General features: G+C 43.6%; 2 protein-coding genes across 3 annotated transcripts; one reads left to right on the top strand and one right to left on the bottom strand.

The window, feature by feature from the left end:
- Positions 1–58,176: 58,176 nt before the first annotated feature.
- Positions 58,177–173,023, bottom strand: TTC21A (tetratricopeptide repeat domain 21A). Of its 2 annotated transcripts, XM_082259581.1 has the most exons (29): positions 172,952–173,023; positions 172,454–172,583; positions 165,128–165,238; positions 163,506–163,672; positions 162,188–162,304; positions 158,641–158,798; positions 154,371–154,455; positions 150,273–150,371; positions 144,949–145,141; positions 143,253–143,350; positions 141,097–141,297; positions 139,494–139,623; positions 129,002–129,159; positions 120,921–121,136; positions 119,464–119,702; positions 115,080–115,152; positions 110,152–110,262; positions 106,857–106,995; positions 103,232–103,335; positions 97,908–98,096; positions 95,241–95,351; positions 86,430–86,511; positions 85,948–86,098; positions 80,608–80,769; positions 68,242–68,437; positions 65,560–65,784; positions 63,335–63,455; positions 58,459–58,526; positions 58,177–58,379 (listed from the first exon to the last, which is right to left on the bottom strand). In XM_082259581.1, the coding sequence occupies exons 1-29, from the start codon at positions 172,976–172,978 to the stop codon at positions 58,302–58,304; spliced, it is 3,939 nt and encodes a 1,312-aa protein (XP_082115707.1). In that variant the 5' UTR covers positions 172,979–173,023; the 3' UTR covers positions 58,177–58,301. The 2 variants fall into 2 exon arrangements, with proteins under 2 accessions (XP_082115707.1, XP_082115708.1); XM_082259582.1 differs by lacking the exons at positions 162,188–162,304; positions 163,506–163,672; positions 172,952–173,023 and having other exon boundaries at positions 172,454–172,579.
- Positions 173,024–183,129: 10,106 nt separating this feature from the next.
- Positions 183,130–262,479, top strand: GORASP1 (golgi reassembly stacking protein 1). The gene is made up of 9 exons (XM_082259464.1): positions 183,130–183,307; positions 237,120–237,200; positions 241,400–241,603; positions 241,684–241,770; positions 242,000–242,130; positions 245,158–245,302; positions 248,863–248,998; positions 253,579–253,731; positions 261,773–262,479. Exons 1-9 carry the CDS (start codon positions 183,245–183,247, stop codon positions 262,003–262,005), a joined length of 1,233 nt encoding a protein of 410 aa, XP_082115590.1. The 5' UTR covers positions 183,130–183,244; the 3' UTR covers positions 262,006–262,479.
- Positions 262,480–288,358: the final 25,879 nt, after the last annotated feature.

The following is a 288,358-nucleotide window of genomic DNA, read 5'->3' as shown; positions in this document are numbered from 1 at the left end:
ACCTGCTCCAGATGAACTAATAGTTGGTCTCTGTCTTGGGACAACAGGAGTAGATCGTCCAAATAGTGGTGAAGACGGATACCTTTCAATCTCAGTAGGGCTACCACGGCCAATAAGATTTTTGAAAAGGTCCGTGGAGATGTTGAGAGCCCGAATGGGAGACAGATAAACTGAAGATGTAATCCTCCCACTTCGAACCGGAGAAACCTTTGAAAATCTTTGTCCACAGGGACATGAAAGTAGGCGTCTTTCAAGTCGATGGACACCATCCAATCTGCCGGCTGGACTGACTGCTGTATGGACAACAGGGTCTCCATTTTGAACCTTTCTTTTTTTTTATGAATTTGTTCAAGAAGGTCAAATCTATTACTGGTCTCCATGATCCGTTCTTCTTTTGGACCAGAAAGAGCGGAGAATATATTCCTTGGCCTCGCTCGGACTCTGGAACGGAGATGACAGCCCCTTGAGCAATGAGAGCTTCGACGTAAGAAAACAAAATCTGACGCCTTTCTTCTAGGCATGGTATGGCAGTAGGCAGGAACCTTGAGCCTGGCCTCTCCTTGAAGACCCACTTGTGGCCTGAAGACACCGTCCTGACGGCCCAGGGGTCCTGAATCGAAGCCGCCCAGACATGTCGGAAGGAGCGTAGACGCGCACCCACCCGACATGTCTGAGCGGGCCCACCTTCAAAAGGACTTAGTGGGCTCACGGTCCCCCGAGGAGACGTTCTTTGTCGTCTTCCTGGAAGACTGTCTGGATCTCCAGTTCCGGTTGAACTCCCGACCAGGTCTATAAGAACGAGCTTCCCTGGCCCGGTCAGGCACAAATTTTCTGGTAGGCTGTCCTTTCTTGACGTTGAACTGGCGCCGATCCTGGGGAAGAAACCCAGACTTACCGCCTGTAGCCCGGGTTATGGCCTCGTCAAGTTTATTCCCGAAAAGGGAGGACCCCTCAAAGGGAATACGGCACCAAACTTGCTTTGATGCCGGATCCGCAACCCAAGGGCGGAGCCAAAGAGCTCTCTTAGCTGTGACCGAGGACAGCATAACTCTTGCCAATAGACGGATCAAGTCTATGGAAGCCTCCCCAAGGAACGACGCGCCCAGCCTAAGCTCCTGGATTGGAGCGCTTCTGGCCACCTCCTCCGAAACCGATCTGACCGATTCGTCTACCACATCAGCCCAAGACTCCATGGCTTTGGATAGAGCAGCCAAAGCCAGGACTGGTTTACAGGCCATACCTGCTGTAAGGTAGATTCTCTTCAAATCAGAGTCCATCCTTCGGTCCAACGGGTCTTTAAATGAGACCGTATCCTCTAAGGGAAGGGTCACGTGCTTGACCAGTCTCATGACTGCTGCGTCAACTAGGGGAGGAGACTCAAGATGTTTCACATCATCCTCTTTGAAGGGGTAAAGTTTAGCCATCTTGGATACTAAGGAATTCTTTCGTTCCACCTTTTTCCACTCCTCCAAGATGATTTCACCCAACTCTCCCAGGAAGGGAAAATTAACACGCTCCTTATTGAGCTGTTTAAAGTACTTCTTCTGCTTGGGAGGGGGAACAGCTGACTCTTCCCAATTTAAGGTCTCTCTGACCGCTTTAACCAGGGAAGGCACCAAGGTATATTCAAAACCCAAGCAGGGATCTTCATCTTCAGAGTCGCTACCCGACAAGAGCATCGACTGATGGCTTGTGTGGGCCGACTCGAAATCTTCCTGTACCTGTAGTGCTACAGGGGAAGGGCTTGGGGAAGCCGTTGCAGTGTCTTGAGAACGACTGACACCCAACTCTGCCAAAGAGTCCTTTACCACTCTCTTGACCAAAGCCTCAATGCGTTGATCGGAAGTATCCCTTTCTCCCGCAGCCTGGGAGAAACATCTGTCACAGAAAAGCTTCCTCTCCGGGACACTAGCGCCACAGCCCCTGCAACCTGCTTTGTCAGGTCTCTGTGCGTGGCTGGCTGAAGTGGACGCTTTACGATGATGTGAGCCCGAACGGGACTTTCCAGTAGAGTGCCGGTGGCGAGAGCTTGAGCGCCTTTCACTTCTTTGAGAAGAGTGCCTAGTCTCTGAACGAGGAGGGCTGTGAACAAGAGAAAAAACAGAAAACACAGACAGGAAGCTAGGAACACTTGAGTTCCTACCCCCACCCCCTATAACCCACAACCCCACCAAGAAGCCCCAAATACCTGTTAGGGGCGGGCTGACCACCGGAGGGCAAAGTAGCTTCCATTCTGATGTTGACCTACAAGAATGAGCCGGACAGCATGTCAGAAAAAACCAGCAAAGCGGGGGGGGGGGGGGTTGCTCCCAAACTGGGGCCAGTACTCACCAGGAACCAAGGTTAGCAGGCAGAGCGGCAGCGCACAGCAAAATGACCACAAAAACGAACGATTTTCGTATGTGTAACACCCAGTATCAGCAGTGTGTACAAACACAACACTGCTGACAGCTCTGGGGTTTAAATATGGCGCCTGGTGACGTCATCAGCGATCGCCACCGACGCCAGCTTACTGCGCATGCGCCGTGCTTACACTGCGCATGCGCGAGAACCAAGCCTTGTTCCCGAGGCGCCGCACATGCGCAGTAGCGCGCACCGGAGGCCGGTCAGGAAGTGAATCGCTGACCGGCCCCGGACCACTAGCCACCAGGGAAGGCAGGAGAAAAACCAGGTAAGACATAAAGGCACGAGCAAGCAATAATATAAACAAAATAGCTGCCATGGAGGACTTTGTACTCACGGACCGCAGATCACCAGGGATGGATGCACACACCGGACTTATCTCATTCTTAGGGTACCGGCCACCCGCAGCAGCTGGGCTTTTTGGCCAAGGCTGCATACATCTTCGCCCCTACTCCATACCCCGCAGCAGCTGGGGCTTATTGGAGAGCTCCATACCCGACTGGTAGAGCCATCCATCACCCGGAATCTATCTTCAGGTAGGATATCAGGTAATCCTTTGGAGGACAAAAAAAGAACACGTGTGCTGAACAGGAGCAAAGATTTATGGGAGTGAGGTCCTATGGGTAGGTTTGGAGGCGGGGCCAAACCCGATACGTATGCTGCCATGGAGTCTGTCAGGAAAGGAGATATTTACAGTACCTATAGGTAAGCCCTATTATAGGCTAAGCTATAAAGGTGGGTTTACAAGCTCTTTAATATCAGAAAGTGCAGCAGTGATGTGAATGGCCAAAAGAAACAGAACTGAGAAACACATTGGCACCATAAAAGAACAAAAAGGAAGAAAAAAAAAAGTAAAGAAAAAAAGAAATAGGGAAGTAAAGAAAGGTAAAGAAATTAAAAGAAAAATGAGGGGGGAGGAAAAAGGGAAGAAAAGAAATCAGAAATAAAAAAAAAGATGAAAGGTTGATTTAAAAATCTTTGAAGTGTTCAGTTATTAGTCAGTAGAATGCGCAGATCTCCTCAGCATGGTACAAGTCAGCAGGAATTTCTCCCTAATAAGTCAAACACTTATGATGACTTTATACTCTGCTGCCGAAGTGCGTCAGAGGATGGCTGGTGGGAGGAATATTGCTTTTTAAATGTTGTCACACTTGTTTATACTTCCGAAAGGGATTACACAGATTAGAAGGGTGCTTATTGTAGAAATGAGTAGCAAATAACTGCTTAGGTGTGTTATGGATTCTGCACAGTGTAGGATGGGAGGTTGGAATGGGTGTATCAGCCCGTGAAATTTCCTGAGATGTTGCCTTTTAACCTGTGCTTTGACCATGCAATGGATTCCCCTAATTGTCACCCCCCCCCCCCCCCCCCAACTTGACAATTCTGTTTACCCATCAGAGCAAAGATATAAAGACCCATGTAAGCTCCAATGTAGTCTAAGCTTACACAGACCTATCAAGGCTCTAACTCACCATTTCACACAATGATGCTGCAGAAAGGGGAATCAAATGGTATTCATATATTCAGAGGTACCGAGTATTTCTCCTCTCACTGGCAAGCGAATGGATTGACAGGGGAGGGAATGTACTTTGAGGGTCCTGTAGTTATGAGAACCTGATGCTTTGTCATGCAAGTTTTATTAATTTTATTTTTAAAGGGGAGTTCGGGGCACAGAAATGATTTTTTGCTGAACATACCCCCGGGACAGTCAGGGCTAGCACATTCCACAATGGCTAGCCTCTGATCTGTCCCGGTTCGCACTTACCTTTTAGAAGAAATACTTACTTAGAAAATTTCTTCCACAGCGTTTCCATCTCTGTTGTGGGCAGCTGAAGCTGGCGCGGTCCTCTTCTGTGTCTTCTTCCGCGTCTTCGTGTCCCAGAATGCACTGCACCGGCCCCTCTCGTCACTTCCAGTGCGGCGCCGCATTCCTAAACAGCTTCTGGGCGGCGTCGCCCGGAAATGACGAGCGGGGTCGGTGCCGTCGCATTGATTCCTGGGAGCTATGACGTTTAGCTCCCAGGAATCATCGTGAGGCAGGAAGTGACGGGGTGAGCCGCGGCTCCGAGGGAGGAAGCAGTCAGAGATGAGTATTTACAATCTTCAATAAAAAGGTGAGTAAACAAAAAAAATAAAAATAACTATCCAATTCCTTTTCAGGTGAGCTCTACCTAGCGGAGGGGCACAAAAAAAAAAAAATCGTTTTTGTGCCCGGAACTCCGCTTTAATGTTTCTGGCCCTCATGCAACTCATTCTGTACTCAAAGTATTGTTAGTATATGGCTGCTAAAAGGGGACTGAGCAGTTCTGCTATGGGCATTCTCAACGCCTGTTACAACTGCTGCTGCACCCTCTGTTCCCCTGAATTTTAATGTTGGCATGGTGTCCACTGTAGCATTTGCAGTGGCAAAACAGTGTAGAACAGCAGGCCATAAGAGGGATTAGTTTGATGCAGTTGGCCAGCTTAAACATGTATTGCAATACGCGTGAACCAAAAATCCCTGTTATTTCATTGCATAGTTTGCTAAAAAGGGTGTGTAGCACTACTCCCTTGGGAGCTGCTAGTTACAGGTTCCCCTGGGTTACCCATAGCAACAACACGACAGTTTAGCATCTTTAAAGTGCTTGGCTCAGTCAAGAAACAGTCTAGGGGTTTTGGTTTTTGTAGTTTTATTTGAGAACTTGGATAGGAGAAGAGATGAGTGGGATACTCCAACTTAAATGAACTATGCACAATTTGCTGGGACGTCTAGATATAGCTGAGTGCGGCAAGGCCGCTGCTTCACCTTGTCACTAGTAGTGAAGAAGAATTTAATTAACTTGTATTGCTCTGTGAATCGCTCTTCAGGGCCCAACTAGGCACCCCCTTTATCCCTATTCTTCAGGGTTCTACACGGCACCCCTTTTACTGTAACTCTCTCTCTCTCTGCTGACCAAGTCGCCTGACAATTCGGACTAGTGTGAATGGACACTTCTACCTGAACTAAAGCGGGCTATACACTGATCAAAATGTGGCCGGTTCAGCAGGAATCGGCTGAATTTCAATCAATGTGTGGCCGTCCCTGCTCAACAAAAGCAGATCATTTGAGTGACTTATGTCAAAGCGATATCCTAGAAATTTTCCTTGCGCAGCGGCTGCAGCCAATCAGCGCTTGTCCCGGAAGACCTCTTGTGTGGATGGAAGAAACTGTTTTTTGTTTTTTTGTTCAGCCCTCTAGCTGAATGATAAAACTTAACTGTTTATTGCCAGCATTACTCTTTTTTGCCATGTCCATAATGTCAACAAATTACACAGAACTTTACAGAGGTCACAGAAGCATTCACCCCCCCCGGGGCTGCATACTGTAGGGATTATGTGGGCAGGAGCTGTTCAGCTTCCAGCATGTTAGAACTGTAGGAGGAAATCAAAGTATTTATAGGAAACCTACAAAGACACAAGAAGAACATGAGATTATGTCAGACACACTGAATGTGCAATATGCTTGTTCAGGCTATAATGGTCAAACATACAGTTATCAACAGTACTTTGGGGAAAAGTGACACTAAAACAGGGATCAGTGCTAAAAATATGCACTGTTACTGTACTAATGACATTGACTGGGAAGGGGTTAACATCAGGAGCTATCAAAGAGTTACCTGTGTGCCTAACCTGTGTTTTTGTACTGTGGGGGACGTGCCTTTACTAGGGGAAGGCATAGATCCATGTTTCTGCTTTGCAGAAACACAGGATCAATGCCTTCCCTACTGACAGAATGGCAATCTGCCTTGTTTACATAGGCAGACTGCCGTTTTGCCTCTGACCGAATGATCGGCGGGTGGCAGCGAACATTGAGTCCCCGGTACCCACTGATCAGCTCCAGCAGGTCACCGCTGACAGAACAGAGCTCTGTTCTTTCTCCTCGCCGATCAGGGTGCAAGCAGTCATCCATTGGCCGTCACCCACTGATCGGCTTGTGCTGTGTCTGGGTAGGGGTGCATGCCCCCTACTCGGAAGTGACAGATCACGTACTAGGTACGTGATCCGGCACAGGAGTGCCCAGGGCGGGGATAAGGGGTGGGCTGCCCTGGGTGCAATGGTTTATTGCAGGGATGTGGGCGCCCTTACCCCTTACCCTAACCCTAAGGGAAGGGGAGGGCGCAGTTTAGCATATTTGCCCTGGGTGCTGGATGGCCTTGTCCCGGCACTGGGAGTGCCACTTTTCTGCTGTATAACAGCATTATGTGGTCGGCAAGTAGATAAGCCACAAATATTTAAAGTTAAGGCCCCCGCCGAATTTAATTATTTAGGACTTTACCTGCTAAACTGCACAGGAGGGTTCAGGTGGCTGGGGGAAGGGAGTATCAGCAAGAAAGGGTAGAGAGGTGGGGACAGATGACAGAGACATGGTAACAAAAATGAAAAAGGAGGTATAGAGAGAGAACGACAAGATGGAGAAATATCAAGAGAGGAAAGAGTAGCGGTAAATTGGGGAGAGAAAAAAAAACTGAAAGAAAAAAAAAACAGGGGGGGGGGGGGATAAAAGGACAATGAAGGGAAGGGGAGGAAGGGAGCGAAGGGGGCAATGAAAGCGTGGGGAAGAGCTGAACAGAATGGGACTAGGGGTTAATGGAGAGGGGCACCAGAGGTGGGGGACACCTCGCACCTAGAACTCTCCCACTCCTCCTCTACAGGAGTTGTGTTAGCACCTGGGGATTCGGAGTCCCATTGGCCTTTTAACTTCCTGTGTACCGAACTAAAATCACAAATAATGTTATCAGCTTTCTCAGCTGTCTTCAGTGAACTGCACAATCCCCCCCCCCATGATGAGGAGAGGAAGAGGTGATTGTGGTCCAAATCAGGAGAGCAGCCTACGTTGACAACTTTGTTCCTCCATAGATACAGTATAGTGGGTGAGTGTTGTAGTCACCCACCACATATTAGCTCTAGAAAGCTGCAATTTATTGGATTTTTGATTTTGGGTTTAGATATACTTTAATCACTCTGGTTGTGTATGGTAATATTCTGTGGGCATTTTATGGTTTTAATTCACAGATTTCTAAAATAGATGTTACTGCTAATGTGATCTCTATCTCCTTAAGCCTGGGTTCACACTGGTACTGGGTGAGACACCGCATGTAATTCACACAGAAATCGCAGCACATTCCTGAGTGAATTACATGCGGTGTCTCTAGGGTGAGATTTGAGCCATAGATTTGTATGGCTCATATTGCCCCACTTTCGTACCAAACTGGTGCAGGGCCCTTTTTTTTTTCCGCACCAGAATCGGTTTGCACTGCATTTTGCAAAAGGATTGCGGGCTTTCATTTAATTAATATACATTCCGCGATCGGTTCGCATGGGCAGTTTTGATTTAGATTTGGTGCCGAATCCTTAGCAAATTGGCTGTGAATTTGCATCGCATCTAGTGTGAACCCAGGCTAAAGCCCAATTACTGCAAGTATTTCTTAGATAGGTTACACTATTTGTTCATCTAGTCCCAAAATATATGGCTTTACAAACAGCAAAACAAATCGAATTCCTCTGTCACTACATACTCTGGTAAAGTGAAAATTAGGCGGAAATGTTGATAAGTGTACATGCCCTGTCACCTGTGTTTCATACAATGGAAATCACTGTCATTTGAATGATAACAGGCAATATGTATACACAGTGCATCATGGATGTGTGGGAAAGGTGTGAATTAGTAATGTTGACTGATGTCTATACAGGATGGCGGGTCTTTCAGCAAAAACACAAAAACACAGGAGAGAAATAGGTCATGCTCCAAAGCAGACGCACTCCACAGAAACAATATTTGTACGGTGGGAATTGTGAGTAGGAGAATGCTCTGAAGGCCTTGAAAAAATATGGCTTCTGTTTGGTTCACCTCCTTCACCTTTGTCGGGTTGAAGACATGTATTGATGTAAAAGGAAACTATCATGGTTTTAGGTCAAGTTTTAATCTTTTGTTTATGTTAAAACTGAGGTTTGTATCTTTTTCTTTCTATGTACTGTATATGAAATCCTTATTTTACAAATAATCATTTCATACAGGGTTCTTCCAGGTCACCCACGAAGCATAAAATCCAAGGGAAGTGCTCAATCCCCAAATCCCAACCAAACAGACTGTGGTTCTCCAGTGCCTGACTCAAGCTTCTGCCAGCTCACTTCCAATAGGATAATAGTAATAGATATTCTGGATCATGGAATGTTCAAATATAAAAAAGTCATACATTTTATTGATACTGTAGCACAGCCCCCTTGAGGGCTGCTGGTTAGTGGAAGTTCCTCTGCACTCACCTGACCCTGAGAATTATCCAAACCACTAGGCACTTTAGGTTCCGACATTTCAGTGGTAATCTCCAAAAACACACTGACACAATAGAGATACGAATCTTATTTTAGCACCCTACAGGTAGGTGCTAGGTAAATGTATAGTGGGCTTTGTCTGCCTAACAGCAGGGCTGTCATTTATTTAGTTAGGGTGTCGGGGCTTCCAGATGTGCCTGCTGAGGGAAGAAGTATCCCCACTGGCTCCTGTGAGAGGCTTCTCATAGGGCAGTGTGGGAAGCCCAATCAGGGGACACATCCAAGCTTGTAACTACCCCAGAAGGCAGATTATGCTGCAAAGGATTCTGGGAGTGGGTATAAGTTTGGGGGAAGTGCGTGACAGGGTGTCTTTGGCGGGAGCAGAGTGCCAGGAGGGAGAGTACGGCTGTCTCTCATCCTGTCTGAGGAAGGTGGATGTCTCTGGGTGTCGCCTGTGAATCCAGAGAGTGCTGAGCTGAACCGAGGGGATCCGGTGTGCCGAGAGCCTGCGGAGCGTGAGAGGGGTCCAGTTCCAGAAAAGCCTACACAGGTCGTGAGTACTGCGGGTTGCCCCTGGGGGTCTGCCAGAGTCAGAGGAGACAACTCTGGAAGAGGTTCTGGGATCCAGTGCTAGCTAGCTGAAAGGGGGTACCTAGGTTGAGGACTCTGAAGAATTCAAGGTTAAAGGGGGCACCTGCAGTTGGGCCCTGAATTGTACAGAGTGTGTCAGTTAACAGTTGCAGCTTTACAGAATCCTACAACGTACTACCTCAGCCAGTGCAAGGCTGGAGGGGAGTATTTAGTGACTTTGCTGTACAGCAGTGTCAGTAATTCTGCAATTCACAGTCTTGGGTCTTCTGGACTTATTGTCGAAGATCCAGCACTTCTATCAAGCTACAGAGTGTTCTCAGTGTTAGTGAGCATTGGCTGTCGTCGGCTGGCGTCAAGGAAGCCCCAACGGTCATATTTTAAGGATCAAGTCACAAGTGTAATTAGTAAAGCCTAAAGGACTATCCCACTCATTCCCTTCTCCCACCCCCTTAAATACAATAAAACCAGAAAACCAAGATGCCGGAGTCGTCCATGTCTCAGTTCTCACACCCAGGGTCACAGCTCACATGGGCTGGAAAGGTAACCGGTAACACTGGCAGACCCACATCAGGCCACAGGCCTGGAAAACCTGCTACATTATTATTTACTGAAGAAAAGGTAATCAATCAAACTTATTGATAACGAATAGGATACAGTAATAACAAATATACAGTAGCAGTGTCAATCAGTTAAACCCCACTAATCACAATGGGGCTCAAGAGACCGACACTGTGGAGATAAATGTTCAGCAAACAAAGTATTATATTCAATGAATAATGTTAACTGGCTGTATTATCAGCTCTAACTGTCAAAGCTATTGTAATATATATACAGTATTAACCTTGAACACTGGCTGAACCTCTTCTAAAATCAGAATTAGCAAAATCTCGTCTTCCCTTAATAAGGATCTAACATTATTCTAACAGGTCCCCTTTAAGACAGTAAGTACTAAAGTTCCTGCCCTAGCAAGGCCTTGCGGAATCTTCTCCGGCAGTTGGAGCTCTTATCACTCTTCAGCGTGATATTTGTATTCCCAAAGTAATGGTGTACATGAAATCCTATCTGCAGTCAGTGTATAATGGGTGTAGGTTTATATTTGCAATTTAGGATGTCACCAGGCACTTTCTCACACAGCAGTGTCCACTTGTGATTATCCGGTCACCCAGGCAATGTGTTTCCCCCACGCTCCTGCGTCACTGGGGATGTTCGGCTCTCGCTGTCCCGGTCAGTCAGTTCAGCTTCACCCACTCTGTACTCGGCTCCACTGGATCTATCACCACCCTGTGACTAGTAGCATCCACACCGCTAAGGATGGGCTCTGCTCTTCTAAGCCACACTCTGTGGCCTCCGACACCATCAGTGTCCTCTGGCACCTCTCTGACCGATCCATCCTCCACGAGTCCCCTAAGCAAGAGAGCGACCGCTTGGCCCAGCAGGGAGGTATATCAGCTCTCCCATGATCCTCTCTCTCTCCTGTGGCTCCCTGGGAGTATAGTCCCTCCTGCCATCCACGTAACAGTCTGCCTTCAGATCCAAACTACGTCTCCTACTATCCAGTTTGTCCATTCCCGGGGGAAAGCCGACCCGTCTTGTAAAAGCCTTAAAGGAGCACTCTGGCTGCATTATAATGATAACTTGAATATTTATATTTATGACATATATACTGTATATATATATATATATATATATATATATAGTAGTCCCAGCTTGGCTACATCACATAAACCTAAACACAAAGCCCCTGAAGGTCCGGCTTACTGTAGGAGAGGGACAGAGAGTTGCTTCCCTATAACAGGAAATGCCTGAAACTTCATGTCAAGATCACCAAGAATTATATTAATGAAAGCTGTAGATGCAAAAAGATTCAAATGACAGAAACTTTATTAGGATTATATGTTATTTTAGTGATTAGATTTAAGTTTACTTTAATTGAAAGTATGTATAGGGGAATGGGATGTCACTCATTTTTATGAGTGACTCCCCTCCATTGATGTTTTACCATATATTCACTAATTTTCTGCTTGGAGTTTACCATTTTCCCCTCTTCCAGTCTGAGCTCTACTTCTATATATGGACATGCCAAGTCTTTGTTACAATAGCGAACACACATATTCATTTATTTCATTCAATGACAGTGTCTTCGCTTGGGAGTTTTGCATAACAAGTGACCATATCGTTATACTCACAATTTACATTCAGACAATTATATACGGTCACTGATTATTTGGGTTATTTCTTCTCATTACAGCTATGAGGGTCCTCCATTCAACTTTTTCCCGTTGGTTTTTGGTTCCATAAACTTGTTGTTTCGTTGGCATTAAACAATTATTTATTTAGTTATAATTTCATTTTTTGCCTTTGCCTTCGATGAACATTTTTGTTCTTTATCAGTGTAGTATATGCAAATATCATTACTTTTGTTTGTAATAATTCATGGATCTTTTGATTATTACTTCTTGTCCAACGGGTATATGTACATTGTGAACATGGGACATATCCATCCCGACTTTGATCTTGCGTCTCCAGACATGCCCATTAATATTTCAATTTTATTTTTATCTTTATTTTTATCTTTTTTCGTGCATACGTATATATTTCTTACCACCACACTTAGATTTCTACCATATAATATTTTTTGACCATCATACTTGAATTATTATACACAACAAAACTTTCACATCTTTTTCATTAATTTAGTTGCACCACATTTGGTTTTTATTGGTCAATTTTCATTGGTCAATTTTTTCTATATCATGTATTGTCGTTTATCACTATTTACGTTTTTATTTCACATTCATTTTTCACATTGGTCACTTTATTGATACCTTTTTCAGTTGGCATAAATATTGTTTTTTATAATTATTATTATTTCTATTTATTCATTAATTACATTATACAACTTTTTTCTGCCAATTTGAACAATTTTACATCACATTTATTCTTACGTCATATCACTTTTCAGGTTTTGATAGATGTACACCTTCACATGCATATGCACTTTCCCGTATAAAACACTTCTCATTTTATACATATAAAAAAACTTATTTTTTGCATACACGTATATGTTACAATTTTTTTCTTTCATTTTTATATATTTTTTACTCATGCAACTGCAGATATGTGCCTATATGTAACTACGTTGCATTTGATCTTTTACGGATATGTGCTTGTATGCTACTATGTTGCATTTTTGATTTCCTTGTATACAAAGCATACATTGTGCACTTTCCGTATATATTTTATACATGCACATCCGAAAAACAGTTTTTTTGGTATTTATGTAGGAACAAACTGAATTATTTAAATTAAATTGTTTACATTCCTAACAAGATTTTTTCCTAACATTATTTAATCATTTATATATTTTCTATTCAATAATTTTTGTCTGTAGCCACGTCTGGAGACTCAACATCTATATATGATAACAGAGGAAATCAACATAATTACAATGTATTCATGTATATTTGGTTTTGATATTTATATTTTGTTATATAAATTTCTTTTTCCTCTGTATCATGTCGATTTGGATTCTTTTTCCCTGACATAACATGATTTTATTGTTTTATTTAGTATTATTCATGTCACACGCTTTTTCTACTTCAAATCTTTCATGTTCATTGTTATGTATGTTTTGTTCCGTATGGAGCATTTTCTATGTATGTTTGAATAATCCCAGGTGCTGAATCACGGCTGTGTCGGTTGTTCAATCGAGAAACATCATGTTGATGATACAAATCTGCAATCAATCATCAATTAAAAATTGTATATCAAACCGATTTCCGTGATCCACCACTATGGTTATGAGTAAGCGGCTGTGTGCGCCGTGAAACGCGTTAACCTGGATTACCTGTTCCCTGCACTGTCTGTTCATATTTTGATTTAAAGAATAAAGTACTTTAATTGGTTTCATCTACCTGGGTGCGGTTCCAACACTTTTCTTTTGCATTCATCCGGATGGCGGGTCTTGCCAGCACCAGGTCGGACTGACACACCTGAGCGGCTTCATCTTTCTCATTACCTACATCACATAAACCTAAACACAAAGCCCCTGAAGGTCCGGCTTACTGTAGGAGAGGGACAGAGAGTTGCTTCCCTATAACAGGAAATGCCTGAAACTTCATGTCAAGATCACCAAGAATTATATTAATGAAAGCTGTAGATGCAAAAAGATTCAAATGACAGAAACTTTATTAGGATTATATGTTATTTTAGTGATTAGATTTAAGTTTACTTTAATTGAAAGTATGTATAGGGGAGCAGTTTATCTGTTTGTGGAATCTGGGCATCCGATACTGAACTCTAGAAACAGACTTTTTTTCAGCTCAACAGGTAATATTGCCCTGTTAAACATGTGAAAGTATATTAGTGCTGCACCTGCTGGCTAGAATAGGTAAATATGAACTATACATATGCAGTATTTCATATTTACCTAACTAAAAAAGAAATTGAAAAAATATATTTTTTTATTGTATTTATTTTTCTGAAGAATTTACACCAAATAGCTATAACATTATGATCACTTGCAGGTAAAGCGAATACCATTAATTATCTCTTTACAATGATATCTGAAAGTGGGTGGGATATATAAGGCAGTTAGTAAACATGTTGTTCCTGAAGTTGATCTGTTGAAAACAGAAAAAATGGCCAAGCCTAAGGATTTGAGCAATTTTGACAAGGGCCAAATTGTAATGGCTAGACGACGAGTTAGAGCATCTCCAAAACTGAACCTGCTATAGAAAAGTGTTAGAACACACAGTGCATGCCAGTTTGTGCCATTGCGGCTGCGTAGCTGCAGACTGCTCAGGGTGCCCATGCTGACCCATGTCTACAGCCAAAAGCATCTGCAATGGCCACGTGAGCATCAGAACTGGGCCATGGAGCAATTGAAGTAGGAAGCCTGGTCTGATGAATTCAAGAATGGTTTGAGGAACAGAAAAACTAGCTTGAGGTGTTAGATAGTCTGAATGAAAAAAGACACAAGTCCATCTAGTACAACCAATAAAAAGAAAAAAAAATTATACAATCCTATATACACAATTCTATATCAAGAGTTGATCCAGGGGAAGGCAAGAAACCCCAGCAAAGCATGATCCTGATTGCTCCAGCGGGGAAAAACACTCCTTCCTGATTCCCCCAAGAGGCAATTGAATATTCCCTGGATCAACCTTTCCTATAAATGTTAATATACAGTTATATAATGTAGATTTAGGAAAGAATTCAGGCCTTTTTTAAAGAAATTTACTGAGCTAGCCAGAACCAGCTCTTGAGGGAAAAAGAAACCTTTCAGTATTTGGAGATGAAATCTCTTCTCCTCCCGATGTAAAGAGTGCCCATTTGTCCTCTGTGTTGACCTTAAAGAGGTTGTAAACCTCAGAATTTTTTTTTTTTTTAAAAAGTACACCTGAAAGACAAACACATAATGAGCTAGTATGCATCGCATACTAGCTCATTACGAAATACTTACCTTAGAACGAAGCCCCGAAGCGCCGACTGCTCACCTCTCCCATGGGTGACATGTTCTGTCACCCTTCTTCCGGGTACGCAGCATCCGGCCATCTGATTGGCTGGACCCGCGATTACATCACTCCCGTGCATGCGCGCGGGAGCCGATGGTCATGGCACAGGGCTCTGAAGGAACGGCACCAGCAGCCGTTCCTTCAGAGCGCATGCGCCAGTGATGCCACTGGCTGCATTTAAGGTAAATATCTCCTAAACGGTACATGCTTAGGAGGTATTTACAGTACCTATAGGTAAGCCTTATCATAGGCTTACCTATATGTACAACTTGCAGAGGAGGGTTTACTTCCTCTTTAACCACTTAAGCCCCGGAGGATTTGGCTGCTAAAAGACCAGGGTTTTTTTTGCGATTTTTTACTGCGTGACTTTAACGGACAATTGCGCGGTCGTGCGACGCTGTACCTAAACAAATTTGATGTCCTTTTTTTTCCATAAACAGAGCTTTCTTTTGCTGGTATTTGATCACCTGTGCGATTTTTTGATCATGCGCTATAAACAAAAAAAGAGCGTCAATTTTGCAAAAATAACAATATTTTTCACATTTTTTTATATGAATTTCCCCCCAAAAAAAATGTAAAAATCAAAATTTTTTAACATTTTCGGCCAATTTGTTTTATGCTAAATATGTTTGGTAAAAAAAATCGCAAAAAGCGTATTTTGATTGGTTTGCGCAAAAGTTATCACGTTTACTAACAAAGGGAAAGATTTTTGTCATTTTTGGTGTTTTTTTTTTTTAACGCGTAATGGCGGCGATCTGCAATTTTTTTTCGGTACTGCGACATTGCGGCGGACAGATCGGACCCTTGACTGACATTTTTGACACTTTTGGGGGTACCAGTGACATTACTGCAGTAATCAGTGCTATATATATGCACTGTTACTGCAAAAATGACACTGGCAGGGAAGGGGTTAACTTTATTGGACAGGGAGGGGTTAAGTGTGTCCTAGGGGCGTGCTTCTAACTGTGCAGGGACATTGCTATTGGTGTAAAAACAAAGATCAACGGTTCTACATAGTAGAACCGTCTGATCTTCATTTTTACACAGGGAGAATGACGGGCGGCTTGTTTACATAAGCCGCTCCGCCTTTCTCCCTTCACAGGAGCGATCGTAGTGTGACCGGCGGACATCGAGTCTGCCGGTCACACGCACTGACGTGTCTGTGAACGAGCTGCGGCTGGCGCGCGCCCGCCCGCAATTGGCTCGCAAGTCAGTGACAGGCGAGTGACGTATCCATACGTCACTCTGCCTGGCCAGGGCTGACCGCCGCAGTATATAGTCGTGTGGCGGTCGGCAACCGGTTAAAGTGAATAACTTAATGCTGCTGTCTGCTGTGCTCCCTGGTGTTCCTTCATCCATAGTGGTGGTACTCCTATATAATAGAAGTGTTACTGGCCAGATCACCAGGTGAAAACATAGGGGAAAAAAGCCTAAAGAAAGAAAACGAATGCAGCTACAACATCTAAGGATTGGTAAACTGCTAAATATTTCGTTTTAGGTTTAATATCGCTTTAATTCTTTGTTTAATATTAATCTCATGCTACTAAGAAAATTGATCTTTTGTTGAAAATTGCTTTATTTTTGATACATACTGTACATTATACTTATAATAGTCTATCTAGGACTATTACTACACCATGAATTTACACCTGACACAAAGCAGGGCCAGTGTTTCTTTAAGACAGCTAACATTAAATCTAAGATGCATTGCACATTATTGCTTTCTTCCAGAGTCCCTACCTCTTGTCCCTTTACCTTTTCTTCAGCTGTCACTACGGTCCTATGTTTTGCATAGCAATAAGTGTAAGGCATAGGTGTCTAAGTAAAATGTCATACACTTTAGATTGCATTAAACATGATAAGCTCTTCCCCAGTGATCTGAACTGTGTTCATCTCTGTCATCCCTTCAGCAGCAGCGGCGGAATCTAGTTTCCTCAAACTGTAGAACAAAGAAAATCAACACCGCCGGTAAGAATGAGATGACTGGTCCGTTTCACAGCTGGGTCTACATCGCTGTCAAATATGGTGATAAAACATACTAATTAATCTTTGAGGAGCTATGAGCACCTGGAAGGCTTATTAGAATTGTGACTAGATAGGTGGCACGGGTGTGAACTCAAAGGGACTAGGAAATCTGAAAGCCCCAAGGAAATATTTGCTCTGTTGTTCCTTGATATGTACACTGAATTTGGTGTATCTGCTGAATTCTGAGCTTATTACTTTTTAATGTGGATAATTGGGGACCTCAGATAGAGGAAACAGTAAAGGTTTCAAAGGGAATTTAGTATTGCCTTGGGCTGGACCCCAAAACTCCTGGTCCTTCCTCTCTTCCAATGCAAATGGCATAGGTGAAGTGAGAAGGAGAACCATTACACACATGCATCCTAGCATATACTGTATACTTTTTCCTTTTGCATATACCTTCTCAACAGTAAACATTTGGGCCCAACTCCAGGTTACAGCAGTACTGTGAACCCAGAGGGAGACTTCATGGCACCTTGGCTCACAGTTATTGGGTTTAATGGTGTCCAGTGGCTGCAGGAAGTAATGATAAGCCGTTAGTAGAATTTGCTGGATAAGAGGTGATCACTGTAGATGCACTGGGCAATGTATTTGTCATGTTTTATTTTAAAGTGGACTTAAAATGTAATATCTGTGGAGACAACACTGGTAGCTTAGGGTACACAATGGGCTCTTTGAGTAGAGTCTCAGAGGCTAGCCCCCAGATCCTGGAGGCAGGACATAGCCTTGGAAGATGGAAGAGAGGCTCCCGCTGTGGTGGGGATGCTCCAGAGCAGTGGTTCTCAAATCCGGTCCTCGGGACCCACTAACAGGCCAGATTTTAAGTATTACCTTGGGGGATGCAGACTAGAATACTGCAATCACTGAGAAGCAAATGAGATCACCTGTGATGTAATTTAGTTATCTTGCAAACCTGGCCTGTTGGTGGGTCCCGAGGACCGGATTTGAGAACCACTGCTCCAGAGGATCCTACTGACAAACAGTGGAGTCCAACAGAGCCATTATCTCAGTGTAATCAGCTCAACTCTATGTCCATTGACAGTTGGTCCACTTTGATTTAGCAGGTACACTGTCAGTATCTCAGCACACCTGAGTAGAGATGAGCTCAAGCTTACAATAAATGAATTACTATTTAAACTCTGAAGTAGCATTTTTTAATTCAGTGAGCTGCAGGCAGGTCATTCCCACCCTGCAGTTCCAGTAAACAAATAGGCAGATTGTGTGGCAGGAATGACCCAGACTGTAGCTCATTGGAGTAAAAAATGAACACATGTTGAGAGTTCAGGTAGAGATGAGTTCAGACGATGCCCCAAGCTTATCTCTACTCCTTTGTCACTGAGCAGGACCCTACTGTCAAAGTGACAGCTGATTACGCTGACAGCAGCCCTCCTAGCGTGATCAGTGGGTCTCAGCTGTCATGTCTTCTGTAAGAGTAAAGGATGCAAACATTTTGCAACTTTCATTCATAAGTAATGCTTTTATGCAAATCAGGATAGCAAAACCTCACACAGATCCAGCAAATCTGAAATTGTAAAGATAGGTTAACCCTTTATTAAAGCTTAATAACCCCAATACGTTTTTGTTATTAAATTCCTCCTTCCCTTCTTTCTTTATATGTTATTTTTTAGTGTTCATATCATTTTTTATTTTTTTCCAACACTCCTATATTGTTTATTTTTGTAGCACCACATTATAAAAAAACACAAAATAAAACATTTATATTTGTAAATAGCTTCATCATGCTTTGTACTAGAACATCCTTTTTGTGTCTTTTAAAAATAAAAAACTACCATAATATGTAGTCTATTAACTGATTATGGACTATTTTTTACAGTAACCAAAAATCAGTAAACTACCATAATTTTCAAGCTCAAATTGGTATTTATAAAAGTGTAGGTGTTCCAAGGGAGACATTTGGCAGAAAGATTCTTACTTTTGCAACTTAAAGAGGTTGTAAACCCGTTTAAAAATTTTTTTTTTTTTTTACATCCTGCAAGAGAAACACATAATGAGCTAGTATGCATCGCATATTAGCTCATTATGAAATACTTACCTTAGAACGAGCCCCCGCCGTGCCGCTCACTCACCTGTATGACGAGCGACATGTTCAGTCGCCCGTCTTCCGGGATCGCGGCATCCGGCCATCTGATTGGCCGGAGCCGCGGTGACGTCACTCCCGCGCACGCGCGCGGGAGCCGACGGTCACGGCACGGGGCTCTGAAGGAACGGCACGATCAGCCGTTCCTTCAGAGCGCATGCGCCAGTGACGTCACTGGCTGCATTAAAGGTAAATATCTCCTAAACGGTACATGTTTAGGAGATATTTACAGTACCTATAGGTAAGCCTTAATATAGGCTTACCTATAGGTACAACTTCCCGAGGAGGGTTTACTTCCTCTTTAACAGAGAATCAGGCTAGTTCACTCTGGTAAAGGTAACCTGGTTAAGAGATTTAACAGTTCCTTCCACTGAGGATTAAGAAAACGATATACCAGAAGATCAAAGCGATGAATTCAGCCTAAATCTATTGTAAGCTTTCATGGAATGGCCCAAAAACCCTTCAGTTTCGGAATCTGCCTCCCCAACTGAAAGTCTTTGTACAGTTTATGGCAAAGCACGATAAAACCTTGGATTGCGAGAATAATTTGTTCCAAAAATGTGTGTGTAATCCAAAGCACTCTTATATCAAAGCGAATTTCCCCATAGGAAATAATGGAAACTCAGATGATTCGTTCCACAATCATTTATTCATATAAAAATTATTTAAAAGGGGTTGTTTCTATTAAAAAGTCCTAATCAGGTGACACAAAGAACAAAAAGAGCAGCGCGATCTAAGTGTACTGTAGTATGATCACAGTTTTAATGTAAAAAAAAGTGCAATATCTCTCACAATGTTAAAAACAATATCCAGCTTTAAGGAGTCTGGGGCTCATTCGTGTAAAGCCACTTGTGTATACAGTATGTGGCCAGAGGTCCGGGGGTGCATGCAGCTCCCAGCACTTTCTGGAGAACTTGGGGGACATTGGGGAACTGTTAACATCACTTCCGAGTGCTCCGAGCACGCACTGCGCCCACCAAACCGGGCTGGGAGTGTCTCCAAATGTCTCTGAGTTCTCCAGGAAGTGTTGAGAGCCACCAGCGCCCCTGGACCTCTGGCCACCCACTGTATACAAGGATGAGCACCAGACTTTTTAATGCTGGATATTGTTTTTAACATTGTGAGAGATATTGCACTTTTTTTTTACATTAAAACGGTGATCCTACTACAGTACATTGCGCTGCTCTTTTTGTTCTTTGTGTCACCTGATTAGGACTTTTTAACAGAAACAACCCTTGTTAAATCATTTTTATATGAATAAACAGATGAGCACCAGAATTTTTAATGCTGGATATTGTTTTTAACATTGTAAGTGTTATTCCACTTTTTTTTACATTAAAACTGCACAACGCTACTCGTATTGCAAGACATCGCTCGTGTATCAGGTTCAAAACGCTCGTATACCATATTACTCGCAATCCAAGGTTTTACAGTACATGTAATAAGATGAACTGCAGAGCCTTGCTAAACTCTAGGTCTACGTTTTCACTTTAGTGATTTATGTTTGTTATGTCATAGTTCAGTGAAGCACTTTATTTTGGGAAGGAACCACTCTTTTGGGTGGGTATTGCACACATCTGTCATCTTTGGTTTGAAAACGGAACCCTACGTGGTTCTGAAACTTTGCACTTAAATATTTGTGACTTACTTGCAATGGAATAAATTATAACTTTAGAATTTTACAATGTGTGTTAGTAACATTTTTCTGTTCTTTTATCAAGTAAAGTGATTTGGTGGATCAGATTATAACAATTCAAATTAGAGTTATTGGGAAGAAGATGAAGAAAAGACAATGGAAAAACAAGTAAATAGTAATTTATTGAAGTAATTTATTCATTTGATAAATAAAGATGAATTCTTCAGTACAGTCTCAGTGCTTACATAATTCTTGTTGAGCTCCTGTGTCTGAGGAACTTCCTTTGCTATCATCTATACACAGGCAACATCCTCAAAAAGTGGTGCAATGTTTCCCTTTAAAGGCAAACAACAGATGCTACCACAAATAAAAATGTTGCTCATGGTAGACAGCAGCTGTGGCTGTACTCATTGAAGGTTTGCAGGTCCACTTAAAGTGTCCAGAGATGGCCCCTTATTTAAACTTGAGGGTCCCAGTTTTAGTATTGCTTACAACAAGGCCATCTGTAACCTCCTAGGGGGGGACATGGAGTACGTCTGGTTGATGGGGAGCTCTCAATCATGTAAGGAGATATTTATATTGCTGGTAAGCATGGTTAACATTTTACTTTTTTAGGTGGAAAAAAGAAGAATTAAAGCGATTGTAAACCTCAGACTTGAAATATGAACAAAGCATATCCTTCTATGGTGTGTGCTTGGCTCAAATAAATACAAAGTATAATTTCTGTCTGCTGCTTTGTCCTTCTGCTATCAGCATGATTTACGTCTGACAAGTTTTCCTGACATCAAGACTAAAAAGGTGACAGGGGAGGGACCTTCAACTGATTGACAGACTCAGCTCTGTTCCTGTGTGCTGTGTAAAGGGGGGGGTGACCCTTTCCTCCAATAAATTTTTTTATGAACTCTTAGACAAGCTTTTAAATTCGGAACATTTGAACAGATGTAGAGGAGAGAGGGCAGCAGATAAACAGGTACAACTTATGTAGGAGGATTTGTTTAATTTCTGTCTATCACCTGAGGATAGTGACTTCACTGATGTAGCACCCTCCTAGATAGGTGCTAGGCAGGAAGAATAGTTTGCTCTTAACAGGGAAGTAGCAGGTAAATAATAGTCTGCTCCCATCTGCTTATCAGGGGAGCCTGATTAGTAGTTAGGCCTGTTACATGTGCTCAGGGTGTGATTCATCTGGGCTGAGGGAGTGTCCCCACTGTATCCAATAGGGGAGCCTTCTGGACAGTGGAGGAAACCCAGCCAGTGACACACAGGCTTTTATGACTATCCCAGTGGGTTGGCCCAAACTGGGGTGCATCCTGGGATATGTTATAAAAGCCAAAAAGCACATGTGACAGGGTATCTTTGGGCGAGAAGCCAGGTTCCAGGAGGAGGGTGACGACTGTCTCTCCTACTGTCTGTTGTGGATGGTGGTCACAGGCGGTCAGCCTAGTGGGCCAAGAGTGTGGTGCTGAGCCAGGAGGTCCATGAAAGCTGACTAGTGGAGTTGGAGGCAGAGCACCCTTGGGAAAAACAGTGTCCGTGAGTACCGGGAAGTTTTCCAGTGTTCTGCCCAGGAAAGAGGACCGCTCCAGTGGAGAGTCAGTGGACAGGTGTCAGTGTACACAGCAAATTAGAAAGGGGGTGCCAAGTTAGAACCCTGAAGAATAACTCAAATAGGATCACATTATCTATCTTCACTTCTGTGGCAGGGTGAAGCAGCACACTACAGCTAGTTGTCCTAAAGATTTGTGCATAGTTCATAGTTGGAGTATCCCACTCATCCCTTCTCCTATCCCAGTTCTAAATAAAACACAAAATAAAACCAACATCTCCTAGATTGATTATTGACTGAGCCAAGGACTTTCAATGCTATTTGTCTTCTATCAGTTGCTAAGGGTAACCCAGGGGAATCCAAAAAGGACAATTCTCAGCAGTCCTCTAGGGGGCAGTGCTACAGTGGGTATACAGTATGTAAGGGCTTACAACCACTTTAAAGTAAGATCAATGCTACTACAATGCTTTTTTGAATAGACATAATCTAATTAACCTAGCAGCCTGGGAATAGTGGTATATCGAGTAGGTTTCACAAGATTTTGCCTCTCTATAGGCAACGTTTTGCAACCTTTTAGGCCATTTATTGTCAGTACAGTCTTGATACATGGCAGAGTTTATCACAGTCGTCTTTGTGATATCTGAGTAGAGTAAGAGACTATGTCAATTAAACAGATGTAGAAGGGAGATCGCAGTAGATAAACAGGTACAACTTATGCAGGATGATTTGTTTAATCTCTCTCTATCACCTGAGTATAGTCACTTCACTGGGTATACAGTATGTAAGGGCTTACAACCACTTAAAAGTAAGATCAATGCTACTACAATGATTTTTTGAATAGACAAAATCTAATTAACCTAGCAGCCCAGGAATAGTGTTTTTTTGTAGGTTTCAGAAGATTGGGCCTATAGGCAACGTTTTGCAACCTTTTAGGCCATTTATTGTCAGTACAGTCTTGATATATGGTAGAGTTAATCCCAGTCATCTTTGTGATATCTGAGTAGAGTAAGGGACGATGTCAATGAGCTTTTTGTTCACTTGAAAAGGGTTTTGCATTCCCATACATGTCTATGGGAAAACAAAATTAGCTTGAAGCAGGTCAAAGGAAGGCCTGAAGGAGGACAACTGCAGGTCAAATGGACGACTTGTGAGAAGAATGCTAAATTATCTCAGAAGCGTCTCAAACTGATGCCACTGACACAAACCCAAAAGCCTGCGGACACGGGTTGAAAACAAATAAAAATGACAACAACAGAGCAACAACAGCTAAAAGTGGCAACACAGAGATTAAAATTAAAATATAAATAAGGCTAAAGCATTTTTGGAAGATTGCGGTCTACCCTAAAAAACAATATGTTATATCATGGATAGCCTAAAGGGAAACTGTTGCGTATTTCCTCCAAGTTCATTTAAAGTCCTTGTAAAGATATTATTTTTTTTTTCTATAATGAGAAGCATGTTATACAGTATTTACCTGCTCTTCTCCTCCTCTTCTGGGGCCCCCTGTCTGTGCTCTCAGCTCCTCCTCTTCTGGGGTTCCCTGTCTGTGCTCTCAGCTCCTCCTCTTCTGGGGTTCCCTGTCTGGGCTCTCAGCTCCTCCTCTTCTGGGGTCCCCTGTCTGTGCTCTCAGCTCCTCCTCTTCTGGGGTTCCCTGTCTGTGCTCTCAGCTCCTCCTCTTCTGGGGTCCCATGTCTGTGCTCTCATCTTCTTCTCTTCTGGGGTCCCCTGTCTGGGCTCTCAGCTCCTCCTCTTCTGGCGTCCCCTGTCTGGGCTCTCAGCTCCTCCTCTTCTGGGGCCCCCTGTCTGTGCTCTCAGCTCCTCCTCTTCTGGGGTCCCCTGTTTGGGCTCTCAGCTCCTCCTCTTCTGGGGTCCCCTGTCTGGGCTCTCAGCTCCTCTTCTTCTGGGGTCCCCTGTCTGTGCTCTCAGCTCCTCCTCTGTGTGTGCCCCTAAAGCAGACCGCCTGGGGCACACATACGGGCAGGCTCCCAAGCCGGGCTGTGTGCGTCCATAGACTCACACAGTGCTCATATTTTATTAATTGTACCACATACAGATTTGAGAAGTCTCAGTCTAGTGGCTTTCTGTATATCAGACAAGTACAACTGACACCTTTACTTGCTTGCAAAGATTATTAAAAATCAATAAAGGAACAAACTACAATTGGGTTGTATTGCTTTCACTTTCGTTACTTGTTTAGTAAAAAGCTTCATTAGTAAAAATTTGAGTTATTCTATGTATGTAAATAATTGAAACTCTAAATAGAAATATATATTTTTTAAACTTCAACATTCCACCAACAAGTTAGTTACATGCTGATATTGTCCACATTCTTTAAAGAGCAATTCCAAGCAGTAAATTAAATAAATCAGTGAGTTGTAATCCGGGAACATTACAGTTTTGCTATAGGTCAGAAAGTGCATTCAATGTACCATAATCTGTACTTGTACCCTGTGGCTCCCTATGACTCCAATACTAGTGTAGAGACTGCACTTCACCACATTTCACCTTATAGCAAGAGTTCATGAAAACAATTACAACTTGCAGGTCAGTGACTAATAACTCGGAGAGCAGATAAAATGCCAGTCAGCATCACAACATAAAAAAAAAGAAGCAATGAATCATGTCTGGACGTAAACCTTACTGTAACACCGATGTCTCATATCTTACTGAAATAAAAGAAGGTTGTATGACCAAACAAGACCTTCATATACCGACCTAGGAATACCTCTGATGAATCAAGGTGTAGCTGGTTACACAAGGTCATAATGGCAAGGTATACCAGGAATACTGTATCTATCTATCTATCTATCTATCTATCTATCTATCTATCTATCTATCTATCTATCTATCTATCTATCTATCTATCTATCTATCTATCTATCTATCTATCTATCTATCTATCTATCTATCTATCTATCCATATCACATCCCTATTTCACGTTGTTGTAAACCTAAACAGTACATTTTCATAGAAACGTTATCATGTCAATGTCATTTAAAAAATAGTAATCAATTTGTTTTGTTTTTTTTTTACATTTGGAGCTTTCTTCAATAACTTAAAAAAATGTGCTGGATTGAAGTGGTTAAAACTAGGGATCAACCGATTATCGTCAAAGAGGTGACCGATATTACCGATATTTCGGAAAGTGCTGTACTGGAGTGATTCCTGCAGCTAGAGGCATCACCCCGGTACCGGCGTCCATAGCCGACGGTCGGCTGTCTTGTAATGACAACCGATGCGGCTCAGAAGCCGATCAGCTGTCATTACAAGGAGCGGGAGGGGACATTCCCCCCCTCCCGCCGCCTTCCGCGACTCGCCTGGGTCTCCCGTCCCACCGGAAGACCTGGGCAACCAGCCTGCACGGCCGCCGAAGACCCGATCAAAGCCGCATCTGCTTTTAAGTGCAGAGGAGGGGTTTGGTGTCTTTTAGACCCCCACATCCCTCCACAAAAGTACCTGTCAAAAAAAAATATATATATATATATATATATATATATATATATATATATACATTTTTTAAATGTACAAAAATATCGGCCGATACCGATATGCATTGGCCAAAATATCGGTATCGACAACGAAAAACCGATATAGGTCGATCACTAGTTACAACAAGCTCATAGCTGCAGCCCCGAGCCTGGTATTTCTTACAGCTGGCGATTGTTCAGTAAAAGTAATCTTGGTGGATCTACAGCCACTCAATCACCTTTACTTTGGTAAGAAGGGAAGCCATCCCCCCATCCTGGTCTGTACTGGGTCTCCAGGGAGTCCTGGACCATGGCAAAAGGCCAGGATAGCTACTGTAGATACAGGGGAGATCAAGGAACATCCATTCCCCAATCCTCTGTGATCAATGAATCTGGAAGTGATCATGATTTCAGTTTTAGAGCTGTAGCCAAGGATGCAGCTCATCAAGCACAATCTGTGTTTGATTAGATGCAATGGAGGGCAAGGGAAACATTGCTTGCTAGCCTCATTGTAATAGAAATAAATTTAAATAGATTTAAAAAAATTTAATAAAATAAATACAAATAATAACAAAATGTAAAATCAACTTCCTATATTCCCTGCATGCTGTTTAGCTTCTCCTCTGCGATTTAGTTTAAAGTTCTAAGGACTATAACTCTCATTGGACCTTGCTGCCTGCAAACAGTAATTTCTGAGCTGACTCCACCTCTTGAGACTCCTCCTTTTTAGCACCTCTGTAGTTCAGAAAGCAGGCTCTGTGAAATCTGTAATACAACAGTGCCTACTCCCAGGCCATAGTAAATACGCATGTAGGGATCTGCTGCCTTCTACTGTCTGTATTTGTAAATGCCTGGGCTATTGATATATTATGTATGCACTTCCTGTCTCTGGGTTGTTGGGTTGAAATCCCCAGAAGAAGAACGTGGAGAGAGAGAGAGGGTCTGAGACCACATGTCCCCATGGAAGAACTATAGCTAACCCAGACCAGAAACAGGCATATTAGGCAAGTGTAAAGCAAGAAATTATTCAGGGTTAAATCACTATGGAAATATATTAAGCAGCTGAACACTGAAATAGGTCAAACCTAACAAAATCTATGGCATATACAAAAAACTCAAGAATAATGCAGCGCTAGAATTAACAAAATACAACATAATCTGTAATGTGTAAAAAAAAAAAAAAAAATTAGGCAAGTGTTCCTATATTTCTGTCTTTGATACAGTGTGCGTGTGTTGGGGTCACCTTGCTTTATGGCTGGCCATGAGTTGAAGGAAAGAAAATTGCTTTGCATTGTTGAGGGGGGAATCTCCTTGGCGGTGCCATTGTATTCTGACATTGGGAGGTTTCCCTGCCACCAGAATACAATGATTGCTGCCAGTGGCTATGATCACACAAAAAAAAAAAAGAAAATAGACAAGCTGGTTGTACTGAAGTTGATCAATTAATTGATCTATATCGATACAACCAGCCTGCCCATAAATGGATTGAAACTTGGCTGGTTTCTGCTGAAACAGCCAAATTTTGACTCTTCTATGGCTGGCTTCAGTTACTAGGTGAACCTGTTTATTGCAATAGGCTTTATGTGCTGATCTTGTTATATTAACCCTGTCTCTTCTGGTCTGGGATTCTGTAGCTAGTTTTAGCTTAGGGATCATCAACCCGCATAGGCTAGAGCCCCGTTAGGCATTCAACAGCCACTTCTAATAGTTAAAGGTCCAGTTGAATGACAGATTAGAAACTACAAGAGACTAAGAGGCAGGGAAGATAGGAAACTCTGAGTTCCAGTACCACACCACAGTTTCTGCTTGTGAGAAGCTGCATTCCAGGCTGATTGGGCAATAGTTGGAAGATCTCCCCATCACCACTGTTTTTGTCCTCAGGTCTCTGACACAAAGACAGACACCGCATTGTGATCATCCTCAGGTGCCCCTGAAATTTAATTTTGTTGCTACATTCATCTGGAGGTATCCTTATTAATCACTATACACCCAGGTATACATGCACAATTCCATCCGGACTCTTGTTGGGCCCTTTGCTAATACTACCTGCTTGTACATTGGATGTATGTATTATTATTCTTTTCTTGCTTGTGTTATTTCCATACTGGTGTGCATCTATATACTTATTAGGGATCGACCGATTATCGGCAAGGCCGATATATTGAGGGCCGATATTGACTTTTACCGATATATCTCTATCGGCCCCGGAACTGTCCGATATTCCAAATATTGCTCATGTAAGGGTAAAATTATGTCACATAGCATAATTCCGTTTACATATGTTATTGAATATACCACTCGCATGTAGCGGACCCCCCAGATCCCCCTAGGGCCTAGTGATGACCTTCAGAGGCAGAGAGGGGCTACATACCTCCTGTGGGTGTGGATTGTCAGGCATGGTGGGTAGTGATGCAGGTAAAATAAAGGTTGGGCGCCAGTCACTTTTATGCTGAAGGAACAGGATAGTTTATTTCTTCACAACAGGTCAAAATAAACTGGGGGAGAGAGGGGTAGGGTCCAGGACACCCTTTAAGAACAGTCTATTAGGCAGACTCCCATTGCAAAAGACAGGTTATTCAGACAGCAGTACAGGATAGCAGACCTTGAGACTTATTAGGTATCCATGAGCTTCAGATCGATCTGGGAGACAACTTCTCTCCACCAGATTCAATCCCTTTTTGTGGTCTGTACTGTCTGGACAGCTATCCTCCATAAGATACAAGCAGGTTACTCACACAGGTTACTGGATGTCTGTGGATGATCTTTTCCTTGTGGGTCGCTGGCTCTCCTCAGCAGAATCCCAGGTATCTGACTAGGCCTCAGGCTTCAGGCCTAGTCAGCAGCAACAGCAGCACACACCCTTCCCCAAGGGGGGTAGGGGCGGAAGAGACCGAACATTGGACCTCCCATCCTTTTTATAAGATCCCCCACAATGCCGTAGTGACACTGTGATTGGTTGAGGGACACCTGGACATTAACAGTTTGCTTAACTGTAATTCTCACTCTAGTGCCAGAGGCTACAGTGCCACCTACTGACGGAAGGGAGAAGCGCAGTCAAACAGATTAGAAGGTAAGTCCAATTATAACCACAGAATAATTACAGCCAAGCTAAGTAAGGCTCAGCAACTAAATTTAACAGCAACCTTGCATAAAGACAAGGGTGCTACACACATATGTACAAATTAAAGATATAAGCAATTCCACATTAGCAGATCTGCATTTCTCACCCACTTGTGAGAAATACCGCTCCGTCTGGCATACGATGACGATCTCGGAGGTCACATGGTCACGCCGGGCATCACCCCGCCCGTGACCTCCAAGATTGTATGCCAGACGGAGCTGTATCACCCGGGTGTCACTTATGGCAAGTGGGCGAGAGATGGATCGGTATTGGGTGGGTGGGAGATGGAGCGGGTGAGAGACAAAGCAGTATTGAGTGGATGCTGAACGGAGCGGTATCACCCGGGTATCACTTACGGCAAGTGGGTGAGAGATACCGATCTGCCAGCAGATCTGCTAATGTGGAATTGCTTATATCTTTAATTTGTACACATGTGAGTGGCATATTCAATAACATTTGTAAATGGAATATTATGCTATGTGACATCATTTCACCCTTACATGAGCATCGCCACTTAATGGTTGGAGGAGGAGAAGACTAGTCTCGGACCCTGACATAGGATGTACAAAATATCGGCTCATATCGGCCGATACCGTGCAAAATATCGGTATCGACAACGAAAAACCGATATTGGTTGATCACTAATACTTATGGTAATTTTATATGCTGGTTGCAGTAGTTCCTCTGCTCCCAATCAGGGCCGCTGATAAAGCAGGAAAAACCAGTCTGTTGTACCAGGCATGGGCAACACCCGCTCAACAGTTCTGGCAATAAAAAAAAAGAAAAGAAAAACCTACTAAGCTATACTTGTGCTTCCTACTTGCTTAGGGGATGTATAATTACATTTTCCCGGGCCCCATCAGGTCCACAGCGGGGCCCAGAAGGTGACAGCAGAGGAGGGACTTTTTATTTTATTTCGGGGCGGAGGTACACAATTCAGCGTGGCAAGTTGTGCTGATCATATGTTGGCTGCCCACTGCCTTCCTGGCGTAGTGATCTCAGTACACATGCACTTCTCCACACCCTCAGCATGGTGCAGAGATTGATGGGCGGCGGTTGACAGGGAGGAGTAAATCGAATCCCCGGGGCGGATGGTGTGGCTTCACTGTGAGGGACAGAAATATCTGTATGGACTCCACAGAATCATCACTGTGCTTATGATAATCACACGGAACAGCAGGTGCTCTATGGCTCTGTCACAATGTCACATGGATGTTGGCTGCTGACTTTAATAACTTTTGGTTGTGCTGTGCATTACAGACTGTAACCCAGTACAGCCATAACAAAGTCAGCACCCTGCAGCCATGTGACACACCGTGACCTTCTGTGCTGTGTGATTCTCATGATTCTGATTAACATTAGCACAGTGAGATGCTACTTTGCACTTGTGTTTGGAGGCGGGTAGTAAAAATGTGCAGCTGAGCTGTGTTTTTACCACCCTCAACCCCTCTTCTTTAACCCCTTTACACCCTAGAAACCCTTATGTACAGTGGCAACAAGCTAGACTTTAATGCTCACATTTCTGCCCCTGGGTGGGCAATCCACTTTGTTTTGAGGTGGGGTCAATGGCAAGGTGGAAGAGGGGGCCCCGTCAGGTAGGCTGTATGGGGCCCCAGGATTTCTAAGAGTGGCCCTGCTCCCAATTACTGGTTAACTTTTCAGAAAGGGAATCCCCCCCCCCCCCCCCTCATCCCAAGGGAGGCAGTGCCAACTTTATTATCAAACCCATTCTTCCCACTCCTCCACTCTTCAGCAAAGGTCCTGGTTTCTTTATTTACCTACAGGTTTAGCACAATATCCTTTCCTTGGGGAGGGAGATTTCTCATAACCCCCCTTTTTGTTAGTAATAATGTTTATTATTTTCCAATCATTACATAAATAAATAGATAACAATACAAAAGAACAAAGAAGTTTGCAGCAATTTATGTCCCAGAAAATGAATAAATGGTGACACCTGGGTGATCCTCATTGGATTCTGGCTTCTGACAGATCTGACTTGTGTTCTAACAGCTCTAGTATGTGTGAAATCAGCAACAGAGAGAGCGGAGGGCAGGCTTCCCGAGGCTTACATCACCACATTACACTCAATACGCACGTTGGATTCCATGCCAGGGTTTAACCACTTGCTGACCAGCCATCGTAGTTTTACTGCGGCAGGTTGGCTCTGTCCCTCGAAACGACGTACTTGTACCTGTACCTGGACATCGCTTGGCGGGCCTGCTAGCAAGGGCGTGCGTGCGTGCCCACTGGCCACAGGGGGAGCCAATCAGTGGGTCCAGCGGCCGCGATTGCTGCCGGGCACCTGCGATCGCTCCTCGTGGAGACAGAATTGCGGTCTGCCATTGTATACACAGCAGACCCTTGTTCTGTCAGTGATGAACACAGAGATCCGGTGTTCCTCGAGCGAAAATCGTGGCAAAATGGGGTGCCATTGCAAGTCACAGGAATCGCACGGACGTCCTGCAATTTTCAGTGATTCAGGATCGCTATACAGGTACATTGTTTTGCGTAATAGAGTCGACCTACCGCAGTATATGTGCGGCTGCTGGTCGGCAAGTGTTTAAGGCCACTAGATGGTGCTGATTATCATAGGAAAGAAGTATGCTCTTCGTCTCCATCTAGTGGCCATAATGTGGTATTTTCCCCATTTAAACATTTGATCTGCAGAAAATATAGCCCAAGAACATTCCTTGTTTTGCCTGTTTGCTCAGAATGCATTTAAAAGCAGTCTCAATGGAATGAATACTTATACAAATGCTCCACTTTAATTCATAGAAGCTGTACTATCAGATCCCACAATGCAAAACACTTTATGAATAGAGGAGGTGGACATTTCATTAATTTGCCCATACTCCATTCATAGTGGGAACTGATATTATGGCTTCTTTGAATGGTGGAGGGTAACAAAAAGGACTTGCCACAGCTAAAGTCGCTCATATAAACCCTTGCTGCGCAAGAAGATTTCTGCTGCATGGGGTATGCGGGAGGAGAGGACAGAATATTGCAATCTAGCACAGCAACCACCAGCACAAGGGACACCCTTCATTCATGGTAATATGGTACTGTCCCCACCCAGTGCTAGGAATAGAGCAGCACAGTGGCTTAGGGGTTAGTGCTTCTACCTTGCAGCACTGGGATTACTTAGTTTGAATTCTGCCCAGGATCTTCATGGAGTATGCATATTCTCCTTGTGCTTGTGTAGGTTTCCTCCAACACCCCAAATACATGGTGGCAGGTTAAATGGCTCCTGCCTAAATTGGCACTTGTATGTGCATGTGAGATAGAGACATTAGATTGTAAGCTCCTCTAGGGCTGTGAATGGTAAGTAAATAAAGTGCAGTGTAAATTGTAGGCACTATAAAAATTATGTAATAAACAGGGCAGGACTGGCCTACCAGGATAGCGGGAAATTTCCCGGTAGGCCGGCAAGTCCCCCCTGCCCTGGGGCTGCGAACAACTGAAAAAAACAATGGCCGCAGCCGGCCTGACATGCGCACTGTGCATGTGCCGCCGCTCAGGAAAGCCTGTACATGTTCAGCTATTCCCGTGCAGGTGGCGTATGCGCGGTGACGTGTTGGCACCGGGCGGCGCCATTTTTAAATGTAAGGCTCCTTTGGTCCACAAGGTAAACAAGACTTCTCCGCAGGAGATGCAGTGCTGCAGGCATTGTACGGGAGATTCTCCTGTATCATGCCCGCAACACTGCATCTCCTGCACCATGCCTGCAACCCTGCATCTCCTGTACCATGCCCACAGCTCCTGCACCATGCTGGCAACCCTGCATCTCCTGTACTATGCCCACAGCCCTGCATCTCCTGTACCATGTCTGCAGCCCCTGCACCATGCCCACAGCCCCTGCATCTCCTGTACCATGCCCGCAGCCCCTGCATCTCCTGTACCATGTCCGCAGCCCCTACATCTCCTGCACCATGCCTGCAACCCCTGCATCATGTCCGCAGCCCCTGACATCTCCAGTACCATGTCTGCAGCCCCTGCATCTCCTGTACCATGTCCGCAGCCCCTGCATCTCCTGTACCATGCCCGCAGCCTCTGACATCTCCTGTACCATGCCCGCAGCCTCTGCATCTCCTATACCATGCCCGCAGCCTCTGACATCTCCTGTACCATGTCCATGGCCTCTGACATCTCCTGTACCATGTCCACGGCCTCTGACATCTCCTGTACCATGCCCACACAGCCTCTCACATCTCCTGTACCATGCCTAGGCTGCTGTTATAAATCGCGGGGCCCCCCCAAGAAAATATTAAAGATATATTTAGTTAAAATTACAACAAAATCACTATTAGCAGACACAAATATAACATAACTCACATAATTCCTGCTAAATCTAAAAAAAAAAAAAATCTGTTAAATAAAAAAGAAGATGAGATGAGAAAAATATACAGGCTGGGCAGTTGGAGCTCAGTGATCAGAGACAGACAGAGAGAGAGAAACAAAGTTACAATTTACAAATAAACTCCTGAGCAGAGATAAGTGCTGGGAGGGGGGCCCACACAGGGAGGGGGATTAGTGAGGGACAACTGTCTCTTTCTCAACAGATAAAAGCTGATAGCAGGGAGAGGGACAGATCAGATTCAGGTGCTGGAGGAAGATTTCTGTATTTGTTGTCCATCACTAATCCCCCTCTCTGTGTGGGCCCCCCTGTGTGCTCGGGCCCCCTACAAGAGGGCTGGTGGTCCCCCCTATCAGCGGCCCTGCCCGCAGCCTCTGACATCTCCTGTACCATGTACGCAGCCTCTGCATCCCCTGTATCATGTCTGCACTTTTAACCGGAATTTGCTTATATATATATATATATATATATACATACATATATGAAACACTACATGCTTTCATATCTGTCTTATCTATATATAATACACTCTTCAAATGTGCTTTAAAATGCATGGTTTTCCCTTTTATGGACAAGAAAATAATGGCGTTATGCTTTTGGGTCGGTATAATAATGCAATGGGGCTGGTATGAAATTATATCCAGGGCTGAATTTTATTCCCAGTCCAGCCCTGGTAATAAATAAATGAGGACTACATGACGTCTCATGGTGTACTGTCAGCACCGGTAGTAAACAAAGTTTGTAGTAGAATATCAGCATGACCACTTCATGGAAAAATCAATGCAATAATAACTATTTTGTTAGCCGCCTATCACTATAGAAACAAACTATATTTGCTGATCCAGTTACTCTGGAAAAAGTTTGGACACAGGCCAAAGTCTTTTCTTCTTTATTTTTTGTCTTAAGACACACCCAGTCTCCTGCCTAAAAACCTGCGATCATTAGAACAGGAGAAAAAAAAAAGAGATGTTCTGTAAAGCAATCTAGTAAGTAATAGCAGATGTCTTTTTCTGACAAGGCTTTCGGTTTGACTCAATTTATAAGCAGCCACAAAGACTTACTGGAATACCACAACAGATCTGCAAGAGATGTGTACATGGGTGTACTGTGCGAAAAGTTACAAGAGGTCAAACTTCATATGATAGGTCACTGGCACCCTCTGGTGGCTGTTGCTATGCACTGCAGCAGAGAAAAGATTTCCTTTCAAAAAAAGATTTATGATACTTGGACTGATATTTAACCCTTTTACTACCAGGAAACATTTTGCATTTCAAGTTGCACTCCTAATTGTATTTTTCATGTGCATTTTGCAATTGAAAGTTTGCAAAAATGTTTATTATACATTTATTTTCGGAAAGCACAGGACTTATAAAATAAATGCAAAGTGTAGCACAGACTGAAACAGGTTACCTGATGTGTCAATGTGTGTTTTAGTATATATATATATATATATATATATATATATATATATATATATGTACACACACTTTATTGTCAAAGGTATTGGGAAACCTGTCTTTACACGCACATGAACTTTAATGGCATCCCAGACTAAAGCTAGATACACACTAAACAACTTTTGTTGGTAGATTTCCTTCAGATTTACCTTCAAATATGTAGTACAAGGGCCTACCTGATTGCATACAAACTGAAAGTGTTTTGGTTTGACCTCGTATTATATGTTTTTGGTAAATCTAAAGGAAAATTGTATAGTGTGTATCCAGCTTTAGTCTGTAGGGTTCAATATTAAGGTTGGCTCACCCTTTGCAGCTATAACAGCTTCAAATCTTCAGGGAAGGCTGTCCACAAGGTTTAGGAGTGTGTCTATGGGAATGACCATTCTTCTAGAAGCGCGTTTGTGAGTTCAAGTACTGATGTTGGAAAAGATGGCCTGGCATCCCAAAGGTATTCTATCGGATTGAGGTCAGGACTCTGTGCAGGCCAGTCAAGTTCCTCCACCCCAAACTTGCTCATTTATGTCTTTATAGACCTTGCTTTATGCACTGGTGCGCAGTCATTTTGTAGCAGGAAGGGCCAACCCCAAACTGTTCCCACAAAGTCGGGAGCATGAAATTCTCCAAACTGTTTTGGTATGCTGACACCTGAAGAGCTCCCTTCATGGAATAAGGGCCAAGCCCAACCCCTGAAAAACAACCCCACACCATAATCTCCCTTCCACCAAATGATTTGGAGCAGTGCACAAAGCACTTCTCCTCAGCGGGTGCCCACACGGAAAGCCGCTTTCCATGGGGCACCCGTGCATGCTCACTCCCGAGCCCCGCTGCTGCATCCACTTACACAGACAGTGGGACTTACCCCCGTCCCCTGCGTCACAGCATTTGATTGAGAGCAGTAGGAGCCAATGGCTCCTGCTGCTATCAGTCTGCCCAGTGAGGAGAGAGACAGCAGCTGGCGTTGCTGCTCGTGTGCATGTAGCTAGATCGGATCGTGCTCAGGTGAGAAAAAGGGGGGGGTCTTGGGGGGGAGCTGCAGCACAGAAGGTTTTTCACCTTAATGTAATAAATGCTTTAAGGTGAAAAACCATAAAGATTTAGAACCACTTTAAGGAGGAATGGGCTGCCTCCAGGCATACCTGCCCTTATTTTATCCACTGCTATATATGCTCCAATATGGAGACTACCCAAATATAAAGTTAGGACCACACTCTATAGAGGGGCCTTGATGAGGCAGTGCAGCTTCTAAATATATATTTGCAAATGTGTGCAACTAAAAGCTCAGTTTTTAACACTAATTCTTGATTTTTTTGTTTTTTTGCAGTCTAACCGGTACATGTGCATAACTCTGAACTCTCTGAGATAGGAATGAGGGACACCTATTAGCAAAAGTATGTAAGCACACCCACCCCTTACAGGAGAATTGTACAAAAAAAAAGATTGGTTAAACCCACAAGTGCTTTTTTACCACTACTATTCCTTTATACTGGCTTTTGGAATTTACAAATGCAACAATTTAGAAATCAGATGAATGGTTTAGCTCAGTACTGAAAAACAGAAATCAAAAATTGACTTTTGATAGACAAGTAGTGCATTTTATAGACAACTATATAGATCAGACCAAAATGAGGGACAAGTGAGGAGGAAAGAGGGACAGAGGGACTTTGTTCTGAATGAAGGACAGTCCTTCAAAATCAGGGACAGTTGGGAGCTCTGCCCCTGCAGGGAAATCATCTGTTTGTTTGTGTTTTTGGCAGTGGGGCCTACAATTTACTGTTAGCGCCGGTTCACACTGCAGCGACGCTACCTCGGAGCGGCCGCCACGGACTTCATAACATTGAAGTCTATGGCGGTCGCCTCCGGGTCGCCCCAAAGAAGCTCCGGACCCTTTTTCTAGGTCGGAGCGACTTGTATCGCTCCTATTAGAACGGGTCCGCAGCTTCCCTACGGGAGGCGACCTGCGGCGACCTGTGAGGCGACCAGGTCGCCTCACAGGTCGCCCTAGTGTGAACCGACACTTAATGTCGTACATCCCATAATAGTTGAACAAATTTTTATCCAATCAATTTTTTTTTATATAGTTATTACCGCAGACACAAAATACATTTAAACTAGAACTAAACCCTCCTATCTTTTAGAGCTGTAGTGAAGATCTGGGACTGGTCTGGCTGTTTGGTCCCAGGTTGCATTAACTAATAGGCAGGCACACAGCAGCCAGGCACACAGTATTTCACAGTCACTACAGTCAGAGAACAGGTTGCACATGTCATTTTGTGTTTTTTTCTTTTATTAGAGGACTGGGATAAGGTGAGAGTGAGTCTAGGGATACTCCAATAAACAACTTAGACTTAGACTGTCAGTCTAGTGAAAGGAACAGCTATTTCTTCCCAACAAAAGGTAGATCTTCAGCTTTCCAGGATTATCCACAGTTGATCGTTACTGTGCTGTGTAGTTTGCAACTAATGAAGATCTTCTTTAAGGACCTTGGGAACTCGATCTACACTCGGGGGAATCCTGGTCTAGAGGGACCTGAGCCGAGCAGTCATCTCGCCCTTGACCTGGATGGTCATAAAGCAGTACTGGTCTCTTTGTTATATGACATTTGAGACCCATCCCATCTGGTGAGTTTACATCTTATTTCCCCTCTGAGAGTCACCTGTGTGATTGGATCTCCTGGATCACTGGAGGACTCAGCTTCAATCACTCGCACTTTTTCCTGGCACCTTTATTTTGGACTTTTTATTACATAGTCACTATTGCACTATTTTGGACTTCACTTGGCACAATTGTTATTTATATTATATTATTGTCTTATTGTGCGGTTTTAGGGCATATTCATACTATTTATATTTTACCCTATGTTTTTAGATTGATACATAAAATTTTTTTTAGATTGATATATTTATTCACTAGCAAGCGCTATATTACCCCTTTTAGCCGGGGGTTTTCTTACTCAATCAACCTCATCTATAGCAGCTGCTCTGTTATTTATTGTCATTTATATCAATACACATTTTAATAGGTACTCCTAGGCGCGAGGCATATTCTTTGAATATATACATCTGTAGTAGAGGATATTCAATCCAAACAATTCCTTGAAGGTGAAGGCACCCCCTCTAAAGAGAAGATGAACTTGTACTAAAACAGGGACTCCTCAACAGGTGTATAGTCCTTAATATACAGTACAGTACAGAATAAGCTCTCCCAAATCAACTAAAGAAAGTCTCCAAGTCCAAGAGGCTGGTACTCACTGTATCCTGAATACTGTGTAGCCGCCTGCAGTATCAATCAGTTTCTGTAGTTGATTTGCCTGTATCCTGGATCCTTAGATGAGCTCTCTTCGGTGTTCTGGAGGTTTGGCCAGAGGTTCCCCAGCCAAATCAAAAGCTGGGACCTCAAAAAGGATTCTTTCAGCTGCAGGTAGTCTACCAGGAATGCCACAGCCCCCAGGCTTGGTATTACTCCCCAAGGAACAAGAGACCTTCTGGGTCCCAGACAATTTATACCCCTTTCAGCCCCCTACTGGTCACTCAGTTGACCAGGGATTAGCTGAAGAGGCATTCATGTGCAACAATTGTTTCTGAGAGCACAAGCAACTGTGACAGTTATCATGCAGGGCATGCCTTGAATGTAACTGTTTTGGGAAACCTTCAGTTTAACCACCTCATGCCCGTTGGACGTACCCATCCTCAGGTTGAAGTGATTATATCAGAATTCATGGCTGCAGCTGTAGCTACAATCCCTGTTTCAAAATTTGTGGCCGGCGAAGTGCTTTCCTGTCTATACAGTCCCTTGATTATTTCCACAGGGCGCAGAAGAGGCCCCCTTCTGCCGCGACCCACTGCACTGGAGAGCTTGGGAAAGCTGCAACCTAACTTGCTGCTACTGAAAGAGGAAAGCCAGGTACATAAGTCTTCGCTTCTCCTCTATAGTGTCAGAAAAAAAACAGGGATTTTGTCATTTCTGGTTTTGGTTTGTTGTTTACAAGCCTTTACCAGCTTGTAAAGCATCTGATCAAACCAATCTCAGTTTATCTAAAATAACGATAAAAAGACTAGATGTTCTCTTTACATGGGTTTTACTTTTTGCATGAATTTTTCTTCTGGTGTGATTGAGCTTGAACTGGCTGAGAACACACAGAAACATCTACATTCTTCCAATGGTGCAATCCCGCAGCAATTACATAAACTATAGCATCAAAGCCAATTAAGTGTACACACAGCTTCATAACTCCCCGTGGCTCTTTTTAGCTCACAGTTCACCTGAACAATAAGGTTAATTCAGTGTTATTAATAGAACAGCTGGTGCTAGGTTCTCTTTTCTGCTGCTAGCATTTAGAAGAAAAAAAAAAAGAAAAGCTTTGGATAACTTAACAAGATATGTTAATGGTTTAAACGTATGAAATCATTACATACATGAAGGGATTAAGCATCAACTTTATCCAAAGTGGATAGAGGAAGGAAGGGTTCAAACCCCAACCATAAGATCTCCAAAGGACCCCATCAGCTGCTTCTTACTCTAGCATGGTTGTGAAAGACCAAGTCACTGTTGTCATCCGTCTTTGTTCATGATGAACTCCTATCAATTATCTACTAGAGCAGCCTTTATCAACATTTTTACCCTGGAGGGAACCCTATGCAATAATTTTAAGCTCTCGGGAACCCCCTGCTAAGATAATGATATCTACAGTCCATGGTACATTGGGGAGATCAGTAAGTTGAAGACAAAGAAAAAAATAAAATAGTTAAGAATATGTCGTACCTAGAGTATCTGATAGCCTGAGCAGATCATTTTCAATCATCCCCGATTTATAGGACATAATTATTTTTAATAATAATTATTATGACATGAAACAAACATTGATAATGGCCAAAAATGAAATCCATCCTATGAAGAGTTGAGTGTACCCTTGCACTTATTATCAGTAGAGAAATGCCTCCCTACACTAGTTGTTAGCATAGTGTCCCTTTACAGTTGTGAATTGCTCTCTTACATTGATGGTTAAGGTAGGTCAGATATCAATTCAGCACCGCTCAATGAACCCCTAGCAACCTCTAGAGGGACCCTAAGGCAGTGGTCCTCAACTCCGGGCCTCAGGGCCCACTAACAGGCCAGATTTTAAGTATTACCTTGGGGAGATGCAGACTAGAGTACTGCAATCACTGAGCAGCAAATTATATCACCTGGGATGTTTTTCAGTTATCTTGCAAACCTGGCCTGTTAGTGGGCCCTGAGGACCAGGGTTGAGGACCACTGCCCTAAGGTTACAAGGAAAGGCTGCATAAGAGGGTTCAAGCATTTTTTTTACTTTCCATATATATATATCTATATATATATATATATATATATATATATATATATATATATGGAGAATTTATAGGCCATTAATACAAGCCGTTTAGCCTGTCAGCTGTTCTAGGATGGGAAACAGCTTCCTGCCGAGGTCCCAATAGACCAATAGGACAATATAAATTATTCAGCAGATTGGATAGAGAGAAAAAACAAGTGGTTACCAATATTGTCTGTTATATAAAATTATAAAATGGGTAGTGTGAGGTTTCAGAGCTCTACCCATATACACCATTTCTGAATGAAATTGGAAGAAAGCCCTACCGCTTGAAGGTGTGCTATACACTGTGGCAGATTGAACTTTCTGGGGGACATGAGGAGGCTATGGCAATTTGCAAACCTAATGGGGAGGAACTATGTACTTTTAACCTGTGGTGCACATGGAGGTTGTGGGACCTCTCATCATGGCTTCCCAGATGGGTCTTTCAAACTCTTGAGGCATACTCCTCTCTCAGTTTGCCCAACTCTACGTGTTTCCTGCCTCTAGGACAGAACTCCAGCAGATCACAGGCTCCTCCAATTCCAGCTGTGCCTCTCACAAGAAGCAGGACATCATATTACTCTAGCTTTTCCACTAAAAAGGTTGTCAGAATTGGTCAATTCTACCCCACATGCTCTGGGATGCCTGTTTCTCTTGTGGTTTTGACCATCTCTGTAACCTCAACCTTTTTGTAGCCAGTGTCACTCCTCCTGAAGTTGTCACATTACCTTCACACCAGGTGTTGTTTTATTATTGTGTGCAACAAGTGGAGTCAACTCAAACGCAGACCATTGCACATTACTGTAACATTTTCTACTCCATAGAATCAATTTTTTTTCAACTTCATGATTTAAACTACAGTACTTTGCAAATGTTGTGGATAACAAGAGCTCATTCACTTAAGGCTATTAGACTTTAATCACTCAACCCCCAACCCCTGAATAGATGCAGTTGCTGATTGTCCAAAAATTTTCCAACATGCCCCTTCAAAAGAAGTCAATTAATAAACTGATCAAAATTAATTTGGTTCCTGGTGAAGAGGCTGAACCTAGATCAGTGTATGGCCAGCTTACCGCAGCAGAGCTTCTCCTCCTACCCAGCAATCAATTCCTTGCCCTGGATTAGAAGAAGATTATTCCCTATTACAAAACAGGATCTCCGCTATATACTATATTGGAAGTAAAGATGCCAAAATGCTGTAAGTATCCCTTTACATATTTAATGACACATATTAGTGTTTTAAAACAAAATCCTGGGGAATGGTTATAATATATGTTGGGTTTTGTTTTTATTACTGCTGCCTGCAGCTTTACGTTTTACCCCTGTGGCACCAGTACAAGAATTAGCACAGAGAGCAATAAAAACGTATTTCAATCCTTTCCCCATTTTATTAAAGTTAAAGTGATTTTAAATGATCCCCAATGACTCCCACTGCTGTGTCTGAACCAGTGAGGAGGGAGAAAGCTGAAAGAGCCTCTGCTCTTGTGCACATCATGGGATTGAGACCTTAATACAGAGAATGAATTAGGTTACCCCCTCTTGCCTGCCGTATTGTGAAATGAAGAGGCGGGCGGAGGCTGTCTTGTTCTGGGATGGCCTCATATGACGTTGTCCCACTCTCGCCGTGAAGGGTGGTGCACTCTGTCCCTGGGAAATGGCCCATTAACGATCTTGGTAAAGAGCCAATGAACCGATGAGGAGGCTATTTACCCATGTGATCAGCTGTGTCCAATCACAGCTGATCACATGTAAACAAGGAAATGCTGGTCATTGGCATTCCTTACCTCACGCTGACAGTGTGTAAGGAGAGGAGAGCCGATCAGCGGTATTTCCTCACAAGGGAGATCTGCACAGATAATTAGGGCACTAATTATCAGTGCCCTGATTATTAGTGCAGCTCCAACAGTGCCCAGAAGTGAATCCAATCAATGCCCATCAGTGATGCCAGTCAGTGATGCCTTTTAGTGCCCATCAGTGCTCTATTAGTGCCGCCGCACATTAGTGCTTCCTCATCAGTGCCCTTCATTGCTGTGTCATCAGGCCACCTCATCAGTCCCCATCAGTATAGCCTCATCAGTGAAGGAGAAAAATTACTTATTTACAAAATTTTATAACAGAAACTAAGAAAACTTTTTTTTCTGGCTTTTTTCGTTTTTTTTTTAGCAAAAAATAAACAACCCAGTGGTGATTAAATACCACCAAAAGAAAGCTTTATCGGTTTCAAAAATTTATGAAAGTTTTGTTTGGGTACAGTGTTGCATGAACGCATCATTGTCTTTCAAAGTACGACAGCACTGAAAGCTGAAAATTGGCCTGGGCAGGAAGGGGGTAAAAGTGACCAGTAGGCAAGTAGTTAAAAAACCTTCTACTATTCGAACCCCTGCACAATGTTTCCATTGCAATCCCTATTCCTATATTAGAGATTATCCATCACTTCCTGTTCCTCTGGCCTCTCATTACCAGGATTGGTAGTGGAATACTTCTTCATGATTCTTGAATTAAATTTAAAGCTACTACTGCATCCAATGCTGAGCTCATTTTTTCCCACGTGATGTGTTTTGGAATTTACAAAAAAGGAAGGAAAGAAAAAGCGGGACTATATCAGCTTCAACTGAAGGGATGTGCACAAGTATTCACCCTTTCATTAACCACTTCTCGCCCGCCCCATAGGCGATTGACGGCGGGAAGGTGGTTGCATTATCCTGACCGGACGTCATATGATGGCGGCAGGATAATGCGCTCTGCGCGCCCCCGGGGGGCGCGCAGAGCGGCGATCGGTGATGATGCGTGTCACTCTGACACACCGCATCTCCGATCTCGGTAAATAGCCTACTGACGTAGGCTCTTTACTATGTGACCAGCTGTGTCCAAACACAGCTGGTCACATAGTACACAGGAAGAGCCGTTGATCGGCTTTCCTTAGTTCGTGCCTGGCAGGCACGAGTAGAGGAGAGCCAATCTACGGCTCTCCTGACAGGGGGGGGGGGGTCTGCACTGGTAATCAGATCATTGATTACCAGTGCAGAACCTCGGGGGGTTGCCAGTAGAACCAACAGGGATGCCCACCCATGACCCCAGGGAAGCCCACTATGGCCACCAGGGATGGCAATCAGGGCTCAGGGAGCCCGCCAGTGTCCTCCCCATCAGTGCAGCCTGCCAGTGCCCTCCCCATCAGTGCTGCCCACCAGTGCCCATCATTGCCATCTATCAGTGCTGCCCACCAGTATCCATTATTGCCCACCAGTGCCACCTATCAGTGCCCATCAGTGCCCATCAATGTAGCCTATCAGTGCCCAGCAGTGCTGCCAATCAGTGCCCACCAATGCTGCATATGAGTGCTCATCAGTGCTGCCTATCAGTGCCGCATATTAATGCCACCCCATCATTGCCACCCCATCAGTGCCTCCTCATCAGTGCCTCCTCATCAGTGCAGCCTCATCAGTGCTCATCAGTGCAAGAAAAAAACTCATCTATTTACAAAATTATATAAAACATAAACAAAAAAAAACTTTTTTTTTCTTTCAAACTTTTCGGTCATTTTTCTATTTGTTTAGCAAAAAATAAAAAACCTTGCAGTGATCAAATACCACCAAAAGAAAGCTCTATTTGTGGGAAAAAATTACATGAATTTGGTTTAGGTATAGTGTTGCATGACCGCGCAATTGTCATTCAAAATGCAACAGCGCTAAAAGCTGAAAATTGGCCTGGGCAGGAAGGGGGTGAAAATGCCCTGTATTGAAGTGGTTAAAAAGTAAAGCTTTATTAATACAAACCCGATTCCAAAAAAGTTGGGACACTGTACAAATTGTGAATAAAAACAGAATGCAATGATATGGAAGTTTCAAATTTCAATATTTTATTCAGAATACAACATAGATGACATATCAAATGTTTAAACTGAGAAAATGTATCATTTTAAGGGAAAAATAAGTTGATTTTAAATTTCATGGCATCAACACATCTCATAAAAGTTGGGACAAGGCCATGTTTACCATTGTGTGGCATCCCCTCTTCTTTTTATAACAGTCTGTAAATATCTGGGGACTGAGGAGACAAGTTGCTCAAGTTTAGGAATAGGAATTTTTTCCCATTCTTGTCTAATACAGGCTTCTAGTTGCTCAACTGTCTTAGGTCTTCTTTGTCGCATCTTCCTCTTTATGATGCGCCAAATGTTTTCTATGGGTGAAAGATCTGGACTACAGGCTGGCCATTTCAGTACCCGGATCATTCTTCTACGCAGCCATGACATTGTAATTGATGCAGTATGTGATCTGGCATTGTCATGTTGGAAAATGCAAGGCCTTCCCTGAAAGAGACGACGTCTGGATGGGAGCATATGTTGTTCTAGAACTTGGATATACCTTTCAGCATTGATGGTGCCTTTCCAGACATGTAAGCTGCCCATGCCACACGCACTCATGCAACCCCATACCATTAGAGATGCAGGATTCGGAAACTGAGCGCTAACAACTTGGGTTGTCCTTGTCCTCTTTAGCCTGGATGACATGGCGTCCCAGTTTTCCAAAAAGAGCTTAAAATTTTGATTTGTCTGACCACAGAACAGTTTTCCACAGACCATTTTAAATGAGCCTTGGCCGAGAGAAAACACCTGTGCTTCTGGATTATGTTTAGATATGGCTTCTTTTTTGGCCTATTGAGTTTTAGATGGCAACGGCGAATGGCACGGTGGATTGTGTTCACCAACAATGTTTTCTGGAAGTATTCCTGAGCCCATGTTGTGATTTCCATTACAGTAGCATTCCTGTATGTGATGCAGTGCCGTCTAAGGGCCCGAAGATCACGGGCATCCAGTATGGTGTTCTGACCTTGACCCTTAAGCACAGATTTTTTTCCAGATTCTCTGAATCTTTGGATAATATTATGCACTCCAAACTCTTTCAAATTTTTCTCTGAAAAACTCCTTTCTGATATTGCTCCACTATTTTTCGCCACAACATTGGGGGAATTGGTGATCCTCTGCCCATCTCGACATCTGAGAGACACTGCCACTCTGAGAGGCTCTTTTTTTACCCAATCATGTTGCCAATTGACCTAATAAGTTGCAAATTGGTCCTCCAGCTGTTCCTTATATGTACATTTAACTTTTCCGGCCTCTTATTGCTACCTGTCCCAACTTTTTTGGAATGTGTAGCTCTCATGAAATCCAAAATGAGCCAATATTTGGCATGACATTTCAAAATGTCTCACTTTCAACATTTGATATGTTATCTATATTATATTGTGAATAAAATATAAGTTTATGAAATTTGTAAATTAGTCCATTCCTTTTTTACTCACAATTTGTACAGTGTCACAACTTTTTTGGATTTGGGTTTGTAAATTAAAAGGACAAAAACATGACACCACATATTACATTACATATATAAAAATTTAGATCCATAGCTTCCATCTCGGGTAGTAGCTAGTACAAGATACCAATTGTTGTAGGATCTAAATTTGAGTGCAGTCTGACGGTCCCCGGTAAGCCAACGCGGAAATGACATCGACAGAGCGGCGGAAGTGCATCGGGACTGTCCCCAGAGAAGGATCTCCAGGTCACCGACCCATATCCTCCCCATAGGGAGGACCTTGTGACCACCACCGAACGCCTGCAAAGGAATACATAGCCATACCCAATATCAAGCAAGCATAAAGCAACAAAGAGCATACATATAACAAGAGTATAAACAATTACATATGAGATACATAAATCAAATGGGGGGATATCATTACGCTAAAATATGCACAAATGGGAAATGTATTCCCTACTTTCCATAGCGCCATCTAGTGGTGTCTATAGAAATGACTTATAATAGCTCAAGACATCATTTAGCCCTGGAAACTTGGTAGCTCTGAGATCATATATGCATCTGGCCTCTTTACATAGCACCTTTTTATCAACATCTCCACCCCTCGGGTCCTGATGTATCACATCCAATACAGTAAATTTGATGACAGAGCCATCAAATCTATCTCTCAAGCCCACATGACCCCCCAATTGGGGTATTGACCTGTCCATTCGTTATATAAGATACATGATCTGATATACGTTTGTATAGGGGCCTTATAGTTTTACCTACATAAAATGATCTGCAGCTGTAGAACATTATGTCTATCACCTTTTTGTTTGGCAGGTTACATGTTGGTTTAAATACCTTGTGCGACCAGATGGCAATAAAAAAGAGGGCCCCTCCAAGATCCAGGGACAAAATTTGCAATTGCCACATTTGAACATACCCTTTGGTTCATGATCATGATTTTTAGGTCTAGTGTAATGGCTATTAACCATACAATCTCGTATCGATCTCGCCTTTCTGTGGGTAACACACAGAGATGGCCCGAGATAGCCACGGAGGACCAGGTCATATGTTCCAGTTTCTCCTTAGAATCTCATATTTCTCCAAGTGCTGCCCGGAAAAGGTAGTGATAAAACAATTTTTTTCATCTCCAGTTTTCTCCTTCTTATTAAACAACAGTTTGTGACGTGTTTTTTTCAATACCTTATTGTATGCTTTATGTAGTATTGATTTGGAGTAACCTCTTTGTAGGAGTCTTGTTTTTAATTTATTAGATTCCTGTTTAAAATGTGTGTCTTCCGAACAATTTCTCCTACGTTGGAGGTACTGTGAATAGGGAATACTGTTTATTAATGTTCTTGATGTGCACTGTCCGAGTGTAATATGGTATTACCTGTGGTTGGTTTTCTAAAGAGGGTTGTCCCTATTTTTCCATCTTCCTGTATATACAAAGTGGTATGCAGGAAGTCAATTTTCTCATTGCTCCAAGACATTGTAAATTTGAGGTTAAAAGAGTTATCCTGTAACCGCTGAAAAAACTCCTGGAACAGTTCAATACTTGCATCCCAAATAACGAGGACATCATCTATGTACCTGGACCATTAAATAATATGGCCCTCGCTGGAAAACAGTTCACGCTCCCACCTCCCCAGGTGCAAGTTGGCATAGGCAGGGGAACAGCAGGTGCCCATAGCTACACCCTGCACCTGGAGGAGGTGGGAGCCATCAAAAGTAAAAATGTTGTGCCTCAGAATATGTGACAAAATTCAATAATGAAATTGTTGTAGGCCTCAAATATGAGGCCTAATTCACGTAGGAACATTTGAATGGTGGCGTGTCCCAAATAATGTGGTATTGAGGAATATAGTACCTCTATATCAAGGGCAATAAGGAGACAGCCCGGAGGCATCACCTTATCATATAGAGTCCTTAATAGATCTGGGGTATCTTGGATGTATGATGGCAAACTCATCACTTGAGGGCGCAAATACTCATCAATCAGTCTGCTTGCAGACTCGGTATACGATCCGATCCCCGATATTATCGGGCGACCGGGAGGATTTAGCATACTTTTATGTGTTTTTGGTAATGCATAAAAACGTTGGGGTGTGTGGGTGGTTTATTTTAATGTATTCATAAGTATTTCTATCAATTATGCCTTGTGAGTATGCCTTGTTAATAATTGTCATATACTTAGTGTGGGCCACCACTATTTGATCCTCCCCGATTGGTCTATACCACTCGTTTTTTTAAGATGTTCCAACACATATTTCTGTATTGTAGATGATCCATTACAACTATATTCCCCCTTTTGTCAGAGGGCTTTATCACGATATCTTGTTTTTTACTCGTGATAGCTTGTTTCAGTGGAGGGGTGAGATTAGTGTTGTTCTGCTGTTTAATTATTAACCGATTGATGCCTGCTGTAATTTAATTCACGAACGCCCAAATATTGGGGTTAGTCTGGAGAGGGGGGAATTTGGTAGATTTATTTTTTACTGAGGGGATGCTGTCTGTGATGTATGACACACCGGGCTGTCCGACAGCTCCCGGAGTGCCATCCACCGCAGTCTCAATAGGAGCCTCATTGTCAATCATTATTTTCAGCATCCTCATTTTCATCCAAAAGCTGCATCAGATCTTTCAACGCCCGAAAATCACGGACTGTGAAATCTCTCCACATTTCCGACATTTCTTTGTCCTTCCTAGCTTTCTGGCGTTCCTTGTCAAATATGTATTTATATGTTAATCTTCGTGCAAACAAGTTAAGATCCTTGGCGGTGTTGAAGTGGGTTAAGTTATTATCGGGGCAAAAGCTTAAGCCCCTCATAAGCACCTCTTCTTCAGAGGAAGATAACTTGTAAGACAACAAATTAATAATCGTTGGTGCGCCTACTTCTGTGTCCATCATGTGTGTCCGTGATTAGTTCATTGTGTCATTTTTTCTTATCTAATTGTTTTGCAATAACTTTCATTGTGGCTCCCATCTGAGCTAATGAAAGTGTGCCTGTATAGGTAGTGATGAGTGCTTGTTGTGTGCAATTGGTTTGTATTTCATTAGAACTTGTCGTTTTTTTTGTGTATTACTCATCTCCATAGTAGTAGTTTGAGAAGATGGAAAAGTGTTCAAAGTAGAAGTAGGATGAGTAGTACCATCACCAGAATTGTGAACAGTTTGAGAAGAAGCAGTACCCTCCACCAATCTTTTCTTATTCATATTTCCATGATCATCAGGAGTTTATTTCCTTTTTCTGGACATCGATTCCTAGGACGGTTAATGTCAGAAAAGCGAGAAGAAAAAGAGGATTGTGATATATGCCCAGGGATACAGTTCTCCAGCCTGCCCCTAGCCCTCTGTAGGGCGTTTATCAGGTCAGCATTATGCAAAACGATATAGTACTGCAAATATGAAGTATATGATATGATTTGATTATAGTATATGATTGTTTTTCATACTTCTTTAGTGCATTGTCTTTCTGGTCTTTTGGTGCCCTAAGGAAGCTAAAAATTGCGAAACGCGTTGGCATACTGGGGACCATCAGATTGCGCTCATATTTAGATCCTGCAACAATTGGTATCATGTACTAGCTACCTAAGATGGAAGCTATGGATCTAAATTTTTATATATGTAATGTAATATGTGGTGTCATGTTTTTGTCATTTTAATTTATCAATAAAGCTGTACTTTTTAATGAAAGTGTGAATACTTGTGCACATCCCTTCATTTGATGCCGATATAGTCCCGCTTTTTCTTTCCTTCCTTTTTTGTATACTACGATTTGGGGACGATGGCACACATATCACGGTACATTTTTTGCTATGGTGTTTTGGAATTTGTGTGACCGGTGACAGAGGAGTTTTTTTCTCCTATGTCGCTACCCCATAGCTGCAAGGTTCCTTCTCCTCATTACATAATCCTGCCCATCACACTCTATGGGTTTGGAGGGGCAGGTATAGGAGCAGTAAAGCTGGCCATACATTATACAATTTTCTTATTCCATTTCCTTTAGATTTACCATCAACCATGTGGTACAAGTGCCTGCCTGATTGAATACAAATTGAAAGTGTTTAGGTTTGACCTCATATTCTATGATTTTGGTAAATCTAAAGGAAAACTGTACAAGAAAATTGCATAATATATGGCCAGCCTAAGATGCGCAGACCAGCTCAACCCCCAGTAGGCAGTGCTGCGTGCAAGATTGGGTATTACACAACCAGGCCCCTGTTCAAGGAGTGCAGGCAATGGCGACCAGTCACTTAAAATGTAAATCGCTGCCCAGAGCCTGAAGTACACAGAACTTAGGGGGGTTACTGAGGCACTGCTTTCAACTTGAATAGGTAAGGGCACACATAACTTATGGACTAGCGGAATGAAAAAAAAAAAACTCTTTACATTAAATATACTTTTCAGCCTACCTTACAAAAGAACTTTATAAAATAGTCAGTGATTTTTTAGCAACCTTCACATAGAACTGTAACCCCCATTCACATCAGAGTCCCCCTTAACATCAAACCCCCTCTCCACTTCAGACGCCCCCCTTTACATCAAGTCCCAGAGTCCCTCCTCACATCATGCCTCTTCTTACATTAGAGTCACCCTTACATCATTGGGCCCCTTTACATCAGTGTCCTCCCTTTCATCAGTGTTTTGCATTGACCTCATGTTATACACTTAGAACTTTTTACAGTGATCCCCCAGTCTACTTTTGCCCCTCTTTTAGGATGCTGTTATTGCTATTCAACGTATTGGCTGATTGTCACTGTACATGTTTTCCCATCTATTGTTTTCTAGGCATGTTCTATTAATATTTTCAAAGGCAGATAAATGGACACTGGTAAAAAAAAAAAGAGGCATAACCCCTCCCATCTTACCAAGTCTCAATTTTTTAGTAAGCAATAAGGAATACAAAGAGGGAAGAGATCCCTTTGTCTTATTATGTACTCCAAAAAAAAGATTTTACAGGTAAATCAAAAATCCTAATTTCTTAATTGTACATCACAGGACACAATGTGTCTTTATAGAAGCACTGAACATGGGTGGACAACACAGCAACAAGGTCAAAAATGCCCAAAAATCAAAACAGAATAAGAGAGAACCCCACTACAAAGCCGCCCGCAAGACCCTTCGCCCAAAACTGGTGTTTGCAGAGGCATACACATCCCCCTGGCTAAGCTTAGTAAACATATGAAGAGAGGGCCAAGTAGCAGCCTTACAAACTTGAACCACATAAGCTTGATGCTGAATAGCCCAGGAAGCACTGACACATCTGATAAAATTGGCCTTGACCGAGAAAGGAAGAATCTTGCCCTTGAATAAAAGGTCTGCAAAATGAGATGCCAAATCCACCTAAAAATAGTGAATATGAGATGCAGCCTATCTCTTGCAGGACCCACAAGTAGAACAAACAGAGAATCAGACTGTCAAAATGAAGCTGTAGATTTCAGATAAAACTGAACAGCCTGAACAACATCCAAAGAGTGAAGCTCCCTTTCCTTAGGATGTTTAGGATTAGGACAAAAAAGATGGCAAAACAATGTTCTGAATCAGGTGGAACAAAGAAACCACCTCAGGTAAAAAGAAGGACCGAAGCCTAAAAACAAATAAGGAAAGGTTCCTTGCAGGAGAGTGCAGCCAACAACATAACACTAGACACCGAAGTAAAGGCTGGAAAGGAAGGGATTGGACTTTATAGGCACCAGTATTAAAATTGTATACTTTATTGAAGGATTCACAAGGACATATAAAACAAAATACACGAAAGAAAAAGTAGAAAGGCCAACATACAATGTACATATAATGCAATAAGGCGACAAGGCCTAAAAACAGTATACAAATCGCATAGCCTATCAAATATTAATGTATGTAACGACAGTCATATATCAATCACATATGTTACAGAATGATCTATGTTTATAAGGCGGCCAAAGAGAGGAATAATACCCATCTCTAACGGTCGTCTGTACAGAGTAGATACACAATATTAGATTAAATCCCAGCAGCCCTACATGTTTCGCTTAGTCTAATAAGCTTCTTCTGGGGCATGTGGTGAAAAAGGACATCTGAGAAGAGTTTTCAGGTCATCAGAATAAACCAAGCCTGGTGAGTTAAAATAGTAACGAGGGGAGGTCGGTGCGCTGTAGTAGGAGCAGACTGCCTAACACAATTACTGGGGTAAGCATGAGACAAAATAATTCATATGACATGGGTACAAGACCTAACAAGGGCTAAATGTCATGAAATTCCAATCGTTTCAAAAACGTATTAAGTAGGGAGGCCGGAGAGATGGAAAGCCCCGACCTGAGAAACCAACCAAGGGCAGGCGAGGTAGGTGTACCTCAAATGCCTAAGACCCAGGTGTGTGGCGGTATCCCCATCCGGGGGGGGGGGGGTTACATCTGGTCGCTCGGTCGGCAGCATACCTATACCTAACACACCTGGGTCTTAGGCATTTGAGGTACACCTACCTCGCCTGCCCTTGGTTGGTTTCTCAGGTCGGGGCTTTCCATCTCTCCGGCCTCCCTACTTAATACGTTTTTGAAACGATTGGAATTTCATGACATTTAGCCCTTGTTGGGTCTTGTACCCATGTCATATGAATTATTTTGTCTCACGCTTACCCCAGTAATTGTGTTAGGCAGTCTGCTCCTACTACAGCGCACCGACCTCCCCTCGTTACTATTTTAACTCACCAGGCTTGGTTTATTACAAGGTCTGATGACCTGAAAACTCTTCTCAGATGTCCTTTTTCACCACATGCCCCAGAAGAAGCTTATTAGACTAAGCGAAACATGTAGGGCTGCTGGGATTTAATCTAATATTGTGTATCTACTCTGTACAGACGACCGTTAGAGATGGGTATTATTCCTCTCTTTGGCCGCCTTATAAACATAGATCATTCTGTAACATATGTGATTGATATATGACTGTCGTTACATACATTAATATTTGATAGGCTATGCGATTTGTATACTGTTTTTAGGCCTTGTCGCCTTATTGCATTATATGTACATTGTATGTTGGCCTTTCTACTTTTTCTTTCGTGTATTTTGTTTTATATGTCCTTGTGAATCCTTCAATAAAGTATACAATTTTAATACTGGTGCCTATAAAGTCCAATCCCTTCCTTTCCATTCTTTCAACTACTATATAGGATGTGGCACCCTTAACCCTACTCCCCCCCTTCTGTGCGCCTGGACATCCTGCGACCTAGGAGCGCACATACTAAATACTTGACCGAAGTAAAGGCAACCAAAAGACAGCATTAAATGTATGAAGAGGCAAAGGTATCTCAGAGAGGCTTAAACAGAGGAGTATGTGAAACACACAAAACCAATTTAAAGTCCATGAGACAAAGGGGGCTGCACAGGTGAAGCAATGTGTGTGACATCTTGAGCAAAAGCTTTTACAAGGGAATGAGATGCAATTGGTCTCTTAAACAGAATAACCAAGGTGGGGACTTGCCCCGTGTTTGTACTTGAGGCCACACTAGACTGAAGCAAGGCCAAAATGAGTCCCATGATATACTGTCAAGAATGAAACTTGTGAGCCTCCCACCATGCAAAATAAGCTTTTCATGATACAACTTCCTGGAGGTTGACTTCCTTGCTCTAAGAAGGGTAGGAATTACAAAGACAGAGATGTCCCTGTTCTTTTACAATGCGAGTTTAAACAGCCATGCCATCAAAGGCCAGTGACTAAAGTAGGATGGAAGATTAAACCCTGCAACAACAAGTATGGCTGAACATTCTCCATGGCAAACTGGTGCAATTAGAATCACTGGAATGCATTCCACCTTTATGATTCACAAAAGAGGAAGAGGCTGTAGTGGAGGAAAGTCATAAATTAGGGAGAACTGATCTCAAAAAAACACCTGGGCATCCGATGCAAATGCCAGGGGATCCCTTATCTGGGACACAAACCACTCCAGCTTGTTGTTGAATTTGGACATCAAGAGATCCACATTTCCCCTCAGAGATATCGCTATGTTTCCACTCAGCCAAGTTCAGCTGTTAGTGGTTGAGAAAGTCTACCTGCCAATTTCCCACACCAGGAATATGTATGGCAGAGAGAGCCAAGAACATGAAGTTCTTCCCGGGACAAGATCAGATTCACTTCTGCTTGAGAGACATGATTTCTTGATGTAAAATATGTATAACAAGTCTGTGCTAATGGAAAAACTCCAAAGATCAGCTGCTAACAAAATAAATTATATAAATAATTCCCAACTAAAATATAGAAAATAATTTGATGTACTACATAAACAATAAGAGCCCATTCACACTAGCACGACTTGTGAGGCGACTTGTGTTGCCCCAGGTTGCCCCAGGTCGCTTGACATAACAAAAGCAATGTTAATCAATCAGTGCAGTCTTAATTGGCACTACTGAAGTCACTCCGACTTCAGAAAAGGGTCCTGTACTACTTTGAGGCGACCTGTGATCCGACTTGTCCCATATACTTCAATGGGAGTCGCCTCCTTATCTTAATTGAAGCGACTTGTTATCAGACTTTCCAGGAAGAAGAAAGAGATTAGCCAGGCATACCCCACATTGCAGCCATGCCTATATGGTGTATATATATATATATATATATATATATATATATATATGTAATGGTATATATATTCCATTATCTCTGCTTGGTCTGTGTGAGTGGCACTGGTGGACACAGATAAGTGGCACTGGTGGACACTGATTAATGGCACTGATACGTGGCACTGATACGTGGCACTGTTGGACACTAATTCGTGGCACTGCTGGACACTGATTCATGGCACTGATATGTGGCACTGGTGGACACTGATTCGTGGCACTGATACGTGGCACTGGTGGACACTGATTCGTGGCACTGATACGTGGCACTGGTGGACACTGATTTGTGGCACTGGTGGACACTGATACATGGCACTGATACGTGGCACTGGTGGACACTGATACGTGGCACTGATGGACACTGATTCGTGGCACTGATATGTGGCACTGGTGGACACTGATTCGTGGCACTGATACGTGGCACTGGTGGACACTGATACGTGGCACTGATACGTGGCAATGGTGGACACTGATTTGTGGCACTGATATGTGGCACTGGTGGACACTGATACGTGGCACTGGTGGATACTGATTAGTGGCACTGATACGTGGCACTGGTGGACACTGATTCATGGCACTGATACGTGGTACTGGTGGACACTGATACGTGACACTGATATGTGGCACTGATACGTGGCACTGGTGGACACTGATTCGTGGCACTGATATGTGGCACTGGTGGACACTGATTCGTGGCACTGGTGGGCAGTGGCACTGGTGGACACATACGTGGCACTGGTGGACACTGATACGTGGCACTGGTGGGCAATGAGGAAATGAGTAAAAAAAACAGAAAAGGGGGAATTAGGTCACAACACATCATATTCTGATTGGCCAAACAAGTCACGCAAAATAATTCACAAGTCGCGCTGAAGTCGCGGTAAAATCGCGGTAAAGTCACGCGGTAAAATCGCGGTAAAAAGTCACTCCGACATGGGGCGACTTATGGTCGCGGCAGTGTGAACCGGCTCTAAATCAATAAAATATTCAGCATCTTATACTGTGTAAATGACAAAATAAATAATATGTGCAAATGAAAAGTATATGCAATGTGCAAAGTGCAACGGTTCATTTAATCAACAAGTCCACCAACACAAAAATCTTCAGTACATATTTTCAATAAACATTCAAGGTAAGTTATACCCCAATGTTTCACCAGTGCAAATCCTGTCACCCTAAAGCGGTAGTAAAGTTGGCGGAATAAAAAAAATGGTCCCCTGCAGGCTCATGTCATAATGTGCTATTATGGACTGCATGCTAGCACATTATTACAATCTTACCTATAAAAAGGGATCCCTCCAGCGGAATGCTGTCATTGCTGACAGGGATTCCATCTTCACCTGGTCTTCATGGGCTCCAGGCGTTTGAATGGCTGAGCCGCAATGACATCATTTCCGCACATGCACACTTGAGCTACGTTCGTGGCACAGAGCTCTCAACAAATGGCATACTCGAGCATGCTGTCCATTAACCACTTAAGCCCCGGAGGATTTGGCTGCTAAACGACCAGGGGTTATTTTGCGATTCGGCACTGCGTGACTTTAACGGACAATTGCGCGGTCGTGCGACGCTGTACCTAAACGAATTTGGCGTCCTTTTTTTCCCACAAACAGAGCTTTCTTTTGGCGGTATTTGATCACCTGTGCGATTTTTTGATCACGCGCTATAAACAAAAAAAGAGCGTCAATTTTGCAAAAATAGCAATATTTTTCCCTTTTTTTTATATGAAATTCCCCCAAAAAAAAATGTAAAAATCAAAATTTTTTAACATTTTCGGCCAATTTGTTTTATGCTACCTATGTTTGGTAAAAAAAATCGCAAAAAGCGTATTTTGATTGGTTTGCGCAAAAGTTATTGCGTTTACTGACTAAGGGAAAGATTTTTGTAATTTTTGTTGTTTTTTTTTTTAACGCGTAATGGCGGCGATCTGCGATTTTTTTTGCGGTACTGCAACATTGCGGCGGACAGATCGGACCCTTGACTGACATTTTTGACACTTTTGGGGTAACCAGTGACATTTCTACAGTAATCAGTGCCATATATATGCACTGTTACTGTAAAAATACACTGGTAGTGAAGGGGTTAACTTTATTTGAGAGGGAGGGGCTGTGTGTGTCCCTAGGGGCGTGATTCTAACTGTGATTGGCTGTGGCTTCAGCTGTATGCAGAGTGATCAACGGATCTACATAGTAGATCCATATGATCAGCTCTCATACAGAGGGGAGAATGACAGGCAGCTTGTTTACACAAGCTGCCTGACTTTCTCCCTCTCCCCCGCCGATCGCAGAGTGGCCGGCGGACATCGGGTCCGCCGGTCACACGCGCGGGGGGGTCCGTGACCACGCGGGAGCGGGAGCGCGCCTCCGGCAGCGCGCGCTCGCTCCCTAGACCCTCACAAGCTAGTGACGTAGCCCTACGTCACTTTGCCTGTGAGGGGCTGACCGCCGACGTAGATCGGCGTGCGGCGGTCGGCAAGTGGTTAAGAGCACAGTGCGCATGCGTTGGTGACGTCACTGGCTGCAACACATTGGAAAATCTCCTAGATGGTGCACCTTTAAGAGATATTCACTGTACCTATAGGTAAACCTTATTATTGTAGGCTTACCTGCAGGTACCAGATAAAAATAGTTTATTACCGCTTTAAAGTAATTAGTACCCTTACTAAACTCAATACCCGACACAGAGGTATATTCCACTCATAGAAATGTATTTCCCACTACAGAAAGGCTGCTGCAGCTGATCATGTCTCATTTGCCTGTGTCTCCCTTTGCCTGTCAGCCACTAGGACATCCAGAAGAAATGCTGCTCGATCACCAGATCCAACACTACCACTCCAAGCTGCCAGCCAATCTCCTAAATATCATACATAACGATAAAAAGGTTCTCATAGCGCAGTATATGAAGGTTTTATTATTAAAACTGATGACTAAAACAACACAACAACAACACACAGTAATCAAAAAGTCGTCAAAAAACACTCAAATGAAAACAGTTGCTGTCTGTGAGGCAGCAGCATGTATCTGTGTGATGTCAGTGTATTCAACTCTGCCTGGGAGGTGGCATTGTCCGACTGCACTCTTACAGGGATACCTAGAAGAGAGGCAGACCAATACTGAACAGCTAGCCAAATCACCCAAAGCTCTAGAATGTTGATCAACAACCTCTGTCCTTCCGACCGTCATGTTCCCTAAACCAAGAGGTTCTCCAGAATACCTTCCCAGTCCAGTAAGCTGGAATCCAATATCAAAACCTACCTTTATCATAAGGAAGAATTTTTCGGTATCCAGATTCTGCTTGAAGATCCACCATCCCAGAGCCAACCTGCTTTTTTTTTTTTTTTGAGCCAGGTGCATGGGTAAATCCAGGTATTGTTGCGTTAGTTCCACACTCAGAGGATATTGAGATGTAATACCCCTTGAATGAAACTGAGCATATAGAATATAGAATCAAAGATGGCCACGATCTTCCCCAGTAACATCATGCAGATAAGAATCAAAAGACTCACTGGAGACCTTAAGAATTACACCTGACAGTGTAAGGATAGGGACTTCTGCCGAAGCAACATTTTGGTCTGTGCTGTATCCAGTACTAAGCCCAAATACTTCAGACCCTACATCAGAACCAAGGCTGACTCCTGATGGTTCAGTAGCTAACTGATCCTTTCCAGGACCTGTACCGTCAGATGGAGATGTCAAGGTCTGAGCCAAGGATAGACTGGATACCTCTGTTTGGTTTTGGAACCATAAACATGCTGAAGTAGAAGTCTTTCCCTCTCAGTGGTGACAAACTCTTGAAAAGACGTCTTTCCAGAGCTGCAAAGAAACCTTTCTTCTTTTTTGGCTCTAAAGATAACATTAACTGCAAAAAGCCTAGAGAGGGTAAACAGCGAAACTCCAGCCTGTACTTTCTGGACACCACGTTGTGGAGCCATTTGTCTGTGACTTCCGTGTCCAGACAGTCGTGAAGGCCAATAAATGTCCCTCCACCTGCACCACTGCGGGCACAATATTACTAAAAAGAGGACTTGTCTCCAGACCTAAGGGAATTGGCCTCTCAAGTTTCCCTGACCAGCACTTGAGTCAAAAGAATACTCCTCCTATGGTCAGAAAAGGTTTCCAACTGAGACAGCTGCCATATGGAGTATAAATTCACAGCAGAACTGTGGTCACTTCTCCTGATGTTTAGAACAACCTACCTGCAAAGTTCCTTAAAAATTGTGTGCAAGTGTACCTTGGAGAATTGATGCTGTTGGAAAAAGGCAAAAGGGTAGACACACCAAATACTAATCGTCTATACTTTGTATGTATATATATATATATATATATATATATATATATAGCATATATAAATATACACACACACTATATAAAAAAAACTCCATATGTACATTCACTACATCAATAACATTATCAACTTCAATATGTAAAATAATATTTATTTAAAAAATCTGATTCAGTTTATAAATTATGCCAACATATAAAGCACATACTTAAGACCAACACACCTTAAAAAAAATTGAGCACAAAAAAAAATGAATAAGAAAAGCCTGGCAGCAGAACAGATGGGCATATATATCATAATGAATATTATTGCTTCAGACAGCTTTGAGCCTTTTCCAGTATTTCCTTTCTAATTTTGGGATATGTGGGGTGATCTTTAAGAACCTAGAAGAGAGAAAACCTTAACATTACACACTGTACATTACTAGGTTTTTCCAGAATAAAAATGTATTTGCACGCTTACCTTATGACAAATATCTATTGCATCCACATACTTCTTGTCCTTTAAATAGTTAAATGCAAGCCTAAAACCTGAAAACATAGGAAGTGTCAATGTCTATTTTAAAAATGTAGAAATGCCCATTTTCAATGGCAGCTAACCACAAGATACATGCTGTCTGACATTGCATATTCATTACTATCAACTTTATAAAAGTTAAATGTGTACTTCTGACAGGAACATCTCACATTTATGTCGGCTCTGGGGACAGAGTTTACTTCTCCAGCTGGCTATAACTTTTGCCATTCATTTTCCGCACCTGCCAATCCTGAGGGATAATCATCTGTAGTTACAGTTGTACTCATAGGTTTACATACCCTGGCAGAATTTATAATTTCTTGGCCATTTTTCAGAGAATATAAATAACATAAAAGCTTTTCTTTCACTCATGGTAAGTGTTTGGCTGAAGCCATTTATTATATATCAACTGTGTTTACTCTTTTTAAATCATAATGACAACAGAAACTACCCAAATGACCCTGATCAAAAGTTTACAAACCCCAGTTCTTAATACCGTGTATTGCCCCCTTTAACATCAATGACAGCTTGAAGTCGTTTGTGTTATTTGTGGATGAGGCTCTTTATCTTCTCAGATGGTAAAGCTGCCCATTCTTCCTGACAAAAAGCCTCCAGTTCCTGTAATTTCCTGAATGGCCTTGCATGAACTGCACGTTTGAGATCTCCCCAGAGTGGTTCAATGATATTGAGGTCAGAAGACTGAGATGGATACTCCAGAACCTTTATTTTATTCTACTGTAGCAAATGACAGGTTGACTTGGTCTTGTGTTTAGGATCATTGCCATGCCCAAGTATGTCCCATGCGCAGCTTCCGGGTTGATGAATGCAAATTTTCCTCCAGTATTTTTTGATAACATACTGCATTCATCTTGCCATCAATTCTGACCAAATTTCCTGTGCCTTTGTAGCTCACACATTCCCAAAACATCAGTGATCCACCTCCGTGTTCCACAGTAGGAATGGTGTACCTTTCATCATAGGCGTTGTTGACTCCTCTCCAAATGTAGCGTTCATGGTTGTGGCCAAAAAGCTCAGATTTGGTCTCATCACTCCAAATGACTTTGTGCCAGAAGGTTTGAGGCTTGTCTCTGTGCTGTTTGGCATATTGAAAGCAGGATACTTTGTGGCATTTGCGTAGTAATTGCGTTCTTCTGGCGACTCGACCATGCAGCCCATCTTTCTTAAAGTGCCTTCTTAGTGTGCATCTTGAAACAGCCACACCACATGTTTTCAGACCTATATTTCACCTGAAGTTAGTTGTGGGTCTTTCTTTGCATCCCGAACAATTTTCCTTGCAGTTGTGGCTGAAATTTTAGTTGGTCTACCTGACCGTGGTTTGGTTTCAGCAGAACTCCTCATTTTCCACTTCTTGATTAGAGTTTGAACACTGCTGATTGGCATTCTCAATTCCTTGGATATCTTTTTATATCCCTTTCCTGTTTTATATCGTTCAACTACCTTTTCCCGCAGATCCTTTGACAATTCTTTTGCTTTCCCCATAACTCAGAATCCAGAAACGTCAGTGCAGCACTGGATGAAAGATGCAAGGGTCTGTCAGGAGTCTAGAAACTTAATGACCTTTTATACACACACACTAATTACTAGCAAACAGATCAGAGGTGATGGTTACCTTTACTAGCCATTCAAACCCCTTTGTGTCAACTTGTCTGCATGTTATCAGGCCAAACTCACCAGGGTATGTAAACTTTTGATCAGGGTCATTTGGGTAGTTTCTGTATTCATTATGATTTAAAAAGAGTAAACACAGTTGACTGATAATAAATGGCTTCAGCCAAATACTAACCATGAGTGAAAGAAAAGTTTTTCTGTTATCATTCATATTCTCTGAAAAATGGCCAAGAAATCATAAATTCTGACATTGTATGTAAACTTATGATCACAACTGTACTACCACTGGAAAATTAAGGAGAGATCCTCCAAGAGGGGCAACTGTTCCGGTGAACACAATCTTAAAGCGGAGTTCCAGCCATTTACTCACCTGTCCAACGGTCCAGCGATGCGGCCGCCGGAATCCTCGATCCTCTCCCTCGGCGCCGGCATCACTGCTGTGGGCACCCGGCTGTTACAGTTCGCGGCTTCACAGCCGGGTACCCACTGCGCATGCGCGAGTCGCGCTGCGCGCCGTGATTGGCCGGCAATCTTCTGGGACCTCTGACGTGTCCCAGAAGATTGCAGGGAGGGAGGGGGAGAGGAGAACTTCCGCTCAGGGCGCCGCGGCGCTCCGAGCGGAAGTGGGAGCGGGTACCTGTCAAAACTAGGTACCCGCTCCCCCCCCCAAAAAATGACATGCCAAATGTGGCATGTCGGGGGGTCAGGACTCCGTAAAGCGGAAGTTCCACTTTTGAGTGGAACTCCGCTTTAAATAATATTTACTACTACTTTGAGGAAATTTCCCCTAACTTTTAAGGATTAGCGAATCTGCTCCGGTTCGTGGAACAGGGTTTGTTGAATCCTGTTTAAAATCAGCAAAACCCTTCCAGTTTTACCATCAACTGGGACAAATCAGTTCCTTTATTGCTAGACTCCTTGCAAGCCAATCTACCGTCCACTGGGGCACAAATTTCTGTAGTTTCCTCATTAAGTATTTAGGCATTATTGTCACCCCTTGGGTTCTTGACTACCTTGATAGGAATTTATATATTGAAACAGATAAGAGGTGGAGAAAACTGCCACTGATGGTTAAAGGCTGGACCAATTTAATCAAAATGATGTTGATTCTACAGATATTGTATTTATTGTATAATTATCCAATCTGGCTACCACAACAAGCTTGTAAAGCTTAAAGGGTTGATTATTGGAAACAAGCTGGTATTTTGTTACTTCCTTTTAATGCATTGAGAAAGCAATACCATGTTCCTAACAGATTATTTTTCAGTATCTTCAAAAACATCATGCCTTTCAGACCCAATCTGCTTCTTTTACCTTGAAATACATTCCCTCAATTCTCAATATGGCAGTTTCTACATCCTGTTCGAAAAGAGGACTGATAGGAGATTTATATTCTGCAATGCAGACTGCTGCCAATGCACAAATACAGGTAAAAGGCAGTCCACTGTGGCGACAGGACATAGTATATTGTAGATTATGATCAGTGGACTCAGGCTTTAGAGATAATATTCCAGGTCTCCTTTGCAAAGATTTACCCAGTTGTTCATAGTCCACAGAGTACATTATATATGTCACCGAAGCTACACTCTTTGGAGAGAGCCGCATTTCCAAACTACCCTAGATGTGCTACCGGCAATCCCCTAAACGTCATCGTTATTGGCCATACATTTTTCAATTACTTAACGGCATTTGTTCTACGCAGGTGCCTGCCTATATATCCTAAATTTGCTGTTCTGAGCACTGTCCCAGAGGACATACTTTCTTCTTACACTAGCCTGCTGTGGACAAGGGCCTTGTATTTAGCTCGCAAATTAATTGTACAAAGATGGCTCTCACGCACACCCCCAACTCTCTTGCAGTGGAGGGGTGCACTTAATCTAAATTTGCGGAGGGAAGACTTGACCTTTAAATATAGGGTATGTTCTAAGAAATTTCTAAAGACACGGTCCTTATGGTTGTGCTCTATTGAGTCAACACATACCTCATTGCCCATTGTCATTACCTCAATATTGATTCTATTTAGGGATGATATGTGCTTACTCTACCAATAGCACTAGGTTTATGGAGGTTGTATTTATACTTCTGAACCCAGTTGACCATGTTCAGGTTGGTTCTCTGGTGAGGGGTTTTGGGGCACTCTCGCTCAATGGTAGAAACATTGTAATATGTCTTGTAATACTTTGGAACTCACAATATACTCTTTGTTTTATTTCCTTGTACAATTCAGTTTCTGCTTTTTATTTTTCCATGTATTTATGGTGTATGTTGTTTTTTCTGTATTGGAAAAATGAAAAACTACCTGATTTAAAAGAATAAAATTACTAAACTTAGCTACAAACCCCATTGAAGTCTATGTAGGGGCTAATCTTAGTACTGAATTCTGGATATATTCAAAACTAGAAGTCAAGCTATTGTCAAAAAGAGACATGGGGTGCTGGGAATCGCCTTGGGGACCTTTACCTCCAACAGCAAGTCACTGATTGTTTGATGATATAAATCTGCCAGTTCCTCATTGCCAGTTTTCAAGGCTATGGTGAGATTAGCATAAGAGGAAGAGAGGAAGTAAAGGAAGGCTTTCTTAGCCACTTAACTACTTTTTTTCACAGCTACTTTAGGATAGAAAGGGCAGATATGTCTTACTTATAGTTGTTGCAGCCTGACCACTGTGCACCCTCTAACCTCTTAATTTCCCTTTAGGCCTACCTTATTTTATATTTTTTTAATTTATATTCCTATAAAATGGAATAAAAGCAATTGATAAACCTGGAGCTTACTACTAAGTGGGGGATCAGCAGAGCTGGGGGTTACTACTGAATGGGGGATCAGCAGAGCTAGGGGTTACTACTGAGTGGGGGATCAGCAGAGCTAGGGGTTACTACTGAGTGGGGCATCAACAAAGCTAGGGGTACTACTGAGTGAGGGTACTAATAAGCTGGGGATCTGCCGAACAAGGGTACTAATGAGCTAGGGATCTGCTGAGTAGGGATACTACTAAACCAGGATTCTACTGGGCCCCTTTAAAACAAAGAAAATCTGGGTGGGTCTACTTTGTACATAAGAATACGAGTCAGTAATAGCAAAAGAAAAACAAAAAAACTTTTCTACTATATCAAAAACTGAACAAACCAGATATACATGTAAAATAACCAATATTCTTTCATTTAGATAATTCTTTAGAAAGATGCACACTCACCTACAGCTGGACTGGACTGACTGCTATAATCCCAGGCAAGTTTATAATTACCGGCAGCATCCTTATATGACTGTTCCTTCTCCATAATAAAACCCAGGTATTCATATGCTTTGCAGCAAGACTAGAAGAAGCATATGTCAGTTAGTTTACAGTAACATGCCATGAACATTAGAGTACAGTAAATAACAGCAAATTTAAATGGGTATATGTAAATGGAAATAAAATTCATGCAAATAGATTAAACCTCTTCACCATCATTTAAACCGGAGTTCCACTGGCTTTTTTGTTAATTAAAGGTCAGCAGCAACAAAAAGTGTAGCTGCTGACTTTTATTAAACACACACTCACCTGTCCCATGATCCAGCGATGCAGCCGGGGGGAGCCTTGGTTCTCTCCGTATTCTCCCCATGGCGCCGGCATCTCTAGTGTGGGCACCCGGCTGTGACAGCTTGCGGCTTTACAGCTGGGCGTGCACTGAGCATGCGCGAGTCGCGATTTGCGTCCTGAATGGACGGGCAATCTTCTGGGACAAGTGACGTGTCCCAGAAGATTGCAGGGAGGGAGGGGGAGAGGAGAACTTCTGCCTGAGCCGCCTAGGTGGCCCGAGCGGAAGCGGGTACCTGTCAAAACTAGGTAACTGCTCCCCCCCAAAAAAATGACATGCCAAATGCGGTATGTCAGGGGGTCAGGACCACTTAAAGCAGAAGTTCCACTTTTGAGTGGAACTCCGCTTTAAGCATTTAACACTATATACAGCCAAATGCTGGAAAACATTTTTAACCTATTATCCACAGTAACATAATCACTTGGTTCACTCCTTCTTGCAGCTCACAAGGCTGGGGACAGAGATGGCAGACAACTTTTGGGGACTTTTGCACAGCTTTGGGTGGGTCAGCCTCCGACAATACAGACTGACTAGGAAAATACAGTGAATTAAATGATTTAATTTTTTTTTTTTTGCATTTACATACACTTTGCTTGCAAGATTGGGGAGATTTATAAACAATTGAACTGCTGAATACAGAAACCCAACAGAACCATTTTCATTGTTTTCAGAAAACAACAGCAGTCACCAAGAAAGGAAAGGATAGTGAGTCTCCACAGTGGATGCACAAGCAATGGTAAAATGCTAGTAGAGGTTCTGACTCTTCCCCACACTTAAACACTTCAATGGACAGTAATAGTACTGCAGCTCTTAGTATGGTGTGAACTGCTGTGTAGAGTGTTCTGCAGTGACCACTGTACCGGGCCTAGTGTGTGCACTATGTAATGTTTGTGCCAGATAGGTTTGTGTCTGACCATATTATGTCTTGAGGGTTTATTTCCCCCATCCTCAGTGGACTTTGCTAGGAATCAGGACGTGACCTCAGGTGCTTTTTAATTAGAAAAAAAAAAAAAAAAAGGGCCTTTCATATAAAATGAATTTTCGTGCAGTGCACTTTGTGAAAGGTAAAAATGAGAATGTGTCAACATACCTTAATTATTCTTGTAACATGTTTGTACCTTCAGCTGTAGATTTCCACTAGACCAGGGGTCTCCAAACTATGGCCCTCCAGTTGTTCAGGAACTACAATTCCCATCATGCCTAGTCATGTCTGTGAATGTCAGAGTTTTACAATGCCTCATGGGACGTGTAGTTCTGCAACAGCTGGGAGTGCTGTGGTTTGGAGATCCCTGCACTAGACCATAGAGAACTGGGTGCAAAGTGAAGGGCCATGAGGTCAGTATGTATATTAAAGCGGAACTTCACCCTAAAGGGTTCCGCTTTATGCCCTCCTCCCCCTTCCTCTTTTGTTTCTGACACTTTTTTGAAAGGGGTGAGCAGGCACCTGGCTCGACAGACACCCGCTCCCACTTCAGGTTGGATTACCGCAGTGATCCACCAGATGTTTCTCCCACCCCCCGCAACCTTATGGGACACATCATAAGTCCCAGAAGGCTGCCGGACCACTCACAAAGCGCAGCGTGAAGCCGGCTGTGAAGCCACAAAGAATCACAGCTGGCTACCCACAGTAAACATTCAGGCGACAGAGACCCAAAAGCAGTTAAAGTGAGCGCGGAGCTGGACCCCTGGATAAGTGTCCTTTTATTAAAAGTCAGAAGCTACAGTGTTTTTAGCAGTTGACGTTTCATTTTTGTGTGTATAGAACATAAATTAAATGAGCTAGGGAAGGAGAAAAGACTCTGTAACCCATACAGATTATGAAAAGATGCAAATAACAAACCTTATTGTAGTTAAGGCAGCGTTTCAGCAGTTCTGTAGCTATGTCGTATTTTCCTGATTTGATATAAATATCTGCAAGCAGCAACCAGCTCTTCTCAAGATCTTCAGCATCTTCCATTGTCCAAGTAGCTTTGGTCAAAAGCTTTAGCTGGTTTCTTGCTCTAGGTGTTTGCTTTAGTATCATGTATGCTTGGGCCATTGCTAGAAGGACTGAGACATTCCCCTTCTGCAAGCACAAGGAATGTAATATACATAATAAGTTCAGCTACATGGGGAGTTTATGAGACAATATAATCAGAAACAGTGAAGTTACTTTTCATTATTGAGAACTAAAAATTTAAAAGGTGCACACAAATATTTTCAGTTTGACCTAGGCAACAAAATGAACTTGCTGAAAGTGTATGTATAGACATTTTTTAAATTAATTTGGTATAGTGTAGACTAGAGGAGGGTTAAACCCTCTATTATTTTTTTTAATTTTTTAGTCCGTTTCTTATTTGGGGAGATTCACCCCTCTTTTAGATCTGGTGACCATTGTCTCTGAGACAGAAAGTGAGGGAAAATCCAAAAATGTTGTTACCAGAGCAGGAGGTAAGGGTAGATTATCCAATAATACCAGATGTTGAGGTGACAACTATCTAATGGGGGATTTGTTCCCATTCCCCTCATTTTCCTGCATCTTCAGGAAAGGAAAGGAAAATCTCCTTTGTGAGACACAGACAGGAAGAAATAATCTGATATGGGTTTAACCCTTTCCTTATGCTATTCAAAGCAACAAAAATGACCTATTTATAGTAGATAAATTTAAATTCCTCAAGTTTTTGGAAATCCACTATCTAGGAGTTCTTGTTCTGCAGCCTATGTTCAAGCAGGCCAGTAGTCCCAGGGTCTGATTTTTGCCTACTTGATAACATAGGGTCACTTTGCTACAATGTAAAGTAGTGAGTGTACAGCTTGAATAACAGTGTAAATTTGCTGTCCCCTCAAAAAAACTCAACACACAGCCATTACTGTCTAAACCGCTGGCAACAAAAGTGAGTACACCCCTAAGTGAAAATGTCTAAATTGGGCCCAATTAGCCATTTTCCCTCCCTGGTGTCCTGTGCCCTGATGTGTGCCCCATAATTTGCCCTGTTCCTATGTAATGTGCTATGTGTAATGAAACACAAGAGGACTCACCACAGCCACTTCTCTGCGTCTCTCTGCTTATGAAAGAAACCGCTGGTTCTGTAGTGTGCTCTGCTGTGTGCCCCATGTAATGAGCCTTGCCCTTATGTAATGTATCCTGCTCTCATTTAATGTGCCCTGTTCCAATGCATTATGCTCTGCTTCTATGTAATGTGTCCTGCTCTGCTCCTATGTATTGTGCCCTGCTGTGTGCCCCAGAATATGTCCTGTTTCTATGTAATGCGCTCTGCTCCCATGTATTGTGCCATGCTGTGTGCCCCATAATATGTCCTGTTCCTATGTAATGTGCTCTGCTCCCATGTATTGTGTCCTGCTGTGTGCCCCATAATATGTCCTGTTCCTATGTAAGGTGCTCTGCTCCTATGTATTGTGCCCTGCTGTGTGCCCCAGAATATGTCCTGTTTCTATGTAATGTGCTCTGCTCCCATGTATTGTGCCATGCTGTGTGCCCCATAATATGTCCTGTTCCTATGTAATGTGCTCTGCTCCCATGTATTGTGTCCTGCTGTGTGCCCCATAATATGTCCTGTTCCTATGTAATGTGCTCTGCTCCCATGTATTGTTCCCTGCTGTGTTCCCCATAATATGTCCTGTTCCTATGTATTGTGCCCTGCTGTGTGCCCCATAATATGTCCTGTTCCTATGTAATGTGCTCTGCTCCCATGTATTGTGCCCTGCTGTGTGCCCCATAATATGTCCTGTTCCTATGTATTGTGCCCTGCTGTGTGCCCCATAATATGTCCTGTTCCTATGTAATGTGCTCTGCTCCCATGTATTGCACCCTGCCTCTATGTAATATGCCATACCTCCATTAAATGTGCCCTGCTTCCATGTAATATGCCTACTGTGTGCCCTGTTCCTGTGTAATGTGCTTTGCTCCCATGAAATGTGTCATGTTTCCTTTTAATGTGTCCTGCTCCTATTTATGTGCCCTGTTGCCCCCTAATGTAATGTACCTGCTGCCCCCCCCCCTGTAGTATGTCCTCCTGCCCCAGTGTACTGTGCCCATCTGACCCCTTGTACTCAACCCTGCTGCCCCCTGTACACTGCCTATCTCAAGCTGGACCCAGAATTGAGAATCTGTGCAGAAAAAAGCAAGCACAAGTGTCACATTAAAATAGATACATTTTAATATTGATTCTATAATTTAATACTATTTTTAAAAATAATTGTTATATCAACAGCTGGCTGAATCAGCTCTCTGCTCTATGATGTGTAGTGTGTGATAATAAATCCAATCAGAGAAACCCTGTGCAAATTCTGTACTCTAAATGGCTGCAGAGGAGAGAGTGGTTCAGATAAGCAGGTACAACTTATAGTATGTAGGACCATTAAAGCTTATTAAATGCCTACAATTTTGTTCAAGTAACAGCAAATACTCACAATAAGATCGTTATTTAATAATTATGTTACAAATTTGGTGGATAAGGCAAACCATAGACATACTGAAGAGATCTCGTGGGACACGGTGAAGTTAGGATAGGATGTACATTACCTCTTTCATTGCCATTTCATTGAATGTACTAAGTGCGGTTTCCACATTGGTCTTGTCTTTAGTGGCCACCAGGCAGGAGCACTGAAGCATTATCATTTGTTTCTGGCCCAGCACAGTTTGGGGGTAAAACTCCTTCAGCAATTTCTCAGCTGTCCGAATACCCAGCTTCTCTGAATCTCTCCTTTCTCCTGATAGGCTGAATACAAGAGGAATACATACTATACAGGGTTCTTTATCACAACAGGCATTATTAGTGACAGATCCAAAGGATGAACTACGTTAACATTCAGGGTTGCCCACAGTAACAAATCAGGTTTGCTATTTCACTCCTTTATTTCACTGTGGGGAGGAAGCAGAATTTGATTTGTTGCTATGGACAACACATGTTCTTTGTGATATTTCTTCTTTCGCTAACTGACAAATAAGGACTTTCAGGGCATAGTTTATCAAATGTAAGTACATGAGAATAGTGGTGATGCCCAATTGCAAGTTTGATTTTTCATCAATCTCTGCTAGGTATAAAACATGAACAATTTAAATAGTTTTTATAAACTATGAAGCTACATTCATACCTAAGCATCATGTTTTAAAGCAATTATTTTAAGCATTTTTGAGTGTTTGCATGTTTTTGCAGCTTCTGTCAGGCATTTTTCAAATAAAAAATGGAGTGTGAAGTACTGCTGAAAAAAGGGGCGGAGAGCAGCTGTTTGAGCAGAAAACTCGTAACAAAATGCTTGAAAAACCTCATACTGCGCTTTTCAGCCATTTCCATTGAAGTCTATGGGGGACAAAAATGCTCAATTCTGCTGAAAAGTAGCTCATGTACTTCTTTGAGCAACAGTCATTTTGCTAAAAGCGGCAGGATGCTCAGATGTAACCAAGGGCTATTGAAAACAATAGGTTTTTGCTTGTTGAGCATTTTTTGTGTTTCGAGCTACAAGCTACAAATGACTTAAGTGCAAACGGGGCCTGAAAGAGGTTCTAACTCTTCCCCAGCATATACTTAAGATATAAACTTTAGGTGAGCTACACATTTTACAATCTGATGTTGTTTTCTCTGTGCAGTCTCCTTAATGTTAATTATGTAGTACAAGACGCTATACAACAATCCAATCCAGTAGGTCTTGAGACTACATATCAGTTTGTAAAGTGTTTGGGCATCTTTAGAAATTCACTCTTCCTGTTAGAGCAGAGATGTGGCCACTACTCCAATGTACTGTCCATAACATAAAAGTAGCAAATACAGTATGTTTCTGTATCATGTATTGCCAGAGAAACCCAGGAAACAGAAGGGAGAAACAAAAGAAGGATGCAAAGACAGCAAATCACACAAAGGTGAAGCATGCAATCAAGTGAACAAGCAAAGGTTACCCTGAAAATGATAGCCCTTAATACAGCACAAATACACAAGATGCATGATTCTCATGTGAAAAAGAAGATACAGAACTCTACAATGTTTGATTTTCTAGGGCAGCCTTTCTCAACCAGGGATCCCTCAGAGGTTAGGGGTACCATGAGTATGGACGGTTTGATCTTCTTTGTACACGGACCACCGGTTTTAGGGATCTCTTTTGCAATGATCCCTAATGTAAGGGGGCACATCTCCCACTGACTATCAATATAAGGGGGTATTTTCCCTATGATTTCCAATGTAGGAAGTTCCTTCTCCCACTGACCCCTCACATGTAAGGGGTCTTTTCCCAACTGACCACCAATGTAAAATGTCCTTCTCCACTCACTGCCAGTAAAAGAAGGCCCTTCCTCTACTGACGATCGATGTAGATGGCCCTTCTCTACAACAACTAAAAGGAAAGGGGCCCTTCTGTCACTGATCTCCAATTATAAAAGAACATTGCAATCTTCACTGTTTTTATTTCCTTTCTGCCCATTATCATTGGTCATGAAAATAGTTTTGCTGCATAGATGAGAGTGTTACAAATGATCTGCATACTCCTTAGTATGCCACTTTTTAGTTAAAACCTTCTATTACTTAGTGATCATGCTAATGTACCTTGCGCTAAAGTAATCTACGGAGATGGCCAAAACCACCTCTGGAGGGAGTCTATTCCACATTTTTACAGCTCTCACTGTGAAAAAATTCCTCCCTCCTCCAGACCTAAAGAGTTCCCCCTTTTCCCTTGTGATGACCCTAAAGTGAATAACTCAACACCAAGTTCACTATATGGACCCCTTATGTATTTATACATGTTGATCATATCCCCCCTTAATCTCCTCTTCTCAAAAGAGAATAAATTCAGTTCCTCTAATTTTTCCTCATAGCTGAGCTCCTCCATGCCTCTTATCAGTTTGGTTGCTCTTCTCTGCACTCTCTCTAGTTCCCCAATATCCCTTTTGAGAACTGGTGTCCAAAACTGAACTGCATATTCCATATGAGATCTTACTAATGATTTGTACAGGGGCAAAATTATGTATCTCTCTCTCTGCAGTCCATGCCTCTCTTAATACAAGAAAGGACTTTGATTGCTTTGGAAACCACAGCTTGGCATTGCATTCTATTATTAAGCTTATGATCTATCACAACACCCAGATCCTTCTCCACTATGGACTCCCCCAGTTGCACTCCCCCTAGTATGTATGAAGTGCATAACTTTACATTTATCAACATTAAACCTCAATGAAACAGTGTATTGAGATTGGCTTGTAAGTTGGAGACATCCTGTAAGGAAGTTATTCCACTGTATAGCTTGGTGTCATCTGCAAAGACTAAAATGGTACATTTAATCCCAGACCCTATATCATTTATAAAGATAATAAAAAGTAAGAGTCCCAACACTGAACCTTGGGGTATACCACTGATAACTTTAGACCATTCAGAGTAAGTATCATTAACCACTACTCTCTGAATTCTATATTTTAGCCAGTTTTCTATCCAATTACAAACTGATCTTTCCAAGCCTGTAGACTTTATCTTACACATTAGCCGTGTGTGGGGAACTGTGTTAAACGCTTTTGCAGAATCCCAGAATACAACGTTTACAGCCACCCCTCTGTCCAAGGTTTTACCTACTTCCTCATGAAAAGAAATCAGGTTTGTTTGACAACTTCTGTCTTTCATGAATGTATGCTGTCTGTTGCTTACATTTTTTTTTTTCCAGCAAGAACTCATCTATGTGGTCTTTTATTAAACTCTCCAATATCTTCCCAGCTAAAGAAGGTAAACTAACAGGTCTATAGTTACTTGGCAAAGACTTTGATCCTTTTTTAAATATAGGCACCACATTGGCCCTACGCCAATCCAGTGGTACTATTCCAGCCCTTAACGAGTCCGTAACATTTAGAAACAAAGGCTTTGAAATGACAGAGCTCAATTCTTTTAGGATGCATGGGTGGATGCCATCACGTCCAGGTGCTTTATCCACCTTTATTCTGTCTAAATATTTCTGGACCATATCCCTTTTGAACCATTGTGGATCATTTGGGGCTGTATCACTACCATCCCCTTTATGGTCTCCCCCATGTTCTTTTGTATACACAGAGCTGAAGAAAGTATTTAATACATTTTTCTTTCTCTTTGTCCCCAGTCACCCACTCCTGATTATTTTGTAAAGGGCCTACATGAGCAGACCTGATCTTTTTACTATTATTATATTTAAAGAGTTTTTTGGGGTTTGTCCTTCTATCTCTTGCAATCTGTCGTTCATTTAGAATTGTTGCATCCCTAATTGTCTTTTTGTATATTCTGTTATATTCTTTGTAACGATTATTTTTTCAAATTTTATTTATTTATGCCAAAGAAACAAAAAGGGAACATTTCTTGTTTACATTTTACAAATGATACAACATATTCCTTATACATTCCAAATTTCATTCATTATTAATCACATATTATCCATATCTTGTTTACTCTTCAATTGTAACCTTCCATATTAATAGATTACCTTATTTCCCCCTGTTTCTCCCGTTTTTCTCCCTTTTATTCATTTAAAAATATCCTGTATCCAGAGAGGAGGATAGTTAAGAAAACAAACAAAAAAAAAAAAAAAAAAAAAAAAAGGAAAAAAGAAAAGAAATTATTTCCTCCCGACTAGTTCCCAAGCCCCATCTATTCCCTCTTCTGAGGGCACATCACAACCCATTCTAGGGGGGTGCATTCTTTCTGTTGTATATCCCCTGCTAGTATTCCTCTGTTAGTCCACATAATGTTTCCCTCCTCATGAGGAAAGTTTCACCGGAAAAAGGGGAGCCCCGCCCTAGGGGGTTCAAAGGGGGCGAGAAGTGAGGGGAGAAAAGCGGAGGAGAGAGAAAGAAAAAAAAAAAAAAAAAAAATTTCTATCTTATTGTGTAAATATGTGCCATAACCCCTCTGTAATTTCCCATTTGTGTCTGATACTTTATTGTGCTCCTCTTTCCCCCTCTCTTTCTTACATGTTCCATTTTATTTTAACCCATCACCACATGACCCCTGCGGGGGCTCATCCACAAATACAGCAAAAAAAAAAAAAAAAAAAAAAAGGGCCAATTATGTGTACATAGACCTAGTGTCACTTCTCACCCAAGTGTCCTTTTTCCCCTTCCCTTATCTATCTCTCATTTTTTCTATCCTCAATTTTGATTTATGTGCAGATTTAAGACTCTCTCTCCCCTCCCCCCCCTCCCCCCCCACCCCTCCCCCCCTCTCCCCCATCACTGTATTTATATTGTTCCCTGATCTTCCATATTCAGGGCTTTCCCTTCCTCAGAGGCTATAAATTGGTTCCACATGGCCCACTTTTTAGTATATATCTCTCTTTTACCTTGCCCAGTTAAAATCATGTCCTCAAATTTATTTATTTCTTCCACTTTGTGTAGCCATATACTGATGGTTGGTGGGTTTGGATCTCTCCATTTTAGAGGAATACACGCTTTAGCTGAGTCTAATAAATGTCGTAAAATCGATTTTTTATATTGTCTATCTGACATTTCTGGTGCGTGAAAGAGGAAAAATATAGGATCTTCTGGGATATCATATTCAGTAAATTTCTGAGCTATTTCCTTTATCTGACTCCAAAACCTTTTTATCTTTGTGCATTGCCAGAATATATGAAAAAGATTCCCCCTTTCCTCTAGACACCGCCAGCATCTGTCCGAATTTTGTGCGGCGATTTTATGTAACCGAGTTGGTGTATAGTACCACCTTGATAATAATTTGTAATTTGTTTCCTGTATTCTTGTACATACTGATGACTTAAATGTAAATTTTATTATATGTTGTATTTGTTTTTGTGTAAATGTGATCCCTAATTCTCTCTCCCATCCTTTGAAGTAAAACGGTCTATATTCTGAGGATGGATCTACTATCAGAGAGTATGTCTTTGAGAGTATATGAGAAACTGTTCCCTTCTGTGTACATACTCTCTCAAAAACAGTCATGGGTCTAACGAATTCCACAGGGGGGGGGAGTGTTTGGAAAAAATGATTCAATTGCATCGCCCTCCAATGATCTAGGCCAAAATCCTCGTCTGGGTCCTTCAGTACATTTACAGTTACCCAGGCGCCCGCCCTTATAAAATGGGATGCCTGATATTTCCCTCTTTCTCTTAATTTATTGAATCGGGTGTCCTGAAATCCAGGGGTGAATGTTGGGTTCCCTAATATAGGGAATAAAGGTGTGTTTTCTGAAGTTATATCTGTGTTTCGGAATACCTTTTTACATATCCTTATTGTAGTTCCTATTGTTGGGTGTTGCATCATTTCCTTTATTAATGGGCCTGGGCACCATGAGGCTCTATTTAACGGTATTGCACTTTGCATCTGCTCTATATTAGGCCATATTTTAATCTTGGTATGACAGCACCAATCTATTAATCTGCCTAGATGTACAGCCTGGTAATATTTTAATATATCTGGGACTGCGAGTCCCCCATTCTTTTTAGGTAGATGTATTAATGTTCTTTGGAGCCTAGGTCTTTTTTGGCGCCATATAAACTTTCCAAATTCTGATTGTATCTGTTTGAAGTAGTTTGATGGTATTGTAATTGGTATCGCCTGGAACATGTACAGAAACCTCGGGAGAATAGCCATTTTGAGGATGTTACATCTTCCAAACCATGAACTTAATCCGGTTTGCCACCCTCGCAGTTGTTCCTTTACTTTATTCAGGAGTGGGGGAAAATTTAGCGTATACACCCGGGACATCTCAAACGGCAAGAGTGTTCCTAGGTATTTCAACGCCTCTCCTGTCCACTTTAGAGCAAAGTTAACGCATAATTGGGATCTTAGTTCATTAGTTAGTCCTATTCCCATCGCTTCGGATTTACCTAAATTAATTTTCAAATTTGATAGCGCTCCATACTGACGGAATTCCTGTAAAAGATTAGGTAAAGAGATAAGGGGGTTTGTTAACGTAAATAACATGTCATCTGCATAGGCAGAGACTTTCTGTTGAGTGCCTGCTGCGTTTATTCCCCTTATGTCCTGATTGTTCCGTATGGTGCATAGAAAGGGCTCTAGTGTTAAAGTGAATAGTAATGGGGAGAGGGGGCATCCCTGTCTTGTGCCGTTAGCTATCTCAAATTCTTTTGACAGAATTCCATTTGCTTTGACCCGGGCAGTTGGTTTTATATATAGTTGGTTAATCCAGTCTATCATCCTTTCTCCTATCCCCACATGTTGTAGTACTTTAAACATGAATTTCCAACTGACCCGGTCAAATGCTTTTTCTGCATCGGTCCCTATGAATGTGCAAGCTTGTTTAGAGTCATGGGCCAGTTGTAGAAGATTGAGGGCTTTTACTGTATTATCACGTGCTTCTCTATTGGGCACGAAGCCCACTTGATCTAAATGTATCAGGGAAGGGAGGTGAGACTGTAGTCTGCTCGCTACAACCTTGGAAAATAATTTTAAGTCTGTGTTGAGTAATGATATAGGCCTGTAACTGGGGCATGTTGTCGGGTCCTTTCCCTCTTTTGGTAGCACCGTTATATGTGCTCGTAACATGTCTTTATGTACTGGTGTTTGTACCGAAGATCTATTGAATAGATCCAACATCTTTTGGCCTAATTTATGGAAGAATGTCTTGTAGTATTGTATTGGTAGTCCGTCTGGCCCTGGTGCCTTCCCTATTTTGGTGTTTTTAATTGCTTTCTGAAGTTCTTCCAATGTTATATCTGCAGACATTGACTCCCTCACCTCCTCTGATATACCCGGCATACCTGATCTTACTAGATATTGAGTCATCTCTTCTGGCTCCTGTTTTTGTGTTTCTAGATTATATAGTGACTCATAGTATTTACGGAATTCTTCAGATATTTCTTCTGGTTTCTCAATTCTCTCCCCTTTTGGTGATATTAGTTTGGGAATATATGCTCTTATTTTTGTATCCCGTATAGACCTAGCCAGCATTTTCCCACATTTGTCCCCTGACTCATATATTGTTTTTCTGGTTCTCTGTAAGGCAGCTTTAGCCTTATATTGTAGAATATCATTTATCTGTTTACGGGTGTTAGTTATTTCTTTAGTTAATTCTTCATTAGAAGCGTGTTTATGTCGGGATTCCAGTTCATTTAATTTCTGTAAAAGTTGGTTCATTTGTTTTGTACGTAGTTTTTTAAATCGTGCTCCATGCTTTATGAATATTCCCCGTATCACTGCCTTATGGGCCTCCCAAACCACCCCTGGGCCTATCTCCTCCCTTTCATTGTTTTGAAAATAGTGTTCTAGTTCTTTTTCCACCTCTGATATCACTGTTGTTTCCTGTAGCAGGCTTAGATTTAAAGTCCATGTTTGTGATCTTACTAAAGGTGTTTCTTGTAGAGCGTATGTTAGTATCAATGGAGCATGGTCTGACCATATTATAGGACCAATTTTTACCGATTTAATCGAGTGTAATTGTGAGTGTGGTATCAAAAAGTAGTCGATCCGGGAATATAGTGCATGTGGTATGGAGAAAAAGGTAAAATCTTTCTCTCCTGAATGTAGTAATCGCCACGCATCGATCAGATGCGACCTGTAGAGTTGCTTTGCAACTCTTTTCTGTACTCTAGGTGGTATAGAAGATTTACCTGTTGATGTATCTTCTGAAGGTATTAGAGGCATATTCATGTCTCCACCTAAGATAAGCAACCCCTCCTGGAATTCTCGCAACTTCTCCAAACACTTTGCCAGGAAAACGTCCTGTTGAGTGTTTGGGGCGTATATTGAGGCAAGTGTTACTTTGGTATTTCCTATGTTCCCCTTTACAAAGAGAAACCTACCGTCTGTGTCAGTCATTATCTGTGAACATAACCATGGGATTTTCGCTGAGATCATTATAGATACCCCTTTAGTTCTGTTATTCATGCTAGTTGAATGATATACTTGGGGAAAAAATCTATTTTTGAGTATTGGTATTTTAGTTTCTTTGAAGTGGGTTTCTTGAATATATGCTATATCTATTTCTGTTTTTTTCAGTTCAGATAGTAGGATACTTCTTTTCTCTGGTGTATTTAATCCTTTAGCATTTAGCGTATATATTTTAAGTGTGTCCATTGTATCTAATTATTAAGGCTTGGAACTAGTCAGGAGGAAAGGGGAGAGAAAAAAAAAAAAAACAGGAAATAGAGTAAAATAGGAAGAAAAAAGAAAGAAAAAAAAAATTAGAGAATTTGGGCTATTTTTAGCAGCCAGTAGTCAGGTAACCAACTATTGGACGCGTGCCCTGAGGGGGTTTAAGTGTGGAAGCCGCCACTTGGGCATCTCCAGGCTCCCACCGGTCGGCCCTTCTTTTACTTTGATTTACATCAGTCCTATTACCATCCGTTGTGTTTGTGTATCGAATTATATTAAATCTCCCGTCACCGTATTTTTCCCCTTGGATTAAGTGATTAAGTGTTCCTCACTCTATATCCCAGTTTCCTGTCTTTCTCAGATGGAGTGAGGGAGGACCGGAGCATACGTCGGAGAGGGAGGGGGGCGGAGGCAGACGGGGGGGCGAAGAGGAGGGTAGGACGCGGGTAAGGGGAGGGATGGTGGGCATAACATGGCTTCCCGATATACCTGAAGTAAATTTCACCAAAAATATCCTATCCGGGAGGAAGGAAAAAAAAAAAAAAAAAAAAAAAAAAAAGAACATTTACAACCATACATCTCAGTTACGTCCCTTTGTCAACATTTACCTGTTATTGCTCTTTTACCTCTAGTACTTTTCAAAGTATCTCCCTATAGGTCCTTATGATCCGGGTGTCCATACCCCCCATCCCCCAATATCTCCCCATCCCCGTCCCCGTCCCCAACCCACCACCCAGTCCAGGCCCCCCCCCCACCCCCATCCATCCACAACGCACCCCCATCCCCCCCCTCCCAACACCCCCCTCTTTCATACATATAGCTCAGATATCAGTTTAACAAATTTTCCTTTCCCTTTGTAAAAAAAAAAAAAAAAAAAAAAAAAGAGAAACCCCGTTGTCCCATAATGTTTCCTCCGTGGACGGGAAAAAACAGATAAAAAAAAAAAAAAAAAAAAGGAACTCGTCTCCATTCCATCTCTATGTAGTAAATAGACCCAGTATTTCTATTGAAGGGGGGAAATAGTCTTCCAGGGATTTAGAAAAGTTTCAAACAAGGGATTGTGTAGACCGAGTGGAGGACCGTGCGATTTAGTCTATCACTGCTGGGCGGGGATAGTTATATGAAAAAAAAAAAAGAGGGAGAGAGAAAAGAAAAAAAAAAAAAAAAAAAAAGTTTACTTTCAGATACACACAATAGGACAAAAAAATACTTGTCTCCACTCCATCTCTGTGAAGTGAGTAGACCCAATATTTCTATTGGAGAGGGAAATAGTCTTCCAGGGATTCAGAAGAAAGGGTTGTGTGGACCGGGTGGAGGACCGTGCGATTTAGTCTATCACTGCTGGGCGGGGATAGCCAATAAAAAAAAAAAAAAAAAAATAAGTTTACTCTCAAATGCACACAACAGTCATTATCTTGATAAGTTAATGTATACCATTTATCAGTGTTCTTTCATTACAATATGTAATTTGAAACTCACGCTACCCGGCCGTCATCTCCGTTGGTGGTTCTCTTCGCGGTCTTCCATCCGGTCGTGTTAGGCTAATCAGCCAGTTTGGAACGTGTATGGGGGGTGTATTCAAAAAAGTGAATAGGTCTGGTAGCTCCGAAGGGTGCCGCAGTGTGAATGTTAATGCCTCTTTCCAAAATGTCACCGCAAAAGGATATTTCCATCGGTATGTGTATCCCTTCTGTCGGGCGACTTCCAGTACCGGGCGAAGTAAGGCTCTCCTCTTCAGTGTTGCCCTTGATAAATCTGGCAATATTTTGATAGCTGTGCCTTCTAGGTCTATTGTTCCCGACTCCCATGCTTGCCTTATAATTTTTTCTTTTTGAGTATAATAATGCATCCTGCACACTACGTCCCGCGGTTTATCTGGATCTGTAGCTTTATAGCCTGTGACCCGGTGGACTCTGTCCAATTCTATATGGTCTAGTGGGTTTAACCCGAGGATTTTTTGAAACAGAGACGTTACTTTCCCTCTCAAGTCCTCTCCTCCCACTGTCTCTGGTATGTTTCTGAGCCGTAGGTTATTCCTACGGCTCCTGTCCTCCATGTCCTCTAGACATGGAGGACAGGACCCTGGGAGGTCAGCGATCTCGCTCCAACTATATCTTTGTAACGATTAAACAATGATAGTGTTCCCTAATTTTTATATTTTTTAAAAGCATGTTATGTTATGGTCTGATGAAACCAAGGTTGAACTTTTTGGCCATAATTCCAAAAGATATGTTTGGTGCAAAAACAACACTGCACATCACTAAAAGAACCCCATACCCACAGTGAAGCATGGTGGTGGCAGCATCATGCTTTGGGGTACAGTTTATAGGTCACATTAAAGGTGGAAATAGTTCTGACATGATTTATCTTTGTTTCATTTTTTAACATCACAGAAACCTGGCATTTTAACAGGGGTATACACCCTTTTATATCCACTGTAAGTGCCTGTAATAAACAAATAATAAAACACATGTACTGGAGTATTGGATGTTTGGTCCCTTCTGTACTCTCTGCTTCCTTTTGCTGAACCCCAATGTCACTACTGTGTCCTGTAGTAAGAGGGAACAAGACATCTTAACCTGTTCCCGGCCGGCCTATGCGTTAATGACACTGGGGCTGGCCTCTTGTCGATCCTGGTGGACATCATATGACGTCCTCCCGGACCATACCGCTGTCCTGGATACAGTCGATGACTAAATCCGGCCCGCTGCCAATACCAAGTGACCGCTGTAACCAATCACAGCAGGGCTTCCTTTCAAGCCATCCATTGTGTACAATTCTGCTGCTAGCTGTGATTGGTCACAGTGATCGCATGGTAGAGACTGGGTCAATCACAGCACACCTGTGTCATGTGATCAGCTGTGACCAATCACAACAAAACTGAATGAATCGATTTTATTCAGTAAAATGCTTGCAAATAGCAATGAAATTCATTACTATAAGCAGACATACTGTGTAAAAAAAAGAAAAAAAAAATACTGATCATTTCCCCAAAGTGCTACAATGTTACTATGGTAACAATATATTGCGCTGGTCAAAGTGTGTAAAAAAAATGTATTTTGGTACTGTCACCAGTCAGTGTCCCTGAACACCGCCACACCACTTATATAATGACGCTGTACTGCACTAGTGACAGTATGTAAAAAATAAACAATTTAATTTTTTAGTTTTCCAAAAAATAATGATAAATAATTACAACTTCAAAAAACTTTCCTTGCCTCTTACTAAATACCTTGGACTGTCCACATTCTAAAAAGGGGACATTTGGAGAAATCCTGTACTGTCCTGACATTTTTGGGCCTCAAGAAATGAAATATTCTCTCAGCACATTAGGACTGATCAATTTTCAGATAAATATACCATAGTTTGTGGACTCTAAAACTTCCCCACAGACTAAATAATATGCACTGATTTGGGTTATTTAAAAGAAATTTAGGAGAATACATTTTGACCTACAATTTATGAAGAAAGATTATTTATTTGCAAAATTTTATAACAGAAACAATGAAAAACTTGTTTTTTTCCTCCACATTTTCAGTCTTTTTTAGTTTATTTTACAAAAAATAAAAAACCCAGTGTGACTAAATACCACCAAAAGAAAGCTCTATTGTGTGAACAAAATGATAACACATTTGTTTGGGTTCAGTGTTACATGACCGCGCAATTTCCATCTCAAGTGCGAAAATTGGCCTGGGCAGAAAGGGGGTAAAAGTGCCTGGAATTGAAGTGGTTAAAGAGAGCAGAGATTTGTGTTGCACGTAATAGAAGGGGTGAGCATTAACCCTTTAGTTTGAGGCCTTTTCAAAATACTTTTTAGACTAGCGACAGAGTCACTAAAAAGCTGTCCATAACAAAATCACTAGGTAATGGGAATGTACTTACCTGTTATCTTCATTTAGGCTGTCAAACACCTCTCCTCCTATGATATCATTGTCTGGATTCAGACATATCTGGATCATGCTTGTAACAGACTTCTCACCCCAGTCACTGTCTTTACGAGCCTTGTTAAAATATTTTAGGGCCTCGTTTGGCTGACCTAGATGCCTGAATTTAAAAATACAGTAAAAATAAAATATTTTTTTTTACAGTAAAAAAAGAAAAATATTTTTTATCATTGTAGATCCCGGTTCATATTTACATAGACAACAGAAAACTGGCATTTAAATGAATGTTTTTTGGCTATTTATCAAGTTTGTTATGCTGCTAACACATTCATATAAGTCTTCTATGTACTATTTTCAGAGTATTTGACCATCAAAATATGTTGTTTCTTAATGCAAAAAGCTCCATAGCAACAAAATGGTAAAGTAAGGTAAGTAGCACGCCAAAGACTGAATTCCTAAACAATATTGTGGAGATGAATCCAAAATTAATAAACTGCGCTCAGTGCTTCAGATAATATCCTCAACATTATATCACACGACTGCACTCAGTGCCAGTTCACACATATGTGAGACATTGCACCGCACTGCTATGCAAATCACATGAGATGTCTGTGCGATGCAAATTCAGCTATACAGATTGCATGACTGAATTCGCATTGCATTTTGACCAAAGTCACGCAGGACACTTTTTTTGGTCCGCACCAGAATCGAATCGCATGGGTGATCACACATATGCGATCTGCGATCACTGCGATATGCAAACTAATCTGGGGGGGGGGGGGGGTTATTAACTTTGTATTGACACTCCCAGCAGTTTGCATATGGCAGTGTGAACTGCCTGTGAGTCAGGCACGATGCGGGAACCCGCAGTGGATTTGCAGGGTTCCCGCATCGCACCAGTGTGAACCAGCACTGAAAAGCTGAAAATACTAAAAGCAAGGTGACAATTTTCTAAAGAATAGTTGTAGTAGTGAAAAGTTCATAAACAACGAAAAACAAATACTGTATAGGGAAAATAAAAATAAGATCAAGGTAAAATAATAATCAGGTCTACAGATGTAAATCAATATGTATATCAAGTCCACAAATGTGTTCAGAGTGTAGCAACTCCAAAATGTAACTGTGCGTTATTGAAAATACACAGTAATGTGTGTGAGAAAAAAATAAAAAAAAATACAAAATGAAACAATATATCAATTCATAAGTGTATTCAAAATATATCCAGTCCGGTGTGCTCCATCAGTGATGTCCACATGAGCTGCTGTAATTAAATGTGATCCGTAAACCCTAAACCCACCACCTAGGTAAATCAAGCTGCTTACCAGAAATGCTGACCCCAAATTATAGGAGGTCTGGCAAGGCACAGTAGTGTAACTGGAACTATGGAGTCCTCATCCTGTAGGTCTATATAGCTTAATCAAGGCGAGGGACCTCCGATAGTGTGATATCGCATAACCGCTTAACAACCACCCCACGCAGGGCAGCCGCTTTGTGCCTGATCATATATCTAGTACATGATCTGACACTTCCAGGTCTGGGGCATGCATGCCCTCCGCTGGCAACCTGCTCCTGCTATGATTGGATGCAGCAGGAGCCAATCAATGGGTCGGTCCGGCGACCTGCTCCCGCTGTGATTGGACACAGCAGGAGCCAATCAGCGGGTCGGGTTGGCGACCTGCTCCCGCTGTGATTGGACACAGCAGGAGCCAATCAGCGGGTCGGGCTGGCGACCTGCTCCTGCTGTGATTGGACACAGGAGGAGCCAATCAGTGGGTTGGGCTGGCGACCTGCTCCCGCTGTGATTGGACACAGCAGGAGCATATCAGCAGGTCCAGCGGAGCGAAGTCCGCTGGGAACCGCTGATCGTTCAGGAAAAAGGCAGAACGGTGATCTGCCTATGTAAAAAAGGCAGGCCGCCATTTTGTGAGAGGGGAATGTGCTGATCCTGCGTTCCTGCTAAGCAGGAACATGGATCTTTACATTCCCCCAGTCAAAGCACAGCCCCCACAGTTAGTAATCACTCCTAGGGAACACAGTTAACCGTTTGATCGGCCCTGTTAACCCCTTCCTGCCAGTGTCATTAGTACAGTAACAATGCATATTTTTTAGCACTGATCACTGGTCCCCAATAAGTGTCAAAAGTGTCAGTTAGGTGTCAGATTTGTCCACCGCAAAATCGCAGTCCCGCTTTAGGTCGCTGATCGCCGCCATTACTAGTAAACTAAATAAATTAAAATATACCATAGTTTGTAGCTGCTATAACTTTTGCACAAACCAATCAATATATGCGTATTGGGATTTTTTTTTTTACCAAAAATATGTAGTAGAATACATATTGGCCTAAGTTGATGAAGAAATTCGATTTTTTACTTTTTTTTATTGGGAATGTTTTATAGCAGAAAGTAAAAATTATTCTGAGAGAGAAGCACGATCAGCTGTTGTAAACACAGATGACCGTTCTTCTCTCTGAAATGATCACAGAGCGCCTGTGATCCTTCTAAATAGGACCACAGGTCTCTATGATCATTTCACAAGTCCCTTCCCCCCACAGTTAGTAAACACTCCCCTAGGCTCACAACTGACCCTTATTTAACCTGTTATTATTACAGTAACAGTGCATATTTTTAGCACTGATTACTGTAGTAATGTCACTGGTCCCCTCAAAAAGTGTAAAAAATGTCAGTAAGGGATCCGATCTGTCTGCTGCAATGTCGCAGTCCCGCTAAAAATCACAGCGCACCGCTATTACTAGTAAATAAATAAATAGTTTGTAGACACGATAACTTTTGGGCAAACCAATCAAAATACGCTTTTTTTTTACCAAAAATATGTAGCAGAATACAAATTAGCCTAAAAGGATGAAACATTTTGATTTTTAATTTTTTTTGGGGAATGGTATATAGCAGAATGTAAAAAAAATTGTCGCTCTTTTTCTGTTTATAGCGCAAGGAAAACTGTTTGTCTAAAGAGCACTTAAATTGCAAATGGTCAATCCATCCCACCCCTGATATTATCTTACCCAAAGCTGTAGTTCTGCCTCCGTTAGGCCGGAGAACAGGTGGATGCCTATCTAGGAGCGGGTCAAGGTAGCAATTGAAATCCCCCAGAAGTAGCAAAGGGATGTCTAGTTTATCGGACAGGTAGAACAGTAACTCCCTTAACACTGCTCCCGAAAAGGGAGGCGGTATAAATATATATATATATATATATCTACAAAGACCAACACAATGGTAATAGCATACAATTCACAGTGTAAAAAAAAAAAAACACCCCTCAGAATCAACCCTAGAGCTCAGTGGTAGCCTCCCAATAACCATGAGTAGTTAAGACATGACACAGAGTCCAAAGTAAGGTGAGTTTCCTGAAAACAAACTATCGCAGGCTGGAATCGCTTTACACAGGAGGAGATCATGGGCCTCTTCAAGGGGTTCTGAATACAACGGATATTCCATGACACTAGAGGAATGTCAGCCATGATACCACAGCAGGAATGTCACATGTACGGAAAAAGCCTTAGAACATATTATTAATTGCATCCTGTTCACTTACATGGACTTATGGACTTAACCGAGTCCTTCAAAGTTTTATTTAGTGACTAGGTCACTCAGGACCAAGAAAGGCTTAGAAGTTAATCCATCTTGTAAAAGAGGGAAGGGAGAAATCAAGGAGGGGGGGGGGGGGGGGGAGTTTAGAGAAAAACAGTAGAGAAAGAGATGAGAAAAGACAAGGAGAAAGTAATAGTGTCTAAGTACCAGGCTGTGGCCCTTCTACTCAGGACGCCGGTGTCTCTCCATCCAGGACAGGTGGATTTGGACAGGTATTTCATCCAGGGATTCCATGTTTTCTCAAAGTAGGCCAGCTTGTCCCAAAGGATAGCCACCATACATTCATTGATCATGATCCATGTCAATTTTGCCTTTAGGAGATCAAAGAAGACCATGGGTGACCTCCAGGATCGCGCCATTGATATCCTAGCTGCCGTCAAAATGAATGCGATTAGGCATCTCACGTATCCCGAGTTCCCCTAAGAGAGCCTGCTGTGGAGACTTTGTTAGATACACTTGAATGAGGGAATAGATAAAATTGTATGTGAGGATCATAAATCACCTTACTTTGCTGCACGTCCACAAGGTGTGGAGGACTGTACCCTCCTGGCCGCAACCACGTAAGCACCTGGAGAAGGTCCCCTGGACAGCGGACGCCAATCTGACTGGAACTAGATACCATCTCAAGAAAATGTTATAATGCGCCTCAATCAGGGAGGTTAATTTTAGGACTTGGTATAGAATTGGGCAAGTTTCCCCCATTCCCCTGCTTCTAACTATTCCCCCATGTCCTGTACCATGTAAGGTAGTTTAGTGGACCCTTCATACAGTATAGTGTATATCATAGATATGTGGCCAGTTTGTTTATCCACTGTGCTACACAAATATTCCATTTGGGTTGAGGTTAAGACGCTAGTACGTTTAAGAGTGTTCAGAAAATGTGTAATGTGAGAATATCTAAATAGCTCCACTGTGAGAAAGGAGGTCATTTTCCTATAATGTGCTTATAGATAGCATTCCTCTATGGTCACAGAAATCTGACCAGGGGAAAAACTTTGTTCGTCCACCACTCTCATGTGGAGTGACTAAGACCCGGAGGGAACATTGGATTGCCCAACAAAGGGGTCATTGGAGTATAAGAAGATTTGAATCTGTATCTTTTGGCCAATCTGTCCCATAGTCCCAGGGAAAAAGACAGCGTCGGGCATAGTATACCCAGTCTGTCTCTGGCTTTCAGCCACATCAGGTGACTAATTGGAGTATAGGGGAGGTGAGTGGATTCCAGCTGTATCCATAACGGTTTAACACTGTGTATTTTCAATAACACACAGTTGCATTTTAGAGCTGCTACACTCTAAATACATTGGTGGACTTGATATATTGGTTTACAACTGTGGACCTGATTATTGTTTTACCTTGGACTTATTTTTATTTTCCCTATATTTGTTTTTGGTTGTTTATGAACTTTTTACATTGCGCAACTATTCTTTAGACAATAATGTGGAGATGCTATATTTCATTAGCCGGCTGCCTGTAGTATGACCTGAAGCTCAGTGTAAACTTTTAGCAGGACAGGAAAAGGGAAATGCGGGAAAATTGTATATACAGACAGAAATCTGTTTCTTCGGTAGCAAATAAGAGAAATGTATAATTTTGGCAGCAGGATATCATTACAGCTTAGTTTTTACCAAGATTAAACTACAAACTGGCTTGTGTAGGAATAATGCATTTTGCAGCAATTGCATTTAACAAAACAGTTTTATTTAGATTATATAGTGACGTTGTCTCTTTACCAACAATGAAGACCTTTACAGTAATTATAGCCAGGTTCTAGTATGGTCCTTGAAGATGCAGTCAACGCCATATCAAAAAACTTCGGAGCATCATCCAGCTTTCCACTTCTTCTTAGTAAGTCAATCAGTTTACTAAAGACTGTAAAGTTATCTAAAATACACAAAGGATAGCATGGCACACATAGTGTTAGAGCTTACACATAAAAAGTGGATATACAAATTAGACTATTGTGTATAGTGGGTGAAAATACTGTACTGTCAACTAACAGTGGCAGTGAGGCCAGGGAAACTGTAGGGGCTTCTAATCGGTCTAGCGGACAATTTGGAGAAGTCCTGATTGGATAGTGGAAATGAAGGTGGGTGAACACATGATTATTTTTGGAGTACGAGTGTCGCTCAAATACTGCCAAGGTTGTGATTGTGGTACACTAAATAAGCAAGTTTGGGAAACATTGAAACGTACCAGTAAAAGATATACAGACCTGGTGTTTTTTCCAGAACCCGCTGGAAATGTTCTATAGCTTTGTCATACTGCTGTTTCCGGAACATGATGTCTGCCATCATCTAATGGGTAAGAACAGAAGATCACTTTTATTTGAGGGCTAATAATGATGATGACATGATTTGCATTTGAAATATAATTCTAATGACTATTAAGCAGAAGTATATACAGTGCGGCATGAAAATGTATAATGGCCGGGATGACTGGGTCCATTTCATCGGCCTGCTCTTGATGCTGCATGATTATGCCATCAAAAAACTTAGTGCCAATGGGTATCAGTAGACTGCACAAAGGCAATATTGCACAAATATACGATTGATTTATATGGTTTATGTTGGTAAAGACAAGTTCTAGATGAAGTTTCTACAGCTTTCTCAATATATGTGTTTAACTCTAACCCATCATGTTGTTTAAAACTGCAGCTTCCTGTATTATCAACACTCCTCTTGTGCAGCAAGAAACACCATCTGACACTGAAGCCTACACTTCAGCTCTTTGCCATACCTCACTGACAGCCAGGGCCGGTGCTAGACTATTTTGCACCCTAAGCAAGACCAGCTACTAGCACCCCCCTTTGATGAGAGGGATGATGGGTGGGTGAGGCAGTATGGGAGGGTAGGCGAGGCAGTATGGGAGGTAGGTGAGGCAGTATGGGGGGTAGGTGAGGCAGTATGGGGGGTAGGTGAGGCAGTATGAGGTGTAGGTGAGGCAGTATGAGGTGTAGGTGAGGCAGTATGAGGGGTAGGTGAGGCAGTGTGGGGGATAGGTGAGGCAGTATGCGAGGTGGGTGAGGCAGTATGAGGGGTAGAAGAGGCAGTATGGGGGGGAGGTGGATGAGGCAGTATAAAGAGTAGGTGAGGCAGTATGGGGGTGGGGTGGGTAAGGCAGTATGGGACATAGGTGAGGCAGAATGGGGGAGTGGGTCAAACAGAATGGGAGGTGGGTGAGGCAGTATGGGCGGGTAGGTGAGGCAGTATGGGGGGGGGGGTTGGATGAGGTAGTATGAGGGGTAGGTGAGGCAGAAACTGCCTAGTTCGCCTAGCAGTAGCAGTAGCTCCAGCCCTGCTGACAACCCACAGGACAGAATCAGACAAACACAAATCTTTTCCAGGACAAAGAAAGGAAAAACCAAAAGAAGCGTAAGAAACTTGTCAAGAATGACAAATAACTGTCTAGGCAGCATAAGGTTCAGTTCACAACTATGCAGTTTGCTTTTGATCTGTTTCTGCAGTGCTTTTTGCATTTTTGCACACCTGTTTTTGATGCATTTTTCAAGCTTTTTTTTGGGTTTCCTTATTTTTTTTGCTACATGCACTACATCCTTTTCTGCAGCTTGTCTATTAAAGGCTATTGAAGCAAGAACGCACCATTTTGCTTTTAAAAAAGTCCCTGACCCTTTTTAAAACTTAGCAGCTGAAAAAAGCATAGATGTGAACATGTCCCATAGGAAACCATAAATGGACTATAGTGCGTTTCTGCAAAAAGCACCAAAAAATGTATATGTGTAAACCGAGCCTAAGAGGTCCTCACCTGGATTATTCGATTCTCAATCTTTCGTTTGCTGCTGAAGCATAGGAAGGCTTGGGGTCTACAGAAAAGTGCTACAAATATCCTATTGAGTCCACTTCTATTGAGGTTATACAGCATTTATGTCATGATGAACGGAAGGGGGCCCCCGAAACACACTGGCTGTTTCATTCAATAAAGACAAGAATGATTTAAAATCCCTTTTGGACATTAATATTGATATGGTGCCTTTCATTTGATTTCTCATATTATTGAGCCCACAAACCAATGACAGCATTATTATTTATTGCCTACTGCAACACTCTCACTGGTCTATGGGACATGAGAGTTGTGGTGGGGGGCTAGCAAAGCTGAAGATAAGCCACTAATAATACATGATGTTCAGCTCCAAAGAACAGGGGCTCCATGGGGGCATGAAAAGATAATTGCTTGATTTTACAGCTGCTTACAGGCATCTTAATGTACTCCCTTTTAACCTTTAATATTTGCTATTTATGTTACACTAATGTGACAAAACTGGCAGGTTGGCAAATGGCTAATTAAATGTTGAGTAGAAAGGGAGCAACACAGGAGGAATTCCTGAGACCAGTGGGAAGTGGTGACCAGAGGGGAGAGAAAAGTTTGTGTATTATACAAAGAAAAGTGTTATATCTATATATAAAGAGGACATTAAAAAGCTTTGTATCCCAGCTAGCCCCTCTAGCCCCTCTAGCCCTTTTGTACCAAGACATCAGTCTGGCCTACAACTGAATGAAAACATGTGGTCTAACCCAAAGTTTCCATATATATATATATAATGTAAGGGATTAGCTCGGTGGTAGGCGTGGATGACCCCTTGGGGGGTGCGTTTTCCCAGAGAGGTAGCCGACAAGTGCTTGCAAACAAACAGTGTGGTTTATTAAATGGTGTTTTCTTCACCAGGCTGTATGCAGCAAAACATCCAAAATAAAATAAAACAGAAAATAAATCCTTGCCTCTGTGGGCGGCTACCTTCTCACAGCTGGAACCTACCTAAGAAGTCTTTCCAACCTACTGTTGGGCCGACACTGCTGATCCTACAGCAGACACTCAAATGTCCATTTGTTTGCTTTTCACACAGCACAAACATTGTCCATTGAACATGTCCCTTTGTTTTCTTTCACACAGCACATGTTCATTTATAACAGGATCCTTTACTCTTCACACTCTTCACATGGAACACTTCTCTTCACACTCTTCACATGGAACACTTTGTCTTCTCACCTTTGAGACGTCTTCACTCGTGGTTACCCTCCTTAGCTTCACATCGCTGTAGGGGGTCTTCTCCCATGCTCACCAGCTTGTCGGGAGGCACACATCCGACTGTCCCCCTCTCCCAGCCCACACGGCGACAGGCGGCAGCAGTCCTTCTCCCATGCCCACACGGCGTCGGGAGGTACACGTATGTCTGTCCTCCTCTTCCCAGCTCACACAGCGACAGGAGGCAGCACTCAATAGATTTTCTCTGGACAAATTATAGAGTCCTTGATCTCCTCATTCTGAACAGCTGAATGGTTTTCAACTTCCTGCTGGCTCTCTCTGCAGCCAACACCCTATAGTATCAGTGAACTTTCAAAGCAGGTGGGAATGTGTCTCCTCTCAGTGACTACATTCCCAGATTTACCTGACTTCCTGTCACATACCCCCCCCTCTTGTTTCAACCCTAGGGTTGGGACACATATTTCCAGGCACGCATGTGTCAGGCACTGCTGACTCACTGATAAGCCTCCTATTATCCTCAAGCTTCCGGATGAAACTGTTTTGTCATCTTCATTGACAGATTTCTCATAAATGCCACACAGTTTGTCTCTCATCTCATATACACATTCTTCAACTGCATTTTTGGCATCATTTTGCTCCTTCTCGTTTCTGTCATCTTCATTGACAGCTTTCTCATAAATGTCAGACAGCTTGTCCCTCATAACCGTCTGTCCAATCCACCATGGAGGACCGTGATCCATAGGCAACTCAATTGGGCTAGTCTTAATGTCTTCAACATTCTTAAGACGCCTCTCTCTGCAATCCATAAATGTTTTCCACAAAACTTTGAGAACCTTTGCTTCACTAAGCTTTGTTCCAAGTAGGGACTCTTGACATCCCTCTGTGACTTGAGTTGCCTCTCCATACATCTGTACACAATCATTGACTTTTTGTTGTAAAAGGGAATGATCTTCCTTCTTGAGCTTTGCTTGCTCTAAGATGCTGTGCAGAGGATTTTCCAATTGAGACAACAGGCTGTCACACATTTCTTCAAAGTGACCCCTGTTCCTTTTCCCAGAGATATCAATATCATTCAAACATTTCATATTCATAGGCAGATCTGAAGCATTTGCACTCATCAACTTCTTAAACTTTTCGCCCTCCTGAGCGAGTCGCAGTAAAGGCCTACTATTTGATTTGATATTCAGTTTATATTTCTTGCCAAACTCTTCACAGAAGTAGCCAACCAGAACATCATCAACTTTCCTTCCACCAACATCGGGGTTAAAGGCAACAACACAGTTGAACCCAGCGATCTGGGTGGTATCCATTATAGACCTCCTCTCTGCATCAGTGAAGAAGCATGGAACTGCAACACATTCTTTTACAGGTTTCTTCAATGCACTTTCTGCTGAACTATTTGACCGCTCAAGGTCACCTAGTTCTTTTTCTCTATCTGAATTCCACATGGAATGCATCTCAAGATCACGATCAAACTTCTGCCACCCGTCTTTCACCAGTTCCATTTTGGAAACACTCCCTGAAAGGCACTTATTCATTTGCTTCACGTTTTCACCAACAGCCTTAGTTTTCTCCACTAGGTTTTCAGCCTGAACTGAGAAATCACCACATTTCTTACTCAGCTCCTTTGTTTGCTGAAGCTCTAATGATACATTTTCCAATGCTTGAAGTTTTTGAAGGAACGGTTTATTCCAAAGGGGTGATTCAAGCCACATGTCGTCACATTTCTGAGGCTCACTCAGGACAGACCCCAAAACACTGATCCTTTTAAAAACTGCATCAGGCACACTATCCCCTCTTTGGGACAGATCCTCTGTTGCCTGGAATTCCTCTTCCAGTTCCTGCAACGGAATCTTCATCTCTTCTAGTTGCTGTTCTAAGGCTCGCTTAGACTTTTCTAGCTCCTGAACGCTTTTCACAACATCATCCTTGGAGCTGACCAATTCTTCCATTTCTGTACGCAGCTGTTTAACACTTTCTAGTTCAGCCTTACACTCTAGAGCTTCCTCCAAAGAGCGAGCCAAGAACAGGGCTTTGCTCTCGTTATCACGCACCTCCGTTTCTGCACGTGCGCGTTCTTCTGCATATTTTGCAGACACATTCTTCTCTTCACCAAGCATCTGATCAAACTTCTTTTTCACATCTTCAACACACTGTAATGAACCAACGCTTTCTTCCATGCGTTTTTTCATAACCGCTATCTGAGCTTGCAATGTTGCGACTTGCTCTGATAGGTTTTTCTTTGCTTCCGCCTCCTCTTTTAATTGTTCCAGGAAGCCATTTTTCTCATCTTCCATTTGTTTGAGCTTTGTGCTAAAACTCAGCCTTTGACACCTCTCTTCCTGTAAGAGTTCCTGCGTGTCTTGCAGCTGCGATTCCAAGATAGAAAAATCTTCCGCAATTTCTCTAGATTTGCTGTCTGCTTGAGAAAGCTGATTTGTAACATTGTCCAACTCAACCTGCAGTCGGTTTGCCTTCTCTGACAGCTTAGCACACAATCGGTCACCTTCTGACACCTTGACTTGCGATTCCAGAAGCTGTGCCTCTACTTTTTCCCTCTTATGTTCACAATCTTCTTTTCCCTGCATAAGAGCCTTCACCTCATTGGCTAGCATCTGGGAATAAGAATGTAATTCTGCCACACAGGCTTCTTTCTCCTTTAACTGCTGCTGGACACGTTGGGCTTCCCCTTTCCAACTTTCACAGTCCGCACGCCATTCATCTACCACATTGCTTAAAGTAGTGAGCTCATACACAGTACTCAGTAATTTAGCCTCTCTTTCACTTTTCTCTTTGTCGCTGAGAGACAATGTCGCTTTCAGAGCAACATTCTGTTCCTGCGACTCCTGCAGGTCTATTTTTGTAGCTCCCAAAGACTGAAGACTTTTTTCCAGCTGATTACGCAACTCCAACATATCAGCCATACTTTGCTTCTGCAAAGTCTGAATTTCACTTTCCTTTTCCATGAGGATGGTATCTTTCTCCATTATAGTCTCTCTGCGTTTTTGCAACTCGACCAAAAGAAGAGCAGTGGATTCTTCCCACTGTGACACATGAGACTTGAGTAGTTCATTCATTTCCTGCAAGTTTCTATGCTCCATTTTAAGCAATTCCAAGGCTTGTTCCTTTTCTTCCATTTTCCGTTGCAAGGCATCCAACTCAGCCCTGCACACATACTCGGTTTCCTCCAAACCGATGGCCTCCATTGGCTGCTGGCGTCTCTGTTTCCAGCCTGCCATGCTCTCTTGATGAGCCTTTTGTTGAGCTGCAAAGCTCTGCTGAAAATCCGCATTTGCCTGCTGTTGAGCTGCATTTGCTTGCTGTTGAGCTGCATTTGATATAATCAGATGTTTCAACATCTCCTCCATTTTGAGTTTACTTTTCATCTGAGCACACGTTTCATCAGTGTTGCTAGGGACAACAACCTTCCTCTTTAGTAGACTCTCTTTAGGCATGGATGGGGCTGGTTCAGACGGCAACATCCCCTCCATCCATAAAATCCGGTCTCTCATTTCATCTATCTTTGCATTTTTCAGGCGTTTGGATCGCCCCATCTTCAATAACTCCACAAACAAATTTTTCACAGTCCAGCAAAAAATTTTCAGACCACTGTCTCTTTAACACATGTAGTTGTTCTCTCTCTTGCAAGATCTCTTTTCCTGCGCACACAGTTTGTGCAGTCACTTGCACCAGACACAACAAAGTTCATCAAAAAATTTTGAGACCGCTGTCTCTTTAAAACACTTTTTTTTTTTTTGTCAGGATCTTCTCTCCTGCACACATAGATTGTGCAATCTCATGCACCAGATAAAGTTCATCAAACATTTGCACTTCCTTGCAGGGATCTCTGCTTATGCCCACTGCATACCTCCACCATATGTACGGGATTAGCTCGGTGGTAGGCGTGGATGACCCCTTGGGGGGTGCGTTTTCCCAGAGAGGTAGCCGACAAGTGCTTGCAAACAAACAGTGTGGTTTATTAAATGGTGTTTTCTTCACCAGGCTGTATGCAGCAAAACATCCAAAATAAAATAAAACAGAAAATAAATCCTTGCCTCTGTGGGCGGCTACCTTCTCACAGCTGGAACCTACCTAAGAAGTCTTTCCAACCTACTGTTGGGCCGACACTGCTGATCCTACAGCAGACACTCAAATGTCCATTTGTTTGCTTTTCACACAGCACAAACATTGTCCATTGAACATGTCCCTTTGTTTTCTTTCACACAGCACATGTTCATTTATAACAGGATCCTTTACTCTTCACACTCTTCACATGGAACACTTCTCTTCACACTCTTCACATGGAACACTTTGTCTTCTCACCTTTGAGACGTCTTCACTCGTGGTTACCCTCCTTAGCTTCACATCGCTGTAGGGGGTCTTCTCCCATGCTCACCAGCTTGTCGGGAGGCACACATCCGACTGTCCCCCTCTCCCAGCCCACACGGCGACAGGCGGCAGCAGTCCTTCTCCCATGCCCACACGGCGTCGGGAGGTACACGTATGTCTGTCCTCCTCTTCCCAGCTCACACAGCGACAGGAGGCAGCACTCAATAGATTTTCTCTGGACAAATTATAGAGTCCTTGATCTCCTCATTCTGAACAGCTGAATGGTTTTCAACTTCCTGCTGGCTCTCTCTGCAGCCAACACCCTATAGTATCAGTGAACTTTCAAAGCAGGTGGGAATGTGTCTCCTCTCAGTGACTACATTCCCAGATTTACCTGACTTCCTGTCACAATATATATATATATATACACGCACACACACACACCAAAAATATACAGTATATATAATACATATATATATATATATATATATATATATATATATATATATATATATATATATATATATCGTATATATACTATAAAGTAATAATAATATAAATAAGTCACGCTAGGTGAATGAATACAATCAGTGTATCAATAAATGAAATTAGAAATAAATTGATCTAAAGATGGCCAAAAGCATACAGCAATCAGCAAATTAAATGAGCAAACACCAAAAATGTTATAAATAAAAAGTCCAATAGAGTCTCTATTGTAGATCCAAACCAAGATAGTAACAATCCACCTCCAGTGTTTGTCCACAAAAAATAAAGTGCAAATAGACTAAGAAGTCACCAATGTGCTGATCCACCACCAGTATTTAAATCTGCTTACCAGATACTGGTGAAGTGTGCGCCTGTAAATGGCAGAAAAATCACTCCAACTCCAACTAGACCAAGGGGACAGCCAGGATATGGTATGCCTGTCGATCTCGTAGAGGGATGGCACCAATTCCAGTATAAGGGAGCAGCCTGATACCCCACAATGTTGACCACAGATCAGTTCAAAAAGTGTGTAAACGGTCAAAGTATATCACCACCATCATGAAATCAGAGATAAGACCACCATAGCATAAAACCAACTAACAAATTTGACCTTTGATAACGTCAGCTCTGACGAAACGCTTCAGGTCATGGCGTGCTGACGTCTACCCCCACGACCAGGAAGTACGGACGGATTAGCCGACCCGCCGGTGGCTCTGCTTGCATTACAATGAAGGCGCAATACTCTGCATTTTTGGTGAGTGTAATCCTTTATTTTAATAAAATATGTTAGTTGGTTTTATGCCATGACGGTCTTATCTCTCATTTCATGATGTTGGTTTGGATCTACAATAGAGACTCTATTGGACTTTTTATTTATAACATTTTTAGTGTTTGCTCATTTAATTTGCTGATTGCTATATGCTTTTGGCCATCTTTAGATCAATTTATTTTTAGTTCATTTATTGATACACTGATTGTATTCAGTCACTTAGCGCGACTTGTTTATATTATTGTTCTTTTGGATGCCAGCACACCTGAAGTTGCTGCTTTTATATAATTATACATCTATATTTATTTATATATTTCACATTTACACACTTAATTTTTCAAAACATTTTCACTATACAGTATCGGTAAATACAGATACACTAAATAAATATATGTAATTGCAGTATACAGAACATGAAAGACAAAACAACATTCCGTTTACCATGGTAGCTTCATCTTTATATCTTGGGTCTTGAAGTAGGACATTGCACTGCATTTCACAGGCATCCAAGTCATCCATTGTAAGGAACAGATGTGACAACTGTAGCATTACCTGTTAAATGAAATGGGATCAGTCGTTTTCTGAAACACTTTTAAATACTTTTATTAAACATGGACATTCACCTTAAAGTGGAACTTCACTCTCTCAATCAACACTGACTATTTTTAATCCTTATGCTGCTAGCATTAGTAAATAGATACGATCGTATATCATATTTACTTGTTTTAAACTTTTTTTTTACATTTCTTCAGTTACTTCCTGGTTTCCATGTCAAGGCAAATGATGTCATACATCCCAGAAGTCTTAAGGGGGGTAGGAATTCTCTCAGCTAAGCACACCCTCCTGCCTGCATGCTTGAGCTAAGGGCAGATGGATCTCAGGACGTAAATGCTACAGGAATCATCCGCCCTTACTCAAAATGGCCACTTTTAGAAATACTAGAGGGTGTTTTTCAAAGTGTTTCCTTTGAAAATTAAACCATGGAGATATGGATGGATGAGGTAGTTTGCTCTGAATATTCAAAATGAATTAAATAGTGTTTTTGGTTTGTGGTGCTCAGATGCAGTACAGCTCCGCTTTAAGAACCGGTCACCAAGCATTGGCCAGTCTGATACTACCCACTCCTTAATTATTCTGATTCTAGGCTCTATTACAGATTTGTACTATACAGAGTAAGCACACCGTGTAATGCTTTTACAATAAAGTTGTATTATGCAAAAATGTACAATTATACAATAGGTACAGATATCAAAGTATGTCATATCAAATAAAATGATAACCTTATAAAGTCTACAGCATGAATCTGGAGGAAATGAAGATGCTGTGTGTGTGTGTGTGTATATATATATATATATATATATATATATATATATATATATATATATATATATAAAAAGTATCTCACAAAAATGAGTACTACCCTCACATTTTTGTAAATATTGTATTCTATCTTTTCAAGTGACAACACTGAAGAAATTACACTTTGCTACAATGTAGAGTAGTGAGTGTACAGCTTGTATAACAGTGTAAATTTGCTGTCCCCTCAAAATAACTTAACACACAGCCATTCATGTCTAAACCGTTGGCAACAAAAGTGAGTACACCCCTAAGTGAAAATGTCCAAATTGGGCCCAATTAGCCATTTTCCCTCCCGGTGTCATGTGACTCGTTAGTGTTACAAGGTCTCAAGTGTGAATGTGGAGCAGGTTTGTTAAATTTGGTGTTATTGCTCTCGCTCTCTCATACTGGTCACTGGAAGTTCAACATGGCACCTCATGGCAAAGAACTCTCTGATTATCTGAAAAAAATAATTGTTGCTCTACATAAAGATGGCCTAGGCTATAAAAAGATTGCCAAGACCCTGAAATTGAGCTGCAGCGCGGTGGCCAAGACCATACAGTGGTTTAACAGGTCAGGTTCCACTCAGAACAGGCCTCGCCATGGTCGCCCAAAGAAGTTGAGTGCACGTGCTCTACATCATATCCAGAGGTTGTCATTGGAAAATAGAAGTATGAGTGCTGCCAGCACTGCTGCAGAGGTTGGAGGGGTGGGGGGTCAGCCTGTCAGTGCTCAGACCATATGCCACACACTGCATCAAATTGGTGTGCATGGCTGTTGTCCCAGAAGGAAGCCTCTTCTAAACATGATGCACAAGAAAGCCAGCAACAGTTTGCTGAAGACAAGCTTTCCGAAACCAGGAAGACGGATTTCCGGAACCATGTCCTGTGGTCTGAAGACACCAAAATAAACTTATTTGGTTCAGATGGTGTTAAATGTGTGTGGTGGCAACCAGGTGATGAGTACAAAGACAAGTGTGTCTTGCCTACAGTAAAGCAAGGTGGTGGGAGTGTATTGGTCTGGGGCTGCATGAGTGCTGCCGGCACTGGGGAGCTACAGTTCATTGAGGGAACCATGAATGCCAACATGTACTGTGACATACTGAAGCAGAGCAATGATCCCCTCCCCCCCTTTTGACACTGGGCCGCAGGGCAGTATTCCAACATGATAACGACCCCAAACACACCACCAAGAGGACCACTGCCTTGCTAAAGAAGCTGAGGGTAAAGGTGATGGACTGGCCAAGCATATCTTCAGACCTAAACACTTTTGAGCACCTGTGGGGCATCCTCAAATGGAAGGTGGACGAGCGCAAGGTCTCTAACATCCACCAGCTCTGTGATGTCATCATGGAGGAGTGGAAGAGGAATTCAGTGGCAACCTGTGAAGCTCTGGTGAACTCTATCCCCAAGAGGGTTAAGGCAGTGCTGGAAAATAATGGTTGCCACACAAAATATTGACACTTTGGGCCCAATTTACACATTTTCACTTAGGGGAGTATTCACTTTTGTTGCCAGCGGTTTAGACATTAATGGCTGTGTGATGAGTTATTTTGAGGGGACAGCAACTTTACACTGTTATACAATCTGTACACTCACTACTTTACATTGTAGCAAAGTGTAATTTCTTCAGTGTTGTCACATGAAAAGATATAATAAAATACTTACAAAAATGTGAAGGGTGTACTCACTTTTGTGAGATACTGTATATACTGTACATACACTATATAAACATATTAGATTGTCTGGGTGGATGATGTGAATTTCTTACTTTGTTGTCTGTGTCGTAGTATGAAATTGCATCTTTGTAGTATTTTAGTGCATTTGTGTAATCCTTCTCCCCTAAGTAATGTTCAGCAAGTTGTACGCAGATTTTGGAAGCCACTTGTAAATGGCTTGTTATCATATCTGGCTGTTCAAAAGGAACTCGCTTCAATATCCTCATCTGAATATCCAGTGCCTGAAATAAAATCCAGTGACATGTTTGTTATGTAGCTCACATTTGCAAAGCTTTCTAAAGAATTTACATTCCAGTATATTATAACCTAGTGGCCTGTGAAATTTATAATGAAACAGTAGTTCCACTGAGTTGGCCATATAAGAGCTCATTCAGAAAAACGAATAACCTTGTAAAGAGTAATGCCTGATGAACAAAGCTATTATAAACAGTATACTGCACTTTAGAGAGCACGGACACAAGCCTTCATGCAATTTTGGCTTGCCACAGTACAGCATTAGGTGCACTAAATACAGTGCCTTGCGAAAGTATTCGGCCCCCTTGAACTTTGCAAACTTTTGCCACATTTCAAGCTTCAAACATAAAGATATAAAACTGTAATTTTTTTTATGAGTGATCGACAACAAGTGGGACACAATCATGAAGTGGAACGAAATTTATTGAATATTTCAAATTTTTTTAACAAATAAAAAAAACTGAAAAATTGGGCGTGCAAAATTATTCAGCCCCCTTAAGTTAATACTTTGTAGCGCCACCTTTTGCTGCGATTACAGCTGTAAGTCGCTTGGGGTATGTCTCTATCAGTCTTGCACATCGAGAGACTGAAATTTTTGCCCATTCCTCCTTGCAAAACAGCTCGAGCTCAGTGAGGTTGGATGGAGAGCGTTTGTGAACAGCAGTTTTCAGTTCTTTCCACAGAATCTCGATTGGATTCAGGTCTGGACTTTGACTTGGCCATTCTAACACCTGGATATGTTTATTTGTGAACCATTCCATTGTAGATTTTGCTTTATGTTTTGGACCATTGTCTTGTTGGAAGACAAATCTCTGTCCCAGTCTCAGGTCTTTTGCAGACTCCATCAGGTTTTCTTCCAGCATGGTCCTGTATTTGGCTCCATCCATCTTCCCATCAATTTTAACCATCTTCCCTGTAACTGCTGAAGAAAATCAGGCCCAAACCATGATGCTGCCACCACCATGTTTGACAGTGGGGATGGTGTGTTCAGGGTGATGAGCTGTGTTGCTTTTACACCAAACATAACGTTTTGCATTGTTGACAAAAAGTTCGATTTTGGTTTCATGTGACCAGAGCACCTTCTTTCACGTGTTTGGTGTGTCTCCCAGGTGGCTTGTGGCAAACTTTAAAAGACACTTTTTATGGATATCTTTAAAAAATGGCTTTCTTCTTGCCACTCTTCCATAAAGGCCAGATTTGTGCAGTATACGACTGATTGTTGTCCTATGGACAGAGTCTCCCACCTCAGCTGTAGATCTCTGCAGTTCATCCAGAGTGATCATGGGCCTCTTGGCTGCATCTCTGATCAGTCTTCTCCTTGTATGAGCTGAAAGTTTAGAGGGACAGCCAGGTCTTCATAGATTTGCAGTGGTCTGATACTCCTTCCATTTCAATATTATCGCTTGCACAGTGCTCCTTGGGATGTTAAAAGCTTGGGAAATCTTTTTGTATCCAAATCTGGCTTTAAACTTCTCCACAACAGTATCTCGGACCTGCCTGGTGTGTTCCTTGTTCTTCATGATGCTCTCTGCGCTTTAAACGGACCTCTGAGACTATCACAGTGCAGGTGCATTTATACGGAGACTTGATTACACACAGGTGGATTCTATTTATCATCATTAGTTATTTAGGTCAACATTGGATCATTCAGAGATCCTCACTGAACTTCTGGAGAGAGTTTGCTGCACTGAAAGTAAAGGGGCTGAATAATTTTGCATGCCCAATTTTTCAGTTTTTTATTTGTTAACAAAGTTTGAAATATCCAATAAATTTCGTTCCACTTCATGATTGTGTCCCACTTGTTGTTGATTCTTCACAGAAAATTACAGTTTTATATCTTTATGTTTGAAGCCTGAAATGTGGCAAAAGGTTGCAAAGTTCAAGGGGGCCGAATACTTTCGCAAGGCACTGTATTTAGTGCACCTAATGCTGTACTGTGGCAAGCCAAAATTGCATGAAATACTTTCGCAAGGCACTGTATATCTCAGTTCTTATCACCATAAAGATGAATGGGGCAGTTTTGCATGCAATAACATACATTTACGATTTCTAGGATTCAAAGCTCATTTGAACCTTCAGTTTACAATTCCAATGGTTTATTTTATTTAGAGACCAGGCACATCCTGAGCATCCTGCCAGCATGCCTGTTTGTGTGGAAGCAGTGGTCCCTCTGCAGAAGTCTGACACACCACTTGATGAGTCAAGCTACAGAACATGCACACAGATGTCCTTAAAGAGGAGTTCCAGCCTGGGGAAAAAAAATGAAAAGCAGCTACAAATACTGTAGCTGCTGACTTTTAATATAAGGACACTTACCTGTCCAAGGAGCCCGTGATGTCGGCACCCCAAGCGATCTGTCCATCAGCTCCGAGTGCAGGCTCCAGCTTCTTCACTAAGGGAAATAGAAAGTGAAGCCTTGCGACTTCACAGCCTGTTTCCTACTGCGCATGAGCTTTCTGAATGGTCCCACTGTCAACTGGGACCTGTGTGTCTCCCAGAAGGCAGCGGAGGGAAGGAGGAGGGGCCAGAAAGTACGTAGATCGCCGCACAACGATTGCAGCGACCTTACCCGGAAGTGGGATCGGGTACCTGGTTTTGACAGGTTTTGACAGGTATCCGCTCCCCCCCTGAAGGTGCCAAATGTGACAGCGGAGGGGGTAGGAAGCAATCAAGCGGAGCTTCCCCTTTTGGGTGGAGCTCCGCATTAAGCAAAATTCTGCCTATTGCTAAAACACACAGTTTTCCCAAAAACTGTAAAACTACAGTGTGGCATACAGCTGGTCAAATAATTTCATGGCTGTAGGACCCTGTACTCATGTAAATTGTAATGCCTCTCTGAATCAGCATCCATCCACACATGTGCACAAGACAGAATTTTCCAAATGCAACACTTCAGTGACCGGCAAATCACATCATATGCTCACGTGCAAGTAAATGCCGATGTAGAGAAACATCAGAACTTACACAAGTATAGCAGCTTATAGTCATTCACTTTTTATGGCTGGCTATGATTGTCTCCCAGTCATATCCAACAATAGGGATCTGTGATGCAGGAGATTAGTACTTTTACAGGCCCCAAAGATTCCCCTGCTGTTGGCAAAAGCATTGTGGAGAATAAGATGTGGAGTCTTTCATTCTCTTCTGGTGGGGTTTGCCCTCATTTAGTAATCAATCCAGTTCTCTTTTTAATTCTTACTGCTTAGCCCCTTTCTGCCCCCACTTTCTGGCCCTTTAAGAGCTTCTAAATGCCAGGAGGCAGGCATTTGGGTTAAGTGACCGCTGTGATTGCCTGTCACATAATTGGAAAGCTCCTGATTGCAAGTATGCATTGGGAGCTTTCCGGTGCTCCCAATTCACTGGGTCCATATAGACATGGATGAGCGAGTTTGGGATAGAAGAACTTGAGTGGCCGGCACAGAGTCCTGATGTCAACCCAATATAACACCTTTGGGATGAATTAGAGTGGAGACTGCAAGCCAGGCTTTCTCATCCAACATCAGTGCCTGACCTCAAAAATAAGCTTCTGAAAGAATGGTCAAACAATCCCATAGACACACTCCTAAACCTTGTGGACAGCCTTCCCAGAACAGTTGAAGCTGTTTTAGCTGCAAAGGGTGGGCCAACTCAATATTGAACCCTATGGACTAAGACTGGGATGCCATTAGAGTTTATGTGCGTGTAAAGGCAGGAGTCCCAATACTTTTGGCAATACTATGTACATATATATATATAGCGCAATAGAGGTGTAGTTGGCAAAGGTTCCCTCTTTTGTGGGCAAATATAAAAACAAAAGGGGGAAAAACTATTAGGGCCAGTGGGAAAAATTAAGAGTCCAGTAAGTCCATAATAAGTCCACAGCAATGAATCTTGTAACTAGGATATGCACTTCAGAAAGGCAAAACAAGAATAAAGACAAACACAAGGGACAGCAATCTAAGTGCAGCATAAAAACTTTAATAAAATGGAATAAAATCACAAGCCAAATGCAACCTCACATAAATAGAAGAAAATGCGCTTAATTGTATTGATAATCAGCACCAAAGGCCAGTCCACCCGAGAGATTGAAGGACATAGGACTTCATATTCCTGACTACCTGGGATATCCCAAAGCACTGAACATTGAGGGGTCAGCAACACAGCATCAAGACCAAACACACCCAAAACCAGAACAGGGGAAAAGCCCACTACAAAGCTGCCCGCAAGACCTCTCGCCCAAAACTGGAATTCCAGAGGACTCGGGCTTCAACAGCTATGCCATTAAAGCTAGTAACCAAAAAGATCAGATCTCCACAACAGTAAATCTGGCCAATCTGGAAGAGTCCATGGCTTGTCTGCCAAGAGATTCACGATGTCTGCATACCATATTCCATACCAGGTGTGATCAGAATTACCCCAATACCCTCCACTTTTATCCGGCACAATGTAGTTTGCTGCCTCAAATATAGGTATGTTTGGATATTAAAGAAGTACAGCCAAAGCTCTTTGTTCATTCTGCACTCCTGTGACCCATTTTAAGCAGACAGCGGGTTGAAGCTGACATTACAGAGCCGGTCCCGGCTCGGGCAAGATTGCGACAATGAATTTGGGATCTGCTCACATGCCTGTGCCAGAAACCGGCTCAGCTTCTCAGCAATTTACTTTAATTTTTCAAAAACCGGCACCTATAGGATGCCAGTAAACCGGAAGTAGTGTCATGACGTCGCTTCCGAGTTACTACACCCAGGACCAGATCAAAGTAGATTCTGGCTTTGTTCAGGTCGCCGGCCAGCCGGCGGACGTGGGACAGGAGAGCCCGGGCAAACCGTGGAAGGCGGGGGTTTGCCCCCCTGCTGCTTGTAATAACAGCCAAGCGGCTGCTTAGCTGCATCTGTTCTTATTACAAGAGAGCCAACTGTCGGCTCTAAAAATACGGTACCAGGGTGATGCCTGCCATCACTCCAGTACAACCACTTGACCCCAAATGACGTACAGGTGCATGATTTGGCAGCAAGTGGTTAAAATTATTTTTCAGCAAATATGCTATGGAAACAAAACTACATGCAATATAAAGAGATTACAGTGTAATAGCTTCACATACACACTTTTTTCTGTGTAGGCTGCAGAACGTTGGTGGCTAGCTTACCTTGTTTAAAGTGTCAACCATTTCTTCAGTCCTATAGTTTTTGTATGTACGTCCAAGTAAAATGAGATACTTCACATCATTAAACAATGAGGGCAAATCAGAAACTGAAAGGAAATTGAATGAAGTGTGTTAGTATTTGTCCTCCTGATACTATAGAGCACGTGTCCAACACAAGGTCCATGGACTAATTCTGACCCACCAGGCTATTTCATGTGGCCTCTTCTGAAGCTGCAGAACCCCTCTTGTCTCTGCCCCCCCTTGTCTCAGCAGTCAGCAGCAGAGAGGAGAACAAATCTCCTTCACCAGATCATACTCCTCTTTGTGCAGCTGCGGAACCCCCTTGTCTCCACCTCTCCTGGTCTCGGCATTCAGCAGACTCTGGCAGCTGACTCCATCCACCCTGTGGTCCTTCTCCAGACCCTACACTTTCTGCATCCCAGCTCTGCCCCCAGCTTTTTCCCAGCAGCAGCACAAGGTAAGGGGGGTGTACTGTGATGTAAGGGAGGATGGGGGACTCCTAACAAGTAAGGGGAGGTGGCATGCTCTGGACATCTAGTCTTAAAGATACTGTACAACCAGCCCTTTGAGGGCAACCGTAATGCGGAACGTGATGAAATTGGATTTGACACGCCTGCTATTAAATATGCCTTCTAATCTAAAAATTGGTAAGCTGCAATACATGACATTTTTGTTTTTGTGTTTATAATCACTTAGAGTACTGCAGCAGATTATTACTTCTACTTTAAAGCGGAACTAAACTCTCTGATTAAATATTTCTAATCCTTATGCTGCTAACATTAGTAAAAGGTATATCATATTTACATATTTTAAAAACTTTTTTTTTACATTTCTTCAGTGACTTTATGGTTTCCAGGCATAGGCAAATTATATCATGCATCCCAGCAGTCTTCAGGAGGAGATAAGGGGGGCTAAGCACACCCTCCTGCATGAAGGCCTGACCTAAGGACAGATGGATTCCAGAAAATAAATGCTACATGAATCATCTGCCCTTACTCAAGATGGCTGTGGCCATAAATGCTGCGGGACATGGATGGATGGGTGGGCTTGCTCTGAATAATAAAAATTAATTCAATAGCATTTTCAGTTTGCGGGGCTCAGATGCTGTTTAGTTCCGCTTTAAAGCTGACCTTTACACCTTTTCTAATGTTCCTCTCTTCTGCCTCCTCCCCCTCCCAATTGCAAATAAAATATTTTTTATAAGTACTTTTTTCCTAAAGTCTAGGTCCTTATTTTTCACCCATGCAAGGATGACATACCTGGACCCTGTGCATGCGCAGGAACACTGTGGGTCACTCGAAAGTCCTATCAAGTGATTCTGTTTATGTACAAGGTTAGAAAAAAACTGCCTCCTGGGATCTCTACATCTCGCATCTCAGAGGGCAGCTTGCAGGATCTTGCGCATGCGCAGAATCAGCGTGGGGGTCCCTGCCAGTTTACTGCATGGGGGGGTCTGGCGCATCTGCAGACACGTTCAGGATCTGCCAGGTCTACAAGACCTGGCAAAGATCCCTGTGGTGTATCTGTGCATGCACCAAATCTCAATGCAAGATGGTGGTGCTGAAGATGAGCAGTGTAGGGAGAACTTTCCCTACACACAAGAAAACACTGGTCTCCATGGACTAGTAAGTATGTATTTTCTTACTTACAGAAACAGGTTTTAGGATTTAAACATTTTATCTTTGATAGTAAAGTTACTAAGTAAAGCGCAGTGTTGAAAACACCCAACAAAGTTTTATGCTAAAAAATCCAAAGATCTAAGCTATAAACATTTCTGTATAGAGAAGAGGGGTGAGTCAACAAGATATAAAGAAATATTTCCAATGGGGACACAGACAGCAACAAAAAGCTGACAGAGGCTGTAACTCTTCCTTGCTCCCCTAGTAAAGGTGTTTTTATTTCTGCTTATTTGCAAAAATTATCTCTCCTTCCTACCCCAAATACACAAACTGAATAGTGGATATAGACAGCAATAACAGAGATTCTGTCCTTTTCCCGATTTTTACAGAACATGGAATCACCATTTACTTTTGCCTTTCATTTTAATCACTTATACTAAATGATCTGGTTTGTTGCATTTTTGCTAAACAGCACACAGAGTATTCACTATGCAATATTGTTTTATGGTATTTTCTTCCATGCTGGCGGCACTAAGTTTGGATGGACACTGGTAAATGGAAGCCTCAAAAGCAAAGTGCTTTTGTTTAGATGGACTAGTCTTGCAGCCTTCTCTTCTAACAATGCTTGTTTCAAGCATCCAGGTCCCCCTCCTCAGGTCCGACCACCAGGGCCGGTGCTAGACTATTCTGCGCCCTAGGCAAGACCAGCTACTTGCGCCCCCCCCAATAAATAAAAAAAAAACTTCAAAATTTCCCTATTCTCACAGCACACTCCATGCATTCCCCATACCCCCCCCCCCCATACTTGCATCACTCGCAGTGCCCCCATTAATGCAGAGTGACCAGTGCCCCCATCCAATGCAGAGTGACCAGTGCCCCCATCCAATGCAGAGTGACAAGTGCCCCCATCCAATGCAGAGTGACAAGTGCCCCCATCCAATGCAGAGTGACAAGTGCCCCCATCCAATGCAGAATGACAAGTGCCCTCATCCAATGCAGAGTGACCAGTGCCCCCATTAATGCAGAGTGACCAGTGCCCCCATCCAATGCAGAGTGACCAGTGCCCCCATCCAATGCAGAGTGACCAGTGCCCCCATCTAATGCAGAGTGACCAATGCCCCCAACAATGCATAGTGACCAGTGCATGGGGATTAGAGTGCCGCATGATTACAAAAAGCCAAGTTCTTCTGCTTACCCGGCGGGGAGGCTGTCATATGAAGTCCAGCCTCCTGGACCAGAATGACAGCTGGGTAAGCAGAAGAACTTGGCTTTTTGTAATCAGGCGGTGCTGTAATCCCCATATTCCCCCCCTTCCCCTCCGGAGGCAGCCCAAGTGGGAACTATGGCGCCCCCCTGCTCCAGTTCACGGTGCACCGTGGACGTCTGGTCACCCTAGGGTGGCAGCCAGGCTAGTAGGGAAACCAGCGGCCATAGTTGCACCCCCTAAGCAGCAGTGCGCCCTAGGCAGCTGCCTAGTTCGCCTAGTGGGAGCACCGGCCCTGCCGACCACACATTATACAAATATGGGAGCCACTGAATTGCTCGTTAGAAACACAAACGATCAATGCAATGGCTTCCATTTTTGTATAATGTGTGGTCAGAACTGAGAAAGGGGACCTGGATTCTTGCAACAAGCATTGTTAGAAGAGAAGACTGCAAGACCAGTCCATCTAAACAACAGCACTTTGCTTTTTTGGCTTTCATTTGCCAGTGTCCATCCAAACGTAATGCCGCCAGCATGGAAGAAAGTACCATAAAACGATATTGCATAGTGTTCAAATACCCTGTGTGCTGTTTAGGAAAAATGCAACATACCATACCAAAGAGTCAAGAATAATTAATGCTGGCAACTAAACAGACCATTTAGCATAAAGGGTTTGCGCATGTGTACTGGGCAGGTATATATTCCCCCAATATTCAAATATGTTCATAGACCATAGTGAAAACCCTTTGTTCTACTAGGTTCCTTCATAAAAAGGTAAACATACCAGGCTCGTGATTCAGAGCATGTTGCAGAAGTTTTTCTGCATTTTCATATTTCTTCAGTTTAAGAAAAAGTTCAGCAAGATCACAGCATAGAAATTCCTCTGCAGCCATCTTCAGAGCGGCTTCATAGTAATTTACTGCCTGGAAGTAAGATAAAGGTGAGACGGCAATCACAATCCATGAAAAGGTCACAGGTGAATAGAGAACTGCAGGCCGGAGGTAGAGGTCTACACTCTGATAGGAGGAGATTGCACTGGTTGTAGAATGGAGGTATTACTTACATACATGACATACATCTTCTAATATACAAACCTAAATAACTATTGAAAGTACCCTTTGATAAACAACTATTTTGTTGTATTGTCCTATGAATTTTTAATAATTGCGGTCTAAAGAAAAATATCTTGTATAGTGTAAGCCAAGAAAGCACTCCAGCAACCCTTTGCCAATACTGCAATCTCCCATATACAAGACATAAAATGTTTTTAATAAATGGCAGCATTTTTCCTCATAAATATGGCCATTGTTATCGCAGGTTACACAGCCCATTATCAATATGCTCAGCGATACAGCAAGATTTTGTTATGTCATACTATGTTTCTTAGCGACTTCAAGTTTGCTTTCTGTGGCCACAGCACATGGCTGGGTGACCCTGGCATATTGTCACACTCCATATTTCCAAAATCTTTCTGAAAATTATGATTATTAGGCCTTATGCACACAGGGCGTTTTTACAGCTGCTTTTAGGAGCGTAAGGCGTTTTTTTTTGCAACTTAAAAACTCCCCTCCATGTTATTCTATGGCCTCATGCACACATAGGCTTATAGGAGCTGTAAGTGGCATAGGCGTTTTTAAGCTGTAAAAAAAAAAAACCCAGGGCCAGCGCGTTCTGGAGCAGCAGAGTTAAGCTGTAAAAAAGGCCTGACACTGCTAAAGGCTGCTTAACGCCGCATACAGTGTTAGGCCACGTCAGACATTTTTAAGCTGTAGTAGTTGGATTTGAGGTTGGAAAATAGAAGAGGGCAGAGAAATGCTGCTAAATGCTAACGCAGCTAAACGTGGCTAAAACGTGCATTAACGCCAAAACAAAACGCTTCTAAATGCACGTTTTTACTGCTGCTTTTTCCTGGTGTCAGAACTGTTTTTGCAGCTCGATTTTTCAAACGCCCTGTGTACATGAGGCCTTAGTATTATAAAACACTAGGTAAGCCATGCAACACTCTGGCCCCTTGAACACTGGGCCTTTGCCCAGTTCTTTTAAACACCTTTCTCCTGCCAAGTCAAAAACACACCTGAAGCACCGTTTTTGCAAATGTGTTTAGGCATGCCAAGCACTTGGGCATTCATTAATTTCTTTGGGCAGAATATTAATTTATTCTGGCCATTGAAATGAACAGGAGTGCTAAACACGTCTAGTCTAGGCTAACACAGAGGAGCATTTAAAAACAGAAAAGAAAATCATTGTCTTAAAAGAGGCATCTTTGAAGCTTAGTGTGCATTAGGCCTTAGGCCCCTTTCACACTGTAGAGTCCGTCAGCGGACTCCGTTTTTCTCAGTGGGGGATCGATCCGCTGATCCCCCACTGAGCAGGGGGATGGCAGCTCTGTCTCCGCGCTGTGTGCGGAGACAGAGCTGTCAGATCCCCACTTTTCTCTATGGGGAAATCGGATGAGAACGGACCGTCTGTCCGTTCTTATCCCATCCCATCCGATGCGATCCGCTGGACGGATGGAAAATAGGGTTTCCATCCATCCAGATTTGACGGATCGGATCGGATGTCAGCGGACATGTCTCCTCTGACATCCGATGCCCCATAGAGATGCATAGGGCATCCATTCAGATCCGCCAAAAAAACGGACAGGCGGATCTGAACGGTTCGCCTGTATGAAAGGGGCCTTATACTTAAAGCGGTGCAAGATTGCAACAATGAAGGTAGGATCCGCCCACATGCCTGGACCCAGCTCAGCCTCTCAGCGATTTACTTTTGTTTTTCAAAAATTGCCGCCTTTAGGATGCCAGTAAACCAGAAGTGATGTCATGACATCGCTTCCAAGTTACTATATCCGAGACCCGATCAAAGGCGATTCTGGCTATGTTCGGGTCTCCGGGCACCCGGCGGATGTGTCGGCTGGTAGCTCCGGTCTTCCGGACTTCTTTGATGCTTAGTGTGCATAAGGCCTTATACCTAAAGCGGTGCTCCAGCCCCTCCACAGAAAAATTAAAAGTCAGCAGCTACACATACTGTTGCTGCTGACATTTAATATTAGGACACTTACCTGCCCTGGGGTGGGGTGCCGATTTCCATTGGCTCTCGGGTGCTGCCGCCGCCATAGCCTGTAAGGGAAACCGGCAGTGAAACTTTGCGGCTTCAGAGCTGGTTCCCTACTGCACATGCACAAAGTGCGCTGCGCTTTCTGAATGGCCCAGCGACGGTGATGGAGGAGGGGGGCCGAACTTCTGACGAACCTCGCCACGGCTAGGTTCGATGGAACTGGGGGCGGGTACCTGTCTAAAACTGGTACCCGCTAACCCCCCCCCACCCCCCGAGATGTGCCAAATGTGTCACTGGATAGGGGGGGGAGACAGATAAAATGAGTTTCCACTTTTGGGTGTAACTCCGCTTTAATACTTAAATAAACATCATTATTCCTCATTAATTGTTCAGTAAATGGGAAAACTTTGCTGTAAAGCCTAATAATAATTTTGCTTCAGCTGATCAAAAAGTAAGGAAGCAATTAATTCTGATATTCTGAATGTGCTCATGGCATAAAAATACAGAATTAAAGTGGTTCTGAAGGCAGAAGGTTTTTTTTATCTTATTGCATTCTTTACATTAAGATAAAAAACCTTCCGTGAGCAGCAGCCCCCCACCTAATACTTACCTGAGCCCCATATTGATCCAGCGATGTTGCACGAGAGCCTTGGCTGTCAGGGGCTCTCCTTCCTCATTGGGTGAGAGAACAGAAGTCGCCATTGGCTCTTGCTGCTGTTAATCAAAATCAGTAAGCCAATAAGAAGAGAGAAGGGGCAGGGCTGAGCCACGGTTCTGTGTCTGAATGGACACACAGAGCAGCGGCTTGGCTGGGGTGCCATCCTAGCAAGCTGCTTGCTGTGGGGGCACTCAGCAGGAGGGAGGGCCAGGAGCACCAGGGAGGGACCCGAGAAGAGGAGGACTGGGGCTGCTCTGTACAAAACCATTACACAGAGCAGGTAAGTATACCATGTTTGTTATTTTTAAATTAAAAAAAAAAAAAAAAACAAGACTTTAATATCACTTTAATGAAAAACTACTACAACCTTTTTGTACTGGTGGGTTCTCATAAGCGATAGTCCAACCCTGCTTGTAAGTGTTGCATCCTTTGGCTTCTTTCTTTGTGCTTGATCATAGACCTCTAAGGCTTTCTCTGGCTGATACAAGAAAACAGTCATTAATAACAATTAAGAGACCATAAATAAGAAAAAGTTTTTTTTTTAACATAATCTTTAAAACACACCTTTCCTAATAGAAATATAGAGCTGCCATTGCAAAGCTTAAAAAAATGCGAATTGCCTGGCTGTTGTGCTGATCTACTGGCTTTAAAATTTTCCAGGTCATTAGCTAGGAATAAGTATACCAAGCAGGAAAGTCCTTATCTTTATACTTGTTCTGGGTCATTGATTCAAAGTATTGACGCAATCAGATTTATAGCCACCTAAAGTGGAACTCATAACAACTTGATAAAAATAATGTTCTGAATTATAAAGCTTGTCAGAGGGTTCAGAAAAAGAGGGGGCAGAGAGCTGAAAGCAGAACTTTACCCATAACAACTTGATATAAAATAATGTTCTTTAGCAAGGAACATACATTCCACATTAATAATTATGTTACCAAAATTAGTGTGTGCTGTAAATTGCCTCCTGTTTCTTCTTGCCGGAGGCTGCCATTTTGCTGAAGCCCATGTCCCCTAAACAGCAGTAAATCTTTAGGCTGTCAGTAAATTGGCCATCTAAATTTTTGGCACAGTGCCCAAAAACAGAGAGCAACTGAGCATGTGCAGAGCAGGGCGAGACAGTATATTACTGGATTTTAAACAGGGCCCAGTGATGGCGAACCTTGGCTCTCCAGATGTTTTGGAACTACATTTCCCATGATGCTCATGCATTCTGCAGTGTAGTTGAGCATCATGGGAAATGTAGTTCCAAAACATATGGGGTGCCAAGGTTTGCCATCACTATAGGCACTTATTTTTATGTTTTACATAGCTATACCTGCTAAAGGGGCCAGCCTGGGGTGATCTAGCAGGTCTTCATTTTCTGACTAAAGTTCCACTTTAGCTAACTTTGGCTAACCTATATATTTCTCTCAGGAAAGGTCTTCTATGTACAATCAGTAATTGTCTTCTAGATAACCCACACTTTTTTTGGTGTTATGATCTAATCCCTGTCAAATAGTTTTCTTGGTCTTGGATAAAGTAATGAAGGTTTATAATCTCTGTCATTTTTAATCACACGGAGGACATTTTCCCTCATTTCCTGTGTAACCACTAGGACAAGAAGTGAAGGGAAGATGCCTGTGAAGATTTATATTTAACCAAGTGAAGGTATATCTTGTAGTAGTTAGTTAGTTACATTCACCAGGACTGGGAGGTGTGAAAATTGTGCAACCACCCTGTTCTAGTTACATAATCCCATTCTTTGTGTCAGAAAAGCTTCATATGTGTTAACCCTTCGATTTACATGGTGGAGAGCGTGAATTGTTGTCAGACACTGGGGTAGAGATGATAAAATTGCATTTCATGTGGGAAATGGTGTTGAAGGCCGAAGGATATAAATGCTGGGGTATTTCCCTGAGACTCATTAGAACTTAAGAAGTAGATTGGATAAATTTACGAAACATCTTCCACAAGTCCATATAAATGTGGCCAACTACTACTAGACAACAGTGAAGGGAATCTCTTTAGCAGAGCAATGGACAGCAATAAAAGCAAGTATATTGTGTATAGTTGAGTGAAGTTTTTGTCTGGAATCTGTGCCCCCCCCCCCCCCCCCCCACTGGGTAGATGCCACTTAGTGCCGGTTCACATTTGTGCGATCACAGAGATCGCATGTATATCGGAGCGCACTGCTCCTAAAATTAAATGCGATGTCTCTGCGGTGCAAATTCAGCCATACAGTTTGTATGGCTGAATTCGCACCGCAGTCGCACTGAAACACGCACAGGACCCTTTTTTTGGTCCGCAGCAGAATCGGATCGCATGGTGGTTCACACTAGTGTTTTCTATGTTTCGATTCTGTGTGAACTTACAGATCGCACTGCGATATGCAATCTGATCTGGGGGTGTCGTTAACTTTTAATTGACACCCCCAGCGTATAGCATATGGCAGTGTGAACTGCCAGGGGTGCAGATGCGATGTGGGAACACGTATATTCGCAGCGTTCCCGCATCGCACAAATGTGAACCGGCACTTACTTCCTCTGTGGTCACCAGGGGATGCAGACAACCATAGAAACCTGACAGATCTTTAAAACCTTTCTCACTCTATGAAACAGTGAAAAAGATTTAGATTAGATTAGATTATTGTTAGTTGATCTAGTTGATTTGCCAATATTTTAAAAACAAATCTGGACAATATTTTGTCATTCTATTTTTTAAGAATATGGGAAAAGTTGGGTCTGCATTTTCCAGACCTGCGGATCGTTTTTGCTGCACCACACACTATTCAAGCATTTGAAGTGATGCTCAAACCAGTCACATTTGAAAAAGGCACATGATGTATGGGACACTAATCATAAACTCCTTGTGGTTTATATGTATTATATAATTTGTAATTTAGTAACATTAAAAAGTGCTTTAAAATATAATAAAACCCCTACCAGGAACTGGCTGCATACTCTTGCCACATGGGGCTGAGCATTGTTGTGCACCAGGAGGAACCCAGGACCACTGCACCAGTGTAGGGTCTGACAATGGGTCCAAGGATTTCATCCCCATACCTAATGGCAGTCAGGGTGCCATTGTCTAGCCTGTAGAGGTCTGTGTGACCCTCCATGAATATGTCCCCCCAGACCATCACTGACCCACAACCAAACTGGTCATATTGAACAATGTTACAGGCAGTATAACATTCTCGATGGCTTCTCCAGGCCCTTTCACATCTGTCACATGTGCTCAGGGTGAACCTGCTCTCATCTGTGAAAAGCACAGGGCACCAGTGGCAGACCTGCCAATTCAGGTGATCAATGGCAAATTCCAATCAAGCACCACAGTGCCGACAGTGAGCACAGGGCCCACTAGAAGACGTTGGGCCCTCAAGCCACTCTCATGAAGTCTTTTTGTGATTGTTTGGTTAGAGACATTCACACCAGTGGCCTGCTGGAGGTCAGTTTGTAGGGCTCTGGCAGTGCTCAGCCTGTTCCTCCTTGCACAAAGGAGCAGATACCGGTTGTGCTGATAAGGACCTTCTACAGCCCTGTCCAGCTCTCCTAGAGTAACTGCCTGTCTCCTGGAATCTCTTCCATGCTCTTGAGACTGTGCTGGGAGACACGGCAAACCTTCTGGCAATGGCATGTATTGATGTGCCATCCTAGAGGAGTTGAACTGCCTATGCAGCCTCTATAGGGTCCAGGGATCTCCTCATGCTATCAGTAGTAGCCCTGATCCTAGCCAAATTCAAAACCAGTGGAAAAAAAAGTCAGAAAAGATGATTAGGGAAAAAAAATTTAGTGGCCTCCACCTGTAAAACCATTCCTGTTTTTGAGGTTGTGTTATTGTTGCCCATGTAGTGCAGCTGTTGTTAATTTAACCGGTTGCCGAACGCCGCACGACTATTTACTGCGGCGGTCAGCCCCGGCCAGGCAGAGTGACGTAGATCTACGTCACTAGCCTGTCACTTCCTTGTGAGCCTAGAGCGGGCGAGTGCGCCCACGGAGGCGCACGCCCGCCACGGCTCGTTTACAGGGAAGTCAGTGCGTGTGACCGGCGGACCCGATGTCTGCTGGTCACTCGCCGATTGTCGGTGCAGAGGGAGAAAGTCAGGCGGCTGATGTAAACAAGCTGCCTGTCATTCTCCCCTGTGTAGAAACAGTGATCATACGGTTCTACTATGTAGGACCGTTGATCACTGTTCCTACACTAGTAGCCACAGCCAATCACAGTAAAAAGCACGCCCCTAGGGACACACTTAACCCCTCCCTCCCCAATAAAGTTAACCCCTTCCCTGCCAGTGTCATTTTGCAGTAACAGTGCATATGTATAGCACTGATTACTGCAGTAATGTCACTGGTAACCCCAAAAGTGTCAAAAATGTCAGTCAAGGGTCCGATCTGTCCGCCGCAATGTCGCAGTACCGCAAAAAAAATCGCAGATCGCCGCCATTACGCATTAAAAAAAAAAAAACACCAAAAATGACAGAAATCTTTCCCTTAGTTAGTAAACGCAATAACTTTTGCGCAAACCAATCAAAATACGCTTTTTGCAATTTTTTTTACCAAACATATGTAGCAGAAAACAAATTGGCCAAAAATGTTAAAAAATTTAGATTTTTAAATTTTTTTGGGGGAATTTCATATAAAAAAAATGTGAAAAATATTGTTATTTTTGCAAAATTTACGCTTTTTTTGTTTATAGCGCAAAAAGTAAAAATCGCACAGGTGATCAAATACCACCAAAAGAAAGCTCTGTTTGTGGGAAAAAAAGGACGTCAAATTCGTTTAGGTACAGCGTCGCACGACCGCGCAATTGTCAGTTAAAGTCGCACAGCGCCGAATCGCAAAAAGTGGCCTGGACGTAAGACAACAAAATCCTCCGGTGGTAAAGTGATTAATAACCCCTTCTGCTACCTAACTGACCAGATCAATATCCCAGGAGTTGAACTGACTTGATGCTATACTCTGAAAAAAAAAAGTGTTCCTTTAATTTTCTGAGCAGTGTAGAATATATAATGCTTGGGGGTTCTAATTGATTTGCTAGCAAAAAAAAATGCTGGCTTTAACATGTATGTGAAAGATGACAAAACTGCCCTGGATGGCAAGTGTTTCAAGCAGCAATCATCTAAACACATACGAAAAATACGAAGAGCCACAAACCCTTACTACACTTTTACCACCTCCTTTTACAGGTGTCATCTTCATGCTCACAGGTCAATGAAAAAGCATGATTGCACCACTATTCCCAACGATGAAAAACAAAGTAGACTTATAGCACAGCACAATGCAATAGAGCCCTGGATGATTTAGCAGAAGATACCTCCTGAATGTTCATGTAGGCATCTCCCAGAAGAAGACTTGTCTGTGAGCCAGGCAGCTTCTCGCTCAGCTCTCTGTTGGAGAGAAAGTAATCATTTTGTTCATACAATGGTTATCACATAAATCATTTAGAAAGTAGAAAGTGTGTTGTCCTTAGCAACCATCGGAAGTTAGATGTCATTTTTGTAGGGCAAGTCAGAAAGAAAAAAAAAAAATCACACTGTGGGCCAGTGGGGAAGCTAGACATTCTTTCACCCAGGGCAAAGGCTCAGATCAGTGCCCCCCACCCCTGAGAGAGAGAAGTTCTCCATCCACACACTCCCAGCCCCCTGCCCAGAGAGGGAAGTGTAATATATCCATAGATACACCATAGGATGGTAATAATAATAGATATATTAGTCATTTCAAAGTTTTGTTAATAGTGAGTTCAAAGCTCACTTGGCGTCGCCCCTCCGAAGCCGCCATGGGGGCAAGACTTAAAAATCTTGAAATAAAGTCCTGCTACTGCTACTGGCAAGGAGGCTAGGGTTGACCCCTTTTCTTCAAGCCAATCCCAAACACTTAAGCAGCATAGTCGTTTTTTTTTATGTAGCATACAATATAGGATTGTAAAAGACGTGGCACACTATTGGGCGTAAAGAGGTAGATGTCCTCGCGCTTATGGTGAATAAATGTGTAAGGTATATTAAATTAAATTATAGCTGCTGCTGGAAATTAAAGTGCAAGTGCCTTTAGTGTAATGTGTAAACCATAGTGTTTCAGCGCTGCTATGTGAATCATAAATATACAAAAAAGCTGTACATTAACTGTGCAAAAAAATAAATGGTCATAGTACGCATACAAAACAAAAAGTGCTGAATATACCAAAAGTCCTTGTGCTTAAAAATACATCAATAATTATAATCATAAATATGACAAGCAATAAATAAATGTCCTTTTGTGCAAAATAGAAAAAATTAGGTTGCCTCAAGGAGAGCAGCAATGTGGCGTGCATATGTGTGGCCAAATTGAGTTTGAGGGGCTTAAAGGGGCATGGTTATATATACAAAAGCATTCTTGTACCGATAAAATTTACTAATATTACTAAAATAAATGTCACTGTAAAAATATGAAGTTGGCCTACCTTATAGGTTGGCAGTGTCAGTAGGGCAGAGATTGGTGCCAGTAAGGGAGAGGTGGGTGACAGTAGAGTAGTGGACGATATCAGTAGAGCAGTGGATGGTGTCATTAGATCAGTGGATGGTGTCGGTAGAGCAGTGGACAATGTCAGTCATTTAGAGGTTGGTGTCAGTAGAGCAGTGGACGATATCAGTAAGGCAGAGGTTGGTGTCAGTAGCACAGTGAACAGTGTCAGTAGGGGAGAGGTTAGTGTCAGTAGGGCAATGGATAGTGTCAGTAGGGGAGAGGTTGGTGTCAGTAGGACAGTGTCAGTAGGGGAGAGGCTAGTCTCAGTAGGGCAATGGATAGTGTCAGTAGGGGAGAGGTTAGTGTCAGTAGGACAGTGTCAGTAGGGCAATGGACAGTGTCAGTAGAGGAGAGGTTGGTGTCAGTAGGGGAGAGGTTAGTGTCAGTAGGGCAATGGACAGTGTCAGTAGGGGAGAGGCTAGTGTCAGTAGGGCAGTTGACAGTGTCAGTAGGGGAGAGGCTAGTGTCAGTAGGGCAATGGACAGTGTCAGTAGAGGAGAGGTTGGTGTCAGTAGGGGAGAGGTTAGTGTCAGTAGAGCAGTGGATTGCATCACTCATTAGAGCAGTGGACTTTGTCAGTAGGGCAGAAGACAGTGTCAGTAGGGTAATGGATGGTATCAGTAGTTTATTTTTCTTTAATAATATTTTTTTTAATTATTTTTTACAATATTAATTTTTATTATTTTTTTTCCAATTTTTTAGCAGCCTGTTGGGGGGGCTTTGGTGAAATATCAGGGAAAACAGACCTCTGATGTCTCACTTTTAAGACAGAAAAAGGAATTGAGGACACAGATTCTTCAGCTGAACTGGACAGTAAATGAATGTGAAGTGCTCTGTGCTGAGCGGCTTCTCGTTAATTCAGAAACGGAACCATAGTAAACACAGTTTACTATGCTTCAGGTATTAATGGACAGAGTGAGTGATCAGTACCGAACATTCACACTGTTCTTTCTCCATCCTGGCACATCGCAGCAGCCGGTGGGGAGGGGAGAATGGGGGAGCTGGAAGTGCTGCTGGGGGAAAAGGGAAAGGACAGGGGGGACCCAGGCAGCAGAAAGAGAGGAGGGACAGATAGGGCAGTATTTACTAGGACCGATCACCATCAGCTGTATTTTCCCCCTGCAGCCGCTGATTCAATTTTTTTTTTCTGCGGGACTGCGACATTGCGGCGGACAGATCGGACCCTTGACTGACATTTTTGACACTTTTGGGGTTACCAGTGACATTACTACAGTAATCAGTGCTAAACATATGCACTGTTACTGTAAAATGACACTGGCAGTGAAGGGGTTAACTTTTTTTTGAGAGGGAGGGGTTGTGTGTGTCCCTAGGGGCGTGATTCTAACTGTGATTAGCTGTGGCTTGAGGTGTAGGAACAGTGATCAACGGTCCTACATAGTAGAACCATATGATCACTGTTCATACACATGGGAGAATGACAGGCGGCTTGTTTACATTAGCCGCCTGCCTTTCTCCCACTCTAATGGACAATCGTGAGTGCCCGGCGGACATCGGGTCCGCCGGGCACACGCACGGGGGGGTCCGTGACCGAGCGGGAGCGCGCCTCCGGCGGCGCGCGCTCGCTCCCCAGAGCCTCACAGGCTAGTGACGTACCCATACGTCACTTTGCGTGTGAGGGGCTGACCGCCGCAGTATATGTACTTGCGGCGGTCGGCAAGTGGTTAAATACATTAACTATTAGCCACAAATCTGAATTATCTGTGCTTAAAGTGGTTGTAAACCCTTACAGCGCTCAGGAGCAGAGATGAGGCTGTCAATCAGCTGGAGATCCCTCCCCTGTCACCATTTTTCTCTTGGCTTCAGGAAAACTTGTCAGAAGTGATTCATGCAGATATCAGAGGCATGAGGCAGCATACAGAAATGACACTTAGTGCTCTTAAAGAGGTTGTAAACTCTTTTTTTTTTTTTTTTTTTCTTTTTCACCCTGCAAGAGAAACACATAATGAGCTAGTATGCATCGCATACTAGCTCATTATGAAATACTTACCTTAGAACGAGCCCCCGCCGTGCCGCCCGCTTAGCTGGATGACGGGCGACTGGACATGCTCGCGACTTCCGGGATCGCGGCATCCGGCCATCTGATTGGCCGGAGCCGCGGTGACATCACTCCCGCGCACGCGCGTGGGAGCCGACAGTCACGGCACGGGGCTCTGAAGGAACGGCACGAGCGGACGTTCCTTCAGAGTGCATGCGCCAGTGACGTCACTGGATGAATGTAAGGTAAATATCTCCTAAACGGTGCATGTTTAGGAGATATTTACAGTACCTATAGGTAAGCCTTATCATAGGCTTACCTATAGGTACATGTGTCAGAGGAGGGTTTACTCCCTCTTTAAGGTAAAACAAGTACACACTGTAGAGGGATATGCTTTGTTCATATGTCATATCTAAGGTTTACAACTACTTTAAAGTGGAGTTCCGCCTATTTTGCTACTTTAGTGATTCCTGGAGTGCTCGTATGCTGACCAACAATTGGGCATTTTCAATTTTTTTTTCGGGGTTCCTTACCTTATTTTTAGGGCATTTTTGATTGTACTTTCTCCTTCTCCCCCCCCCCCCCCCTCTGTGGCCACGGCCACTGACATCACTTCCGCCTTTGCATTGCATCCTGGGAGCTGTTTGTCATCACTCCCAGGAGGCTGGAATCAGGAAGAACTCCCAGAACACTCCCTGGAATCAGGAAGAAGGACACAGCAGATTACACTGCGGCTTCAGATGCCCACATCCAAGATGGCCACGCCCAGAGAGCGTTTTTAAAAGTAAGGTTTTTACTAAAATCCAAAGCTGTACACCTTGTAAGTATGAGAATAGCGGTTCTGTAAAGGGCGATGGATTAGTATTACAGGGGTATTTTTAGTTAGAAAGGGTATTTGAGGCCGGAACTCCGCTTTAAGTGTTGGTTCACACATATGCAATGTCAGACATCGCATGTGATTCGCAGAGCACTGCTCTGCAAATCGCATGCGATGTCTGTGCGTTGCAAATTCAGCCATACAGATTGTATGGCTGAATTCGCATCGCATTCGGATCAAAGTCGCACAGGACCCTTTTTTTGGTCCACACCAGAATCGAATCACATGGGTGTTCACACCTATGCGATAAAATTCATGTCCGAACTGACAATTCGCACTGCGATATAAATACCTGATTTTATAAAAATACTGTTACTAGAAACATACCTGTAGCAAGCAATGTATAATTTCTTGTCTTTTCGATATTTCAGATAGATTTCCGCCATCTTTTGCTTGACCTCGATGTAGTATGGCTGGTTTGGTGTGACATCTCTCAGCATGATCAGCGCTGACTCTATATCACCTTTACCAAGGGACATGTCTGCATTGGCTATAATGATTCGAATCTCTTCTGGAGTCCCACGAAATGCATTGACTGCATCTTGTATTATCTTTGTAGCTTCATGCTAAAACAACACAAAAATGTGTAATTGGGCGTGAAAAGGGTAATTATAAATTTAAAGTGTTACTTAACCCATAACCGCAGTACGCATACAACATTCATTGGAAGCGCACAGGAAAACACTATTGATGATCCAAGGAGGATACAGATGCAGTAGTCCGTGAATGGAAGCTTTTGGGTAATGTCCGAGATGGAGAAGCCGGATTAAGGATTTCAAATGTTCCAAATACCGCGGTATGCTGGGGATGGTGGCTGTGGGAAAGCCTCGATGGAACCAGCCGGCGCGAAGACCAGCCATCACTGCGGTGCACCAAGCCAGTATCCCGAAGGAGAGCCACACACCTAGCAGGAACCAGTGTGGAACTCAAGCGTCCCCGTTGCCGTGACTACGCGTTTCACGCGCATGCTTGATAAAGCGTATATAATAAAACCTAAATTAATATGATGGCTGCATGAGTTTTGTTTTAGTCTTTTTCACCTGGTGATCTGGCCAGCCACACACCTCCCGTACTAGAGTGTCATCACTATGGAAGAAGGAGGAAAGGGGGTACAGTGGCATTGTTAATCTGGGAGGAGAGGAGTTTTAGATGCGCTAGCAGATTTAAATACACTAACAAATTAAAGGCCAAACTTCTGCAGCTGCGTGAGCCAATGAGGAGAGAAAGACCCGGAAGAGCCGCTGCTCTCATGCACATCGCTGGATCAAGATGGGGCTCAGGTAAGTATAAAGGGGAGGGTATAAAAGGAAGGGGGCTGCACCCAAACGAATGCATTAAGGTAAAAAAAAAAAACCTCTGCCTTTAGAAACACTTTAACTGATACATCTGCAGGAGAGCTTGTTCTGTTGAGTAACAACAGACGTACTGGCCAAATCAGCAGGAGAAATTAAAAAAAAGAAAGCCTAGAAAAGAAAACTAAACTAATGCAATATAATAAATGTTTGCTTTTGGTTTCATTACTGCTTTAATTTTCGTAGCCTATCACTGTAATTAGTAAAGCTGTGTTTGTATGAGTGAGCCACAAGTAAAAACAGGAACAAATCTCTTTTTCCCAAGGATCCTGCAGCCCAGTACAGAATCACTAGTTTAGTACCACAGACAAATATACAGAGCTGTGTATCCTGATTACACAATGTTCTTTCAATATCATGTACTCTTAACAGTGCAAAATATAAAACAATGACTTGGAGGGTAACCATATAATGTCTCAGCTCTTGCTTTACCTGCTCTCCATTTAATCGCAGAAGCTTGGCTAGTTCCAGGTATATGGATACTCGGTCACTTATACTAAGGCCTCCTGTCTTACTTCTTCCAGCCACTCCACTTTTCATCTCAGGGAGGCTCATAGCCATTCGTAGCATCTGTATAGCTTCCGCTCGGTTCTCGGTTTTTTCCAGAATCTTGGCCTTGATTAAATAATAAAGAGGATGTTCTCGCACCTACATCATGAAAAAAGAAAACATAATGGTTAAGATACAGTGTCTTAAAAAAGTATTCATACCCCTTGAAATTTTTCACATTTTGTCATGTTACAACCAAAAACGTAAATGTATTTTATTGGGATTTTATGTGATAGACCAACACAAAGTGGCACATACCTGTGAAGTGGAAGGAAAGTGATAAATGGTTTTCAAAATGTTTTACAAATAAATATCTGAAAAGTCCAGCGTGCAATTGTATTCAGTCCCCTTGAAGCAATACTTTGTAGAACCACCTTTCGTTTGTAATTACAGCTGCAAGTCTTTTTGGGTATGTCTCTACCAGCTATGCACATCTAGAGAGTTAAATGTTTGCCCATTCTTCTTTTCAAAATAACTCAATCTTTGTCAGATTGGATGGCGCGCATCTGTGAACAGAAATTTTCAAATCTTGCCACAGATTCTCAATTGGATTTAGGTCTGGACTAAAATGACTGGGTCATTCTAATACATGAAAATGCTTTGACCCAAACCATTCTTTTGTAGCTCTCGCTGTATTTTTAGGGTTGTTGTCTTGCTGGAAGGTGAACCTCCACCTCAGTCTCAAGTCTTTTGCAGACTCTAAGATTGTCCTGTATTTGGCTCCATTCATCTTTCCATTAACTCTGACCAGCTTCCCTGTCTCTGCTGAACAAAAACATCCCCATAACATGATGCTGCCACTGCCATGTTTCACGGTGGGGATGGTATGTTCAGGGTGTTAGTTTTCCACCACACATAGCATTTTGCATTTAGGCCAAAAAGTAAAATTTTGGTCTCATCTGACCAGATCACCTTCTTCCACATATTTGCTGTGTCCTCCACATGGCTTCTCGCAAACTGCAAACTGGACTTCTTATGGCTTTCTTTCAACATTGGCTTTCTTCTTGCCACTCTTCCATAAAGGCCAGATTTGTGGAGTGCACGAATAATAGTTGTCCCGTGGATAGATTCTCTCACCTGAGCTGTGGATTTCGGTAGCTCCTCCAGAGTTACCATGGGCCTCTTAGGCTGCTTCTCTGGTTAAAGCTCTCCTTGCCCGGCCTGTTAGTTTAGATGGACGGCCATGTCTTGGTCAGGTTTGCAGTTGTGCCATACTCTTTCCATTTTCAGATGATTACTTGAACACTGCTCTGTGAGATGTTCAATGCTTGGGATATTTTTTTTATAACCTAACCCTGCTTTAAACTTCTCAACTTTATCCATGACCTGTCTGGTGTGTTCCTTGGCCTTCATGGTGCTGTTTGTTTACTAAGGTTCTCTAACAAACCTCTGAGGGCTTCACAGAACAGCTGTATTTGTACTGAGAATAAATTACACACAGGTGGACTAATTAGGTGACTTCTGAAGACAATTGGTTCCGCTAGATTTTAGTTAGGGATATCCGAGTAAAGGGGGTTGAATACAAATGCATGCCAAACTTTTCAGATATTTATTTGTAAAAAATGTTGAAAACCATTTATCATTTTCCTTCCACTTCACAATTATAAGCCACTTTGTGTTGGTCCATCACATAAAATCCTTATAAAATACATTTACGTTTTTGGTTGTAACATGACAAAATGTGGAACATTTCAATGGGTATGAATTATTTTTTAAGGCACTGTATATGATAACGATCATAAAAGATTTAAGGTATTACTTATAAAGCACATAAAGAAACACAGTGCATACTGAAATAGGAGAAGATGTGGCAATGATAATTAACATTTTACAACAAGTATCCCAAGCAGTGTCTCCACTTTTAGGGCTCTCTCACAATAGCGATTGAGAGCGTTAAACCCCCACAGTTGAGCATCGGTTTTACCACCCCACAATTACTCCTCCTTTAGCTGCAAAGGCAGTGGCTTAGGGTGTACACATGCCGCATTCGTGATGCATTGCTTCCCAGCTGCAGCAGGACTTATATCCCCCTGTCAACTGAATGGGGCTGATCTGAGGTGCGTTAGTGGGGTATTCAAGGGGTGACAGGAAGCGTTGAGGAGCTAATACAACGCCTCTTTACCTCCAGTCAAAGGCTCTCTTAAGAGTGATCTGATTGCGGATTGCACTTCAGAGATCAAAGCACATGTAAATAAACTCTTATAATATTGACCAAGTAACCCCTGGTGTGTGTCAGTGTATCCTAAGTACCCTTTTGACTATATTATATATATATATATATATATTTATTTTTTTTCATCAGGTTTTATTTTAGGAAAGATTTTGTGTAAATAACAAAGAAACAATTTGCCACGCAGGGAAACTAGAAAGATGGGATGAAAGACAAGTACAGTTTAGTACACAGGTATTAAACTCCAGTTTGCATAGAAAATGACATTATTATTAAGGAATAAGATACAGTTTCACAACCACCAGGCAAAGGATTAAAGCGGATCTTCACCCTCTTTTTCAACAAAGCCTCATTTAAATTGCCATGTAAATCTATATTATCTTCGGATAGTCCATTTATTTTTCATGATAAGTACCTTTTTTATCAAATTGTGCTGCCTATTCCAGCTGCGGCCACCTAGGCGATTGACGTCAGAAGGATTGTCCCATTGACTCCTGGGATATCTGCGTCAGCAATCCCAGGAGTCTTCAGGCATCCTCTGCTTGTCGATTGTATTTTATTAAATGAAGTGACAACTGTGTGCGCCAAACAGTGTGATTACTGCGCAGGTGCGAGAATCCGATGTGCATGCTGGATAGCCCGTTTCGCTAAATCCCAGAAATTAGTGAACTTTGGGTGCCCTTATCGCCACAAGCACACTTGACTTAGGAGGTGTTGTACTACAAATTGTACATGAAAATAATCTACTAAATATACCTAATGACAGCACAATAAAAATGTATAGTCATATTATTCCTTAGATTCATAGAACTGAAAAACAAATACATATTTTGGTTTTTTAGTTTATAAAACTTTAAAGGGCAACTATAATTATTTTGTGCCAATTTTTAATTTTTTTACAAACTTTGTTCAACAAATAAACATTTATTGCATGAGAAATGATTTCCAGAGCACTATCCTTTCTGGCAGACTGACTGTAAAATCAGTCTAGAGAGACACCTTTACAATATTTCATATATAGGTAACTAAAAAAAAAAAAAAAAAACTTTTTACAATTTTTCTTTCTTTATTCCTGGTCACAATAAACAAATAAATAATATATGTACAAAACCACCATATATAACCTCCTGGTCTTGAATTCATTAAAGCGGAACTTTACCCATAACAACTCGATAAAAAATAATGTCTTTAGCAAGGAACATACATTCCACATTATTAATTATGCTACCAAAATTAAGTGTGTGCCGTTAATTGCCTCCAGCATTTCACCTGTTTCTTCTTGCTGGAGGCTGACATTTTGCTGAAGCCCAGAGCCCCAAAGGTAAATCATAAAGAGGAAAAAAAACCATCGATTTAATGGCATATGCTTGTGTCAAACCATCAAATGGCTAGTGCTATAACTGATCACATGTGCAGCAACATGGCAGTTGCAGATCAAACAGAAGCAGCTTCCTTGGCTGTAAAAGATAGGAGGGTTTCATTCTGCTTTAAGGATGTCAGCAAATTGGCGTCTACAAACTCGTCAGTGCCTAAAAAGGCCTAAAAATGGAGAGTAACTGAGCAGGGTGAGACAGTGTATTACTGGATTCCAAACAGTATAGGCACTTATTTTTAATGTGAGGGGTTGTAACAAATGAAAAACATCAATTACAGAGTGCGCTAAAAAGTTATGGAACACAAATATTCACAAAAATAGTGATTGCTGATGTTCAGCTAAACACAAAGTCTATATTCTAAATGATGAGACTGTGCAAAAGTCTTGAAAATCCAAAGAATATAGTGAGGTTGGGGAGTGATGAAGGATAAGGGTAACCTCTTCCCAAACGGTGATCCAGACAGTGCTCAAATGTACACGTGATGCACCCAGTGTTAAGAAGGGACTCTTACCAGATGATGGAGAGATGCAAACATATAGTGTATAACCCTGGAGTCCGTTAGGTCAGCTTGTAGGAGAGAATTCACAATAGGAATAAAGCGACCATCTGCTTCCAAAGTGTGGGGATCTAGAGGCTTCCACTCAAGGGGATATCGCCACCAAGAACATGCCCAAGGAAGAGAAGGGGACTATAGTGCATTACCTCACTTTATTGAACCAATAAGAAAGAGTAACACTTACATTTTCAGGAGAAAAAACAGCATATGTAAATTTTGGATCGAGGACCTCTGCAGTAGTCCGGGATCATAGGCAACACGGCTAGCTCCCCCCGACGCGTTTCCACTAACAAGTCGGCTTCTGGGACTGGAGCTGTAGCCGTGCTGCTCGCATCTCTCATGTAAATAGTGTGGCTGATGGACACTTCCGGTGCGGCCGTGGCGAGGACCCGGAAGTGTTGTGACGCACTTATTTTTAATGGTTTACATTCCTATACCTGCAAAAGGAGTCAGCCTGACATGGTCTAGCAAGACCTAATTTTCTGACAACAGTTCAGCTTTAAACAAAGAGCGTCAAGCATTCCTAACATTATAGCCACTTTGTGGATTTTTGCTCCTTCTATTATAACATACAGTGGGTATAGAAAAGAATCACCCCCTTTAACATTTTCACATTTTGTTTGCTTTGCTGAAATGAAGACAGACACAGTTTATGTTTTATTCAGCTGTATTTACTCAATGCAACTTATAATATCCAAGTAAAAGATATAACACCAATAAGTCAGAAAATTAAACAAAAAATCAAAAACAGAATCACTGATTTGGAAAAAGGGTCACCCCCTTATGTCAGTATTTTGTTGGACCACCTTTTTCTTTAATTACAGCCTTTAAGTTCAGTTAAATTTGATGTTGACCATTTCTGGATTGCAGTCTTCAAGCCATTCCCCAGATTTCAATGGGGTTTAAAGCAGAGTTCCAGCCTAAACACACACTCACCTGTCCAACGGTCCAGCAATGCGGCCACCTGAAGCCTTGCTCTTCTCCCTCTCTGCTCTGCGGCGCCGGCATCACTGTTGTGGGCACCCGGCTGTGACAGTTTTCGGCTTCACAGCCGGGTACGCACTGCGCGATTGGCCGGCAATCTTCTGGGACCTCTGACATGTCCCAGAAGATTGCAGGGAGGGAGGGGGAGTGGAGAACTTCCGCTCAGGGCGCCGCGGCGCTCTGAGCGGAAGTGGGAGTGGGTACCTGTCAAAACTAGGTACCCGCTCCCCCCAAAAAAAATGACATGCCAAATGTGGCATGTCAGGGGGTTAAAACTACCTAAAGCGGAAGTTCCACTTTTGGGTGGAACTCCGCTTTAAGTCTGGGCTCTCTGATTAGGCAATGAAAGGACATTCACCCTTTTCTCCTTCAACCACTGTGTGGTTATCTTTGCTGTGTGCTTTGGGTCATTGCTATTTTGGAAGGTAAACCTTCTTCCCAATGACAACTTTGTGGCAGAGGGCAGCAGATTTTCCTCAAGAATTAGACTGTATTTTGCCCCATCCATTTTTTTTCTTTTATCCTGACATCCATGCTTTACTGTAGGAATGGTGTTATTTGGATGGTGAGCTGTATTGGATTTCCGCCAGACATATTGATTGGTGTTGAGGCCAAAAACAAAATTTTAGTCTCATCTGACCATAACACCCATTTCCTCAGAATCTTCAAGGTGCTTTTTGGCAAAGTTCAGTCATGACTGCAAGAGGCCTTTCTTGAGGAGTGACTTTTTCTTGTAACCCTCCTATACAAGCCACATTTGTGTAGAATTTGTTATATTGTTGTCACATTCACACAATGACCACGATTTGTCATACATTTCTGCAACTGCTTCAGAGTAGCTGTAGGCCTCTTGGTAGCCTCTCTGACCAGTTTCTCCCTGGCTCTTTCATCCAGTTTGGAGCAACATCCTGATCCAGTGAGGGTCTGCGTAGTGCCAAATACCTTCCACCTCTTAATAATAGACTTCACTGTGTTTCTAGAAATTGATAAAACCTTAGAAATTTTTTTTTTGTATCCATCTCCTAACTCCTCCACAACTTTATCCCCAAGACCTTTCGACAGTGACTTGCCACCCATAGTTGATTGTTTGCTTTAGTTGCACTCCCGGGACTGAAATGCTCCAGGAAAGATCTTTTCATGCTGAGCCAATCAAAATGACCACAGCTGATCACAGGTGAATGTCAAAGTGCTTTGTGTGCCATTGAGAAGGTGATTAGCTACACCTGATTGAGTTTACAAGTCATTTTTAGGAGGGGGTGATCCTTTTCCAACTCAGTGATACAGTTTTTGATTTTTTTTTTTTTTCTGACATGTTGGTGTTGGATCTTTCACTTGCGAGTAAATACAGCTGGATAAAACAAAAACTGTGTCTGTAATCTTTATACACATTGGCTTCTTTACAAAGCTGTTTGAAAAATGTTTTTTCCATATAAGGTCTGCTTTAGAGGAAATCTTTCCTGTAAGAACATGGAAGCGGAAATTGCTGACTTCTTATTTTGTTGAAGCTAGATGTTTGGTTATCATACCAACCTAAAAACAAGAATGCAAATAAGGACTACTAACTTTAATCTAAACCAGCCTTTTTCAACCATGGTATGCCTTGGCAAAATGCCTAAAAGTTGCCCGAAAACTGTATACAAACCGGTGGATAGATGAAACCTGTCATTTAGTTGCACAAAGCCACAGGTTTTCATTGTACACCATTAGAACCTGCCAACCTCCTGGTGACCAATGACACCATCAGTTGATAAGGAGGATGTCAGTTGCCTGCATATCATCCTTGTTTGACCCTCCCTTGCCTCTGTCCTTCAGCTTTGGGGTCTCATTAGCTAAGTGATGAAGAAAAACTGAGGGAGAAGTAAAACATTGGAATGCTAATCAGTACCAGTTTGTAAATGTGTATTTGCTTCAGAAGAATAAATCATCTTTAACGTTGGGTGTCCTATGTGCAAGGGCGGCCCGTCCATTGGGGGCAAAGGGGCGCCGCCCCCCCCCCCTATCCATGCGTCCGGCACCCTAATCTACATGCAGGGCACCGGACGCATGGATTCCAAAGAGGGATTTTTTTTTTGAAGCACGTGATTAGAGCGTGAGGCTCTAATAGGCTTCAAAAAAGGGTGGGCTTGGGGCGCAAAGCACTGCGCCCCGGGCCCGACCAGTTGTATGACAATAGCAAATTAATATACGGGGGAGGGGGGAGGAAGGAGGGAGGGGGTGGTAGAGCAGATAGCCGGCCGGCTGGCCCACGGGAGGGGGGGTTGTTGGTTTTGCTGCCGATTCTCCCCCCCCCCCAAACATTTTTATTCACCAGCCGCCACTGCCTATGTGTATTGATGTTGCTGCATTATGTAAAACTATCAGAATAGTTATTATATTTTAGAATGGGGTGCCTCAGGACTGTCCATGATTTTGGAGGGTGCCTCGAGATTGTCCATAATGTTAAAGGGTGCCTTGACTAAAAGAAGGTTGAGAAACACTGCTCTAAACTTAGTGACACGCATATCTGGCAAATAACTTTTCAATATGATAGCAGCGGCAACCCCCATATTTCACTTTTAACTATTATACTATCTTCAGTCTGACAGTGAATCCAGGAAAATATATGTATAACTGGGTCACATAAATAGAGACACTAGGGCATGAATATCAAGCATTACACTTGTTAACCATTTTTATGCAAAATAATTCAATAAACGTTGTATAAATTCACACTTACCACAATCACTAAGTAAAATTCTGGAACAAGTATGCCTATTCCCCAATCTACAACCATGTTCGAATTGAAATTTCTCTAATTATATAATAATCTGCACCATTATTTGGACGGTTGGCAAGTATAATATTTGTGTTCCCTATTTAATTTATAATCAACATTCACCTTAAAGTTGTGGCTGACTCCAGTCTCTAGAGACACTGAACACTCAGAATACTGTTCCTGTGACAGGTGAATCTGGGCCATAAGAAGATGAGCATCAGCCCACTCAGGATTGAGCTCTATACAGCGCTGTAAGGATCCTTGTGCTCCATCAAAATTACCTAAAAGTGGAATTCATTAAATGGTTATTTTGTAATAAATATAAACATTTTTTCAACAAATATGAAAAATGATTTAAAAAAGTATTTAAAACATAAATGTTAAAATCAAAATACTACTAAAATGTTACTTCTAATATTCCTCTATAGCCATGTCTGCATTCAGAATATTTTGTAAACAGCAATGATTTGTTAAAGGCTGCTGCTTTTTATGCAGAGATCATTTTTGACTGTACAGTCCATCAATCTAAAGTGAAAAGGGCAGACAACGTTATGTTGCTTACAGAGTCTTATGATTCCTCTGTGTGCACCCCTCCTCCATGCATTCTGTTACCAGAGTGGTGATGAGAACAAGGAAAGAAACAAAGAAAAAGTAGTATAATAAGAACTATTTGTGCATTTGTGCTGCCTCTTCTTATCCTGCTGATCTAGGCAGTGGACCTCCAGCACCCTAAAATTCATACTTGTTTGTAGCACTTTATAATTGTATACATAGAACATCAAATGTGTATTCTCTGCATAGTTTACACATATTCTGAGTAGGACAGCATATGACTAATGGTTCACCAAGAAATCTGTAGTGTTTTATAGTGTTAAGAAAAATGGAAAAATAATTGTAATAAAAGAGGTTATTATTGGGGATATAACAAACTAGACTACTAGACTATACTATATACAATATCAGAAGTAGCCCTTTGTGACTGTCAACCTATGTAAATGTTTCCCGGCTATGGCTAGTAATGCTTTCAGGGATTTGTTTACAGCTTGTCATATACTATATATTCTAAGGGCATGGTTTAATTTAATTTAGATGAATAATAATACACTAGATTGTCAAAAGTATTGGGACACCTTCCTTTACAGGCACATGAACTTTAATGGCATCCCAGTCTTAGTCCGTAGGGTTCAATATTGAGTTGGCCCACCATTTGCATCTATAACAGCTTCAACTCTTCTGGGAAGGCTGTCCACAAGGTTTAGGAGTGTATCTATGGGAATATTTCACCATTCTTCCAGAAGCACATTTGTGAGGTCAGTCACTGATGTTGAAGAGAAGGCCTGGCTCACAGTCTCCGCTCTAATTCATCCCAAAGGTATTCTATCGGGTTGAAGTCAGGACTCTGTGCAGGCCAGTCATGTTCCTGCACCCCAAACTTGCTCATTCATGGAAGGGCCATCCCCAAACTGTTCCCACAAAGTTGGGAGCATGAAATTCTCAAAAATGTCTTGGTATGCTGAAGCCTTAAGAGTTACCTTCACTGGAACTAAGGGGCCAAGCCCAACCCCTGAAAAACAACCCCACACCATAATCCCCCCTCCACCAAATGATTTGAACAGATGTTCAAAGCAAGATCCATAAAGACATAGATGCGCAAGTTTGGGGTGGAGGCTGGCCCTTCCATGAATGAGCGAGTATGGGGTGAAGGAACTTGACTGGCTTGCACAGAGTCCTGACCTCAATCCAATAGAACACTTTTTGGGATGAATTAGAGCAGAAACTGCGAGCCAGGCCTTCTCGCCCCAACATCAGTGCCTGAGCTCACAAATGAATCTAAATCTTGTGGACAGCCTTCCCAGAAGAGTTGAAGCTGTTATAGATACAAAGGGGGGCGACTCAATATTGAACCCTACGGACTAAGAGTGAGTTGCCATTAAAGTTCATGTGCGTGTAAAGGCAGGTGTCCTAATACCTTTGACAATATAGTGTATATAAAGTGCAGTTATCATTAACAACCCATATGATTCCACTTTTTATATAATAAAGGGTGCAAACCAATGAAAGATAGTTGCTGATTGGTTGTTATGATTTCTGTGCTTTGCTGTGCTGCAAAAAGGATGTGGAAAAGAATATGAACTTGCATTGTTATCCTCACAGCAGATAGGTACCCAGAGACTTCCTGCACTACTGAGCTCATTCATGGTTTTTCTGGAGCTGCAGTGTGTTTCAGCAGAGCACAGTCACTAGCTCATACACACACTGTAAACACAGTCTTAGCTCGAAGACTTAATTAAGCAAAGTACACACAGTTTTTTTTTTTTTTTTCATTCAGTCAGATTCCTGCATCTACACAAACAATATGGATGAAGCAATACCACCCCCACCCCCTCCAGTCCTCCATTGAAACATTGCATTCTGACAACAGGGACTCTCTGCTGTCAGAATATAATGATCAGTCCTGCAGATAGAAGAAGGTTTTTCAGCAGTCCCATTCGACAAAAGCTGATCTGTTTGTTAGCTTTTTTCGTTTTTTTTTTTTTTTTTAACAGGGAGATCTAACTTTAGCCAGTCCTTGCTGAGCCGGTTGAATTTCAAGCTGTGTTTACTTAAGAATTGAATTTCAAGCTGTTAAGACTTAAGCAGCCCATAGATGAGTCCATTTTTTTCAATCAACCAGAGGGTTGAACGAAAAAAACTGACTTGATCCTCCCTGCTGAGCTATTGTATTCTGTCATAAAACATTGATCACCATTGCAGGCTATAGCCTGCAGCACTGATCGAGCAAGGAAAACCAAAAAGGGGATTTGTACAGAAGTCAACTAAAGGATCAACTTCTGTATAATCTCCTTGTTCATACAAGGATCGGAATTCACCTGGTCCCTGCTGAACCATATGAATTTTGATCTATATATAGCTGGCTTAAGAAATTAATACTGGTGCAACTACAGTCAGATGTGAAGGTTAACCTGCAGGTATGTTTTTGTACCGTGGGAGTTAACATGAGCACCCAGAGGTAATCCATGCAAATACGGGAAGTATATACAAACTCTAAGCAGACACATTTATAGGCTTTACAATACAGTAAACATACCAGATAAATATGTGTTTTTCTAACGTATCAATTCTTTGTAGTTTTACCTACGGAGTCATACCCATTTTAAAAATTCCTGACTGCAGTTTGAAGAAATTCCACTAGATGTCACTAGTGTTTTTGCCAAAAGCTTTCACATTACTAACAAAGTTCTTAAAACTTAACTGTAAATAGGTCTATGATGGTGATGGCAAACCTTGGCACCCCAGGTGTTTTGGAACAACATTTCCCATGAAGCTCATGCACTCTGCAGTGAAGTTGAGCATCATGGGAAATGTAGTTCCAAAATATCTGGGGTGCCAAGGTTCTCCATCACTGGTCTATGATGTTGATTCTACGCTTGTGTAGTTTTGGGGCTCTTTTGGAAATGTTATTGCGTTCTCCACTGCAGGATAAATACTTCTCAAGACCTAAAATGTATAATTTTTCATAACAATGCACTGCATGGAGATGGAGAGAAAACAGGATGGGGTCCACAATGCATTTTTAAAAGGCATCCAAGGTTTGCATTGTTTTGTTTATAAAGTTTAAAAATTATTTATAAACTCTAGTAAAAAAAATGTAATTTAAATTTTAATATTCTAAAATGCACATGCTTTGTGTCTAGGCATGCGATTCTGAAGATCATACTTGATGCAAATGGAATGCTGTGTCTGAAGTATGAATTGACCATAAACAGAACCGGCTTGTTACAAATGTAGAAGTAATGCAGTGAGGCTTACATTACCATCTGCCACACCTATTGGTGCAGCATTGTGGAAGGGGAGTGAATTCCATGCTCCTCTTAATCCCCTTTGCTCTTAGCAAGGAGGAAAGTCATCTGCAAATGGGGTGAATGTTCTTTTGACTTGCATATGCAAAACAAATGTTCTCTTTAAAGTCTACCTGTACTTTGTCCATTACTGGGCAACACAACAGGTTCTCTTTTCTGTATGAAGCATACAGATTATGTACTTACATTCCATTCCCACAGCCAAACATCTGTTAATCCACCTGAGATTCTGACTAGTAACTGGCTGCTAAGATATTGATCTCTGATTTCTCCTGTATTGAATTGTATTGTAACTGAACCATTTGCCCTAATATTGTAAAGCACTGCGCAAACTGTTGGCGCTATATAAATCCTGTATATAATTAATAATCACTGCATTGTGGGAAGTAAAGAAATAGAGACAGTGTCACATTTTCCCCTACACCAGGGATCTTCAAACTATGGCCCTCCAGTTGTTCAGGAACTACAATTCCCATCATGCCTAGTCATGTATGTGAATGTCAGAGTTTTACAATGCCTCATGGGATGTGTAGTTCTGCAAAAGCTGGAGGGCCGTAGTTTGAGGATCCCTGCCCTACACCTTAAAATATCTGGCTGGTAGCAGAAGGCAGTGGCATAAAATAAGGAACGAATAAAATAAAGTAATGGCTCAGTATGCTGCATACAATCAAAGGGAACCCATTACAGTGACCAGTATAAGAAAAAATCGGATTTTTGTAAGATCTTACCGTAAAATCCTTTTCTCTTAGCTCATTGACAGACGTAGTCCTCTTTGATTCACATCAATTGGGTTATGTTGTCTCCGCAGGAGTAGGACTAGACAGAAAGAAAAAACGTTCTGGCTCCACCCTAGGGGCAGTCCCAGAGGGTATATCCTCCCTCTCTCTGCTACAGGAAATCAGTTCTGTTGTAAAGCAGTAACAGAGAATTTAACCCAACCCAACTCAATGATAGAGGGGCGGGTACTACGTCTGTCAATGAGCTAAGAGAAAAGGATTTTACGGTAAGATCTTACAAAAATCCGATTTTCTCTGTCGCTCATTGACAGACGTAGTCCTCTTTGATTCACATCAATTGGGACATCCAGAAGCAGTGCCACAAATGAGGGGTGGGATTGACAGAAATCAAAATCCAATCTAGAAGGCCCAACCGGTGCCAACTAGAAGTTTTAAAGGCTCATTATAAACAAAGAATGAGACTCAAATAAAAATTTCCAACGGAAAAAAACCCTCGAGGTAGACCACTGGTCTCCTCAAATTGCGGCCTGCAAAACCTTGCGGCCAAACGAGGCATCCGACGATGCCATTACATCAACTTTACTCACCATACCGAACCGACAGGCACCCTCTCTTCACAATACCCTCTCCACCGGGGTGGGGGGTTGTTGACCACTCCAGACGCCTCGACTCTCTGGTTCCTGGCGTCCAAGCGAGACTTTTAACTCGCAAGGTCAGTCCCTCCAATGGGACTCTGTCGCGGCCGACCCAGCGCGGAGCTCTGGTCTGCACGCGCTCGTAGGCAGAACCGGGGTGACCACTGGATCTCAACATCCAGCCCGTCGCCCGGCCCCGCATACTTACTTGAATGTGTCGCGGCCGACCAAGCGCGATGCAATGGTCTGCGCGCGCTCGTAGGCCGGCTGGGGTGACCACAAGTGTCGCCCAGATCCGGCGTAATTTGCTTGAAGATCTCACAGGAAAAAACACTGGAGAAACTACCTAAAAAAATATTTTTTCTAAAAAAAAATCTTGCCAGGACCAGAGATCCCAGCAAGGAACTTAGGTCCTTACTCCTGACTAGACAGAAAAAAACTGATTTCCTGTAGCAGAGAGAGGGAGGATATACCCTCTGGGACTGCCCCTAGGGTGGAGCCAGAACGTTTTTTCTTTCTGCCTAGTCCTACTCCTGCGGAGACAACATAACCCAATTGATGTGAATCAAAGAGGACTACGTCTGTCAATGAGCGACAGAGAAATAAAAATTATAATAAATATTAATCAGCGCAATGCTGTTTCTAAAAAGTATAAACCACACCATATCCTCTACCCAAATATGAGTGCACAAGTGCAAAAATCAATATTAATAATAAATTGCCGCCTGTATTAAAAAGTGCTTTCACTTCACTCCAATAAATATAACTGTAATAAAAATACAGTGCAATTTTAACTCATCTGTGAATAACCAACATTGTTTCTACATAAAAAGATCTTTAAGTATCATGAGTAAACTGAATAAGTGAAAACTGAATAAGTGAAATAAACATACAATGTATCTATTACAACATGTTCAAAGGAAAAAAGTCTCCAGTGATATTCAATCGATCCAAAAAATAAATAAACAAATGAATCCTGCCACCTCTGTGAAGGATAATAAACGTAATCAGTCCAAAGGATCAACAGATAATCCTACCACCTCTGTGTGAGATAATCAATTTAAAAACAGGTGCTCAGACTCCACCACCAGTGATTCCTAGCAGATCACCTCCTGCTTTGACTCCTGTTTCACCAGGGAATCAAAGAACGCTGTTCCCCATTAGGGATGGTCAAACTGTGAATGGATGGATGTATCAGAATCCCAGTTTTTCATCATATATAATGGTTCACTATAGGGAACAAAACAATATATCTAGTGCTCTCTGTAAAAACTTTTATCACACAAATGAAAAGAGCTCTCTCACATAATGTAGCACAAAGCCGTGTCAGCTCTAATATGCTCCTAGTATACATCCATTGGCTTTCAGATGTAAAAATTGGTAATGGTCGTGGGTATAGCCAAATGTCAGCTCCTGCCTCCAGGCGCGTTGTGTTCTCAAACAAATTTCTTCACAGAAGAAGTTCGTTTGAGAACACAACGCGCCTGGAGGCAGGAGCTGACATTTGGCTATACACACGACCATTACTGATTTTTATGGCTGAAAGCCAGTGGATGTATACTAGGAGCATTCTACAGCTGGCACGGCTTTGTGTTACATTATGTGAGAGAGCTCTTTTCATTTGTGTGATAATAAAAGTTTTTACAGAGAGCACTAGATATATATTTTGTTCCCTATAGTGGACCATTATATATGAGGAAAAACTGGGACCCTGGTACATCCAGAGACATCCATTCATTCACAGTTTGATCATCCCTAATGGGGAACAGCGTTCTGTGACTCTCTGATGACACAGGAGTCAAAGCAGGAGAAAAGACTGGGATCCTGATACATCCAGAGACATCTACACATTCACAGTTTGACCATCCCTAATGGGGAACAGCGTTCTTTGACTCTCTGGTGAAACAGGAGTCAAATCAGGAGGAAAGACTGGGATCCTGACACATCCAGAGACATCCATTCATTCACAGTTTGATCATCCCTAATGGGGAACAGCGTTCTTTGACTCTCTGGTGAAACAGAAGTCAAAGCAGGAGGAAAGACTGGGATCCTGACACATCCAGAGACATCCATCCATTCACAGTTTGACCATCCCTAATGGGGAAAAGCTTTCTGTGACTCTATGGTGAAACAGGAGTCAAAGCAGGAGGAAAGACTGGAACCCTGATATATCCAGAGACATCCATCCATTCACAGTTTGACCATCCCTAATGGGGAACAGCGTTCTGTGACTCTCTGGTGAAACAGGAGTCAAAGCAGGAGGAAAGACTGGGATCCTGATACATCCAGAGACATCCATTAATTCAGAGTTTGCCCATCCCTAATGGGGAATAGCGTTCAATGATTCTCTGGTGAAACAGGAGTCAAAGCTGGAGGTGAGCTGCTAGGAATCACTGGTGGTGGAATCTTTTTGAGCACTTGTTTTTGAGTTGATTATCTCACACAGAGGTGGTAGGATTACTTGTTGATCCTTTGGACTGATTACGTTTATTATCCCTCACAGAGGTGGCCGTATTCATTTGTATATTTATTTTTTGGATCGATTGAATATCACTGGAGACTTTTTTCCTTTGAACATGTTGTAATAGATACATTGTATGTTTATTTCACTTGGAGCTTTTTGTATTTAGTCACTCTGTATCGATCCTTACTCATGATACTTAACCACTTTACCCCCAGCCCTATTTCGGACACTTTTTGTTCACAAGTTAAAACCAGTATTTTTTCCTAGAAAACTACTTAGAACCCCCAAACATTATATATATATTTTTAGCAAAGACTCTGGAGAATAAAATGTCGGTCATTGCAAAATTTTTTGTCACGCGGTATTTGCGCAGCGGTCTTTAAAACGCCATTTTTTTGGAAAAAATTTGAAAAATCACATTTCACTAATTTAAAAAAATACTAAACAGTAAAGTTAGCCCATTTTTTTTGTATATTGTGAAAGAACATGTCACGCCGAGTAAATAGATACCAAACATGTTACGGTTTAAAATTGCGCCCCCCCCCGTGGGATGGCGACAAACTACGGTCAATAGAGATCTCAATCTGCAACGCTTTAAATTTATTTAACGGTTACCAGTTTTGAGTTAGAGTGTAGCTCTTTTTTTTAAATTATTGCCCACGCTCTGGCGATCGCGGCGATACCTCACATGTGTGGTTTGAACAGCGATTTCATTTGCGGCTCGACTTGCGTATACGTTTTTTTTTGTGCGCGAGCTAACGGTGACGGGGGCGGCTAAATTTTTTTTTTTTTTTTTTTTCCTATTTATTTTTTCTTTTTTTTTAACTTTATTACAGGTTTTTAAAAAAAAAAAAAAAATCTGATCACTTTTATTGCTGTCACAAGCAATGTAAACATCCCTTGTGACAGCAATATGTGTGACAGGTACACTTTATGGAGGGATCGAGGGTCTAAAAGACCCTAGACCCCTCCACTACACTTCCCTGTATGCAAAACGCCAAAAACGGCATTTTTGCATACAGCCGTTTTTTAAATCTGCCGCCTTTTGCGGCACGGTAACCCGGATGTGACGTCATGGACGCCGCCTCCGGGTTACGTCATCGGAGACCCGATCGATGCCGTTTCCGGCATTCATCGGGACTCCATCCAGCCGGCGGACGTGCCGGCTGGGTGCTCGGGGCTCCCGGTGGGACGGGAGCCCCGAGCAAAGCCGCGGAAGGCGGCGGGAGGGGGGGGGACGTCCCCTCCCGCCCCCCCGGGTAACGATCGAGCGGCTCCCGAGCCGCATCGATCGTTACCAACGGAAAGCCGACCGCCGGCTTCAAACAACGGTACCGGGATGATGCCTCTAGCTAGAGGCATCATCCCGGTATAACCACTCAAAGTCAGCCGACGTAGATCTACGTGGCTGGTCGTTAAGTGGTTAAGGATCTTTTTATGTAGAAACAATGTTAGTTATTCACAGATGAGTTGAGATTGCGCTGTATTTTTATTACAGTTATACAAAAAAAAAAGGTTTAAGTAAACCTGATCTGAGACTAACCTGAAACTGATCTCAAATGCCTATTTATAAAGCCCTTAGAGTGTGTCGTTGCATGCCAACTTACACATGTATTGTGGGATAGGCAGATTTATTTATTTATTATTTTAGTTTAAAAAATGGCACGTAACAAATTAAAGGGATTGTGAAGGCAGAAGTTTTTTTTATCCTAAAGCATTCTATGCATTAAGATAAAAAGTCTTCTGTGTTTAGCAGCCCCCAAAGCACCCCCTAATATTTACCCATCTCTATCCAGCGATGTCCATGAGTCTCTTGGCCGTCTCTCCCTCCTGATTGGCTGAGACACAGCAGCAGTGCCATTGGCTCCCGCTGCTATCAATCAAAGTCAGTTAGCCAATCAGGAGAGAGAGAGGGCAGGGCCAAACGACAGCTCTGGGTCTGGATGAACACACAAAGCTGCAGCTCCGCTCGGGTGCCCCCATAGTAAGCTGCTTGCTGTGGGGGCACTCAACAGGAGGAAGGGGCCAGGAGCAACAAAGAGGGACCCAAGAAGCAGAGGATTCGGCTGCCCTGTTCAAAAATAACTGCAGGTAAGTTTAACATGTTTGTTATTTATAAGTTTTGGATGGAGGGTTAGAACACCTTCTACTATATTAAGGTCTCTGTTAAAGAGATTTCAAAATACTTTATGTCACAGTAAAAATAGTCTCACCAGAGAGAAAGTTCAAGTGGTTGTAAACCCTTACATATGCTGTACCTAGTGAAGTGACTATCCTCAGGTGATACACAGAGATGAAACAAATCCTCCTACATAAGTTTTACATGTTTATCTGAAGTCTTCTCCTCTCTACACCCCTTCAAAAATCCATCTTCCTCTGTCAGGATCTTGTACAGAGTGTGAGAGCTGATTGGAATAAAAGGACACACCAGCCTTCACACACGGCATAAGAAAGAAGGAAGAATACAGAGCTATTTTTTGAATAGACAAGCTGTGTGCTGAGCTCCCTCCCCATCACAAATTTTATTTCACGTGTCGGGAAAATTTGTCAGTAGTGAGACATGCTGATAACAGAGGAACAAAGCACCAGAGAGAAATTACACTTTGGTTTTAGCTTTGGTGTTAGACAAGTAAACACTACAGATATACTGTATGTGCTTTGATCAGGTTTTATTTACAACCACTTTAAGGAACATTTGTAATAGGGACACAGACAGAAAAAAAAAAAATAAATTAAGTTAAAAACTAATAAAAATAAAGAAGCAGCAGTTTTATTTCTGTCAATGTTGCAGATTTCCTCTCACCTTTTGAAACCATTGTCATACGACATAGCAGTAAATACTTAACAGGGGTTCTAATCCTTTCCCACTATACCCAAAACAAAAAAAAAAGTGTTTGGAGAACCACCATGGTGACATACCTGTCAAGTAAATGACCCGTGACTTTAAAAAGAGAGGCTCTGGTAAACACGGGGCAACTGAAATTACAGGAGACAGAATGGTTGCTGCTGTTTCTAGCAACGGCGATATGGTTTGCCCTGGGGACATAGGCTGCAGAAAAAAAGAAAAATATGCAACCAATATGTAAAAAACAGTATTAATAACAATTACAGATATAAATATACAAGTTTGAGCAGCTTGTGAATATAAAATATATTTAAAATTAGAGTTAAAGTATACTGTACAGTATATTTATTGAGTACATATTTTGAGGTGTTAATATTGATCTGTTTAACCCTTCTGCACTTGTGAAGGTACTCTTACATAGTTGGAAATGTTATTTAGAGTTCTTTCATGCAATTTTTACTTTATGTTATATTTCATGTTATGCAATTTACTCTTTAACCACTTAAGCCCCAGGCCTATTTCGGATACTTTTTGTTTACAAGTTAAAATCAGTATTTTTTCCTAGAAAACTACTTAGAACCCCCAAAAATTATATATATTTTTTTAGCAAAGACTCTGGAGAATAAAATGGCGGTCATTGAAATATTTTAGTCACGCGGTATTTGCGCAGCGGTCTTTAAAGCGCCATTTCTTTGGAAAAATGACAAAAAAAAATCACATTTCACTGCATTTAAAAAAAACTAAACAGTAAAGTTAGCCCATTTTTTTTGTATATGCTGAAAGATGATGTCACGCCGAATAAATAGATACCCAGCATGTTACGGTTTAAAATTGCGCACACCCGTGGGATGGCGACAAACTACGGTCAATAGAGATCTCAATAGGCGACGCTTTAAAATTTTCGGTTACCAGTTAGGTCTTTTTGTTAAATTATTGCTCACTCTCTGGCGATCGCGGCGATACCCAACATGTGTGGTTTGAACAGCGATTTCATTCCCGGCTCGACTTCCAATATTGGCTTCTGATGAATATCATTCTGCTTACACTGACCCCCTATAACTAAGGGGTCGGTGATTTCTGGTAAGCCTTTTCACACATTGGGTGTCCATGTGGTGAAGGGATTGAAGATCTGGTTGTGTGTGGAAGAATCCTTTGGAGACTGAACTAAAGTCTGTTGGTGCATGGGACTCTATATGCGATTTTTTTCATTATAGGTGCTGCACTTTATATTTATTCCACTGTGTATAGGACTTTATATGTGATTTATTTCACTTATTGTTGTTGCACTTTTTATTCACCACTGTTAATGCACTTTATATTTATTTATATTCATATTAATTGTTATTAATATTTATATATACTATTACTCGTTAATGGTTCACTATAATAAAACACTACACTTAGTGCACTTTAGATGAGCGCGGCTCTGTACACCTCCATAGGTGTATTTAAACTAAATTAAATTAGTAACAAAGTGCATTTTTAGCAAGATCAGTGGGTATTCAGTACTTGCAGGGTCTGTGAAGGACTAACAAATGCAGAGATGTACTGCATGTGTTTTTGTATTTCTTTTGCTCTGACACTAGAAAGTTGGGGGAGTAGGGGATAATTAGAACTAGACAAATCTTGTGAGTGCCGTCACAAATAGTGATGAAATTCTGTAAAAGCAACTTTTACCTGCGTTGGACAAAATTCCAAGTACTTTTTCACAACATCAACAATAAAAGTCGGGTCCAATTTTTCTAAGTATTCCACCCCCAGGGGAAGACTGTTTAATGATACAAAGTGAATGTCCAATGATTCTCTCAGATGTTCTAATATAATCTTCTCTTCCCTTCCCTTCTTGGATGCAAGGACAGCTTCCACATAGCATAATTCCTGCAAAAAAAAAAAAAAGCACATACTTTATATACTGTAACCACTGGTACAGTCTTAGGTATACAGTAGTAACTGCTTGCTCAAAAGTGTACAATACAGTATGTGACACAGAACACAGCTACTCCTGAAAATTTTGATATGGTCAGCAGTTTATAGGGCTCATGCACCTGACCACAAAGGGGCTGTACAATGTGCAAGAGCATACTGAATTGCAGAAAATCTTCCCCAGAAGCCACAACTGCCATACAGCCACCCATGGAAAACAGCTACAGGTTGCTAGCTGTACATAGGTATATGGTATATAGATACTTGGTATCTATATACCATATAGATATATGGTATATCTATATAGGTATATGGTATATAGATACTTGCACAAACACATGCATAGACAAACATCAAAAAATATTGTGTCCAGGGTTGTACATTTGTGAATGTCTTTATCCAAGTATCAATGTATTCCATTGTACAGCTGCATCCTGGAATTGATTTCTATGGGCTGCTGTACACAGCAGCTGTGGCTCCTAGAAAAGATGTATGCAGGTTCTGTACACTTTTGCAGCGTAGGAAGCTACCTTACTGACCTCTCCATCTGAAAATGATGGATTCCTGGTCTTCATTACTGCTTCACTACTGTGAACCACTGGCCTAGAACAAATATTCAGATCTCTATACTTTATTCAGGCCGAAAACTTGCAGTATTGAAGCCAAAAGGTTAGCATAACAGTCAAGCAACCATCATTTTCAAAACAAAAAGGTACAATTGCAACGCCTATAAATCTGCCATGAGAAGTGCACTTCAAGTGTACAGAATTCACCTGCCACAGTCATTGGGTTAATGTGACCACGTCTAAAACATTTCTAAGGTAACAGCAGTGCTAAAGTGTAGACCATGCCTACAAGTACCTGTATTGCCATCAGAAGTATAGGTGTTCTTTCAATTCTGTTTCCATTTGGAGCTCACTGTATCCCATCCCCAAGCTGTACATAGGCCCACAATATTTATCCTCCCCATCACAAAGCAATAAAACCTAATTCTTATCAATCAACTGTCAAGTGCTAAAACACCTCTGACATTTGACAGGTGCATAACAGAGAGCAAGGCTAGCACTGGGAGTGGGCTGGGTTTGATCTAGAGTTCGATGGAAGTCCCATGAACAGCCTTGAAGTGTAATCTAAAGGACTCCCCATGGAGAAAGAGGTGGATATGAAATCTCAGGGCTTGCATGAACCACTAGGGCAGAGCAAGAAAAATGCATGCACATCATCTGTTCCCACCAATGCATTCCAGTACATTGCAGTGAAGTCCAACATGCTGCATTCTGAATGGACTGAGATGCAGTTTGCCATTCAAATCATTTTAAAGAAGGTCCTTCAAAAACACAACACGTCACTACACTGTTAACCCCATGCCATCTGGGAACGAGCCCTAATGATGGGAACGAGGTGCTGTGATCAAGGCTCATCGTCAAAACGCGTTAGCTACCTTGTCTTTTTACTCACTGAGGTGTGACAATAAAGAATTTGAAGATTTACAGGGTCGCGAGCTGACCTTTTGCTTGATATATGAGTATTATACATTATTGGGACTAGTGTGTATAGGCATATGCTTCTGATACCAGTTGATAAGGTATTTAAAAAAAATTTGAAATGAAAGAGGAGTGCACACTTGTGTTTATAGCTGTTTTTGACATGCATTGTGTTGCTTTGCTTTTTTTCTCTATGTAAGTCCATGTTAATGCAACACAAACACCTTGCAAACTGACCTCAGATGTAAGCTTTTTCTCCTGCAAGTACATGACCGCATGCTGGGTTTGACCAGTCACTGAGTCTGAAGCCCATGTAAACTAAACCAAAATCTGTACTGCAACACTAAGGTCACTCCGTGCTTCATTTATTTACTATTAAATATCCTTTGTAAAAAAAAGTGGGCAATAATAGGGTTTTTTATTTACCTTTGATCTTCCCAGTGATTGCTGCACCTCACTCAGGAAATCCAGCTGCTGTTCTGCATCTTCCAGGTTGTTTTGGAGTATCTGGCACCATATAACGCCTAGAATATATAGAGAGAATTTGGGTTCTGCTTACCTACAATAACACCTGATATGGTAGGTGATGGGTTTTGTTATCTCCCCAAATCCTTAGAAGGAAAGATGTACACATAACATTTATGGGAACCCTCCCTTGGTGGCAGGTAGGTATCCGTTTTGTTTTACAACCCTCACTCATTGTTTTATCTTCCTTTCCCTCTACTTTTTTTTTTTTGCTGCCTTTTTCCTTCTTGATGACCTTATGATAACCAAACATCACATTTGGAGAGTGTCCTGCAATTTACCGTGTTGGCTTTGCAGACATGCTCATAAAGCAATCTATCAAACTGAGGCTCAGCATGTTCTTATCTGTATGTAATACACTCCAAAATAAATGTCCTTAGCTACCCCTTTTTAAAATAGCGTAAGCAATTTTTTGGAGGTCATAAATTGATAAGCGGTTTACCTACAGTGACGAGTACTCTGAGGGCTCGTTCACACCATACGTGCAGGAAAACTGATGGAAACTGATGTAAATTGATGTAAATTGATGTCTCTGCAAATGAAATCTGTGAAATTTTCCCATCAGTTCCCATCAGTTTTCATGCACGTACGGTGTGAACGAGCCCTTATGCTGAATGCAGATATTAAAGTACAACTATTATTTTTATTTTACATGCCTTTATTCCTAGAACAGATTACAACAGGTGTGATTATATTGGTCACCTACTATTCCAAAGATTTAACTCCTCGTATTAAACAAAAACTGTTGCTTCAACTGCTCAAGCACCCTTGACAGTGTAAAACTTTGTCCCAACCCCTTTAACTGTCACTTTTCCTGGACAGCTTGGTCTACATGAAAACATGGAGAAAAATATAGGCCACGTGAAAAAAAAATGGAATTAATATACTGTATGCTATCCTTACTGTACATGATAGTGGTCTTTTAAGATGCCTTCTCGAAACACCAATCATCATGCTTGTTTTATACTTATTTTGTTAGGCTCTATTCACACCCGAGCATATAGTTTTCAGGCGTTTCTTTGGGCTTTTTTCAGGCATTTCTTTGGGCTTTTTCAGACAATTTTTGCAAGTGTTTGGAGGAAGGAATTGACCTCTAACAAAAACGCTTGTAATCTGCCAAAAAAGAAGCTTATGTACTTTTTTGAGCTTCAGGCGTTTTGCCTCAGGTGACAAAACACTCATAAGTGAATCAGGGCCATTGAAATTAATGGGATTTTGCTTGTTGGGCGTTTTGAGACTTCAGAGATCAGCGTTTTACGAGCTGAAAAATGCTCAGGCGTGAACAGGGCCTAAGGCTGTAACCATAACAATCCTTATATTCAGCCATGGAACTGTTATTTTATTTATTATTGGAACTTATTTAGAACTATCGCTTTACATATATGCTGTACATTCACATCGGCCCCTGCCCTCAAGGATCTTACAGTCTAAGGTCCATAACTCACATTCATACACATAAGGAGAAGCCGTGCCATGGTTGGGATTCAAACTGGCGACCCTAGTGCTGGCTCTTATTGCTGAAAGTAACTGTCATTATAGCAAATAGCAATTGTTATAGCTTAGTATATTGCATTCATGATTATGAACAGCTACGCACCTGTAAGGGCTTCTACATGGTTTACGTCCAGCTTCATGGCAGTAGAATACCAGTTAGCGGCTTCAGGTACATTGTCTTGATACATGTGCAGTTTGCCCAGATCTGCAGCGAGCTCAGCATGTTCAGGAGATTTTTTGTATGTGCGCTCAAAGAACCCAGAGATCTCTTGTAGAATTGACCTGTTTCTTCCACACTGTAGAGGAAATAATACTATTAGAAGGAACCTGCCCCCAAGAAAAGAATGAATGGAGAAGACAGCAGTTCACTGATTTAGTCTGTTAGGCCATATTCACATAGGCAGCAGTAAAAACAGGCAGTTGATCTGTGTTTTTTCCACCCTCTCTTTGCAATGGTAGCTGAAGAGGGTAGTGTATATTGCTGAAGTTGTGATGCTTTGCTTCATAGAGCTGCAAAATCTATACAGCATGTAGCCTCGTTCACACGTGCAGCACTTTTCACCACCACTCTAAAAAATAAGCTGTGCAAGACTTTTCAGGTGGGGGTAGAGCAGCAGCTGTCAGGCATTTAGGAGGCGATCTTGTTGCCTCTTGAATGCCCATTTTTTTTCAGCTGAACAGGAATTTTCTATTAAGGTATATGGTTGGGGGGGGCAGTAAAAACGTGAATCAATTGCCTGATCTCCATGTGAACAAGGCCTGTCACAGTTGGCAGGAAGTACCACTGTTAAATGTGACCAATGCAAGTAAATTGAGCCGGGCCTCAACCACATGCCAAATGCTTGGCTTAGGGTTGCTGCATGGTAAATCCACAAAAATTCCATGTTCATCTGAGAAAAGAATTAGCATTCAGGAGACAGTAGTATTGCCCCCTGAATGTCTGACAGCCCCTGCTCTACCCCTTCTGAAAAGCAATCCACCATCCCATGGTGGTGCTCCTTGCAGATTGCCATCTGTAACGGAACCGCGACTCACACTGTGTTTGTGGTCTTCCGTCAGAATACTGCTTCCTCTGGTCTGAACATAGATATCAGATAGTCTAGCCGCCTCCATACAAAACTAGCCAAGAATAGCTTGTGTCGATCTTGAACCTTTATTGAACAAATGCACACCAAATATATACCACACACACAGGACATCACCCTCCTGATAAAATGACCCCACCAGGTCAGGTGCCTGATTACATTATGCTATGCTGATGAAATTGTGTGCAGAAATATAATTAACCTGAACTAATTATCTAGCCATCTGGACAGAAACAATAGGTGAGTTAATTTACAATTAACAATTGGACAGACAGGCTTAACAGAAAACACATCACACCTTAATACACAAACAATAGCAGGAGACCACCAGCACCAGACTGTCCGTCTCTTATATTGAAGAACATGGAACAGAGGCCAATGTGACCAGTTCTTTCAATGAACATGTTCAGAATCAAACAGGCCAGGAATAGTCTTCATATATTTCTTGAGATATATGGTTGATAAATATTACTGTCCCATTTGAAGTAATCCAAACCATATTTTCAGTGTCTATTACCTGTCCATCATTTCCTTGGTCACCCTGTGTCCCTAATGTGTTCCATAAGAGGGGCCTAGGCGGCTGAGAGAGGGATTTCCAAACCTCTCTATGTTAAACTGTGTTCCACGGGCCCCCCAACCAAAGTGACTCCCAAAGTGACTCCCGTACCCATATAAACCATCCATATAAAACAAGATGTCACAATGTAATAGTCATTTTAATGTGGGAAAGCCATGTTAAATAACGGTGACGGGAGTCACTTTGGGCGCGGGGTGACCAGGAAACTGGGGGGCACTAGGGATATGGTTTGGATGGCTCCAAATGGGACAGTGATATTCAGGAATGATGTCTCTCTTGAAATATGAAGATTTTATTCCCTGTACATTGTGAGGTCCATGACCAGGAAGTACAACTCCTAATATGGGCATTCCAGAAAGTTCAATGTGGAGACTGACTGTCTATTGCTTAATGATGTTGCTTTTGTCTGAATAAGTAAATTGTGATATTCTTGTCTGAGGTGGCTTTCCTTTCACCTATTGTTAAGTGTGCTAATGAACTCACCTGTTGTCTGCTAAGGGATGTATTGATACTCAGAGTAATGTGCATTGGGGGCTCGTTATGTAACCATTGTGTGATGTTGTAGGCTGGATTTGGGTCATTGTTCATGTAGTGACTGCATTACTTCTAACGTGTATATAAAGCGTGTATTCCTTTTCAATAAAAAGAGTCTGATTCCTGCTTGACCCTCAATACAGAGCCTCATCTCGTACTTAGGGGGGGTTATTCGTATGGGTTTCTTGTTCGGTGGAGTGTCCGGTAGCTGCCTTTGTGTTCGGGAATGAAATGTCCTAAGCGACTGTAACCCCTTTCATACCCGGGGTGTCGTTACAATAACCATCCGCAGTGTCCAGGAAATAGATTGTGTAAAGAGCTCTCAGTGTATGACGCTTTCATAGACTAACACTGTTTAGATTACTTATTTTTCCCTTCTGATCAGATAACATATGTTTACTAATGGGCCACAATGGCACCTGCTCCCAATTACCAAACCCATCCAGCCCACCATCAATCTAGTAGGGAATGAAGTACAGATTGTGGTACTATAGGGCTCATGAATAGGGGTATTCCTTTCCTGTGTTTGACATACAATCTTGCCTAGCTACAGTAAATGGTTGAGGTGTGTGTATCACAAGACTGACTAAACAGCTACAAACCATTTCACAGGTAAAAGATTTCACATGTAAGCATTTTTTAACGGAGTATTTAGTTTTTACTTTGAAATGCTAATAGGATATGTTTAAAATGTAGATTAACACTCTACCCTCCCCCCCCCCACCCCCACCAATTCCTTTCCCCCATTCCTTAATTTCACTATCAGCTTTCTTTCTTTCTTCCTCCTTTCTTGGAGATTTGTTATAACATAAATGCTTTTAATGTTAATCTTCATACATACTGATTAGAAACGGCCTCTTTCACACGGTCCGCCTCCGTAGGCGGATCCGTGTTGCTCAGCGGGGATCGATCCGCGATCCCCGCTGAGCCGGCGGATGACAGCTCCGTCTCCACTTGCAGAGCGGAGAGGGAGGTGTCTCAGCCCCCGCTGCCCTCTATGGGGGATCGGTTGAGAGCGGACCGCCTGTCCGCTCTCATCCGATCCGATCCGATCACTGAACGGATGGAAAAATAGGGTTTCCATCCGTCCAGATTTCACAGACAGGATCGGATACGGGTGTCAGCGGAGGTGTCTCCGCTGACATCCGCTGCCCCATAGAGCTGCATGGAGGATCCGATCAGATCCGCCTAAAAAAGTGACAGGCGGATCTGATCGGATCGCCCGTGTGAAAGAGCCCTTACAGATTTGTCAAGAACTGCCTAGACAACTGTAACCACTCTCTTGTTGTCCTCAACGGATATATGTATGATACAATTGCAATGTCTCAATTTCGGTTTACTATTATTATATATTCAATAAAAATGTATTGAACACAAAAAATGTAGACTGACTATGCTCCTTTCTTTACAATCAGACAAGTGTATTGAGGTGGAAACAGGGTTTCTCAGGATACTCCTCTCCCTGCTCCTGTAACCAGCTTCCTGACTTACAAAGAAGTCTGCACAGATCATGAAGTCAAAGTACAACAGAACGCTGCATGGAAAATGGCTCTCGGGTTTACCGCACTGAGCGTTTCATCTTGGATTCAGGCTGATTCCAGGAGAGCAATATTTCCTTCTACAACAGTGGACTAATCAAATAAATTATAGGAAAGGCAGATACTCACAACAGCAGTCATTTTGAAATATTTCCACAAGTGTATTGAAATAACCTTTTTATTCACAGAACAGAGAAAGTTAAAACTCTGGGATAAGTTTGGTAAAATATTTGCAACGAGTAGAACTAAATTGAATTGTAGTTTTTATTTCATTCTCACTATATGCCATTCTTAATTTAAATTATATTAATATTGGCATTTATTTCGTACCAACAATTTTTACACAGAGCTTTACATACTCTACATTCACATTAGTCCCTGTCCTCAAGAAACTATCTTCTGTATCTAAATGCTTTAAATGCCCATTCAGGGAAGAGCAGCAGACTTACTTTAATTCCAGCCACCGCGGCAGCTTTTAATTACCTTTCCTTTATTCCCCCACTGCTCCGCTTACGGGCCACAGCGAGGTGGAAAAAGTCATGTGCAAGCTCCAAGGTGCTACTTAAAGCTTATACAGGGCAGAGGAATCTCTCCCCACCTTCTTATGATAGAGCTGGGTGTCTAAGCAGCCACTCACCTATCACCAGCAATAAAGGAAGGGGGCTGAGTCAAGCTCTTCCATAGCTGGAAGTATCAGGTATATATCTCATCAATCTCAGCAGCCTTACAGAGCACAAGGGGACCAATAGGATGCTGAGTATTTACTACTATGGGAGCAAACAATGAAAAAACCCCATTGCTTGGCCCTGCACAGACTGGGAACAGGTTCACGTTTCTCAGTTCCTTTTCCCAAGAATGAACCTTAAAGGGATTGCAAACCTTTTTTTTCCTTTTTTTTAAAATAATAAACATGTCATTACCTGCTCTATGCAATGGTTTTGCACAGAGCTATCCGATCCTCCTTTTCTGGAGCCCCCCACCTGCGCTTATGGCTCCACCTCTTCAGCAAGTTCCCCTATAGGAAACTGCTTCATATGAGGGCACTCATGCAGGCTCCATCTCGAGCCACAGACATTAGAGACTAGACATAGACAGTGCGGCTTGGCCCCGCTCACTCATTGCAGGATTTTATTAACAGTAGCAGGAACCAATGGCTCCTGCTGCTTTTAATCTGCCCTGTGAGGAGGGAGAGAGCCACTGGATTGAGATCAGGTCAGGTAAGTATGGGGGGGGGGGGTGTCTGAGGGGGCTGGGAGGGGAGGCACAGAAGGTTTTTTTATCTTAATGCAGAGAATGCAGTAAACAACCTTAAGCTTTTAGAACCGCTTTAATGTTAAAAAAAACTGTCATACTTCCCTGCACACAATTCTTCACTCCTGTGCTTAGCTGTGCAGCACTGGCAGTCACCATCAATTGAGAGTACGCTTAGCAAACACGATAGTCTGTACACAAAGGGCCTCCATGGGTACAAAGATGATCGCAGACATGCAGGTCATTTCAAAAGAATAAACAGGAAATCAGCAACATACGGAAATATGAAACTAAGGGTATATAATATAAATACATCCTGCTCTACATGGTTACAGCTCTCTTCAAAATTAAATGTTTTTTATTTTATAATTTTATAATTATTTGGTTTCATTGAATACTGAAAATAAACCCTTGGCTTAACTAGAGAAAGAACACATCTTACCAAATTGCAAATTACGTGGAGTTTCTGAACATGAAGGACTGGATTTCGGGGCTCCATCATCTCCAGAGCATTGATCAGGTCCTTCACGTAGGTGAGAGCCTAAAGCAACCAAGGCCATAAAAAGTATTAGCGTACTCATTAACATAAACGCATTATTGTTCACAATGTCTTGGAATAACACATGGCTCAGTTATTCTATGCTGCACCTGTACTACAAATACTACTACTATACTTACTATAGGAACTGATTTTTCAGGACAAGGAAGACTTTATTTTGGTGGTATTACTTTGAAATGCTTATTTTTTACTTCTACAGATTTTATAGGCAAAAATGTATTAAAAAAGTAAAAAAGTCAGTAGAAAGCTGTGGCTGTAGAAGGAGTTTTTCAACTTTTTTGCAGTAGCGTTTTACAGCGTTTTTTAGTTATTTTTTAGCAAAATCTTATTCCCATAAAAGCTTATGGTTTAAAAACATTGATGAACGCCGCATAGTTTTGTTTTTCTACGTTTATCAGCGTTTTTAAGCTTTTATCAGAGCATTTTTACAGCTGAAAAACACCTCTTAAAACCAACTAGTTCTGGGTTTTTTTTTTTACAGCCAGAAAATGCCCCTGCCAAAAAACTGCAGATAACAGCCTATATGTACATGGACACATAGGATAACATTCTAGTTTACTGTCCGTAGAAAAAAACAGCTGATGCCAAAAACAGCAGCTGTAAAAAACATCCAGTATGCATGAGGCCAAATAGCTAATAATACCGGAGATACAAACCAAAGAGTTTTTTTTTTTTTTTTTTACGGTGTATCTTTTTTATTATTACTCATGATGTTCCTTGCACAACAAATACATGTGTCTTTTTAAAACCAGTACAAAAAAATCAAAACACACAAAATGAAAAAAAGAAAATAAAGAAGATAAGGGGGACGTAGTGGGTAACTAATCAAGGCTAAAACAGAGGTAATTAGGTAAGAAATTTTACAATATACAAGTTTGTTTATGTCCCCTACACACGATCTGAAAATCATACAACAGATTTTTTGACTTTTTTCGCTTGCTAGTTGCATTTTGAAACTGAATAGGTTACGAAAGTTAAGAAAATTCTCGTAAGGCTCCTTTCACACGGAGCGGACCGTATTGCGATCCGCTCCGGCACTTTTTTTTGGTTTTTTTCACACATTTGTGTCATCCAGTCCGTATGTCTGCATATCAGCCCATCCGTTTGTGGAAGATATACGGACATAATGCATGTCTATTTGATTGCGGATGTCAGCGGATGACACCGCTGACATCCGATTTTGCGTCCTTTCCGTTTTTTGCGTCCTTTCCGTTTTTTAAACGGAAGAAAAAAATAGGGTTCTGTTCCGTTCCAAAAAACGGAACAGAACTGAAAGGACACAAATCGGATGTCAGCGGATGGTCATCCGCTGACATCCGCAATCCCATTGACATTCATTATGTCCGTATATCATTCGCAAACGGATGGGGTGATATACGGACATACGGAACGCCCGTGTGAAAGGGGCCTTAGACAGAATAAAAAAACAGAAGTGATGTAATGTATTATATTGTATTGTTTTTTCAGACGAATACTGTACTGATTAAATGAAAATCGTACGATCTGGTATTGTACAAGAAACATTTTTATGTTTGTCCCTTTGAATAATATCGGATGAACTGTTCTGATCAGTTCTTGAAAGCCTTGTACTAATGATCAGATTATGGTACGATCACTTTGAAAGCCATATTTGTCACCTGAGTTTAAGATCGTGTGTACAGGCCTTTGGAAGCTCCTATGATCAGGTGATAGAATACAGTACAATTGGGATCTGCACTAAAGGGCAACAACAATGTGATTCTGTAATAACTTAATGATCACTGCATCTGACTGTGATGCAGATGGATCTTTTAGTGAGACCCACTGTGATTGGCATATGTTCGTAGACCTGGACTTAAAGTGGTTGTAAACCTCAGACATGAAATATGAACAAAGCATATCCCTCTATAGTGTGTACTCTCAAGTGCTAAATGTCATTTCTGTCTGCTGCTTTGTTCTTCTGCTATTTGCAAGAGTCACCTCTGACAAGTGTTCCCGACACCAAGAAAAAAATGGTGACGGGAGGAAGCTCCAGCTGACAGCCTCAGCTCTGTTCCTGTGTGCTGTGTGAAGAGCCGTGTGTCTCTTCCCTCCAATTAGTTGTCAGAACTCTCCTCACTGAGCTTTACAGAGTGCAGCTTCAGCTCTCTGCCCCATTCACTGGGTATATGTAAGGGTTTACAACCACTTTACATAGTTAGTCTGGTTAAAAAAAGGCACAAAATCCATCTAGTTCAACCAATAAAAAGGGGAAAACAAGACAAAAATTTTTTTTTTTTTTTACAATCCTATATACACAATTTCATACCCACAGTTAATCCAGAGGAAGGCAAAAAAACCCAGCAAAGCATGATCCAATTTTCTCCAGCAGGGGAAAAAATACCTTCTTAATCTCCCAAGAGACAAACGGTTGATCCCTGGATCAAATTTACCTATAACTGTTAGTATCCAATTATGTTATTTACATCTAGGAAAGAATCCAGACCATTTTTAGAGCAATCTACTGGGCTAGACAGAACCAGCTCTTGAGGTAGTCTATTCCACATTTTCACAGGTCTTACTGTGAAGAAGCCTTTCCATATTTGGAGATTAAATCTCCTTTCCTCCAGACGTAAAGAGTGCTCCCTTGTCCTCTGTGATGAACTTAAAGTGAATAACTCCACACTAAGTGGACCCCTTATGTATTTGTACATTTTGATCATATCCCCCCCTTAATCTCCTCTTCTCAAGAGAGAATAAATTGAGTCATCTAATCTTTTCTCATAGCTGAGCTCCTCCATGCCCCTTATAAGTTTGGTTGCCCTTCTCTGCACTTTTTCCAGTTCCTCAATATCATTTTTGTGAACTGGTTCCCGAAACTGAACAGCATATTCCAGATGAGGTCTTACTAATGATTTGTACAGGGGCAAAATTATATCTCTCTCTCTGGAGTCCATGCCTCTCTTAATACAAGAAAGGACTTTGCTTGCTTTGGAAAGCGCAGCTTGGCATTGCATGATATTATTAAGATTATGAGCTACCAGAACATCCAGATCTTTCTCCACCATTGATTCCCCCAGTTGTACCCCCCCAGCATGTATGAAGCATACATATTCTTAGCCTCCAAGTGCATAACTTTACATTTATCAACATTAAACCTCATTTGCCACATAGTTTCCCGAAGAAACAGTGCGGTCAGCTTGTAAGTTGGAGACATCCTGTAAGGACATTATACCACTGCATAGCTTGGTGTCATCTGCAAGCATTGAAATGGTACTTTTAATCCCAGACCCTATTTTATTTAAAAATATATCAAAAAGTAAGGGTCCCAACACTGAACCTTGGGGTACACCACTGATAACCTTAGACCACTCAGAGTATGAATCATTCAGAGTATGAACCACCACTCTCTGAATTCGGTCTTTAAGCTGTCAAGTTTCTTAAATGCAAAATATACTCCTTGCTTTTTGAATTTGAGAAAAAAAAGATTATGTGAATAAATTCTGTTTCAAAGAAAAAGTGATATTAAAAGTAAAACTGCAGCCCTGCAATAGATACACAGTATATGATGTGCAGCTATATATTGGTGCCTTTTTTTTCCCCAAAAGATCATCTTGCACAGTAAAGACAGTATTTAATTTGTATAGTGATCACTATGAGGTGAGGTAGGGCACAGACTCCAAAATTAAATCAGGGCAGAGTTTTTACCAGGCCAGCTTATAGTATATAATGGCCAGTCTACAGCATAAACAGCCCTTCTTCTTCTCTGTACCAAACCCCTTCTGGTCCTAGTTGTCAGCAATGACCTAGCTGAGTCGGATTTTGCTCTATTCTATTTAGCACTAGAGGATATAAACAGAGTAAACATTACGCCAACCAAGTGCAATGGTACAAGACACCAGGTCCTACACAAGAGAACCTGGGAAAAGTCCATAGGTCATATGGGTGTATGACAAATCATTATAGTGGACTTAGGAAGAATAACCCATCCACTGGTTTCTTACCCCATTACTATACACTAACCTTTGGTATATTTCCTTCCCTTGTAAGCGAGTATATGGCTAACATCTGAAAAGCATCAATGTTATTTCCATCTATTGATAGGATGCTAAAAAAAAATAAAAAAATAAAATTAAAAGCAACATATACTTATATACAAATAACCATATACCCTGTGCTTATGTGTGTGTTACGTTTCAAAGGAACAAACTGGAAGAAATGCAGAGACTGAATGGTGAACCTTTCATTATTACAGACCTGTCATTTGCATGTTTAGTGATACATAAATAGTGGTAACAAGTTATAACATTGAGAATGGCAGGATGTCTGCATGGAATGTTGGGGGTACTAATTGCAGATAAAGTTGGTCATCTGTATCCATGCAGCTGCGAACCTCTCTTCACTCCTGAGCAGTTTACCTCTAACTATGAAGTGGTAGAAATTCAAGTATGCATCATAAACCCAATCCCTGTATACCTCAAAAAGATAGCCTTCTTTTAGTTGCATGGGGAATTGATTTACTAAAAGTAAATTGACTTTCCACTTTGCTAGTGAATTATCCCCAGAGCTTAGTAAATGAGGTGAAGCTCTGCTGATGTCCATCACCCAATCATGTGTAAGTGAAAATGCAGTTTTTTTTTTTGTTCCGTTCCCTGCATGTGATAGGGAATTCTTTACAAAGTGACAATTTACCACATTCACTAAGCTCTGGGGAAAAAAATGCCTTGCAAATTGCAACTTCACTTGCAAACTGAACATTCTATTTACCTTTCAGCCAGCCATACATGAACCGGAAATGAAGTCAGTTCAGCAGGGACTAGGCAAAATTTTGATCCATACATGAGCTAGCTGGTTGTTCACAAGTCGATCTATCGATTGAGTTTTGTACCACCAGCCTGTTGGGTTTTTCCTCAACAATTAGTGATGCCGGGTATTGCCAGTAAAACTGATTAATTTATTCTGCTTGCTGGGAAGGCTCCCCGCTGGCAGAATACAATAGCTCAGCCACATCGAATGTGTGGATGGGGGATTTGGTTACTAAGAAAGAGGACCTCTATCTATGCCACATCCCAAAATGCAGAAGAACAAACAAAGTATGTAGAACCCCTGTTCTGCCAAAGGCGGACTTTATTGGCATAAGCATGAGACCAAACCCATTGATAGTAGAAAAATATCAAAATTAAATTTATACATATAATGAAAAACACATAGTTGGTATCACATCAACACAGTACAACAACACATATATATTAAAAGATGAGGTCCTAGTACAACATATCCCTTACTCCCATATGCGGGATGAAGTGTTCCCCAAATGTGAGGGGTGCATGTATTGTACCAGGACACCTCCACTGGTCACAGGTCAATGCGTTTCGCTAACAAGCATAGCTTTCTCAAGACCACTTGTGAGAGGGAATCCTAATGGCAGTATCAGCTAAATCCATGGCTGGCTATCTTAGTGTCTCCTAGGCTGGCATAGGGGCCATATAACTCCCCAAAAGAAAAGGAGGGAAAAAAGGAAAAGCATGTATCAGACCGCTCGAGCATCTACAATTGCTTTGACTGTGTCTTGCCCATCTGTCATAAAGAGGTTATCCCTGTATGTTGGCGGGTAAAGATATGGACATGTATTTTTTCACCCTATGTTGACTGAGCAGCCGGAGCTCAATAGCATGGCGCCAAACCCACACATTTATATGAGGGTCAGAAAGGCACAGATCGTAAAACCTCCTCTTGTGTGTTCTCATCCAAATGCCAGGGGGGTTTTGTTAATTTATTTATTTTTGTTCAACCTGCTGGTTTAGAGAAAAAAAAATCATGTAAAGTCTGCCTTATAGCAGCCATACATTATACAACTTTGTTTTATAATTTTCTTTTAGATTTAACAAAACCATATAATATGAGGTCAAACCTAAACACTTTCAAGTTGAATGCAATCAGGCAGGTCCTTGCACTATATAGTTAAAGGCAAATTTAAAGGAAATTGAACAAGAAGATTGTATAATGTATGGCCAGCCTTAGTAAATCTACCCCAGTGACCTTCTAGTTAGGTCCTATGTTGATGGGCTTTTGTTTACTTCAGATAACCACTTATTTCCTCAACACATATCTATAGGAATGCAAATGCAGCGCGAACAAGGTCAACAGCAGAACATATGCACCTGCAATGAATTCTGAATGAGAAGATTCTCAATTGCATTTGTCCACCAACACAGGTTTGCAGTGTACTTTGAGATCTTGCTCATTATTGACAAAAAAAAGAAATGCAAAACTATTAAATGGGTTAGATCACAAGCTGACATTCAGTGGCCAATATACTGGCCTGTGGAAGAGAGAGTCATGCATGGTTCAGCTGTGGTGACAATAATAGGTATGCTTGTCTATAAGCACTGTGATGGTTGATGATTAAAAGAATAAAGATGACAGTTTACGTAGCGGGAAATATTGTTTCCCCACAGGGTTCCTGGGCATACTCCTAATCAAAACATGAGGACTATGATGATCCATGTAAGAATGCAGGTGCCAGTTGATGTAATACAGACATCTTAAATAAACGCCCCTGGAGATAACCTCCTCAAAGCTATAAAACGCATGTCCAACTTGAAGGAGGCTGCAGGACAGACCCAAAATAGACTGGTGGGATAATATCTACCAGCTGGCTTGAGAATGGCATTGAATCTCCAGGAAGAGCTGGAGGCATTGGTCAGCAATAGTAAGCACATACTGAGCTGCTGCGCCTACCCCCCCACCCCCACCTTGCACCAGGACAAAGCTGTTTTAAAATAGCTGGATTGATGGGTGGAATGTTTACTGATATGAGTTAGATGTAGTGAATGAAATAGCAAGCAAGTCACTATTCTGCAATTCGTCTAAATATGAGAATGTAGAGCCATTTGACACATAGAAGATCACTCAATAAGTACTGACTGCCAAGTTTCCTTGCATGATTCAGCTTAGAACTGGCAAACTGGCCAGTGCATATAAAGGGAGAATCTGGGAACTAAAACTTACACCCAAAACTTTCTGACCCACCCATTTCACAGCAAACTGAAAATTTAAAGTGTCACTAAACCCACATCATAAAAAACTATGAATAAATGCTGTATTACATGCTGTACATACTCACTCAGTCACTATGAGATTCATTTTCTGTATTCTGCAAAAAACCTGGTTGATCCTGCTGCTCTCTATCGCCACCTTCTGTTCATGTCCCCAATGCAGCTAGGGATCTGTCTGAATTTGCAGCTGTGGTGGCAACTCTGCACATGCTCAGTTTTCAGTGCTGAGCATTTCCTCCCTATCATATCTGTGCAGCCCATGTGACTTTAGAGTCACACATGTAGGCATATTCACAGTGGTAAATGACAGCCTACTCCCTCCTTCCTCCGCCTTGCCCACTAACCATCTAAACACAACGGGAGCGGGATATTACATGTAGATAAATAGAGGATTCATCATACTCTTTTTCTAAGACACAGGCTGGAGGGGAGTGACACAGCCTGCGACTTGCAGAAATCTGCCCACATCATGGTATTTACACAAAATTAATAAAGATTTGATTTTAAATATATATTTGTAGGCCAATTTAAAACAATGTATTGATATTATTTATTTTTACTCTGTATTCCAAAAGCTATTTTTTTATTATTATTTTGAACATGAGACTAGAAGCTCCTCCTGCATATGTTTCACTGCAGACCGGCTGGGAAAGAGCTGAGTCATGTGACCGTAGAACTGCACAATTCTGGATAAAATGAGAATCACAATTTTTTTCTTCCTAAAATAAAGATCACGATTCAACATTATCTTTCACATTATACAAAAAAGATCAGGCTAACTTTACTGCACCGTCCCTCAGAAGTTCTGTCCCCTTTCTCCTTTGCCCTGCCACCGAGCCAATGAGAATATACAGTAGGGAACCGGCTGTGAAGCCGAAAGGCTTCATTGCCGGTTTCCCTTAGAATGAATGGCGGTGGCAGCACCCGGCAGTCGATCTGAAAATCGGCTGGGGTGCTGACATTGCGGGCTCCCTGGACAGGTAAGAGTCTATATATTAAAAGTCAGCAGCTACAGTATTTGTAGCTGCTGACTTTTAATTTTTTTTTCCACAGCTGGAACACCAATTTAAATATTTCAGGTAAGGACACTACTAGTAATACACACCAAAATTGGATTACATTTCATATCTGCCTATAATTTAGTTTTAATTAATTTTAATTATTATGCAACTGGCATAAAAGGTAGCTTTGACATTTGCCTAGAATCTTGGTTTAAAGACCATTATGGTCCTTACCGTTGTGCTGTTTCAAGGCTTTGGTCCCAGTCTTGCTGTGCTAGAACATATCTCATCTTTAAAGTCAATGCTATTAGAAATTTAGCAAAATTAACAATGATCTGGTTAATTATATCCAGGGCTCCAGAGTAATTCTTCTGCATCATGAAACATTCAGCCTGCAAAGTAAACCAGCTTAGTATTAATTATGAAAAGGATGCGGTACAAAACAATCCTGGGACATATTTCAGGAAACGAGTTTGATTGCCGCAACCAATACAATAGACCCAAGAACAATAATTAGGCTTTGAAGGTTAATAAGTGACTAATAAAAAACAAGCAACAAAGGAAAATGTTATTGATAACATTTCTGTTATCGACTAATGAACATTTTATTATCTACATAGAAAATGGAATGATCATTCACTGTGTGTGCCACAGGGAGACAGTACATACACCCTCAGAATGAGCTTCTGTTATTTGCTCCCCTTTAAACTGTTAAATAAAACACTGGAAGGCCTCTTGCACTCTGCAGCTTGAAAAAGCTCAGTACAGCTTTTTTTTTTTACTGAGCTAAAATACAGTCCATTAATTGTTATGTGCCTGTGCACACAGGAGCGTAAACGAGCGCCGTGCATTCTTCAGTGAAAACAAAAAAAATATATAAAAAATCTGCATTTTTGGTCAGTAATTTATGCCTTATGTGCGCAAATACGCCCAAATGCTCATTTAAATACAGTGCAGAACAAGAACGCGAGAATACGTTTTCGCGCATTTGCGTGAAAATGTGCGTGTTCACACAAAATTGTGCCAACGCATATGTGTGAAAATAGGCAAAAATACATACAAAGGCCTCTTGCACATAATACTCCTGTTTAGCATCTACTTTTTTAGACTTTTTTGTATTTATTTGCACGTATTTTCACACAATGCAATTTTGTGCGCACATGCGCGAAAACTTTTTCTCGCACTCTTGTTCTGTACTATATGTAAATGGAAATTTGTGTACATTTGTGTGCCATCGCGCATATTTGCGCGCATGAGGTGTAAATTACTGACCAAAAATGCAGATTTTTCTATTTTGTTTTTACTGAAGAATGCACGACGCTCGTTTACGCGCCTGTGTGCATAGGCACATTACAATGAATGGGCTGTATTTTAGCTCAGTTAAAAAAAAAAAAGCTATAGTGAGCTTTTTCAAGCTGCAGCGTGCAGGAGGCCTAATTGTATGTTATTTTTGACTGATACATCAAAAAAAAATGCTTGTTGATCCAAACAGAAATTTAGTGCTGTCCTCCATCCTCCATAATTTTATTGTAATAATATTTTAAGCCCTGCCTAGCTCATTCTTGTGTACTACAGAACACACTCTATAATATGTAGATGTCCACATCTATTTCTGTAGACTACATAATACCCTCCATGTAATGGAGAAGAGTAAAGGAAATAGTGTCCTGTAGTCCTGTCCTAGCGGGGCAATGCTACTGTGTTACTAGTAAAGCCTGAAAAAGAATACTAATGCAGCCACCACATCTAAAGACTGGTAAACTGCTATATTTAGAACTTTTGTTTTTGGGTTTGTATACACGTAAATTCAACCTGAGGGCTGAAACATTTTAGTAAGTGCGCTGGCAATGCGCTTGCCATGAGGATCTTCAGAACTCTCATTGATTGCCGGTTCACACACATGCGATGCGGGAACCCTGCAAATCCACTGCCGGTTCCCGCATCGCACTCGACTCGCAAGCAGTTTACACTGCCATATGCGAATCGCTGCGGGTGTCAATACAAAGTTAACGACCCCCCCAGATCAGTTCGCATATCGCAGTGTGAACTGTCAGTTCGGTAACTATTCGAATCGCATAGGTGTGAACCATGCAATCCGATTCTGGTGCGGACCAAAAAAAGGTGCCTGTGCAATTTTGGTCCGAATGTGATGCAAATTTAGCCATGCAATCTGTATGACTGAATTTGCAACGCACAGACATTGCATATGAATTGCAGAGCAGTGCGCTGCGAATCACATGATGTGTGAACCGGCACTTAATATAGTAATCAATGGCAATTTTTTTCACTATGCCAATATAGTTCAGTTGCCCAAATCATTTATAAAAAAAGTCATGTCATATGTCCGATACCCGACAGAGTTTGCATCTTCTGTGTCCTGAATTTCTAGGTGGAATAGCCTGCAGAGAAAGGGGGTTCTCCCCTTCCCCAAGCCCCTCCCCCTCTCACGGTTTTTTTTTTTCTTCTTCCCGGTTTGACCCTTTTTATTCTTCTCCTTTCCTTTCTTTCCGATTCTTCTGCAAAGTGCCTTATGGGAAAATACACATCTCCTATACAACTTAGGTTGCTACCAAAGTTTGCTAATACAGGTTACTTTGGATGTATCACTAACGATTGCTGTACCAGTGTGGTGTTCCTAGAGGAACTATATTGCCAACACCTTGTGAACTAAAGAGTTGTTATATTTTTCAATTTGGCTTGCTCTATGGCATGCTCCATTGAATGTGTATGCGTATTGACCTAACTGATCTTACCTGTTTTGCTCAGCGATTATGTACCCTGAGAACCTTTTTGCTCTGTGTACTCATGGATATGTACGACTTGTGCTTACCTTTAGTCTTCCACATTTGTTCAATGGGGTTAATGTACTAAAACTGGAGATTGCAAAATCTGGTGCAGCTCTGCACAGAAACCAATCCGCTTCAATTTTTTTTGCCAAATCCTTATTGAACAAGCTGAAGTTAGTATCGGATTGACTACCATGCAGAGCTGCACCAGATTTTGTACTCTCCAGTTTTAGTAAATCAACCCTGTCTCTTCTTTTGTCTTATATTGTGAAAACCTAATAAACTCAGATTAAACATAAAAAAGGTCATCCCTGTGAGCATATCTTTGCTGAAAATACTCAGCTATCGTGATGTCTGTTAAAAAAAGCAGCCTGCATTTGTAACAGATTATGTTTTTTTAATCCTCTGCTGCTATATACTGGCTTTATGATATGAGTCTCAGATGGATCATGTTTTATCGTTTGAACATCACAATCTCAGCTACATCCTGCTATTAGCGTTCTTTTGGAGAACACTCACTTATATCAAAAGATTTGCACCTGTTTATATTCATTTTATTGTTAGGGCACAGACAAAGGGTTCTTTCCCGCCACCTTTTCCAAATTAAAATCTAGGGAAAAAAAGCTGGTGATTTTGGGGTGTTATTATAAAAGTTCACATAGTAATACGCCCAGTGAAAGTGCATTTACATAAATTCTGTTAGAATGGGAGGAAAAGAAAGAAAATGTTATTAGACTATTTGCTGGGCTGGTCATATCTTTTTCATTGACTTAAAACAGAAAATATCGTATTTGGTCTCTACGCAGTGCTAGGTTTCATAGGACCAATGCGTGACCAAATGTGGTATTTTCGGTTTAAAATAAAGGGCATTCAACCAGCACAGGAAATAGACCCTTACCCAGAACAAATATTTTGCAAAAATACTTTTCCTGGGCAAATTTTCTATAAATGCACCACTTTAAGTTGTGATGGATCAGCCCTAAGTAATGTGTTACCTTTCCGATCATTCCTAACAAGTCTTTGTTGCTTTGAGTTCCCTCTTCGAAATACTTAACACACTTTGCTAAAGAGGATTCTGGGGATAAGAGAAGCCATCCTTTTAGCACCAAACCCTAAAATAAAACAGATTCAGCAGATCAGGAAGAAGGTCATGTTAAACAAAAATGCATTACAATAAAATTGAAAACTCATATTTATCTGCCACAATGAAAGATTATGTCACATTTATTTATTTTATTTTTTATTTATTTCAGGTACTTATATAGCGCCGTCAATTTACGCAGCGCCTTACATATACATTCTACATTCACATCAGTCCCTACCCTCAAGGAGCTTACTTGGCCCCGCTCGTCGCTTCCGGTGCAGGCATGTCCATTCACTGCTAAACAGCTTCTGGGCATGCCCAGAAGCTGTGCAGGGATGCCGCCCCTGCACCGGAAGTAACGAGCGGGGCCAGTGCAGTGCATTGTGGGACTCCGACGTCACGGAAGAGGACACGAAGAGGGACGCTGCGGCTTCAGCTGCCCACACCTGAGATGGCAGCACTGGAGAAGAAATTTTCAAGGTAAGTATTTCTTCTTACAGGTAAGTGCGACCTGGGACAGTTCAGAGGCTATCCATTATGGAATGTACTAGCCCTGACTGTCCCGGGGGTATTTTTAGCTCAAATTGACCCCCGAGGCCGGAACTCCGCTTTGAAGGGGTTGTAAAAGTCAGAAGGTTTTTTTATATTAATGAATTCCATGCAATAAGATAAAAAACCTTCTGTGTGCAGCAGCCCCCCTAATACTTACCTGAGACCTATCTAGATCCAGCGATGTTGCAGCAGTGTCTTGGATATCTGGGACTCCCCTCCTCATTGGCTGAGACAGCAGTGCGGTGCCTACAGCTGTCAATCAAAATCAGTCAGCCAATGAGGATATAAAGGGGGCGGGGCCGAGCCGCAGCTCCTTGTCTGAATGGATACAGGGAGCTGTGACTCAGCTCGGTGCCCCCATAGTAAGCTGCTTGCTGTGGGAGCACTCAGCAGGAGAGAGGAGCCAGGAGCACCAAAGAGAGAACCGAGAAGAGGAGGACCTGGGCTGCCCTGTGCAAAACCAACTGCACAAAGCAGGTAAGTATAACATGTTTGTTATTTTTTTAACTAAAAAAAGAAGACTTTACAATCACTTTAAGACAGTTCACATTTGTGTATTTGAACGGTGTATTTAGATACTGTATTTATCTGGAGTTTAGCTTTAAAAGGTTTTTGTCACTATTCCAACTTGCATTGCTTAATCAAGTCTGAACAGACAATTTAGCAACACTGCATACCTCACTTGACCTGTTGGACATTTTGAGCATCCTGTCAATGTACTCCTGTGCCTTGTCACTTCTTCCAAGCAGCCACAGAAGTAACCCTGCATAGTAGAGAGCTTTAGGTCCTGCTGACCTTCGGTTTTCTTTTAATTTACTTTCCAGTTCAGAAACCTCCTCACGATCTGTGGGAAATACGCAATGAAATAATACATAAAATGACATAGTATATCAGGTTTACACAATAAAAGTCCTTGGGAACAACAAGGTGAATATTTTTTTTAACTAAAACAAACCATAGAAAATATTTTTTGCGTTTCCATTATATATGCTGCTCAAAAAATTTAAAGGAACACTTTGAAAACACATCATATCTAACTGGGGAAAAATATCATGCTGGATATCTATACTAATATGGACTGGGTAATGTTTAAGGAACAAAAGGATGCTACATCATTTGATGGAAATGAAAATTATTAACCTACAGAAGGCAGAATTCAAAGACATCCCGAAAATCAAAGTGAAATAATGATGCAGCAGGCTAGTTCATTTTGCTGAAATTTCATTGCAGAAACTCCAAATGGTACTCAGTAGATTGTATGGCCCCCAGGAAAAGGCATATGGTCACAACTACTCCAGTTTACCTCAATAAAAGAAGGCAGGACAATAGTGCAGACTGTACGAACACTTCATTTAATTCTTATGCCAAAAACATACTCACATAAAAGTAGATACATATAGGCATCATAATGGTTAAAAACCGCGGTGTATGGTGGCGTGCTGCTCGTTTTCCGGGTCGCCTGACGCGTGTCGTCAAAGTAATGACATCATCAGAGGCTGGTGGTTTGTTCTGAGCCTATATCACTGCCCTGACATCATGGCTGCCTAACATATTGGAGCTGATGTGACCATATGGTGTGATCTATCCCTTGATTGATGGCCTACTTGAGTCTGTTTTCATCGCTTTATATACAATAATATCTGGTAAGCAGTTGGTGTTACTCCACGTCTGGGTGTTGGCTTCTAACATCTGCACAGTCGGAAGTTGGGAATTGGTCTACACTATCTCTCCATCTTTTGGACTATTGGGACTTTCTGTGGACACTCTACATTGTTTACATTTATATTTGCCATTTAGTATCTAAGCGTACACCCATGCGAAGGGCCATCATTGCCCGAATGGGATGCACAGGTATTCACATTCACGTCCATTGGGACCCAGGCTGCACAAACACAGGAGCTGGTGCAAACGAATGCAGCCATCACATCTAAGAATTGTTAAACTAAAATATAATAAATGTTTGTTTTTGGGTTTAATACCGCTTTAACTGTTGCTGGTCACGGTTCAGAGAACTCACACTACGCAAACGAACCTGATCAAAAGGGTCAACCATGCCCGTCCTTCATTAAAACTGCCAGTGTGAGTGCACCCTGTGAATCCACTACTATGCTGCCCTGTTTCTACCAAGATGGCCACATCCACACAGAGGCATAGTACAGAACAAGGCATGGTAAGACATAATAATACAAAGACAATACTGTTGACTAGGGCTATGTCTGCCTTTTTTTGGGCACAGCTGCCAGTTCAGCACCTCTGTAAATAAGATTGTAGAACGTTTGTAATTAGAATGAAAGCTTACCAAATGTACCACTTTTCTTATGAGCATAAATTAGAAGCATGAGGGCGGATAAAGAGACATCTGGAACCTCTCTGATGGACTCTAGCTCTCGAATGGCCTCTTGCACTCGGTCTGGTGACAGAAGAAGGAACATTATGATAATAGTGCACACTATCATGGTCACTAATCGTAAAACAAACCACAATGTACTAAACAAACCATGAACTGCGATTGGAGAATGTTTTGCTTAAGCCTCGTACACACGTACCGATTGTCGGCCGAATGATCGGCCGTCTTTTGTCCAGTGTTATTTTGTTGGTTGAAATGTGCTCTAGACTGCACACGAATTTTGTCGGCCAACAACAACCAACTGCAGAAGTGATGTCATGTTCTGGTCCACTTTTCGTGTGTTTTTTCTTCTCTGAGCATGCCCAGTCTTGCTCATCTGGCTTTTGTCGGCCGAAATCTGTACTGACTGACGAACAATCGGCCGTTCTTTGTTGGCCAACAAAAATTTTATAGCCTGCACACCAGATTTTGTTCGGCTGAAAAGTCGCAGTAGGTTGTCGGAAGCATCATACTAACAAGCCGACAATCGGCCGATCGGACGTTGGCCGAATATTTACGGCCGACAATCGGTACGTGTGTACGGGGCTTTACTCCTCCGACCAACTCTAGCAAATACTTTTTTTTTGTCTTTTTTACCATGAGCAGACTTCAATGCTCTGGACAAATAATAAAGGTAGTGGCTGTCACCGGGATGAAAAGACCCAGCTAATTATAACAACTTTATGGAGGTTCTAACCTCCCTTTTCTTTCAGTCTGTGACTGCACTGGAGAGATTTTCTCAACAATTTTGCAACAGGAAAGAGGGGAAATTTCTCTAAAAGGGTCAAAAACTGCAGTAAGAATCTAATAAAAGCTCTATCCCTACTTTGTCCAAAAAAATTTGGGCTCGAGTAGGACTTTAATTCTATCAAATGTAAAGGTTAATAGAAAATATCCCCTACTCCCTGGGACCCATCTAACTTAGCAAACATAAAATCATACATACCTTTATTCTACCAGTCTTCTGTCTGGCTGACGATGTCAAGATCCTTCATCTTTTCTGTTGGCGGCAGTGGGCGGCCCTTACTTATGCAGTAAAAGGCACTTAGTGCCGTTCAGTGCAGCAGGACAATGGGCCCAGGCGATCGTGTTTGACGCACCCCAGAAAGCGAATCAATGACAACTTGGACTTAAAGAAAGTGGGTTGAATGAAGCGGATTTTTCATTTAACCTGGAATACTAGCAATATCTAGTGGCAGACAAGACTTTCTTCAGTAGACAGTTCCAGAATAAAGTGAGAATAGCAGCAAAACCCACTTTTTTAGGTGGGCCACTTGTGTGTGTTTTTTTTTTTTTAAACTGGAATTCTTTATTAAGAGTACATATATATGGACACATAAAAAAAAAAAGAAAAAAAAAAGCAAAACCTTCAATAAAACTTTTATGATAAATAATTTCAAATACTCACAAAAAAAAAAAAAAAGAATGTTGTTATGTGTTATATGTATGAGCTGTTATGTGTTATACTGTATGTATGTTAGTCATGATTAAGGTCTGACAGTTGAAACACGTTGGCTTCTTTTGGCTGTTTTTCACCAGTATTTGAAAAAAGTTTTGATGTATTTTTAGCTCATTTCTGTGGCACCTTTTCCCTTGTTCTGATTATGTTGGAGGTTGTGGAGACCTTTTCCAGGCTGAGTGCCCTGTCAGAAGTGGATGATCATTACCTGGGAGGTGGCAGCCTGCACGCACCTTTTTCAAACTATAGATGATCAACCATAGGAAAGTATACGGTGCTGCTACCCATCCAATTTGTTAAGCAGTATTGAAAGAGTTCAAGACCCAAGCAAAGTCGTGAAGGCTGAAACGCGTCAACTGACTGTATTGTGATTTTGTACACTGTGGATTTTGCAATAAATGACGATTTTTAGGAGCAGCTATCATGGTTCGGATCACTTTTATAGAAGACAGGACTCCTTTACCAATCTTCTGTCACTGTCCCAATTGTGAAATATGCTAATGTGTTTAAGGCTCCGTTCACATGTAGGCGTTTTGGGGCGTTTTTCTGCTCTAGGATCAGCTCTCAAAACGCCCAAGAAGACAAATCCTATTCATTTCAATGGCCCCTGTTCACATCTGAGCGTTTTGACGCTGTGAGCAAAACGCCCAATGCTCAAAAAAGTACATGAGCTTCTTTTTGGGCAGATTACAGGCGTTTTCCATTGGTCTCTATTCAATCTAAAAACGCCTGCACAAAAAACGCCTGCAAAAACGCCCATAAAAACGCCTGTAAAAGCAACGCCAAGATGTGAACGTAGCCTTAAGAGCACTCTAAGGAGGTGTACCAGAAGGTTGCTTCAGAGGTCCTATGGTTGGTAATTTGTTTATATATCTCTTATATTGTAAGCTCTAATGAGCGGGGCCCTCTGATTCCTCTTGTATTGAATTGTATTGTCACTTTACTATCTGCCTTAATTTTGTAAAGCGCTGTGCAAACTGCTGGAGCAACATAAATCCTGCATGATAATATTAATTAGAAAACTTGAGGGTATTCATACTTGATGGATGTTGTATTTTATACTGGATTTAGGAATATTTGAAGTTTTTAATAAAGATTAATTAAAGGTTTTGCAGTATAGCCAGTATACTCTTGTTTTGTCTTTAGTGTTTTTTGAAGATTTACACAATTTCGAGAGAGCGGGAAGAGCTGCACTCATATTGGAGCCTTAAATGTATCTGACAATGAGTTACTATCAGAATTGTGGCACTTGAGCGCTGACCATGAGCAATCTTTCAAATATACATGTTCATGGACTCAACCTGTTGAGGGCTTTTGTTTTTCTATCTTGGTACTGCATGAGTTCACTAGGTTAGCGCATTATCCTCAGTAGGCTTTTTATTTATAAAAGATTAAAAGATGTCTACTCACAAACAGGTGATGTAAACCAGCATATCAGATCCGACTAACAACGTCATGATATTGGAGTCCACAGTCTTAGTCAAGGTTATCGACTGACGCGTTTCGAGGCTATGCCTCTTCCTCAGAGCCTTCCGCATAGCCTTGAAACGCGTCAGACGATAACCTTAACTAAGACTGTGGACTCCAATATCATGGACGTTGTTAGTCGGATCTGATATGCTGGTTTACATCACCTGTATGTGAGTGGACATATTTTATAAATAAAAAGCCTACTGAGGATAATGCACTAGGCTGGTGCGCCCTTCTTTTGTGTTTGTGTTTACAGTGTTATGTCGACCACCCCGGTCGTAGAGGGCAGCAAGGCCTAGCCATTGGGGCTGCCAAGTAACAGTGACGGAGGTAGTCTGAGAACCTTGGTTCTGAGCGCAGGAGCAAGGTGCCAAGCATCACAATTTTCTTTATGAGTTCACTAGGTCACTGAGTTGTTTATAATCCTCTGATTGACTCTGAGAACACCTAGTTCTGAGCATTCCATTTTACAAGCCAAGAATCCTCAACTCCTCCAACAAAAGTCTTTGTATGGTCTAATTATGCAAAACCATAGCATGAAGTATTACTTGTTGGCTTGTAGATCTCAAGGAGGGGTATTGGACAGAATAAGTGGCAGAAGTCTGCACCACTGTCTACAGCAGTTATTGTGAACTTACGAGGTGGCCCCTGACATCACAAATGGGCCGTATTTAGGGTGTAACATGTAACATGGTGCAAAGATGAACTCCCACCCTCAAACCGCCTCCCCTCTTACAGGGTCCGGAGGCTCTTCTTCCCGGTGGCTGTTGTCAGTGTTTACATTTTGCACAGCTGTGCGTGGCTTCAGCAACACAGATATGTAATTAACCGCTTTACCCCCGCTCACATTGCTGCTACTGCGGCAATGTGGCTCGTTATCGTCCAGCGACGTAGGTCTACATTGCTGGACTACTCCCCTTGTGTAGTCACAGCGGGAGTCGGGCCAGGGGAGGAGCGGCGGTGATTAATCACCGCCGCTCTTCCCCGATCGTCGGGGAATCAAGTGTGGAGATCCGCCCGCTTGTGTAAACAAAGCGGGCGGATCTCCTAAGTGACAGGCAGGGTCAGATTGCAGGGTTCAGCATAGCTGTCCCTGTGTCACTCAGTCACCTCCCCCCACACATGTCAGTAAGCACCAGGCTAAATTAACCCCTCCCTCTCCAATAAAATTAACCCCTTCCCTGCATATTTATAGCACTGATTACTGTAGTAATGTCACTGGTACCCCCAAAAGTGTCAAAAATGTCAGTCAAGGGTCCAATCTGTCCGCCGCAATGTCGCAGTCCCGCAAAGAAAAATCGCAGATCGCCGCCATTACTCGTTAAAAAAAAAAAAAACACCAAAAATGACAGAAATCTTTCCCGTAGTTAGTAAACGCAATAACTTTTGCGCAAACCAATCAAAATACGCTTATTGCGATTTTTTTTACCAAAAATACGTAGCAGAAAACAAATTGGCCAAAAATGATAAAAAATTTTGATTTTTACATTTTTTTGGGGGGAATTTCATATAAAAAAATGTGAAAAATATTGTTAACATTTTTTTGTTTATAGTGCAAAAAGTAAAAATCGCACAGGTGATCAAATACCACCAAAAGAAAGCTCTGTTTGTAGGAAAAAAAGGACGTAAATTTCGTTTGGGTGCGGCGTCGCACGACTGCGCAATTGTCAGTTAAAGTCGCACAGTGCCGAATCGCAAAAAGTGGCCCAGACGTAAGACAGCAAAATCCTCCGGTGGTAAAGTGGTTAATTTACATAGATCTGTGAATGAATAAACTACAAGTGCCTTCTGCCACTGCAGCAAAGGGACTTGTGGTTATCAATGGAACACAAGTATAGTGATCACCGCACTTGCAGTCCACTGATACTTCCTCCAGCTTCATAACCAAAATTCTGTACCTTGGTATAGACATGGAGCTGAAGGAAGAGTATGTGAGAAGCCATGCATTGCACCTGCTATTCACTGATCATGGCTGCAACGCTTTCCAGGTTTGCATATAAAATAAAAAAATATATATGCACATTTTTTCCCTAAAAGTGTGGTTACACTGCCTTGTGTGCATGGTGTTGCACTGCCTTGCTAAAAAAGGTCCAGGTTTGGTCTGAGATGTGCTGCAGTGTGTTAACAGCCCACTCAAAATGATTGGGTTACCTTAAACCTCGGTTCACATATATGCAGTGCGGGAAATGTAGGGAATCCTGTGTGTTTCCCGCACTGCATTGAAATTGCGCGGCGTTCATGCAATCTGCTGCGGGTGTCAATTGTAGATTAACGACACCCGAAAACTGCACTGCGATTGCCTGAATCCCATGCCACACCTGAATCAGATCTCATGGGTCTTCACACCCATACGATCCGATTCCAGTGTTGCAAAAAATGGGTCCTGCACCATTTTGGTGCAGATGCGGTGTGATTTGAGCTATACAGAATGGATGACTCAAATTGCACCGCACAGACATTGCATGTGATTTGCACAATGTGGTGCAATTCCTGTGCAAATCACATGCGATGTGCGGCATCTCACTATTTTGAACCCAATCTAAAGGAGAAGTTCACCTTTTAGGAGAAATAAATAAAAGCACATAAATGCACAATTTTGTTTTCTGCAAAAATATTATTTTTCCCAACAAGAGCCTGCAAAGCATTACACCCGTGATCAGCAGATTGTGGGTACGAATGTTGGGGCTCCTGCACAGTCTTCCTCTAAGCTTTCTCCCCATATCTCTATACAGGCTATCAGGTAAAAAGCTGAAGGAAGAGTGAATGGACCATGAGTGTGCCGATCAGCACATTTGCAGTCCATTGAGAACTACCAGTCATCTGCTGTGGTGGCAGATGGGATTTGTAGTTTATTTAACCACAGATCTCTGTAAGTGAATGACGTGTGCGGGCAGAGCGGCTGTGGGGTGCTCAGGGGGTGGGGGTGCTGTAATATGTTATAAGTTACAACCTAAATACGGATGTAACATGTAACATATTCTAAAGGTGAACCTAATGCAGTGATGCACCACAAAGATGTGAAGCTAGCCTAAAGACATATTTCAGCTTAACATCTGCTTCTGATCCCTATTTGTAGGAAAACAGAGGGATTACTCTTTCCACAGTTCAGATACTTAGAGTAACGCTAGGTTCACATCTATGCGTTTTTGCTGGCCGTGTTTGGGTGGGGGCGCAGCAGCCCATTCAAATGAATGGGCTGCCGTGCCTGCGTTTCCGCGGGGAAATTGTCTTTTTTGACCATGTGATTTCCCTGTTCTGTGATTTTACATGCGTGGGAGTGCCATTCAGAATTAATAGCAGCTCCTGTGCGTTTTCGCAGAGCAGTGCATTTTCACTGTGGGTGGTTGCGGGTGCAGGAATCACTGAAATTCTCACAGCCACATGCAAGAGTGTGAACCTAGTGTAGCTAGGCTGTGGCTCTTCAGAAACACAGTAACTATTCCCCACTATAGGGGGGGGGGGGGGGGGGGGGGGAGATATTAAAACCGGACCAGCTGTGCATAGCAACCAATTAGCTTCTATATTTTAGTTTCAAACCTTAGGCCCCTTTCACACAGGCGGACCGTTCAGATCCGCCTGTCCGTTTTTTTGACGGATCTGAACGGTCGCCCCATGCATCTCTATGGGGGATCGGATGTCAGCGGAGACATGTCCGCTGACATCCGATCCAATCCGTCAAATCTGGACGGATGGAAACCCTATTTTCCATCCGTCCAGCGGATCGGATGGGATCGGATGAGAACGGACAGACGGTTCGTTCCAATCTGATTCCCCCATAGAGATGCATGGGGACCTGACAGCTGTGTCTCCACAAACAGCACAGAGAACAGCTGTCATCCTTCTGCTCAGCGGGGGATCGATCCCCTGCTGAGAAAAACGGAGTCCGTCCAACGGACTCCATGTGTGAAAGAGCCAGACTCTTTCACACATGGAGCCGTCTGACGGACTCCGTTTTTCTCAGTGGGGGATCGATCCGCCGATCCCCCACTGAGCAGGAGGATGACAGCTGTTCTCCGTGCTGTGTGCGGAGACACAGCTGTCAGGTCCCCATGCATCTCTACGGGGGAATCGGATGGGAATGGTCCGTCTCTCCGTTTTTATCCGATCCCATCCGATCCGTCAGCAGACATGTCTCCGCTGACATCCGATGCCCCATAGAAATGCATGGGGGGACCGTTCAGATCTGCCAAAAAAATTGCCTTTAGTTGTACTATGAGAAGGAGCGATGACAAAGGCAGGAGATGGGGGGGGGGGGGGGGGGGGAGGGTTTGAGGATGGAAAAACCTTATCAATAACATACATTGACCTACCTTCCATCAGGATGCCAAAGGCTTTGAAAAAGAGAAGCACGGGATCATTGTAGTATTTCTGCAGACCTTCCCTTGCTATATTTTGCATATGGCGATAGTATTTCTCCTTACAGTAGAAGATAATAGAGCTCTAGAAAACAGAAGTAATATACAGTATTTGCATCTATGGCCAACAGGCAACTAATAAAAATAATGACAAGAAATAAAAAGAACATGAGGCTCAAGAATAACACTCATGAGACTCCCCTATCCTCCTAGCTGGCCAAAACTATTATCTGCTTCCCACAAGAATAATCAATATATATATATATATATACCAATAACAGGGGAAAACTATTTTATCATACACAAAGTTCCCTGTATGTGGCTATAGGAAGCTGATATCTTGGAGATTACTTTATATACTGTAGGCCTGATGCCTCCAATAACTATTATAAATCTCTGTTTTATGAATTATTTATAAAGGAAGGAAGAAGAGAAATGATTTTGAATCCTCACCATCAGCTGTGGCTCTGTATCCGCCATTGTAATGTGGAATATATTTCAGGGATTGTCTTCAGAGAAGTTGTATGTCTGCAGAGATAGAAGAGGAAATCACACATCAGCTCCTGTCTTCTTCACTCTCCAGCAATCCCCCAATGGCAGCTTCACATCTAACCTAGCCTCCCAAATCTAACCTAAACTCCCAAATCTAACCTAATCTACCCAAATCTAACCTAACCTACCCTAATCTAACCTAACCTCCCAAATCTAACCTAACCTCCCAAATCTAACCTAACCTCCCAAATCTAACCTAACCTACCCTAATCTAACCTAACCTCCCAAATCTAACCTAACCTACCCTAATATAACCTAACCTACCCTAATCTAACCTAACCTCCCAAATCCAACCTAACCTCCCAAATCTAACCTAATCTACCCAAATCTAACCTAACCTACCCTAATCTAACCTAACCTCCCAAATCTAACCTAACCTCCCAAATCTAAACTAACCTACCCTAATCTAACCTAACCTCCCAAATCTAACCTAACCTACCCTAATATAACCTAACCTACCCTAATCTAACCTAACCTCCCAAATCCAACCTAACCTCCCAAATCTAACCTAATCTACCCAAATCTAACCTAACCTACCCTAATCTAACCTAACCTCCCAAATCTAACCTAATCTACCCAAATCTAACCTAATCTACCCTAATCTAACCTAACCTACACTAATCTAACCTAACCTCCCAAATCTAACCTAATCTACCCAAATCTAACCTAACCTACCCTAATCTAACCTAACCTACCCTAATCTAACCTAACCTCCCAAATTTAACCTAATCTACCCAAATCTAACCTAACCTACCCTAATCTAAGCTAACCTACCCTAATCTAACCTAACCTATCCTAATCCAACCTAACCTCCCAAATCGAACCTAATCTACCCAAATCTAACCTAACCTACCCTAATCTAACCTAACCTTCCAAATCTAACCTAACCTCCCAAATCTAACTTAACCTACCCTAATCAAACCTAACCTCCCAAATCTAACCTAACCTACCCTAATCTAACCTAACCTACCCTAATCTAACCTAACCTCCCAAATCTAACTTAACCTACCCTAATCAAACCTAATCTCCCAAATCTAACCTAACCTACCCTAATCTAACCTAACCTCCTAAATCTAACCTAACCTACCCTAATCTAACCTAACCTCCCAAATCTAACCTAACCTCCCCTAATCTAACCTAGCCTCTCAAATCTAACCTGCCCTAATCTAACCTAACCTACCCTAATCTAACCTAACCTCCCAAATCTAACCTACCCTAATCTAACCTAACCTCCCAAATCTAACCTAACCCCCCAAATCTAACCTAACCTACCCTAATTTAACCTAACCTCCCAAATCTAACCTAACCTCCCAAATCTAGCCTACTCTAATCTAACCTAACCTCCCTAATCTAACCTAACCTCCCAAATCCAACCTACCCTAATTTAACCTAACCTCCCAAATCTAACCTAACCTACACCAATCTAACCTAACCTCCCAAATCTAACCTAACCTACCCTAATCTAACCTAACCTACCAAATCTAACATAGCCTCCCAAATCTAACCTAACCTAATCTAACCTAACCTACCCTAATCTAACCTAACCTCCTAAAAGGCTCAGATTTCCCAACATGTTACTTTACTGATATTTATTTCCAATTCCTTCCATTCATATTTCCTAGATAATGGTGCTCTCAGTCAGTCCTTCCTGACAGATATCAGTGTTCCCAGCCTGTCTCCTCCAGACCTATCAGATATCAGTGTTCCCAGCATGTCTCCTCCTATCAGATATCAGTGTTCCCAGCCTCTCTCCTCCTATCAGATATCAGTGTTCCCAGCATGTCTCCTCCTATCAGATATCAGTGTTCCCAGCCTCTCTCCTCCTATCAGATATCAGTGTTCATAGCCTGACTCCTCCTATCAGATATCAGTGTTCCCAGCATGTCTCCTCCTATCAGATATCAGTGTTCATAGCCTGACTCCTCCTATCAGATATCAGTGTTCCCAGCATGTCTCCTCCTATCAGATATCAGTGTTCCCAGCCTCTCTCCTCCTATCAGATATCAGTGTTCCCAGCATGTCTCCTCCTATCAGATATCAGTGTTCCCAGCCTGTCTCCTCCTATCAGATATCAGTGTTCCCAGCATGTCTCTTCCTATCAGATATCAGTGTTCCAAGCCTGTCTCCTCCTATCAGATATCAGTGTTCCCAGCATGTCTCCTCCTATCAGATATCAGTGTTCCCAGCCTGTCTCCTCCTATCAGATATCAGTGTTCCCAGCCTGTCTCCTCCTATCAGATATCAGTGTTCCCAGCCTGTATCCTCCTATCAGATATCAGTGTTCCCAGCCTGTCTCCTCCTATCAGATATCAGTGTTCCCAGCATGTCTCTTCCTATCAGATATCAGTGTTCCAAGCCTGTCTCCTCCTATCAGATATCAGTGTTCCCAGCATGTCTCCTCCTATCAGATATCAGTGTTCCCAGCCTGTCTCCTCCTATCAGATATCAGTGTTCCCAGCCTGTCTCCTCCTATCAGATATCAGTGTTCCCAGCCTGTATCCTCCTATCAGATATCAGTGTTCCCAGCCTATCTCCTCCTATCAGATATCAGTGTTCCCAGCTTCTCTCCTGCTATCAGATATCAGTGTTCCCAGCCTGTCTCCTCCTATCAGATATCAGTGTTCCCAGCCTATCTCCTCCTATCAGATATCAGTGTTCCCAGCCTGTCTCCTCCTATCAGATATCAGTGTTCCCAGCATGTCTCCTCCTATCAGATATCAGTGTTCCAAGCCTGTCTCCTCCTATCAGATATCAGTGTTCCCAGCATGTCTCCTCCTATCAGATATCAGTGTTCCCAGCTTCTCTCCTGCTATCAGATATCAGTGTTCCCAGCCTCTCTCCTCATATCAGATATCAGTGTTCCCAGCCTGTCTCCTCCTATCAGATATCAGTGTTCCCAGCCTATCTCCTCCTATCAGATATCAGTGTTCCCAGCCTGTCTCCTCCTATCAGATATCAGTGTTCCCAGCCTGTATCCTCCTATCAGATATCAGTGTTCCAAGCCTGTCTCCTCCTATCAGATATCAGTGTTCCCAGCATGTCTCCTCCTATCAGATATCAGTGTTCATAGCCTGACTCCTCCTATCAGATATCAGTGTTCCCAGCCTCTCTCCTCCTATCAGATATCAGTGTTCCCAGCCTGTCTCCTCCTATCAGATATCAGTGTTCCCAGCCTGTCTCCTCCTATCAGATATCAGTGTTCCCAGCCTGTCTCCTCCTATCAGATATCAGTGTTCCCAGCCTGTCTCCTCCTATCAGATATCAGTGTTCCCAGCCTGTCTCCTCCTATCAGATATCAGTGTTCCCAGCCTGTCTCCTCCTATCAGATATCAGTGTTCCCAGCCTGTATCCTCCTATCAGATATCAGTGTTCCCAGCCTGTCTCCTCCTATCAGATATCAGTGTTCCCAGTATGTCTCTTCCTATCAGATATCAGTGTTCCAAGCCTGTCTCCTCCTATCAGATATCAGTGTTCCCAGCATGTCTCCTCCTATCAGATATCAGTGTTCCCAGCCTGTCTCCTCCTATCAGATATCAGTGTTCCCAGCCTGTCTCCTCCTATCAGATATCAGTGTTCCCAGCCTGTATCCTCCTATCAGATATCAGTGTTCCCAGCCTGTCTCCTCCTATCAGATATCAGTGTTCCCAGCCTATCTCCTCCTATCAGATATCAGTGTTCCCAGCTTCTCTCCTGCTATCAGATATCAGTGTTCCCAGCCTGTCTCCTCCTATCAGATATCAGTGTTCCCAGCCTATCTCCTCCTATCAGATATCAGTGTTCCCAGCCTGTCTCCTCCTATCAGATATCAGTGTTCCCAGCATGTCTCCTCCTATCAGATATCAGTGTTCCAAGCCTGTCTCCTCCTATCAGATATCAGTGTTCCCAGCATGTCTCCTCCTATCAGATATCAGTGTTCCCAGCTTCTCTCCTGCTATCAGATATCAGTGTTCCCAGCCTCTCTCCTCATATCAGATATCAGTGTTCCCAGCCTGTCTCCTCCTATCAGATATCAGTGTTCCCAGCCTATCTCCTCCTATCAGATATCAGTGTTCCCAGCCTGTCTCCTCCTATCAGATATCAGTGTTCCCCAGCATGTCTCCTCCTATCAGATATCAGTGTTCCAAGCCTGTCTCCTCCTATCAGATATCAGTGTTCCCAGCATGTCTCCTCCTATCAGATATCAGTGTTCATAGCCTGACTCCTCCTATCAGATATCAGTGTTCCCAGCCTGTCTCCTCCTATCAGATATCAGTGTTCCCAGCCTGTCTCCTCCTATCAGATATCAGTGTTCCCAGCCTGTCTCCTCCTATCAGATATCAGTGTTCCCAGCCTGTCTCCTCCTATCAGATATCAGTGTTCCCAGCCTGTCTCCTCCTATCAGATATCAGTGTTCCCAGCCTGTCTCCTCCTATCAGATATCAGTGTTCCCAGCCTGTCTCCTCCTATCAGATATCAGTGTTCCCAGCCTGTCTCCTCCTATCAGATATCAGTGTTCCCAGCCTGTATCCTCCTATCAGATATCAGTGTTCCCAGCCTGTCTCCTCCTATCAGATATCAGTGTTCCCAGCATGTCTCTTCCTATCAGATATCAGTGTTCCAAGCCTGTCTCCTCCTATCAGATATCAGTGTTCCCAGCATGTCTCCTCCTATCAGATATCAGTGTTCCCAGCCTGTCTCCTCCTATCAGATATCAGTGTTCCCAGCCTGTATCCTCCTATCAGATATCAGTGTTCCCAGCCTGTCTCCTCCTATCAGATATCAGTGTTCCCAGCCTATCTCCTCCTATCAGATATCAGTGTTCCCAGCTTCTCTCCTGCTATCAGATATCAGTGTTCCCAGCCTCTCTCCTCATATCAGATATCAGTGTTCCCAGCCTGTCTCCTCCTATCAGATATCAGTGTTCCCAGCCTATCTCCTCCTATCAGATATCAGTGTTCCCAGCCTGTCTCCTCCTATCAGATATCAGTGTTCCCAGCATGTCTCCTCCTATCAGATATCAGTGTTCCAAGCCTGTCTCCTCCTATCAGATATCAGTGTTCCCAGCATGTCTCCTCCTATCAGATATCAGTGTTCATAGCCTGACTCCTCCTATCAGATATCAGTGTTCCCAGCCTCTCTCCTCCTATCAGATATCAGTGTTCCCAGCCTGTCTCCTCCTATCAGATATCAGTGTTCCCAGCCTGTCTCCTCCTATCAGATATCAGTGTTCCCAGCCTGTCTCCTCCTATCAGATATCAGTGTTCCCAGCCTATCTCCTCCTATCAGATATCAGTGTTCCCAGCTTCTCTCCTGCTATCGGATATCAGTGTTCCCAGCCTGTCTCCTCCTATCAGATATCAGTGTTCCCAGCCTATCTCCTCCTATCAGATATCAGTGTTCCCAGCCTGTCTCCTCCTATCAGATATCAGTGTTCCCAGCATGTCTCCTCCTATCAGATATCAGTGTTCCCAGCTTCTCTCCTGCTTTCAGATATCAGTGTTCCCAGCCTGTCTCCTCCTATCAGATATCAGTGTTCCCAGCCTGTCTCCTCCTATCAGATATCAGTGTTCCCAGCCTATCTCCTCCTATCAGATATCAGTGTTCCCAGCCTGTCTCTCATGCAGAGATCTGATCTTACATCTTGTGCAGTCCTCCTGCTCTGTGTCCTCCTATGTATGAGATCTCTGTGTATGGGATCTCTATTCTTCTCTCGTGGAATCTCTCTGTTTATGGGATCTCTGTGTATGGGATCTCTATGTATGGGATCTCTATCCTTCTCTCTGTGGGATCTCTGTGTATGAGATCTCTATCCTCTCTGTGGGATCTCTGTGTATGAGATCTCTATGTATGGGATCTCTATCCTTCTCTCGGCGGGATCTCTGTGTATGAGATCTCTGTGTATGGGATCTCTATCCTTCCCTCGGTGGGATCGCTGTGTATGGGATCTCTATTCTTCTCTCGGTGGAATCTCTCTGTGTATGGGATCTCTGTGTATGGGATCTCTGTGTATGGGATCTCTGTGTATGAGATCTCTGTGTATGAGATCTCTGTGTATGGGATCTCTGTGTATGGGATCTCTGTGTATGGGATCTCTGTGTATGAGATCTCTGTGTATGAGATCTCTGTGTATGAGATCTCTATCCTTCCCTCGGTGGGATCACTGTGTATGGGATCTCTATTCTTCTCTCGGTGGAATCTCTCTGTGTATGGGATCTCTGTGCATGGGATCTCTGTGTATGGGATCTCTGTGTATGGGATCTCTGTGTATGGGATCTCTGTGTATGGGATCTCTGTGTATGGGATCTCTGTGTATGGGATCTCTGTGTATGGGATCTCTGTGTTTGAGATCTCTGTGTATGGGATCTCTGTGTATGGGATCTCTGTGTATGGGTTCTCTGTGTATGAGATCTCTGTGTATGGGATCTCTATGTATGGGATCTCTATCCTTCTCTCTGTGGGATCTCTGTGTATGAGATCTCTATGTATGGGATCTCTATCCTTCTCTCAGTGGGATCTCTGTGTATGGGATCTCTTTGTATGGGATCTCTATCCTTGTCTCGGTGGGATCTCTCTGTATGGGATCTCTGTGTATGAGATCTCTGTGTATGGGATCTCTCTCCTTGTCTCGGTGGGATCTCTATGTATGGGATCTCTGTGTATGAGATCTCTGTGTATGGGATCTCTATCCTTGTCTCGGTGGGATCTCTGTGTATGGGATCTCTATGTATGGGATCTCTATCCTTCTCTCGGTGGGATCTCTATGTGTGTGATCTCTGTGTATGGGATCTCTATCCTTCTCTCGGTGGGATCTCTGTGTATGGGATCTCTATCCTTCTCTCGGTGGGATCTCTGTGTATGGGATCTCTATCCTTCTCTCTGTGGGATCTCTGTGTATGGGATCTCTATCCTTCTCTCGGTAGTATCTCTGTGTATGGGATCTCTATCCTCTCAGTGGGATCTCTGTGTATGGGATCTCTATCCTTCTCTCGGTGGGATCTCTGTGTATGGGATCTCTATGTATGGGATCTCTATCCTTCTCTCGGTGGGATCTCTATGTGTGTGATCTCTGTGTATGGGATCTCTATCCTTCTCTCGTGGGATCTCTGTGTATGGGATCTCTATGTGTGTGATCTCTGTGTATGGGATCTCTATCCTTCTCTCGGTGTGATCTCTATGTATGGGATCTCTATCCTTCTCTCGGTGGGATCTCTGTGTATGGGATCTCTATCCTTCTCTCTGTGGGATCTCTGTGTATGGGATCTCTATCCTTCTCTCGGTGGTATCTCTGTGTATGGGATCTCTATCCTCTCAGTGGGATCTCTGTGTATGGGATCTCTATCCTTCTCTCGGTGGGATCTCTGCGTATGGGATCTCTATGTATGGGATCTCTATCCTTCTCTCGGTGGGATCTCTATGTGTGTGATCTCTGTGTATGGGATCTCTATCCTTCTCTCGGTGGGATCTCTGTGTATGGGATCTCTATGTGTGTGATCTCTGTGTATGGGATCTCTATCCTTCTCTCGGTGTGATCTCTATGTATGGGATCTCTATCCTTCTCTCGGTGGGATCTCTGTGTATGGGATCTCTATCCTTCTCTCGGTGGGATCTCTGTGTATGGGATCTCTATCCTTCTCTCTGTGGGATCTCTGTGTATGGGATCTCTATCCTTCTCTCGGTGGGATCTCTGTGTATGGGATCTCTATCCTTCTCTCGGTGGGATCTCTATGTATGGGATCTCTATCCTTCTCTCGGTGGGATCTCTGTGTATGGGATCTCTATCCTTCTCTCTGTGGGATCTCTGTGTATGGGATCTCTATCCTTCTCTCGGTGGTATCTCTGTGTATGGGATCTCTATCCTCTCAGTGGGATCTCTGTGTATGGGATCTCTATCCTTCTCTCGGTGGGATCTCTGCGTATGGGATCTCTATGTATGGGATCTCTATCCTTCTCTCGGTGGGATCTCTATGTGTGTGATCTCTGTGTATGGGATCTCTATCCTTCTCTCGGTGGGATCTCTGTGTATGGGATCTCTATGTGTGTGATCTCTGTGTATGGGATCTCTATCCTTCTCTCGGTGTGATCTCTATGTATGGGATCTCTATCCTTCTCTCGGTGGGATCTCTGTGTATGGGATCTCTATCCTTCTCTCGGTGGGATCTCTGTGTATGGGATCTCTATCCTTCTCTCTGTGGGATCTCTGTGTATGGGATCTCTATCCTTCTCTCGGTGGGATCTCTGTGTATGGGATCTCTATCCTTCTCTCGGTGGGATCTCTATGTATGGGATCTCTATCCTTCTCTCGGTGGGATCTCTGTGTATGGGATCTCTATCCTTCTCTCTGTGGGATCTCTGTGTATGGGATCTCTATCCTTCTCTCGGTGGTATCTCTGTGTATGGGATCTCTATCCTCTCAGTGGGATCTCTGTGTATGGGATCTCTATCCTTCTCTCGGTGGGATCTCTGTGTATGGGATCTCTATGTATGGGATCTCTATCCTTCTCTCGGTGGGATCTCTATGTGTGTGATCTCTGTGTATGGGATCTCTATCCTTCTCTCGGTGGGATCTCTGTGTATGGGATCTCTATGTGTGTGATCTCTGTGTATGGGATCTCTATCCTTGTCTCTGTGGGATCTCTGTGTATGGGATCTCTATCCTTCTCTCGGTGGGATCTCTGTGTATGGGATCTCTATCCTTCTCTCGGTGGGATCTCTGTGTATGAGATCTCTATCCTTGTCTCGGTGGGATCTCTGTGTATGGGATCTCTATCCTTCTCTCGGTGGGATCTCTGTGTATGAGATCTCTATCCTTGTCTCGGTGGGATCTCTGTGTATGGGATCTCTATCCTTCTCTCGGTGGGATCTCTGTGTATGGGATCTCTATCCTTCTCTCGTGGGATCTCTGTGTATGAGATCTCTATCCTTCTCTCGGTGGGATCTCTGTGTATGAGATCTCTATCCTTCTCTCGGTGGGATCTCTATGTATGGGATCTCTATCCTTCTCTCGGTGGGATCTCTGTGTATGGGATCTCTATCCTTCTCTCTGTGGGATCTCTGTGTATGGGATCTCTATCCTTCTCTCGGTGGTATCTCTGTGTATGGGATCTCTATCCTCTCAGTGGGATCTCTGTGCATGGGATCTCTATCCTTCTCTCGGTGGGATCTCTGTGTATGGGATCTCTATGTATGGGATCTCTATCCTTCTCTCGGTGGGATCTCTATGTGTGTGATCTCTGTGTATGGGATCTCTATCCTTCTCTCGGTGGGATCTCTGTGTATGGGATCTCTATGTGTGTGATCTCTGTGTATGGGATCTCTATCCTTGTCTCTGTGGGATCTCTGTGTATGGGATCTCTATCCTTCTCTCGGTGGGATCTCTGTGTATGAGATCTCTATCCTTGTCTCGGTGGGATCTCTGTGTATGGGATCTCTATCCTTCTCTCGGTGGGATCTCTGTGTATGAGATCTCTATCCTTGTCTCGGTGGGATCTCTATGTATGGGATCTCTATCCTTCTCTCGGTGGGATCTCTGTGTATGGGATCTCTATCCTTCTCTCGGTGGGATCTCTGTGTATGAGATCTCTATCCTTGTCTCGGTGGGATCTCTGTGTATGGGATCTCTATCCTTCTCTCGGTGGGATCTCTGTGTATGAGATCTCTATCCTTGTCTCGGTGGGATCTCTATGTATGGGATCTCTATCCTTCTCTCGGTGGGATCTCTGTGTATGGGATCTCTATCCTTCTCTCGGTGGGATCTCTGTGTATGAGATCTCTATCCTTGTCTCGGTGGGATCTCTATGTATGGGATCTCTATCCTTCTCTCGGTGGGATCTCTGTGTATGGGATCTCTATCCTTCTCTCGGTGGGATCTCTGTGTATGAGATCTCTATCCTTCTCTCGGTGGGATCTCTGTGTATGGGATCTCTATCCTTCTCTCGGTGGGATCTCTATGTATGGGATCTCTATCCTTGGGATCTCTATCCTTCTCCCGGTGGGATCTCGGGGTGACACGCTCTCTGTCTTACCTCCTCCGGCGTCCCTGGTTACCCGGCACTTCTTCTGTTACCATGTGACATCACAGGCCTTCCTCCTCCTACTCCAGCAGGCCGCTCAGCCGATCCCCGATGTCCTCTCCCCCTGTGTAGGTGTCGGTGGTTGATTGGCAGTCCTGGCGGAGTGTCAGCGGCGCTGTGTGTCTCCGGTGGAATATTCCCGGGGATGGGACTGTCTCTGAGCTCCGAGTCCGCCGAGGGCGGCAACGAGGGATATCATGTCCATGGGGTGAGAGCGGTGGGGGAGGGGAGGGCTCGGTGTGTATAAAGGAGCGGGTGACACGTCCTCCCGGCTGCAGTGTCCGGTGTGGGCCGGTAATGATGTGACGTGTACGGAGGGTGACGTTCCTAGGATTGGTTATAGTGGAGATGTCACCATGACTGCACACACACCATACAATCTGATTGTACAGACTGATCAGTACTCCGCAGTCTCTATTCTCCATCATGTTTATGGCGGATTTTCTGGGATATTTATTTCCATGTATTTTCCTGAGTTGTAGGTGTGTGTATACTGTATTTGTATATATATATATATGTAGTGTGTACCGGGGCAGATCAGTGCCACCCTCTGTTCACCAAGAAAGGTGTGCAATATCGTCCTCTCCGCCATCGGCTCCTGATTTCTGCATGTGTGCGTCTATGCATGCACAGCGACCTGCATTTCACGCACTTTTTTATTCACATTTGCATACATTTGTGGAGCGTTTTTCCTATGCATGCGTTCCCATTGACGTCACTTCCATCTTCTTTGGGCTTTTATGCCTGCGGATCTAATCCAAGCCATTTCTTGTGGCCCTTGCACCTCTCCTGCAGCTGCTCCACCCCCACCTTGTCTCAGCAACAGGGAGGACAGAACTCCTCTGCCAGATCCTGCACTTCTCCATGCGGCTACAGAGAGGTTCCCCTCTGCCACCCCCCATCTCAGCAGTATAGAGGAGGTCAGAACTCCTTGTCCCCCCGGTTTCAGCATTCAGCAGACTACAGCCCTCCTCTAGTCCTCCAGTTCTCCTCCAGACCCTATACTTTCTACTTCCCAGTGGTAAGAGGGGTGCACTGTGATGTAAGCAACGGTGGGGGACACTTGACATCTGATGTAAGAGGGAAGGGTGCTCTGGACATCTAGTCTTACAGATACAACTGGCCATTGACTGACCATAATGCTGATGCAGCCCGCAATGAAATTGAGTTTGACACCCCTGATGTATGAATGAAGGTAAAAAACCTGTTCTGTGCAGCCCCCCCCCCCCTAATACTTACCTGAGCCCCATCACAATCCAGAGGTGTGCACGAGAGCCTCGGCTCTCTGGGACTCTCCTTCCTCATTGGCTGGGACTGCAGCGGGAGCTATTGGCATTCACAGCCAGTGAGCCAATGAGAGAGAGGGGGCAGGGCCAAGTGTCTGAATGGACACAGAGCAGTGGCTCTGCTTAGGGGCCCCCATAGAAAGCTGTGTGCTTTGGGGGTACTTGGTAGGAAGGAGGGGCCAGGAGTGCCAGCGGGGGACCCGAGAAGAGGAGGATCCGGGCTGCTCTGTGCAAAACCAGCGGCACAGAGGAGGTAAGTGTAACATGCTTATTGTTGTTGTTATTTTTTTTAAACATGCCTTTAATATCACCTTAAAGAGGAAGTAAACCCTCCTCTGTAACTTTTCCCTATAGGTAAGCCTATGATAAGGCTTACCTATAGGTACTGTAAATATCTCCTAAACATGTACTGTTTAGGAGATATTTACCTTACAAGCAGCCAGTGACATCACTGGCGCATTGCGCTCTGAAGGAACGGCCGCTGGTGCCGTTCCTGCAGAGCCCCGTGCCGTGACCGTCGGCTCTGACGTAATCACGGGTCCAGCCAATCAGATGGCCGGATGCCGCGAACCCGGAAGAAGAGTGACAGAACATGTCACCCATGGGAGAAGTGAGCAGTCGGTGCTTCGGGGCTTCGTTCTAAGGTAAGTATATCATAATGAGATAGTATGCGATGCATACTAGCTCATTATGTGTTTGTCTTTCAGGTGTACTTTAAAATAAAAAATTCTGAGGTTTACAACCTCTTTAAAACATAACTGACTGCATGCGTCATCTATGAGCCCTTATTGTCACCAACACTGTGTAATAGGACACGCCTACACAGTCCATGCACTTTACTTGTGCAGCATCATGGAAGTTGAAGAATAAACAGAGGCCAAGATGGCAGCTTCCTTGGCTGATTGGAGGGATTACTTCCACTTTAAGGCTGTCAGCAGATCGGCCTCTACAGATTCTCAGCAGTGCCTAAAAAATGGAGAACAACTGAGCATGTGCAGAGCAGGGTGAGACAATGAGTTACTGGATTTTACCCAGTATAGACACTTATTTTCATAGCTATACCTGCAAACTGTGCCAGCCTGAAGTCATCTAGCAGCATTTAACCACTTAAGCCCCGGAAGATTTTACCCCCTTCCAGACCAGGGCCTATTTTGCGATTCGGCACTGCGTGACTTTAACGGACAATTGCGCGGTCGTGCGATGCTGTACCTAAACAAATTTGATGTCCTTTTTTTCCCACAAACAGAGCTTTCTTTTGGTGGTATTTGATCACCTGTGCGATTTTTATTTTTTTTTTTTTTTTATCATGCGCTATAAACAAAAAAAGAGCGTCAATTTTGCAAAAATAACAATATTTTTCACATTTTTTTTATATGAAATTCCCCCAAAAAAAAAATGTAAAAAATCAAAATTTTTTAACATTTGAGGCCAATTTGTTTTATGCTACATATGTTTGGTAAAAAAAATCGCAAAAAGCGTATTTTGATTGGTTTGCGCAAAAGTTATCGCGTTTACTAACTAAGGGAAAGATTTTTGTCATTTTTGTTGTTTTTTTTTTTTTTAACGAGTAATGGCAGTGATCTGCGATTATCAGTAATCAGTGCTATACATATGCACTGTTACTGTAAAATTACACTGGCAGTGAAGGAGTTAACTTTATTGGAGAGGAAGGGGTTAAGTGTGTCCCTAGGGGCGTGTTTCTAACTGTGATTGGCTGTGGCTACTAGTGTAAGAACAGAGATCAACGGTCCTACATAGTAGAACCGTGTGATGTCCATTCTTACACAGGAGAGAATGACAGGTGGCTTTGTTTACATTAGCCGCCTGCCTTTCTTCCGGTGTAATGGAAGATCGCGAGTGCCCGGCGGACATCGGGTCCACCGGGCACACGTGCGGGGGGTCCATGACCGCGCGGGAGACCGCCTCCGGCGGCGCGCGCTCGCTTGCTCCCTAGAGCCTCACAGGCTAGCGACGTAGACCTACGTCGCTTTGCCTGTGAGGGGCTGACCGCCGCAGTAAATAGTCGTGCGGCGGTTGGCAAACGGTTAAGGCTGTCAGCAGATTGGCCTCTACAGATTCTCAGCAATGCCTAAAAATGGAGAACAACTGAGCATGTGCAGAGCAGGGTGAGACAATGAGTTACTGGATTTTAACCAGTATAGACACTTATTTGTAATGTTTTTCATAGCTATACCTGCAATCTGGGCCAGCCTGAAGTCATCTAGCAGCATTTAAAGGAGTTGTAAAGTCTCAAGGTTTTTCATCTTAATGCATTAGGGTGAAAAACCTTTGGTGTTGCAGCTGTCCCCTAGACCCCCCCCCCTCCTTTTTCTTACCTGAAGTACGAGCGCAGTGGCTCCAGCCCCTGTCTCTGGTCCTCATTGGATAGATTGATAGCAGCAGGAGCCATTGGCTCCCACTGCTGTCAATCAAATCCAGTGACGTGGGGGCAGGGCCGAGTTCCACTGTCTATGTCAATGGATGCAGCAACGGGACTCGTGAGTGCGCCCGCACCAACGCCCCTGTGGAAAGCGTTTCCGTGGGGGCACCAAATGAAGAGGAGGAGCCAGGAGCGCCACCCGAGGCACCCCAGAAATGGAGAATCGGGGCTGCTCTGTGCAAAAACCTTGCACAGAGCAGGTAAGTATAACATCTTTGTTATTTAAAAAAAAAAAAAAAAACAACTAAACTTTACAATCCCTATAATTTCCTGACTAAAGTTCCACTTAAAGTGATACTCCGAAGACCTCAGTGAGGAGAGCTCTGACAGCTGATTGGAGGGAAGGGGCACATCCTTCTTCACACAGCACACGGGAACAGAGCTGAGGCTGTCAATCAGCTGGAGGCCCCTCCCCTGTCACCATTTTTCTCTTGGTGTCAGGAAAACTTGTCAGAAGTGATTCATGCTGATAGCAGAGGCAGCAGACAAAAGTGACACTTAGTGCTCCTAATTGAGACAAGTAGACACTATAGAGGAATATGCTTTGTATATATTTCATGTCTGAAGTTTAGGGCTGGTGTTGCTGTCAGACATTGGCTTTTTTGTGTCAGCACAGAGTAGATCAGACGGCGGTGTTCAGATTGAAGACGTTGTGTTTGGTGTGCTCAGTCTGCAATGCACACACCCCTTCCATATAGCCAGAGAATACTCCATGGGGATAAATGGGAATCTGCTGTTTGATGTCCTCAGTAAGACAACCACCTATATACCAGGGGTCTTCAAACTATGGCCCTCCAGCTGTTCAGGAACTACAATTCCCATCATGCCTAGCTCTGTATGTGAATGTCAGAGTTTTACAATGCCTCAGGGGACGTGTAGCTCTGCCAGCTGGAGGGCCGTAGTTTGAAGATCCCTGACCTATACAGTCTGATTCCCAATCCCTGTTTAGATCTACCAATAACTCCGCCATGCAGTGAGTGACCAGACACACACTGGACTGTGCGGGGTAGTTTTTATTCAGGATTGAAGTAGATGTGAGCTGTGTTTAGTCTGGGTTTGGATCTACTGTGTAGTATAAATTATTGTCCCTTCTTGTCTACTTGCACATCATTCCCTTGCAGTCTGGTCACTGATAGACAAGGGTGGACCATGCTAGAGCAACGTGTGCCAGCATGGCTATGGTGGCTTGTAGTCTCCACCATGTAAAAGGGTGACAACGTAATAGCAGCAGTATAAGACAGTTGTCACCCCAAAAAATTGGCAGCTCACATTTGAGTAGATAAAAAGCATGTATGTACTAAATCACACGGCCGGGATGAAGGGTGTCGCCGGGATACTGGCATCGGTATCTTGTGGCGGGATGATAATGTAGCCTGAACCGGAGGGAAATTTGCCAGCCGCGGTGGAGCCAGTGTGGAACACAAATGATACCAGAACTGACGTCAGCAGGGTACGTGATGCTGTGGATGGGCGATACCATGTTTCTTCTACGGGGACACCACACCCTTGATCCCAGCCGTGTGATTTAGTTCATGCTTTTTATCTAATCAAATGTGAGCTGCCAATTTTTACTGTGTGTCCTATTAAACCGATTATCACTGCACTTAGACTGGCTAACAGAGTCAGAGAGCATTGTGAAAATGGAGGAGGATAATTCTGGGTGGGGATGAGAGTTATATTGGGAAGAGGTTCTCCACAATGTAACTCTCATCCTCATTCCTTTTCACAATGCAACTCCATCATGCCAGCTGGTCAGGTGTCACATCTGAGGTGATTGAATAAAGTGAATCTGCAGCACAGCAGCACGCCGCTGCACACTCTCATCTACATACACCTGAGAGGACTGGGTCCACTCCCACCAATGACAAGCTGACCACACATCCTCCCCAAGTCCTGTCCAATCAGATTACTAACCAGTAACCTAGCAGCAGCAGGCTCCACCTTTAGCAGGGAAGCAAGCAGGGCGGGTGCTCGATCACCTCTGCACTGGAGTGAACAGACGGGGAGGAGGAATGAGCGGCTTCGGCGGTGGCTTGTGTGTGATTCTATATTGTGGTCGCCACGTGGGCCAGTGGCTGCCTGCAGTGCTAAGTGGCAAGTGCTAACAGTTTAATTTCATATGCTGCTGTAGGGCGTGTGGGCCGGCCAGCCGGGCCCCTTGAGACACTTGGGCCCCTTACAAGTGTATTGCCTGTGCCTTGATGGCGGCCCTGCTTACCTGAGCCCTATCTCTGTCCAGAGATGTCCACCAGTCCCTCGGCTGTCCCAGACACTCCCTCCTGGTTGGCTGAGACACAGCCATGTCGCCATTGGCACCCATGGCTGTCAATCAAAGTCAGTTAGCCAATCAGGAGAGAGAGGGGTGGGGCCAAACCATAGCTCCGTGTCTGAATGGGCACAGGGCGCTGCAGCTCGGCTCGGGTGCCCCCATTGCAAGCTGCTTGCTGTGGAGACACTCAACAGGAGGAAGGGGCCAGAAGCAGCAAAGAGGGACCCGAGAAGAGGAGGATCCAGGCTGCTCTGTGCAAAACCAACTGCATAGAGGAGGTAAGTGTAACTTTTTTAATGAGACATTACAATAACTTTAATTGCTTTGCTCTTAAAGGGTATTTGCTTTTATTTATATAGCACCAGTGGGTAGATATATTGGGTATGTTTTTTGCAGTAAGTGGTTAACCACCAGGTTTACCCCCCTTCATGACCAGGCCATTTTTTGTGATACTGCACTGCTTTACTTTAACTGACAATTGCTCGGACGTGCGACACTGTACCAAAATAAATTGATGTTCTTTTCCCCCACAAATAGAGCTTTCTTTTGGTGGTATTTGATTACCTCTGTGGTTTTTATTTTTTGCGCTATAAACAAAAAAAGGCCAACAATTTTGAAAAAAAAAAAAAACAATATTTTTTTCTTTCTGCTATAAAACACACCAGTAAAAAAATATAAAAAATCTAATTTATTCATAAATTTAGGCCAATATGTATTCTGCTACATGTTTTTGGTAAAAATAAATCCCAATAGGCGTATATTGCTCGGTTAGCCCAAAAGTTATAGCGTCTACAAACTATGGGATATTTTTTAAGGAATTTTTATTTAATTTTACTAGTAATAGCGGCAATCAGTGACTTAAAGCGGGACTTCGACATTGCAGCGGACAAATCAGACACGGGGCGACACTTTTTGGGGACCAGTGAGACCAATACAGGGATCAGTGCTAAATCGGTTTATCTGACATAATACCTGAATGTTTTTTTGAATGTAATGGTAATTTTTTAATTCACATTCCATTATTTTTCATTACATTTCTTTTCAATTTGATTGAAGTAAAGAGTCTTATGGCTTATTTTATTGCCATCTTGTTTAATAACCTAATTTTCAGGGGCTGTAAATCTTTAAAATAAAAAAGTTCTTCAGAATCGTGATCTTTATTTTAAGCAAAAAAAAAAAAAAAATCATGATTTTCATTTTTTTTCCAGTATCGTGCAGCTCTATCACAAAGGTCTAGGAAACACAAAGTTTTAGTAAAAAACACATTAAAGGCTCGGTTCACATTTATGCAATGCGGGAAGGCTGCGAATTCGCAGCCTGTTCCCGCATCGCACACGCACCCCCGGCAGTTCACACTGCCATATGCGATCCGCTGGGGGTGTCAATGTAATCTTAACGACACCCCCAGTTTGATCGCATATCGCAGTGCGATCGTGCAGTTCGCACAGGATCGGATCGCACAAGTGTGAACTGCTGTGCGATCCGATCCTGATGCGGCTGCAAAAATGCCTCCTGTGCGTGTTTGCTGCGGGTGCGATGCGAATTCAGCCATACAGTTTGTATGGCTAAACTCGCACCGCACAGCCGATCGCATGTAATGTCGGAGCAGTGCGCTCCGACATTACATGCGAACCCCGCACACGCACAAGTGTGAACCGGGGCTAAAAGTTAATTTTAGGGTGTACAAAAACACAACAAATTACCCAATTTGTTGGTAAAATATAAATGCAGAGGTTGCACTGAATAAATAGATACCCCGCTTGTCAAACCTTAAATCTGCATGCGCCTGTGAAATGCGACAAACTTCAGTACCCTATATCTTCCATAGGTGACGATTTAAAAGCCCCCTATAGGTCACCAGTTTAGCATTACAAAGAAGTTGTGCGCGGCGATATGTAATGTGTAAGACAGACAACGTTTTAAGCGTAGGTGCCGGTTGCGAGTGTTCACGTTTGTATGTGCGTATATGTGCGGGTGGGGAGATGTTATGTGCTTGGGTGTAACTTTAATTTTTTTACAAAAAAAATTATTATTTTTTTATTTTTTTTTTTTTTTCTACTCAACTTTTTTTTCTAACACATAAGGACTGGAAAGTCCCCTATGTGATGATTTTATTTGGTGACAGGTTCTCTTTAATGAGACCTCCAGGCTCTAAAAGACCCTGCATGTCTCCTATGTGCTCCACCGAATGTAATGCAATTCACATTGCATTACATTATTTACCAGCCATTATGACCGGGAAAGTGTCAATGGGGACCTGGAAGTGACATCAATTTGGGGACAACAACAAGAAGGGGAGGAGCGCGGACGTGTGTCCTCTCTCTTTCTTCCTCCTCCCCTACCCACCCTCTATTCTATGTTGGTCGCGGGCCCGCAGATCGGCAAGCAAAGCCCAGGATACATAGCGGGGGGGTGGGTATGTGCAGCATTCGGGTGGCAGCCCAGGCGCCAGGATGAATATTCTTGTCGCTATTGCAACTTGGCGCCTAGGGTTTGTCGAGCCCTGGTGTGACATGCTACAAATGAACTGTGGTGACTCTGCCACTAGGAAGTTGTTGCAGTGACGATGTTCCCCACCTTTTACCACATGGTGTATTGTGACCTTAAAGAACCATCAGGGGATGAGCCAGGGGTTTATTAAAGAGTGCAGTAAATATAAATTTGATAGCCCTGGAGCTTGTGCAAGGTTAAACATCCTGATCTTGTAACTGTGTATACTTGATATCCCAGCAGTGCCTTCTGATCTTAGGTAATCAAACAGAATTCACAAATATTGCATGACTTGTAGGTACGAAAACAGAAACGTGTTTTTTAAATCAGAGTGCCTGAAAAACGTGAAACACACAATTTGAAAACACACATTTTCCAGGTCCTATTTCTTTCAGGTCAAAAATGCACGGGGGTGGTCGATTGCCAGCACTTGATAAAACAAAATCTCAACCAGGTCACAGGCACCAATAAAAAAATAAAAAAAGGGGTTCTAATTCTTGTCTGCTCTATCTGAAAATTGTCTGGAGTAGGCCTTAAGTATCCTTGAACTGATGTGACCGTGCTCACATGACTGAAATGACTTGAGGATAGACACTTACTACATTTAGCAGCCTGCTTATTTTTGTTACTGGTCACACAGAGGTGACACTTAAAGACTTTTAACTGATAAAGCCAATAGGGATGCACCGAAATTAAATTCTTGGCCGAAGCCGAATAATAATGAAATGTTTGACCGAAGGCCGAATACCGAACGCGGTGTTTCGCATTTTTTCCATTTATTTTGCCAATTTTTTGTCCTCTCTCTTGTCCTCTCATGTCTCTCTCTCTCTTGTCCTCTCATGTCTCTCTCTCTCTCTCTTGTCCTCTCGTGTCTCTCTCCCTAAATGTTACTGTAGGGAATGGGATTCAGTGCACACTGCAGCCTTGTACCATAGGGTTAATGTTAGTGACACTGTAGGGATTGGGAAGGATGCTGGGAATGGAAATCTTGAAGCATGCAGGCAGCCTTGTAAATTTTAATTGCAGATACAGGGCACTGGGCAGGTCAGGGTTAATGTGGTAACATCAATTACTCAGTGACAGTCAGTCAGTGTCAGTGTGGACTCGATCAGATTATACAGTGACAGACAGTCTCTCATAGTGGTGGTAGTAGGAGGCTGGAGGTGGACTAGTAGGCGCCTGGAAAGGAGCACAGCCGCATACATACATTACTCACTCGTGCACTGCAGCCCGCCCCACACATTCAGTGAGTCTTACTCTCCTCCCTAGTTTTTTCAATGGCACATTCAGGAAGCCAATCACGCCGTGAGTAGCGGCACAGCGGAACCAATCAGGTGTGCAGGCACGCGTGATTGGTTGGCTGTGCAGCTAATCACGGCGTGATTGGCTTCCTGAATGTGCCATTGAAAAAACTAGGGAGGAGAGTAAGACTCACTGAATGTGTGGGGCGGGCTGCAGTGCACGAGTGAGTAATGTATGTATGCTCACCGCTGAAGTGTCCCGGCTTCCCCTGCCTAACACGGAAGTCTGTGAGTCCTCCTGTCCTCCTCCGAGTCCCTTCCCCCTGTAAATATCGTGACCTCGGCGATATGAATATCGCCTACGGCCACAGAACGATAGTCGATATCATATCGACTATCGTTCAGCCCTATTGTTCGGCAAAAAATTATTCGGCCTTTTGACTTATTCGGCCGAACACCGAAAGTGCTATTTTTTCTATTTTCGGCCGAATAATGTTCGGCCACCGAATATTCGGTGCATCCCTAAAAGCCAAATGTGTTCTTCGGCTCAACAATGTCTTCTCTATGGTGACCATAGATGACCCATCATTTTTCGATCAGCCAACGGACTGATCAACATAAACGTATGGATTCCTCCATCTACAAGAGCGAAGTGGATAGAGGAATCCTCCCTGCTGAGACATTGGGGTTGATTTACTAAAACTGGAGAGTGAAAAATCTGGTGCAGCTCTGCATAGAAACCAATCAGCTTCCTGGTTATTTTGCCAAAGCTTAAAGCGGAGTTCCAGCCGTCTGTGTTTATTAAAAGTCAGCAGCTACAAAAAGTGTAGCTGCTGACTTTTATTAAACACACACCACCCATAGCCTCAATTCTCTCCCTCTCCGGCGCCGGCATCATTAGTGTGGGCACCCGGCTGGGACAGCTTGCGGTCTCACAGCCGGGTGCGCACTGTGCATGTGGGAGTCACGCTGCATGTCCTGAATGGCTGGGCAACCTCTGACGTGTCCCAGAAGATTGCAGGGAGGGAGGGGGAGAGGAGAACTTCCGCTCGAGCCACCCAGGAGGCGCCAGCAGAAGTGGGAGCTGGGTACCAGTCAAAACTAGGTACCCGCCCTCTCCCAAAAAAAATGACATGCCAAATGTGGCATGTCAGGGGGTCAGGAGTCCTTAAAGTGAAACTTCCACTTTTGGGTGGAACTCTGCTTTAACTGAACAAGCTGAAGCTAGAAGCTGATTGGCTACCTTGCCCAGCTGCACCAGATTTTGCACTCTCCAGTTTTGGTAAATCAACCTCACTGTAATTCTGATAGCGTGACTCCTCTGCTGTCAGAATGCACTGATCAGAGGCTGCAGCTGCTGATCAAGAAAAGTTTTCCAACATTCCCATTCAAAAGTTGATCTAATGATCGATTTCTATCAAACGGATGGCCATACATGCATTGAAATTTGCGGCTTCAGTGAATGGGATCCAACGTTGAGATGATTGCAACTTGTCCTTTGACCAATCAAACAAATTCCTTTGCTTCTGGAACCGAGGAAATCACACCACAAATTAAAAAAATAAATAAAATGACGTGGGGTCCCCCAGATACATACCAAGCCCTTTGAGTCTGGTATGGATTTTGAAGGGGGGAACCCCACACCAAAATTTAAAGAAGAAATGGCGTGGGATCCTCCCGCCCCCCCCCCCCTCCCCAAAGAACATACTAGACCCTTCGGTCTGGTATGGATTTTGAGGGGAAACCCCATGCCAAAAATTGGAATCTGAAGCCCCCTTTAACAACGGGGCCCACAGATTCTGCCCCCCCCCCCCCATGTGAATGAGTATGGGGTATATTGTACCCCTACCCTTTCACCCCCAAAAAAAAAAAAGTGTAGTGGTACAAAAAACAAGAGACGGTTTCTGACCAGCCCTTTATTAAAAATGAAGAATGTCCCATCGTAGCTCCAGCGTGTTTTTTTTCTCCAGTTCTGCCACTGATGTCTTCTCCCTCAGCCGATTCTTCAGGTCTTTTTCCGGTTCTTATATAGCTATGGGGCATGGCCATGCGGTGATGTCACCTGGAGATCCCGCCCCTTTTGACATCATGGGTCAGTGGCATCACAAGAGGCAGGGTCTCCAGGTGACCACACGGCATGGCCATGTCCCATAGCTGTATAAGAACCCGCAGACAACGGAGCTAACACAGCAGCGGGAGCCAGCGTCGGAGGAGGACCATTATTTTTTTTTTTTTTTTTACTTTTAAAGTCAGCGAGTCAGCGGTGGCAGAAGACATCACCGGAAGGAGAAGACATTGGTCGAGGGAGAAGACTGGAGGAAGAAGACCTCAGAGGAGAAAGAAGACCGGAGGAAGGAGACATTGATTGCAGAACCGAAGAAAAAAGACATGTTGGCGCTACAACAGGGGACATCCTTTATTTCTATAGGACTTGTCAAAAACCGTCTCTTATTTTTTTGTAACCCTACACTTTTTTTTTTTTGGTGAATGGTTAGGGGTACAAAGTAGGGGTACTCCTTTGGGGCGGGTGCGGGATGGGGGGGGGGGCTTGTTAAATGGGGCTTCCAGATTCCGATAAGCCCTCTACCACCACAACTGCAGAGTTGTCGGGAGGAGACCCTTGTCTCCATTAACATGGGGAAAAGGTGCTTTGGGGCCGTTTCTCCCCCCCCCTTCCTGACCTGCCGGGCTACATGCTCGGATATTCCTTTCTTTTCTTTTTTTTTTTTTTGGGTGTGGGGTTCCCCTTAAAATCCATACACGGTCTTGGAGGGGCATCCCAATCTGTGTTTTTTTTTTTTTATTTTATATAAGTTTGGTGTTCAAGTGTTCAATTTTCTCCATACCAGAAGCAAAGGAATTGTTTTGATTGGTCAAAGGACAAGTCACAATCATCTCAAAGTCAGATCCTGTTAATTGAAGTTGCATGGGCAACGACGATCAGAAGTCAATCACTAGCCAATCACTATCTTGCAATGCCCGCCTCCGTTTAGACAGTGCAGCATGTCTCCCTCCAATCTGTCTGTGTAAGGTAGGACAGTGATGGAGATGGTAAACAGGGATAAGGACTGAATGCGGGGGGGGGGGGGGGGTGCCGAGGATTGCAGTGATGAGGCTGAGGACATCAAAGTGGGGGGAGCTGAGGACTGGAATGTGGGGGGGGGGGTGAGGACTGGATTGTGGAGATGGGGACTGGAATGTGGGGGGGGGGAGCTGAGGACTGGAATGTGGAGGGGGAAGCTGAGGACTGGAATGTGGGGGGGGGGGCTGAGAACTGGAATGTGGGGGGGGGGGGGAGCTGAGGACTGGAATGTGGGGGGGGGAGCTGAGGACTGGAATGTGGGGGGGGGCTGAGGACTGGAATGTGGAGGGGGGGGGAGCTGAGGACTGGAATGTGGAGGGGGGGGGAGCTGAGGACTGGAATGTGGAGAGGGGGGAGCTGAGGACTGGAATGTGGAGGGGGGGGAGCTGAGGACTGGAATGTGGGGGGTGGGAGCTGAGGACTGGAATGTGGGGGGGGGGGAGCTGAGGACTGGAATGTGGGGGGGGGGGAGCTGAGGACTGGAATGTGGGGGGGGGAGCTGAGGACTGGAATGTGGGGGGGGGAGCTGAGGACTGGAATGTAGGGGGGGGGGAGCTGAGGACTGGAATGTGGGGGGGGGAGCTGAGGACTGGAATGTGGGGGGGGAGCTGAGGACTGGAATGTGGGGGGGGGGGAGCTGAGGGCTGGAATGTGGAGGGGGGAGCTGAGGACTGGAATGTGGGGGGGGAGGGAGCTGAGGACTGAAATGTGGGGGGGAGGGAGCTGATGGCTGAAATGTGGGGGGGGGGGAGCTGAGGACTGGAATGTGGGGGGGGGCTGAGGACTGGAATGTGGGGGGGGGGGAGCTGAGCACTGGAATGCGAGGCGTGAGCTGAGGACTGGAATGTGGGGGGGGGCTGAGGACTGGAATGTGGGGGGGGGGGAGCTGAGGACTGGAATGTGGGGATATGGTGAATATAGGGGCAGAGGACATTACTGTTAATGAGGGTTGATGTCAAGGAAGTGTGAGAACATTACTGTGAAAGGGATGGAGGGGATGATGTAAAGGGGGAACTGAGGACACACATCAAGGGATCTTGATGTGAAGGGGACTGTGATGTGCAGTAGGGACTGAGGACGCTGATGTAGGAATGGGTTAAGATCTGCGCATGTGCATTAGATGCACACGTCATGGGCTGCACGACCCGCAAGAAACACAGAAAGAAGTCCTTTGCCCAACGGTACCGACATGGTATTCGGACCTCATTTTACTGACCAGACCTCAGTGAATTGTAATTCAATACTCCTGGTATTGATTATCCTAGAAGCCTGATCCCCATCAGCTGGCCAGGTTGGATGGAGTTCTTCCCAAGCCACAACCTAATATGGCTGAAAAGTGTCATGGATCATGGATCTGGGAGAATGTGTGAGAAGGCCCTGTCAGATTGTCATCCTTTTAGGCCTCATGCACGCTGTGGCTATAAAATGTCCATTTTACAGGCGTTTTTTGTTTTTCTTCTCCTAGACGCATTGGTGTTTTAGAGGCGGGAGCGTTTAAGGGCAGAAATCTGAATGCCACAAAATTGTGTTTGGGAGAGGAGTGTTTTGGAAGAACACGCTACCTGCGCTTGAGTGTTCACTCATTTCAGTGGCCGGAATAAATTAATATTTTTGCCAATGAAATAAATGAAGGTCCAAAAGCATGACGTGCCTGAACATGTTTGAAAAGCGTGGCTTTTCTCATGCCAGGAGAAAGGCATTCTGAAGAGCTGGGCAAACGTCCAGTGTGCCTATGAGGCCTATTTTCCTTTTTCTTTATGTTATTTTATTTTTTGTAATTACTTGTATAGTATAAAAACTGTTTGTTTAATACTGGAGAGCCAGGCATTTCACTGCTCTTTTCACTTTTGCGTGTGTGTTTTTTTTTTTTCTTCTATTCTTTCTGTTCATTTCCATTCTTTTGGATTACTTCTGCATGCTTGCACAAAGTTGTGTTATAACGAAGAGATCAGCAAAATGTGCTACTCCATGTGATGGTTTATTGTGTAACAGATCAGGAAGAGGAGTCGATAAAACCAGACCTACGCTGTCTAAGGCCTCATACACACATAGTTAGGTTAAAAAAAGACACAAGTCCATCTGGCTCAACCAATAAAAAACAAAAAAACAGTAAAGAAAACCCAACCATACAATCCCATATACACAATACTATACCCTCAGTTGATCCAGAGGAAGGCGAAAAACGGCAGCAAAGCCATGATCCAATTTACTACAGCAGGGGAACATTTTCCTTCCTCATCCCCTGAGAGGCAATGGGATATTCTCTGGATCAACTATACATATAAATATTAGTACCCACTTATATTATGTACACCTAGGAAAGAATCCAGGCCTTTTTTAAAGCAATCTAGGGAGCTGGCCAGAACCACTCTGGAGGGAGGCTAGTCCACATTTTCACAGCTCTTACGGTGAAGAAACCTTTCCATATTTGGAGATGAAATCTGTTTTCCTCTTGACGTAAAGAGAGCCCCCTTGTCCTCTGTGATTACCTTAAAGCGGAGTTCCGGGCACAGGAGTCATTTTTTTACTAAACATACCCCCGGGACAGTTAGGGCTAGCACATTCCACAATGGCTAGCCTCTGATCTGTCCCGGTTCGCACTTACCTTTTAGAAGAAATACTTACTTATAAAATTTCTTCCACAGTGTTTCCATCTCTCTTGTGGGCAGCTGAAGCCCGCGCGGTCCTCTTCTGTGTCTTCTTCCGCGTCTTCTTGTCCCAGAATGCGCCTGCACCGGCCCCTCTCGTCACTTCCGGTGCGGCGTCGCCCAGAAATGACGAGCGGGGCCGGTGCCGTCACATTGATTCCTGGGAGCTGTGACGTTCAGCTCCCAGGAATCATAGCGAGACAGGAAGTGACGGGGTGAGCCGCGGCTCCGAGGGAGGAAGTACTCTGAGGTGAGTATCTTCGATCTTCAATTGCAAGGTAAGTAAACAAAAAAAAAAAAAAAAATAACTATCCAATTCCTTTTCAGGTGAGGCATACCTAGCGGAGGGGCACAAAAAAAAAAATATCGTTTTTGTGCCTGGAACTCCGCTTTAAAGTGAATAACTCAACACCAAGTTCACTATATGGACCCCTTATGTATTTATACATGTTGATCATATCCCCCCTTAGGGCTCTTTCACACGGCGTTCTGTGTGTCAGTTTTTCATCCCATCCGTTTGCGGATGAAAAACGGACATAATGTATCTCTATGTAAATACGGATGTCATCGGATGATCATCCTCTGACATCCGTTTTTTGTCAGTTCAGTTCAGTTCAGTTTTTTTGAACGGAGGAGAACCCTATTTTTTCTTCCTTTCAAAAAACGGAACTGAAGCAAAAACGGATGTCAGTGGTGTCATCCGCAGACATCCGTATTTACATAGACATGCATTATGTCAGTTTTTCATCCGCAAACGGATGGGATGAAAAACGGACATACGGACCGGATGACACAAGTGTCATCCGTGTCCGTTACAAAAAAAAAAAAAAAGGACCTGATCGGGCAAAAAAAAGGAACGCCCGTGTGAAAGAGCCCAAAATCTCCTCTTCTCAAGAGAGAATAAATTCAGTTCCTCTAATCTTTTCTCATAGCTGAGCTCCTCTATGCCCGAAGGTGAACTTATCCTTTAACACGTTCACAGCCAGAGCCATTTTTGCATTTTTTGCACATATTTAAAAATCATTTTAGGCTTGACGATTACATAAAACCCCCAACTAAACATATTATATATTTTTATATATTTTATTATATATTTTCTGAAGGCAGACACCCTAGAGAAAAAAATAGTGGTAGTTTAAATTTTTTATGTCACACAATAATACTACAAAGGTGAAAGTTTATTTTAGGGGCACAAAAACACAAATAACCCAATTTTTTGGGTAGAATACAAAAGCCAAGGTTTCACTGCGTAATTATATGCCCAACATGTCAGTACCGTATACTTTCCATAGGGGATGTTTTAAAAGCCACCTAGAAGTCATCAGTTTAGTGTTACAGAGGAGATCTGGTGCTAGAATAATTGGTCTTATTCCGGCGTGCGCGGCAATATGTAACGTGTATCACAATCAACGTTTCCACGTGTTACCATGTGCGTTTACGTTTGCACGTGTGTATATGTGGGGGTGGGGGCATCAATTCTTTTTATTTTGTAGGGGAGGGAGATTTCATGTGCTTCGGTGTAACTTACTTTTTTTACAATGATGATTTCTCTTACGTCCTCCGACAGTCGCCGCCTCTTCATATTCGTCACAATGGGGTAATTGACCTTTGCTCCGTAGGAGTAGCTAGGCAACAGATTATGTCAATATTAAAGCTTTTAACATATCCCACCCCCAGGGGGTGGTCCCCTCAGTCAATACCCTCCTACTTCCTGTATCCATACCTCAGTTTCATTGTCTAGCTTGTCAGGAGTAGCTGGATGTCTCTATGCTGGGGCATTTTGTCTCAGCCTTTCTCTTCTTTTTTTGATTTTATTTGAGTTTTTTTCTCTCTCTTTACTTAGCTGTTACTTTTGTCAGCATTAGTTAGGTCTTCTGATGAAGAGGATCATGCGGGCTGGGTCTCGGGCTGGCCCCCCTGGTCGCAGGTTGTGGGCCAGTGGCTTCTCAGCCTGCCATCGAGCATTCAGTCAGGTATTTTTCCTGGCATATGTGAACGACCCATCCCTGTTCGCTGCAGGGATGCTATGGTGAGGTGGCTATCTCACTGGACGCCATGCGGTTTCGCACCGCAGTTCTGCTGCGTCCTGGCTGCGACTCTCCCTGTCCCATGTGCAGTGGCTTGATCGCTTGTGCGGGTTCCCCACGCCATTTAGGAGGTAAGTGTATCTGTGTGGGGACCTGTCTGTTTGGGGGGTGTCAGTCTGGGACTGTGTAACCCTGCCTCTGTTCACACTATTGGACTCCCTATCTGTCTTGGCTGCATTATGTGGGCTGCAAGGAGGGGGGCTATGCTGCACTGTTTCTGTGTCAGACTGTGTGCTGTTTTTTACTGTGTGACAGGCTGTATGCTGCGGGGCATGATTGGATCGTGTTTATGCATACATGCGGCGGCCGCTGCTGCGGTCCGCCATTGTTTTAATATACTGCACGTGTACTGGTGTTTTCACTGTATGTGGGGAGCGGCCTTTTCGGCGGCGATCGCTCCGGCCTCATGCTAACACTGCAGGCAGCCATTTTTTTGTAGCCTTCCATAGGCTTTAATAGAACGGCCTGTATTGCATCACTTCCTTTTCCCTGGGCGCACCGATCGAGGCAGCAGCAGCAGTGGTCTCTCCAGGTTTTTATCCTCTCTATGCCTGTAATCCTTGCCTGAGTTTGTGCTTTTCCCTGTGGGGGTCGGCTTTGTGCTGGTGTGTGTGTGCGGTGGGCTGCGCTCGCCGCGCTTTTGAAGGGGAAGTTACCCTTTGTTCTTCTGCAAACTTTTGGGGGCATGAATTCTCAGGAAAGCAAATTTCCTCTCATTTTGGTGGGAGGCCAAGGGGCTGCTGTTTCCCCCCCAGGGGGTGATTTGGCTGCTGTTGTGGCTAACCTTGCTGCTCAGGTGCAAATGCTTGTGGCTGCTCATTCCACAAAACGGCCCAGAGTTTCAATTTCCTCTGATTCAGAGGGTGATGGTGATGGGGCTGCTATGGCTGGGGTCTCCTTATCGGGGTCCCGTTCCTCCCTGGATCTTGTGGGGTCTGAAGTGGAGGCTGAGGTTGAAGGGGTTGATAATTCCCCCCCCCCCTGGCTCGTCTGAAGAGCTTGCACTCATGGATGAATTGGTTGCTTCTATCAAACAAACACTGCATTTGCAGGATGAGCCATGTCCACCTGCTGTCCTGGCCTCTTATGGGACGAAGCGGAGACGCAAATCATCGCAGGTTTTTCCTTGCACTGAAGATTTTCAGCGCGCTGTTAGTGAACAATGGCGTAATTTACGGAAGCCTTTTGCTGTGCCTAGTAGGTTCAAGCTGCATTATCCTTTCACGCCCGCTACTGATGACCGTTGGTGTGTGCCACCTCCGGTGGATCATGCGGTGGCGGTTTTGAATAAGTCCACTGCGATTCCTGCTGAGGATACCCCGGTGTTTCGGGATGCCACGGACATGAGGCTGGAGTCTCTTGCCCGTCATACTTATTCGGTTACCGGTTCTATGCTAAAAGCTATTTTTGCTTCACTTATGGCAGCTCAGGCGGTCGCGAATTGGACGCAGGTACTTCGGCGCATCCTGGTGGCTGACTCTGCCCCTCCGGCGATGCTGGCTATGGTGGATCAAATCCATCAGGGAGTCATGTATTTGTGTGATGCGGACTTGGATATAGTCCCGTTGGCTGCACGTGTGCACAGCGTGGCGGTGTTGTCACGCCGCCTGTTTGGCTGAAGTCTTGGTCTGTGGATCAATCTTCGCGAAAAACCTTGGCTAATCTACCCTATACTGGATCTCGCCTTTTTGGCGAATCCTTGGATACACTGATAAAAGGGATCACGGGTGGTAAGAGCACGCTCTTGCCCCAATCCCACAAGGCTAAGGTTGCTCCTGGTAAGAAGCATGCTTCTTTTCGACCCTCTCAGGGGTCCTTTCGTGCCTTTCGGTCGCATTATAAGGGCAAGCCCTTCAAAGGTCAAGGCTCTCAAAAGAAGCCGTGGACAGGTAAGCAGAAGTCCGGCCAGTCCGGATCCGCTGCCCATAACAATGCGGCCTGAAGGGGCGCCCTCACCCAGTTCTGGGGTGGGGGAACGCTTGCTCGGTTTTCTTCAACCCTGGCTGGCCCGTGTTCGGGACAGGTGGGTTCAGGAAATCGTTCGATCGGGCTACAAGATCGAGTTTCTCTCTCGGCCGGAGAGCAGATTTTTTCCCTCAAATCTTCAACTGTCTCCGGAGCGTTTGCGGGATCTGCACCTGGCGGTGCGGGACCTGCGGGCTCAGGGAGTGGTGGTTCCGGTGCCTCATCGGGACAGATTTCGGGGGTTCTATTCCAATCTGTTCACCGTGCCCAGGAAGGAGGGCAAGGTGCGTCCAATTCTGGACTTAAAGGCTCTGAACCGCTTTGTGCGGGTTCGCAAGTTCCGCATGGAATCCCTGCGGTCGGTGGTGGCTGCCCTGGTTCCGGGGGAATTCATGGCCTCCATCGACTTGAAGGATGCGTACCTTTACATCCCGATTTTTGAGGGTCACCAGAGGTACCTTCGATTCGCAATTGCGGAGGATTATTACCAATTCGTGGCGCTACCTTTTGGTCTCGCTTCGGCTCCACGGGTGTTCACCAACGTGCTTGCACCGGTTCTGGCTTTGTTGAGAGCCCAGGGCATCTCTGTCCTGGGGTATCTGGACGACATTCTGGTTCGGTCTGCGACCAGCCAGGGTCTGGTGAAGGACCTGTCCGTCACGATGCAGACTCTGCAGGAGTTTGGTTGGACGATAAACTTTCCAAAATCGACGCTGTGCCCGTCGGTTCGTCTACCCTACCTGGGTATGATTCTGGACTCGGTCCAGGCGAAGGTCTTCCTACCGGACGACAAACTCGGGACTCTTCAGGAAGAAGTCAGGTCCCTCAGGGACGTTCCGTGCTCGTCCATCCGGACGTGCATGCGCTGTTTGGGATTGATGGTCTCAGCTTTCGAGGCGATTCCCTTCGCCCAGTTTCACACGCGGGGTCTTCAAGCGGAGATCCTATCCAGGTGGGACGGGCGACCGCAATCTCTGGAACTCCAGATTTCATTGAGTCATCGCACCAGAAGGGATCTTCTGTGGTGGCTCCAGTCCCCGACGGTGTCGGGGGGCAAGTCTTTTCGTCCTCTCTCATGGACCGTGGTCACCACGGATGCCAGTCTGTCGGGCTGGGGTGGTGTTCTGGGCGTTCTGTCCGCCCAGGGAACTTGGTCGGAGGAGGAATCTTCCCTTCCGATCAACATTCTGGAATTGCGAGCGATAAATCTCTGCCTTTGACGTTGGACGGACAGGCTGCAGGGCCGTCCGGTTCGGGTGCAGACGGACAATGCCACGGCGGTGGCCTACATCAACCACCAAGGGGGCACCAGGAGTGCCCAAGCGGCTCGGGAGGTGGCCGACATTCTGTCTTGGGCCGAGACACACGTCCCGGCGATAACGGCGGTTCACATTCCGGGGGTGGAAAACTGGCAAGCGGATTATCTGAGTCGCCAGACCCTGGACCATGGGGAATGGTCTCTCCACCCGGATGTCTTCCAGATGTTGTGCGCAAAGTGGGGTCTTCCGGAGGTGGACCTGTTCGCGTCTCGTCTGAACAACAAGGGGAAAAGGTTCGTGGCAAGGACGCACGATCCTCGGGCAGACGCGTCAGACCCGTTGGTAGCTCCGTGGCATCAGTACCGACTGATGTACGCGTTTCCGCCGATTCAACTGCTGTCCAGGTTCCTTCGCAGGTTGAACTCGGAACCGCACGCGGTGATTCTTGTGGCACCGGACTGGCCTCGCCGGTCCTGGTACGCAGACCTCGTGAATCTGGCGGTCGACGTCCCGTGGCGTCTGCCTCTTCAAGAGGATCTCCTGTCTCAGGGACCGATATTCCATCCTGCTTTTATAGTCGCTGGCTTTGACGGCCTGGCTGTTGAAACCGAGGTCCTGAGGGATAGGGGTCTCTCCCCCGAGGTCATTCACACTTTGATCAACGCGAGGAAGTCTTCCTCGGGGAAGGTCTATTACCGTACTTGGAAGGCCTATTTTGCCTGGTGTGAGTCCAGGGGGTATTCCCCTCGCACGTACTCGGTGTCTAGGGTGTTGTCCTTCCTTCAGACGGGTGTTGACCAGCGTTTGGCGCTGGCTACGATCAAGGGTCAGGTGTCTGCGTTGGCCGTTCTTTTTCAACGTCCTGTGGCATCTAACTCCTTGGTTAGCACTTTTGTTCAAGGGGTGCGACATCTAGTCCCTCCGAGGAGGGAACCTCTGCCTCCTTGGGACTTGAATCTTGTTCTGTCCGTGTTACAACATGCTCCTTTTGAACAGATCAGGAAGATCTAGTTGTCTATGTTGTCCAAGAAGGTCGCCTTTTTGGTGGCGATCACTTCGGCTCGCAGGGTGTCGGAGCTGGCAGCCTTGTCCTGCAGGTCTCCGTATCTGGTCGTTCACTTGGATAAGGTGGTCTTGCGACCTAACCCTTCCTTCTTTTCTTCCGAAGAGGATTTCGGAATTTCACCTCTATGAGGACATTGTCTTGCCTTCGCTCTGCGCGAAACCTAAACATCCGAAGGAGGTGGATTTGCACTCCCTGGATGTTGTTCGGGCGATCAGGGTTTACCTGAAATCGACTGAATCTTTTGGCAAGTCGGATTCCTTATTTGTCCTTCCAGAGGGTCCTCGGAAGGGCATGGCGGTGTCGGCTTCTACCATCGCCAAATGGATCAGACAGACCATTGAACAAGCATATGCTTTGAAGGGGAAAGGTCCTCCTATGCCTGTGAAGGCGCACTCTACCAGATCTCTGAGTACGTCTTGGGCCTGTCATCATCGGGCTTCTGTGGCCCAGGTGTGTAAGGCGGCGACTTGGTCGTCCGTTCACACCTTCTCAAAATTCTACAAGGTGGATGTTCAGGCATCGGCAGACGCTTCCTTTGGCCGCAAGGTTCTTAGTGCGGCAGTTCTTTAAGGTCCCTTGTTTGGACCCTTGGCTGTTTGGGATGTGTTTTTTTTTTTTTTTTTATCCCTAGGTTATTTGTTTTTTCCTGGGTTGTTGCTCCTGTTGAGCAAGTTTTTTCATGCTGCCCAGCTGGTTCCTTCCTTTGGTAAGGTTCCTTTCTCTGATGTGGAGACGGCGTTGCCTTAGGCGCGGCTGCGTTTCCCACCCCTCATGTTTGCACTGCTTTGGGACATCCCCATTGTGACGAATATGAAGAGGCGGCGACTGTCGGAGGACGTAAGAGAAAACGGAATTTTTGTAAAATCTTACCTGTAAAATTCCTTTCTCTGAGTCCTCTTTTTGGGGTTTGGTTGTATACTCTACTGCTATTCTACTGAAACTGAGGTATGGATACAGGAAGTAGGAGGGTATTGACTGAGGGGACCACCCCCTGGGGGTGGGATATGTTAAAAGCTTTAATATTGACATATTCTGTTGCCTAGCTACTCCTACGGAGCAAAGGTCAATTACCCCATTGTGACGAATATGAAGAGGCGGCGACTGTCGGAGGACTCAGAGAAAGGAATTTTACAGGTAAGATTTTACAAAAATTCTGTTTTTTTTTTTGGTGACAGCTTCTCTCTAAAAGACCCTGCACGTCTCCCCTGTGCTCCACATCGCACTGCATTACATTCTTTCCTGGCCTTGATGGCCAGGGAAACTGTCAACGGGGAGAGGAGAGTGGACGGGTACCCCCTCTACCCAGAGGCACCCACTATGCCAGTCCTGGGCCCAAAGATGAGCAAGAAGAGCCCAGGATACATAGTGGGGGGGGGGGGAGCATTCGGGCGTCAGCCCAGGCGCCAGGACTAGAGGTGCACCGAATGGGAATTTTGGAATCAAAAATGCAGGATGCAATCGGCTTGAAAACATAAAAAGATAGTTTTTAGAAGTTATTTATATTTTTATATAAAATTTTATTTGACTTTTTAATTAATAGCATCAATTTAAAAAAATACGAATTTGTCAGCCATTATCGGCACCTTTTAGCGCAAGAAAAGCTAGAGAAAAATGCATCCCTTTAGGCTGGGTTCACACTAGTGGGATCCCAGACATTTTATGTGATTCGCATGTCTGTGCAGTGCGAATTCAGCCATACAGTCTGTGTGGCTGCAATTACATTGCATTCGGACTAAAATGGTTCCTGACTTTTTTTTTATTCCGCACTGGAATCTTTTTGCATGGGTGTTCAGACACATGCGATCCGATTCCCGTCCGATTTCTGCAAACTGATTTGGGGGTGTCATTAACTTTACATTGACACCCACAGCGGTTCGCAGAGAGCAGTGTGAACTGTCTGCGAGTCAAATGCGATGCGGGAATCCACACAGGAATCGCACTGGTTCCCTCATTGCACCAGTGTGAACCGAGCCTTAAATTCTATGTATGTCGTCGCAATGGTCCATTGTGGTGTTAACAATCTTGCTTGCTGCATTTTTGGTCACTTAAAAAAACCACACCAAAAACACACCTCCCTATTGAAATGCATTGAAAACACAGCAAGAACGCACCCATGTTACATTTTTGATGCGGTTTCTGAGCCACATGACCTATGAAAAACAAAGCGTAGGCACAGTAAAATAGTGGTAAAACCGCGGCCATCATTTTCGGTGCCATCATCGGCACCTTTTTTTTCTTATCAGCAAAATGCCTATAACACCATTTTTACGTGGTAGGTTTTGGAGGCCAAAATTTCGGTGCATCTGTAGCCAGGACAAAACTTCTTGTCGCTGTGGCAACCTGGGGTTTGTTGAGCCCTGGTTTATATGTAGAAATCTGAATGCACCAAAATCACATTCAGGAGAGGAGCTTTTGGGGAGGAAAAAAAAATGCTTAATGTGCCTAAGCTTTTTCAGAGTTAAGGCCCGTACACACGTACCGATCGTCGGCATACAAACGTCGGTGGACGAAGGATCTGCCGATTGTACGCGTGTTAGTATGGTGCCTCCGACAGATGTCTGCGCACAATCCGCGGACAAAAGTCTTTCGTGCAAACATGAAAATATTTGTATGCCGACACCAGAACGGACGATTGTTCGCCTGTCAGTACACAATTCGGCCGACAGACCGCAGATTTGCAAGACTGGGCATGCTCAGAAAATAGAAAACACAGGGAAAGTTAACCATTACATGACATCACTTCTGCAGTCGGCGGACAAAATTCTTGTGCTGTCCTTGTGCTGTCTTTGCACTTTTCAGCAGACACCGACATCCCGGGGAGAAAAGAGGAACATTTGTAAGCCGACCATCGGTACGTGTGTACGGGGCTTTAGAGTATTTTTATAGCTGAAAAACGTCTCTCAAAACCCACTAGTTCTGGGTTTTTTTTTCCAGCCAGAAAATGCCCCTGACAAAAACTGCTGATAACAGCCTATAAGTGCATGGACACTTTGGCCCCTTTCAAACGGGCTTTCCGATCCGGTCTGCCTGTCAGTTTTTCAGGCGGACCGGATCGAATGCTTCATGCAGCCCTATGGAGCGGCGGATGTCAGCGGAGACATCTCCTCTGACACCCGCTGCTATCCAATCCGATCCTGTGAAATCCGGACGGATGGAAACCCTATTTTCCTTCCGTCTGGAGGATCGGATCGGATGAGAACGGACAGGCGGTCCGTTCTCATCTGATCTCCCCATAGAGGAAAGTGGGGATCTGACAGCTCAGTCTCTGCACACAGAGCGGAGACAGTGCTGTCATCTGCCTGCTCTGCGGGGGATCGACGGATCGATCCCCCGCTGAGCAGAACAGACTCTGTCGGGCGCACCGCCCGTGTGAAAGGAGCCATAGGATAACATGCTGGGGAGTTTACTGGCTGCAGAAAAAACGTCTACGCCAAAAACAGCCGCTGTAAACACGTCTTCTGTGCTGAGGCCTTATACTCATTGGCCACAACAGGCACACACAGAGGGTAGACCAGGATGTTCCTACATATCTGCAGTTTGCAAATTGTTAGTGCAACTTCCTGATCTAATATCTGCCAGGAATCCTTGTATGATTTACCTGCGCTCTGGATTCATGCTATATGAGGCCTTAACCTCCTGCAGAAATCCTTAGTGAAACACTAACGCTTCTTATGAATTTTATTTCTGAGGTCCCTGACATGGGATGCAGGATGTTGGGCTCAGGGATCAGCACTGGGCGGGCCGCTGGTACTTTGCTGGCGTGGCTCTCAAGTCTCAACAAACAGCTAGCGTCTCCTCCCTTGTAAATCAGTCTGTGCAAGGTTGGGCACAGTGTAGAATGGATTAACTCTTTCTGTTATTGCTTTTCTGCTCAACTAAAAATACAATAAATATACAGATATGATTTTTAAATATTAGCAACATATATATATAGAATATAGGTGTGTGTTTATAAGATATGGTTGTTAGATTTCAACTATGGATTTAGTTGTCTGGAGCTCAACTCTAATGCCTATTAGTATGATTATTTACATAAAAGTGTATGGGCGTCGTTAAGACAGCGAATTTTTAACCAAACATTCACTGGTAGTGAATTATTTGCCATCATTTAAAAACAAATGCACCTGGAAAACTCACCTGCAGTGAATGTTTGGTAAATGTCAGATTTACTGCTTTATAAGTATGCCTAAGGGTCCTTTCACACGGAGCGGACCGTTTTATGATCCGCTCCGGCACTATTTTTTTACGGACACGGATGACACTTCCGGTCATCAGGTCCGTGTGTCCGTTTATCATCTCATCGGTTTGCGGATGATAAACGGAGATAATGTATGTCAATGGGATTGCTGATGTCAGTGGATGACACCGCTGACATCCTTTTTTGCGTCCGTTTCTTTTTTTTAAATGGAAGAAAAATAGGGTTCTGTTCCGTTCCAAAAAACTGAACTGATTGGAAAGGACGCAAATTGGATGTCAGCGGATAGTCATTTGCTGGTATCCGCAATCCCATTGACATGCATTATGTCTGTTTTTCATCCGCAAAAAAATGGGATGAAAAACGGACATACGGACCACCCGTGTGAAAGGGCCCTTATTGGCCATACTCGCTATACAATGGTCTTTAGATTTTTTCCTTTAGATTTACCAAAACCGTATAATATGAGGTCAAATCTAAACACTTTCAATTTGTATGCAATCTGGCAGGCCCTTGCACTACATAGTTGAAGGTAAATCTAAAGGAAATGTGTGTATCCAGCTTAAGGCAACCTTTTTTAAAGTTCTGGATAAAGTAAGGAAGGATCAGAACCCCTTTCAGATATTTATTGTTGTCAATGCACACACTGGAGAGAGATTCACATTCCCAATTTGACCTTGTGACCATTGTCACTGACACAGAAAATTGGGGGGGGGGGGTCCTAGATTTTAGAATTTTCATGAACCTAAGAGGTGAAACCGTGTTTCCCTGAAAATAAGACCTACTGTTAATTTTCGGGGAGGGCTGCAATCTAAGCCCTACCCTGAAAATAAGCCCTAGTTTAGTGTTTGTAAAATCTAGAATCCACTTTATTACTGTTATATAATGTCCAGTGTGTGCATCAGCTGGTTCAATAGAAACCAGCGAACATTCAACCCATGTGTACTGCAGCCGGTCCGACAGAAGCCAACTGGTTTCTTTGGGGCAGGCCATGACCAAAAAAGGTCTGCTGACTGAAGTGTCCTGGCGGGGTGGGTGGGGGGGGGGGGGGGACGTGGTTTAGAACATCAGAACACAATAGCTCACATTGGATGGTTAGTACAGCGGCTCCAACCTGAGCTGTCCAGTTTTTTTTTTTCGTTCAACCCGCTGGGGGTTGTGAACAATGAGCAAATTCTGACTCGCAGATAAGTAACCAATGACATCCAATCTTTTAGCTATCTATAGGGGTCGCTTTTGAAGCAATTGTACGATAATCTGATCATTAGTACACAACTTGCGACAGCCAATCACGACAAGTTCATCCAAAATTATCCGACAAACTAAAAAAAATTTCTCGTAGGATTCCAGAACGTACAATTTTCATTTAATCAGTACAGTATTCGTCCGAAAAAATTGTAAGACCAAGACCACGCATGCTCAGAAATAACGGAATACATTACAACACATTACATCGCTTCCAAAGTTGTATTCTTTTGTACAAGAATTTTCCTAACCTTAGTAATCTCTTCATTTTCAATATGAGATTAGCATGCAAAAATAAAAACCCAGGCGGTGTAAGGATCATTCTACCCACCGATCACAAATGTGATCAGCATTCTTGCAACTGACTACTAATGTAAGAAGCATTTTTCCATTGACTACTAACGTAAAGCAAGCCATAGATGATGCAATTTTCTTACCTGCTACTACGAGTTGCAGGAAAGAAAATCACTGGATTCCCCCGTTAACACAGTCAATGTGGATGGGGAATCGCTCCCGCAGCACTATTGTGTTCTGCTGCTGGGGAGCCTTCCCTGCCGGCAGAACACAATAGTTACTTCTGGTGGCTTTAGTCACATGCAAAAAAATCTAACAGGCTGGTTGTGCTGAAGTCGATTGATGGATGGTATTCAGTACATCCAGCCTGTTCATAAATGGATCGAATCATGCTGAACCAGCTGAGAATTGATCTATCTATTGCTGGCTTTATGGGGCACTTATCCCATTGACCACAAATCTACGTTAGCCTGTCTCTAATTACAACTATGTGAGGGAGCATTTCATGGACCACCAATATAAGAGGGCACATCTCAACTGACCATTAACCACTTGCCGTCTGCTCACGTTGAGCCTACTGCGGCAAAGTGGTTCGTTATCGTCTGGCGATGTAGACCTACGTCGCCAGACACTCCCCTTTCTTAGCGGCGCGCACGCGCCACCGGAGGCTCGCTCCCGCTGTATTCAGTCACATCGGGAGTCGGGCCAGGGGAGGAGCAGCGGCGATCGCCGCGGAATCGAGTGTGGAGATCCGCCCGCTTGTGTAAACACAAGCGGGCGGATCTCCTAAGTGACAGGCAGGGTCAGATTGCAGGGTTCAGCATAGTTGAACCCTTGATCTGTCGTTGTGTCACATAGTCACCTCCCCCCACACACGTTAGTAAGCACCAGGCATACATTAACCCCTCCCTCTCCAATAAAATTAACCCCTTCCCTGCCAGTGTCATTTTTACAGTAACAGTGCATAGATATAGCACTGATTACTGCAGTAATGTCACTGGTACCCCCAAAAGTGTCAAAAATGTCAGTCAAGGGTCCGATCTGTCCGCCGCAATGTCGCAGTCCTACAAAAAAATATTGCAGATCGCCGCCATTACGCGTTAAAAAAAAACACCAAAAATGACAAAAATCTTTCCCTTTGTTAGTAAACGCAATAACTTTTGCGCAAACCAATCAAAATACGCTTATTGTGATTTTTTTTTTTTTTTTACCAAACATAGGTAGCATAAAACAAATTGGCCAAAAATTAAAAAAAAAATTAGATTTTTAAATTTTTATTTGGGGGGGGGGGGGAATTTCATATAAAAAAATGTTAAAAATATTGTTATTTTTTCAAAATAAACGCTCTTTTTGTTTATAGCGCAAAAAGTAAAAATCGCACAGGTGATCAAATACCACCAAAAGAAAGCTCTGTTTGTGGGAAAAAAAAGTACGTTAATTTCGTTTGGGTACGGCTTTGCACGACCGCGCAATTGTCAGTTAAATTCACACAGTGCCGAATCGCAAAAAGTGGCCTGGACGTAAGACAGCAAAATCCTCCGGTGGTAAAGTGGTTAAAGTGAGGGTAGATTTGATTTAAATCAAGTCGATTTATATCCCTAGTAAAGTCGTTTCTCCCCTCAAATCAAACACATAAACCTTTGCTAGAATTCATATGTTTGTGTCTCCTCCCAGAGGTCCCCCGCCACACTTTATCAGTGATATACAAGTCAGTATTGGCTCACGTTCATTAAACTGCGGTCTAGAAAGCTGTGGTTTGAGCTCCTAGCTGGAGATTGGCATACGGCATTTCTATTTAATCACAAATCTTCTATCTCAGATTATGCTCAAGAGAAGAACTACAAATTATTATCCAGATGGTACAGCGAGCGGGTTACAATTAACCGGATCTTTCCAGCATCCACTGACACATGCTGGCGCTGTCACACGAGAAGAGGAACGTACTTGAACATCTGGTGGTAGTGTGACCGTATCTGCCCCTTTTTGGTCGCAGATCTACACAGAGATCTATGATGAGCCCCTTCCCCCCCCCCCTCCATAGCTCTGTTATCCATCCTCCCGGACACGGTTAAAGCCTAAAAATCTAGCTTACTAAGAGTCTTCCTCTCCGCAGCCAGATAATTATTATCCAGACACTGGAAAAGTTCCTCCACTCCACCCTTTTCCTCTTGGGTAAGTGAAATGAATGACATCAGGCTCATGGAGGAGATGTAAGCTAGAGAGTTTGAGAAGTTAGAGAACTCGTCTCCACTGTTTTTTCCTTTACTTTCCTTCTATTTTTCCATCTTTTCTCTTTTTCTGGCTATGCTTTTCTCTTTTGCCTTCTGACTCTTGCCATGGATATTGTTACATTTGATGTGTACAGGTCTCTTGCACTGATATGTGCACTATGGGCTGTGCTGAGGACAATACCTTTGCCCATATATTTTTTTTGTTTATCATCACATATAGGTTTATCCTCGGAACAGTGCTCTTTTATGGATATTGACCCTTTTTGAGAATTCTTTTTTTTCTCTTTATTGTTTTCCATTGCAGTGCATTTACTGCTTTGGTTATAATGTTTATGTGCATTTGTATTCACTCATTGTGAGTGACTGTCTTTGTCACTTTCCAAATTTTGTTTATATTAATAAAATATGTATTCAACCTTAAATCATTAGTAAAAAGGCTTGATTTAAATTAACTTGATTTTAAAACATCATTTTTAAAGAGCAACAGTCATCTCTGTCCCACAGCGGCTCTTCCTCTGACCCGCTGTTGACTCGCTGACAGTCCCATTCACGTTAATGGGACGGCTGGTGATGTGGCAGTGACACAACAAAGGAGACGGGTGTGGCGGCAGCAGGGGAGTGGATGTCCGCTAACAGGTGCTGCCATGTTGGACCTGAAATGACAGTTGCTCTTTAAATGTAAGGACTCATTTTTGCTGGTAGTTAGAATTTTTAATATTTGCAAACAAAATGAAGGTTTCCTATTTAGAGCCGGTTCACACTGAGGCGATCCGACTTCGGGGGGCGACCTGTGAAGTCCCGTGCACCGCGACTTCAGCGTGACTTGCAGGGACTTCACATAATGGAAGTCTATGCAAGTCGCTCCGAGGTCGCCCCGAAGTAGTACAGGACCCTTTTTCTAAGTCGGAGCGACTTGTGTCGCTCCTATTAGAACGGCTCCTGTGCTACTCAATGGACTGCGACTGACCGTGACTTGTCAGGCTGACAAGTCGCCTGACAAGTCGCGCTAGTCTGAATGGGCTCTTAGAATAATAAGCTGTCTATATAGGATCACAGGTCTCTATGATCATTTCACAAGTCCCCCCACCCACAGTTAGAAAACACTCCCCTAAGCTTACAATTAACCCTTTGATCACCCCTAGGTTAACCCCTTTCCTGCAGTGTCGTCAGTACAGTAAGAGTGCATATTGTTAGCACTGATTACTGTAGTAATGTCACTGGTACCCCCAGAAGTGTCAAAAATGTCAGTAAGGGGTCCAATCTGACCGCCGCAATGTCGCAGTCCCGCTACAAATCGCAGATCGCCGCCATTACTAGTAAAAAAATAAATAAAAATGACGTAAATCTTTTCTCTAGTTTGTAAATTTGTAGACGCAATAACTTTTGTGCAAACCAATCAAAATACACTTAGAGCCGGTCCACACTAGCGCGACTTGTCGGTTTACACTGGGGCGACGCGACTCTGTACTACTTTGGGGGCGAGTTGTGCATTCCCATGCACCACGACTTCGGAGCGACTTGCATGGACTTCACATAATGGAAGTCTATGCAAGTCGCTCCGAGGTGGCCCCGAAGTAGTACAGGACCCTTTTTCTAAGTCGGAGCGACTTGTGTCGCTCCTATTAGAAGGGGTCCTGTAGCAGCCAATGGACTGCGAGGGAGCGCGACTTGTTAGGCTGACAAGTCGCCTGACAAGTCGCGCTAATGTGGTCCAGGGGCAAGGGGGCAAATTCTTCCGGTCCAGAGCTGGTTAAACATCAATATTTAGTAACTTTAGTGCATAAAAAAATATCTTTGAAAAAAACAAACAAAAGAACTTAAACGGAATATATCAACTTCAAACATGGTCCATTCATCCACAGCACGTCTTCTCATGTTTCATTCGGACCATCAGGCACTTTATTAAAATATTCCCAAACTGGGTCTCTTTTATGACCTGCTGCCAATTTGCTCCTCAAGAGAGGAATAAAGCACTTCAAGCTATGTGTAGAAAGATAACAAAATGTATAAGCTGCTTAGAAGGTTTGACTTTCATTTTTACTGCTTGCCCTTCCCCCTTACACTTAGAGCCTGGCACAGATGCATTTCTGTTCAAGTAATCATACAGTTTGTAGTGTACATAGATTTGCAAAACAATTGGATAAAGGAATATTCTTGAACTTGTATTAGCTCATGGTTACTGTGAAATTGTGTGAATGCATCAATACAGTGCAGGTTATCTTAGCTTACAGAACTTGGATTCATTGAAGGAGTTTACCAAAAATGTAAATATTGCAGAATATACAGCCTCATGCTACATAACTAAGCTCCATTTCATGTTGAATAAACTAAAGTATTAATATATCCTAAATAGAAAAATATTTTTAGATAGATTTTTTACTCCAAATGCATTTTAAAATAAATTTGATTAAAAAAAAAAAAAACAGATTTAAAGTGGAGTTCCACCCTATTTTTATACTTACCTCCATCTTCTCGCTCCGGGTCACCTGAAAAAGAAATGGATAATCGCATATTTTTTATTTTTTTTTACTTACCTTGTAGCGAAGAAAATATACTTACCTTACTTCCTTCTTCCTCCTTCCTCGGCCGCGGCCCGTCGTCACTTCCTGGCTCTGCAATGATTCCTGGGAGCTGGACGTCATAGCTCCCAGGAATCATTGCGCCTGCACCGGCCCCGAAGTCAGTTCCGGGTCGCGCGCGTCATCCCCTTCTAAACAGCTTCTGGGCATGCCCAGAAGCTGTGGAAGGATGACGCGCGCGACCCGGAAGTGACGTCGGGGCCGGCGCAGAGCATCGTGGGACCAAAGAAGGCGGAAGAAGACGCCGAAGAGGACGCGCTGGCTTCAAGCTGCCCACATCTGAGATGGCAGCGCTGGACAAGACGTTTGCAAGGTAAGTATTTGTCCTAACAGGTAAGTGCAACCCGGGACAGATCAGAGGCTAGCCATTGTGGAATGCACTAGCCCTGACTGTCCCGGGGGTATTAAAAAAAAAAAAAAAAAAAAATCCAGGGTGGAACTCCGCTTTAAATGAAAAACATTTTTTTTTTTAACCACTTGCCGACTGCCTAACGACGATTTACGTCAGCAGTCAGCCCTTCACAGGCAAAGTGACGTAGATGTACGTCGCTAGCCTGTGAGTGTCTAGGGAGCGAGCGCGCGCCGCCGAAGGCGCGCTCCCGTGTGGTCACGGACCCCCCCCCCCCCCCCCGCGCGTGTGACTGGCGGACCCGATGTCCGCAGGTCACTCTGCGATTGTCGCTGCAGAGGAGGAAAGTCAGGCCGCTAGTGTAAACAAGCCGCCTGTCATTCTCCCCTGTGTAGAAACTGTGATCACACGGTTCTACTATGTAGGACCGTTGATCACTGTTTCTACAGCTCAACCCACAGCCAATCACAGTTAGAATCACGCTCCTAGGGACACACACAGCCCCTCCCTCTCAAATAAAGTTAACCCCTTCACTACCAGTGTCATTTTACAGTAACAGTGCATATGTATAGCAGTAATGCAGTAATGTCACTGGTAACCCCAAAAGTGTCAAAAATGTCAATCAAGGGTCCGATCTGTCCGCCCCAATGTCGCAGTACCGCAAAAAAATCGCAGATCGCTGCCATTACGCGTTAAAAAAAACAAAAATGACAAAAATCTTTCCCTTTGTTAGTAAACGCGATAACTTTTGCGCAAACCAATCAAAATATGCTTTTTGCTTTTTTTTTTTTTTTTTTTTTTTTTTTTTTTTTTACCAAAAACATGTAGCATAAAACAAATTGGCCGAAAATGTTAAAACATTTTGATTTTTACATTTTTTTTGGGGGGGGATTTCATATAAAAAAATGTGAAAAATATTGTTATTTTTGCAAAATTGACGCTCTTTTTGTGTTTATAGCGCATGATCAAAAAATCGCACAGGTGATCAAATACCACCAAAAGAAAGCTCTGTGGGAAAAAAAGGATGTCAAATACGTTTAGGTACAGCGTCGCACGACCGCGCAATTGTCCGTTAAAGTCACGCAGTGCTGAATCGCAAAATACCCCCTGGTCAGGAAGGGGGTAAAATCTTCCGGGGCTTAAGTGGTTAATCATTGACTTTTATCCACCCTGATTAAAGTAGCAGTCTGCTTTTATATGACAACCTACTATTGTTAGGTGGTCATGTGTCCAATCCCAATTTGTATAATTTATTTTCTTTTTGAAAACTAATAAATTGATCGTTTGAAATTTAAAGCAGAGTTCTGGGCTGTAATTACCCATGCATAAAACTGCTCCCACCCAATTTCTAAATCCTATACTAACTACCCTCTAAAATGAAGATGCATATACATTCCTATTCTCAGAGCTCTTTGGTCCTTCCACGTGATCTCCCCAGTGGCCAGCTTCAGGGAAGAGGAGAGCGCCGACAACGGATGGAATGCCTGGGCGGTGATGTCACCCATAGGCTTATTATGGTGCCTCCATTGTCAGCTGTCCCTCCTCTCCCCTGAAGCTGCTGGTAGAAGCCGATCGCATGACCAGACTAGAGTGCCCTGAGAATATTTAAAGCTATGCATCTTTCTTCTACATGGTAGTTTGTATCGGTGTTGGATGGGTGGTCGGAGCAGTTTTAACCTTAGTTAATTCTAGCCCTTAAAGTGGAACTTCACTCTCCTAATCAACATTGATTATTTTCAGTTCTCATGCTAGTAGCATTAGTAAATAGATAGCAAAGCATATCCTATTTACTTGTTTAAAAAGTTTTGTTTTGCATTTCTTCTACATCTCTTTCCTTGTTTCTTGCCTAGGCAAACAAGGATTCGCGAGGAGGGGATTTCTCAGCTAAGCACACTCTCTGCTAGGGTGGGGGGGTTAAAATGACGCAACATAATAGCACAGAATTAGATAGAGTAATTATTAGCAGTGATACAAAAATTAGATATAGGCAGGCTCTTGCGCTTAAAATAACACAGATCCTGCTCTCACAGAAAATATGTGATAAATGCAGGTGAATAAATCAAAACACAGTGCTGCGGCTTAAAAAAATAAAATTCAACAAATAGTGAATATATAACCCAGCTAGCCACGCATATCATACAAAAAATTTATGCACACAAATAATCTCGGGATATAAAAACATGCACTAAATAGAATAAAAAAAAAAAAAATCAGTGCACAAAATCACTCCAAGTGTAATAAGAAAACAAATATTGAAACAAATACACAGTCCACATCCAATGTGTTGTGCTCCAAAAAGCTTGGTGACAAATAAATAATGATATCAGGTGATCGGATGAAATGGGTTGCGTGCTGAATACAGGAACACCGAAAGATCCACCACCTCCGTGCTTGCACACCCCTCAGCTAGGCAACTCCCCCCCCCCCCTTTGACAAAGTCAGAAGTGACGAAACGCGTCAAAGGCGTGGCCACACAATATACCGGAAGGATTGGTCAGGTGAACGGTGGTTACTCCTGGATGTCTACTATATTTGTTTTATTATTATTTATTTGGTGACTCCTGGAGGTCTACTGATTTGTTTTATTATATTTGGTGCATGTTTTTAAATCACGAGAATATTTGTGTGCATACATTTTTTGTATGATATGCGCAGCTAGATGGGTTATATATTCACTATTTGTTCAATTATTTGCAGTGCTTCCTTGAAACCTAAAAGTTATTTCAAGGTGTCCTCCTTGTTTAAAAGTTTGTGAAAGGATGGTATGCACCATCAGTAACATCTCTCTGGTGCTTTGCAGGTGGATCCTATTATTAATATATTATTATACAGGGTTTATTAAGTACACACAGTTTGCGCATTGCTTTACAATATGAATGGAGACAATACAGCAACAATACAATTCAATACAAGAGGGTTGGGAGGGCCCTGCTCCTGCGAGCTTACAGTCTAATAGGGAGGGCTTGGTGAAACAAAAGGTAGTAACAGCGAGGGATGAATTGATGAGGGACGTAGAAGATCTGCTTGTTAGCTGAAGGCAGGTTAGGCATCTCTGAAGAGATAAGTTGTCAGGGATCGCCTAAAAGTGGACAAAGTAGGAGATAACTGGACAGATTGGGGTACTGAGTTCCAGAGGATGGGAGAGGCTCTGGAGAAGTCCTGGAGACAAGCATGGGAAGAGGAGACAAGGGAGCTAGAGAGCAGGAGGTCTTGGGAGGAGTGGAGAGGACGGTTTAGGTGATATTTGGAGACAATATTGGTGATGTAGCTCAGGGGAGAGTTCTAAATGGCTTTGTATGTTATTGTTAGCAGTGATAGAAATTCGATGTGTGGTTTCGGCGCTCCCCACTGCATAGTAAAACACATACGACACACTAAGAGCACACTACATGTGAGGTCCTACACATCATTAGAACCAAATACATTGTGTGGAATATATAAATAAAAAAAAAAACACCACTGTGATGCCAAAACCAGTGGTTGGACAAAACGCCCAATATAGCGAAGATGCTAATCCATGGATCCCATAACAGTTTCACAGAATTTTCCAGCGCCCGCCACCTTCCAAACTATGTGCTCTCCTCCATTACTGACCTTCCACAGGTCAATACGCTCCTTCCCCGTTAGGGGCTAAAGAAACCTCTGGTGGGTGGTTGGATCTTTAGTAATAAGTAAATCCTCCATCTCCTGGGACAATTCTTATCGGTAGTACTCAGAAATCGGAAAACTGACAGTGCTTAATTGTTTAAAACCACTTTACTAAAAACCATAGGAAATGACAACTCCCATTTACAGTGCCCTAGCTCTGGTGCACTCAGCATGCACAGAACAATAAGGGTGTGCAGCCCTCTTAGGGAGGAAGTAAACTTCCATCTTTAAGTTTTACTCATAGGTGAGCTTATATTAAAGCGGAGTTCCACCCTTAAATTATACTTGCCTCCATCTTCTTGCTCCGGGTCACCTGAAAAACAAATGGATAATCGCAATTTTTTTTTTGTTTTACTTACCTTGTTTAGAAGAAAATATACTTGCCTTACTTCCTCCCCTCCGCGACCACGGCGATTCGTCACTTCCTGGCTTGCAATGATTACTGGGAGCTGAACGTCATCGCTCCCAGGAATCAGTGCGCCTGCACCGGCCCCGACGTCATTTCCGGTGCAGGCGCCGTCATACCTTGCAAAACAGCTTCTGGGCATGCCCAGAAGCTGTGCAGGGATGACGCTGAGGCACCGGAAGTGACGGCGGGGCCGGCGCAGTGCATTGTGGGACCGAAGAAGATGGAAGAGGACACAGAAGAGGACGCGCTGGCTTCAAGCTGCCCACACCTGAGATGGCAGCGCTGGACAAGACATTTTCAAGGTAAGTATTTCTTCTAAAAGGTAAGTGCAACCCGGGACAGATCAGAGGCTAGCCATTGTGGAATGCACTGCCCTGACTGTCCCGGGGGCATAATGTGCATACTAGTTTACAACCCCTTTAAAGTGGGAAGTAAACTTGTTTTTTTTTTAAGAAAAGACTGACAGGCAGGGTATTTATGACAGAAGCAACCCTATTGGTCTCTTCTACCATAAATGCATCCTTCCGGCTGTCAGCTGTCATATTCACTGAGACATGCATGCACAGCTCAGCCAACATTTATGGCACTAATCGGCCCCTGGTCTATACCGTGGTGATGTGACTCCCGTGCTCATGCGTGGGAGTGGCGTCATCGCGGCCTGGCCTTTCAAGTGGCCGAAGGCACATGACCCGGAAGGAAGACTAGGTGAAGATGGAAATGCCGGGGGCCCGCCAGATCAGTCCCAGTGCTGTGCTGAAGGACACCATATGACAGGAAAGACTGCCATATTGTACTAATATACTAGTACATTATGGCATTACCCAACTGGGCGCTTTTAAAAAATAAAAAAGAAATAGCAGACTTTACTCCCGCTTTAAGGATCATTTGGATGTAGTACTGGCAACCACCAAACGGGGTGCAATCTTCCTCTGAGAGCGCGCTGACGTCACCAGCCCTTCCCTGACTGATTTCATCACACTCCACGTGACTTTATCAAGGGGAATCTTATTGTATTTTATTTTTTTTTGATTGGGCGATGGGAAGCAAGTGTAGGGATTGGCAGAGAGGAGTAACAGACACTGATTGGTTGGTAATGTGGATGAGTCTGGCAGCAGCATTCATGATAGATATAAGAGGGGATACCCTATGGAGAGGTAGGCCAATGAGAAGGGAGTTACAGTAGTCAAGGTGAGAGATTACATGGGAGTGAATGAGTAGCTTGGTGGTTTTAATGGTAAAAAGGGGCGTATTTTGGAAATGTTACAAAAGTGAAGTTGCAAGATTTGGACAGCGATTGGATTTGGAGCTGAAAGGACAGGTGAGATTTCAGGATTACACCTAGAACCCTGGCATGAGGGGGGGGGGGGGGGGGATGCTCTGATTGTTGTATTAGTGATCTTGATGGAGAAGTAAGGGGAGGGGACACTGGCCGGAGGAAAAATGATGAGCTCATTTTAAGAAAGAAAGATCGATCCTATGGGAATGTCTACTTGTGTTCTGTTTGCGTTGTTTGGTGTTATTTTTAGTAAATGACACAAAATATTACCATACAAAGCAAACATTGCATCATACATCTGACATGGTTAAACAGATCGGTTAGTTTGCAGGTCGCTTAATCATTTGCTCAGAGTGGGAGTCAGGACACGTTTCCCAGGGCTGGTGTGCCTCACCCCAGTACATTCCTTTTCAGGCTGTTTTATTTCCAAATATTAAATTCCTAGGGTGACTATAAACTGGCAGGTCCCTCTAATTTCTTTGTGGGGTCTGGTGCCCTCTGAATACATAAATAGACAGCTGGTTTATTGCTCCCCTGACTTTGGTGATTTTGTTGAAAATGACATTGAACAGAATGTTCTCTTTTCATAGGAAGAGTCCTCGGATCGACATTAGTCATTCAGATCTGTTTTATGGGAGGAGCTGTGCTAGGAGACAAGTTGTTCAAGTTTAGGAATAGGAATGTTGTCCCATTCTTGTCAAATACAGGCTTCTAGTTGGTCAATTGTCTTAGGTTTTCTTTGTCCCATCTTCCTCTTTATGATGCACCAAATGTTTTCTATGGGTGAAAGATCTGGACTGCAGGCTGGCCATTTCAGTACCCAGATGACATGGCGTCCCAGTTTTCCAAAAAGAACTTCAAATTTTGATTCGTCTGACCACAGAACAGTTTTCCACTTTGCCACAGTCCATTTTAAATGAGCCTTGGCCCAGATAAATCGCCTGAGCTTCTGGATCATGTTTAGATATGGCTTCTTTTTTGGCCTATAGAGTTTTAGCTGGCAATGGTGAATGGCACGGTAGATTGTGTTCACCGACAATGTTTTCTGGAAGTATTCCTGAGCCAATGTTGTGATTTCCATTACAGTAGCAATCCTGTATGTGATGCAGTGCTGTCTAAGGGCCTGAAGATCACGGGCATCCAGTATGGTTTTCCGGCCTTGACCCTTACGCACAGAGATTGTTCCAGATTCTCTGAATCTTTGGATGATATTATGCACTGTAGATGATGATAACTTCAAACTCTGCAATTTTCATCTGAGCAATTTTCGCCCCAGCATTGGGGGAATTGGTGATCCTCGGCCCATCTTGACTTCTCAGAGACACTGCCACACTGAGAGGCTCTTTTTCTACCCAATCATGTTGCCAATCGACCTAATAAGTTGCAACTTGGTCCTCCAGCTGTTCTTTATATGTACATTTTAACTTTTCCGGCCTCTTATTGCTACCTGTCCCAACTTGTTTGAAATGTGTAGCTCTCATGAAATCCAAAATGAGCCAATATTTGGCATGACATTTCAAAATCTCTCACTTTCAACATTTGATATGTTATCTATATTATATTGTGAATAAAATATAAGATTATGAGATTTGTAAATTAGGCCATTCCTTTTTTACTCACAATTTGTAGTGTCCCAACTTTTTTGGAATTGGGTTGTACATCAGAAGTGTGAGCCGAATGTACTCCATATCATGAGGTAAATGGATATTGCAAAAATAGTATACTAGACAGATGGATCATGGATAATTGGCATGGCGGCATCCAAAAAGCTTGACGCGTTTCGTGGATTTTCTCCACTTCTTAAGGAGTGGATGCTCAACTTTTAAAATGGTTAAAGTTCATATCATGCGGTACTGTGAGCTGAAACCACTGGAAGTGTCTGCCCCTGGAGCTGTAGTGGTAGAACTAGCTCTATACCTCGGGCACACTGCACGTCCTATATGGACCATGGCTCCATGTAGGCATGTTAGGAATTTTGCTACTATCAACACTCACCCTCACACATTACACATTGGAGTTTTCTATTTCCATGGGGACTGTTGTGTGTGGTTCTCTCCGTGGGGTTTACTACCACAGCTCCCGGGGCAGACACTTCCAGCGGTTTTAGCTCACAGTAACGCATGTCATGAACTTTGTGACCGGGGTGCCACTGCGGGGGCTTCGTTCGAAAGTAAGTATTTCATAATGTGCTAGTTTGTATTTTTTTTTGTCAGTGGTTTACTACCACTTTTAAGACTAAGCCTTTTTTTGACACGTACAACTTGCTTACAAGTTAAAATCAGTATCTTTTGCTAGAAAATTACTTAGAGCCCCCAAACAATAAATATATATATATATGTTTTTTTTTTTTTTCCTAGCAGAGACCCTAGAGAATAAAATGGCAGTCATTGCAATATTTTATGTCACACTGTGTTTGCGCAGCGGTCTTTCAAATGCAATTTTTTGGGGAAAAAATACACTTTAATGAATTAAAAAAAAAAAAACTAACCGATTACCCATACCTGGCATCTTGCACCAAGCTGTCAGTAGCAGATCCTTTAAGTCCTGTAAATTGCCCAGTGGGGCCTCCTTGGATCAGACTTGTTTTTCCAGCACATCCAACAGATGCTCAATTGGATTGAGATCTGGGGAATTCAGAGGCCAAGTCAACACTTCAGACTTGTGTTCCTCAAACCTTCAGACCACGTCACCTCCTTCCATTGTACCATAGTCCAGTTCTGATGCTCATGTCCCCATTGCATGCACTTTTGGCTGTGGACACAGGCCAGCATGGGCACCCTGATCGGTCTGCGGCTACTCAGCCCCATACGCAACAAACTGATGCACGGAGTGTTCCTTTCTATTGGAACCAGCAATAATGTTTTTTTTTCATGATAATTTTGCCCTTGTCAAAGTCTCCCAAATCCTTGCCCTTTTTTTTGCTGCCTAATATATCCCACCCACTTTCAGATGTCACTAACAGGTAAATTGGTCATAATCTTATGGCTGATCTGTGTGTGTGTGTGTGTGTGTGTGTGTGTGTATATACATTTTCTCTTACGTCCTCCGACAGTCGCCGCCTCTTCATATTCGTCACATATGGGGTATTAGACTTTGCTCCGAAGGAGTAGCTAGGCAACAGAATATGTTAACAATAAAGCTTTAACATATCCCACCCTCAAGGGGTGGTCCCCTCAGTCAATACCCTCCTACTTCCTGCAACCATATCTCAGTTTTAATGTCTAGCTTGTCAGGAGTGGCTGGCTCTCTCTGTGCTGGGACTTTTTGTCCCAGACTCTTTCTTCTTTTTAATATTTTGTTTGAGTTTTCTCTCTACCTTTACTTAGCTGTTATTTTTGTCAGCATTAGTTAGTTCTTCGGACGAAGAGGATCATGCGGACTGGGTCTCGGGCTGATCCCCCTGATCGCAGGTCGTGGGTCAGTGGCTTCCCAGTCTGCCATCGAGCGTTCAGCCAGGTAACGCTCCTGGCACAGTGAACGACCCATCCCTGTTCGGTGCAGGGATGATTGGTGAGGTGGCTACCTCACCGGACGCTGTGCGGTTTCTTAACCGCCATTGTGTGCGTCTTGAATTGCGACTCTCCCTGCCTCATGTGCAGTGGCTTGTTCGCCTGTGCGGGTTCCCCACGCCATGTGAGGTAAGTGTATCTATGTGGGGACCTGTCTGTCTGGGGGGGGTCTCAGTCTGGGACTGTGTAACCTGCCTTTATTCACACTGCTTGTCTCCCTATCTCTCGGCTGCATGCTGTGGGCTGCAAGGGGGGGGGGAGCTGTATGACACTGAGTGTGTCTGGCTGGGCAGTGTAAGGAGCTGTGTGCTGTGGGGCATGTTTTAATGGCATGTTGGGGCATATACAGCGATCGCTGCGGCGATCTAACATGTATCCATGTAATGGGATATAATTGTGTGTGTTTTTATGCACTGTGGAGCGGCGATTTCGGCGCCAAACGACGCCATTTTACCGGCGCCCGCTCCGGCCGCATGGTTTACATGCACGGCGGCCATTTTCTTGTAGCCTCCATAGGCTTACATAGAGCGCCCTGGCAGCACCACTTCCTCTCTCCTGGAAGCACCGATCGAGGCAGCAGCAGCAGCGGAGTCTCCTTAGGTTTTATCCTTCTATTCCTGTGTTCCATTGCCTGTATTCAGTCTGTATATTCCCTGTGGGGGTCTCATTGTGCCTGAGTGTGGTGCGGTGGGCTGCGCTTGCCGCGCTTGCTGAAAGGGGGCAGTTAACCCTTGGTTGTCTGGCTTACAGGGGCAATGGATTCTCAGGAGGGCAAGTTTCCCACAGTATTGGTGGAAAGCCAGGGGGCCGCTGTTTCCCCCCCAGGGGGGGATTTAGCCACTATTGTGGCTGGCCTTGCTGCACAGGTGCAAATGCTGGTGGCTGCTCAATCTACTAAACGGCCCAGAGTTGCTCTGTCCTCTGATTCTGAGGGTGAAGGTGATGGGGCTGTTCTGGCAGGGACCCCCCTATCGGGGTCCCGCTCCTCTCTTGATCTAGTGGGGTCTGAGGTAGAGGCTGAAGTTGAGGGGGTTGATAATTCTCCCCCTGGCTCGCCTGAAGAGCTTGCGATCATGGATGAGTTGATTGCTTCCATTAAGCAGACGCTACGTTTGCAGGACGAGGTGTGTCCCCCAGCTGCCTTGGCGGCTTATGGGACGCAGAGAAAACGCAGGACGCCGCAGGTTTTTCCCTGCAATGCTGATTTTCAGCGCGCTGTTAAGGACCAATGGCGCGATTTGCGCAAGCCTTTTGCGGTACCAAGTAAATTTAAGCTGCGTTATCCTTTCTCGCCTGCCACTGATGAACGGTGGTGTGTGCCTCCGCCAGTGGATCATGCTATTGCGGTTTTGAACAAAGCCACTGCGATCCCTGCAGAGGGATCCCCTGTTTTCCGTGATGCCACGGATAGGAGACTGGAGTCTCTTGCCCGTCATACTTATTCTGTTACGGGTTCTATGCTTAAGGCTCTGTTTGCTTCTCTCATGGCGGCCCAGGCGATCGCAAGTTGGACGCAGATGCTTAGGCGCGTCCTAGTGGCCGATTCGGCCTCGGCGGCGACCCTGGATATGGTGGATCAGATCCACCAGGGTGTCATGTATCTGTGTGATGCGGACCTGGACCTGATTCCGTTGGCTGCACGTGTGCACAGCGTGGCGGTGTTGTCTCGCCGCCTGGTTTGGTTGAAATGTTGGTCGGTGGACCAATCTTCACGTAAAACCTTAGCCAATCTGCCTTATGATGGGTCTCGCCTTTTTGGGGAGTCCCTGGATGTGTTGATTAAGGGGATTACCGGGGGTAAGAGCACTCTCTTGCCCCATTTCCCCAAGGCTAAGGGGGCTTCTGGGAAGAAGCATGCTAATTTTCGGCCCCCTCAGGGGTCCTTTCGTGCCTTTCGGCCGCACTACAAGGGCAAACCGTTCAAGGGCCAAGGCTCTCAGAAGAAGCCCTGGTCTGGGAAACAGAAGTCCGGCCAATCCGGACCTGCGGCCCATAACAGTTCGGCCTGAAGGGGCGCCCTCACCCAGTTTTGGGGTGGGGGGACGCTTGCTCGGTTTTCTTCAGCCCTGGTTGGCCCGTGTGCGGGACAGATGGGTTCTGGAAATCGTTCGATCTGGTTACAAGATCGAGTTTCTCTCTCGGCCGGAGAGCAGATTTTTTCCCTCAAATCTACAACTGTCTCCAGAGCGCCTGCGGGATCTGCACCTGGCGGTGCGGGACCTGAGGGCTCAGGGAGTGGTGGTTCCGGTGCCTCATCGGGACAGATTTCGGGGGTTTTATTCCAATCTGTTCACCGTGCCCAGGAAGGAGGGCAAGGTTCGTCCGATTCTGGACTTGAAGGCTCTGAACCGCTCTGTGCGGGTTCGCAAGTTCCGCATGGAATCCCTGCGCTCGGTGGTGGCTGCCCTGGTTCCGGGGGAATTCATGGCCTCCATCGATTTGAAGGATGCGTACCTTCACATCCCCATATTCGAGGGTCATCAGAGATACCTTCGATTTGCCATTGCGGAGGATCACTACCAGTTCGTGGCGTTGCCCTTTGGGCTCGCCTCGGCTCCGCGGGTCTTCACCAAGGTGCTTGCACCGGTTCTGGCATTATTGAGGGCCCAGGGCATTTCTGTCCTGGGGTATCTGGACGACATTCTGATTCGGTCTGCGACCAGTCAGGGTCTGGAGGAGGACCTGTCTGTCACAATGCAAACTCTGCAGGAGTTCGGTTGGACGATAAATGTTCCAAAGTCGACACTGAGTCCGTCGGTTCGTCTTCCCTACCTGGGAATGATACTGGACTCGGTGCAGGCGAAGGTCTTCCTGCCGGAAGACAAACTCAGGACTCTCCAGGAGGAAGTCAGGTCCCTCAGGGACGTTCCACACTCGTCTCTGCGGACGTGTATGAGATGTCTGGGGTTGATGGTCTCGGCCTTCGAGGCGATTCCTTTCGCGCAGTTTCACACGCGGGGTCTCCAGGCGGAGATCCTGTCCAAGTGGGACGGGCGACCTCAATCTCTGGATCTTCAGATCTCGTTGAGTCATCGCACCAGGGTAAACCTTCTGTGGTGGCTCCAGTCCCCGTTGGTGTCCGGGGGCAAGTCGTTTCGTCCGATCTCGTGGACGATAATCACCACGGATGCCAGCCTGTCGGGCTGGGGTGGTGTTCTGGGCGTTCTGTCCGCCCAGGGGACCTGGTCGGAGGGGGAGTCTTCCCTCCCGATCAACATTCTGGAATTGCGTGCGATAAGGCTCTGTCTTCATCGCTGGACGGACCGGCTGCAGGGCTGCCCGGTTCGGGTACAGACGGACAATGCCACGGCGGTGGCCTACATCAACCACCAAGGGGGCACCAGGAGTGCCCGAGCGGCTCGAGAAGTGGCCGACATTCTGTCTTGGGCCGAGACTCATGTCCCGGCGATAACGGCGGTTCACATTCCGGGAGTGGAGAACTGGCAGGCGGACTATCTGAGTCGCCAGACCCTGGATCAGGGGGAATGGTCTCTCCACCCGGCTGTCTTCCAGATGTTGTGCGCGAAGTGGGGTCTTCCAGATGTGGACCTGTTCGCGTCTCGCCTCAATTACAAGGTGAAGAGGTTCGTGGCAAGGACGCGCGACCCTCGGGCAGACGCGTCGGACGCGTTAGTGGCCCCGTGGCATCAGTACAGGCTGATGTACGCGTTTCCACCGATTCAGTTGCTGTCCAGGTTCCTTCGCAGGTTACACTCGGAACACAGCACGGTGATTCTTGTGGCACCGGACTGGCCTCGCCGGTCCTGGTACGCAGACCTCGTGAATCTGGCGGTCGACGCCCCTTGGCGTCTGCCTCTTCGAGACGATCTACTGTCTCAAGGACCGATTTACCATCCTGCTTTACAGTCGCTGGCTTTGACGGCCTGGCTGTTGAGACCGAGGTCCTGAAGGAGAAGGGTCTCTCTCCAGAGGTCGTTCATACTTTGATCAACGCGAGGAAGTCTTCCTCGGGGAAGGTTTATTACCGTACTTGGAAGGCCTATTTTGCCTGGTGTGAGTCCAGGGGGTTTTCACCCCGCACGTACTCGGTTTCCCGTGTGCTGTCTTTCCTTCAGACAGGTGTCGATCAGCGTTTGGCGCTGGCTACGATAAAGGGTCAGGTGTCTGCGCTGGCCGTTCTGTTTCAACGTCCCGTGGCTTCCAACTCCTTGGTTGGCACTTTTATTCAGGGTGTGCGGCATCTGGTTCCTCCTAGGAGGGATCCTTTGCCCCCTTGGGACTTGAATCTAGTCCTATCTGTGTTACAACGTGCTCCTTTTGAACAGATCAGGGAGATCTCGTTGTCTATGTTGTCCAAAAAGGTCGCCTTTTTGGTGGCGATCACTTCGGCTCGCAGGGTGTCGGAACTGGCAGCTTTGTCCTGCAAGTCTCCGTACCTGGTTGTTCATTTGGATAAGGTGGTCTTGCGACCTAATCCTTCTTTTCTGCCGAAACGAGTTTCGGAATTCCATCTTAACGAGGATATTGTTTTGCCTTCGTTGTGCACGAAGCCTAAGCATCCTAAGGAGGTGAGATTGCACTCTCTGGATGTTGTTCGGGCGATAAGGGTTTACCTTAAATCGACTGAGTCTTTTCGTAAGACGGACTCCTTGTTTGTTCTTCCAGAGGGTCCTCGGAAGGGCATGGCGGCTTCGGCCTCTACCATCGCCAAATGGATCAGGCAGACCATTGAACAGGCCTATGCCTTGCAGGGGAAGGTTCCCCCTGTGCCTGTGAAGGCGCACTCTACTAGATCTTTGAGTACGTCTTGGGCCTGTCGTCATGGGGCTTCTGTAGCCCAGGTGTGTAAGGCGGCGACTTGGTCGACCGTGCACACTTTCACAAAATTCTACAAAGTAGATGTTCAGGCATCGGCGGATGCTTCCTTTGGCCGCAAGGTTCTTAGTGCGGCTGTTCCATAGGGTCCCTTGTTGGGGACTCCTGGCTGTTGGGATAGTTTTTTTGTATCCCCTGGTTTTTTTGTCTTTTCCTGGGTTGTTGCTCCTGTTGAGCACTTAATTTTGCTGTTGCCCAGCTGGTTTCCTTCCTTTGGTAAGGTTCCTTCCTTTGATGTGGAGACTGCGTTGCCTTTCGGCGCGGATGCGTTTCCCACCCCTCATGTTTGCACTGCTTTGGGACGTCCCCATATGTGACGAATATGAAGAGGCGGCGACTGTCGGAGGACGTAAGAGAAAACGGAATTTTTGTAAAATCTTACCTGTAAAATTCCTTTCTCTGAGTCCTCCGACAGTCGCCGCCCCCGCCCCTCTTTTGGGGTTTGAATGTATACTCTACTGCTATTCCACTAAAACTGAGATATGGTTGCAGGAAGTAGGAGGGTATTGACTGAGGGGACCACCCCTTGAGGGTGGGATATGTTAAAGCTTTATTGTTAACATATTCTGTTGCCTAGCTACTCCTTCGGAGCAAAGTCTAATACCCCATATGTGACGAATATGAAGAGGCGGCGACTGTCGGAGGACTCAGAGAAAGGAATTTTACAGGTAAGATTTTACAAAAATTCCGTTTTTGTATATATGTGTGTATATAGATCTATACACACACACACATACTAATATTAACCGGCTGCCGACCGCCGCACGACTATGTACTGCGGCGGTCAGCCCCGGCCAGGCAGAGTGACGTATGGATACATCACTCGCCTGTCACTGACTTGCGAGCCTATTGCGGGCAGGCGCGCGCCCGCCGAGGCGCGCGCCCGCCGCGGCTTGTTCACAGACAAGTCAGTGCGTGTGTCCAGCGGACTCGATGTCCGCCGGTCACACTACGATCGCTCCTGTGAAGGGAGAAAGGCGGAGCGGCTTATGTAAACAAGCCGCCCGTCATTCTCCCTGGTGTAAAAATGAAGATCAGACAGTTCTACTATGTAGAACTGTTGATCTTTGTTTTTACACCAATAGCAATGTCCCTGCACAGTTAGAAACACGCCCCTAGGACACACTTAACCCCTCCCTGTCCAATAAAGTTAACCCCTTCCCTGCCAGTGTCATTTTTGCAGTAACAGTGCATATGTATAGCACTGATTACTGCAGTAATGTCACTGGTACCCCCAAAAGTGTCAAAAATGTCAGTCAAGGGTCCGATCTGTCCGCCGCAATGTCGCAGTACCGCAAAAAAAATCGCAGATCGCCGCCATTACTCGTTAAAAAAAAAAAAACACCAAAAATGACAAAAATCTTTCCCTTTGTTAGTAAACGCGATAACTTTTGCGCAAACCAATCAAAATACGCTTTTTGCGATTTTTTTTTTTTTTTTTTTTTTTTACCAAACATATGTAGCGTAAAACAATTTGGCCGAAAATGTTAAAGAATTTTGATTTTTACATTTTTTTGGGGGGGAATTTCATATAAAAAAATGTGAAAAATATTGTTATTTTTGCAAAAATTACGCTCTTTTTTTGTCTATAGCGCATGATCAAAAAATCGCACAGGTGATCAAATACCACCAAAAGAAAGCTCTGTTTGTGGGAAAAAAAGGACGTGAAATTAGTTTAGGTACAGCATCGCACGACCGCGCAATTGTCCGTCAAAGTCACGCAGTAAAAAATCGCAAAAAAACCCCTGGTCTTTTAGCAGCCAAATCCTACGGGGCTTAAGTGGTTAACATGAATTATGGACTTTTTTTTCTTTGGTTGATGTGGATCCAGAAAACAAAGGATTTTTGTAGTTTCCTGGGATAGTCTCACTGTTGACACAGTAGATTTGTTTATTGTAGAATGTCGGCCTAAACAGAAGCCTCTAATTACGCCCTCACACTTTCACACCTATTTCTGCTGAGTGAGAGTACAACACGTCTTGAGTCTCAGGACCTCATCACTTTCTATTTTTAAAACTGAACTCTGAGCAGATAAAAAAAAAAAAAATAATTTCCGAGCCACTGCATGTCAATTCACACACACAGCCGTGACTTGACCCCGCCCTCTCTCCCCTCATTGGCTCACTGGCTGTGGTCGACAGCAGCTGGAGCCAATGAGCAGTGAGAGAACCAGCAGAGCCGAGGCTCCTGTGTACAGCACTGGAGGAGGATCGAGCTTAGGGAAGTATTAGGGGGGGCTTGGGGGTGCAGTACAGAGCTATTATTGCATTCTCTGCTTAAAAAACCTAAGTCCAATTCCAATCTAGCTTTATGCACGAGAGCAGGGGCTGTCTCTCCATCCTCACTGGGCAGGCACTGCTGTCAATCAATTTCTACAACGAGGGAGTGGGTGGACGAGGCAAAGCCCCTCTGTTAATGTCAACAGCACAGACAAATGGCCACGGTCCCCACCTATAACTGGTCTTTACAACAAGCACATGGAAGGGCGACGCATGTCAAACAAAACCAAAGAAAATTCCCAGCTGAACTCACCATCCAGTCTGCAACCAACCAAATTATGCTGTTGCCCTTCCATGTGCTCCTTGCTGCAAAGGCCAGTTATAGGTGGGGCAGTGGCCATTTGTTTGTGCTGTTGGAAAACTGGTGAGGGGGATGCACTGGACATCTTCGCTGCCAATGTGCTATATGCTGGGTGTCCAGTGTGCCCCGGTGCCTTTGAGGAGGAGTGGGCTTCCTCCAGGCTCACCTGCCCTCTGTCATCTATTATATTGCATGTGCTTCCATTGTAGAGGATCTCAAAATTTAGAGTTAGGACTGCAGATAATACTGGGGTGCCATGTATGTATTTCCAAATGCATGCTAACTAAACCCCTGGTTTTAATGCATACTGTTAGACAGGATAATTCAGTTGGTTGCAGACTGGTCGGTAAGTAGAGCTGGGAATTTTCTTTGATTCTCTCTGTCAATAGATGCAGCCAGTGGGGCTCGAAGTAAGCCTGCGCGAGTACGGCCCTAGCAAACAGCTTGCTGGGGGGGGGGGGGGGTACTTAAAGGAGGGAGGAGCCAGGACCGCCTGCAGGGGACCTGAGAAAATGAGGATTGGGGCTGCTCTGTGCAAAACCATTGAACAGAGCAGGTATGTAGAACATGTTTGTTTAAAAAAAAATAAATAAAATTTGAACCTTTACTATCACTTTAACCTTAGGCTAGGTTCACACCTATACAGCTGGTTCGTTTTCCATATGCGTTTTGCGGTGCGTGTTATGTTTTTGTACCTGCGTTTTTCATGCGTTTTTTCTTGTTGGCCAATACGAAGATTTTGCAGGGCAGCATGAGAAGTCTGTTTTCAGTGGGAGGTGTTTGCAGTGAGGCATGGGGAAAAAGTGGGCTGCTAAAACGCAGGACACACCACTTGCGGGCCCATTGAAGTCTATTGGACCAAAAACGCAAAATGCTGCAGGGAAGTAAAGTCCTTGACCCTTTCTAAAAAATGCACCCGCAGGAACTGTATAGATGTTAATGTTACCCATAGGAAATCATGTGAACTGGCTTGCACTGCATTTCTGAAAAACGCAAGCCGCACTAGAAAACATGATAGTGTGAACCTAACCTTAAAGTCCCTGTACAGCACAGCTCAGACTGAGTTGGGGGGAAGCAGCACAAGAAACCAATCCTTTCTCCTGCTGGTGTGTGAAGCATGCGGATTGGAGGAGAGAAAAAATTGTGTGAGTAATGAACACATCAATGTGCTACTTCTCCATTCGCTGTCCAGTCACAGGCTCGGGGAGGAAAAAGACCTGTAATCGTTACTGTAGTAGTGCTGTGCTGTGTAAATCCCAGAAATACAAATCTTTTGGCAGGTAAAACAATAAAACAAAATTTCATCTGTGCATTTACCTGTTTGCCTGGAAATCTGCTGAAGGCTACATTCACACAGATGAGTAGCACACCCTGGAATGACAGGTGTGTGCCAAGAGCTGCGGCTGCTTAGCCCATACAATGTAATGACAGGCTGGCAGAAGCAACAGCTATTTGTGACTGCTAACAGCCATTGATTACCAGCAAGGATCTTGGCTAGACGCTCACAGAGTGTGTCAATCCATGACCGTATGTGTCCAAGTGCAGGTAATAGCTGGTTGTACCAACAGTCACGATTAGCTGTGGCTGCCGTCAGCCTGTCATTGCATTGTATGGGCTGGGGGGCCTGGAGCTCTCTGCATTGTATGGGCTGGGAGCCTGAAGCTCTTTGTATTGTATGGGCTGGGGGCCTGAAGCTCTTTGTATTGTATGGGCTGGGGGCCTGAAGCGCTCTCTGCATTGTATGGGCTGGGGGCCTGAAGCTCATTGCATTGTATGGGCTGGGGGCCTGAAGCTCATTGCATTGTATGGGCTGGGGGCCTGAAGCTCTCTGCATTGTATGGGCTGGGGGCCTGAAGCTCATTGCATTGTATGGGCTGGGGGCCTGAAGCTCATTGCATTGTATGGGCTGGGGTCCTGAAGCTCTTTGCATTGTATGGGCTGGGGGCCTGAAGCTCTTTGCATTGTATGGGCTGGGGGCCTGAAGCTCATTGCATTGTATGGGCTGGGGGCCTGAAGCTCATTGCATTGTATGGGCTGGGGGCCTGAAGCTCTTTGCATTGTATGGGCTGGGGGCCTGAAGCTCATTGCATTGTATGGGCTGGGGGCCTGAAGCGCTTCGCACACATCTATCATTTCAGATGCAGGAATCTGCAGATGGAATTCACATGGTGTGCTAATCACTCTTGTGAATGTAGCCTTAAGCTTATGTCTGTATTTATTTAGTTAGAAGTCATTGACGGCGTTGTCCATGTGTTCTCTGTTGTAGTTTTGTTTTCGTAAGGATAAACCGGTAGATCTAGAACACAGTGGCGGAAAAGCTTCATACACCTGTTATTCATGTAACTGCAAGTGTAGCCACACCTTGGCTATCTGATCTTCCTGATTATGACACATTGCAGGTTTCTTCTCTCTAAGCTTTGTAATTAGATCCTATACTTTCATGTAAGTGGAGAAAAGAACATTGTCAGGCAGTCGGGTCAGTTAAGCTGACCACATACTATTAAGCTGCTTATACACTAGTAGGATTTCTTTATACGTTTTCTGTTTCAAGAATGTTTATTCGATTTTATAATTGTTAGTTGTGGTCAAATAGATATTTATAACAAATTTGAGACGCGACTCAGAAATATGTGGCACCGCATCCACTTCGTACTAGACAAAGAAAAGGATTGGAAAAAAATAGGACTTTAAAGGTTGCCACCAGTAATCCCATAAGGAAACACATATACTCGGCAAATAACAATATATGGAATGTATTATGACAACATAGTAAAAGTGTTCTGTATTAAAATTGTATCGTATAACAAAAGTGTATGACAGACACAGAACAATATCTCCCAAATGAGGTAGATGTGCGTAACATAGAAACCTGTTACATGCCCGTATCAGACTATAATCTGGTATGTGGTGGAAAATTACATTGAGTCTGTGATAGTCTTAAAGTCCGGGCTGAACAAGGGTCTCAGGCATCATACGCCAATGGATTGCTATGCGTTTCGCATATAGTATTCTGAGCCTTCCAGCTGGAGAGGTATCTCACAGAGGGAGGATCGGCACCAGCGGGAGCCGTGGCCCCCATATCCCACAAGAGAGAAGCCGTAGTACGGGGAACCCCCAACCTTGGAGGCACTACATATTTGTTGTGATAGAAACTTACCCACCATCTGTGGCTGCTCTGGAAGTGTATATGGCCCCTGAACGAGACTCCTATTGTTTCTGGCTATAGAGTGTTTGGTGTATACATCCCCCTCTGAAACTGATGTGTGTTGGACCTTTCCTATGTCACAGTATTGGTTTGGGTACTTCATGTACCTTTTCTTTTCCCCTTTGGGATCTGGTACCAATAGGATCTCCTGAGGAAGCTATATGTGAAACGTATATCGATCCATTGGCGTATGATGCCTGAGACCCTTGTTCGGCCCGGACTTTAAGACTCTCTCAGGGATCATATGCCAATGGATCGCTATACGTTTGGTATTACTCCGCCAGTGAGACCTGCAGGGTGATTCTTGAAATGAAGATTGTGTTTAAAGGCCAGTTTTTCTTTTCTTTTTTTTTTTTTTTAAATACAATCACATAGCAATGGGTATATCTGTTGTAGTTCTGCACTGTTTACTCTGGACTGATTTTAAACTGATCCACAGGTGCAGCACAGTGCACCTGTGGGTTACTGGTGCTGAGCCATAGACTTCTATTATTGCCTGCGAGTTTGGTGCACTACCATACTTGCCAACTGTCCCTTTTTTCCTGGGACAGTCCCTGCAAATAGGAGCCTGTCCCAGGTAATTTATATTGTCCCTGGAAGCGCCTGTTAATCGGGCTGCCCATAAATGTTACGCAGAAGTAGTGCAGCTAAATGGGAGAATTATTCCAACTCTGTTACTGTGGCCTTAAGTTTGAAATTCCCTTTTTAATTTCCTGTAATTCTCTCTATATTGAGTAGACTCTATAATCTGATAAGTAGGCAAGATTAATTATGCAGAGTGGGCGGAGCTTCAGGGAAGTGGGTGTGGTAATTGATAGCTGTGCTGCAACGTGTCCCTTGACATTTTTTTTAAATGTTGGCAACTATGCACTACACCTGCAGGATATAATAGAATTCTGAGGCAAAGTGCAGCTAACCCGCAGGAAAGCCACCCACAGTGTGGGTAAACAGCAGCCATCCGTGTGAAAGCAGCCTTAGGCCCCTTTTACACGATTGGTCCGATCGGGTCCACCTGTCTGTTTTTCAGGTGGACCCAATCAGAACTTCCATCCACCTCTATGGTGTCTGTCTACACCCACCTACCTCCAATCTGATCCGCTAAAATAAAAAGGGGGAGATCCGTCCCCTTCCATCTGATCGGATCGGAGTGCCATATGGCACTTTTCCACTGCAAGTACCGGCTCGGCTCTACTCGGCCCTGCTTGGCCCGGTTTGCTTTTCCACTGCGGTACCGCATGGTACGGTGTTGGAACGGTTCGGTACAGTACGGTATGGTTTGCTTTTCCACGAAAGTAGTACTAAAGTTAAGTGGGTGGGATAACAACGATTCTCTGACCAATCAGTGGCTAGTAGTGACTGCATGCAAAGAATTGTGGGATATGGTACCGGGTATGGTACCTCTTGGAACCACAATCGAGGTGGTACTGTTTTTGAGAGCCGTACCGTTCGGTTCCATGCAGCAGAAAAGCGCCGCCGTACCGTACCGTACCGAACCGTTCCTACACCATACCATGCGGTACCAGCAGTGGAAAAGCACAAAAGCGAGCCAAACCGTTCGGTTCCATGCAGTGGAAAAGTGCAAATAGAGTAGAGCGGGCTGTGTCCATGGCGAGTGGACACAGACCTGTCATCTGCCTGCTCTGCTCATTGTGGAGTCTCTTACGTGGCTCTCACTCTTCAAAAGGTTTGGCACTCCTGGGTTAGATCTAAGTCACACAGCAAAATACATTTTAATTTTTTTTTTGTTATATAGCCAAAATAATAGTAAGCATCTTTTTTAAATAATGCATCCATTTATCTTTATTAATTTAAAATGTATCTTTTATTTTAGGTTCAGGAGAATTCTCCAGCACAGAAAGGAGGACTTGAACCATTTTTTGATTTTATTATAGCGATTGGACATACAAGGCTAGTAAGTGATTATAAACAACATAAATAACGTATTTTATGCAAATAAATCTTGAAAAAGAAAAATTGTTAATGTATATACTACTTGTTATTATAGGGACCTGGAGACTTATACTGCATGTTTAGCTAAAAAACTTCTGAAAATAAGGTATTTTCACTGGTCTACGTTTCAAAAGACACTGTCACCCTATTCACCCAGGGCAAAACGACAGTGTCAGCAAAGGAGATTCCACAATTAATATTCACCTTGCCTTTGCTCCCTACTTCAATCAGCAAAGCTAACGACCAGGAGGAGTGGCAATGTCACTGCCAGTTATGTGACTATGCCAGGGGCTAGTGATTTGCTACTAGACTTGAGCACTATATATAAAAATATACTGCGCTAGGCTTTAACTAATTAAAATAAGAAAAAAGTAGCTGACACAAAATCTTTGAATGTATACAAAAGATCAAAGTATTAGTAATATTATAGGTGCAGCGCTGATCAATTTCTCTGAACTCCTCATCCAAGAAGGGAAAAAACTAAAGAAGTCTTCTGATAATGTGCTATGGAGACCAACACCCAACTTCACAGCCTCTTACCAATTGACACAGACCCTCATTACAAAGGTCTATGCAAGCAGGTTTAACATAAACAATTAAAATATACATTTTTGAAAACTTATGTAAAGTGCGGTACACACTAGTAGAAAATCTGCCGAAAATTTTTGTCCGAGGTAAAATCGTACGATTTTCGGCTAGTGTGTACACAACTTTCAGCAGCCGATGCCGATATTTTCGACAAACACCAAAAATTTTTATCGTCCGTCCCCAGATGACCAATTTTTGTTTAATGTGTATGCAGTACGTCCGTGAAAAATCGGATACGAAAGACCGCGCATGATCTGAAGTTGCTGACAACCCGGAAGTCTAGGAACGAATATCCCAAAAAAAAAAATCGGACGAGAAATTTTGTGAACTAAAAACGGTTATGAACGCTGAGCAAGAGAGAGAAAAATCGGAGGATATTTCGTCCGATTTCCGTCAAGTGTGTGCAAGCCTTTACTTACAGCATTTTTCACACCTGCCTAAAAGTTTTGCACAGTACTGTATGCAGTTATCATCATCCTTCATTTTTGTTGGGACTTGGAAAAGATCATTTTGCACAGAGATCTTCCAAGAAGTTGAAAAAAAAAATGTATGAGAGATAACAAGTGTTTCAAAGACATTGTTTCAACGACAGTTGGAAGCCTTCAATTATTGTTCCCTATTTGTAGCTCTCAGGGCTTGTTCACAGCACAACGCATGCGATAACATGCTTTATAACAGCGCACTATAACATGCTCCCAAACACACACATATGGTGCATGGTATGTTCTGTGCATTGTACTTTATTGAAAAATATAGCGCTGGAGCTATTTTTTATGCACTAAGGTGCATTGCAGATCTATTCTAACTAAATGGGCTGCATTATTGCAACATGCATTGATGTATGAACTTGTGAGCATTATGGTATGAACTAGGGATCGACCGATTATCGACAAAGCCGATATATCGAGGGCCAATATGCACTTTCCCCCATATATCTCGGAATCGGCCCCTGAGGTTACCGATGTTGCAGATATTTCGGGAAAGTGCTGTACCGGAGTGATGCCTGCAGCTTGAGGCATCACCCCGGTATCGGGGCCCATAGCCAACGGTCAGCTGTCTTGTAATGACAACCGATGCGGCTGAGAAGCCGCTCGGCTGTCATTACAAGGAGCGGGAGGGGATGTCCCCCTCCCGCCGCCTTCCGCAGCTCACCTGGGTCTCCCGTCCCACCAGGAGACCCGGGCATCCTACCTGCACAGCCGCCGAAGACTCGATCAAAGCCGCATTCGGCTCTGATCGGGTCTCCATGTAAAAACCCGGAAGTGATGTCATGACATTACTTCTGGGTATTCAGCGCCAGATTCGAAAAAATTACAGCATTCAAAACAGCCAATCTTTGGCTGTTTTGAATGCTTTTAAGTGCAAAGGATGAGTTTGGAGTCTTTTAGACCCCCAGATCCCTCCACAATAGTACCTGTCAAGTGTGTTTTTTTTTTTTAAATGTACAAAAATATGGGCCAATATCGATATTCAATGGCCAGAGTATCGGCAACGAAAATCTGATATTGGTCGATCCCTAGTATGAACAGGTCCTAAAAGCCATGCATCGGTTGTCAGAGTGCAGCTAGATTAGGCTTTTTATGACCACTATAGGAAGGCACTCCCCATGCTAGTCTTATCCTTGGGTAAACAGTAATGATTGACTAAATAAGGCTAGCCATACACGGTTCGAATCAGGAACCGGCCGAGATTCAAACCATTAATGGGCAGGCTGAATGTACCAAGTTATTCCATCAACTTGGTTACAACCAGCTTGCCGGATTCTCTTATGGTGATTGCCAGCGGCTGCTAAAGCTGGTAGCGATAATCACGGTCTTCTCCCAGCGAGAAAGAGCCAGAAGTACATTTCCATGCCATGTTATGCTCGCTAGGTAATTTATTAATGACACTGTAAGCTGCTCAGGTTCTCAGGTCTTTGTAATCCTCCCCATAGACTAATTGCCAGGCATACATGCCAGCTTACTGCAGGTCCTGATGAATTGGTTGACATTCTGGCAGCTGCTACTGCTGGCACCTGTTGCTCATTTTAGGTGATATGAAAGAAGTGCAGGCAAAACATAATATACTGTCATTTTAAATGGAAAATCCATTTACTTGTGTCTGCTCGTTTGTTTTTGGATAGATGATTTGAAAGAAATGACACTTCTTTCTGTGAATTCCAGATAACATGGTACCCATTACACTCAATGTAGTTTGACGACGCACAAAATTTCAATCTCAACATCCTTCTATCTCCTTTAAATGCTGCTGCAGCATATAATAAGACAGAAAATCTATATAAATTGGGATTAAAAACATGGACACATTTTTAACCCCCTTTTAAGCGAAAAAATGCTAGATGCTTGTCTGTGATGATCATTCTCTTGTTTCAGTGATTTGTATCCTGTATGCATGCAGCTTGGATGTATTTTATACATAATTTGAACCTCCATAGGAATGAACTAAAAAAACTTGTAAAATGCATAAAAACCATTTTTTAAAGCCTTTGTTACCAGGAGAGTGGTATAAAATGAAAGGATTTGTGCAGGGTTTAAAATGTGCGAAATGTGTTTTTAAAAAAATGCTTCAAAACCCACTGGAATGCATTGGCATTTTTTAGTGTATAAGAAGGTGATACTTTAGTGAAAGCACTATTACATATAATAGTGCATATAATTACATATATTATAATAATCAGACAATTTCAAAATATAGGCAGCTGAATGAATGTATTTCAACTGTTCCTCTACTTTATGCCTGGCTCTCCCCATTGGCTCTCATATGGGTGGTTACACCAATGACTAATAGGAAGGCTTAACAGCTAGAAGTGGGCATCGCCAAGTTTGAATTTTACTAGCATCGTCAAGATTTACTTGGATATTATTCAGTCTCCCTCTGTGTATCTTTTGATTCACTGAAGCGTGGCCATGCATGTTTTCATTGTATGCTTGGCTTGAATTGTCAAGTTTTTTGGCAGGTTGTTAATAGCTCTTTTCTTGTATTTGTCCGTAAGCACACACCCTGCAACTTCCAGCAGCGAAAATCTGTAGATTCCTGCTTCTAGAATGACAGGTGTGTGCAAAGAGCTGTGGCCATCCAGCCTACACAATGCAATAACAGGCTGATGGTGAAGCTATCAGTGACTGTTTGGACAGCCCGGGATTTCAGTGGCCGTGGCTGGACACCCGGCAGACTGCACCCAGCCATCATCTTCTGTCCCTAACCACAGATAATCGCTGCCTTTACAAACGGCCACAGTTAGCTGCAGTCACTATCAGCTTGTCATTGCATTGTTTGGACTGCGTGGCTGCAGCTCTTGGCACACATGTTATTCCAGGTGCAGGTATCCACACATTCTTACCGTTGGAATTTGTGCTAAAGATCCATATGAATGGACCACTATTCAGCAATATCAGAAGATTAATCTGAAAGAATGTTGGGTTTGGTGGTATACCAGGTTTTTCTGTAGATAGCATGTGCTTGTTATCACACCCAGTGTTATTGGGCCCTACATTTTTTATTTTTTTTTTTGCTGTAGTTTAGTGCTTTGTTCCATTAGTTTATTAGCTGTATATGATGTTTTTATCTCTTTAGAATAAAGAAAACAGCATGTTAAAAGATCTCTTGAAAGCCAACATGGAGAAGCCTGTGAAGCTGGAAGTTTATAACACGAAGACGATGAAAGTGCGTGAATTGGAAGTCACCCCAAGTAACATGTGGGGCGGGCAGGGACTTCTGGGTGCAAGTGTCCGATTCTGCAGTTTCCAGGGTGCCAATGAGCATGTGTGGCACGTCCTGGTAAGTGAAGTACCAGTTGACACAAAAGGAAGATATGCTGGTCTGAAATATTTCCTACATTCATATTCTTCTGTTTTTAGGACGTGGAACCAAATTCCCCAGCAGCCTTGGCCGGGCTGCAGCCTCATACGGATTACATTGTGGGGTCTGATCAGATTTTGCAAGAGGTACGAGCAGCTCAGTTTAAAAAGGTGATATGTTGGATCAATAGAACCTACTTCAAAAAGTACCTCCCCTGCCTAGCTGAGTTACAAGCTCTTCTGTCTGTCCTATCAGGAGTCTGTTTTTCAGTCTAGCTCTCGGGATTGGCTAAAATACAAAGCATAATTTGATTTATATTTATCTGTTTTTAATGTGTAACACAGTAAACTGTATGTCTTGCTTGTATTGTTACAGTCAGAAGATTTCTACTCTTTAATAGAATCTCATGAGGGGAAACCACTGAAGTTGCTGGTCTACAACACTGAGACCGACTCCTGCCGAGAGGTGTTTGTAACCCCCAATGGGGCATGGGGAGGTGAAGGAAGGTATACTAAGCCGTAATTTATTCATATAAGTCTTGGGTTGAAAGAAATTGAAAGGTAGACAAGTGTGTGCATCATAAAGGGATTTTCCCTCTTGAATACCTGGATAGGTAAAAAGATTCCCGATTCTGAAGCATTTAAGTTTTCATGTTCTGACCCTCACCCTCTTTGCTTGTTTTTCTGCAGTATTGAGATGCACAGGAATGTTAAAGGATATTTAAAACCTGGATCAATAATATATATTGCAGCTTACCAGTCCTTTAATGTGGTGGCTGCACTCGTTTTTATTTTTCAGGCTAGGAACATTTTTGGCAAGTACAGAAAATACCTGTTGATTTTGGTTGAAATGTAGAGTTCTTGTCACTTCCTTGAAAGCACAATTAATGTTATCTTCCTTCTGTAAACTCAACCCCCTATCTCCCCATGTAATGGAGGTGAAATGAGGATGACATGTTTAAAGTCCAGCCTGGGTGACAACAATGGCTCCCTCCATAGGAGTGTGTGATCATAACTAGCCAGGTACAGGAAGCATCTTACTGGAAGGTTCATTGTGTTTTTAAAATACCACATGAAAAATAAAGTCCTGCAGCCACCTCATCTAATGACTAGTAGGATATATATATATATATATATATATATATATTGAAAAGCAAAAAATCAGCGCTCTCCTCTTAAGATGAACCACTCTAGCTGTTACAATGCCAGAAATACAACTGGAGATTCTAAAAAAAACCGCAGATGCATAAAAACAGTGGATGAATCTAAAATCAGTATTCCTTAAAGATCAGCTCACAATTGGAGATAGTATAGATCAAACAAATCTTCCAATCATAATAATAAAAAATCTCCAAAAAAATCAAAAGGCACAGAGGTGTTGCAGATAATAATGGAAGAAATAAATCACAATAAGATTCTATTTAAAAACCGATGTGAAAAATTGCGAGTGAAATAAAATGCATAAATGTTGAATTCCAAAATTGTGCATAAAAGTGCTGTGATGATAATCAGTGAAAATAAATGAAGTAATCTGTGTCAGTGTGGGACATAAATTATTGTGAAAATCTGAAGAAAATATTCAGTGATAAACCCACAACAATGGATGTTCAGATAAATCGTGAAAACAATAAATAATAATATTGATCAGTGTAACTTAGAACATAAATATTGAGTAACAAAGTGCAGTGGTGCTACATAATGTCCATAATTCCTTCAGAAAAAATTATTTTTTAAGGTGATTAAAGTGCAAGGTGCTCAGGAAATTCAAAAAAAGGAAGAAATCCGAGTGAATAAACAGGGTGCATTCAGACTTCCAATTGCAGCAAGGCAAATGTGCGCAGGTGAGCACGCAATCCAACACCGAAAGCAGTGGCCGCTCACCTCCACAACACTCGGATCGAGCGTTTATATGATGTGTTTATTCACTTCTCTCCAGCCTCTCAATCTTCAGCAGAGAATTCGGTCTATCTCCAATGTTTTAAACTCAGTATTGTAAACGGAAATCAAGTAATCCCGGCTTAGATGTATACAAATCTCTCTCTCCATGCATCTATCAGGCGCTCAAGGAATAGAAACTCTCATAGTGTAGCATTTCAGGGTATACATTTATTAGATAAAAGATACAACACTTACTAGACAGTGGTGATATGTCAGCAAAAGGCAAAAAAGCAGCCTCTGATGCTTCCGGTCTCGCCCGAAGACCGGAAGTGACGTCGACACGGCTTGTCTCTGACGCGTTGCGCTACAACAGCCCGTAGCTTTTTCAAAGGGGTGAATATAATATATAATTTTTTTTTGGGATAGTTCACCTTTCCAAAAAAAACAAAACCTGCCTATGCAGGCAAGGGATGTTTGTAGAATAAAACAAACTATGCAGCTCTGACTAAAGATGAATATTACCCTTGCTATAGCTGTAGGCCATTTACATACCTTATGAAGCCTGACTGGAATACTCCAAGGACGTTGCTAGTCATCACTGCTCACCTCCACTATAACAGGAGTGAGTTCTCTCTGATTCAAACCCCCTCACATACTTTTTCTTTCCCCTGACGCAGTAGCTCTGATCTCAGCATTTAGGAGCTCACTCCTGTAATGGTGGAGGTGAGCAGTGATGACTAGGCCTCACTTAGCAACGTCCTGGGAGTATTCCAGTCAGGCTTCATAAGGTATGCAAATGGCCTACACCTATAGCAAAGGCGTTATTCAACTTAGCTGCACCGTTTGTTTTTATATACAGATGCCCTTTTTCTGCTTAGGCAGTTTTGTGGTAAAGGTGAATTATCCCTTTAAAATCTATTTTTACAGTTAAACTTGGGAAGCCCCCACTGTATGTTTGTTATGTGTTTCCATTAACACAGCACACCTAAAAGTTTTACAAATTTAAAACTTTGAGATCTTTAATCCTTTGGTATTGTAGAAAGTGTTCAAATCTAGTTTACAACTGATAATGAGATCTGCCAGCATCGTACAGACAGTTAATTATGTTCGCTCCACAGCCCACTCTATAACATTACATGGCAGGAGAAAGCTAGGTAGAATTTTTGGGCAAGAAAAAAGCTCTTAAAAGATAAACAGCGCTTTAAGCTAAATTGAGTATCTTCACCTGTTAGCTCTAGGAGTATAGCAGCAGAAACTCCTCATCCCTCCACACTGGCATTTTATCCTTAAATGTCTTTTGTAACTGCATCTGGTACAGAAGAGAGAAACTTTAATGCTTGAGATAACAATAACAAATGGGTTCCTGGTAATCCATCCCTTCCTTACAGGGAGCAGCTGGAATTCCCCTTTAATGTGCCCGTGCATCTTAGGGGATTACCATACAATAACTTTAACACAGGATAGCATTGTATTCTGTTGTTTGTATTTATCTTCTTTTTTTTAGAAGTAAAAGTGACAGTTATGAAGTCATGAAAGATCACTTGGTCGTTTCTTACCTTTATGTACGACCAATCCTAAATGAAGTGTATTCTGTGGAGGTTTTTCTGATTATTATTGAGAGCTTTCAGAATAAATGTTCTGTTTTTATTGTTTCAGTTTGGGCTGCGGCATTGGTTACGGTTATTTACATCGGATTCCTTTACACTCTTCGAGGCTGGAGCAAAAGTATGAAATAAAACCACCCTCACCGTTACCATCAGAACATGAGCCTGTTTTGCCACCAACAAACGGATATAGCGAGGTATGATGCGGGATTCAATAATTCATCTATTATTTTACTATAAGGTTGTGCAGTCGCTTGTTACTTTACCTTTGTCATCTGCTGTTTTCTCTACAGAGCCTCTCATTTGTGTCAATATATTACGTTTTCTAGATGTTGTAGCACATGAAAAAAGCCGTATAATTGTGTATGACCAGACCAATTAAATGCAAATGGTTAGGCAGATTTGAATATTCCGCAGCAGACAAATAACTTGTAAATCTATGCATAGGATTTCCATTAATTTTCCAATTGTGTCTTTTAAGCCTGCATCCAGTATTTAAAGAGGAAGTAAACCCTCTTAAAAAAATGTGAAAAAAAAAAAAAAACTGTAAAGACAAAGGCATAATGAGCTAGTATGCATCGCATACTAGCTCTTTATGAAGTACTTACCCCTCAGTGCCGACAGGACTGCTTCCTAAATCTCGTCCTCCCGCCATCTGATTGGCCAGGGGAGCGATTACATCACTCCCGCGCATGCATGCGGAAGCCGCCGTTCACGGCACTGGGATCTGAAGGAACAGCACGGTTGGCTGTTCCTTCAGAGCGCATGCGCCGATGACGTCCTCAGCTGCATGCACTGTAAATATCTCCTAAACGGTACAAGTTTAGGAGATATTTATAGCACCTATAGGTAAGCCTTAATGTAGGCTTACCTATAGTTAAATGTCAACAAAGTGGGTTTACAACCTCTTTAATACATCTGTACTAGGGTTGCACCAATACTGTTTTTTGTCTTTGTGCCTAAGTACTCGTCAGTTACTGATAACTTTGTGGTGTGATTTGAGCCCATACAAAATGAACGCGGTGTGATTCCTGTCTGAATACCATGCGTTTTCCCACACTTCTCCTGTGTGAACCCAGGCTGATGTCACTATGACAATCCTGGGTTCATACAGGAGTGGTGGGGTAAACCGCATGAGATTTGATGGGAATCGCACTGAATTCCTGTTCAAATCACTTGCAAGTCTTTGCAGTGCAAGTTGAGCCCATTCATTTTGTATGAGCTCAAATTGCACTGCAAAAGTATCGGTTTCAGGTACAGGAGCATTTGTACGCGTACTTGTGCTGATGCTTAGTATCAGCACCAATACCGGTATCGGTGCAGCCCTAATCTGTACTGCGTCTATTGGTTTGTGAATTCAGGAAGAATGATGAGGATGGGCTGACTTCACTGGTCCACTTACCACCTCCCTAATGAACACTGCTTTTTACCCATGTGCTTAAATAGGATCCAAATTTAATTTGTTGCAGTTCTTGGATGTAGTGGCTGCATTTATTTCCTTTTCTCAAGCACTTTTTTTTTTTTTTTTTTTTTAAATCAGGTTGTCTTGTAGATAACACACCACCTGTCCTTGGGTGTCTACTCTCACTCCTGTACTGAATCTTTGGAGGGGGGCCAGGCTAGACTACAAACATGTTTCCCATTTGTTCATCTGCCTTACATTAGGGCTGACAGGATTAGGCTAGGCTCACACTAGATTGCAGTTCGGTAAACCCGCGTTCCATCCGCGTTTCTCACACCACGTTCAAAATGCACTACAGTTGCGATCTGCTGCGGGTGTCAATGTAAAGTTAATGACACCGCAAACACAGGTCTCAAACGCCTGCACCAGATTGCATGGTACAACAAAACTCCCATGCATTTCAAAACTTCCAGTGCATTTCAAAAAGTAGTGCATGCACTACTTCTGGTGCGATACCATGCAATTTGAGCCTATTCAAAATGAATGGGCTCAAATCGCACAGCACTAAATCACATGTAAATTGCACAGGAATGTGCAGTGCATTCCTGTGGGATTCATAGTGTGAACCGGGGCTTAGTAGTTTACAGGACAAAACCAGAGAAATTCTGCTTACCAACCGAATTAACCTGTCTTAACAGTATGCGGTAAAAACAGGGGTTTAGGTTAGCACACATTTGCAAACGTATGCGTAAGCTCCAAAGCCACTTCACGGCACCCTGTATTACCTGCAGTCCTAACTTCTGTAAATTTATGAGAGTCTCCACAGTAGTAGTTTACAGTAGTTTTAGTAGTAGTGGCTTTTTTTGGCTGTACTTCTCCTATGGATCACATTTTGTTCTGTCCTGTGACTCCTTTTCAGCTGATTGTGGACCCTTCCACAGCCCAGTGCTCCAGTGAGCGCTGGAGGGGCAGAACAGAGACACGGTGACTGACAGTCACCAGCTCTCTGCAGCCTGAAGACCGAGATTCGAGCGATCAGTGGTGTTTGATCGCTCAGTTCTCGGTCTGGAACCAGCGGGGGCAGATTAAATTTTTTTTCAGGGACTCCATACTTCTATTTTAATTTCTGTTAAGCTCACAGGAAGTGACAAGGACACTGCATTTCTCGCAAGATCAACAGGTATTTTTTTATTTGCTGAAAATGTCTGAAAAAATAAAAATAAAACAAATGCAGCCACATCTAAGGACTAATATGCCACAATTTTTTACATTTTTGTTTTTGGATTTGGGTATCTTTTAATTCAGGGGTTCTCAACCTGTGGCCCGCAGGCTACATGTGGCCCTCTACCTCAAAACAGGGATGAGCATGCCTATGCTTTAGGATGGTGAGTCGGCAAGCCCAGATCACAATCATTGGGTTGCCAGCTCACCATCCCAGAGCATCAGAGTGCATAGAGATAGTGCCGGCAGTGAAAGAAGCAGGCAGCCATGGAGCAAGCAGGAGTCACATAAGCCGATGCTTCATCTGTAGCATCGGCTCCTGTCCCAGGCAGAGTGATACCAAGTGCATTTCACCTGGGAGCTTTCTAGCAGCCTGGAGAGCGATGCCAGCAGAAGCCGCAATCGTAAAATTTGTAGCTGTATTAAATATCATAAACACTGAACTTTTGCAATTGGCACAGATAAAAAGGGTTATTAGGTTGCTTTCACACTGATCCGCAGGTGCAGTGCACCTGCGACTTTCATGAAGGTTAGCTGCAATAGACTTCTGTTATATCCTGCAGGTTTGGTGAGTTTTCAGAAAGTGCACCACACCTGCAATATATATTGGAATTCTATGGCAAAGCAATACTAACCTGCAGGCAAGTCGAAGGTGCACTGTGCTGCACCAGCGCTGCAGGTAAACCACAGCGCATTAGTGTGAAAGCAGCCTTATAGTGGGCTCAGGACAGTAAGGGCTCGTTCGCATTTGCGGCTTGGGGGGCGGTAAAACCCTGTCGTCCATTGTGGTCTACGACCGGTTACTAAATCATTTTAGTGGCCCTTGCTCGTCAAAAGAATGAGCACCCTTGCTTTAATTCATGCAAGATTCTTTATCTCGTTTCTGGATTTATTTCCTTCTTTCTGTAGATTTCCAAGAGTTTTATAAACCGCTTCCTAGGAGATCAGTCCTCTACCACTTTCCTTTCCTTCCTACCTTGTTCTGAGCAAATCAGTGCATTACATCTTCTTCTTCCTTCCAAATATATGACCTGTGTTCTGAGTTCATGGCCTTGCAAAGCTGAATTTGGCTGTTAGATAAGCTGCTGCTGTTAATGGATGAGAATGTAACATGTGTCGTATCCTTGTTTTTAGGCTCCTCTGCTGGCACCAGAATCGCACACTGATATGGCTGATGAAGCTGTCACGCTGGCTGAAATGCAAACACCACTCGATGCTGGGGAGCATACTCTGGTCCTGCCGCCACCGATACAGAGAGTGGTAAATCCAGGTATTACAACATGAGAACACCCCTTATCCTCTCTTTATGTATACTATGGTATTTTTTATTCAAACACAATCCTTACAGTATAGTTCGATTTTCACTAGTAATTATTGTAAAGCCATCAAAAAATGTCCATATGATAGATTTAAGTGTTTGTTACCCCAACACTTCATATTCCTGATATGTGCCTGCTGTACTATGTACTTGTATGAGAGAGTATCCTGTTTTCTTTGTATTGCTTCCTTTTGTACGAAATCCCCGGTGTTCGTGCCAGTCCCTCTGCTTTCCTGTTAAAAGCTGACCACACTAAGCATGAGAGCACAGCTCTCCTCCAATCATTAGACTTGTACTGACACGCCACCACTGCACAGCCTTTTACTGGAGAGTTCAGTGTGCTGCTGCTTCTCCTCCCCCCAGCTCTTATGCAGCTGATTATAGAGGGAATGGTGATCACTTATAAAAAAGGAAAAAAGGTATTCATAATGTTTTTATTTTTTTTTTATATATCTTTTCACTTCTATTTTAAACCTAACGGGATGTTTTACAAGGTGATCATTTACAATCACTTTAACTTTAATGAGAACTCCTGTTTCCAGCATACCAGCCAGCAGGCTTTTAAATACATCTCATTGTGCTCTGTAAAAAGTGCTTCTGGGAGAACACTTACAAACTCCTAGATCATTGTCTGTTATTTATAATTTATACTTTCATTAGGTGCCAATAACATAGCTTTTGCTATACTTTCAGCATTCCACCAGGAGATTTTCAGCTTTTCTACATACAAGCCAATCCTGGCCTTTCTCCACCTCTTCTCTCCTCTTGTCCAATCACAGATCACTTTGTATTCTGTGAACCCATTCATAAAAGAGAAAGTGCTTAGTGATTGGACAAAAGGGGAGGAGGGTCACTTAAAAAGTGCTCACTAAAAATGCATTAATTCTCTTTAAAGAAGAACTCCAGGAAAAAACATAAAATTTGCCATTAAATCAGTGGATAGATTGCTGCCAGTTATATGCAGTTTACACTTTCATTGAGCGCCGGTATTATAGCTTTTGTTATACGTCCAGCGCTCTGACAGTAGGTTTGCATCTCACTTACGCAAAAGCTGTCCTGTCTTCCCCTCCTCTCATGTCATCCGTTTACAGAACACTGTCCTTTCACAAAACACGTATATCATTTAAAAAATATTTAAATAACCGCAAACCATAATAGAGCACACAGATAACTTACATATGTGCTAGCAAACATTAAAAACTAAAATAAAACCTGAAGCATTAGACCATATCCTTATACGCAATTTTTAATAGTAAATAGATACACAAATGTGTATCAATCAGTACTACAGGTGCAATCTCACCGGAACTCTCTGCATCAGAATGACCACCTGTTTTAAGGTAATTCAAGATGCACTGCATAATCTCCCCTCCATGGACTCAAATTTGCTTCCCTCTATGGTCTTGAACTTGGTAAAAATGGATATCCTATTGACAAATGAGCACCTTCCTGTTCCAGCATGTAAGTATCCAATGCTCAGGAAAGAGGCTACTCATAGGTTAATAGATTTGTCTTAATTACATTACAGGGCACATGTTGTGGCGTGTTAAAAAATTAAGCTGCAGGTCACTTTCATTAGGCATTGACATTTGTCAGCCGCCTCCGTTGATTTCAGTGGTAATGCTTTGTAACAGCATCTTAAGAGCACCTATAGAATTTATGGCGTTAGTGAAGAATTCATAACATTTAAGCTGGGTGCTGAATGAGAGGCAATGGAGCTTCCTGTATCCCAGAATGCACTGGGAAATATTAGGGAACTAGGACAGAGCAGCTCCAGCCACTTCCTGTTTGTACCGAGCAGCCATGTGTTCAGGCAAAAGAATCAATCAGCCATTGAACATTATTGCCAGTGGCAAAGCTTTTTGTTTCAACAAAGTTAAGCTGCACCAAGCCAAATGTCAGAGATCAAAGTATACAAATCCATCTTGCAGGGAATTCACCAAAAAGTCTGCAATCACATTACAAAAGTACATGAGGAAGGCAGCACATGAACCACACCGGGATGCAATGACTTGATAAAGCGCATAGCACGAAACATGTAGTCATGGCAACCATATAGCTTGTGTTCCACCCTGGTTCCTGGTATTTCCCCGCAAGTGGCGCCTGTCCGGCTGATGTCACCGCTACGGAACTACAGCGGAGTCCTTTCATCCTTACGCCGGCTGGTTTCCGCTTTGTGCACCACTGCTCAGCAGTCCTGGGAGACTGACCTCCTCGCACTCGTGTTGCTTGCTGCCAGGTGCCCTTGTCCACTCCAGCCCAGGGGGATGTAAGCATTTTATGTACTTTGTTTTTCGGTTATCAATACCAATAAACTGTTAACCCTTTCTATACTGGATGTTCACCTGACTTCCTTATCCATTGCATCCCGGTGTGGTTCATGCGCTGCCTTCCTCATGTACTTTTGTTCATATCAGCACCCTTCCTATGCTCATTGGCTAGCAGCAGAAAAACCGCCGGGGGAGTTTCACAGGCTTATTTCTATCCCTCCACCCTAAAGGCACCCCAGGAGCGCCAGATTTGTGATTATTTCTTTGACTTCTGGACTGGATTTTTTCCTATGGCTGCCCTGGGTGCAAATCTCTTTACTGAGCCATTAGTTGGCTAACAGCAGAACAACCGCTGGGGAGCCTCACAGGCTTACGTCTATCCCTCCACTCTACAGGCATCCCAGGAGTGCCTGGTTTGTGATTATTGCTTTGCAATCACATTACAACCTAACCAAGCCTCCAAGTAGATAATTTCCTCTACATCCCTTCCACTAGAAAAGCAACACTTTCATGGGCAGTTATCAAACATTCCTGAAGCTTTTTCAATGCTTCATAAACACAACGAAAACCCATCATAACCACATAATAAATGCTATAGGTGCGTTAATGTGAATTGCTTTGTTCTTCATAAGCTTGTAGTTAGCCACACTGTGATCCATTCCTATTGAACTTGACCCTGAAGACCTCTTCAGGAGTATGCCCACTGTGACGGGCAAAGCCTGGACCCTAATTAGGGACCAGTGTCATGGACAGGTAAGACCGGTTTACCCTGTACTGGAACAATACTGTACCCTTATTTTATTACAGGTTTCCTAAATAGTATTCATTCTTCTGTACATAAAACTACCAGGAAACCAGACATTGTGTTGAAATCATCCACTTTTGCAGAATTAAAATTCCCACCTTGCCATGCGTGATTTCAGGTGGATGACTAGGAGGTTGCATTAATGCCATCACTTCCACCTAGAGCCCCCCTTATAAGGTACTTGGGCACTTCCTACTGCCTTTTTTCCATGAGGACTTCACTACAGAACAGTTTACACCCGGCTTTCTGAATATTCCTTCACAGACACGCTTGCTACGCTAGGGCAGTGTTTCTCAACTCCGGTCCTCAGGGCACACGAACAGGCCAGATTTTAAGTGTTGCCTTGGGGAGATGCAGACTAGAATACTGCAATCACTGAGCAGCAAATTATATCACCCGTGATGTATTTCAGTTTTCTTGCAAATCTGGCCTGTTGGTGTGCCCTGAGGACGGGAGTTGAGAAACACTGCCTTAGGGGATAGCAGAGGTGAAAACCAGGGGCAAGGAAATCACAGCAAAATTTCAGGCGAACATTCACTCTGCTGAAGGCCTGCAAAGCGCTCAAACTACCACTTCCCTTGCATCAGAGTAGAAACCCTATTTTAACACCAGTCTCTGCATCCAATTCTAGCACCAAAAAAGCAGCATATCTGACCAAGGCAGATTTTTCTGCAGCTATGTTAGACTTTTTTTGGACAAATCATAGCTTTAATACTGCCATCACTGTCCAGAGCACAAAAGCTGCTAACGACAAGAGAATCTGGCAGGCTTGTTGTACCCAAGTTGATCGATGGACTTGGTACATTTAGCCTGTCCATTACCAGTTAGAATCGATTCGAACCATGTATGGGCGGCCTAAGAGACACCTTGGTACATGCCTGATTCTAAATGACACATCGGAGATCACTGTCGTGGCTGTTATCTAATATTGCCATTATCTGTAGCCCTGGGTGCACGCATGTTATGTCAGTGTTCCCTGTGGGTTTACCTTGTTTTTATAATGAACCTATTACACTATGATAAGCCTCTTTCTGGAGCATTGCAGACCTATAGGCTGGAACAAGAACAAACTGATTTTTCAGTGATATTGAAGCAAGCAAGTTTGATTCCATGGAAAGGATATTATGAAGTCTGTTTTGAGTTGCCTTCAATTGGGTGGTTATTCTGATGTGGTGCGTTACACTCCAGTAGGTGGTGGGATTACGCCTGGAGTACTGAGTGATACTTATCAGTGGCTTTATTTACTAAAAAATAAATTGCATGCACATAAGGACATGGACTATTGTTTCATGTTTTATTTTGTGTACATAGTTATCTACAACAGTTTTGCTTCCCTTTAAATCAGTCATGAAATAACACTTGTCAGATAAAGGGATCATTCACATTTTATAAATGTTGGATATGTAGAATAGGTCTGTGGGATTGCAAAGATTGACTCAGTATGTATTTCACTTTAGGGTTTCCGGATAATTCAAACATCCAAGTGTCTGAAATTCCAGATGTAACCAAACTGATAGATGTAACGTCACCAGAATTTCTTAACGTGACTTCGGAGCTTCCTATAGGAACAGACAAGATTCTAAGTGCTGAAGAGCTCAGTGCATACATTGGTATGTTCAAATTGCTGTAAATACATACATGGCTGAATATTTTGTGTGCGCGCTAAATATGTCCTTTTCTACTGTACTTCACTACTTGTGGTCAGTGCTTTAATCTTCTGCTTTCAGAAATCCATTGATAACAAAACATTGTGTCAACTCCTTGAACTAGAAATGTAAAAATTGAATCCCCACTTTTATAGGAGTTAAAGTAATAGAAAAATGCTCAAATTCGTTTTTATTAAAATAACATATGTCACACTTATCTGCTCTGTATAATAGTTTTGCACAAAGCAGCCCTGATCCTCCTCTTCTTGGGTCCTCTGCCAGCGCTCCTGAAGCATTGTTAGTTACTTTTTTTACCACAGGGGGGCATCCTTTACAACTCGGAGCCTTATCTTTCCTCTGCACAGCACATTGACTTTTTTTTTTTTTTTTTTTTATCACTGCTGAAGACAAAGTTTCAGCACATAAGTAGCTAATTTATCTTAATGATAAGCTTTGAAAAGTAGCAGTGAAATATCACCATGATGTGCAGAGAGAAGGATCGGAAGGCTTTTCAAGGATGCACACAGGTATCCCTGGGAGGAAAGCTATGATCCTGATAGAAAGCGTCATAGATTATTCTTCCCACTCACATGAATTACAAATAAAAAAAACATGCCCAATATCATAATTATTATTTGTATTAGAAAAGCCCCGTACACTGCAGAATTATTATTTTAAACTTGGCTGCATCATTCACACACACAGCTGTGTACAGTCCCCCCACCCTCTTTGTGCAGTTTGGGGTGGACGGGGGCACCCTCCTGGGATGGCCCCTCCTCCCATCCTAAAATCCCTCAGTTCAGCTGAGCTTTCAGTCCCCCCCCCCCCCGGTGAATGTTCCCAGGACCTGAAGTCTGGTGGGGGTCCCAATGCAGAGTGTGCAAGGCAGACCCCCAGGCTGTCTCCCCTCCGTCCCCCCCCTCTGTAGAGCAGCTCTGCGGGTGATGTGTGTCCTGCCTTAGCAGTATGGAGTGCAGTACCTGAAGTCTGGTGGGGTTTCAAGTGCACCAGTGCAGAGGGCACAGCGCAGACTCCTGTGCCATCGAACGGCCATGTTTGTGTAGTCCGTGATGTCACGGGGGCCATTTTTCCTTGGTTTTGCTTGGTCTTCGGCTGGCGGCCATGTTTGTGTGGTCTGTGTAGTCACGGCGGCCATTTTCCCATGGTCTGTGTAGTCACGGTGGCCATTTTACCGTGGTCTGGCATGATGCTGGAGATGGCCAGAGCAGCAAGATTTACCATTGTATGTGGAAGGTGTACATTTCTTGGTGTGAGTTGCTTGGCGCTCATCCTTGTTCCTTTTCTGTGGCTTGGATCTTGGCCTTTCTTCAATGGGATGTTGAGCAGAAGTTGGCCTTGAGTACCATCAAGGGCCAGGTTTCTGCCTTGGCAATTTTCCTTCAGCGACTCCTAGCCACGCTCTCTTTAGTTCTACCTTCATCTAGGGGGTTCGACATGTGACTCCACCTGTACGGTCTCTTTTGCCACCATGGAATTAAAAAATTAGTGCTCTCGGTTCTCCAGAAATCTTCATTTGAGAATATTCAGGAGATTCCCTTATCTACGTTGTCCCAGAAGGTGGCATTCTTGGTGGCTATTACTTCGGCCCGCAGGGTATCGGAGTTGGCGGCACTATGCTGTCGTACTCCCTATTTAGTAGTCCATAGAGATAAAGTGGTTCTTCGTCCCTATCCATCGTTCTACCTAAGGTTGTCTCTGACTTCCATTTGAATGAGGACATTGTGTTGCCTTGTGTCCCAAGCCGGCTCATCCCAAAGAATTTGCTCTGTATACCTTGGATGTGATTCGTGTGTATCTGGCAGCTATGGAGTCCTTTCGGAGGTCAAACTCGCTTTTTGTGGTTACACAAGGAAAAGGCTGGCTGCTTCTTTGGCTACCATCTTTAGATGGATCAGACGGATGGTAACTCGGGTCTATTCTTTTAAAGGTCAGGTTGCTCCTTTTCCTTGTCCTTGTCATGGTGCATTCTACTCGGGCGCTTAGTACTTCCTGGGCCTTCCGTCATCAAGCGTCAATATCTCAGGTTTGCAAAGGCGGCCATTTGGTTGACGGTGCATACTTTCACCAAGTTCTACAAAGTAGATATTTTGGCATCTTCGACTGCTTCTTTTGGCCGCAAGATTTAGCAGGCTGCTGTTTAAGAGAGGCTGTTCCCTCTTGAGGAGTGTTTTTCCTTAAATTTTTATTTCAGATGGGGCTCATGTGACCTGGTTAGGTCTCTGTGTTTAGCCTTGGGTTGTGTTCCACACCCCTCATTTTCCTTTTGGACGTCCCTATAGTCAAGATTAATGGAGCGCTGTGTCCGTCGATGAACAGAAGAGAAAATAGAATTTTTGTACTCACCGTAAAATCCATTTCTCTGAGTTCGACTGACACCGCACCCACCCATCTTTGGAGTTTTGGTACTTCTAATACATCTTACTACTAAACGGAATACCTATAGCAGAGAGGAGGTTCTTTAACAGCTAAGGACAGCCCATGAGCGTACCCAAGTCTTTTGTTCTGCCTAGTCCTACTCCTGTAGGAGGTGATATAACCCTATAGTCATGATTAACGGAGCGCTGTGTCCATTGATGAACTTGGAGAAATGGATTTTACGGTGAGTACAAAAATCCCATTATTCTTTAAATGAAGGTTTTTGTGCCCAGTGTTTAGCTTTAAACAACCTTCAGACTATCTAGTGGGGATGTAGGTTGTGAAGTGCTCTTTGCAGGGCTTTACAGTAGAATCAAAAAACCTGTCATGTCTGACTTATCGAGGTTCCTGCTATTCACCCATGACAAACCAGTGAATTTTTAAAATATGTGAGGGCAGAAAATGGTATAGCCAAGCAAAACATTGAAAAGGGGAAATAAAAAAATGAATTATTTTTATCTAAAATAATAGTGCACAGAACATTGCAGTTTGAGAAAATTATGGTGAATGACAAAAAAACAAAGTGTAGGTATAAGGAACGGGGACCAAGATGGTCATTGCACAAACCTGCAGGAGCCTCTAAAGCCCTTTTCTCTGTCGCTCATTGACAGACGTAGTCCTCATTGATTACTAACAACTCGGGTTATACTGCCCTCTACAGGAGTAGGACTAGACAGGAAAGAAAACGTTCTGGCCACACCCTAGGGGCAGTCCCAGAGGGTATATCCTCTCACTTCCTGCTACAGCAAATCAGTTTTTTTCTGTCTAGTTAGGAGTAAGGACCTAGATGCCTTGCTAGGATCTTCGGTCCTGGCAGGATTTTTTTTCTTAGAAAGATTTTTTTTTTAGACAGCTTTTTTTCGCCAGTGTTCCTGTGAGATCTTCAAGCAAGCAAGCTGTAACTGGGCGACGGGCTGGATGTTGAGATCCAGTGGTCACCCCAGTTCAGCCTACGAGCGCGTGCAGGCCATAGCTCCGCGCTGGGTCGGCCGCGACATTGTCCCACTGGACGGGGACTGACCCTGCGAGTTAAACGTCTCGCTTGAACGCCAATGACCAAGAGTCACAGCTTCCGTACTGGTCGACAGCCCCCCACCCCGGTGGAGAGGGGTTCTGTCAGGAGTGGCGCCCGCCTGGTTCCGGTATGGTGAGTAGTATGTTCCCCCTTTTCCCCTGACGGGTTTGTGGTGAACGCGGGCCCCTCTCTGGAATGGTAGGATGGGTTTCCCCTCTATCCTATAACAGGTCACAGATCCCCCAATTTGAGTGTGATTTTTGTGAACAGAAACCAGGAGGCTTGGTTTGGGAGCTGACTATCTAATGTCATTTTAAAACTGTAAAGGTGACTGAAGTCAGTGGCAGTACTAGAATGGGCATTACTAATGTAGCAAGAGGTATCTTACCTGTCAGAGGTGTTCACAGGGCGATGCCTATGCCTGAAGCACTGCAGTCCAGATCGCCATTCCTCCAGCAAGGGCAGAGAGCTGCCTTCCGACGGCCCACGGACCGCATGCGGCCCGCCAGGGTTCGGTACCGCCGGCCAGGCTTATCACCATCAGGGTGAAGGTTGTGGGGCCGAGATACTCCCGCAGGCGAACATAGAATCCTGTACAGGCCGCCGCCATTGTCTGGCAGATCGCACGAGGCCGCCATATTGGCGTAGCCTCGTGTCTCCAGCATGGGGGCGGCCATGTTTGAGGTGACCAAACACCTCGTGGAGCCAGGGGGAGGCGCCGAAAGGCGTGTTAAGGGGCAGAGCCGCCTCCTTTACCCAGGAAAAAGGGCCAAAGACTTCCTGTCTGTAACAGGACAGCACTGAGCAAGCTGATAGAAAACTTCTGTGCATCAGGGATGAGCCTTGGGGTCTCTCTCTCTCTCTGTGGGGTCCAAAGAGGCAGGTAACACTGAGGGGCGCTGTTGCGCTGGGGGATTACAAAAAAAAAAAAAAAAAGTTTTTTACTTTGTCATTTTTTTGTCGCTGGCAAATGTCTTGTATAATCATTGACTCTGCCGCATAGGTATCCCCACCTGATCCCCTCAAGGTGGCCGCAGGACCCTCCAGTACCCCACTTGTTTTTAATGCATTTTCGGCAGTTTTGGAGTCTTTGGTATCCCGGGTGGAGGTGGCCTGTCAGGGACGGGGGTCAAGAAGTGACCCCCGCCTACCCCCATTTTTTATCTGATACTTCAGATACGGATTCGGAGCTGGTCAATGCAGCTGCAGGTCCCTCTTATGGGGCTGTTGTCTCAGGTAATGTCTCCTCAGCAGTGAAGAGAACGTTTCTGCCTCCGCCATAGCACAAGAGTGGTGGATGCACTAGTTGTGTCCGTCCGGGAAACCTTTAGTCTTGAGGTTACACCGGCAGAGGTAGCTGAGACTGAGATTCCTTTTTGGTACTTGTTAGCCTACCAAAAGGGCGAAGGATTTTCCTTTACCCAAATGGGGTCGTTTTGAAACGAACCCCTGTTATTTCCAAACGCATGGCTAGGCGCTATCCGTTTGAGGAATCCCTCTTTAAAGGAAGGTCATACGGTCAGGATACAGGATCGAGTTTCGATCACTTCCACCGGTGCGATTCTTCCCTTCTAACATTGTACGGTTTCAGGGGTTCTATTCGAACCTGTTCACAATGCCCAGGAAAGAGGGCAAGGTGCGTCCAATTTCTGGACTTGGGGAAAGATGGAGTCCATCCGAACAGTGGTGACCTTCCTGCATCAGGGGGATTTCCTGGCGTCCATAGACATTTAGGATGCCTATCCTTAGATCCCCATCATCGCAGGACATCAGCGTTTTCTTCGCCTTCCCAAAGATCATCCCTGGTTCCCACCAGGAGACTGAACTATCACTATCTGGGCCTAAGGTTGGATACATCCTGGGCAAAAAAGTTTCTCCTTGCGGAGAAACTCCAGAAGGTTCAGTCAACGATTCGGATGTTGCTGTCCGTCAATTGGCTGGGACTGATGGTGGCCTTCTTAGAGGCAGCACCGTATACCCAGTCTCATACCCGAATTCTCCTGAAGGAGATTTTTTTCTAATGGAATCAGAATTCCGATTTCCTGGACAATCGGATCCGGTTGAGCGAGCGGACCAGGAAGTCTCCAATGCTCAACCAGGGGAAGTAATTCCTTCCGATAGCATCCAGGTTACCAATAGGGTATCGGAACTGAGAGCGATCAGATTTTGTCTGATTTACTGGACCGAGCAGCTCTAGAGCAGCCCGATTCGGATCCAATCGCACTATGCCACGGTCCTGACTTATGTCAAGGAAGGGGCACTTAGAGTGTCCTGGTGGCCATCGAAACGACTAGCATCTTTCATTGGACGGAACGGTTTGTTCCGGATCTCCCCGCAGTGTTCACTCCGGGGGTGGGAAATCGGCAGATTATTTCAGCCATCAGATTCTGGATCAAGGGGTATGGCCTCTTCATCCAGAGGTTTTTCACTAGCTGTCCCTTCATTGGGGCACCCCGGATGTGGATCTGTTGGCACCTTGGCTCAACAGGAAGGTGCGGAGGTTTGTAGCTCGCACCCGCGATCCTCTAGCGGACGCAGCAGAAACGCTGATCGCCCCGTGGGGGCAGTATCAGCTACGGCATGCCTTCCATCCTCTCAAGTTACTGCGGGAACTTCTTCACAGGATAGAGGTGGAGGGAATTCCAGTTATTCTGGAAATTCCGGACTGACTTCGTCGAGCCTGGTACGCCGACTTGGTGAGGCTAGTCGCGGTCGCTCCTTGGAGACGTCCTCTCAGGGAGGATTTGCGGTCTCAGGGACCGATCTTCCATCTTGTTTTACTATCGCTGGCTTAATGGCCTGGCCATTGAGACCCAGGTACTGAAGGACAAGGGAGTGTCAGCTTCAGTTATTCCTACCTCCAGTTAAAGCAAGGAAAGCGACTTCCAGCACAGGGAAGTCTTATATTGCGTGGGGTGAATCTCTTGGATTTCCCCCACATACCTATTCGGTGACCCGAATCTTGGTCTGTCTGCAACAAGGGGTTGAGCAGAAACTGTCCTTGAGCACATCAAGGGTCAGGTTTCAGCGTTGGCAATCTTCTTTCAGAAACTTTTGGCTAATCATTCCTTGGTGCGGAATTTCATCCAGGGGGTGCGACATCTGGCTCCGCCAGTGCGTGCACCCTTACCGCCTGGGATCTTAATTTAGTGTGGTCGGTTTTTCAGAAACTTCTCTTTGAAGATATTATGGAGATTCCCTTGCTTACATTATCCCAGAAGGTGGCCTTCTTGGTGGCCATTACTTCTGCACGCAGGGTGTCAGAACTGGCCACATTATCTTGTCGTTCCCCATATCTGGTGGTTCATAGGGATAAGGTGGTTCTTCTTCCGAATCCATCCTTCCTTCCTAAAGTGGTTTTCAGAGTTTTCATCTGAATAAAAATATTGTGTTACCTTCCCCGTGTCCTAAGACTAGCCATCCTTGGGATTACACTCCTTGGATGGGGTTCAGACAATCAGGGTACACTTGACTACTACGAACTTGTTTCGTAAGACGAACTCACTTTTTGTGATCACGGATAGCCCTAGAAGGGGGTTGCCTGTGTCTGCCGCGACCATATCTAGATGGACCAGTCAGACGGTGGTACAGGCTTATTCTATTAAGGGTTGGAATCCTCCGTTACCTGTTAAGGCGCACTCTACTCGGGCGCCTAGTGTTTCCTGGGTCTTCCGCCATCAGGCGTCAGCGATCCAGGTTTTCAAGGCGATGAATTGATCGTCGGTTCATACCTTTACATCATTTTATAAAGTTGATGTGATGGCATCGTCAGATGCCTCTTTTGGCCGCAAGGTTCTGCAGGCCGCAATCTGAGGAGACTGTTGGTCTATCTCAAGGGTTTGTTGGGTTTTTCACTTAGGTCTCATCTTTTTGCTCGATGACTCCTTGATGCTTCTGGTTGGCTCCGGTTGGGCCTTCTGGATTTTGATTTCTGTTAGCCCACCCCTCATTTGTGGTACTGCTTTGGGACGTCCCGAGTTGTTAGTAATCAACGAGGACTACGTCTGTCAATGAGCGACAGAGAAAAATGGATTTTTGTAAAATCTTACCGTAAAATCCTTTTCTCTTAAGCTCATTGACAGACGTAGTACCCGCCCCTATGTTTTTGAGTTGGGTTGAGTTAAATTCTCTAAACACTGCTTTGTGACATAACTGATTTGCTGTAGCAGGAAGTGAGAGGATATACCCTCTGGGACTGCCCCTAGGGTGTGGCCAGAACGTTTTCTTTCCTGTCTAGTCCTACTCCTGTAGAGGGCAGTATAACCCGAGTTGTTAGTAATCAACGAGGACTATGTCTGTCAATGAGCTTAAGAGAAAAGGATTTTACGGTAAGATTTTACAAAAATCCATTTTTTTGGCAGCTGAATGTTGTGTCACCAGCAAAACTCTGGCATCAAAGCTTGGCCAGCTTTATATACATTCATATGCACACATTATGATGCGTGTGCTTTACACCTACAGCAGTTATTTTAAAAAACTGACAGACTCTTCAAGCGATTTCTCCCATTCCTTAAATTGTGACTTTGCATTTGTGTTTTTTTTTCATCTTTACAGAACAGGTGACGATTCCAGAAGTGCCACCACTTGGAATGCCCATATCACACACTAGCTTGGAGCAGTCACTCACTGAGCAAAGCACAGCCACCTCTGACGACCTGGCCAGTACTCCAGCACTGGACAGTCTGGAGAATGGATCACATGCTCAAGAGGACAGACTACTCTCAACTGCTGAACTGCAAACCACAGAGGATACAGCCACCATCAGAGCTGAAACAAAATACGAATAGAAAGTAAAAGACCTAGAATTTTAATTATAGTTGCCAAGTTTTATCAGCTTTCTACCATGCTGGGTTACAACATGCATGGTCACTAACAGCAAGACAATTAAAGGTTTTATTTTTTTAAATCTTTTCACAACAAGCAATTTTATGCAAAGGGTAGATTTTATTAAATTATCTAGTTGTGCTTCTTGTGGACCTGCCTCTCAGGATTATAGAGCTTAAAATCTTCACAAGCACTAGAGCTGGCATATTACTGTTTTGATGGGCATGTCAGAGGTGATGGGTCACCTGCATTTACCAGCAGGATTTCTGTTGAATGTATAATTGGTTGTTTGGTTTGCATCAGGGATGTAGAAATCAGCCAAGACCAGATATCGTCCTAGTTCTAGATGGTTTGAAGCTAAACCTCTACCAGATTTAGATGGTTTTAGGCAAAATATCACACAACCAATTATTTAAGGCTACGTTCACCTTTTATAAAAAAAAATATTGTTCATTTATTATTTGTTTTACTCTGCAGTCTGTATGGCAGTCCACCCGTGATCAGCAGATTGCAGGGGCAATGCCTGGATCCTGCAGACTCTCAGTACCTCCGATACAGGCAGGCAGTTACTGAATTACAGGAAGAATCAAAGAACTACGAGAGCGCTCACCAGCACCCTCGCAGTTTGTTGAGAACTGCAAGCTGTTGGCTGCGGCAGACGATGGTACTTGTAGTTCATTTTGTCACATGTGAGCGGAGGCGCTGTTTTTAAATTGTGACAGCGGATGTGGGGAGAAGATACCCCGCTTGCTGTCACAGGGGGAGCAGGAGGAGAGGAGGTAGAAGCTGGAACATGTTACATGTTCCACCCTAAATATGGGTGGAATATGTAACATGTTCCAAAGATGAACTTAGCCTTTAAGGCCACCCATTTTACCCCATTGCGCTGTCCTGATCAGGAGTTTTGTGCTTCCTCCCTTGTGATTCTAGGTACTGTGCTTGCACTGTGAGGGGATATATCAAGCCCCTAACAGTGTGACTGGAGTAACCTTCTAGAGCAAATATGAACTATAACTTTGATCACTCAGCCTTTTCAGTTCCATTCCCTCCTCCATAATTCGGAGGTTCTGAAATCCATTCTCAATATTCTCAGCAAAACTTACAATAATGTATGTGACACTTTTAGACTTAAAAAATTAACATATCTTAAGCAGGCCACAGGTGGCTGGATTAAAGTGATGCTTGCAATCAGTGAGCCATCTCGTCTCACTTTTTGAATGCTGAGTGCTTTTGGAAAGTGGAGGCTCTCATTATCGGGTAGAGAGACTCCCTTTCTGGATAGTTTCCGTGCATTTGAGTTCTAATGCTTTACTTTTCTATGCAGAAGAGTGACTGTTCATATGTACTACACATCTGCCACTGTTAGCATCTGGTAAGCACTGCAGTGGCTCCGGAAGCTTGCTTATACAAAGATAGCCAGATGGCTACTTCATCTGTCGGAGGCCACCCTATGTAATAATAGCAGATTAAAGTGTTATTCTCTCATTTAAAAAGAGGTTCATATTTTAGCAAACCCAAATCCTATTCTAAACCTAGCCTATATTAAACCATCTGCCTGCTGTCCTGAAACGAAACCTAATTACATGTCGGCAGTTACTACCTCCATCAGAACACTAGTACCTGGACCCAGCTGCTGATTCAGGTCTTGTCTTCAGTGTCCTAAGGCAGGATCTGTGTTCGGCCAGAGCCCCTGATTCGCTGGCTCTGTCTAAACACCACCCTTTGACAAAGAGATCATGTGACCAGGGATCAGAAGCAGGTTTTAATAGGCTTTAAGTTTTCTTTATTGGTATACAGTGCATCCGGAAAGTATTCACAGCGCTTCACTTTTTTTGCATTTTGTTATGTTACACCCTTATTCCAAAATGGATTAAATTAATTACTTTCCTCAAAATTCTACAAACCATACCTCAAAATGGCAATGTGAAAGAAGTTTGTTTGAAATCTTTGCAAATCTATTAAAAATGAAAAAAAAAATCCTATGTACATAAGCCATCACAGCCTTTGCTCAATACTTTGTTGAAGCACCTTTGGCACCAATTACAGCCTCAAGTCTTTTTGAGTATGGTGGTACAAGCTTGGCAAACCTATTTTTGGGCAGTGTTTCCCATTCTTTGCAGGACCTCTCAAGCTCCATCAGGTTGGACGGGGAGCATCGGTGCACAGCCATTTTCAGATCTCCGGAGATGTTCAATCGGGTTCAAGTCTCGGCTCTGGCTGGGCCATTCAAGGACATTCACAAAGTTGTTCTATAGCCACTCTTTTGTTATCAGGGCTGTGTGCTTAAGGCCGTTGTCCTGTTGAACCTTCGCCCCAGTCAGAGGTCCAAAGCACTCTATAGCAGGTTTTCATCAAGGATGTCTCTGTACATTGCTACATTAGTCTTTCCCTCGATCCGGACTAGTCTCCCAGTTCCTGCCGCTGAAAAACATCCCTACAGTATGATGTTCCCACCACCATGCTTCAATGTGGGAATGGTATTGGCCAGGTGATGAGGGGTGCCTAGTTTCCTCCAGAAATGATGCTTGACAATCAGGCCAAGAAGTTCTAACTTAGTTTCATCAGACTAGAGAATTTTGTTTCTCATGGTCTGAGAGTCCTTCAGGTGCCTTTTGGCAAACTCCAGGCGGGCTGTCATGTGCCTTTTACTGAGGAGTGGCTTTTGTTTGGCCACACTGCCATGCATGTCTGCTTGGTGCAGTTCTGCAGATATAGTTGTTCTTCTGGAAAGTTTTCCTCTCTCCACAGAGAAACGCTGCAGCTCTATCAGAGTGACCATCGGGTTCTTGGTCACCTCCGTGACTAAGGCCCTTCTCCCCTGATTACTCAGTTTGGCCAGGCAGCCCGCTCTAGGAAGAGTCCTGGTGGTTCCAAACGTTTTCCATTTACAGATCACGGAGGCCACTGTGCTCATTGGGACCTTCAATGCTGCAGAAATGTTTCTGTATCCTTCCCCAGATCTGTGCTTGGATACAATCCTGACCCAGAGGTCTACAGACTAACTGTGGGACCTTATATAGACAGGTGTGTGCCTTTCCAAACCATATCCAATCCACTTATTTTCTACAGGTGGACTCCAATCAAGTTGTAGAAACATCTCAAAGATGACCAGTGGAAACAGGATGCACCTGAGCTCAATTTCGAGTGTCATGGCAAAGGCTGTGAATACATGTACATATGATTTTATTTTATTTTTATTTTTTTAATAAATTTGCAAAGATTTAAAACAAACTTCTTTCACGTTGTCATTATGGCGTACTGTTTGTAGAATTTTGAGGAAAATAATGAACTTAATCCATTTTGGAATAAGTCTGTAACATAAAAGATCGAAAAAGTGAAGCGCTCTGAATACTGTACATGGCTTTCATTCCACTGAAGTGTTCATAGTCCCTTGCCAATTACCTCAGAGCTGGTCAGTATTTAGTAGCAGCTCATAGTTGTTTTGTAGGGGCTTAAAGGCATAGTCCAACTTTCGGACCACGTTTCAGGTTATACCAATATCTTTGATGTAAAATCAAGGTCGCATTTCCCAACCCGCCCCGAAATTACTTAATAATGGGATACTTCTCCCTGGAGCGTACTATTGTGGAATTTAGCACAGATGCCCATTACTTTGAACCATGGTGAGCCTTTGTGCTGACTTCTTTACATTAGGAGTGACACTGCAAAAGGGGATTAAGGCTAGGAATTGTGGTAGGCATATCATACATCAAGAGACCAAAAGAAATACAAAACAGAGGGGTAGGCAGCAACCTTGGGCACTTTGGCAGGAGGGGGTATACAAGAGGCCAAATTTCTTTGGGTCTGGTCGGCAGAAAGAGAACAAAGATTGCTTTTTTCCTGACTGACCCTTTATGGAAAGTATGTACACACTGCCGCAGTTCCTACAGGACTTATGATGCATCTTAGTTTTCACACATAATGTCCAAATAATTTCTCCACAACTTATTTAGTTTTATTTTTTTCAGTGTTCACACTACAGCAAAACTAAATTTTTACCATGTATTTCACTGGGAAATACAGATTGTAGAGACAAATACAGTTGTAGAAACATTCATCTTACATGTCATTTTTTTTTTACTATGGAACTGCATGCATTAGGACACCCCACTACACAGAAAAACGCAGTTGAAGGTACAAATAAAAAATGTATGTGTGTAGATCCACCTAAACATTTACCAAAGTCATTTTTTTACTTTTCAATGCAGTGAATTTCAAAGCATTAAATTGCATTTTTTTTTTTAGACCTTTGGGTCTTTTCCTGTGTTGTTAAAACATGTTCTAGCACATAATAAAATTCATTCATCTTCATTTAAAATGTAGATGGATTTAACCAAAGCATCATTTCAAATGCAATTCCATGCTGGGAGCCAAACATAATGTATATTTCAAAACGCATGTGTGTAAACTGCAGTAGAAATGTTCACAAAACACATGCAGATACAGATGCAGCAGTACGTACATACCACAAAACAAAGGGTCATCTCCCAAGCCCCGTACACACGATCAGAATATCGTACAAAAAATCCAGCTTTTGAAGCGATCGTACGATAATCTGATCGTTGGTACACGGCTTTCATCTGAAATTTTCCAAAGGCACAAACATGAAAATGTTCTCGTACTATACCAGATCGTACGATTTTCATTTAATCAGTGCAGTTTTTGTCCGAAAATGCAATACAAATACATTACATAACTTCCGAATTTTCATACTTTAGTAACCTATTAGTTTTCCATATTGAGACTAGCATCCAAAAAAAAAAAAAAACAATCATTTGTCATATAATCTCATTGTGTGTACTAGGCTTTAGATTCAGATGTTTGGATTGTGTCTGTGTAGGCAGAAGATATCAGTTAAAATACGGGTTTGATTTTTGGCTGTGTGGAATATCCAACTGAGAATAACCAAGTGGGATACAGTTTTCTTAAGGTCAGGATTCAGGAGGATTTTGTTTTTGATGTCTTATATTTTAATTTAATATAATTTAAAGGAAATCACTGGGGGTTAGTAAATGTAACCGTTCTTAATATTTGTGATATATTTTACAGAAAAAATTATATATTATATTCGTAAATATGTATCATGCAGAATCAGCAGCACTAGAAAGTATGTTTTGCTTTAAGGCTAGGTTCACACCTATGCGGTTTCAGTTTTGTAGAAACGTACTACAGTCCATTTAACATGATTTCCTATGGGTCCCGCTCACATTTTTTGGAAAAGGTCAGGGTTTTTTGTTTTTTTTTTGCCTGCAGCAGGTTGCATTTTTGGTTTCATAGACTTCAACTGAAAGGCAGCAGAAATGCTTAAAAAAATGCAGTGCTTATGTTTTTGCTGGTTTCTCCTGCATGACAACAGATAGCTCCCCGAAATGCATCAAAAACACGTGAAAAAACGCAAAATGCATTAACCGCAACCCACATAGGTGTGAACCTAGTCTAAAACTGCAGAGGTAGCACTGTAAGAGTGTCTGTAACCTGGAAATTGAAAGAATACAACAAATTCAACAGTAAGTTTAAAATTAGGATGTTTACAAGTTGCACACCATTAAATCTGATCAATAGTTTATTAAATATAATATATATATATATAATATTTTATTATATTCTTATTATATATATATATATATATATATATATAAAAATTGGGAATACTGAAGCAGGGTGCCTGCGATTTATCAGGAGGGTATGTACAACACCCTGCTGGCCCCTCCACCCAGCCATGATCTGTGTGCATTGCACAGTGCAGTACTAACATAAGGGGTGTGAAATAATGTATTTATGCTAGGTTCACATCTGTGCGGGTGGTTCCCGCTGCGGGTTCCCACAGCCACAACCAATCGCACAGAAAAATACGCTTAATGCGTACATGTCCCATTAATCCTAATGACACATCCCACGTACTGAAAATCGCAGCCGCACTTTGAACCGCACTGCGCTTACAGGATGCAATTTCTTAAAATGCTGCAGGTACTTTTTTCCCTGTGTTTCATTTGAATGGGCTGCCGAGTCTGCACAAAACTTGGCTCACAAAGCCACAATAGTGTGAAACTAGCTTTAATGAAAGTTAAAAATGTTTATTTAAAAATGTAATTAGCATATTAATAGGGGGGGGGGCAGAGAAAGCAAAATCTAAGCAGGTTAAATTTCAGCTTTAAATCATCCCTGTTGGAAAATCAAAAATGAGAAAAAAAATGTTCCCCTGTATGATATATATATATCGCTTATATTATGATTGTGCAGGCGCTGTAGCTCTAAATAGAAAAGATCAGCAATGTGGGCAGTGGGACAGGTAAATATATATTTTTCTTTTGTTTTGAGACAGGGTTACAGGGACAAGTTTTTTTTTTTTTTTTTTTTTTTGGGCAAAATTCCTTAACATTACCCTTAGACATTTACAAAATTTGAGTCTGCACGCATCTGTGTGTCTCAATCTTATTATACAGGTACACAAAGATTGGGTGAATATTGGAAAAGACAAAGGCATGCTTGTGACATATGTTCTTATCTTTTTCCAGAAAGTGGCGGTGTCTTCAAGCACCTGTGTCATGTCTCCAGGTCATTCCATGTCTCTCTGCTGCCCCTTGGGTACCTAGGACCAAGCTCTGCACAGGGTCTTCTCTCCAGGTTCATACTAAGTCCTGCATCCTGCAATAGCTAAAGCCTGTCATTGAGAGGTTAAGTGCAATTGCCTTGGCATTAAAGGTTCAAATATTTAATAAAATGACAATGGACAGGGCTTAGTGCCAACTAGGGGCAGAGTTTAAGCAGCTTTCTATAATTTTGGTCTAGGATCCAAGGTTCCCAACAGAGATGCAGCAAACAATATGAAGATCAACACAGGCATTTGCTATTAGGCACTGTTACATTAGGCACTTGTCTGGTCACTTTAAGAAGGTACAATTATGCATGTTAATGTGGTTGTAAACATGGTTGCTTCAATGAACACTAACTTGAATTACATATGGCCTTAAATAAAAAGATTTTGTATGAAAAAAGTTTTTGTGTTCCTGGTTCACTTTAAGCAGTTAGCAACAAAAAGTGTAATGGTTATTTTGTAGAAATCTGCCAGCGCACATCATACCTCAAGCAACTGTGCATGGCAACCAATCAGCTTCTATCTTCAGCTTGTACAGGTAAACTTTGAAAGCCAAATCTATAAGCTGATCTGGAGCAGCTGTGTATGAGGACCAAATTAGCTTCTAGCTTTGGCTTTCAAAGTTTACCTGAACAAGCTGAAGATAGAAGCTTAAAGCCATTGTATTCCCTGTGTAAAAAAAAAAAAAAAAACCCTGCAAGACAATGGCATAATGTGCACATTATGAAATACCTTAGAACGAAGCCCCCACATGGCTGCCCGGACACCGCTGAGGGAGCTGACATCCTCCCTCGGCGTCTCTTCCGGGTTCGGTGGCTCAGGTGCTTTGAGTGGCCGGAGCCGTGATAACGTCACTTCCGCGGGAGTTCACTTTCTGGCAAGGAGCTCTGAAGGTCCGGCAAGATACGCCGTACCTTCAGAGCGCTTTCGCCGCTGGTGTCAGCGGGCTGCAAGCAGGGTGAATATCTCCTAAACCTGCATTCATTTTACCGAGAGGTAAGCCATATTATAGGCTTACCTGTCGGTAAAAATTAAAAAGCGGAGTACACTACCGCTTTAAGTATTTAAGTGTTGTGATGCCGGCACTGCAGTGTATATATAATTCTGTGGAAAAAAAACTTAAGGCTGCTGCTGTGGTATAAGGTGTGTATTCTTCTCAAATTGTGATGTGCAGACCCAGCGCTGTTACATAGTTAGTGAGGTTGAAAAAAGACATCAGTCCATCCAGTTCAACCTATGATGCGTGTGTGTTTGCTGTTAACTGCACATTGTATACCCCTCTATGTTGTGGTCTTTAAGGTGCCCATCTAATAGTTTTTTAAACTATCAATGCTCCCTGCTGATACCACTATTTACGGAAGAGAATTCCACATCCTTACTGCTCTCACAGTGAAGAACCCCCTGCGTATTGTAAGGTTAAACCGCCTTTCCTCTAGTTTTAGTGAGTGGCCACGTGTATTATTGTATTTCCTTTCTCTAAATAGGTTTTTCCATATGCTAGGGTTACCAGTACAGTATTTGTACATTGATATCATATCCCCTCTCAATCGTCTCTTCTCCAGAGAGAATAGGTTCAGTGCTTGTAGACTTTCCTCATAGCTGATGCCCTCCATTCCCCTAATTATTTTTGTTGCCCTTCTCTGGACTTTCTCCAGTTCCAGCACATCCTTCCTGAGGACACGTGCCCAGAACTGGAGCAAGCTAGGCATAAGACTTGTTAAAAACAAAGCAATTTACATAGACACACCTACAGGGGGCTGTCCCTCTGGTCCAATACCCCCGGCTAGCCTCATTCCCCTTTCTTCTGTTTTATTACTTTTATTTTCTGCAAATGCATTTTTCTTTGCACTACTAACTTTTTATTTGTTTCTGAGCTTAGTTAGTCGTATCTTCGGAAGACTACAGCGTTTGCGGAGCTGGGAATCGGACTGGTCGTCCTGGCACTCCAGGGCAGAGGATCTTATGGAATCCCAGCCCGCCATTGAGCGTTTAGCAGGCTATGCGTACGCCCTGGCCTAGCAAACTACCTGCCCCTGTCCTCAGGGGCAAAAGCCTGCGAGGTGGCTACCTCGCCGGGATGCCTCCAACATGCGGTTTTGACCGTGCGACGCATCCTATTTCGGCTGACGGCTCCCCCGCCATCTGGGGTGGGGGGTTCCCGCGATATTGAGGCGCCCACGCCATATGGAGCGGTAAGTAACTTCTGTGTGGGGCCTCTGTTTGGGGATGTCTGCATATGTCTGTGCTCTCCCCTCATGTCTGTGTCCGGGGCTCGCATCCCTCCCGGTCCCTGCGGGGGCTTCTAGGCACATGTATCGCCGTGTGAGGGTTTGTGAAGGTCCCTATCCCAGTCCGCTTTTAGTGTGTTTTGGGGTGCAGACATGGGGGTGCGGACCGCTGCGGTGCAAAAAAACGCGGGTCCGCCATTTTGGGTATGGGCAGCTGCTCTGGCCTCACTGTGGGCACTTTCTGCAGCTCTCTATGTAGCGTTTTTGGCGCCTTTGGGCGCCATCTTGTGTGTGGCAAGGTGTTGTTCTTTGCACATGTTCGGCGGCCATTTTCCCGGAGCCTCCCATTCAGATGCATTGGCAACCATTTTCCCTTAGACCAGTTCCTGTTCAGCCTCTAGAGGGTGACATCACTTCCTTTACTGTATGCAGAGATCGTTTCCAGCAGCGTGGTAACACTTCTGGGGGGTCTTTTTTGCTGGTTTTGGGGAATATTCTTCTGTTTTCAGTGCTTTTCCCATCTCAGGAGGGTACCTTAGTGTGATCCCTATTGCGGTGGGTTGCCGCGATCGCGTCTTAAAGGGCCAGCACCATAGTATTTTTCTCATGGAGTCCCAGGACTGGATATTCCCCCCAGCCTTGGTGAATGATTCAGGTACTCCTGAATCTTCATTTTCTCTTGCTGCTGCACTTGCGACTTTAGTGTCCAAGGTGGATTTATTGATGTCAGAGTGGGGTTCTAGAAAAAGACCTGGGTTTTCACTATCCTCTGAATCTGAGTCTGATATGGTTGCCCTGGACAGTTTACCCCTTAGGGGTCTCAGTCCTTTCATTCTGATGAGGAGGTGGGGAAGAGGATGGGGATGATTCTTCCCCTGAAGCGGCTAAAGGACGCGCTGCTGTGTCTGCGCTTATTGCTTCTGTTAAAGAGACACTACATTTAGAGGATGAGCCCAACCCACCGGGTAAGTAGTCTTCCCTTGGGACTCGCAGAACCCAAAAAGCGGCACGGGTGTTCCCTTGTCCCGCTGAGTTTCACGAAACGGTGAACGAACAATGGCGTAATTTAAAGCGCCCTTTTGTGGTACCAAAACGGTTTCAATTCCATTACCCTTTCGCGTCTCCTACGGATTCACGATGGACTGTGTCCCATAAGGTGGATCACACGGTGTCCAGGTAAAACAAGGCCACTCTCATGCCCTCGGAGGATTCTCCAGTGTTCAGGGACCCTACGGATAGGCGGGTGGAATCTCCTATTCGCCACGCTTCGATGGTGGCGGGTTCTTTGCTGAAGCCCATCTTCGCCTCTGGTATGGTCTCTCAGGCTGTGGCTGATTGGGCCCAGGTGCTCAAACGCACTCTTGAGGCGGATTCCGCCCCTCCGACTACTGTGGAGGTGGTGGAGCAGATGCGCCTGGCGGTTTTGTACCTGTGTGACGTGGCCTTGGAAGAGGCTCTTCTAGTGGCATGGCTGTCTGGTGTTCAAGAGCTGGTCGGCTGACCAGACTTCCAGAAAGACGTCCCTTATGCGGGGAATCGTCTTTTTGGGGACTCCCTGGACGAGTTGGTGACAGGGGTCACTGGGGGAAAGAGCTGCCCCAGAACCCCAAGGGTAAGTTTTTCGGTAAGCGGGGCCCTTCTTTTAAACCAAATCAGGGGTCCTTTCGTGCCTTCAAGGCACAGGACAAGGGGAAACCCTTTAAGGGCCTGGGTGGTCAGAGGAAGCCCTGGGCAGGCAAACCAAAATTCACCCACGCTGGCCCGGCGGGTCCTTCCGCCTCAACCTGAAGGGACGCCCTCATCCATTCCAGGGGTGGGGGGGATGTCTGCGCGGTTTTCTCGAGCCTTGGCTGCTCTGGATTCCGGACAGGTGGGTTCAGGAATCATTCGATCAGGATACAAGATCAAATTTCTTTTGCGTCCAGCGGACGTATTCTTTCCCTCAACTCTTCATTTGACCCCAGATCGGTTGCACGATCTTCTTCGGGCGGTTCAGGATCACCTCGCCCAGGGGGTGGTCGTCCCGGTGCCTCATCGGGACAGGTTTCGGGGGTTTTTACTTGAATCTGTTTACTGTGCCCAGAAAGGAGGGCAAGGTTCGTCCGATTCTGGACTTGAAAGCTCTGAACCGCTTCGTGCGGGTTCAAAAGTTCCGCATGGAATCCCTCCGTTCTGTGGTGGCCTCTTTAAGCCCGGGAGATTTCCTGGCTTCCATCGATCTCAAGGATGCGTATTTACACATCCCCATATTCGAGGGTCGTCAGAGGTACCTCCGATTCGCACCAAAGGTGTTTACCGAAGTGCTGGCTCCTGTTCTGGCCCTGTTGCGGGCGCAGGGGATTGCGATCTTGGGATATCTGGACGATCTCCTGTTAAGATCGAGTGCCAGCCCGAGTCTATTACGCGATCTGTCAACTACCGTTCAGATGCTCCAGGAGTTCGGGTGGACCGTCAATGTTCAGAAGTCGACCTTGTCCCCTTCTGTTCGTCTCCCTTACCTGGGAATGGTCCTGGACTCTGCCCAAGCAAAAGTCTTTCTACCGGAGGACAAGCTCCGGACTCTGCAGGACGAGGTCAGGTCCCTCCGGGACAAGGATTCCTCGTCACTCAGGGCCTGCATGCGGTCCCTGGGTTTGGTGGTGTCAGCCTTCGAGGCAATACCGTTTGCACAGTTCCACACTCGATCTCTTCAAGCAGAGATCTTGGTCAGATGGGACAGGCATCCTCAATCTTTGGAAAGGAGGATATCTCTGAGTCACCAAGTCAGAGAGGATCTTCTCTGGTGGCTCCAGTCCCCGGCTCTGATGGAGGGGACACCCTTCTGGCCGTTGTTGTGGACGGTATTCGCCGCGGGTGCCAGCCTGTCGGGCTGGGGTGGCGTTCTGGGCATTCTGTCTGCCCAGGGCACTTGGTCAGAGGAGGAATCCTCCCTGCCGAAAAACATGTTGGAACTGCGAGCGATCAGACTGTGCTTGCTCCATTGGTCGGATCATCTTTGGGGCCGCCCTGTGCGGGTCCAGACGGACAACGCCACTGCGGTGGCTTACATCAATCGCCAAGGGGGCACCAGGAGTGCCCGGGCGGCCCAGGAAGTGACCAAAATTCTGTCTTGGGCCGGGACGCACGTCCCGGCGATTTCGGCAGTTCACATTCCAGGTGTGGAGAATTGGCAGGCCGATTATCTGAGCCGCCAGACCCTGGACCAGGGAGAATGGTCCCTACGCCCAGAGGTGTTTTCAGATGCTGTGTACGAGATGAGGAACCCCGGATGTGTATCTGTTCGCATCTTGGCTAAACAACAAGGTGGGAAGGTTCGTGGCAAGAACGCGTGATCCTCTGGCAGTCGCCTCAGATGCGCTGGTGGTGCCTTGGAATCAGTATCGCCTGATTTATGCCTTCCCTCCGATTCAGTTGTTGTCCAGGTTCCTGCGCAGATTGGTCTCGGAACCGAAGTTGGTGATTCTGGTGGCCCCAGACTGGCAGCGCCGGTCGTGGTAAGCGGACATCATACAACTGGTCCTCGAGCCTCCGTGGCAACTCCCATTACGGGACGATCTGCTGTTTCAGGGGCCGATCTTCCATCCTGCTTTACAGTCGCTGGCTTTAACAGCGTGGCTGTTGAAAGCCAGGTCTTGAGAGATCGGGTTCTCTCGTCGGCGGTCATTCCTACCCTGCTCAAGGCTAGGAAGGCCTCATCCAGTAAGCTTATTACCGTTCCTGGAAGGCTTATTTTGCCTGGTGTGAATCCAGGGGCATTCATCCTCGCTCCTTTTCGGTGGTGAGGGTGTTAGCCTTCCTGCAATCTGGTGTGGTCCAGCGCCTTGCGTCGACCACATTTAAGGGCCAGTTATCTGCACTGGCGATCCTTTTTTCAGCGCCCCTTGGCGTCAAATTCTTTGATACGCACCTTTGTTCAAGGAGTGCGACATTTGGCTCCTCCTCGGAGAGCACCTTTACCTCCTTGGGACTTGAACAAGAGCACTTTTTTACCTACCAAAGGGTTTATAATTCTTTATAGGTACACTTGTGAACTACATGTTTTCTTCACTGCACAGAGAGGTGACACCCATAGTCCTTGAATGGGCAATTTCTCCTTGTGCGTCAGCAATTTAAATTCTTGTGTCACAATTAACCCTTCACCCTCCCAAGGCTGCATTCACATTGTTTATCGACACAGTGGGTCCAGCCACATTCACTGCATGTAATCAATGGCTGTGTGAAGTTACCAATAGCTGTGGTTGCTGACATTGGCCCTTTTGATATGTAAAATGCCACTCGTCTGCCAGCTGTTAGGCCTATTACACACCTATGTACATATTAAAAAACTGTATGTATATCGACAGCCTGTCATTGCACTGTACAGGCTCGGCGGCTGCAGCTATGCCCACACATCTGTCAGTCTCAGCTGCAGGAATTGGTAGAGTCTTGCCAGTGGAATTTGCAGCGTAACTGAACACCCGTGCAAATTCAGCCTAATTGGACAGTATACTGGCAATATCGCCTCTATCCAATGAGCAGGCAGCTGGTCCAGAAAGTCATAATGCTATAGCTGGAATTAGACATCTTACCGACTAGCAAGAAGTTTATCGCTACAACTGTCAATATGACAAATCTTTTGACAAGTACAATAGTAAACAAAAATATTAATAATCAATAAATACATATGTTTGGGTGCTTATAAACATCTGTCATGCATCTGAGAGCAGTTTGTTCCTTCTCCACACAAAGGGAATGATTCCTTTATTGCACTCATTGTGTCAGCTGAAGATCATGGCAAGTTGGGTAGGACTCTGGTAAATTAAGGTTCTCACCTTGTTTATAGCATTTGTGACTTACCAGCCAAAAATGCTTAAGAAGAAAATCCCACTTCATAGGAGGAGAAGGCTTTGAGGGCACTTATGAATCTTAGGGTAGCAGTGATAAGTGAGCAGAACTAAAATAAAGTTTTTTTTTTTTTTTTTTTTTTTTTTTGCAAAAAAAAAAAAAAAAAAAAATCACACTATTCTGTCATTCTGAGGAGAGAAAAATGGATTTTTGTAAGAACTTACCGTAAAATCCTTTTCTCTTAAGCTCATTGACAGACGTAGTCTTCTTGATTCTCAAGAGCTGGGTTATGTTGTCTCCGCAGGAGTAGGACTAGGCAGAATGACAAAACGTTCTGGCTCCACGCTAGGGGCAGTCCCTGAGGGTATATCCTCCCTCTCTCTGCTACAGGGAATCAGTTCTGTTTAAAGCAGTACAGAGAATTTAACCCAACCCAACTCAATGATAGAGGGGCGGGTACTACGTCTGTCAATGAGCTTAAGAGAAAAGGATTTTACGGTAAGTTCTTACAAAAATCCATTTTTCTCTATCGCTCATTGACAGACGTAGTCTTCTTGATTCTCAAGAGCTGGGACATCCCAGAAGCAGTGCCACAAATGAGGGGTGGGATTGACAAAATCAAATCCAATCTAGAAGGCCCAACCGGTGCCAAACTAGAAGTTTTAAAGGCTCATTATAAACAAAGAATGAGGCTAAAGAAAAATTTTTCCAACGGAAAAAAACCCTCGAGGTAGACCACTGGTCTCCTCAAATTGCGGCCTGCAAAACCTTGCGGCCAAATGAGGCATCAGACGATGCCATTACATCAACTTTATAATGTTTAGAGAAGGTATGCACCGACGACCAGGTAGCCGCCTTGCACACCTGGACCACTGACGCCTGATGGCGAAAGGCCCATGACGCACTAAGTGCCCGAGTGGAGTGCGCCTTAACAGGGAACGGGGGCTCCCGACCCTTAATAGAATAAGCCTGCACTACCGTCTGTCTGATCCATCTGGAAATGGTCGCGGCAGATGCAGGCAACCCCTTCTTGGGTCCATCTGGGATCACAAAAAGTGAATCCGTCTTGCGAAACGAGTCTGTCGTTTTCAAGTATACCCTGATCGCCCGGACCACATCCAAGGAGTGCAAAGCAAATTCCAGAGGATGACTGGGCTTAGGACACAGGGAAGGTAATACAATTTCTTCATTCAGATGAAATTCTGAAACCACTTTTGGTAGGAAGGATGGATTCGGACGAAGAACCACCTTATCTCTATGAACCACCAGATATGGTGAACGACAAGATAATGCGGCCAGTTCTGACACCCTGCGTGCAGAAGTAATAGCCACCAAGAAGGCCACCTTCTGGGACAACGTGGGTAGAGGAATCTCCCTAATATCTTCAAAGGGAGGTTTCTGAAGAACCGACAACACTAGATTAAGATCCCAGGGGGTAACGGCGCGTGCACTGGCGGAGCCAGATGTCGCACCCCCTGGATGAAATTCCGCACCAAGGAATGAGTAGCCAAAGGCTTCTGAAAGAAGATGGCTAATGCTGAGACCTGACCCTTGATAGTACTCAAGGCCAGTTTCTGCTCAACCCCTTGTTGCAGAAAAGCCAATATTCGACTAATCGAATAAGACCGAGGACGGAACCCCAAAGGTTCACACCATGCAATGTAGGACTTCCATGTGCGATGATAAATCTTTCTGGAAGTCGCTTTCCTTGCTTCAACTAGAGTAGGAATAACTGAAGCTGACAAACCTTTGTCCTTCAGCACCTGGGTCTCAATAGCCAGGCCGTTAAAGCCAGCGATCGTAAAGCAGGATGGAAGATCGGTCCCTGAGACAGTAGATCCTCCCTGAGAGGAAGTCTCCATGGGACGTCCGCCACCAGTCTGACCATGTCGGCGTACCAAGCTCGACGAGGCCAGTCCGGAGCTACCAGGATTACTGGGATTCCTTCCTCCTCTACCCTGCGAAGAAGTCTTGGCAGTAACGCGAGAGGAGGGAAGGCATATATTAGCTGGTATTGCCCCCACGGGGCGATCAGTGCGTCTGCGGTTTCTGCTAGAGGATCGCGGGAGCGAGCCACGAATCTCTGAACTTTCCTGTTGAATCGTGATGCCAACAGATCCACCTCCGGGGTGCCCCACCGTAGGCACAACTGGTGGAAAACGTCTGGATGGAGGGACCATTCCCCCTGATCCAGGGTCTGACGGCTGAGATAATCTGCCTGCCAATTCTCCACCCCCGGAATGAACACCGCAGAGATTGTTGGAACAAATCATTCCGCCCAGCGAAGAATGCAAGCCACTTCTTTGGCCGCTCGGACACTCTTGGTGCCCCCCTGATGATTGACATAAGCCACGGCCGTGGCATTGTCCGACTGGATCCGAACCGGGCTGCCCTGGAGCTGCTCGGTCCAGTGAATCAGACAAAGTCTGATCGCTCTCAGTTCCAATACATTTATCGGTAACCTGGATTCTTCCGGGGACCAAAGTCCCTGGACAGATAACTGACCAAGAATTCCTCCCCATCCGGATAGACTGGCATCCGTGGTCACTATTGTCCAATATATTGGCAGAAATTACTTTCCCTGGCTGAGCATTGGAGACCGAAGCCACCAAACCAGAGACTCTCTGGTCTGTTTGCTCAATCGTATCTGATTGTCCAGGGATTCCGGATTCCGATTCCATCTGAGAAGAATCTCTTGCTGAAGAATTCGGGTATGGGACTGGGCAAATGGGACTGCTTCGAATGAAGCCACCATCAACCCCAGAACCCTCATGCACGTCCGAAGGGAAGACCAGCTGTTGGACAGTAACAACTGGACTGCTGATTGAATCTTTCGAAGTTTCCCTACCGGAAGGAAAACTCTCGTCCTGACTGTGTCTAGAATTAGACCCAGATATTCGAGCCTCTGGGTGGGAACCAGAAATGACTTTTGCTGGTTCACCAGCCACCCGAATTCCTGTAAAGAAATCATAGTAATTTCTATGTTTTGTAGCAAGGTCTGAGGAGACTCTGCATGAAGCAGAAGATCGTCTAGGTAACCTAGAATCGATATACCTCTTTGGCGCAGAAGTGCCAACATTGGGGCCAACACCTTTGTGAAGACCCGCGGAGCCGTGGCGAGACCGAAAGGTAACGCCACAAACTGATAGTGGTTCTCCTCTACGGAAAAGCGTAGAAAACGCTGATGTCCTGCGAAAATGGGAATGTGAAGATAGGCGTCCTTGATGTCTATGGACGCTAGGACATCCCCTGGATGCAGGAAGGCTGCTACCGTGCGAATGGACTCCATTCTGAATCTTCTTATGTTGACGAAAGAATTGAGTGCTCTTAAGTCCAGAATTGGACGCACTTTGCCCTCTTTCCTGGGTATTGTAAACAGGTTTGAATAAAACCCTTGAAACCGTTCTGTCCAAGGAACGTGGACTACCACTCCTTGTTGTAGTAAATCTGTGACTGCTCTCCTCAGATCTTCTAAACGATCTGCGGATAGACGGATATTGGAAGGGAAGAATCGCGCCGGTGGGAGAGATCGAAACTCGATCTTGTACCCTGACCTTATGACTTCGCAAACCCAATTGTCCGGGATTCTGGAAAGCCATGGATCCGGGAACCGGCGAAGACGTCCCCCCACCCCAGTTATGGGTGGGGGCGCACCTTCAGGCTTTGGATGGTTTATCTTCAGGTCTGGAGGGGGCGGGCTTTTGCTTGCCCGACCAACGACCCCTGACGCCTCCTGTAGGAGCTTTGGAGGACTTAGTTTTTTCACCCGCTGGACGAAAAAACCTCTTGTGAGCAGAAAAAGAAGGCCCTCGTCTTTGACGAGTTCCTCTACCTTTAAAATTTTGCGGTAAAAAGGTGCTTTTTCCACCGGTGAGATCCTTAATGATCTCATCTAAGTTGGCTCCAAATAGACGCTCTCCTGAAAAGGGGATATTAGCCAATGCTTTTTTGGAACCTTGGTCGGCTAACCAACCTTTTAGCCACAGTGTACGCCTGAGAACCACTGCTGAGACTGATGCTCGCGCCATTAATGGAGTGGCGTCTAACGCCGCATCACATACAAACTGTAACCCCTGTATCATTTGTTCCAACAAATCTGATACCGCCTGAGGGACTTCTTCTAAGTCCCGGCGTAACCACTTGGTCCATTCAGTTACAGCCTGCGAAACCAGACCAATAGCAATTATTGGTCTGAAAGCTGATCCAATCAAGGAAAACATGGTGCGAGACATAGCTTCTATCTTGCGATCCACTGGATCTTTAAAAGACGGAGCGTCTTCTAAAGGAATAACCGTGGCTTTATTCAATCTAGCAATGGGTGAATCCACCACAGGTGGTTCTGTCCATTTCTTAATAAGGGTTTCCTCAAACGGATAACGCCTGTCAATGCGTTTAGAAATATTAAAAGTGCGTTTTGGCAGACGCCATTCTTCTTCGATTGGATTGCCAAAACATTTGGGCAATGGAAAAACCTTCGCCACTTTGATGCGCTTTTTAGTCCCAAAAGGGATCTCAGTTTCAGCTATTTCCGATGGAGTACCCTGTAACCTTAAAGTCTCTTGAACAGATACAATGAGTGCGTTTACCAACGCTTCCTCTCGGGCTATGGCAGGTGCCGAAACATCCTCCTCACTGTCTGAAGAGACAGGACCCGAGACACCAATACCAGATGAAGTACCTGCAACTGCAGAAATAGGCTCAGAGTCTGAATCCGAAGTTTCAGATAATAAGGGGTTAGGCGGGGGTCGCTTTCTTGCGCCCTGTCCCTGACAAGCCACTTCCACCCGGGACACAAAAGTTTCCATAATAGCTGACAAAGATTCAATTGTCAATGGGGTGCTGGAGGATCCCGCAGACCCCTCGAGGGGATCCGGAGGAGATACATGAGTGGCAGGGTCCATGTTAATACAGGACACCTTTGCCAGTAAAAACAAAAAAAATGTCTTTTTTTTTTTTTGTGTGTCTCCCCCTAGCACAATAGCGCCCCTCAGAGTACCTGCTTCTCGATCCCAGAGAGAGAGAGAGAGAGGGACCCCCAAGGCTCACCAACCGATGCAGTGCAGTTTCCAACAAACTGCAGTCAGCGTCTGTCTTACACAGACTGGAAGGAGCTGTTTGCTTTTTTCCCGGGCAGAAGGCGTGGCTCCGCCCCCTGTGTACGCCTTCCGGCGTTCCCAGCCCTCCACGAGGTAGCTGGGCTCACAAAACATGGCCGCCCCCATAGAAGAGACATAAGACTCTAAAATCATGGCGGCCGGCGTGACCTGAGGACATACATGCATTCGGTCTACGGCAAAATGGCGGCGGACCGCCGATATCGTCTTCCCAGCACATCCACCTGCACTCTGCTAAGAGGTGACATATGGATCTACAGAGATACACTGCACATAAGGTAGGATTATACCTCCTATGTCTGCTGTAATTTACAGTCTGCTGGGTAGAGTGTTAGCTCTTGAACCAAGTCCACTTCCCACAAACACATGCTGTATTACAAGGGGGACTTGTAAGTATCAGATATATACTGACCATATATGGAGGGGCCCATAATATATACTGCCTCATAATGAGGGAAAAAAGGGAACGTTTACTCACCATACCGAACCGACAGGCACCCTCTCTTCACAATACCCTCTCCACCGGGGTGGGGGTTTGTGGACGCCTCGACTCTCTGGTACCTGGCGTCCAAGCGAGCTTTTAACTCGCAAAGTCAGTCCCTTTGCTGGGACTCCGTCGCGGCCGACTCAGCGCACTGGTCTGCACGCGCTCTTAGGCAGAAACCGGGGTGACCACTGGATCTCAACATCCAGCCCGTCGCCCGGCCCCGCATACTTACTTGAATATGTCGCGGCCGACCAAGCGCAATGCCATGGTCTGCGCGCGCTCGTAGGCCGGCTGGGGTGACCACAAGTGTCGCCCAGTCCGGCATTTTTGCTTGAAGATCTCACAGGAAAAAAACACTGGAGAAAACTACCTAAAAAATGTATTTTTCTTAAAGAAAAAAAGTCTTGCCAGGACCAAAAGATCCCAGCAAGGAACTTAGGTCCTTACTCCTGACTAGACAGAAAAAAACTGATTCCCTGTAGCAGAGAGAGGGAGGATATACCCTCAGGGACTGCCCCTAGGGTGGAGCCAGAACGTTTTGTCATTCTGCCTAGTCCTACTCCTGCGGAGACAACATAACCCAGCTCTTGAGAATCAAGAAGACTACGTCTGTCAATGAGCGATAGAGAAATACTGGTTCATATTAGGCTTTCAACTGCCCAGACTTAAGCTCTCCAAAAACTAATAGGGTTCCATAAGGGAAAGAGTTTACCTGCTAATTGGCTCTTATATTATTCCTGCTTAAAGCTCCACCCGTAAGGGGAAGATCCGCTTTAAGTACTTCTTCCCTGCCACATTTGGCAAGCAATTTTTTTGGGGGATTGCCTAGGCGATCCTGAGCGGAAGTTCTCTTCTCCCTCTCCCTCCCTGCAGTCTTCTTGGGACATGTTACAGGTCCCATAAGACTGCTGAAACCATTCAGGAGGTGCAGTGTGACTCACGCAAGCTGTCACAGCCAGGTGCCCACAGTTGAGATGCTGGGTAGAGAAAGGACAGCTCAGGGTGAGCACATCGCTGGATCCTGTTGAGTGTGTTTATTAAAAGTCAGCAGCTACCATTTTTGTAGCTGCTGACTTTTAATGAACATAAAAACAACAGAAACTCCTCTTTAACTATCTTTTGCACCTGGCTGCCCTGCTGAGTAAGGGGTCTGACTCTGAATGTTTAGAAGTGGCAGCTACAACTCGTGTGATCTGCCAGAGTGAGATAGGTAATGCTGCTCTGCTGATAGATGCCAATACAATACACACTGCTCAAAAAAAATTAAAGGAACGCTTTTTAATCAGAGTATAGCATCCAGTCAATTAAACTCCTGGGATATTGATCTGGTCAGTTAAGTAGCAGAGGGGGTTGCTAATTAGTGTCAGCTTCTTTGGTACACCAACAGGTGCACTAGATGGGCAACAATGATACAACCTCCAAAACTGGAATGGTTTTACAGGTGGAGGCCATGGACATTTTTTTTCCCCTACTCATCTTTTCTGATGGATGTTCACTACTTTTGCATTTGGCTAGGGTCATTGTCATTACTGGTAGCATGAGGCGATATCTGGACCCTATAGAGCAGGGGTCTTCAAATTATGGCCCTCCAGTTGTTGAGGAACTACTATTCCCATCATGCCTAGACATGTCTGTGCATCTCAGAGTTTTACAATGCCTTATGGGATGTGTAGTTCCACAACAGCTGGAGGGCCGTAGTTTGAGGATCCCTGCTATAGAGGTTGTACAGGCAGTCCAACTCCTCCAGGATGGCACATCAATACATGCCATAGCCAGAGGGTTTGGTGTGTCTCACAGCACAGTCTCAAGAGCATGGAGGAGATAACAGGAGACAGGCAGTTACTCTAGGTGGACACGGCCGTAGAAGGCCCTAACCCATCAGCAGGACCGGTATCTGCTCCTTTGTGCAAGGAGGAACAGGATGAGCACTGCCAGAGCCCTACAAAATAACCTTGAGTAGGCCACTGCTGTGAATGTGACACTGGTGCCCTGTGCTTTTCACAGATGAGAGCAGGTTCACCCTGAGCACATGTGACAACCGTGAAAGGGTCTGGAGAAGCCGTAGAGAACGTTATGCTGCCTGTAACATCGTTCATCATGACTGGTGTGATGGTGGGTCAGTGATGGTCTGGGAAGGCGCACAGACCTCTACAGGCTAGACAATGGCACCCTGACTGCCATTAGGTATCAGGATGAAATCCTTGGACCCATTGTTAGACCCTACGCTGGCGCAGTGGTTCCTGGATTCCTCCTGGTACATGACAATGCCCGGCCTTATGTGGTGAGAATATGCAGCCAGTTCCTGGAAAATGAAGATATTGATACCATTGAATGGTTCCCCACACTCGCCTGACCTGAATCCAATAGAACACCTCTGGGAAATTATGTTTTGGTCCATCCAACGCCACCAAGTTGCAGCTCAGTCTATTAAGGAGCTCAGTGATGCCCTGGTCCAGATCTGGGGAGAAATACCTTAGGACATCATCTGTCGTCTCATTAGGAGCATACAAACTACTGAATACCATTTTGAGTTACTGCAATAAAATTTCAGCAAAATGGACTAGCCTGCTGCATAATTTTTTCACTTTGATTTTCAGGGTGTCTTTGAATCCAGCCCTCTGTATGCTGATAACTTTAATTTCCATCAAACTATGTGGCATCCTTTCGTTCCTAACACATTACCCAGTCCATATCAGTATAGAGATTCGGCATGAGATTTTTCTCCATTGAGATCTGATGTGTTTTCAAAGTGTTCCTTAAATTTTATTGAGCTGTGTAGAATAAAAATATAACTGATATAAAACAACACATGCACTGACTTCACTTATATTGGACACTGAAAAGTGGAAGGTCAGGCTAAAACTAAGTTTAAAACCAGCTCCCACCCCCATTCTAAACTCTATACAAAATATCCTATAGGAAGGATCTATATACAGGTCCTTCTCAAAAAATTAGCATATTATGATAAAGTTCATTATTTTCTGTAATGTACTGATAAACATTTGACTTTCATATATTTTAGATTCATTACACACAACTGAAGTAGTGCAAGCCTTTTATTGTTTTAATATTGATGATTTTGGCATACAGCTCATGAAAACCCCAAATTCCTATCTCAAAAAATTAGCATATCATGAAAAGGTTCTCTAAATGAGCTATTAACCTAATCATCTGAATCAACTAATTAACTCTAAACACCTGCAAAAGATTCCTGAGGCTTTTAAAAACTCTCAGCCTGGTTCATTACTCAAAACCGCAATCATGGGTAAGACTGTCGACCTGACTGCTGTCCAGAAGGCCATCATTGACACCCTCAAGCAAGAGGGTAAGACACAGAAAGACATTTCTGAACGAATAGGCTGTTCCCAGAGTGCTGTATCAAGGCACCTCAGTGGGAAGTCTGTGGGAAGGAAAAAGTGTGGCAGAAAACGCTGCACAACGAGAAGAGGTGACCGGACCCTGAGGAAGATTGTGGAGAAGGACCGATTCCAGACCTTGGGGGACCTGCGGAAGCAGTGGACTGAGTCTGGAGTAGAAAAATCTAGAGCCACCGTGTACAGGCGTGTGCAGGAAATGGGCTACAGGTGCCACATTCTCCAGGTCAAGCCACTTTTGAACCAGAAACAGCAGCAGAAGCGCCTGACCTGGGCTACAGAGAAGCAGCACTGGACTGTTGCTCAAAGTACTTTTTTCGGTTGAAAGCTAATTTTGCATGTCATTCGGAAATCAAGGTGCCAGAGTCTGGAGGAAGACTGGGGAGAGGGAAATGCCAAAATGCCTGAAGTCCAGTGTCAAGTACCCATAGTCAGCTGCTGGTGTTGATCCACTGTGTTTTATCAAGGGCAGGGTCAATGCAGCTAGCTATCAGGAGATTTTGGAGCACTGCATGCTTCCATCTGCTGAAAAGCTTTATGGAGATGAAGATTTCATTTTTCAGCACGACCTGGAACCTGCTCACAGTGCCAAAACCACTGGTAAATGGTTTACTGACCATGGTATTACTGTGCTCAATTGGCCTGCCAACTCTCCTGACCTGAACCCCATAGAGAATCTGTGGGATGTTGTGAAGAGAAAGTTGAGAGACGCAAGACCCAACACTCTGGATGAGCTCAAGGCCGCTATCGAAGCATCCTGGGCCTCCATAACACCTCAGCAGTGCCACAGGCTGATTGCCTCCATGCCACGCCGCATTGAAGCAGTCATTTCTGCAAAAGGATTCCCGACCAAGTATTGAGTGCATAACTGAACATAATTATTTGAAGGTTGACTTTTTTTGTATTAAAAACACTTTTCTTTTATTGGTCGGATGAAATATGCTAATTTTTTGAGATAAGAATTTTGGGTTTTCATGAGCTGTATCCCAAAATCATCAATATTAAAACAATAAAATGCTTGCACTACTTCAGTTGTGTGTAATGAATCTAAAATATATGAAAGTCTAATGTTTATCAGTACATTACAGAAAATAATGAACTTTATCACAATATGCTAATTTTTTGAGAAGGACCTGTACTTACCTAATCAAAGGGTGCTCCAGCCTGGTCACATACTTTCCCTAGTGGCCAGTTTCAGGGGAGAGAAAACGACAACAGCTGCAATGCCTGTGTGATGATGTTATCCATAGGCTTACTATGGGGCATTTGTTATCTCCTGTCCTTCCTCTCTGCTGAAGCTGCTTCTGGGAGCCAATCACATGACTGGTCCAGAGTGCCCTTAGATTAGGTAAGTACACACATCTTTCCTTTACAGCAGGGGTGGGGAACCTTTTTTCTGCCAAGGGCCATTTGGATTTTTGTAACATCATTAGGGGGCCGTACAAAACGTATGCATAAATGTAATAGGCATTGCTTTGCGGCAAAAAACGCTGTAAAAATATTGCGTGACTTTGAGGTCACAAAAGTGTGAAAGGGGCCTTCAGTAATCAAGGTATAGTGTGCCCCCTTTAAATGCAGACTGACCACAGCGTGCCCCCTTTCAATGCAGAGTGACCACAGCGTGCCCCCTTTCAATGCAGAGTGACCACAGCGTGCCCCCTTTTCAATGCGGAGTGACCACAGCGTGCCCCCTTTTCAATGCGGAGTGACCACAGCGTGCCCCCTTTCAATGCAGAGTGACCACAGCGTGCCCCCTTTTCAATGCGGAGTGACCACAGCGTGCCCAATTTTAATGCAGACTGATTGACCACAATGCAGAGTGAACAGTGTGCCAAGCCCCAGTGCACTTGACTTACCTGTTGTAGCGGCGGCTGCCTCTATTCAGTCCCCGCGTTTCTTCGAGTCCTCCCGCGTCCCGCCTCCTCCTCGGCCAATGGCATTGGCCAAGGAGGAGGAGGATCCGTGAGACAGTAGCGAATTTTCAGGATAGTTATGAGGCTTAGAATGGGGGTGTGAGCAGGTTTAAGCTTAAAGCATTTGTTACCCCAACACTTCATATTCCTGATATGTGCCTGCTATATTATGCACTTGCATGAGAAAGTATCCTGTATTGCTTCCTTTGTGTGAAATCCCTGGTGTATTCTCTAGCCCCTTGCTTTCCTATTAAAAACTGACCACACTAATTAGGAAAATACACAGTGGTCAGTTCTCTAGCTAAGCTATGAACTTGGTGTACTCTCCTCCAATGATCAGACTTGTCCTGACATGCCCCGCATTGTACATCCATTCACTGGCAAGCTCAGTGTGCTGCTGCTTCTCTTCCCCCCAGCTCTTATGTAGCTGAGAAAAAAAGGGCATGTGATCACTTATAAGAAAAAAAAGTATTTATTTATTTTTTTTGTATATCTATATAAAAATGTTTGCCTTCCATTTCTATTTTAATAAAGGTAATTGTTTACAATCACTTTAAGCTGCCCAAAGATATGTAGAATTTTGAACATTCTTGAGAAAAGAATTCTAAGAAAGTTAATTTGTTAATAAATTAACGGGTCAAATTGACATTTGTATTCAATCGCAATCAAAAGCAAATTTGAAGGAGATGGTAAAAAAATATTTCTCAAAATGAATGAATTTCAAGGTGGTTTTCATTCAGTGAACTTTGTCCCCTCCAAGAACCCTCCCATATCACCCACCAACCCAAAGTGACATTAAAATTCGGTTTAAAAAAAAAATGATATTCAAAGTAAGTATTTTTAACCCAAAAAGTCTCTTCTGCTGCTCTCCGCTTCCTCTAAATCTCCATTTTTTTTCCTTTTAGCTGCTGTGATCTGACCTCCTGCTTCAGGGTAACTACATTCATCGTCCATAGTCCCACTAGACATAGGAATGTAGCCACCTGCTCTTGTTCACTCCTGAGATGGACTAGAGACTATGGTATTAGTATATTAGTAATGTCCATAGAGCCGTGCACATGACCACAGTGAACATGCGCTGTTCATTTCAGACAAAAAAGTAAGGGGGGGGGGAATGGAAAATTTGGGATGTTACATGGAGGTAAAAAACACAGCATCAAATGTTTTTGCAAAAAATAGAATTCAGGGCCATTAGCTAGTGGATGTTTTATATGTATTATTTTCAGAGACTAAGGCTAAATTCACAGTAGCAATAAAAGCAGGCTTTTGAAGGGCGTTAAAAATGCCCCTCAAACGCTTATGCAAATGATACACATTATAAAAACATGAGGCATTAGCATCGCTTCGCTTCAAAATTGAAGCCTCATGTCGAGTCAGGAAGCGTTTGAAGCCCATCAATGATTCCCTTTCAAGCCTATGATAATACGCTGCAACTGTGCCAGCATGCGGGTGCAGAGCGTCTGAATTAGTACATTACAGTTAACCAGTTCTGGACCGGAAGGATTTGCCCCCTTAATGACCAGGCCATTTTTTGCATTTCGGCACTGCGTTCGTTTAATGAAAAATTGCAACACTGTACTGAAATAAAACTGATGTGCTTTTTTTCCCCACAAACAGAGCTTCCTTTTGGTGGTATTTGATCAACTCTGTGATTTTTAATTTCTGCGCTATAAACAAAAAAATAGCAACAATTTTGGGAAAAAAAAATAGATTTTTCACATTCTGCTATATAACATTCCCCCCCCAAAAAAATCAAAATCAAAATGTTTCATCCTTTTAGG

Source organism: Pelophylax lessonae (genome assembly GCF_965119305.1).
Source record: "Pelophylax lessonae genome assembly, chromosome: 5".
NCBI lineage: Eukaryota > Metazoa > Chordata > Amphibia > Anura > Ranidae > Pelophylax > Pelophylax lessonae.
The sequence above is the reverse complement of the archived record's forward strand: the minus strand, read 5'-3'. Positions and strand labels throughout refer to the sequence as shown.

Excerpts from the sequence above, each read along its gene's own strand:
- TTC21A (XM_082259581.1), bottom strand. The coding sequence starts at position 172,978 with ATGGCGGATACAGAGCCACAGCTGATG. Across the intron at positions 129,160-139,493 it reads ACGGGTCATTTACTTGACAG|GTAATTTTGATGGAGCACAA; the intron begins GTATGTCACCAT and ends TTCCACTTTTAG. Across the intron at positions 103,336-106,856 it reads TGCTCTGAATCACGAGCCTG|TTTCTGATTTGCCCTCATTG; the intron begins GTATGTTTACCT and ends ATTTCCTTTCAG.
- GORASP1 (XM_082259464.1), top strand. The coding sequence starts at position 183,245 with ATGGGACTGTCTCTGAGCTCCGAGTCCGCCGAGGGCGGCAACGAGGGA. Across the intron at positions 245,303-248,862 it reads CAACAAACGGATATAGCGAG|GCTCCTCTGCTGGCACCAGA; the intron begins GTATGATGCGGG and ends CCTTGTTTTTAG. Across the intron at positions 248,999-253,578 it reads ACAGAGAGTGGTAAATCCAG|GGTTTCCGGATAATTCAAAC; the intron begins GTATTACAACAT and ends ATTTCACTTTAG.